Source organism: Callospermophilus lateralis, chromosome 9 (genome assembly GCF_048772815.1).
Source record: "Callospermophilus lateralis isolate mCalLat2 chromosome 9, mCalLat2.hap1, whole genome shotgun sequence".
Lineage (NCBI taxonomy): Eukaryota > Metazoa > Chordata > Mammalia > Rodentia > Sciuridae > Callospermophilus > Callospermophilus lateralis.
Window position 1 is genome coordinate 72,557,276 of NC_135313.1, and position 288,358 is coordinate 72,845,633.

General features: G+C 36.6%; 2 protein-coding genes, 1 long non-coding RNA gene, 3 other non-coding genes and 1 pseudogene across 12 annotated transcripts; 4 read left to right on the forward strand and 3 right to left on the reverse strand.

Annotated features, from left to right (window-relative positions):
* Positions 1-37,491: 37,491 nt before the first annotated feature.
* On the reverse strand, positions 37,492-177,798 carry Gpd2 (glycerol-3-phosphate dehydrogenase 2). Of its 3 annotated transcripts, none has more exons than XM_076865784.2 (18): positions 177,622-177,798; positions 148,578-148,687; positions 132,250-132,421; positions 119,377-119,501; positions 117,922-118,019; positions 116,612-116,775; positions 89,178-89,342; positions 88,201-88,345; positions 79,573-79,766; positions 67,574-67,708; positions 67,150-67,325; positions 66,473-66,604; positions 65,435-65,593; positions 61,029-61,141; positions 60,872-60,950; positions 60,579-60,677; positions 57,582-57,703; positions 37,492-37,510 (listed from the first exon to the last, which is right to left on the reverse strand). In XM_076865784.2, exons 2-18 carry the CDS (start codon positions 148,677-148,679, stop codon positions 37,507-37,509), a joined length of 2,184 nt encoding a protein of 727 aa, XP_076721899.2. In that variant the 5' UTR covers positions 148,680-148,687; positions 177,622-177,798; the 3' UTR covers positions 37,492-37,506. The 3 variants fall into 3 exon arrangements, with proteins under 3 accessions (XP_076721899.2, XP_076721898.2, XP_076721897.2); XM_076865783.2 differs by lacking the exon at positions 37,492-37,510 and adding an exon at positions 54,340-55,633; XM_076865782.2 differs by lacking the exon at positions 37,492-37,510 and having other exon boundaries at positions 54,340-57,703; positions 177,622-177,797.
* LOC143407691 (U6 spliceosomal RNA) lies at positions 106,143-106,243 on the forward strand (annotated as a pseudogene).
* Positions 177,799-210,283: 32,485 nt separating the features above from the next.
* Positions 210,284-210,354, forward strand: Trnag-gcc (transfer RNA glycine (anticodon GCC)). Its single transcript has one exon. It is a non-coding gene; the product is annotated as a tRNA-Gly (tRNA).
* A 235-nt stretch (positions 210,355-210,589) lies between these two features.
* On the reverse strand, positions 210,590-210,661 carry Trnaa-cgc (transfer RNA alanine (anticodon CGC)). The gene has a single exon. It is a non-coding gene; the product is annotated as a tRNA-Ala (tRNA).
* Positions 210,662-249,864: 39,203 nt separating this feature from the next.
* LOC143407115 (uncharacterized) lies at positions 249,865-250,932 on the forward strand. 3 transcript variants are annotated; one of them, XR_013092326.1, is made up of 3 exons: positions 249,865-250,312; positions 250,446-250,664; positions 250,770-250,932. It is a non-coding gene; the product is annotated as an uncharacterized LOC143407115 (long non-coding RNA). The 3 variants fall into 3 exon arrangements; XR_013092324.1 differs by lacking the exon at positions 250,446-250,664 and having other exon boundaries at positions 249,865-250,054; positions 250,196-250,312; XR_013092325.1 differs by having other exon boundaries at positions 250,446-250,932.
* Positions 250,933-260,013: 9,081 nt separating this feature from the next.
* Positions 260,014-268,161, forward strand: Nr4a2 (nuclear receptor subfamily 4 group A member 2). 3 transcript variants are annotated; one of them, XM_076865885.1, is made up of 8 exons: positions 260,014-260,203; positions 261,891-262,012; positions 262,501-263,366; positions 264,169-264,298; positions 264,703-264,866; positions 265,763-265,965; positions 266,347-266,525; positions 266,675-268,161. In XM_076865885.1, exons 3-8 carry the CDS (start codon positions 262,503-262,505, stop codon positions 266,929-266,931), a joined length of 1,797 nt encoding a protein of 598 aa, XP_076722000.1. In that variant the 5' UTR covers positions 260,014-260,203; positions 261,891-262,012; positions 262,501-262,502; the 3' UTR covers positions 266,932-268,161. The 3 variants fall into 3 exon arrangements, with proteins under 3 accessions (XP_076722000.1, XP_076722002.1, XP_076722001.1); XM_076865887.1 differs by having other exon boundaries at positions 262,679-263,366; XM_076865886.1 differs by lacking the exon at positions 260,014-260,203 and having other exon boundaries at positions 261,986-262,012; positions 262,518-263,366.
* Positions 268,162-285,558: 17,397 nt separating this feature from the next.
* On the reverse strand, positions 285,559-285,666 carry LOC143407667 (U6 spliceosomal RNA). Its single transcript, XR_013092409.1, has one exon. It is a non-coding gene; the product is annotated as a U6 spliceosomal RNA (small nuclear RNA).
* Positions 285,667-288,358: the final 2,692 nt, after the last annotated feature.

Below are 288,358 nucleotides of genomic sequence, written 5' to 3' on the forward strand. Positions count from 1 at the left end.
AACAAAACATAAGAGAGAAAAAAATGTAGAAATGGATTATGGTGTATTTTTCATGAATGAGTCTTCCTGTGTTTTGTATAATTGAGTCTGCACCTTCTTATTTCATGTGGGGTGTGTGTGTGTGTGTGTGTGTATGTGTGTGAGAGAGAGAGAGAGAGAGAGAGAGAGAGAGAGAGAACAGAAGAGAATGGAGGGGAGGGGAGCAAAGGTGGGGTGTTGGGTCATTCCAAGTCTTAGTCTTCCTCTGACTAGGTGCTCCAGTTCCTATCCCCATTTGCATGCATCTTTTGAAAACCTAATTGCAGTCCCAGCCCCAAATCTATATGCTGAATTCTATGACTCTTCTCTTTGAGAATTTTCTAAAAGAGAAATTTTTTTTCAGTAACACATTTTCAAGGCTACCACTCAGTTCAGAATAAAGAGACAATAGAGTAATGCTGACACTTGGTTCCTGTTAGAAACTGAATGTTTGTGACCTCCAAAATTGATATTTTGAATCCCAAATTCCCAATGTGCTCGTAGTTAGAGATGGTGCTTTTGGGAAATAATTAGTTTTATAGAAGGTCATGAGGCTGGAGACCAGATACCCCCATATGACCAATCAGTAAGAAGGCTACCCTCTGTAGGACCCTCACAAGAACCCAACCATATACTGGCACTGTGATCTCAGACTACTAGCCTCCAGAACTGTGAGAAAATCGATTTATTTCTTATAAGGATCCCAATATGACATTTTGTTATGACAGTCAAAGCCGACTAAAAGAGACCCTTGTCAGAGAGACAGTAGGAAGTGGCAAGGATGAGGAACAAGGGAGGGTATGGCTGGTCTACACTCAGCTTCAGCTGTTTGTGAGGCATATAGAAAGATGAATTCAAATGTGTCACATCAATTTTAAAGAAAACATGGGAATCCAGATTTAAACATGAAGCATTAATTTTACAAATTTGTCATTAATTCAAGTCTTGATTTATTTTATTTAAAGAACATTGTGCATAACTGTGGGGCTGATTTGATTCACAGGGCATGGGTAAATGGTACTAGCCTTTGGTTTGTAGCATCAGAAAAAAAGAATCCACTAAAATTCTATGACTGTATGTCATTGTGCATTTCAAAGGGCAGAAGCTAATAGACTGGTTTGATTGAATTAAACACACACAGAGACAACTCTGAGCAAAGGGATCATGAACATGGATTTGGGATCTGGCTCAGCCATGTATAAACAGAGTGGACCAGCACTGCCACCATCTGTGCCCCAGAAAAGTCTAGACTTTCTCCCCCAAAGATAGCCTTCTTGCCCTTCATGAGAGCAGCTCTCTACTAAATAATTCATTTTGTTTCAATCATGGCCAATATAGTACACCAGATCACCATCAGGCCTGAATTTTGTCCTAGCTGGCCCTTCACAAAGCTTGCCAAGATTGAAATCTGCCAAGTTCACATTAAAGTTGGAATTGGAGGAACTGGAATGGCTCTTGGTTCAGTCTGTGCTCCAAGCAGCAGCACTGTGGCAGAAAGCAAGGGCCAAAAAGCCAGTAGAACTGTGCAGTAGAGGTGCCAGAGATACAGTCAAGCTAGAGCCAAGGATTGGGGACTTGGAAATCTGCTGCAAAAACTGGAGTTGTGGCTGCAGGCCATAGGGTAAGCTGACATAATTCTGCTGGATAACCTCTGCCCAGAGCTGCTGTCATCAGGCCTGGATTTTTGTGTCCTGGCTCTTTTTTAGTGGCATCTCAGTGGCTCAGCTCTCTACAGGTAGAAAGCATAAGCTTTTTATATCTGCTCTTCAGCTCTTTCTTAACACACGTTTGTCTGAGACTATTTCAGTCAACTTTTTCACTGCTGTGACTAAAGGACCTGAGCAGCACAATTGTAGAGGAGGAGAAGTTTGAAGTCTCACAGTTTCAGAGGTCTCAATCCATAGACTGCAGGCTCCATTCCTCGATGCTCAAGGTGAGGCAGAACATCATGGTGGGAGAGTGTGGCAGAGGGAAGCAGCCCACAAGGTGATCAGGAAGCAGAAAGAGAGACTCCTCTTGTCAGAGACAAAATATATACCCCATTGCCACACCCCCAGTGAACCATGCCTTCCAGCTACAGCCAACCTGCCTCCAGATACCACTAAATTAATCTCCTCAAGGATAACTCACTGGTTAGGTTAAGGCTATAACCCAATCATTTCTCCTCCAAACCTTCCTACGTTGTGTCACAATACTTGTAAAGCAATTTGCAAGTATCCAATATATCGTGGTATAGAGTAAACATTTCCATTCAGAAGATTAGGGGCATAGAAAGAAGGGATAGAACCAAAACACCAAAATCCAGCTGGGCAAACAAGTTCTGTAACTCCACATCTGGCATCTGGAGCACATGGCATCATGATGGTCTCTCCAAAGGGCTTGTGTAACTCCGCCCCTGTGGCCTTGTTGGTTGCAGTCCAAATGGCCTTCTTGTTGGCTTGTCTCTGCTCAATTCCTGCAGCTTTCCTAGGTCAATTCCCACTTTACAGGCATTTTCTTAATCTCAGAGGTCTTCACTGCCGCTTTGGATTCCTCAAATTGCCACGCTTTGCCCTCTCAGGGGGTGCCTGCAGGGAATCCAACCCTGCTGTACCTTGTCTAGCCTCCAAGACTTTGTTTTGGAATCTTGGTCAAAGCCTCCATGACCCCCTAACTTCAACATTCTGCATTCATGTAAAATCAACACCATGAGGTTGACACCAAGGTCTGCCACCATCTCAATCCTACAGTGACCACGGCTGCACAGCCTAGGAATGCCTGGGTAGCTGAGCATGTTGAAAAAAGACCTCACAACCCAATAATCTTGTGCATGAAGGGTACTCTACTCGGCTCAAGAGAACTTTCACTTTTACTCCCTTGAGCTTGAGATGGGTGTGGTCTTGCCAATTCCTGAGATGCCCTCAAGTCATCTTTCTTATTGTCTCTTTAGCATTTCTTTAGTGGCAGTAATGTCTACTAATTGCAACTTCCTTAGCCCTAGTTTTACTCTTGCCATTCAAGTCCACATTTTCCAAATATTTCTGGTCTGATTTCTGCTCCTGATTATAACAATAAATTTCTCTAAAAGCCACCGGCAATATCCATGCCAACACTTGAATGCTATGGGGCCTAGACATTTCTTCCACCAGATTACGAAGTCTATCACTTTTAAAATCAGCTTCACAGAAAGTCTCAGGACCTGGGCAAAATGCAGACAACTTCTCAGTCAGAATATAACACAAATGGCCTCTACTCCAAATTCTTATAGAGCCTTCCTTTTCTGAACCCTCTTGAGCGCTGTCTTCAATTATCTATGGTCCTATTGATATTCTTGTCTTCTGAGTTCCCACCAGCATCAGCCATTAAGATCCGCTTACAACAACCTAAAGCATTTCCAGCTTGCATTCCTAAACATTTTAAAATTCTTCCCACCAATCTCAAAAATCTCAAAAAGCTTCTGACCACACGGTTTGGTTAGTCATAATGACCCCACTTCTTAGTACCAATTTTTATTTTAGTCAGCTTTTCCACTGCTGTGACTAAAAGACCCAACCAGAACAACTACAGAGGAGGAAAAGTTTGCTTAAGGGCTGACAGTTTCAGAGGTCTCAGTCCATAATACAACCAATTCCATTCCCAAGAGGCTTCAGGTGAGGCTGAAGAGTGTGGCAGAGGGAAGTGGCTCACATGATGATCAGAAAGCAGAGAGAGGGAGACTCCACTCTCCATATACAAAATATACACCCCAAAGCCACAACCCCAATGCTTACCTCCTCCAGCCACACCTTACCAGCCCTCAGTTACCACTCAATCCGTTATCAGGAAATCATTCACTGACTGGGTTAAGATCCCCACAACCCAACAATTTCTCCTCCGGATCTTCTTGCATTGTCTCGCACATGAGCTTTTGGAGGACACCTTACATCCAAACCATAACAGAGACACACAGCTTTGAGAGTAGATAGCCTTTTGGACATACTAGCCTATTGTCCTCTGGGTTGGGACTCAAGATTCTGTCTTTGGACTCACAGAGAACTTCAGGTTTTGATTCACTTAGTTTAGGCCCTCATAGATTTTCTTGCACTGTCATCAATTGAAATTGATTTCCATGCATGTGTAAGTTTATCAGGATGAACCCAAATACTATCTATAATCATTAAGCTATAATAAAAAATAAAAATAAATTTAAAAATTTGCTTGCTCCGAGTTTCACTTTACTATAAAACCCTTTGACTTTATTAAAGTTAACTAGGAGAGTCAGAAAATTGACTGAGTCTGAAAAATGCTGTCAAATATCATTTTCATTAGCTCATTGGGAGTTCACTTTGTAAAGTTTGAGGAAAAAAATAAAATCTATTCAAATTCAGTGAACTGATCACTTTTGCCCAGGCTATAAAGAAGTTTAATGAACAAACGAAAGTTTTTAGCAGAGAGCTCTTTCATTTTTTTAATTTTGTTTTTCCCCCAAATGCAAGAAAATTGGGAACTCACTATAAATACAGAGTTAATATAAAAAAAATATTTAGCAATCTTTTACACAAATATATGTAAGACTCCAAATTGATAGTCTAGGATAAAAGACCCCTCTTCCATGTTAGTCTTAAAATACAAATCATGTGTATAGCTCTTGCATCATTAATATTAACTTCTGTGCCTTCCCAATAATTGTGATACTGTTGTTCAAGCATTTCCCACACTCCACTCCCCAAGTCAAACCTGGAACTAACTTCAGCTTTGATTGTATCATCTTCTCATCTGATTTTAAGTTCTCCTTCTTTTTAAAATTGGAGAAGCTAGATGGCTTGACCAGAATTTGACTTTATTTTCTACATGTCTTAGAAATAAGAATTTCTTCTTATTTCTCTTTTGTAAGGAAAAAAAACAGGGATGAAACTGTCTTCTTCAAATGATGGTGCACCCCTATTACAAAGCAAAAACTCAAAAAACTGCCCTTAACATTTGCCTATCTCCTATTGCCAAGCTTGTATACCTGGAAGTTAGTTCCTGAACCTGTTTCTTTATCTATTAAATGAAAAGAGTATTACTCTCACTGGGTAGTTGTAAGTTTTAAATGAAGCATTATATGTGTATTTAATTGTAAAGTCATTTTCAAGGGTGAAATGTTCATTTGTTCATTTTAAAGAGGTGGAGCTGAGACTCAAAGGGCCTGGTGTAATCTTCGACTTGTGTCCCGTCTTACTTATCTGTGACCTTAGTCACTTAACTTCTCCAAACCCCAGGCTTCTTACTGGAAAATTAAAATTAAACTTCCTACAGCCCTACGCACATTAATTGAAAGCACTCTTCAAAGCAAATCATTATTAAGTCTCTGGAAGATTCCGGTTCAAGTAAGCATAATTATTTTTATTCAAATTATCTGCTATTAATCCATTTTCAATATACATGATGAATAATATCATGCTATATTTAAATTAGTTATGAAGATGGATTTTTTAACAATGAAGATTATTTCTCACTAAAAGAGGTTCTAAGCAGGTGTGGTGACTTGGGAGGCTGAGGCAGGAGGATCTGAATTTGAGGCCAGCCTCAGTAATTTAGGGAGAACTTCAGCAACTTCCTGTCTCAAAATAAAAAATAAAGGTGGCAGGAAGTATAACTCAGTAGTAGAGTATCCCTGAGTTCAATCCTCAATACAAAATTAAAAAAAAATATGTTCTAATGCAAACCTGTGAAGTTAATAGTTACTTAGTAAATCTGATCTTTTAAAATGACTATATGCCTCAGTATTGTAATAATGTGAACATATAGAAAATATAGTTGTTATATAATTAATAGTACCCTTATACCTCTGGAGTTGCTCCTGAAATAATAATGGGCTAGAAGTATAGTCTCCATTTTTCCAAGTATGTGACAAAACTGTGAACTTTGTGATATTAAACTATGTAACTGCTAATAGCTGCTAACCACTAAATCATCATTCGACCACACATCCGTCCTCTCCCCCAATTTAACTTACACAAATATACATCATCCTCTGTTCTCTGCAGTCAGAATGCCCCTACTTTTCATCTTCTTAACAAAAGACTATGGGAAGATAAAAGGAAATTCAGAGTACTGGAACACATATGTTGAAACCATCTTTATTTGCACTAAACTTTATCCAAACTCAGTGGTTTACAGATGATTAAGTACTTAATCTATGTTTCAAAGCCCTAAAAATTTGTTTCTAAACATTTAGTTCCACTGCACAAATGTCAGTCATACAAATTTGCCTGCATGTATGTATATACACAGACATATACAGATAAGTATTACACATGGGTATGTTTGTATGTCTACACATATGTAAACACATACATATACACATGTATACATGTACATATACACACACAGTCTGTTAAATCCAGAATAAATTATTGTTTCTATGTATAATAACTCAAAAAGAAAAAAAGAACGTTTTAAAAGAAGCAGTAGGAGAACAAGAAATAGTACACTTAGAGCAATAATTGATAAGGTTGAACTGTGGCCAGAGTCCTGGTGTCCAGGGCCTGGATCTTATTATTTATCACACAGCATGACCAAAAAATTAAAGGTAGGGGAGGGAGGGAATGAAAGGCCCTCCTGGGAGGGCAGACAAAACCAGGCATTGATTGAACTGTATCTGATTGTTCACTGTCCCGTGCACCTGTGCTGTTTCCCACCCCTTTCCAAATCTCCTTGCTCCTGAGGGCTGAACAGTGCTCATCTTGCAAACAATATCCAAATTGAGATCAGAAGAAAGACAAAAAGCTAAATTTATCCTAACACTTTCTTCGTTCCAAGCTTCTACTTTCCTGTGACGCACAAATGTCATTTTTGATAAAGGGGGAAAAAAAAAAGCTATTTTCAATAATGAAAAATGGATTCCCCTTCCTACCAATAACAGTACTACTGCATCCCACAGAAGTATCGCTTATGGAACTACAAGCAGGAAGGCAGATGTCATTGTGTCCTCTCATCTGTGCTTATTTTTCACAGAGCTTTCTCAGCAAAGACAGAAAATAGGAGTGGGGGAAGACAGCTCCAGCCGGATTGGGAATGATTGTATAAAGAGTCTCCCAAGAAGTGTTTTATTTTTTTTGAAAAAGAGAAAGATGGCTTTCAATGAAAGAGTTCTTATGATTCTAAATTTAAATACAATTCCTATCATGCAAGATCCAAAAAAAATGTTTCTGGTTTGACAAAAACATGTTTGAAGAGTCACAACAAATGGCTGCACTTCCTTTGACTTGAGGTGGTTGTTGTTACCTGCCTGGAGTTACACTCTCACATCTAGACCAAGCAAACTAAGTAGATATTCAGCACACTATAAATGAGTTTATATCATATTAAGAAAAACATTACATCTGTGCACAGGAGTTCTTGACCCAAACCTGGAAGCCCCCCAAATAAGTACACAAATAAATTATATCTGCTAGGATGTCTTAAGGTCAGCCTTGTGTGAAGAGAAAAGAAAATTAAACTTCATGGTTGAGCCATCAACAGTTGTGTTTTAGGAAGAATATACATGAGTTTTGGAGACAAACACACTTGTGTGAATTGAGATATAAACTTCCTGAAACTAATTTATTCACTAAAATATAGTAATATCTATGAGGATTGTTGGGAATAGCACATAAGTTAATAAATATGTTAAGTGTCAGGCACATTGTAAGCATTAAGCAAATTATGGTTTTCCTATTATTGTGGTTACTATTTTTGTCACAATATTACTAATGATCATAATATTACTAATAATATTAGTTTTATATCATTCACTTATATAATTACAAGTAAGGTTACAATTTATTTTGCGGTGCTGAAATCAAACCTAGGACCTTATATGTGCCAGACGAGTGCTCTAGCACTAAGCCACATCTCTAACTTGTGATTACAATATTATATTATGATGATTTTTACATGCATTGTAAAGATCTAGTTTGACTGTGCAATGTTTTCAAATATAGAACTCCTCGTGCAATTCTTCTGATCCTTGTAAAAACATTTCAAGGAACGAATACTAAATATAATGAATAAGAAATAATTTTGGGGTTGCCATGTATTAAAGAAGGCTAGATTATTCTAATCGAATAAGTAAAGCACCAAAGCCTGTAATTTCTCCCTGAAAAGACAGAGTGGAGAGAGAAGGAAATAGTCAGTGATGTGTAAAAAGAAAATCTCCACTCTCGGTTACCCCTTATTCAGTCTATTTCATGCAGCCATGCTTGAGGACACAAAAGGCGACCTGGAGGTTGGTGGTAAAATATGTTTCTGCTCCTCGGAGAAGCAGTTAACTCAACAGGCTGTGAACAGACTCCCAGGTCCTCAGAGAACAGGAACACACTTGACTGTGTTCTTGACATGGGCAAATGAGAGGACATGCACCCAGAGAGCAAGAATGAAGACAGCCTAGAAGAAAAGAGGCTCCATTCTGCCTGTCCCAGGAACTCTTTCTGCACTGGCCCTCACACACAAAAAAATTAATCTCCTGATTAAATCCTTTAGACTAACAGTGTAATGACAGGGGCTTTACCTTATTATTACTTCCATTTTGAAGGTAAGATGTTAAAGTAACCTGCCTAAAGTTATACCTAGACTGCTGAAGATTTAGGGTTGCAGCCCAGAAACACAGTGCAAGTGTGGGGTTATGCAGTCTGGACTCCTAATCTCATTCATTTGCCTTCCTGGGGCACAAGCAGTGAGAGGCAGAGCTGCAAAGAACTGGATGCTGACAAATGGTTGCATCTACAAAGGTTTTACATGAACTCAGTGTAATATGAAGACAGGATATAGAGCATGACTGGAAACACCCATATTATAGCAGCATCCTCTAATCTAAGATCACAAACCTGGAGATAAGAATCTTTTCACATTCCAGGTAAGAATTTGTAAGCTGAAAATGCACATATACAATGTAGCCTTGGTTAAACAAAATAGCAAGTTAGAAGCTTCTTGAGACCAAAAATCCCAACAAAATATGCTGTATAAGTCTTCATGGCAGAGAGCTTACAGGTATTTTTGAATGGATTGAAAAACCATACAAGACTTTGAAGAAAAAATCCTGTTGACTGTATAATTTACATAATATTTTATATTTCTATGATTCTATAGAAAACTTCCCAAAAGTTTCCCTAGCTTTCTTTAATATTGTTTTGAGCTCTCATTAAAATATAAAAAGGTGAAAGAAATCTCTTGAGAATAGCTCTTTTGCAATTTAAATGATTCTGATTAAGCAAACCTGGAAAAGAAAGTCTATTTTATTATTTTTTTAAAATAATCAAATCATAGTACTTAATCAATGACCCATTTGTCAAAAATGTTTTAAAATGTCAACTGAATCAATAGAATATGCTATCAATTTACATGGCAACATTATTTAAGATTTTAGCATGAAGTGCCAAATTAAGGAATCATTTCAAAGATTTTTTTTTTTTTCATCATATAGAGAATGACAATGATGAAGAGAAAGAGTTAATATTATGTTGGACTTATAAATGACTCCCTTTTAAGATGCATTATTTTGACAAGAATCATGGTATGATAAGAGCCAGAGACCAAGGTCAAAATGACAGGTTACCTGACTACCTGTCAGGGGGATGTCTACAGAAGCAGACATTCCTATTCACAATATCCAGTTGCTAGTTGGAAAGGTTAACGTCCTTTTAAACAAACTAGTTAACTATCCACCAGAGGGGGAAAAACAAGAACTTCCTGACAAAATAAATCTGAGCTTCAAAAACAGTTTCATGCTGTATATTAGGAGAAAAATGATTTGTTATTTTTAAATATTTAGCTGACAGATTGTTTATCTTTGATCACAGATCTGTATCTGCTGTTTAGCTCATAAAACTAAAAATATTCACTTATTTGGCACATTCTTCTGGTGAAATTATTGGCAGGAATTTCAAATTAGGTAGAAATCTTATGCTTGAAACGCAAAGGTGGGTTGCATTTGGTTTTTTGTTGTTGTTTTTTGGGGGGGGTTGTTTTGCTTTGTTTTATTGTTCTGTTGTTTGGGGAGGATTTTTGATTGTTGTTCATTTCTTCATTACAGAAAGTTTAAAATGCACCAGCAAAAGGTAAAGTATGGTGAGCAGAAAAAAATCTAATAATTGTTAGCTTATTTAGTCATTTGGTGAACCTGTATATATGCTTTTTTTGTTGTTTTTTTCTTTTTAAGGAGCAGGTATAAGCCAAGATCTCTCATCCTTTACACTATTTTTTTAATTAGTTTTTTTTATGTCCTTGGCAGTCATATGAATCAAGGAAATGAACACTACAAAAAAGTGTTTTTTTAGTGGTTCTTTCATCTTCATTGCAAATTGAAGCCCACACATAAACCAAGTCAGAGTTTTCAAGTCTATTTTCTTCAAGAGAGAGACAAATTCTAGCTCTCTTTTAAACAATCACCTAGTTCATACCAACCATAAGTAATACGTGGTGGTGAAGAATAGAAGCTGTGCCTTTCCTACTAGAATCTCTTCACAGCACTGAATTCCAGATTAATGGCTCCATGGAGCCAGAGAATATTCCGTGTCTGTAGGTTAATTCTAGCAAACCTGAAAGATGCATTTATATTTTCTTGTTACCTAAAATAACCAACTCCCTATACTTCTGTTTACATGTTGAGACGTCCCGTCCTCCCTACTTTATCCATGTTGGCACTGATTAATGTAATCTCATAGGATATAATCCTTAGATTATCTGTTAGCTTACCATTCCTACAACCTTATGGTATTCTATTTACAGAGCACCCACCCACAAAAATAGCAGCTGTCACTCTCTCCTTGCCCTTCTTTAAGAATTCCTCATCCCTATCATTGGAACTATTGTGGAAAATATGGCTTTCTTAGAAAATATTTATATTTATAATTTGAAAAAGAGAAGGGATTGTGCAAAACACTAATGGCATTGAGACCTGATCTAACCATAGCTAAACTGTTGTGTTTTTTTTCCCCCCACTACAAAACCTCTCAGAGCTTTCAATAAATAATGTTCAGTTAATTGTGTGAGGGGAGTCTCAAGGTAAGGTCTGTGCATGGTGAGTTAGTTGACTTGCCCACCTGCTTAAAAATTGTATCATTCCAAATGTCCTTTACATTTTCACTTTGCTGAGGATCCACACCTTACCTCTACCCTCCTCTGAAATATTTTGTTTTCAAAACTCAAAACTTTGGGAAGGTAAGGAGATTGATTGGTCATTTTTATACCTTAATGTGACTTAGTTGGAAAAAGCCCAGTTGTACAAAATTACACTGGTGCTAATCTACTGGTGTAGAAGGAAAGGAGGAATATGGTTTTAGAGCACTATGCACCAGATTGTGTGCATTTCTGGGTATGGGTGACAGCAGGAGGGCCTGCGTGCCTGGGGCTGTGGTTCAGGTTGTGCTGAGTTGCTTCAGGTTTAGTTGGAGTTTGTGGAGAAAGTGATAGGAAAGTAAATATAAAACGTGACTCAAAAACAGGCTTGTTTTCCACAAATACATCCATCTTTCTCCCACATAACCAGCATTTCTGCTCTCAAATTTTAATCTAATTAAATTCTGGGACTTCTGGATATAAATGTAGCTACAATTGAGTTGAATATGCTAAAAGTGGCAATATGGAGCCTACTTTCCATTATTTGAAAACTATTTCTAGGACAAAAATTTTCCAAGTTTCAAAACATGAGCTTGTAGGTAAGTGCATTTTTAAAATATAATCTATTGCAATATGTAGTCTACTTAGGGTTTTTTTTTTTTTTTTCAGTCAAAGAGTTATTTTTCCTAAACTAAATTAACAAATCCATCATCCTAAGTGTGGGAATGTAATTACTAGTCTTGGAAATATGTGTAGTCTTGAGGTTTATATTAGCACTTTTCATTGGGGAACTCAAGCTATTGCCAAACTTCAAATGACATGGAGCTCCAGAAATATTTAGTATCTCCTCTGTAAGATTATAAAATGATCCTGAGAGAAGATTATGTATGGTACTCTGACTTAAGTAAAAACAAACTAAACTGCAATCTTCATCATAGGCAATTATAATGTTAATCATCAGAACTGGTTCTATTAAGAGGTAGCCACATCCACAATCAGAATAAAACACATATTTCCTGATAGAAGACCATGTTGATTATATTTTATTATTTTCTGTATTATCTGTGCTTTGGCAATGAAGCCTTGCTAAATGGGGAGAGATTGCCAGTTCCCCCAGGGATAGCCCCCAACTCTTTGAGTAAAGGACTGGCCTCTGGGCTCATCTTTCATTTGCACACTAACCAATCCAGAGCCCACAATTCCCCACATCTCTTCTATCAGGTTTTTACATTCCAAGCCAATAAATACTACCTCTGTCCTAATCATTGCAGGGACTGATGTCAGAAAACTCAAGACAGGTCCTACACCCACTGACATTATTCAAACTAGCCAATCCTAAGTCTACTGACCCTGCCTTGCATTCTTTCCCACTGAAACCACAATAAGAGCTCTTACCGATGCTTTTCTCCCACTTCCACTGACACCCATCTGCCTCTGGTGCTTCCCTGCATGGCCCTACATGGTGTTCTGTGCTCCCTCCTCTTTAGAATTGTAAATAACTACTACATTTTCAGCAATCGTCTCCTGATCCATTGGTCTCACCATACCTGAATAATAGCAAACCCTACATTTTAAAACAAAGACTTTGAAATCATATGAAGGACAAACACCTGAGGTGGTCTACATTTTTAAATACCTAGAAATAAGAGAGGGAGAGGTATACCTCTGCAGATGGTGGTCAATGTAACCCCTTTATTCAAGTACCTCTTGTAACCTCACATTAGTCTGTCTACTCACTGGGAGATGTGAACTTCAATTCATTTGTGAAATGAGAGATTTGAACTAGAAAATTTCTAAGTCCTTCCAGTTATGTGATATAATCTCTTAGTGTTTAAGCTCATATCTATTTTGTTAACAAAATTCCCTTATTATATCTGTACCAATCTAAGGCATGATGGTAATATTACTTTGTCTATTGCCAATTTTGTCACTGAACTAGAATTCCTCTATGGCATGTGCCAGGTTTTATTTATTCTACTGTTCCTACCCCCTGTTGTGTTGTACATGTGAAAATAGGAGTTCAACAACAAGCACAAGGCTTGACTGAATCCAAATACAATGAGCTTCCTATTCCATAGAAGTAGATGAGCATTATAATAAGATTACAAAAACCTGCCTTTGAAGTTAAATAATAAAAATTCTAGGCTGACACACAATTCAAGCTTTTCCTACTTAATAAATGGTTGGATACTTTTTTAAACAAATGAATTGATCACTGTCAATAGGAATATTCTCAACAACTAAGAGAAGTCAAATGAGGAGGCTTTTAGAAATTTTTATTTCTGGTTGCTTTGTTTCTTTTTTTTCAACATAACTGATTATTGGTTTGCAGTATTATTTCAGAGATTGATTTAAATTTTTTCACCCACTAAAAAGCAACAATGGACATTTTTAATTTTATATAAAAATGAAAAAATATTAATCTGCAGCCATGCCAAAAAGGCAAACAAAAAGAGCAGCTTTTAATTAAATCCAAGGGGATAGAAGTCTTAGTACATTTTTTTTTTCATTTCTCTTCATTCCCCTCCCAGCCACTAGCTCAGTGTTGCATTGTAACTGTTCTCCTACTGATTTACATTTTTCTCTCTTCAGAAAGAAGAATATTAAAAATCACAATAGTATACATTTTAGAAGAAAATTTTAATTACTAATTCATAAAAAAGTAATATTCATACACCAAGTATGTTACATGATCTAAATTAAAATACTAAGTTGAATTTGCTCTGGGGAATTTTAATGCCAGGTAATATAGGGAAATGGATGTTTTTGATGTCCTGTAAGAGGAAATTCCAAGTTTCAGCAGGTGAATCCATTTCAGAATCTCACTTAATTAATCCTTATTTGGAGGAGACCTGTTTTCTAGAAATGAGATCTACATAAATAAAGTCAATCTCAGACTGTTCTTGACTCTGGCCACCAAAGATCTGGAGGGGATTTCAAGCCTCTTTCTTGGAGAAACCCCTCCCCTCGTTTATCATCAGGAACTTAGGCACATAAGTTAAAAAGAGAATAGAAAAGTGAATTTGTTAAAACTAAGTCTAGATGTTCTTATGATTTTCTTTGTGTAACTGATTTGAAATCTGAGTCTTCTTATCCCTAGATTCCACTTAGCATGAAGATAGCAGTTATTGAAATAAGAAGACATTGATCAATCACCAATCAGTTTGAGTTGTCTTTATTTTTTATTAAGCACACCATAAAAATTAGAAATTATCTAGTAAGTATTCCTAAATACAACTCAAATAACTTGAACAGAGCCAAAATCTAAAGAAAACTTTTACGAATACAATGTTTCTGTTATAAGCAAGGTTGGTGATTGAGAATTTTATTCAAATGACTTATATTTAAATTACTAAAAAATATATACAACAAAAAATGAGAGATCATGTGGCAAGAGCATCTATAAAAATGAAAGAAAATATTATCACTAATTGCAATCATGTTATCAACATGTTCATTTTTAACTATCAGATAGTACAAATGCATTGTTTTTTTCTATTATTTCCTAACCTACCTAATCCCCTATGCAAAATGAATTCTCATAATATTTTTAAATCAATGTATGTATTTTCCTAATTCAGAGGTAAGAAACTCTGTATATAAATGCCGCAGTCTGGCTGGGCACAAATCACGAGCCACTCAAGCAGGAACAAACTTTATTTCCGAACTCCCCCTAATGCCACCCACTCGGCCCTTCCAGGGACACCACACACCAATATATAGAAATTTTATTTGTTACTTTAATAGGGTTGTAGGAATAGTTTTATTCCTCTTCTATCAGCTTTTGTGGAATTACTGTTTTATTTTGTAAATTATGACTTTAAATAAAGTAAAAGACAAGTGACTACATATAATTTTTAATAAATTATATACCTTCAGAATTGTTAGTAGCGCTAAAGTTAGTACTTTATGAACAGTTGGCAAGTTGCCAACTTGATAAGAAGTTCTAATCTCTCCCAATCTAATATCACTGAAGTCTGGCTGAATGGTTTTTGAGCTCCCTGCTGAATTTCTTGACTTTCTGACCAGTTACATTTTATTCAAAAAAAAGCCAAAGCTCTTGGTCAGGAAGGAAGCACACAGATCCTCCTCCACAGCCTTTGTCTGGATATCTCTGAATCTCAGCCGGAAAGGAACAGCCCCCACAATTGTGAATCACCTTCTCAGCTTCTGATGAAAAGTCAGCTTGAAATACTACTGTTGTAAACTATATCACGGAGCTGTTGGGGATGTTTAAATCACACTACCCCAAAGGAAAGGAGGATTGAAGGAGAGCGGAGTGATAATGTGATGTTTCAAACGACATCAGGATCACTTTAAGAGGAGATTTGTGGCTTTTTGCTGCCAAAGGCTTTTTTGGAGCCCCAAGAACTGGAAACAGAAGGACCCATGTCAGGTTCAGGAGCAAGGGAAGCATGGATCTGTGGCCGTCACAGGGAAAAGCTGCGTGAGGGCCTCTGCTCTCACTCCTGGAGTATCATGCTTCATTTAAACAGTACAGACTCCAGAGTGCCTCCATGGATAGTGTAACTGTCCCCAAGAGCTGATACAGGGCATGGCCAGCAGGATCAGCAATCATTCTGACAAGATTATCAGGCCGGGGTGACTGCTGGGTTGTCTACATCCTATCCCCTCCTTCTAGGTCTGGCTATTTTTTAAGCTTTGTGATTTGAGAGAAAGTCTCTTAGTCTTTCTGACTCTCAGTTTCCTTACCTTCTACTACAGAATCAAGCCTAGAAAATTTCTAAGACCTTGTTCAACTCCGAAATCTTCTAAGTCTCCTGTACAAAATGGCACAAGTATTCTAGGTCTTGCTTGCAAAGTTCCTACTACCAGTCACTACCACTCACCATGATGCTGCTCTTACTGATGTTTGAATGTTTTTACTGGGTCTTTTCTTCCAATTTGAGCTGAAACTTGTACTCAGGTCATGTCTTCCATTTGTCCAGAGGATGTAATAGTGAATGTTAAATAAAGTCTTGTTTGAGGGGGAAAAGGGGGTGGGGTGAGTTATTAACATATTCTTGCTTCCTCACATACTAAATACTGGAAGTCAAAAAGAAGAGAGCCACGGCCAAAAAGCTGGCTCCTCCTTTGTCTGTCTGGGAAATGTTACTGGGTTCCCTAGGAAGCAGATTCTGAGCCGGAGAGCAGTGTGAGAACAGCATATTAGGGCAGCTTCTCAGGATGAATACCCTTAGATGAAAGGTCGGAAGTTGGATGGGGCAGGGGGAGAAAGATGATGCGCTGGTGTTTTGTCCCACAGAGGTCTCAGCCCATCCCATGAGGAAGACCTAGAATGGGATGACCCCTTAGAATTATTCCAAGTGAGGGAAATGAACATTCATATTTTCCTTTACATCTTCCATCACGTGAGCAGCTCACAGGAAGAGGCCTCCAAGGGTGTTCCCAGAAAGACCTGAAAGATGAAGGACTTCAGTCGGAAGAGCACCCAGGAGTTGAGGGAAGGAGAGAGTCAGTGCTGGGACACTGGCTAGACCAGGGCAGTCAGCATTAACTGTCTAATGGGGAGGCGCTTTCCATACCACCCTAATTGTTTCTTTACACAGAAATAACTCTTTACTGTTTTCACGCTGCCTCCAATTCAGACAATAATTCTGTGAAATGCGAATATTATTGCCTCTAAATAACAACCATCAGATGAGTTTTTCAAGTGTATGGAAAGTGTCTGCTGGAGACTCCCAGAACTAAAGGAAGGAATTTGAAAGTTCAGGGATATAGAAGATTTGGATTGTCACAATTATGAACTGGGTAAATTCATAGGATAAACCATTGATGACTACTATTATTGTGATCATTATTACCCTCAGCCTGCTGTGACCTGGAAAACTGGATTGTAGAAATACTGTGTTAACTTTTCCAACAGCCACTACCTTCTTCTTACTCATTTTAGTTTATTTTCATCTAAAGCCTCAGTACTTTTACATATGTGAAATCCTGTGTTTCTGAAAATTATATTTTCTGTAGTATAATGAACATTTTAAGTGTTATATTTGCCCCTTGTTACAGATTGAATGTTTGTGTCCCCCCAAATTCATACATTGAATCCTAATTCCCAATGTGATGATACTCAGGTATAATAAGTTTAGATGAAGTCATCATCAGGATGGGGCCCCATGAGAATAGTGCTGTTGCAAGAAGAGAGATCATAGTGCTCCCTCTCTCTCTGCTTTGCGATAAAGCAGTAGGAAGGTCATCTGTGGGTCACCTTCCCAGACTCCAAAATAGTGGTAAATTTATGTCTATTTTTATGCTATCCCAAGTGTAGTGTTTTGTTATAGTCGCCTAGACAGACAAATATATCCTTGAGAATGAAAGAAAGAAAGAATGAATGAATGAATGAATTTCATCTTTTGATTTGGGTCTATCATTCTCATATGATGAGGGATTTTTTTTATTCCTTATTTTGATATCTAGATAATCACTCATTATTCTTAGCTGTTTTATTATTCACTATTTAGCTGTTTTATTCCAAGTCTACCTTTTTAAGCCTACCTTTAATGTTTTCATCAGAGTTTTTAAAGCAATAGTGGGTTATGAATTTTCCTTTAGCAAGGCAACAAATCAGTCATATATGTTTAATGAAAGGCTATTTTCTGACTTAGAACGTGTAATTTCAGTGACTGCCCCTTGTCATCTAAAATAGAAGCTTTCAACTTGCTTTTAGTAACAAAACTTTATTGAAATAAAATCTGTTTCAAAGTAATCAAATAAAAATAAATAGAAGCAGAGTTGATGGGATTCAATATGGGAATGTGGCAGGGACCCAGTTCTGGTCTTCTTCACCTTCTCTGTAGCAGCTGCCTCCAGGAGACCCCTGAGCTGTTCCTTTGAACATCCCAAGCTCTTCAGTTTGCACCAAGAAAACCACTGCACAAAATCTTGTAAGACGTTGTGTCAAATGTGTCGCTAAAATCAAGGCACTGCCTTTTTCCCAATTTGCCCATATCTATCTCTTTCTATCTATCTCTCTCTCTCTCATGGTACATGGTGACTTTCTAATTAGTTGTCATGGTAAGCCTGTGCTGATTCAGAGTAATAATCACTTTCTTTTGTAAATGCTCACATAACACTTTATTCCAGATTATAGTAGGTAGGAATGTCAAGATTGTTGTTCTCTAGTTTCCAGAGTCCACATTTTCAACACTAGGAGAAAAAAAAAAAAAAAAAAAAAAAAAAAAAACTCCAGTCTCTGACACCTCTTCTGTTCTCTACCTGTAACACCTGTGAGTTCTTTGTGAATTCTGGTGTATAATTAATTTATTCAGGGCAATGGTTCTCAAAGATGACTGCACATTAGAATCCTCCAAGGAGGTTTTTAAAAATGCCCCTGTCTGGGTCCTCACCTCAGGCCAATTAAATCAGAATCTTTGCAAGTATTTTTAAAACCTTCTCTTATGATTCTAATATGCAGCCAGGGTTGAGAACCAGTGATCTAGGCTTGGCTTAAATGCATTTTAAATACTTACATGTTCTTTTACTATCCATTTCCTTTCCATGAGTTTTAGTCTTTCTGTTCCTCATTTTTTCATTGGAGATGGTTCTCCATAATTCAGAAGATAAAAGTGAAATCCAAGTTAAGCATTTCAACCTTCTTTTAGTCATTTGTTAAACTAACCTTAAGCTATAACCTATGCTTGGTTGCAAATATAAAATTCACTTTTAGTTATTAGCATCTTTCTCACATCATAAAAGTGACTAGGACATGTTTGAAACTTAACAGATATTAGTTCTTATAGTTTATTAAGCAACACAGTATAAACACACTTAAATCCAATACCAAAGTACTCCACACATCTCTCTGGCCACTTCAATTTCTATGTCCTATGACCTGCCTCTGCACAACTGCATACCAGTTTACATATTTCTTTTTGAGCCCTAGTTTCCCCATCTGTAAAATGGAACTAATGTTATTAATTCAGTCTACCCAAAAGTCTGTTACTATAAAAATAAAAGCTTGAATGTTGCTTGGAGACCTTTAGAACAAAGATGCTTTGCTTTACATCAAGCAAAATTATTTCAATATTTAGCATGTTGATATAATTTTTATCACCATCTTAGAAAGCCAGTTTATTTATGTACACAATTAGTGGAACGAAATATGGAATGTGGTGGGCAGTGGTAAACCACAGGCCATTTCCCTAAGAGGAAAGAGACCCATAACTCAAAGGAGATGGACTGAGATGTGAAGGTCACTCACTTATTCACAGAAATAAATTATATTATATCATCAAGTAAGTTTCTTCAGCTAGTCATAAAGAAGAATACAGCTAAGTAATTTACTCGCAAATGATGGTTATAAACCACTCACACTCTAACAAATCAAATTACATCACACAAACCACCTAGTCATGCTCACAGGGTGACTGAAGTGAGAGTGGGGAGCAGAGACGCAGCCACTTTGTTAGCTTCTTGGATGCCAACCTTGACTGGCCAGAGGTCTTATGTCAGCAGAGAGAGCCGTGGTAGGTGGGAAATACTTACACAGAGCAAGGGTTTTGAGGAAAATCCACGTGCCAGTTGCTTGTCACCCCTTAGTCTAACATCCTAATGTGACAGATAAGGAACCTGAGAAACTGAGGGCTGAATTCACTGGTCCAGGGACCTGAAGTACCAAGTAGCACAGTCAAAGTTAGAATCTGTATGTCTGCCGCCTGAGTACAGGCCTTCTCCCACTACACGGTTTCTGGCAATAATGGATGATATTATTGGCACACCTCTAGCCTTACCAATGTGCTGACACATACTTCCACTAGACATTCAATATATTGTCTTTCACCAAAAAATGATAAGGCAATTTCACATCACTATTATTGTTCTGATATATTTTTTCTTAACTATAGACAGGTTTTCATTGTCAAAAATTCAAATAATATAGAAATATAAACATAAAATGTGAGCCTCCACCACTAACTCTCATTCCTTTCTCCTCCCTTTGTAAGGTTTGGAGATCTTTTAATAACTTTTTTATACAGTTATATATATTATAGATGTCCATATACAAATACTGAGCCTTAGGGCTTACTATTAATGTGGTTGTACTAAACAAACTGCATTGAAACTTTTGTTTTCTCAGCTTCTAATTTCTGTCACCCTTCTACTTTAATATGTAGTATTTTCAGAGCTCTGAACTGTATTCTCTCCCATTAAGGGGATTCTTCATTTCTTTGAATTATTTATCAGTTTGTAATTTTCAACCTGGTCTTTCCCCACATTTCCAAACTGAATATTTTAATTCCTAAAGAAATCAATACTTAATAAGAAGTACATTTTATTAATGCAAGCTCTAGATTCTTTCCTTTTCAGTAGAATTTCTGGCTGTTCCATTTTATGGGGAATATTAACTCAGTTTACTGACTCTAAAACTCACAATGAGATGGATGTTTTCCCCTTGAACTTTAAAGATTATTGTTAAACCTCAAGTAGTATCAATTTACTTTATAACATTTTTCCTAACAGTATGAATCTTAATTCTTCTTCTGAAGTATTATAATTAAACCCATTGACCAAAATGGCAGAAGTAATGATATGTGTGTGTGTGTATACACACACACACACACACACACACACACACATACACACACACATTAATGCCATTTATTGTTTACAATTATCTGGTTGATTTTCTTCTCATTGTACATCCACAATCTTTTATTAATTTCTATAAAGTGAGATGAAAAGAAATGGAGCAGTGAGTTGACAACAACTATCTTTTCCCAAGAGTTACATTTTCCAGTTAACAATCCAACTCTAGTAATACTCTACTTTCCGATTTGTCCCCAGTGCTGCTTATTTGACTCCAAAAAAAGTGGTACTATAATGATATATAATTGATTGAATATATATATATATATATAGATATAGATATATAATATAAGCTAAGCCATCACTCTAAAACTAAAAGTGCTAACAATAAACTAGCAACTAGCAGCTCATAATTAGCAATAACTAGTAGGAAAAACCTGTATTTAGAAGGAAAGGCATTTTATTACATCTTGCTAAAATTGTTAAAAGTAAAAAAATGAACTTATATTCCTCAAATTTATTGATGTATTCTTTCTCAAGTCCTGATCAGCTTGGAACCTTGAAAATAGCATAACAGCTTCCTTATTTTTTTTATCATGGGTTACTATGATATATTACTAGAGCAGATAATTGTTTAATATTAGAAATTACTTAACTACCAAGTAGAAACTACCATTTAGAACAGAAGTGTCTACATATTTTGTTCTAATATCATCAAAGTAATTTTTTAATTATGCACACCCTAGAACATTTATGACATATAATATTTTCTCATATGATTAATTGTTAAAGATGCCATTTCTAGAATGTTATCAATATTGATAGCTTAAAAACAAAATGTTTCACTACTCTTTTAAATCTTTTAATGAAATCAAAATACTCTAAAATTTTTGAGTTCCATAATTGGTCACTTAAAAATAAACAGAAATTTTATGTTCTAGCTTTTGGTTCTTAAATTAGTGTTTTTATTCCACTTTTCCCATAGAATGTTATCCTAAGATAATATGATTTTATGCTTGAAAAATCTTTTTTTCCACCCTATCATAACTCTCTGCAGTAACATGTATGCCAATTTAATTTCTAAAATTTCCCATGACTATAATGTTAAGGTTAAAATGATAATGTTACTAAATACACATAATGTACAGAGTTAAAATATTTCTTCTGGTTTTAGCTCTTGTTACTTTTATTACTGACAAATAATTTATCAACACCCCAAAATGTGTTGATAAATGTTAATTCTAAGAAATAAAATTTTACTATAAATCTATCTCTTACTAAACAATTGCTTATGATGTCTAGATAAAAGGAATTTTCCATTTGTCCCTGGTTTGCTAGGAGGCAATCTGTACTAAAGACTCATTACCATTGTAAAGTTCCAAATGGGGATGAGCCTTTCTTTGGGGAACTATAAGAAGAGAAAATGATGAGATTCCCAAGGGCAAATCAGACGATTGGTAGCTCCACTGGCAGTTTGGGGAAGGAGAGAGAACATTGAATATTAAGAACTGAAATTGATTTCTGTTAAGACTATTCATATTCATACTCCACTTGGAAAGTCTTAGTATAACGTGGTGTGAAGACCAATGTTTTGAAACACTGATCTATCTTCTCCCAAAACCTTTCTCAACCAGCAAAGATAACCAGAATATGGTACAATCAGAGTTTGTCTTCTTGACTACATGTATTTACTTGAATTAAGATTGACCATACTCTCCAAGAAACATCACTTCATTGCTATGATCCTTCCACCCTATTAATACAAGGTCAAGTGTCTTGTGAAATTGAAATAAAAACTCAGTAATAATTATTTTTGAGATAATTCTATCATTTGAAAGTTTAGCTTTTAGAGATCTATACTATTAAAAAAAAATCACTGCCACCACCACCAACAAAAAACTAGAATAAGTAAAAGAATCCTTTGGATTCTAACAGTCTAAAAGCAAAACCCAAATGACTAGCAATATATTTAAAATACTCGTGTGCTTCATTGGATGCACATCATATATTCACACCATATCCTGCTTATATCCCAAGCACAGCTCAGTGCTAAGCAAAGTGAAAAAGTCAGAAAATAACAGGGCAGAGATTACAGCAAGGTTGCAGGTGGGGGAGGGGAAAACAGCTTCTACAGAATAATAGGTTTTAAATTGGAGGTCTTTACTTAAAACCCTTAGGAAATAAAAGGGTCAAAAAAAAAAAAAAAAAGAGAGAGAGAAAGAAAATTGCACAGGGGTTATATTACTTTAAAAGACAATCTCGTTTCTCTTTCAAAAATTGCTGTATTTTTTGGAAGATGCCTTTGACAATGGATGTCATCACTTAAGGACCATTGCTCAATAAAAGAGAAGTCAAGAATTTCGAGTTTTATGGTACTTAAATGTTTCAGCCAGTTTGTAGAAAATGGTGCATTTTGATCAGTTTGATTTAAGGAAATGAAAACTCGGAAATGTAAATGAGGAAAATAAATTTATTCTCATTGTTTGCTTTTTTTTGACCAATCAGGAATATTTTTTTTTCTAAAATCTCATTTGAAAACATAGATGAAGACTTTATTGATTCCAACATTCTAAGTAAAGTCATATTACTTTTTTTTTTTAAGGGAAAAAAAAAGTAGTAGAAAAAGCAAACGACTGTGTAATCAGGGTAAGTCTTGCCATATTGTTTCATTTTTACACATTCAATAACAAGAATATTCTTTGTATTGACAGCATAAGTTAAAATTACCAACTGAAATAAAGTTTTTTAGTGTTAATCAGAAAGAAAAAAATGTTTTGTTTTTTTTTAAATTCTTATGTGTGGATGAACTAAATAGGTATTATATTAAGACCCAAGAACTCAAGCTTAGTCAATATGTTCCATTCATGGTAATCATAATAAACACATACAAATTTTATGCATGTTTTCCTAAATAGATATACAAAGAAATGCTTGTTTCACAAATATGTCATGAATCATATGAATGGTTTATTAATAAATTTTTTTCTTACAGATATTTAGCCTATTTAGTCTGTCATATATGCATTCAAATCGATTGATTTTTAATTAATAAAATATTTTTCCTATAACCATTGGCTTATTCAATCTATAGCTGTCATGTATACAATATATTGAGGTTACAAAATTTAGGCACCAAAGTTAAAGTTTTATGTGAATCATCCTTAATGATTTTATAAAATAGAAGCAAAAAGTAGAGTCAGAAGGACAATGGTCAACCAATGGACTGAAGATACTCACATTTCAACCAATTTCATGATACTTTTTACTTCTGCTTGCTGTATAGGCAAAATAGGATTAGGTGAGGATACATGTAAGACAAGAAGAGAACCTGAGTCAAAGTCAAAAGTGAAGTGGCTGCAGGAAGAACTAATCAAAGGGCCCAGATGAAACACAAACAGAATAAAAGAACTTGATGGTTATTTATGGGATATGCAAATAGGAAAGATATTAAACAAGTTCAAAACATTTTTTATGTTTGACAAAACTTTGTTTAGGAGGTGGCCTGTGAAATACATTGAATTTTTAAAATTTTTTTTTGCTTATTCTAGATTGGAATGATAGCTGATGCTTTCAGGGAGTTCACTGCAAACCAGGTGCAGAGAACATATTTAACACATATCATCTCATTTAATCCTCATGACAACCTAGCAGATGGGCAGTGCTGCTATCCCCATTTTATGGTGAGGCAATTGGGCTTAAAGATGATGTTTCATGGTAGGTTTGTAATTACCTTATGGTCATGTAGCAAGCTAAAGTGTTGAGACCAGACTTTATCTTTTTTTTAAGTTCAAAACACTTAACTTTCTAGGTTACTGTAGTTAAAAGTTTCCTGAAATTCAAATGTGTCTTTTAAATCCAAGTGCAAATTGCATTTACTACTAATCACCAATTGATTGAATTGTTGTACAAGCTTCCAATTAAGCAGTTACTTGTGTGTTACATAAACAAAAGAATATTTTGTGACTTTTCCTCATTAATTTTTCCTCACGAAGACAGGATTTTAACTTGACAAATATCATATGAGGATACAATATCTAAACATACGTCTACATGTTTTCTAATAAGTGCATGTCCATACCTACACATAATTCTCTGTCAGCTTCCAAATCCATTATTAGATACAAAACAAACCAAATTTTAAAAACCTGCAATAATTTTCAGAAAACTCATCAAAATGATTTAAAATTTCATCTGGGAGAATAAAAAGAGAAAGGAATTCCTTGCTTTATTTGACATTAAAATGTTATAAAGCTTAAATAAGTATTACACCATGAAAACTGGCCAATGGAAGAAAGCAGTAAGGCAACATTCACTGGTGTAAGTGTAGCACAGGATAAAGAGAACTCCCAACACCACAGAAGACCTACATTCTGTGTGAAATAACACAGGGGAAATTAGATGCATATGGGAAAATGAAATTCAACTTCTGTCTTAGTGAAGATATAAAAAGTTTACAAAATTCATTAAATACCAATGTAACAGCTCTGAAATTAGTCATAAACATTTTTTAAAAATAACCCCAATGTTGGTTAAACTTTTAATAAAAGATTACAGTTCTTTTTTTTTACCTTTATAACTAAATTCCCAATAGTGCCCCTAATCTGGTTGTTGTTCCATATGAGACTTGGATTCACTAAATAATGAAGATTGACAGTTTATATAAAAATTAACAAGTATTATTTTTAAAATATGTTAACATCTTTTTACCTCCTTTTGTGTGTGTGTGTGTGTGTGTGTGTGTGTGTGTGTCTGCGTGCATGCCCCCCCCACACACACACACCCTTCTGTGGCCCTCTTACCTCTGACACCTTTGCAGACCAGGGGACTATGCTTTGCTCTTTTCCTAAAGAAGAGTCTACTCAGGCTAGAAATTAGAAACTTAGCAAATAGTGCTACCACACTACCTTTGGCCTCACACTTTGCGAGGCCTTTGACTTCTGACTGTACTTACCCTCCCTGCTACGAATTCTGACAACCAGGGTTGGAATGTGGGCCCTGGTTTTGCTCTCATCATCTTATCATATGGGTACAGCCTTTGAAAAGTCAGTAAAAGAAATTTCTTATTATTGTGAGTTTTATGGAGTTTTTTTTACCTTGTAGTGAAATCCCTGTAGAGATTATTATAGACAATTCCCAAATTATAATGGTTTGACATAGATTTTTTCAACTTCAGGAGAGTGCAAAAATAATATGTATTCAGTAGAAAATGTCCTTTGAATTTTGATCTTTTTCTGGCATGGAGAGATGTGGGATGGTCCTCTCTAGTAGCTCCCAGGCAGCTGGGAGACCGCAGAGATCAGGAAGGAAAACAATTGAAACTCAGCGTTGGGTAGCGTAGGTAGGTTAAACGCATTTTCAACTTTCAATATTTTCTATTTGAGATGGGTTATAGGGGGTAGCACCATTGTAAGTCAAGGTGCACCTGTATTTCTCCTTCCATGATTAAATTCACTTATTTGCAGTGATTGTTATTGGGAGTAAATGCTACCTTGGTTTACTGGACCTGGGTTCGGGTTTGTTTAGCCCGAGCTGTCAGACTTCCCCACCCTCTGAAGAAACTTTCCTAAATGAGGCTAATTTTAATTGTGATTTTTTAATATAGAAAGCTCTTGTTATAAATATAGGTCTCTTTAACTCAAGTTGCCATCTTTATCATTTTAATTTCTGTTTGTTGGCAAGATGGAAATTTCTTTTCATCATGAAAAATTTTAAATGTTTGGAAAAGTGAGAGAATTATGTAATGAACACCCATTTATCCATAATCTAATATATTTTAAGTTTTAAAATTGCTAATGGTCTGCTTTTCTTGTGGTTAACATATTTTTATATCATTTCTTCATAATTTGTTAGAGCATTCCTTCAAAACAGTTATATAACTACCTTGAAAGATGGTTTCTAATGGAAAAAAAATGTGTTTGAGACTTTCCCTTAAATTATTACATTTCAGATTAAGGAATTGGCATTAAAGTCATCGTTGATAGTAGCAATAGGAGATGATGATGATGATGATGATGATGATGATGATGATGATGATGATGATTTGCTTTTTGGTTAAGTATAATTACAGGCTTATAGATTTTTAAATATTAAATTGCATAAATCAAGTACAGTTATTATTCTTTCTGACAGATTGTTCAACTTTAAGGAGTAGTAGCCTACTGATTTTCTTCTGTCTTTGACTATCTGTTTCTCAGGGGGTAGATAGCATGATTTATAGGGAAGGGCTGTGGTCAGAGACTAGGAAATTGGGCATGTAGTGAAGGCTTACAGGTGGAATGATATCAAACTTCGTCACATTTACCAAACAGATGGCAGAGAAAGAAAGCTGAGATTAGGCCAGAAGGGAAATATGAAGCTTTATTTTGACATGCTACTGTCTGTTTTAGATACTAAGAATGATTTTTAATGAATACCTATAATTGTTTGTTCTTCTACACACTAAGATACACAGGGATGCCTTGAGCTCAACTTTTCATTCACATTTCTACCTGGATAAAGGGAGAGAGAGGTCAAACATTTTCAAGATCTTTTCGATTTTTCAAAGTAAGATGATTTGTAATAGAAAAATATCTTAAGCTGAGCGCGATGATGCATGCTTGTAATCCAGAAGTTCATGAGACTGAGGCAAGAGGATTCCAAGTTCAAAGGTAGTCTCAGCAACTTAGAGAGGCCCTAAGCAACTTAGCAAGACCTTTTATCAAAATAAAAAATAAAAAGGGCTTGAGATGTGGCTAAGTGGTTAAAAATCCCAAGGTCTAATTCCCAGTTCCACTCCTACCTGACAAAAAAGTAAGAACAATATCTTAAGATAATGTTAACTACTTTCCAATAAATTTCACTGTTTTAAAAAATTTATTGCCAAATAAATGCTTAACAAAAAATAGAAATATAACTTTTCCCCCCTAAAACTTTTATTTGTGTTGGGTTTCAAACCCTCTACAAGAATGATTTATTTTTAATACTTAGGCAGGAAGAAATCAAACTATTTGGGACATTTGGCCTGTCAATATTAGAGGAGTAGTTATTTTCAGTGCAGAGAAATGTAAACCATCTGCACAATTCCATTAAATTATAAGGCTAAAAATTGAAAGCTAAATTCCAATCATCCAAAAACCAAGTACTACAGCATTTTAAACCTTGGGAGAAATATGACATTAGGAATAGTGTTTAATGCTCATTAAATTTCCTTTGATTATTTGTGTACCTTCTTTTATCATGCATAAGATACTGCTCTTAAAATGATAACTAACCACAACAAATAATGGCGATTTCCCAATTCACTTAGATGAGACAGGGATAAAGTAAACTTAGGAAGAAAGGCTGCCACAGATATAATTGAAGGTGGAAGGATTTGGTCCCTTGCAGCCTTAGCCAAAGTGGATTATTATTACCCCAGTGAAGTTTCAGGAGATCTGTGTTTAAGCCTTGGAAGAGAAGGCTTGCATTCATTATTAACAGCAATAGTAATAAAAAAAAAAAGTGTCAACACGTTGTATCACCACATTCTGTTCCTAACATTTATAAATATAGTCTCTAAAATACAAATAATTTACTCTACATCAAATGAAACCAAACCAAATAAATAAAAACAAAAAAATTATTTTTATTTCATTTCTTGACTTTTAAAATCCCTTTAAATAGTACATTTAAATAGTACTTGTGTATAAAAGGGTAGATTGAATGAAATGTACTCAGATGAATTTATGTACTTTAATAGGCCTCTTTTGATAGAAATATGGATACAGAGGATGAGGAAAAAAAATAAAATAAAAGGGTAAGACAACAACCTGCCAAAGGTCGAGCAGAGGAGGCTTCGCTGTATTACTTGGTTCAATAATACCTCAATAAAGTTTACCATTACTTTTTTATTATAGTATATTGGTGTTTCTAAAAACACTAACCGTGAGAAATAAATGAAGATGGCTTCGGATGGTGCCGATGACAGTGGGAGGCCAGGTTTAATTCAATCTTACAGAGTCTTCTTGAATTGTGTCACTTCTAGAATTTATACCTGACTTTTGGAAACATAAAATGTTCTTGCCACTGAGAACTAATTAAGAAATCTGGCCCTCTGTGACTGAGCTCATTTTGTTCAGGTTGACTGAATGCTCAAGTTTAACTCAAAATGCTCATCAAATATATACTGTGACCAACTATTTCAGTTGGATTAAGAAAATTGCCTAACTTGACACTACCCTGTTATAGGCCATAAGAATAAAACACAAACCCCCAAATGAGAATGCTACCAAAGCATCACTCCAAGTTTTTAGGAAGCTTTAAGTACAAAGTTAAAGTTATGCCTTGGAATGAACCCAAAGGAATCACTCATAGTCTACCATGGGGCAATAAAAAGTGTGTCTCACCTCTTACCAATGTGGACAAATCTCACAAATATTAGGGTAAGTGAAAGAAGCCAGGCACAAACAGCAGCTGCTTACGATTTTACTTACATTTTACTAACATGAAATTCAAGAATAGGCATTTACTGTGCAGTGACAGAAATCAGACCAGGGACTCCCTCTGAGAGGTAGGTATGGACAGAACAGGAGCATGAGACAGCCATCCAGGTTGCTGGAGATTTTGTCTTGATCTAGAATGTTACATAGGGTCTTGTATGTCTATAAAAATTCATTAAAGTATACATTTTGTTCATTTTATTTTGCATATAGTTAAATCTCAATAAAACCAACTAAAATATTTGAGGAAAGTACCAATTGGTCCCCCAACTACAGTGCTTAAAATGAATTAAAAACAAACAAACAAACAAACAAAAAAAACTTCCATGTCAAAGGCCCCAAAAGTTTCACTTACAGTGCTGTTATTTCAATATCATAAGTGTGCTAAGAGTGCTACTTGCTAGGTCTAATTTGCCTTCTTTACTATACAAGCTCAGTAAAGGTATTGAGTTCAGTCTCGAGAATCTAAGCAAAGTTTGCACATGCACTGTGTCAAGTGTGTTTACAGCACAAGAAAGTTGAGAAGTTTAGTCTTCCAGGAGAGTCAAAACTACAAGTCTGAGCTCCAGGAAATTATTCATTAAATAAATATGAACTGAATGCTTTCTGAGCAGTAGACGTTGTCACAGGCCTTGGAGATGTATGTATGAACAACTAACTGAGGTTTCTTGCTATCACAGATTTTATATTCTAGAAATAGGAAAGAGAAGATAACAAGCAATTTAAATATAAATGTGTAGTCCAGTAGTGACAAATGCCTGTAATCCCACTGACTCATGAGGCCTAGGCAGGAGGATTGAGGGTTCAAGGCCAGTCTAGGAGATTTAACTAGACCCTATCTCAAAACATAAAAAGCTTTGCAGATATAGCTGAGTGATAATATGTCCTTGGGTTTGGTCCCTAGTACTGAAAAAATAAATAAGTAAATGCACAAAATACTCTCAGCTAATGGTAAGTGCTACATGGGGAGGGGCCATTTTAGACAGAGAATCAGAGAAAGCCTCTCTGAAGGTATGACACTTGATTTGTGACCTGAATGAAGAGGCAGAATCAGCCATGCAGAAAACCAGGGAAATAGTGAACCAGGTAGACAGAACAGCAAGCCAAAGCCCTGAAGGAGAGAAAAAGGTTGACATGTTTGATAAACACAAAGAAGGCCGGTATGTCTTTACCTGCGGGCACTAGTGGGGAAGTTGTATGAGAAAACACAGTTGATAGTTCTCAAGGCCATTTTAGTGAGAGTGAGTTTGATTCTAAATACAACAATAAACCATTGAAGGATTTTAAAGATAAGTGGAGCAGAGATGGCTAGGGAAGTAGACTTGAGACATATTTGGAGGTAGAATTGGTCAGATATATTAGAATTAAATGGTAGTGAAGAGGGAAAATGAGGATTTAAAAATGGCTGCTTGGTGTTAGAAGCAGCAGATGGTAGGAATAATGATAGTACCAATAGCCAAGCTGAAGAAGATTTGGGGGATTAACAAATTTGGGGAGATGAATTCATTTTGTACAGGTTGAATTTGAGCTATCTTTAAAAGCCATTTCACCAATGAATACATTTGACTGTAGACGATGAAATTATATGATTTGATGAAGTTCAAATCATCACTCCAGGTGGAAAAAATCCCAAGTTTATGCCTGAAAACAGATATGGGCTAACTGCATATATATTTTTAATAATGAGAATGGAATTTTCAGAGTCAATAGAGGTGTTTTCAGCATCATTCTGATGAATTCCTAAAGTGAAATTCATAAGGAGGAATTTTTTAAAAAGAGAATGCACCCTTCTATCATGCCATTATCCTATCATCTATGAGAGAATATTGCCAACCATTTGTAAGACTACTAACTGCAAAGTTCTGGAGTTTCTCAAAATATAGAATTAATGTGACATCTGGCACTACATTTTAAAAGGCAATTTGATGATACTGATTAAAATAATAAATATGCTGGCCTTTTGGACATGTATTATCACTTTTATTAATTTCTTTAAAATATTTTCACAATGGCTTACGGATCCTTATTTTAGCATTGATATGGAGAGAATTTTAACATACATAACTAGAAAACTGATTAAATAACTTATGATTTCTTATACATAATAGCACAGTATACAGTCAATAAAAATAAGAAAGATCTATATATATATATTTTAAAATTTATTCACATTATGTAGGTGTGTGAAAATGTGAGTTACAGCAAATACAGTCTAATCTCATTTTGAATAAAAAGAATGTCTGGAAGAAAAAATCAAATTGTTGTTAATTTCTTTCATGACTGGGATATTTCCATGCTATTTAGAATTTTGCAATAATCATGTATTACTTTGTAATAGATATAACCCATAAAAATATTTTCTAGTCATTGGATGTAAATTAGCCTTTCAGGATTACAAAACCTGAGGTCAAAAAGTCACAAGACTAAATATAGTTTTGAGAGAACTATAGGTTTTGTTAAAAAGGAGAAGAGGGATGGAGGAGAAAAGAAGAAGAGGAAGATGATTTGGAGTATAAGTTTGAAACTTGATTTAGAAGAGATGCACTCAAGTTCCCTGCTTAACATCTTGAGTATCTTTCTTTTCTTTTCTCTCTGATATAATTTCCTCTATCAAGATTGTTGTCATGGTTGAGACATCACAGAGTCATAGTTTTCCTCAAGTATTCAATGACTTTGAGAAGAAGACTGAATAATTTTCTGGTTTTAATTATTTTATATGAGATTATAAAAGGTGGGCCAAAAGAAGGTTACTAATGTCACATTAATGACTTGCATGGTGAAAATTATTTTTTTTAAGTTTAATTTTTACACAATTTTATTCACTAATTTTTGTCTCTTTCTCTCCTATAATAAACATTAGTGTTTATTTTTTTTATTGGTTGTTCAAAACATTACAAAGCTCTTGACATATCATATTTCATACGAAATTATTTCAAAGAAAAAATGTCATAGAAATGTCAATTCTTCCAAAGTTAGTATATACATCTCATGCCTTTTTAGTTAGAACCTGAAAAGAACTTTTTTAATGAAAATTCTTTCAGTAGAGTATGTCTAAAAATAATGCAGTTAATTATGAAAAAAGTAGAATTTTGTGGGAAGACTTTTTCTAGTTAATAAACATAGTGTAAAGCCATTATATTCAAAAGAGTATTTTCTTTGACTTGAGATGAATATTTGATCATTGGAATTAAATAAAGGGTAAAGAAATAAATCCCAATATACTTGATACATATTTCATTTCAATATGAAAAGTGGGTTATAGGTTAGTAAATGGTTTTCTCACATTTGGCTTTTCACCAGCAAAAATAAAGTTGCATTCCTACCTTACTACATGTAGAGAAATAAACTCCAGGTGTATTAAATACTTAAATAAAAATCATAAAACAATAACAAGTGTGAATAAAGTTAATATACATGAATTAACTAAGGGTTAGAAAGATTTAACACAAAGACAAGAATTCCATAAACTATAAAAAAATATCTAACTCCATGAAATCATTATATACTTTTACAGCAAAACTATCATTAACATAGGCAAAAGATAATTCTTGAAAGCATATACAAATAATTTTTACAAATTAAATTTTAAAAACCAGACCATCCCAATAAAAAATAGATGAAGGATCTAAAAAAAGACAATTCAAACTGGAGACCAAATTGTCCATAAGTACATGAAAGCTGCCAAAGAACCAATAAGCCATTACTTTGCTAATATTATGGAGTACAATAAGTACCCCTTGAGAAGTATATTGCAATAGGTAGCCTCATTCATTGCACAGGGACTGTAAGGGGTAGAGTTTGGGAAAAATAAAGAATATGTGGTTGTGATAAGAATAGCATGTATGTCATAAATATGCGTGTATGTGTGGAAAAGTGATGATGGAAGGATAGTCACCAAAATATTAATTGTGCTTCAAATAGTAGGGTCCGAGTTCACTTTATCATTATTACACTTTTATTTATTTATCTATTTATTGGTACTGGAGATTGGGGGCAGTCAACCACTGAGCCTCATCCTCAGCCCTATTTTGTATTTTATTTAGAGACAGGGTCTCACTGAGTTGCTTAGCACCTTGCCATTGCTGTGGCTGCCTTTGAACTCGTGATCCTCCTGTCTTAGCCTCCAGAGCCACTGAGATTACAGGCGTGTGCCACCACACCCAGCTTTTTAAAATTTATATAATACTGTATCATCAGTTAAAATGTGGTAAAATAAATTCTTAGGAAACTCAATAATCACACAAATATACCCTTCTTTCAGTCTCTTTTTCCCCTATCATCATTTCCAATTCAAGTTTGATTGGCTTGGTTTTATTTTAAAGGGAGTTGGGGTAAGGTCTAAGCAGGGGATTAGAAACTTGAAAACGTGCCTGCTGTGGAAAAAGGGCTGAAGCCTCTGACTAAGATGCAGATAGAATTACATAATACAGCACTTTTAAAAGTTTCCATTTCATCTTTTCTCATTCCTATTTTAGTAACCTTTGACATTTAGAGAAACAAAAGCCTACAGTCATTTTCACTCTTCTCTCCTCATACAACAATTGTCAGAGAATATTTGGTGCCCTTGATGGCAATCACAATCTGTAACCTGCTTTCCCTGCTATCATTTTGAGCTCAAGACAAGATAACAGAAGGCAGGGGCAAGTGAGTCTTCTGTTGGCCATTTTGTTTGATTCATCCTCCCTGTATTTCAGATTTACAGCCCCAGTATCATCCACAAGCTGAAATTTGAACGGACACCATCTACCCTGCTTGCTTAGCTGCTTATAAAGACTAGTTGTAATTAGGCACAATGTGGGCTACAATGTAAGTCTGTGTTACTAATAACAAGTGGGAGGTACAGCATTGAGAGACAAGAAGTGCCCTTTATTCCCATTTATGTTACCGGAAAAATAGACATACATAGAACCAGGGCCATGTTAAGTTTTTTAAGGCAATAAAAGTGTTTTGAATTCCTAGACATCCTACGAGTTTCAGTTTTATAAAATGTGCCATCTATTTTCTTTCTTTTCCCTCAAGTCTTTTAGCATCACACATTCAGCCTGGCTCTTTCGCTTGTCGAGAGGCCAGGGAGGGTTCCCAGCATATGCTTATGCAAGAATAGGGATGTTTGCCTTCTTTCCAACCTTGCCCCCGCACCTCCTCATCATGCAAAGCTGAGAAACAGCAACACTATACAGATCCTCCACAACCTCCTGTGTGCAAATTCCAAAGGAGTTTAGAGTTCTGAGGAGGTTGGGAATACATGGAGAACCAGGAAGCATGCCCCTTCCCTCACCAAATGTTCCCAAGGACAAATATCTCTGGCTTTCATTTCCATTATACCTACACAGAATGTGACCCCCAGTACCCTCTCCTCCAGGATTGAACTCAACAGTAACACTGTTGAGCATGCACCTGATCATCCAAGAGGCAGCCAAAATTTGACCTACTTTATCATACATTTATTGAGTGCCACTGCATGAAAAGTTCTTGACTGGGAATCAACAGATGAATAAACCCAAGTCCTTGACCAAGAAAAGTTGATTTTCTCTCTGGATAGTCATGTAAATGATAAAATAATAAGACTTGATAATTATCATAGTAGAAGTATAATCAAGATTTGATGGAATATAGGGAAGTTGATTTATTTATTCTACCTGGGACAAAAAAAAAAAAAAATTAAGGGAAAGGTGGGTAGGAATCTTTGGAAAGAGAATTACTATTTGAGCTGAGATCAAAAATATAGGAGTTTATGTAGCAGAGAAGTAAAAATAAAGGGAGATGATGAAGCTACAAGAACATCATGTGCAAAAACAAAAAGCATGAGAGCATATTTCAAGGCTCAGTGGTAATTCTGTGTCTAAGGTATGGAGCAAATGTGGGTAGTCCCTGAGCTATAGACAGTATATGGTTGTAAGAAGTCTCTTCATTTTGTTAAAAAGCTGTGATAGGCTGTGGTTTGTTGTTGTTGTTTGTTTGTTTGTTTCTGCTCATAAGCTTTTAGGAACGTACATAAATAGATTTTTAGAAATACAAGAATGTCATAATGATGGAGACCAATCAGAAGAAAAATGTTGGTGGACTGCTGAATTATTGGTGGTGAATGTTGGAGATGGAGAAAATAGTTAAGGAGATAGCAGTTTTCATCAGGTGGAAATCATGGAAGCTCAAATCATGCCTGGATGAAGAAGATGGGACAAGTCAGGGAAATGTTTATAGAAAAAATGGCAACGGAGTTGGCAACTGACTACATAGGGGTTAAAAAAAAAAAAAAGCAGTGCAAGGAGAAAGTAGCTCTTTTTGCCTTACTGAGCTGCAATGTGTGAGAAACACTATGATTTTTCAGCTCATGACATAACCGGGTTGATCCTGTATATATTTTGAGCACTTTGGAGACCACAACGCTAACTCCGATTGATTTGATGATTCAATCATGTACCCCGATATGAAAATGGCATGTTCAATTTGCAAAACTGTGCAGAATTCCCAAGTGAGAATCTCCACGTATTAGCATCCATTTCCAGACCAGCTTCAGAGACAGTGCCAAGGCTCGGATACCCCTCCAGAAATAAGACCTCACCCGCACATGTCAAGACAGATACAACTGCAGCAGGAACACAACAACAAGGATACCAAGTAAACCCAGAGCTCTGACAACCCACATTCTTCATGTAACAGCCCAGCACATCGACAGGGTGAAAAAACCAAACCAACCCACCCCAAACAAACCTACTGGGCCTTGTTTCTTGGTTCCTTTATACTTTTCTAGTCAAAAAGGTATCTAAGTGTGTCCATACACAATTTAAAATAATGGTTCCTGAGGATGACATTAGGTCATAGCAATTATATTTCTGGCAATTTTTTGGGGAGGACATTTGCATTTTTCTTTTCTTTTCTTTTCTTTTTTTTTTTTTTTTGGAACACACTTGCTTTTTTTTTTTTTTTGACACTTGCATTTTTTGACATGTAAAGTCAGCCTCCTTTTTCACTTTTATCTGATGCCTTGTTACTATCTATCATTTTCACTATTTGGGGTTTTTCTTAGGCAAATTGGTGGGAACAGTGGTGGATAGTGTGTTATGTGAGTGAAAAACACTGAAGATTCTTAATTTTCATACCTGGATCAGGCAGGGTCTGGCTTCAATGCCTTGTGCTCATCTCCCCACCTCAGGAAGAACAAAAGAGACAATTCGAATTCCAGGCTCCACCCAAAACCAACTCTGCCAATTTATCATATTTGTAATCTTGAGCAAGTCCAGCAGTGTCTTTGCACTTCACTTTCTTCACCTTTGAAAAGGGATAGTAGTAGTACCTAATTGTAGAGTTGTTATTGTTATGCAGATTTAATTAGTCAATAAGCACAAAACCCTGAGACCAGTGACTCATATATTAAGTCACATGTAACAGTTGTGATGACTGTTATTGGCCTTGCTATGCATTTTGAACATTTCTCCTGAAATGGGCAATAAGATCAATTGCATCTCAATGCCAATGGGACTTGATTGTGTTGGAAAAATTGAAAAATAAATTACTAATAATTTTTAATCCCCTTCCAATTTTTAATTCCAGTAATTGATTTCTGGTTTTTGTCCACATATGCCTTGGTTCTACCCTCCTAGGAAACAAAAACTCAACATACAGACAAAGCATTTTAAAGTAGCCCCATTTTATTCCATTTTAGTTTCCCTCAATTTCTTTTACCTTCCGTATGTAAACATGTAATTCCTCAAAATGTTTATAAAGAGGAAACCTCTTTAGAACATGTAAATGGGTATGAAATTTTGGGTTCTGTAAGAGGAAAAAGTATCCTTCCCCAACTGTTTAAAAGGAATGATCTTTCTACACTGAAATAAAAAACTCTGAAACAAGGGAGAATTATGCCAGCTATGTTGACATATCACAATGACAGAAAGGAATCCTTGTTCTTTGAGTATAAATTTCGCATTTTTGTTTTACAGTTCCAAAAATCTACTCATCTAAAAAATACAGTAACAGAAAAATTTGTGTTAAGTCTGCATTGCCATTGATTGGTTTTATACATCTTACATTTCTTTCACCCAAAGCTCCCTGCTGTTTTACAACAGAAAAATGAAAGTGATTGAGGCCTTCTGAAGAATTCCAAATCCTTGGGCAGCAGGAGTTGGGGCCTGAGGTCATGGCAGAGAGGCAGGCTCCTGAGTTCTCATCCCAGCTTCTGCAGAGGCTTGCTGAGAGCCCCTGGGCAAGTCCCCGTGCCTAAGTCTTCACTGCTAAGGTGAGGATATTACCACTCAACACCCGCCTCAGGGGGGCTGAGTGGATTAAGTAATTAGGAAACTAGAGTCTCTTCCCATGTAACCCTTAGGAAATAAGAATTTAATCAAATGATTCTTAAGTGTGCTGAAAAACTAAAAAGGAGAGTAAAAGCTTCACAGAGCAGAAATTTGGTTGCCAGCACATAAGATTGGCAGAGACTAACTTCTTCATTTTACCTAGGCAGAAGAAAATATTTAATCACACATTATTTTCTAATAAATTTCTCTCTCTTGTTCTTTCTATTCTGTGTGTCATTCACACACACACACACACACACACACACACACACGCACACAGACATGCACACGCACGCACACGATTCCCTTTCTCATTCATCTCTATTTTAAAGTACTTCATTTATTTCATCTCAAAATAGAAACCTTCCAAATAAAATCATCAGCCTTAAAAAATGTTTAAAATAATTAGGTTACAAACTCCGGAGCCCTTTAATACGGATGCAATTCTATAACTATCTGTGCATTCCATGTATGGCCCTATTAAATGTACCAGGCACCAATGTTGCTGGCTGTCAAGAAGCAAAATGAAAAATAGTTTTAATAGCTGCTCTTTGACCTGTTTTATATTTTATGTCAATTATAACAGCACACAACCATGCATAATTATGAAGCATAGATGCATTAAAATGTACACACAATTTGTGTTCTTATGGCAACCATTGCATTAGGCTCTAGAAAACAAACCTATTGTTATAAGTCATTTGTACATTAATATATTAGTATTAAATATCGAAGACAGATTTGTCTATCCATCTGTTTTGAGTCATTGTAAGTAAATATATCTTTTCTGAGGGGTGGACAAAATCTCTACATAAATGCACTGTAGGTGCCATCTGTACCATATATTATAATACAGAGTTTAGCACCATCGTGCATAGCAGCTCCAGCAAAGACAGTGCCATGTGATTGTCATTTGAATGTCATTTTTAAAAGATGATCTGGTATATGGACAGAAGGAGGAATTTTTTTTCTGGCACTGCCATGAAAATTCCTTCATTTGACTATCCTGTGGTTTTTTGGATTTCTCTCTTAAAAGCTTTTATTTTTCCAAGGATAAGAGGAAAATAATTAGTTTAATGCTGGGTAAGTGAACCAAAAATCTGTTTTCTTTACAGCAAAATTACTAAAATACCAGAGTAAATTTTCTTTAAAATATCTGATAATCAGAAGTGACGCAGAGAAGCAAGAGATTAAAAAAAAAAAAATGACCTTGTCATACTATAGATGAAGAAACCAAGGATTTAAAAAAAAAAAATTGACTAGATGACAAAACAGAGTTATCAAGAACAACTAGATAACTCCAATTTTAACTTTTGATCATTCTCACAAGTTTATAGATAAGGAGGTTGCTGCGGTGGAGGGCACAGGAAGACAGAAATAGGAAACCAACCTCCAGCTCCCAGTTTTTCCATTGAATGCCTGAATGTGCATAATTTTGGAGGAAGCAAGCCTCCACTGTCCTAACCATTTTAAACCTATTTTCCTACAATTGCTTTGGATATCCATCAGACCTTACTTCCCCTTAAAGTTAGGTCTGTCCTGGAGGAAGACAAATCAAACAATAGCATTGAAGAATGGAAAGTGAAGGTGGCCATGAACAGTTCCCCTGAGCCATAACTAAATCAGACACTGCTTGTCTCTGCTGACTTCAGTTTAAGTAATCTTATTGTTTTTATTTTTTGTCACCCCGGAGAACTAAAACCAGTTTCAAGCAATTTCTGAAGGTTCATGTAGGTATTTCACTTCTTCGTGTTTTTGTTTCTTTTGTTAATATTTGGTAAGTGTACATGCTAAGTATTTTTATCCTATTTTCACGTAATCGGACTTTGAGTGCAGGCACATTTCTAGGATGATATCAATTAACAGTGATCACTTAATTCACCCATATATTAAATAGTTTATGACATCATTCCTAAGGTTTCACCCAGATTTTTTTTAAGCTTAAATCAGTTCATTACTGAGAAGTTTCTCAAGGATCTTTAAGATATTTGTCTCTAACTGTAGTATCTGTCTCTAATCAAATAAAATTAAAATATTTGAAAGAAGACTGGGAATACCCAGCTTTGAATGACATTTTTTTTAACTTATAACACTACAGGGAAAAAAAAAATGTTCTGAACCAATACTCTTCAGATAAGAGAAACAACTGTGGGAACAGAAAGATACTAAAGAAAAACAAAGAAACAAAGAGAAAATAAGGAGACGGACGTAGAATGAAGAAAACATGGGCCTCAGCAATTAAAGAGAAAGAATGAGAAAGAATCCAGTGAATCCCATTCCTAAATTTCCAGAAACTGCTGACAAAATTCAGACAATGGGTGCACAAGCACATGGGAATTCTTGCCTCTGATTCTTACTACTGAAAACTTTGGATAGCTCTGGAATGTGTCATGGGTCATCTTGATACCACATGGCTCCAGGCCTCACTATGGACATTTTGTGGAAAGATTTTGAGTGCCTCCCTCCTCTGCACTGACAAAAGATTGGGGTTGAAGAGGTAAAGGAGATCACACAGATAGACAGACAGAAGGATGCACATCTGCTCCCTTTGAATAACACTATGGTACACTTAATTAAAATCTCATGCTTTTCAAATGCTAAGAGACCACAGATTTATGGAAAATGGCAAATGGTTAGTTCCCCATGAAGCAAATTACTGAACATTGTCTTCAGAATGAAAATAACATAATCAATCCTACATTATTTACTCATTGTTTTTAGCACTATTTCCTCAATTCATTTTCACAACACAAAATTCACATTTGTTTAACCCACAAACATTTGACAACTATATCTGCGAGTCTCTCACTCCCATCTGCTAAGATGGAGTTTTAAGCTTTAAAAAATTATTATTATTGGTTTATTTTACCCATTTAAGTTCACTTAGGAGTGGTCTTTTTGCCTACTATTATGCCCGAATATGTTGTGTGCTGATTTGACAACACAATTCACTGACTTCCAAAGCTGCTTCATTTTTCTTCACTTAATTATCCAACCCAACTAAAATTAACTTTTCAAAATAACATTCTTTCACATGCCAGTTATAAAACTAACTACAAAGAAAGTTCTATACATTTTGGTGCATATTTCAGACCAAACTGTTTAAATTGATGGAACATCTTTACCATTATATTTAAGAATCTTAGATTTGTCTTCAATTTGTTTTCTTAGCATAACTTCTTTTTCTTTAGTGAAATCTACTGGTTTTTTTTTTTCCCCTTTCTATCAATGTATTAGTCAGCTTTTCACCATTGTGACCAAAATACCTGATACGAACAATTTAAAGGAGGAAAGATTTATTATGGCTCACAGTTTCAAAAGGTTTTGATTCACGGTCAGATGGTTTCCTTGCTTTCAGCCTAAGGTAAGGCAGGACATCACGGAAGAAGGGCATTGCAGAAGAAAGCTGTGCAGCTCATGGCAGCTGGAAGCAGAAAGGGGGTGGGGAGGGGCCAGGGACAAGATATAGTTCTTAAGGGCATGCTCCCCATGACTTACTCCCTGCAATCGTGACCCACATGCCTACAGTTTCCACCACCTCCCGGTAGCCCATTCAGTTAATAATGGGTTAATTCACTGATGTGGCCAGAGACCTCCTGATGTAGTCATTTCAAAAGCCTCACCTTTGAACATTGCTGCATTGAAGACCCAGCATTCAACACTGAGTCTTTGGGGGAATATTTTGTATCCAAAACATAAGATTCTGGACCTATCCCCAAAACACTTTTGTCCATCTCCTAATGCAAAATATATTTAGTCCATCTCTAAGAGTATCCGAAATCTTACCAGTTCCAGCATTTCTCCAAAGTCCAAGTCATAGATGTCCTATGAGACTTAAGGCAAACTCCCATGAGACTATAAAAGCCAAAAGGCAACTTACATACTTACAACATAAAATGTCACCGAGTAAACATTCCTATTCCAAAAAATATGAATGGGGTATACAAAGAAGGGAAGGGACCAAAGCAAGATGGAAACCAGCAGGGAAAATATATTCTGTAGTTCCATATCCAGCGTCTGGGGCATATGGTGGCAGGATGTGCGCCCCAAAGGATTGGAGTAGTCCCACCCCTCGGATTTGCCAGTTGCAGTCCACATGGCCTCTCTCTTGGGCTGACTTTATTCACTGCCGTTGGCTATTCTTAGACTTCCAGGTTTCTGACATCTCTAACCTCCTGAGGGCTCCATTGCAACTTTGGCTTCACTCTCACAGCTTCATGTATTGCCCATTGCAGGAATTCTGAACCTGACACATGGCTTTTGCCTCGCAGGCCTTCTTACAAAATATAAGTGACAGCATCCATGACTACAAATTTCTTGCACTCTTCATGCCTGCCAAACCAGCCCCAAGTAGATGAGGCCAAGGTGTGCTGCCAGCAGAAGTAGCTGGGCCCCTGTGGACCACAGCTCAAGATTTCTCTGAGTGTCTAGATGGCTGAGCACAAACACAAAACTGTTCCTGGGGAAATAACTTCCTAGGCTGCCTTGTGTGGGCAGGTCATATAGAAGCTTTCTTTTCAAAGTAGTCTTTCAATTGAGTTTTCACTTTTTTTTTACTCTGAGCCTGCCCTGGGTGGAGTCTTACTGATTCCTGAGATGCCCTCAAGGCATCTTTCCTATTGTCTTTGTGCAAAGTACTTAATTTCTTTTTTAATGGCACTGATCTCTTCAGCAACCACTTTAGTCCTTGCTTTTCAGTCAAATTTCCCTTTTATCAAATGTCTGCTCCTCTTCTTGCTTCTGAGTCTCACTGTAAAACTGACTAAAAGTCAGCAGCAATACTTATGCCACTGCCTGAATACACTGTCCTGAAATTTTCTCCAACACATTAATCTATCACCTTCATATTCAGTTTCATGAAAAGTTACAGAACACGTACAGAATACAGACAAGCAACATATGTGGCCTGTAGTCCAATTCCCAATACAGTCCTACTTTGCTTCTGAAACCTCATGAACACAGTGTTTACTATCTACATTCTTATGGGCATTCTGGACTTCTGAGAATTGTCCATTAAACTCTGCTTACAAACATCTAAAGACTTCTCCAGTTTGCATCTCCAAAGTTTTCCAAATTGTTCAGCAAACCATTACCAAAAGATTCTGATCCATGAAATCAGGTAGAGTCACAGCAACAACCCCACTTCTTGGTACAAATTTTCTGTGCTAGTCAACTTTTCATCACTGTGACCCAAATACCTAATATGAGTAACTTAAAGGAGGAAAGATTTATTAGGATTCATGGTTTCAGTTCATTGTAAACTGGTTCCATTGCTTATGTCCTGTGACAAAACATTATGGAGGAAGGGTACTGCAGAGGAAAAAAGCTACTCAACTCATGACAGCTAGGAAAACGGGGGGGGGGGGGGGCGGTGTTTGGGGGTATGTGGGAAAGAGAGGCACAATATACTGTCCCCAGCGCATACCCCCAATGTCTTACTTCCTTCATTCATCACCTACCTGCCTTAAGTTTCTACCCCCATTCCTGTCATTTTTTTCAAATTATTAATCCATCAAATGGATTCATCCACTGTTGCGGTTTGGATGTGAGGTATCCCCCAAAAGCTCGAATGTGAGACAATTCAATAGTATCCAGAGGGGAAATGACTGGGTTGGGAGAGCTGAAACCCAACCAGTGAATTAATCACCTGATGAGATTGAGTGATAACTGATGGCAGGTAGAAAAGGCTGGAGGAAGTGAGGTATTGGAGCATGGCTTTGGAGTATATAGATGTATCTGGCAAGTGGATCTCTCCGCTTTCTGATCATCATGTTAGCTGCTTCTCTCTGCCACACTCTTCTGCCGTGATGTCCTGCCTTATTTTGAGCCCCAAGGAATGGGACTGATTGTCTATGGATTGAGACATCTGAAACCATAAGCCCTCAAATAAACTTTTCTTCCTTTATAATCGTTCTTTAGTCACAGAGGAAAAGGAGCTGACTAAAACAGAAATTTGTACTGAGAGTAGAGTTGTTAATGTAACTAACCTGACCATGTGGTTCAGAAGCTTTTTGAGCTTTTTGGAATTGGTGGCAGATATTTTGAGATTCTTAGCAGTGCAAACTGGAAATGCTTTAGATTGTTGTAAGCTGAGCTTAATGGCCAATTCTGGTGGGAGCTCAGAAAACCAGAGTGCCAATAGGACTGTGAACAATGAAGACAGAACTCAAGAGGAAAAGGAGGACGCTATTGGTAATTGGACTAGAGGCCACTCCTATTATGTTCTGGCTGAGAAGGTGTGTCCTCGGATTTTCTGTGAAGTTGACTTTAAAAGTGATGGACTTCTTAATTTGGTGGAAGAAACATCTAGGCAGCTTAGCATTCAGGCGGTGGCATGGTTACTGCTGGTGGCTTTTAACCAAATCTATTGTGTTAATCAGGAGCAGAAAGATTTGAAAACCTTGGACTTGAAACGTGAGAGTAAAACTGGGGCTGGAAGTTGCCATTGTTAAAGATATTACACTAAAGATGGCTTGAGGTCATCTCAGGAATTGGCAAGTCCACACCCATCTCAGATTCAAGGAAGTAAAAGTAAAAATTCTCTTGTGAAGAGACCAATGGGGTACCCTTCTTGCACAACAGAGCTTAAGAAGTCTTTTTCAATGTGCTCAGCACTTGGAGGCTGATACAGCCAGGGTCCCTGTAGGCTTGGCTACTGCGCAAGATAGTGGCAGACCTTGGTGTCAACTACATGGTGCTGGTTCTTCAAGAATGCAGGATGCTGGAGTTAGGAGGACAGGGAAACTTCCATTAAGATTCCAAAGGAAAGCCTTGGAAGTCAGGCAAGGTGCAGCAGGGTTGAAGTTCCTGCCAGCACCCGCAGAGAAGGCAAAGAGTGGAGATATGATGACGAATCCTAAACTGCAGTGGAGACCCTCAAGATTAAGAAATGCCAGCAATGTAGGACATCGTCCTCGGAAAGCTGCAGGAATCGAGCAGAGACAAGCCAACAGGATGTACACTTGGGCTGCATCCAAGGCCACAGAAGCAGAGCTACACAATCCCTTTGGAGAGAACATCATGATGCCATGTGCTTCAGATGCTAGACATGGAGCTACAGAACTTATTTTGCCTAGCTGGATGTCAGTCTTGCTTTAGTCCTATCCCTTCTTTCTTTGCCCCTAATTTTCTGAATAGAAATATTTACTCTGTACCATTATATATTGGCTACTTGTAAATTGCTTTTAATTTTACAGGAGCTTACAGTGCAAGATTGCCTTGAGCCCTGGAGAGGACGTTGGATTTGAACTTTGAGCAATCTCAGAACTGCTGAGACTATGGGAACTCTTGGGAATTGACTAAATGTATTTTGCATTGTCGGATGAGTGTGAGCTTTTGGGGGCCAGAAGCAGAATGTTATGGTTTGCTTATGATGTGTCCTCCAAAAGCTCAAGTGTGAGACAATGCAAGAAGGTTCAGAGGGAAAATGATTGGGTTGTGAGAGCCTTAAACCACTCAGTGAATTAATTACATGATGTGATTAATTGAGTGATGCCTGGGGGCAGATGAGGTGTGGTTTGAAGAGGTGAGGCATTGGAGGTATGGCTTTGGGGTACATACTTGTATCTGGCAAGTAGAACCCTCTCTGCTTTCTGATCATCATGTGAGCTGCTTCCCTCTATCACACTATTTTGCCATGATGTTCTGCCTCACCTTGAGCCCCACAGAATGGAGCCTGCTGTCTATGGATTGAGACCTCTGAAACCACGAGCCCGCAAATAAACTTTTTCTCCTTTATAATTGTTCTGGTTGAGTCCCTTAGTCGCAGGGGAGAAAGAGCTGTTTAAAACATCCACTGGTGAAGTCAGCACCCTCACGATCTAGTCATTTCTCAAAAGCCTCACCTTTGAACATTGGTGCATTGGAGACTAAGCCTTCAACACATTAGTCTTTAAAGAACACTCATATCCAAATCATAATGATTGTCATTTCTACTTTTCTGTTTTCCAAGAAACAGAACAAAGCAATACAAAATTTTGTTTAAAAACAAAATCCTTTGTCTATCACACCAACAGACCAAATACCACTTTGCTAATATTTACTTGGATCTCTTCGAATTCTAAGGAGCTTTAATAAGAAAATTTTATTTTAAAAATGTATAGATATATCTCTATCATCAATTTGACTGGCCCACTAAACCTCGGCTTCTCTGTGAATCCATTTAACATTTCTAAGGTTAACAGAAAATATTAATAGATTTGTCAGGAGTTAGTATACCTTTGATATTATAAAGTATCCAACGTTAATGGGAATGATACTGGGTTCCACTTTGGAAATGTACGGTTGCTTTATGTTGAGTCAAGGAGCCCCTATTGAACGGACAGAATCAATCTACAAGCGTGCAATATGCTTTACCCTTTACAGAACTTTGAACTTGAGAAAGGAGATTAGTGAAGCACTATAATGCATATCCAAATTTAGTTGAAGAATAATTATCACACAGCTTCTGATCAGAACAAAAGGTACCAAGATTTGGAAAAAAGATATTTCTTTTCATCTTTAAATATTGTCTTTAAAAATTACATGAAGTTCCCAGGGGATTTTTTTATTTGGCAAAGAGGAAACTGTTGTAAAACCACATGCAATTTGGTCTTCAAATTATCTGAATACTCAGAAACAATATATGCTTTAAAATATAGATTTTAAATTGTATAAGTAATTCCCTATGCAGCTTAGAATTCACTGAATAGAATTTGGGGAGGGGGGTCCATGCAAAGTCTGCATTTGAATCTGATGGTGTATTTTCAATAGCTTTGTTTACTTTTTCTAAAGATCTAATCATTGAGCTTGTTTTAGAGAACCCTATCTAGTCTTAAAGTAGAAACATCTTGGAAGGTGTAGGAATTTTAGCTTTCAAAGTTATTACAAACAAAAGACTTATTGAGTTCCACTAGGTGCTAATGGTGTTTAGAATCAAAATATTAACGTCTAAAAAAAGTTACTGAGCTTTATATGTCCTCTTAGTTGCCTATCTTGATAGAAGAAGAAAAAAGGTTCAAATTTGAAAAAATAATTCTCTGGTTAGTAGTTTTTGTGATTTCTATAACGATTGAACTTTCCATGATTGATTTAAGAATATTGTAACCCTAATTAGTTTTGGATATACAGAAAAAGCAAAGAATCCTACACCAAGTCTCTGAATTTCTGAACCACCAATGGCCCAGAAAAACAGGCTCTCCTACACATGCTAAAATTCAGGTTATTTAAACTACTCAGTTGATAATCTAGTATAAGTAAACATTTGATATGAGGATTATTTGGTAAAAATAAAATGACTTATTCATAATTCTTCGGACCTTGCCTGAGGATGGAACAAAAAATTGGACTGATGAATGCTTACCATTTGGTTCCTAGACCCAGCAGATTGCTCAAGGGAAAAAGCACTAGCGATTGTCAAATCAGAGCGGGTTTGGGTCAATCATTTGCAGATGAGGTAGATCTGCAAAGCACTGTTGGCATTTGGGAGTTGCTGTGACAGGCTACAGGAGGAAATTTCACTCTTCTTTAACTTGGTGGCCAGCCTGCAAGCTACTGCGGGAGTCCTTTCCCCCTAATCCATACTGTTCAATTGTCAGGAAAGCTTGTAAACAGGAGCCTCCATCAGTTACCTCAGAGTGGTTTGAACAAACTAACATCATAACAAGAGTGTTTATGGAAAAATGCTTAAGCACTGAAGCAGAAAGGGCTTAGCACTGATCAGACCTCTCTTCCACCTTTATTCTTCACTGTTCACATTGAAATGCAAATATCAGCGCAGGGTTTCCACTGGCGTGCCACTCACAAATTGAAAAGCAGTTTTTATCTATGCAAATGTAAGCATGGTAATTGAAGTTAATCAATCAATGCTAGCTTTCACTAAAACCTTGAACATGATTGAATAAAGTAATTATCATTCAGCAGAAAATGATGAAGTTGTAGACAGCATGAACCTTATTAAAGGAGGATTTTGAGTCACAATGGCTTAATTTAGCTAACAGCCCAGCCTTAGCCCAAGCAACATACTTCTCTTGCTGCCTAGAATTGTTTTAGGAAGAAAAACCAACAACAATAATAATAACAGGGCTAGGGGAAGGTGGAGGTAGCAGGTAAAGTAGGAGATTTTATTATTATTATTTTTAGAGTTCATAGATTAATACAACAATGCTTGTCATACTACAGAGAAGCCTTAGTTTAATACCCTTCAAAAACTCCAAATAGATCTGTGAACAAAGATTGCTATGACGTTTTTTGATATGCCCAACAGCAATAATAGGCTCTTAATGTCATTATATTTTTAACACAATGGATGAAATAAAGTGAAAACCTCAGAAGTTTTTGGAAAATAAACACAAAATTAGAGAAATATTTCTACCTGCAAAAGTAACCTATTGAGATTTCATAAAGCTAATGCTATACTCTTAAAAGCATGATGTCCAACAGTTTGTATTTTCTTTATTCGTTTTTCCATGATTAACCATAACAGAATGTAAGCTGCATTCTGCTCAATCTTTCAAATATTTTATTTCTCTGGAGTGTTATATATTCAATTACTTTGATTTTAAAAATACAATTCACTAGAAGGTGTTTTAATAGTAATAGCCAGCTGTAGAGTGCTTGCCTAGCACCTGAGAGGCCCTGGGTTCAATCCTCAGAACCACATAAAAACAAATAAATAAAATGAAGGCATTGACCACTACAACTAATTTTTTTTTTAATATTTAAAAAATTAGTAATTCTACGATACTTTTTTGTAGTTTCTTTATACTCATCTCTTTGCACCTATGATTGAAATGTTTCTTGAGCCTTTAAAAACAAAGTTATTTTATTTAAGCCGGTGTCTAGCACTATTGTCGAAAAAAAAAAAAATCATTTCAGGTAGCATAAGGGAAATAATCCATCTCTGGAAAATGTAATCAACAGTTAGTGTGCAACATAATGTAAACTGATTATGGAAAGAGGTTCCATTTAGCTTTTTCCAATGTATTTTTGAAAAACAAGGTTAACTAGCAATATTTAGATTAGAGTAGCCCAGCAGGATATGGTGACTCTTAAGAACCTACAGTAATTCTATTGGATTCAATTAGATTGAAAAAAATTAAAGGTCTGTAATCCTGCTAATATTATTGTACACCCTTAGGGAAGTCACTCCCTCCCCCAACTCCATTTTGGTTGATGCATTTTGCATTTAGTGTATTTTGAATAACAATTTGTTGGATTAAAACTGAGTCCCCCATTGAATAGCAACAAATACCTTTCTACAAAAAAATAAATAAATACATAGTGCTAGGTATTTTCCTCAAACAGTCTCTCTGTATCCAAATTTCCTAAAGCTGCGGTGTCACCTGCATTATTAATAAATCAATAGGTGACACAAAAAGAAACACCCAAGTTTAAGTACTGACTAGATTATAGTAAAAAGTTATGAGGTTTTCCTACTACACGTTTCCTCTAGAATGTAATTGTGCTGTCTCCTACTGTTTAAGTAAAAGCCATCTCCTTATTTATTATCTTCTACTCCATCCACAAAGCATTTAAGAATCAGGACTACTATAGCAAAGTGACATTAGAGTGCTATATAAAAATAGTTAAATAGAATCAAAATGTCATTTTTATTTGGATAATAATGTGCATTAAAAATATGATATTGATTGTTTACCTTAAATGCCCTAACAGCAGCAAATTAGTCATTTCTGACCTTTTATGGTTATTTCCCACTGCAGGACCAGCCCGAGACATAAGTTAATACATCTCATTTTCTTATTTCTACTCAGTTGTGAAACTAACAGTTGTGAAAAAGACTATAGTATGAGGGTATAAATAAAGACCATACTGTCTTTATTTCTGACCCTTTATTTTTCACAAAAGCTTGAACTTGATATATTTTGGATTTTTTAAAACTGGAAGAAAATATTTCTGAGCAATCATGCTAATCAGTTGCCAGTATATTCACAAAAGATCCAAAGTTTACATAATTTTTGTTTTATTATCCTTAGGATTCATATAGAGTAATGTAAGCATCTTTATAGCATCAGTAGTCTACCATCATATAACATATACACTTCAGGGAAGCCTGACTCCTGATGAAATGACTTTCAAACTTCTGAGGAAAGAGGATATTATAAATGAGCACATTCTAAACAGTTGTATTTTTGTGTGCATGAGGGTTTGTGTGTGTGTATGTGTGTGTGTGTGTGTGTGTGTGTATGCATGTGTGCATTTTCCTAACTGACCTATTCTATTTGTCTCAATGCACTGTTTGCAGAACTGTAGAGGATCAAACTACTGGATAGCGAAGAAGCTAAGAAGCTGTGAATTGCAACAGCTGCTGGTTTTCTAACTGCTGATGGAACCAAAAGAATACAAAGTTTTGTTAAAGGACAGTTTTTTTCCTCGCTACCTTGCAAACTCGAAAGGAACTCTGAAAAGCCTCAGTGCTTGTAAATTAAAATCTATTTGAAACAAATCAAGGCTTTGTATTTTTGTTCCAAGATATGTTGCATGCCCAAGACTTCCCTGCTGAAGGTTTCTATTAATTGAGCTCTCAGTCCAATAGTGGGCTCTCTGACTCTAGCCTTCACTTGTCTACCATAGCTGTGATGGTTAAAAGCTTCTCCGGTTTGTCACAGAGTTTAATATGCACCCTACATAATTATGCAGGATTCACTGTGCTATCAAACTGCAATTCAAATTAGTTCAGGATTAAAGGCACAGAACAGTACTGCTTCCTTAATTGCATTGTACTGTGCTGATCACATTCAAATACCCATTACTCATTCCCTCTGTGGAGCAATAAGTCAGGGGGATTAATATTCAGGCAGGTGACAGGGCCAAGCCATTAAAAGGCAGTTATGCAGAAAGCATGGCTGGTTTTATTCACGTTAATGAAATCAGTGAAATGAAACTGTAATAGATTTATCAAAGCTCAGATGGATTTGCTGTAAATCAGTTTGATTCAAGCAATCAAACTGGACAATAGAGATAGTTTTCAGCTCTAGCAATGGGTGTCAGAAAGCAGCATGTGAAAAGTGCTGATATTCTTCATGTATGGATTTGATATCCACCTCGTGCACAGGCCTATTCCCAAACCACTGCTGCTAATTTTTTTGTCTTTTGAACTAGGTGCCAGTGGCTGATAAAACATACAGCATATCATCTTAATACAGCACTTACACTGTTTTTACTCTTCATTTTTAAGTCCCCCAGAACATCAATTCTTTCCTACTGCTAGTTGGAAAAGAAAAGAAGAAAAAAAAAAAAAAAAAAAAAAGAAAGTTCGACAGAGCACAAATTAGCATTGCGGTCCCTCTACTGCTCAGAACAGGAATGAAACTTTGGCCAGGGTGACTACATGAATAGTACAGATGTTTCCTAAACCAGCACTTGTGCAAAGGGAAATGTGGTCAGAACACAATTTCCCAGAGTGATGGGCTGATGCAGGAACCCCGTGAAGCTGAAAATTTACTTTTGTTCTGGGTCTAATGAAATAATTTGGTATCCATTAGAGGGCAGCATAAGAACAAAAACTAAACACAGCAAGGGAGGTCTCCCCTGCAGATAGACAAGCACCTTTGCTGAGGTAAACTTTTTCAATTCAGTCATATTTTTCAAGTATTAAGCCGATGAATGGAGAAAGTAACTAAGGGAGAAGACAGAAACAAACCTTTCTTAGAGAAAATGACCCCAGGATCGGTACATGCCAATTTAGCTTTAGGGAGTTTTCTTTCTATACACTAACACCCTCCACATCTCACCTTCCCTTTAGGGTTGAAATAGAAATGCTCCTGACCTGAGCTTAATGACCTCGTGAGAATTTTGGAGATGGTGTTTTGTTTTGTTTTGTTGAGATGGTGTTTTTGATGGGATTCTAATAAGATATAAAACAGTAATCAAGCTTTTGTTTCCATAAAAAGTGCATCATGTATAGTAAGGTTATACTAAAACTACTCTAATTGGTCTAATTTTTAATTATTAGAAACAAATTGTTCAAGAACTAGAGCCAGTTTTTAATGATCCAAAACAGAAATAAATGTTCTAGTCTATTACCGTCCTATATGGAATAAATCAATATTAAAGCTAATTAACCCTTTTCAAAGGCATTTTGTCCCAGGTTTTTATTTAATGGTTCAGTGCTGCTTAAAGCATGGATCAAGCTGGATAAGCTCCATTTAAAAAATGGCCCATTTTGAAAACAGTTTAGCAGTTCACTATGACGAATATATTTATCAGGATAAACTTGACTTTTTCAATTATATAAATAACTGACCATGGTTCCTTAAAAGATCTCACAACAAAACAGATGTAAGACAAGAGCCAAATCTAGTAACAGTATAACATGGTAGCTGATTTCATTCAGTGCATTTTAAAGATATTTTGTGAAATATTTTCAGTTTTTCACTTTTAAGATTATTCCTTATAGAGGTTGAAGAAGGGAAGTGGTCCCTGTATAAGTTCTTTCATTCCAGGTCGTATGTGAACACAAACCTATGATCTGTCCCTTTTGAAAGCAGCCATGATTTTTTTTTATAGTGTTCAAACAACATAGTGCAAAGCCCAAACCTTTCAGGACATAAATGACTACTTTGACATATGAAACCCAATGAAAATTATATACATTATTTAAAGAATTCGATACTCTTCCCCTGTTGCTATACTAGCAATCACGGGATGTACTTTAAAATCAAGCTATTTTTGACTTATAAAATAGATGATATATTTTGTAAACGAATTAAATTCCTCACGGTACCAGAGGATTAATTTGTAATGTTATGAAATTTTGATTAGCCTGCTGTAAAATCAGAATTGTTTACCACAAGTGTCTGGATTCTGACTCTTATGGTCTTTCCAAACAGATAATGAAATGAACTGAAGCTGGTTGGGGGGGTGTGCAGGATAATTTATGAAAACATACTACACCATAATTTTGCCATTTTTCTACAATAAGGATGGCAAATGATTCATGGGATAAAATGAAATATTTCTCACTGTCATTTCAATGGATCTAAGATTTACAGCTTCTTAACTTGGATAGGAAAAACTCTGTATGCATAAAAATGAATTGTAAATCAATTAATGATGGAGATGAAAAACAAAAAAAAAATGATATTGAAGCAATGGTGAGAAAATCTAACCAGTAACACATAAAAGGGAAGAAGCAGAAACTATTTAAATGTCTTCAGAAAGGAAGGAGTTTGGACAGAGGAAAGCCCTTGCTTAAAATTCTATGAGAATAAAAATATCACTCTTCAATTGAAGATTAAGTAAGATTATTTAGGAAGCATGGTCAAAAGAAAAAAATATTTTAAATATATATTTATAGATTTTTTTTTAAACCTCCCAACTCCTTGACACAGTGGAAGAAAGCTACCAGCAACCAATGAAGAAGAAAAGTGAGCCTGGTTCTATAGGAGCCACTGTACCTAAAAAATGAGCACAGGGATGCTCTGCTTAAGACACATTAGACATGAATGGCTCACAAGCTCATGTAACCACATACCAGCAGTACCACATACCATGCTCTAATATCCAAGGCAAATTCTATGCAATCCAATCCTCCTATCTCTTTCACAGAACATGATATATTACCTAAGCCTATAGAATACATCCATACCTAACCTCCCTAAATTCAAGAACTCCAATGTGAATTTCTTCAGTAGGGTGTGCTAAACAATCAAATTCCATGTCAAATGTAGAGAAAAAAAGATGGTACTGATAATTCTGCTAAAGCAGTATTTTGCTTAGATCACATGAATCTTATTATTCTGGACCAGGTATCAAGCAAAATATAAAGATACCTATTGATTTTTGCAAAAGGCCCACAGCCTTCTTAGCACAAGACCTGCAGGACTGTCTGGGTATCTTCAAGGTTCACATACATCATGTTCTCTGCCTGTATTTTCACAAGTTAGGTAGCTAATTAGAGACCTAAAATACAAAGTATGGGAACAAAAGGCTCATCATTTCTGCCTCCTAAACAGGAATTCTCTCATTACGAGGGTGCCAGATCAATTTAAAACTTCTGTTGTTTCTTCCCTTCATAAGTCAAATGCCATCAGGTAAAATCTGACAACAGTGACAATGCACTGCTGACAAAAATTGCAAAATATTGATGCTAGTATCATATTTCCCTTTTTTAAAACCATCAATTTTATACATTTTGAAAACTGGGGGCAATAGTTTGAAAATTTTTAAAGTGCTATCAAATTTGATAAGCTGGATCAATAAAAAATGCCTTGAACTGCTATGTATTTTTTTTTTCCAGGCACTGAACAAACAGTTCATTGTTCCAAGTCTGTCTGGGAGCCATTGCTTTGGGGTATTCTATACAATTTCAAAGAACCTTCAGAAGCTCACGGATGCCTTTGACCATGCAGACCTGGGAGGCAGCACATCTGAACCACAAATTGAGAATGTACTCCATGTACACGTGTAAATTAAAACCTACAAAATAACATGTGCATTATAAAATTTGCCCTGTGTTAAAACTGATAACAGCCTTACTGATTTACTGACAATGAAAATATATAGCATTTTTTTCTATCAGAGCATTTATCAACACTTGGCAACCCTGCACTAACTTGACATGTAAGATGATCAAAATGGATTATGTAATCTTTCCCATTCATTTCTATTGATTTTAGTTATGATAAAATTCATCAGTGTGCCTGGGAACACATAGGCAGAAAGGCTTTCGTTGACCAAAAAAAAAGGAATCCAACTGAGTTGTAATAGGATGAATGTAATTTTGGAATAAGATTGCACCAATACAAAAGTCATGCCCTAAAGGCTGCAGTAACAAATTAATACAAATAATTCTGGTGTCTCATAAATTCACATCCGTCTCTGCAGATATTTCACTTTTGGAGATAAAATTATAAAATCCCAAGCTAAAGGAATGAATATGTGTCATTGAAAATATAGCTTCTGAATATATTTTCAAACTTTCTTTTAAACTTCAACAGTAATCAAAGTTATTTGTCTGACTACAAGTAACATCAAAATGCCAGCAAATGGACCATTTTAATCAGTTTTATTGATTCATGCTTTCAGTTCTTATTCAGTTAAAAACAAGGCACATTAAATACATCCTCTTATTGCTCTATAAATGCATGCAGCTCATTCTGTATATCAAAAGTAATAAATAATGGTGATAAAACACCAAGACAGTTATAAAAATGACAATCCAGCCTCAAACATAGTATTTAACAGTCCAATCTAGAACAATAACCCAACACAATACATAAAAGTGCCACATACACAAACATGCAGTGTGTATATCCACTCCACTACTGGGCTTATACTTGATATTCATTGAAAACACAGTAGGGCCTTTTTATTTTCTATAAAAAGTAGACATAATGCAACACAGTGCAAGTTATAGCATCACTGACTTCAATATGATTACATTCATATGCCAAAAATTTTTACAAATGCATAAAAAGAAAAATAAAATCACCAATGATCCTTACAGTATTTTTAGTAAAAGAATGAAATTGTTGTACAAAACAGGAAGCTACATATTTTGAAGCAAATAAACAAACAAACAAAAAATGCCAGAAACTAAGGCACAATAGGAAGCATGCATTTAATACTAGAAATCCTAAAGTTATAGTCAGTATAAATTGATTGAAAGCAAGAAAACTTCAGCAGGTTGGATCTGAGGGAGACAACCTTGGCTTAACTAATCATTCAACATTATTACTACTGTGATGATAGAGGTGGGGGCCATTTAAAGGAACTTCAACTCTCCAGCACAGACGGGGGTTCCTTCACCTCAATCCCCCCTGAAAGACTCTTGAAATAAATCACTTGACCATAAAAGGCAATCCCTGCATACACAGCCCAACACTCCAACAGAACCAACTAGTATCATGTTTAGGCGAGAAGAAAAAAATTATTTTGTGCTTGGTATAAGTTTTAAAGGGGTTTAATCCCCCTATTTCTTTATCCTTTTTTTTTTTTAAATCAGGTAAAATGACTATACAGGTTTAATGAAAAATTTACACAAAAATGCTGGGGTGTTCTATCCACAGTAATGGCTTTAAATCAGCTCATTTCTAAAACGAGTCTGTGGGATTGGTGAAGGAGCAAATGCTTTTTAGAATTAGCAGATTTTAAGCAAAAGCAGATATGTTCAAGTGAAGAAAAGTACACTTTTCTTTGTCCTTAAAGGAACTTCATTCACAGCAAAGCGTGCACAAACGAGGCCTGTTTAACAAACACAGATCTGCCAGAGCCAGTCATTCTAAGCCTGTCCCTACTGTAACAGAATCAGGGAGGATACAAGTCATCGTTATCTTGATCTAACTAGAAAAAGAGAGAGAAAGAGAGAAAGAACAAATGTATAATATTGTGATATATCATCTGGAGTGATAAAGGACAGCTTTTCTACCTACTTAGTAACACTGGGTTCTAAACAGTGAAATTTATTGTGTTGATAAAAAAAACATTTCAGTTGCAAAGCCATAAGCTTCCATTTATTAAAAGAGAAAAAATCCAGTGTAAAGAATTCACACTTTGAAAGAAAATAAAATTCACAGTGACACCTGGGAGCATCACTCACTCTGTTTTAGGTTTTCCTTTAGGAAGTGGTTAACATCTAAACTTCACGTTAAAATAAAATGAGTGAAGATGCTGTCTCTCCCTGCGTTTGCTGTTTGTTTCAGAGGGTGTGGGTGGAGGCTCAGGTGAGTGAACCTCCCAGTTCATATTATGATATACAGGCTCATAACCCACATGAATGAGGCATAGAGATATTCTATAATGTTGACATAAATGGAAATAATAACACAAAAGTGTTTTATGTACCAGTTCAAGAAACTAGGACCTCAAGTCCAGGCAACGACAGCCTGTGGTGAAATAATAGGAAATACATTTCCTATCACACTCAAAATCTGATCTTAAAAAAAAAAAAAAAAAAAAAAGTAGGTAGCGTCAAAAATCAAAAGAGGAAGCTCAATTAATAAATACTGATGACTAGTTAAAAATGCCAACAAAACTATAGCAAAAGCATCCAAACTGGCATTTTTCATTTAGTGCATTATTTGTTATATTCATTGCACACTGATTTTTGTTTTTGCAGTGTATATGTGTGCATTTGGTATGGTTTTCATTTTGTTTTTTATCATTTTTGGTAAACTGATAATTTTTTCATTGAGTGCAGAAGGATAAGGGTTTTAAACAAGATTGACCTTGGATACTTAAGTGTATTGCCTTATTTTACATATAATTATAATTAAATTAACTAATGATTACTTATCCTCTCACTATGGATTGCAGATACCCATTAGAAAAAAAGTCCAGGTTTAACAATATCCCCTATTTCAAAATTTAGGATTTGGGGATTGAAACTAGTGTTCTATGTGAATTTATAAAGAAACATTTTTAACCATTAAATGTATTACTACGATAAAGATTGGAGAGATTTGGTCCCATACCATTACATACAATTTGCCACTTACATGCTGGTTTTAAAGTTAAAACAAAACAAAACAAAACACAAAAACAAGGATCTTCCTGGCACCCATAATAGTCAGAGAAAACCAGCAGTGACTAGGTAGAAAAAATGAACTGCTGAGATGAAACTATCACTATAACTCCCAGCAAATGTCAATGCTATCCTTATCTTACACCTGCAATTCCAGCACCTTTCATAGTTTCTCTTAACCAGATCTAAACTTTTTTTCCCCTCTCCAGTTTTGCCAATCGTGCTTGAGATATAATATTGTGTAGCATTGTTTGGAAGAGAAAGGTAGTCGGACTGGAGGAGGAGGAGTTGAGAAGTCTCCATAAATACCATCATTTGAACAGGTCACTCTCTTTAAGAACAAAAATGCTATCCACAAGCTTAAAGTCCACAGCTTTGTGTGTGTCACAAATTTTTTCCAGCTTCTCTTTTCCATTTCTACCCCTAGAACTGCTGTAAAATAAATTAATAAACAAAAAAGGAGAGTGTTATGCCTAACAGATCACAAAATGAGTGCAAAACATTAATCAATGTGCATTGAAAATGAGAAAATACACTTTTTAGAAGTTAGATTGAATGGCAGATGCAAATAAAATATTGGCAAATTAAGTTGGCAAATAGACCAACATTCTGAAGTTTTGGAATGTTTTCCAGTGTTAAAAAAGGCAACTATCACAGCCATTGTTTTATAATGGTTGAAGTCATCTCTGGCTGCTACATGGTGATTTGTTGCTCGTATGTTTGTAGGCTGTAGATTTTACAAAACAAAACAAAAAACAAGGATCTCACAATCCTCCACAGCTACGGTCCACCGGAATCGGAACTCTTCGGTCCAGGTTCTCTTCTGCCGTTTTCATTAGTATAGCAAGGCGGCTTCCTGACACCCTTCCTTTCTGAATAGCACTCATAAGCTTAAAGAGAAAATATGCAACAGATTCAGAAGGCAGGCCAGACAATTCCTCTCAGCATTTTAATGGTTACCATTGGGCAGGCAGAGGTAACTAAGTGCTCCATCAAAAGCCATAGCAAGTACTACAGTTCAGACAAGAGCACAATTTTTGAACACTTCAAAAAGAGAAGGGGCTGGTATTTTACCACCGCTGCAAAAACAACATCTACTTAGAAAATCAGCCTCCCTTTAAAAGCAGATTTAATGTGTACTTTTTGTCCCTTAATGTGCTCTGGGCATACTTTTTTTTTTTAAAAAAAGTAACTTCAAATATTGGATCTTTAATTCCATTTAAAAATCTTAAAAAGAAATCTCAGGGATTGAGCAAAGACAATGCATGACCTGATCCTTTTTTTAGTGTTACTGTACTTGACAACTTCAAGTCCCCTAAATCCAAATTCCTTAAAGACTTTTAAAGTAATTTACATTTAAGTCCTTGGAAGTAGACCCAGAGATCTACCCTAAGAATTAAAAGCACTCCACAGCCCAGATTTTACCTAATTCATTTTTATCCAATGGATAAAATCAGAATTAGTCTTGAAATTACATGCAGTCAGCGGGCAAAGGCCTTTAATCGGGAAAGCACCTTGCAATTATGAGCATGTGGATTTTTTTTTTTCCATTTCACATTGATGTGGTTTTAACTATTTGCTTTTCTTGATCTCATTTCTCCAGTCTTTTTTATTTATTTACTTAAAAAAAAAAAAACAAAAAAACAGAGGTAGCCATTCATCAGAAAAAAAAATGTATAAAAATTCTTAAAATATGTTTAGGATTATGGCTTTTAGCCTAGAGAGATACATTTCTTAAAATCAGCTCTGCATACGAGTCAGAGGCATCTGCCAAGGGGCTGGATCAGAATTTCATGACCTTATTAAAAGCTGTTTCACAAGTGATTGCTTATTAGAGATGGACTCCTACATGCAGAAGTGTCATTAAAGCCCAAACCAGGAAATAAAGTCATGTAACCAGGCAGTATCTATAGTGACCCTTTTGTGAAGATGATTAAAAAACTATATCTATATTCAAAAATAGATGTTTATGGGATGAATGTGGGCCCTTAATCTTCAGAAAAAGAAAATGTTCTATTAAAACAAACAAACAAATCTGAAAACACACTTTACATCTGGGGAATAATAATGTAATAATGAAATGCTGACCTCTAAAGACAGAGCAATTATTGTTTATTGTTTTGTCTCTGATTCCAGGAAGACCTTCAAAGTTTAGCAGAACTAACAAAACTGATAGAGCAAGAGTTTCTTCCAGCCATAAATAGTATAGTATGCATCAACCTCAAAAACTTAAGGGTTTCTTTAAATGTCACTTGTTTCTAAAAATCATATTATAAGAAAAAATTCATATTTGGGTGTGAATACATTTCATGAGATATATGATCAGCATTTTAAAGTTGAATACTATACTGTATATTTGTACTAACTAGAAGCATGAATAGCCTCTTTCATTTAGAATTGGACAAGAAATAATTATTAAATTCTACAAGAAAACCTGCAGGTGGTTTAAATTATTTTCTGGGTTTTAAATCTCTTTGTTCAAGAAAATTATTTATAACCCAAATCATATAGCATATCCATGAAATTATTTTCTTATTATTTCAAAAACCCCAGGTTTTTCAACCCCAAATGCTGTTGTTTATTTATAATACATATGAAATGAAGCATAAGTTATTTCTTTGAAGACAAGTTTTCTAAAATTCTGAGACAAACAATAAAACATTCTCCAGGAAAACTAAATGCATCAAATGGTTTCCAATTCCCAAGCATAAATTTTAAATTCAATTTAAAATGTGCATTTAGTTCAACAGTAAGCTAAACATTCTTTTTTGTAATGCCGGACACAACCTGTGAAAATTTTCTGCATTTAGATTCAACAATGCTCTTATCTGCAGCTCATCTCCAGAGAGACAATTACCATTTCCTTTGCCTTGATCTTGTTTGTTTAACTTGACACAGTGAAGAAAGGGCTGACACTGACCAAAATCCCCAGCATTAATTTATTTCATGTTCAGCATTCATCATTGCCATGCTGCAAGCAGGACCTGGCATTCATTTGAAATACCTGCCCAACAAGCACCACAGACAAAACCTAGCTGCTTGGAAACCAATACATCCTTCACATAATCAGAGTTATATGGACAGCTAAAAACGTGGGTTCGGGGGAGAGGCTGTTGAATTTCTTTCTGTAAGGAACTTCTATGGAATAACGTATAGCATCCAGTTTAAAGTTAAAGCAATAAAATTAATTTCCTTGATGGTTACAAAAATTAAACAATCAAAACTTAAATGAGTTGAAAATCAGAAATGGAAATGCTTAAATTGTACATAGTCTTGACCCCCTTTGGCTTTTTTGGTTCTTTATAATGCAATATTCTAATCATCACATTCCCAAGTGAATATGGTTGTTAAATAAATACAGCTATCATTTTTAAACTTCTTCTATAAAAAAAATTCTTTCCACATTAGAAATATTTTGCTGCCTCTCTTGACGAAGGTAGAACATGGTCCAGCAGTGACACTGCATACCACACTTCTCTAAAACGCAAGCTTCTTATTCAATCCTCTAAGCCATAATTAACTTAGATTTCACCTAAACTGTCCAGTATAACAGAAGGTTTCTTATGAAAAAAAAAAAAAATGTGCTCCAAGAAGAGTCTCATCTGTGGGCAAACATATCAACCTTTGTTGGCTTCAAGCTTTCTTCCTTCTCAGAATGAAGTGACAAATGTGTGGATTTAAGAATTCATTCTTCAACATCCATTTAAGATAATGACAGCCAGAAGATAAAAGCAAATACATCTGTTTCCTTTCACCACAACTCACCTGTAAAAATTCATTGAGTTCAACCTGTCCGTTTTTGTTTAAATCTACTTCATTCAGAATCTCATGTAGTGTATTTTCATCCATTTGCACATTGATACTCTAAGGAAAAAGAAAAGCACAGAATAATGAAGCTTAATTAAAAATTATTCATATCCTCTTTCTAATCTGGTAAGCTTTCAAAATAAAAATAAAAATATTACTTGTAGAAAACACAGATGAGAAAAAAATTGTCTAATATCATCTTTTATTCTTCTGCTATCTAAGACTGATATTGAATAATAACAAAAAGTTACCTCTAATACACGCTGAACATCAACAATGGTAATAAAGCCTTTTTGGTCTGCATCAAACTTATGAAATCTCTTCTTGTACCTGGAACACAACATGGGATAATGGGAAAATATACTTACACAGGAAAAATATAAAAAGATAGAAGCTTATTAGAAGTACCTGTCAATGTCTGAAGGCAATAGGCTAATTTCAGAGCGATCTGTTAACTGTTCAGATCGGGATTTATAGCCCATTTCATAATATAGGAACTTCTTGGCTGTTTCAAGTTCTTCCTAAAAGAGAGACACACAATGTTCAAAGAGTTACAGAAAGAATTATTGATTTTTTTATCCTTTCCTCATTCAGTCTTCAGATAGGAAGTTGATCCTCACTTACCTGACTGTATACTTCTTTTCTTTCTTCCATTTCTATTGAAGTATAATTCATATTCAATAAAACATATCTTTTAGATATGCAATTTGATATACACTCTAACATAATCAAGATACAGAACATTTCTACTGCCCTGTAAAATTTCCTCATGTTCATTTGCAATTGATTCCTTCCCCTGACCTCGGGCCCTTGGCATCTCCTGATCTGCTTATGGTCATCAGACTTTGTCTTTTCTGGAATTTCATATAGAACATAGTCTTCTGTGTTTGGCTGCTCTCATATAGTATAATGATTCATATTGCTACATGTAATTTGCTTTTTTCTCTGCTTTTTCTTTTTTTAATTTAAGAGTATTCTTGCATATTATTGACCAGAAAATGCTACTGGACCAGATTTGTGTAATTTGGTAAAAAAAAAAAAAAAAAAAAAAAAATTAAAAGTGAAGATCTGAACTACTACTAGTACTACTACTACTACAACTACTACTACTACTACAGTAAGGCTGCCAGTGCCCAGGCAGATATCCTGAGATTAGATATATCAAAATGATATGGCCTTCATTCTGATAGTTTTAGACTCAAGAAGAAATGCTATCCTCAGTAGTTATACTGTTTCAATGTCCCCAGTCTTAACTGATACTGCATTATTGTGGAAATACCATCACTAATGCTTCCTCTCCAACAACAACCTTTTCTTAAATTTTTTTTTCCTTCATGGTATCCACCCTTTCATTGCACTTGTCTTCCATGTAACTTGGTAAAAAAACAAACAATTAAAAGTGAAGATCTGAACAACTACTACTACTACTACTACTACTACTACTACTACTACTATTGTAAGGCTGCCAGTGCCCAGGCAGCCTTACTGTAGTAGTAATTTGGTGTTTATCAGCTGGCTTGGTCCAGAGACATTTCACTTCTTCACTCAATGAACCTTTTTCTCCTCTTTGGAATCAAATTTGAAAAGTTTTTTTTTTTTTTTTTTTTTTTTTTTTTTAAGACTAATCTACTTAAGCAATCTTCACTTTAAAGTTTCTCAATGAAAAAATGCATCTCCTGTCTGAATGGTATAAAATCTTACCAAATCCTACTGGAAAACAACATTTCCCAAAACATGTCCTAAGCAATACTAACCCCCTTCCTGGCTCATCCCACTCAAAAAGTGAGAGTTGGATCTGACTACAAAAATAAATTCTCTTTTGGAAATTGACACTCCACATAAGCATTGTAAAAATTCCAATAATCTAAATTAAATGAAACACTTTCCATTATTTATTTAACTCAAAATTTCCTAAATTCTTTTGTTCTTGCAGTCATCTCTTCATATTTATTCATTTATATCCCATGGTCACAATTTGGCAATGTTGCTTTATCTAAATGTCCCTGCTGACTCCTCTATCAATCCCTAACTCACCAGAGAAGGCCTTCCCCCCTAGTCAGCTCTTCCTAGGGTTTTGGTCTTGAGCAACAGTAAATCTAAATATTTCTCTAAATGTTGAAAATATCACACATATTTTTGACATATATATGTGTTGTACCTACCTCATTAGATTTCAAGATACTTGAAACTACGAGCTATTTATTATTCCCCTAAAATATTTGGTACAATGTTCAGCATACAAGTCACTCATTAAGTATGGAATGGTAAAAACAACCACAATTCATCTACAGAGAGTTATTTATCACCTTGTTCCTCTTTCACTTGTGCAGGTTAAATAATCCCAATGCTTTTAACCTTTTCTCGGAAGTCCAACTTTCTAACCTTTTCTTTTTTCTTTTTTTTTTCCCTCCTTTGTTCTCTCTAGACTATGCACAATTCTCATGAATACTCCTATGTCTCAGATACTAAATTATATCTTTAGGTCTTTTATTTTTGTAACTTTCTTAGGGGGGAAGAAGAGCATTTCTAGGCATATGATTTGTCTCATAAAATTTGAAATGAAGTTGAATGTAGTTGCCAAGGAAGGCCAAAGACAACCAGTTTACAGAATTTTCCTCCTCCTTCCTACATCCTACCACCTGAATTCCTAGAACTAAATATGTTCTTGCATATTTAAATCATTACAGCCGTAAGTTTTATAAGAACACATAAGAGTAAGTTTCACAAAAGTAAGCAGCACAAGAGTAAGTTTCATTCTTGTTTTGATTCTTTATAGAGCCTTAGCTGTTCAAACAACACACAAAACTGGAAGAGGTGTACACCAATTTGGCTAAAGCAGAGGTAACAGGGCATAGTAGGGAAAGCTTAGGCTGGGATCAGAGTACCAGGTTTCAGTCCTATTTCCACAGCTTACTGCTTGTGTGAACTCTGACAGGCATTTGCTCTGTGAGCCTGTTTCCTCAACCATAAAATGGGGTTACAGGTTTTCCCGCAGAGCAGCATGGTCAGGACTGAGGCGTTGTTTCACTAGTGACTTCTGTCATCCAAACACTATAGCACATTACATTATAATTACTATAAGGATTTTTTAAAAAAATATTGGGCCATGTTCTCACCCATGAAAACTTTGAGTTTGATGGTCTGATGGCAAACCTTGAAATCTGCCCCCCTCCCCATTTCCCAGGGGACTCTGATTTGTAACCGTGTTTGACAATCTACACTTAAAGGACAGGACACATACCCTATCCTTACTTGCACACTCAGCATATGACATAGATGCTAATTACATCCATTTGAGAATATAGCAAGAAAGTGTCTGTCTCTGAGCCTGGAATTGGGCCCTACCAGACCCCAAAATGGCTAGTGCCTGACTAATACTAATCTATGGTATTTCTGTTATAGAATCCCAAACAGATTAAGTTATCCTCTGGGTCACAACTCCCTTTCAGTCTTTTCATACACCCTCAGATTCGCTAGCTATTACTTTCTCTCCTTCTACTGGATTTTTCCTTGTCTCTCCAACCCCTCAACTTTAGAATGCTCCAGGGCTCAGTCTGTGGGCCACTTTCATCATCTAACTACACTAACTCCCTCCATGGTCCTATCCAATGGCTTAAAAACTAATTTAAATTTATATCTTCAATCCTGCTCTCCCTCTAAATTTCAAACTGACATATCCAATGACATGGATTTTGTTTTAATAGAATCACCAAAGTTATTAAAGCAGAGAGACCCGTTTGGGGGAGGGAAGAAACTACAATAATTCATCTGAGAGATGCCAGGACTTGAATCAGGGTGACAGCAGTCGAATGTGTTAAGAAAGGGTGAAACTGAACCACTATTTGAAGATAACAAATATGATAATAATGTTTGCTGATGGATTTAGAGAGTGCGAGAGAATACACAGAGTATGATATTAAGATTAAAGACTAAGCAACTGAAGGTAGAAGGGCTATTCATGATATGGAGAGATCTGTGGAAGCAGGATGTGGAGAAGGCAGAAGGTGAGCCAAGAGAACTGGCCTCCCAGAATGTAAGAAAATCATTCAAGAAGGAGGGCAAAATAAACTGTGTCAAATGCTTTTAATTGGTGAAGTCAAATGAGGACCAAGAGTGGATAAGTATGTTCAGCAATGTGGAAGATACTGCTGAGCTTGGCCAGGGTTGATACAGCAAAGAGGTGAGGACAAAGCCTAAAGGAAATGGATTCAAGTGAGACAAGGGGAAGGAAACTGAGGCCAGTGAGTACAGAAGGTAATTTTTGATATGCCTGGGCATATCACAAAAGTGTGGGTTAATTTAAAAACACAAAGATCTTCTTTTTATTATAGCAAGCCCACTTACACACATCCATACACATGCACACATACATGTGTGTATAAAAACATGAATCTGAGCATCACTGGCTTTTTAGAATGTGGATGTAAACACAAACTCTCAAATGACACAAATGATAAGCACTTAGTCATCAGGCAGTGAGACTGCTATTTCTAACCACAGGAAAATTAGCAGGAGTAGGAATTTCACTGAAACATCCTGAGGGTAGTTTCAATGAAAACTAGAAAAGGGTCTATTCCACAACCTTCAAATCTTTCCTTTCCAGAAAATATGAGCATAAAATCAAGGGCATTCTCTATATTTTTCATAAACAACAAAATTTGGTTTTAGACTATCTTTCCATTTTCTATATATTCACATATAGAAATTGGCTGGAAATCTAAGTTCAACATCAAAAATTATGCTATCCTCTCCAAACAGATTAAGCTGTCACAGGTTTTTAAGGGGAACAGAAGTTTTCAACGTTGGTAGAATACCTCTTTCTTATGGTCATCCCAGTTTAGTTCTCGACCCATCAGTTCAACAATCCTGGGTAGGGCTTCCTCTGCGGCCTGGACATTGAGAAAGGCCAGGCGAGTGCGCCGTGAAATCATATCCACCGCCGTGCAGGCATACTCCTTAATCCCATATTTCACCTGCATTCAGGAAAAAGTATAGTTAGGCATTTCTTTATAAAGAGTAAAGTTTCACTTAAAAAAAATTTGTGCTTTGAAAGGTAACCCTTTTCCCTACACTCTGGTTTCTCCAGGAATCATGAGACTAATGGTGATTCGACACAAGTCCTCCATCTGGCTGCCAAAGGAGGTTTGGAAAATGGGATAAATTGGACAAGAGTTAATGCCTTCGTTGTGAACAGAACCTGGCATAAACATGCAAATTGCATCACTTCTCATTAACCATCCACAGTAATCACTTACTTCTCTCTTTGCCTATACATTATGGGGAAGTTAATTTACATAGCTGAATAGGCAAAGGATGAGCATTAGGAAAGTTACGGTCTCGTCTCTCTGGGCTGCAAAGTTTTCTGTCTTAGACTAACCAGATGGCAGAAGCCTTGAATTCAATCAAGTGCATGCTTACTGGACACCAGTGTCTCAAGGCAGTGAATTAGGAATAAAAATAAAGCATGGTCTCTGCTTTCATAAAACTTGAAAACATGATGAGAAACTAGACTTAAATCTTTGAGAAAATGTCAAAGCCAGCATGTCATCTGGCAAGACAGGAGTGGTACAATCTTGAAGAGCTACAAATTCACAAAAGGGACCAGACTTGAGATAGCTTCATGAAGCAAAAAAGAAATCCACATTTTATATTAAAGCCACTATCAACATCACTTCAGAACTTACTTTTTCTTAATGAAAGAATCTGAACTGAGCAGACAGACACTTTACTCCAGGTTTTAGCTGAAACATCCACATTAAAATAACTGCATATGATTTTTAAAGATAATAAAGAATGAACAGATGAATGGCATCCTTTGGTAGAAAAGAAAAGCCACATGACAATTTACATACCTCTGCTTCAATATATGGAAATTCTGATACAAGTCGCACTCCAACAATAGGCCACCTTTTTCCGGTCACACTTGCCATTTTGGCCACCTCAAAAGCCTTGTCACCGTAGGTGGCAGCAAGATGCTGTGCCACCTAGAGAAATAAAACTACATTAGGCAGGCACTTTGACTATTGATAACTTTCAGATACAAAGAAAAAAAGAAGTACATGCTTATCTTGTCAGTTTTCTTACAGCCTGTAACTAATAGTTCTCGGAGAGTATTAGGTTTTGGTTTTGTGGGAGGAAACCACTTGAGCTTCTAATGCTTAGGCCAGCACTAACTGAGCTACTCATGCATCACTGTATCAATGACGGATGAAGCTTCAACTTCATTCTGCTTCTGATATCACTTCTGAAGAACAGCTTTGGATGAAAGAATTTGGGAGGCTCTCTATGCTAGGAACAAACCAAATGAACTCCAGGTTTCAAAACAGAAGCTAAAATGTACACTGTTTTCTAGGCCACTGTAGGAAAGTGGAACCATCCTTTTTCTTAGATTACTTTTGCAGTACAGAGAGAATCATACCCAGGGAAAGGAAAACTGTAAAGCAGAGAGACCACATCATAATTGCAGATTCTGTTACTGGCAATAGTAGGAGGTGAGGTAAAGGATAAAGACGTGGCAATGCATACTCACCTCACTTTCAAGTCCATAATCCTGGACAAGCCTGATGTAGAGTGTGGGGCTCCAATCTTTCCCTCCTTGAAGGAAAAGTCCAACTGTTCTACTTGGTCCTGCTTTCAAATTGTGGATCTTGATAGCAGCATTCACAGTATCTTCTGCCATGGATCGATACGTTGTCCACTTTCCACCTACAAAGCAGTTCATAACAAATTTGTGAGAGTTTCCACCTTTATTTTTCTTATTAACAATTTATCAAAATATTAATAACAAAATCTACCAGTTGTTTAGAATATACGTGGCAAAGCTATGTGTAAAGACTAATCAGAATCATATGAAGAAAACACTTGTTCATTAGAGCTAAAAGATAATTTCGTGGAACAATTTAAGTCAGGCTTTTATTTAAATCATATCCAAATAATAGAGCAATGTCCCATACCTGCTATGGTGATAAGGCCACTCTCACTGATATCCACAACGTGATTGCGGGAGATGGACTGGGTGTCTTCGGACTTGGGATCTGTCACAAGGGGGCGGATACCGCTCCATGCTGCCAGGACATCCCCTCTTCTCACTGGTAGGGATTGATACTGCGGGTTACTCAAAAACATTTCTACTAAAGTATGAAGTAATTAACAAGTAGAAAAATGTTCAGCAAATGGCACATATGGGGGTGCACTTTAAAAGGGAGGAAAAAAGCCCTTAAATATAGGAATTATAATATTAGACCAGTGCAGTAAAAACTCAGAAAGAATTAATTATTTTGTTACTAGGATAATTTAACTAAAAAAAACAAAAAAACAAAAAAACTTGAAAATCACTGACACTGTGTACAAAGTAGGAAGCAAAAGAAACACAAAAAACAAAACCAAATAAAACCAAAAAGGTAAAAAATAACAACAACAACAAAAACCTATTAGGAACCCTCTATCTAGGGCAACGTAGAACAGTTAAAGGGGTAAAAAAAGTAGAAACAAACAAACAAAAAAATTCAAGAGACTTATGAATTGTTAAATTTCCTACTACTATACATCTTGCTGTCTCTTCTTAGAGAAGACAAAGATGCTTATTAAATTAAACAAACAAGCATATAACAGGATATTTTCTTCTCTCATCAATACCACTCACTGAGAATTTACAGCAGACCCAGAACTCAGAAAAATACCTAAAATACACATCTCATCTTATTAATCTCACAAAGCCCCACAGCACTGGGTATTACTATTCTCACCATACAGACTGCAAAGTTTAGCCAACCAAATATGGCAACCAATGTGAGCAAGGCAAACATCAGAACCTAGATCTTTCTGATTTTTGAAGTCCATATTCGTACCCACTCAACTGTACTGCCTCTCAATTACTGACAAATTTCAAAACTCTACCCTTATTTTATTCATCCTGTTTTCTTTAAAACGGATACAGAAATAGCTATATTGGCTTCACCCAGTATAGACAGAGTACTTGCGTTACCACGTATGTAAATTCTTTCAGCAATCAACATGTCATAAAATCACCCCTAGTACCTCTGCAAGTACAATGTATGATACCAAGAATTGAGGGACATTAGATTAAAATTAGACAGCCATTGAATAGCAAGCATTTCTAACCTAAAAATGGCTGAGGAGAATAGATCAACTGTGGTCTGGTCTACCAGCAGGGCAGGGGCAAGACCCAAAGGCAGGGTTTTCAGAATCTACCCTTCTACATCTAGATTATCTTCAGGGATTGCTCAGCTCTTTTTCCTTCTACAGCAAGGATGAGACTCTACATGCACCAACCGAAAAACTGCTTAATAATGTAGACTACAGAAAAGTAAACATTTGCCTTGTCCTTCCTACTGCACTTACTATGGTAAATCAGTTAATCCATTTCTGGATAATAGACATTTAAGTACAACTTTGTTTTATCTGTGTGTCTTGGAACTCTTTCTCCAAACTCCTGGCCATTATCCATATTGATAAAATACCAACTGTAAATACTCTTGAAATTCAAGACTGTGAAAACTGGATCTTTATATGCAAATTGGTGACATCAAACTCAACTTTATACCATGTACAAAAATTAACTCAAAATGTATCAAGACCTAAACATAAAAGCAAAACTATAAAACTCTTAAAAGAAACATATGATAATATTTCATGACACTGGATTTAGCAAGAAATGCTGCTTTCGTGGATATGACATCAAAAGTACAGACAACAAAAGAAAAAATATATATAAAAAGACTTTGTCAAGGGCTGGGGTTGTGGCTCAATGGTACAGTGCTTGCCTGTCATGTGTGAGGCACTGGGTTCAATTCTCAATACCTCATATAGACAATTTTTTTTTTTAAAAAAGATCCATTGATAACACACACACACACACACACACACACACATATATATTAAAAATCTTTGTCAAAATTAAAAACTTTGGTACTATTAACAGAATGAGAAGGCACCCCACATAATTAGAAAATATTTGCAAATTATATATCTGATAATAGTCTAATATAAAGAATATATAAGGAAGTCCTGAACTCATAAGAACCTAAACTAAGAAATGGTGAAAAAATTGGAGTTGACATTTCTCCAAAGAAGATATACCAATGTTCAACAAGCATATGAAAAGATACTCAACATTACTAATCATTAGGAAAATGCAAATAAAAATCATATACCATTTCACACTCATTAGCATAATTATCAAACACAAGCAAAAAAAACCAAAAAATAAAAATAATTATTGGTGAGGATAGGGAGAAATTGAAAAACCTGTACACTGCTGGTGAAAAGTAAGATATCATAGCTGCTACAAAAAATGTATGTCGATTCCCCCCCCAAAAAAAAATTAAAATTACCACATGATCTAGCAATTATACTTCTGCACACCCATGTTCAATAGCACTATTCACAAAAGCCAAAAGGTAGAAGCAAACCAAGGGTCCATCAACAGATAGATAAAATGTGGTACACACATACAATGGAATATTATTCATCTTTAAAAAGGAAAAAACATTCAACCACATGCAGCAAAATGGATGAACCTTGAAGATGTGACGCTCAATAAATAAGCCAATCATAACAGGACAAATATTGCATAATCCCACTTATACAAAGTACTTCAGAATGCTTGAAACTCACAAAAGCAGCAGGTAGAATGGTGGCAAGTTAAGCTTATTCTATGTATGTATAATATTTCAAAATATACTATCATGTTAAATTTTTATTTCAAAATAAATAAAAGAATAGTGGCTTCTTTTTTTGAACCAGAAAGTGGAGCAGGGTAATGAGGCATTACTTGAAGGATACAGAATTTCAGGTTAGGAAGATGAAAAAAATCTAGAAATGGATGATGGTGATAGCTGTACAGCAATGTGGACGCCCTTAATGCTAGAGAACCATACCCTAAAAATGGCTAAAATGGTAAATATTACGTTCTATAGATTTAACCACAATTTAAAACTGAAGACAAAGGATAAGTTGATGCAATTCAATTTCAAGTATGAGAAAGTTAAAAAAATAAAAAACTTTACCTAAGTATCAGGACCTCTACAAGCCTACATCATGGTCATGTCTTAGTTCAAATTAATAAATGCCTTGCAGAGAGCATAGATTTGTGAGCAGAGGGTGGCTGGATTGGAAGTCCTTCTTCCCCCTTGGCCATGTACCCTTGCACAGTAAACACTCTTAGTTTCTATACACAGCACAACCCAAAAAGCAGTTAGGTTTATATCCACTAGACTCTGTTTAAAGAGTCACAAAGATTCCTTGAAATGATTGGGATAGTCCTAAAACTAAATATACCTTTCTAGAGAAAGGCTCTAGAAACAAGTTATACTGAATGACAGATAATCTCCTCATCTGAACATCCAATAAAAATAGTAAAGCAAACTAGTAAAGAAAACCAAAGTAAATCCAGCATATTTTAATGTAGTTATTTTAGGGCTATACCCTTAAAATGACTGTCAGCTGAAGGACAAGGTACACATACCACCTCAGGAATGTTTAATCAAGCCCACAGCCAACACTGAAACTGAAATAAGGGAAGAAAGGACAGAATCAACTGGTTAGGCTTCCCAGTCTTGTTAACTTGGGAACATAAAGCATGTCCATGCATTCTCTACAAGAGCTTTAATTCTAACGGCTTCTATGGACTAGGAGTTAATTCCTGCTTTATGCAACTCTATAAGTCTTTAAAAACCTCAACACAAATAGTGCAAAGTATTTTAAAATCTTTACAAAAAAAAAAAAAAACTAAGTAGGAAATTACTACTATTTTCCATTAGAGTTCACATCCCCTTCTGAGTCAAACATAAAACTTAGCCAACCCACTTACAACGTCATTGTGGTCACCACACAGTCCCCTCAATGTCTGTGAAATTCCTGAGGTAACCACACTGATCTGGAATTTGGTTTCAACACTCGAATTCCTCTGACTAATTTTTAGATTATTTGATGGAAAATTAAGACCTTCCAGAATAAATTTGAAGCTTATGCAAATAATCTATGGTAAATTGCTTTACCTTTTCTATTTTAACAGGCAGACAAACACATTTACATATTTATATTATCTGAAAGAAGAACGATATATTCACATTTTATGTTCATAAAGGAATAAGAAATAAAACATTAAATATACTGATTCCATTTTATTTATTTAAAAAAATTTTTTAGATTGCATATGCTTTTTTTAAATATTTTTTTTAGTTGTTGATGGATCTTTATTTAATTAATTTACTTATATGTGGTGCTGAGAATCGAACCCAGTGCCTCACACATACTAGGCAAGCACTCTATACCACTGAGCCACAACTCCAGCCCCCTGATTCCATTTTAAATTCTTATTCCTGAAGTTGACCCCCAAAGAAAACAAACCAACCACTACTAGAAAGAGTTCACAAATGTGTAAAAAACACATTTTGCTTGAGATCTTAGTATTCAGTTCTTTAGTCTGAGAATCATACCAGATGAGTGTTGAGATTGCCTTTACTCAAAAAGACACATTTTAAGGATAATAAATTTTTACTTAAAATATTAATCAGTTTTTATGGCCTACTGTTTTATATTATTAGACCAGAATATAGTTAGAGATCAGGTTATTTATCAGTTCCTTCCCAATCTTGAGATTTAACAATTCATATGGATTATTCAAAATGCTATTTGCTGCTGACATTCAAATTTGTACCTCCCCACCACTCCTATTCAGAATGACTGGTTAGGGCCACAGCTATTATTTATGGTCATGGGGCACAGCCCAGCTAAAAATGTGAAACACTAATTCTAATCCCTTAAATAAAAATAGCAACCATCCAAACTAACAGATTTCTCTCTTTGCAGCCTCTTTATCCGTAGTGGAAGCCCTATACAGTGTTCAACCTAAATAAAGTTTACTCAAGAAAGAGATTCAAAAGCAGTAGACAGGGAAAGAATCATTACTGTATCTTTTAATTCTTCCTGGAGCTGTTGCAGCCATGTTGTAACTATGGGGGAAACCTACTTGGAAGTGGTAGAATAAAGAAAAATAAGGGTCATGCATTTTAGATATAGCTGAATCACTTAGATATACTAATCTCTCTGAAATATTCTTACATCTGGAGTTCTTTTATAAGTTACTTAATTTTTTTTGTCTTTTAACAACTAAACCCCTCCACTAATTCAGTAACTTCATTCAACTGAGCATTTCCTTCTCTGCAGTATATTTAAATATCTCTAGATTATGAAGGACAAGACAGCTCCACAGATTTTTCAGAACTGTCGGGATGTTCTAATATGTTCCATATTGAAATTTCACTGCCCAATTCACTAGTGATTAGAGGTATGTGGCTATGAAGCCCTTGATATGTGATTCACATGACAGAGGAACTAAATCTCAAATTTCGTTTAATTTTAACTAATGTAAATTAAAAGAGCCACAATTAGCTCATAGCTAGCATATTTCCCAGGGCAGCCCTAGGAAAAACCCCACCATGCAGTAGACCTCAGACTGATCCTGGTAGATAGATTAGCAAGCATTACACTATGGCCACCTGGCCCATATCTCTAGTGGAGTATCCCTTCACTGAAATCTGACTGCACTAGCTTTCCTCAAGAGAATAAAATCTTCTGTGAAAGGATCCTTCACCTCCACTTTACTGTCATCTATGTTCTATATTTATCATTTCAAGCTATTCTCCTCTCTTACTAATCTCATGAATGCAAAGAAATAAGATATCTCTACTTGATTAAAGTATTGCAACCCTCAAAATTCTTATCCAAATGTTTAAACACATAGTATAAGAAACCCATCCAGAAACTGGTTCTATTTGAACCCAGGGCCTTGTGCATGCAAGATAAGCAACTGAGCTATATCCCTAGCCTAGGAACTCATCCTTCCACACAGGTGTACCACATAGGTTTACCCAAGAATAGGTAGAAAACATGGTCTTCTTTAACTCTCCATGGTGAAACATGAAGAAAATACAATAACTTAGGGCTTTCATGCTTCAGAGCTCAAAGATTTATCTTGATTTTACTGGTTTTCATACTGCCAATATAGCTAAACAAGATTTTCTCTTATTTATCTCTTCTCTTTTCTTTCTTGCCAGGTTGAAAGTCTTCAGCAATGTCAATTCTAACATTTCTCAATACCCCAAATATTACACCAAATAAAGGATCATGTAGAGTTATCAATATATTTCATGTGCAATATTAAAGCAGTCCCTGAACTTTTTATGTCAGATCATAATAGCTTATATTACAAAATCAAAAGCAAGAAAACTTGTGATTGTGAGCCAATAGGCTTTATATAAGGTTTCTAATACTATGTGTTTAAACATTTGGGTATTCCCTTTCAAATAAAAATGCTATACAGCAAACAAAATGAAAGGATATAAAACTATTCTTAAATAAGTTTGAAGAATAAACCAACGTTAAAGACTGATTGGCTTACCCAGATAGCATTAAGTGATTTTTTTTAGGTGCAAATTTTCCAATGTGGGGGGAGAAGGAAGAACCTTCGATGTGTAAAATAGTATTTGGCAATATTTTCAAAAGGCAGTGAGAAAGTCAAACAGCCCTTCTCCTGTGAAGTTTAAGAATAATTCTTATTAATTAGTATATATTATACTATATACTATAGTATAATATGAAGAGTAAAATAGAAATAGGAAAGTTCAACAAATATTTTTCACAGCTGGATGAAAAAAAAAAAACCTAAGGATGATACGATTGTTTGAAACTATAATTAAAATTTCTACTTATATACTTGGCAGAACGAGTGTTTGTTTTAAAATTAGCAGAAAATGAAGCCCACAGGAAGTGACAATTAAGAGCTAAATGTGTGGTTTTGCTTCACATTAGTTATTTAGGCATACATTTTGGGGTGTTCTTTCTCATGTTTGCCACTTCCAAAAAAAATCAATAAGAGCCAAGTGAAAATATCTAAGCGAACACAGGGGAAATAGTGTCAGAGATCAATACGTCTCTACCAGCATGTTTAACCTGCTGAAATGAAGTGTTAATCACAGAAATAAGATACCATATTACATTTATAAACTAATGAAACTAGAAAAAGCAAAGCGTGTGACACTATAATTAAACAGCTGGAAGACATCCAAGCCTGTGTAAGTTGATAACCCTGGTACAATCTCTGGCAGAGGAAAGGCAGGCCTGCAGTGAGTTGATATGGCCAGCTCAGTTGTTAATTGAATAACAGGCAATCTATAAACACTACTAATTGCACATGTGAAAACCTGTGTACAAGTAGAGATGCTGCCTAGAAAAGCACTCCAGAAAAACTACATGGATAAAGCACTCGGCAAATCTTCTGTCTCTCTCAATCCAGTTAAGTCATAGCTTAGTCTCACCACTGCATCCTTCTGATTAACCTCTACACAGCAGACTTAATGATACATTTTTCAAAAGATCATTTTTCTTCCTAACTCAATACGAACTGCAGAACTATCAATTACCCATTTCAGAAAAGAACAAACAAGTAATCTAGAAAATTCAGCCTGTGAATGGAAGGCTTTCTAAATTGTAAAAGAAGACATGGTCTTATTCCCAACAGGCAAAACGCTTTGCAGAATTGTTCTGTCGCATTTTGCAGAAGTGTGGCAGCTGCTGTGAACAGCATGGAGTGTTAAGATTTGACACATTTTTTTTTTTTTCTTAAGGATATAGCCATTTGGGGAGGCTCAGAAACTGTTGTCAGAATTTTACTTATCCATTTAATAAATCCTTTTAGAATGATTATTTCAAACCTGGTGAATGCAAACCAAACTTCTGATTTTTAAATCTTTGGAGAAGACTGGTTGGCCCAAGGGAATAGTTATAAGATATAAAACCTCTGTAGTTTAACGTTCAAACTCAAATAAGGCCATAGAGAACAAAGGTCCCTATCATTCTAGAGGAGTCCAGTAGTTTCCATTAAATGAATTCAGACTTAATCTACTCCCTAGTAGATATATCACATCATGAAATCCAGAACTACTAATCAGAATACTCTGCAGTATTTAGAAGAGCATATTAGCAAGAGACTTATGCTCATGTTGAGGCTCTAAAACTAGCTGTACAAAGAAAACAATGTCTCTGGGCCTCAGTTTCTTTAACCATTGTGGGACTTGCAAAATATACACCATAAGGTTGTTATAAGGAACAAAGGAATGATATAGGCAATATGTTTGCTTAGCAGAGTGTCTTGCATAAAACACACTGAATAATAGCACAGTCTTAAAAATAAAAGATACAAATGCAAATATTAAAATATGTGTAGAAACTGCATGTAATCAAATGACTGAATGGTGCCTGAAGCTGTGTTTCATTCTCACATCTCATTAGTATAGATGAGAATTGCAGGTTTCACTGAGATTCCTGGTGAAAATATACAAATGTGTCATCTTAAGACATGGACGTAAGTCAGCTAAGTGACACTTTTTATCAAGATAAAGTGGAATTCCTCAAATATGAGGCCATCCGTGAACTAGAATAAGGAAAAAAAGGCTACAAAGAATCACTGTCAATTAATTTTTTTAAAAAAAGCATAGAACCACTGTCAATTATATTTTTTAAAGCATAGGTTTATATATAGTGAAGATGTGATAGGAGGTACATACAGGGAAACAAGTGACATCTGTGACAGAGTTGTTACCTCTGCTTTCACCCTGGATATTTGCTACCTGGAAGACTCTGACTCTCAAGATGTCCCAGGCTGCCAGGAAAAACATCTGATATGTAATTTTTAAGTAATAATTTTAACCTCTTTATCAAATATCAGAATTAACAATAATTCTTTGTTAGTTTCACCCATTCCCTGACTACCAAAAGATATGTTAATTGAAGAGCAGTCTATGAACTAACCAGGTAATCCAAGTCTTCTCTCTATCTATGGACAGATCCAAAATCCTTCAGTCCCCGTCAGAGCCTGAGGCTCACTCCTCCAGTGGAGATGCCCATCGCACATGGGCACAGTGACCTCCAGGACCCCACTGCATCCAGGATATCCAGCTTCTCAGCTGTGGAAGCAGTTAGTTTGCACACCCTTACTGCACTTGAACTTTAAGATTTTGGAATTAATCTTATATTTTCTTGATTAATTAATATTAACTCAGTTTTTTTCTCTAACAATCTAAACTTACTGATCTTAAGACCCAGATAGAAACCTACTTTAAACAACAATTATACACAGCTTAATATACAATAAAGTAGAATTAACTGTCAATAATAAATGCATTGAATCAGATACAACTGTACCCAAATGTGTTGAAGTTCCTCCTAAACTTTCAAAGTAAATATAAAGTATCAATATAAAATTGCAAAGTAGTTTGAATATTTAAATATACATGTTAAACAAGGCATAACTACTTCTCAAATAAGAGAGAGAGAGAAAGTAAGTATAAACATTAGCCATGCATGCAGGGCATGATGCACACACCTGTCATACCAGTTACTAGGGAGGCTGAGGAAAGTGGATGGCAAGTTCAAGTTCAGCCTGGTTAACATAATGAGACCCCATATCAAAAAACATTAGCCATGTAGATTTCAACATATTTATATTATTATTGCAAATATCTAAAGAGACTGTATTCAGAGTGAAATTATATCCATTATTTTAGAGTAGAAGCAACTAAGTTATACAGTATGGATTAATTGATTAAAGTAAGAGAGCAACCTGAACCATGTTTCAAAGCTGTTTGTTTTGTTTGTAAATATGAGAAAAACACACACACACACACACACACACACACACACACACACACACAAAATCCTTCAGGGAGAAAGGATTTACAGATGCCAATGAGTTGCATCCATACTAAAATGGTGGCCGCATGTCCTTCAATAAAGCCAGCATTATAAAATTGCTAATATAAATACATGGACTATTTTTCCAAAATGTTAAACCATCTGCTTTAATATAGGAAAATTTTTTAAATTGTTACCAATATCAAAATCCCAGAAGCATCTATAACTGACTTTTTAAATTTAAAACTATCATGAGTAACATGTCAGCGAGATAATAAAGCTTTGTAGTTTAAAAAAAAAAAAAAAAAAAAAAGGATCCTTATCCTGAAGCAGCTCCAAGTGAGAATACATCTTGGACTATTGCAATAATCATGTTGTGATATAGTAGCACTATGACCCATGAGAAGAGAGAGGTGTTTTGGGTTTTTTTGTTTGTTGCTCTTGTTTTTTCTTTTTTTGGTACTTGGGATTAAGTCCAGGGGCACTTAACCACTGAGCTACATTTCCAGCACCACCACCCTGCTTTCTATTTTAAGACAGGTTCTCTCTATGTTGCATAGGGCCTTACTAAAAGTTAGCCAGACATGGGCTGCTGTGCCTGGCAGGGGGTGGTTTCTGAAGTGTGAATATTTTGCTAAGATGAAGAGTTATTATAGAGGACACCCCTGAATATGACTGAACTGAAATAAGACATATGGATTTGAAGGGTAAATGGTGAGCCTAGTAACTGAGACTGGAAACACAGAAGGATAATGTTGGGGAATTTTTGAAATCATCCTGGAAAAATAATAGACATCATACAAAGTCATTGGATGAAAAGCTTTGACAACAAATTAAATACCCAGGTAAGAACTGGAAAGATGTAAACTTTGGCTTCGCTGTACTTTCCACACAGTCACAGATTCCTCTGATTTGAATATGGTTTATTCTCCAAAGGTTCATCCTGGAAGCATGGTCCCCACTGTAACAGTATTGGAAGGTGGTGGGAACTCTAAGAGGTGGGCCCAATGGAACATGGCTGCATTATGACCACCCTTGGCCCAGTGGAAGATGGCAGCATTATGACCACACTTATGAAAGAATTTAATGTCAGTATCATAGAGTGGATTAGGCTACCAATCCAGGAGATCTCCCAAGAGAAAGTTGTCATAAAAGAGCAAGACTGGATCCTCCCTATTTTCTTGCTTCCTCTCCTATTCTCCTTTTCTGTCCCTTCTCCTGCTTTGTCATCTGTACTCTACTATGAGATTCTATCTATATTGTGGTGACATAGTCAGGAGACAGTCACCAGAGGCCAAACACATGGGGTGGCACCATCTTGGACTTTATGCTTCCAAAACTGTGAGCTAAATAAATCTTTTTTTTTTTTTTTTTTCTTAATGAAAGCATCTAGTCTTGTTGAGGGCCACAGACAAGTCAAGATGGCACCTGGCACTTTGCCAGAAGGAGTGGTTTGAGAAGTAACACCAGGGAGCCATTAAGATGATGGAGATTCCTTAATGACTGACTGCTGTATCCAATGATGTTAATTAAGTTAAGCTGTGTATAATTATTAAGATGATGAGGATTCCTTAAAGACTGATTGCTGTAACTGGATGATGCTAAATTGAGTCAAGCTGTGTATTCAGTATATATACCTGAGGTATATGTATATATACCTCTACTGTCCTACAATAAAGCGGCTCCCACTGTATCAGCCTTCACAAGTTGCCTGTCACACCCCTCCCTCCGCGTTACTTTGCCCAGCCAGACTGCGGCATAGTCTCAGCTATTTTGTTATAGCAACACAAAATAAACTAAAATACAAACCATAAAGGTTATTAGAACATGTACTTGTACCTTTTCATTTCTTTGCTTAATTATTTCCTATGGATATCCTATTTCTAAAATCAGACTTCCCAAGGTATAGAACTAAACAGTGATTCAAACACTGCTGGACTGTTCTGGAAATGTATGCACATTTAAACTAGAGTGGGGCACTCCCTTCTTGCTCTTAGAATGTTTCAGAAATGAACTGCATGAGTTTTTAGTGAATGCAGAAAGCAGAGAAGAAAAGGCAATTGTTTTTATATTATGTGACAATTTGGTCCTCATAAATCTGGTAGAAGAAGTAGGCAGGAAGTTGGGTTATAATAGGCCAGGGGTGAAGATGAGTCAGTCTGGAGACAAGGCAATTCCAGTGAGAGCTGGAAAGCTTTCAGAGCTATCAAAGAGAGGTCAAACTTAAAGAAACACATACCTTCAACATCACAACTCAGGTAGTTACGCACTTCATTCAAAATGAAGTTGATATCTTCCTCTGAAGGTATAGGGTGCTGTGTGATATCAGTTGGTGTATCAGTAGTGCCAGCAATAGTCATCTTTTGCCAGGGTAAGAAGAAAATAACTCGCCCATCACTGGTGGCTGGGTCAAGAAGTCCCATGCTCTCTGGGCTAAGGTAAAAAGAAATTAGCAAAAGCTTTATATTACTCTGTCTTCTATAAAAATGATTTTACTTACTAATGTTCAAATAAGCCAACAAGAAATGAACTATTACTTGTACTGCCCTGTTCCAGAAATTCCTAGAAGGAAAAAATAATAATATGAGTAACAAAAAAGTACCAAGCAAATGTAATAATCCTCTTCTGCAGCAGAATAGCGCTCCCCACCTCAACAATGCAAGGTTAATTAACTTCCAATTGTTTTGGTTTTTATACTCCATGGATCATTCACATCAGATAATGTCAGTGGGATAAATGCCTATAATTTCTTTTATTATGGTCAATTAAGAATAGCTCTTCAACCTTTTTTCGAGTCTGTGAAAAGTATTTTACTGGGACATTTGACATTTGGCACATCTTTCAGTATAAGGTCTCAGAAGAACATAAGAAAGTGAAGAATCTAAGTTTCTAGAAACGAAAATGTAATCATTAAGTTCTTCACTCCTTTGTGCCTAGATGAACTTGTGCCACTTCACCAAATATAAGATTTCTTACCTTATTTCAGGGTTACAGAAATCTCAAGAAGTGCTCACAGAAGAAAAGAGCTCAGCTTTCTACTAATAACTAACAATGTCCTAGGATAGGTCAAAGGGAGAGGAACACCTTAGCAATGAAAATCTTTTACATAGAAAACACTGTTATGCTATTAAATCAGGGTGCAGGCCTGCCTCTTCAGACAGATTGTAGAAAATCTTCCCAAATATTAAAGAAATTTTTTCACTAAAATATTCTGAATTATCTAAAAACCAAATTATAGAACACATTTGAAAGAATGGACAACTGTAAATAAATATTAACAAAACCCATTGAATTTATCACTACAAACTGTTGCTTTAATGCATTCATTAGCCATTCAAAGAAATATGGAGAAGTTGTTAAGGTTTTAAAGCATCATATTCAAACGAACACTTGTTCAATTCAGATACCTGGTTCAATTTGACCGAATTCTTATATAAAACCAATGTTAAAGTATTTTATTTAACATTTTTAGCTTATACTAATGCGATTTCTTAAAAAAGGAAACAATTTTACTTGATTTGAACCAATATCAAGAAATCCCTCACACACACAAATTTAAAAGGGAATACAGTCAATTCTTTATTTTTATAATTTCTTTAAAAATTGTTTTAAAAGATTGATTCAAATGTCTAATAATGAGACGCTAACAACTGTTTAAAAACAAATAAGAAAAACATTTTTAGTACATAAATGAAATTGCCAGGTGCACTGTCACATACTCAGGAGGCTGAGACAGGAGAAACACAAGTTCAAGGCCAGCCTCAGCAACTTAGCAAGTTCCTGTCCCAAAATAAAAAAGGCTAGGGATATAGCTCAGTGGTAGAGTGCCTCTGGGGGGGGCGGAGAAAGAAAGAATGAAAGAAAGAAAAAATATATATACAGTCAGCATAGCTAAATGTATCTCCTTTATTTAAATAACTACAAAGAATACTAATCTTTCAGGCAAGGAACCCTCAAGCCCATAAAAACCTGTCATATCTCCTCTGTCTTTGCATCACTTATCCAAGAGGCACAGTAGAGAATGGACACGGAACCAACCCAGATGCCCTTCAATAGATGAATGGATTAAAAAAATGTGGAATTTATACACAATGGAATATTACTCAGCACTAAAAAATAACAAAATCATGGCATCTGCAGGGAAATGGATGGCATTAGAGCAGATTATGCTGAGTGAAGCTAGCCAATCCCTAATGAGCAAATGCCGAATGTCTTCTTTGATATAAGGGGGTTGACTCAAAACACAGCAAGGAGGAAGAGCATGAGAAGAAGATTACCATTAAATAGGGTTGAGAGATGCATGGGAATGGGAGAGAGAAGAGGAATTGACGGAAGATGGAAGGAGACCCTCATTGTTATGCAAAATTACATATAAGATGATGTGAAGGGGAAAAAAATAGAGAGAGAAAAGTGTCATGGTAGAGTGGGTAGAGAGAGGTGATGGGAGGGGAGGGGATGGGGGGATAGGAAGGGTAGCAGAATACAATAGACACTAGTATGGCTGTATGTATAAACGTGGCTTTAAAACCAATGTGATACTGCAATCTGTACATGTGGAAAAATAAGAATTCATACACCAATTGAATCAAATGTATGATGTCAAGATCATTGTAATGTTTTGAGCATCTAATAAAAAAAAGAAAGAAAATTTAAGAGAAGAAAAAAAAAGAGAGAGAGAATGGACACAAATCTTCCACTTTGGAAATCCAAACAGCACCAAAGAAATGTGCCAATCATTTAGAACTTCAGCAAAGATTCTCACCTTCACTCAGTGTTACTTGGAGAAAACTACTTTCACTTAAATATATAAAAAACTTTGAATATTGAGTATTTTTGAACTCTAAATATGACTATACCCTTTTTTCTTTGTATTTGTTATAAAACTCTAAAAATCTTAAACATAGTTAATCACAAGTATTATAGATACCTATTTTGATCATGAGTGATATATCCTTAAGTAAATAAATTACTTTGAGATTGGTAATTAACACATTCAGAGATCAAGCAATTAATTTTGTAAACAGTACATAATTGAAGAAAAATAATAAATTTCACACTCCAACATTTGAGAAATAAATTATATGCTGATATAATTTAGGTGCAACCATCTCATGGACCAATAACATAGATACCTAAAATAATTAACCAGAGAAACTTTAATAATTGTAATATTCAACAACCTAGATAAGAAATGCAGTTAGCAAAGCACAGCTACTGAATCCTTTAAAAATTTCAGTGCAATAAAACCAGTTTAAAGGGTGAAGGTGATGGTTACCAACACACACGTAACTGGAACCTGTAGAGAATCAACTGCTTAAGTGAAGACATATGTGTCAAACATAAAATTAATAAGCACAGAGGGAAGACAAAGCTATTAATGAATGGTATAAAAATTTAAGAATCCACTTGGAAATATCTTTCATTAGTTTTAAATTACCTAATTCATACTCTCCCTTAGGGAAGAAACGTTTGTTTTCCTATGAAGGATTAATTCTGCAAGGTCACACTAAAGTTCGATAATGGTATCAACTATAGTAATGGTACATACAATGCAGTGTGGCACAGGTCTTGTTTCAATTTGAATGATTCATTTGAAATCAGAGGGAAAAGCTAGCTAATTTATGTGTGTGTTGAGGATTAAAGGTAATGAACATTTTTCTCTTGCAGACCATTGCTTTCCTGAAGTACTTTTAGTTAAACTGAAATCAATTTATTGTTAACTACTTAGCAATCAGTGTTAGAGCTAACGGTATGTACACACTATGCAAAAAAAAAAAAAAAAAAAAATTGATCTGTTGTCAGCAGGAAAAAGATTCAGTAGGAAGAAGGGGGAGATTATTTTCATGTATTTTAGTAATTTGGTATATTATCGCTGCTTTGGGAAGAGCACCTAGCCACAATTCTGATGGAAATTACAGATTTATTCTTTATATAACTTAAAGAGTGCTTTTAAGAAACTGATCTCTGTATTATGGATTTTTCTGAAATTGAAACAATTCCTCCTGCCTCCCCCTGCCAAAAAAAAAAAAAAAAAAGAAAAGAAAAGAAAGAAAGCTATTACCATAATGCAATATAATTCTACATGTAAAACATTAGTTAAGGTTAAAACAAAATTTACAAATGACACAAAGATGCTTCGGAAAATGGCCTGACAAGATACACAGCACAGCCTTCATTCTTGATTTACCATCCTATACTTGATAAATCAATGGCTACTAAACTCTGAAATGCCAAACTAATCAGGCTGCAACTGCTACACTGGGTCTTAAGTTCTCCTCAGCCCGGTGCAGGGCAGCCCCAGAAGGTTCATACCAGCTCTGGTTCATCCCTGCAGACCTGGTCAGAACCTCAAGTCACAACTGTTGAGCGTGACTGACTGATGAGGCTAGAGACTCATTTCAGTCTGAGATCTTCTGACCCCACCCAAGAGAATGATTTGATGGGGAGAGGAAAATCAATCCTGAGGTAGCCAGAGCTGTCCTTGCCTCAAGGTCATCAATTTAAAAAAAAAAAAAAAAGGAATAAACCCTTACTCCAGGCCACAGTCCAGAGCCAGAATGGGAGCCAGGCTGTGGACCACTCCTCAGCAACACCATATACAGTGGCTGTAGTTCACAGTGCTACCTATAAAAATACTATTTTTTTCCTCAAGAAAAATCATTTACTGCATTTTGGACCAAAACAAACTTAGCTGTGATCTAACACTTTAATGATCTATGGAGAGGGGTTCTAAGGCTAATGCTTAATTTTTAGGATTAAAAGGTCTTTTTGTTTTGAAAATATTATATCCAGGTGAAATATATGTACATATTTCTTATTTAAAAACCTATCTATTTGTTATAAAATATACAAGACACACCATAGAACAATATCTATTGTATGACCACCCTACTGCAAATTTTGTAACAGGACAAACATGTGTAAGTAAAAGCATACACTTTTATGGAAAGAACTTAAAGAAGATTACTGACTTTCAGAAAACTGAATGAAGCCAGGAAAAGGTTTTCACTGTCTCTCTCCTTTCCAGAATGATAGAAATCTCTGATTAATCACTTATGTTCATTTTACTTATTTATTTTTGTCTACAGGGATTATCTGGGAATCAAGATGAAGAATTGTATTTTGTTCCCATATTAAAAAAGACCTTTATAACTGTTGCATTAGTCAGTGCTCCATCACTATTAAAGATACCTGAGATAATCAACTTATAAAGAGAAAAGTTTATTTTGGCTCACAGTTCTGGAGGTTACAGTTCATTAGCAGCAGACACTATGGCTGAGATAAGGCAGCACATCATGGGATAAGCAAGTGGCAGAGTACAATCACTCACGTCATGGCCAGGATTCAAAACAGAGTGAGAGAAATTGGCCAGAATCCCCCAAACCCTTCAAATTCATGGCCCTCCAATGACTTAAAGACTTTTCATTAGGCCACCCCTTAAAATTTCTACCACCTCCTGTTAGTGCCACCCTGGACCAAGCTTTTAACACATGAGTCTTTGGGGGACATTCCTGATCCAAAATGTAGCAAATGTTATATTAACATTTTAATAGAATAAAGCAATTATCTCAACTTGGGCAAGTGGATACAAAAAAAAAAAGTTAGGATTCATTCAAAAATTAGTTATTGCAGAACTAAAGATGTAGCTCAGTGGTAGAATATTTGCTCAGAATGTGCAAGGGCCTTGATTAAATCACCAGCATGGTATGGGGGAAAAAAAACCACTATGGGCATTATTATAAACTAGAAACTACCAAGATTTGAGGAAATAGCAGTCAACAAAACAGATAAAAATTAATCAAAGATCATTGTCCAAAAAAATCTTAGCTGGGTGTGTTGGCGCACACCTGTAATCCCAGCAGCTCAGGAGGCTGAGGCAGGAGCATACATAGGGAGTTCAAAGCCAGCTGCAGCAAAAGCAAGGCACTAAGAAACTCAGTGAGACCCTGTCTCTAAATAAAAATAGAGCTGGGGATGTGGCTCAGTGATTGAGTACCCCTCAGTGCAATCCCTGGTACCTGCATCTCCCTGTAAATAAACCCTGAGATCTTTTTAAAAAGCTGGATGTGGTGGTGCATGCCTGTATTCCCAGCAGCTTGGGAGGATCACAAATTCAAAACCAGCCTCAGCAACTTAGGAAAGCCATAAGCAACTTAATAAGACCTTGTCTTAAAAAATGAAACAGGGTATGAATGTGACTTGCTGCTTAAGCACCTCTTTCAATCCCTGGTACCAGGAAAAAAAAATTGTCAGACTTAATAGAAGTTAGATACTATATGAAATAAGGAATCAGAAGCAGAAAGGAATACCTTACCCAAGGTCACACAATTAGTAGAAGAGAAGGTGAACAAACCAGGAAGTTCTATGCCAAGGTCTGATCTTGGCTTAACTCTTGTCCTGTCTCCTTGCCTATGTACTCTGAAATAACTGATTGCTTTCCTGTCTTAATGGTGCATTTACAAAAGAAAATGGTTTGTCCCAAAGAATGCAGTAATTATGTGACAGAATTAACCTAAGGCCTTTGGGGAATAATAAGTATAAAATGTCTTCTGACATCATGAGACAATAGTGAAGAAAACATAAGACAAAATATGCATAAGAATATGTTGAATTTAGTAAATCTAAACAAATACAAGAATTTTGATAATTACACCTGTATTCACTGTTCTCGCAGATGTTAAAAACTCTCATAAACTAGCAGGCCATGAATATTTTTAATCCAACACAAAAATGACTGTATATAATTGCATCTGAAACTATTTTAAAACTCAATTAGGTACCGATGCATACATTTTTATTATCAAAATTAGAGCTACATTGGTGTTTCCAGTTTTGAAAATGCGTAGGAAACTTTGGAATTTGGGAGATAAGTTCTCTTGAATACACTTAGAGTAGAAGTGTATTTGGTATGGCTGGGCAGGGTGGTGCATGCCGGTAATCCCAGTGGCTTGGAAGGCTGAGGCAGGAAGATTTCGATTTCAAAGCCATCTCAGTCAACAAAGGTGAGGCACTAAGCAACTCAGTGAGACCCTGTCTCTAAATAAAATAAAAAAATAGAGTATGGATGTGGCTCAGTGGTCAAGTGCCTCTGCACCCCATCGCAAAAAAAAAAAAAAAAAAAAAGTGTATTTGGTACAAATTAGGTGTCCCTTATACTGTCTTCAGAAAGAGTTAATTACTGGAGAGCCAATAATGAATAACATAGCAGGATAGCATTTCTAGGAGAATACCAAGTATCTAATTTTTGCACATCTATTTTATTTCATATTAAAAGCCTTGGGCTGTAGGTTGTGGCTCAGTGGTAGAACCCTTGCCTAGCATGTGTGAGGCACTGGGTTAACTCTCAGCACCGCATGTAAATAAATAAATAAAATAAAGATCCATCAACAACTAATAAAAATATTCTTAAAAAAAAAAATGAAGGCAAGGCATGATGGCATATACCTGTAATCCCATTGACTTAAGAGGTCGAGGCAGGAGGATTACAAGTTTAAGGCCACTCTCAGCAAATTAGCAAGGCCCTAAATTACTTAGTGAGACCCTGTCTCAAAATTAAAAATTAAAAAAGTGGGGCCCTGCAGATGTAGTTCAGAGGTAAAGTGCCACTGGGTTCAATCCCCAGTTTACAAAAAAAAAAAAAAAAGCTTATGTTTCTTTATGAAAAATTAGAACAATGTGGAAGGAAATAACCCTCACCTGTAATCACATTACAGATAAGCACCATTAATATTTAACATATTTTCCAGTCTTTTTCTATCTGTAGAAAACATATAGAAATATAGTTACATATATCATCTATTACATATATCATCTCTAGTCTTGCAATTTAAACAAACATTGTATTATTAGCATTTTCCTAGGACAATATGAATTCAAATTTAAACTAACATTGTATTATTAGCATTTTCCTAGGACAACTGAAGTTATTTATAATTTTAATTCTTATTGACTACATAATATTCCCTTGTCTAGATAGGCCATAATCTATTTTCTCCCAAGGTGAGGAAATGAAGTGGTTTCTAATCTTTTTTAAGAACAAATTATGACATAATATCTTTGCATATAATTCATTATTTCATGTAGAATTACTATTTGCCTACTAGATTTAACACATACGGAATTAACAACAGCATATAAATTCTGTATTCTTGGCACAGTCATATGACTTTTTCCACAGATGTCTTAAAATATACATTAGGAGTAATCATTATTAATAATTTGACAAGAAATACATACATATTTCTTCTAAATTTTCAAAAACATATAAAAGTTGGAGTTTTTATGGTTTCCTGTGTACCCATCACCCCACTTAAATGAGATTCAATTAATAGCAATACTTCATCTCTACCCCTACTCACTTCTCCATCCCTACTTATCTTTGCTAATTTGATATTCTGAAAATTATATCTGAGTTTTAAAAACATATTTATAAAGTTATAAAATGAAGAATACCTAAGAGGCTAATATTTCCAACTTGCTCATAAGGATAAATATTTGACAAAATTAATTTCTTAATGATTTAATTAAAACATCCTTTATGGAAGTTTGACGAGATTAAATTTTAATATCTTATTAAGAATAGAATTTAAAATACCAACATTTAATCTCTAAAAGTGACTATAATGAACAAAATAAAAAAAAAATAGATCCCCATTAGACTTTAGAAATGAATACTGCCATAAGTGGCTAAGATTTTCACCAGCCTGGTTTATATTTTGTGTTAGAAGAGTTCCATCATTTTCTCCTCATTTAGAACAGCAAGTTAGGCCATCTATTATTAAGAAGAGTGTACCAGAAGAAATTAAATGCATAGGGAATCGCTTGTGCCCTTTCCCAGGTGAGGAACAACAAGATGGAGTACAGTTACCTGTAGTAACCAGGCATCACAATATGGACACCAGCACTTGGCTGGCAGATAGCCGCAGCATTCTTATCATCCATTTTGCGCACAGAGTCTGTGAAAGGTCCGGTAGCATTGATAACACATTTGGCTCTCACATCAAATTCCTGCCCTGTGAAAGAAAGCAGCATCAATCACACACCCCATTTGTTTCTCTGTTCACTGATGCTGTGGATTATTAATTCATCTATTAACTTAACCTATGGCGAAGTATATTGCATACCACACTAAGTGACATGAGCAGCCAGAATTATTGAAGAGCCAAACAAAAGGCTCACTCCTGAGTAAATTTACCAAAAACAAGTCCAAATTAAAGAGAAAGCATGCCATTTTTTCATTGTGGTGCTCTGTCTATTTATAAAATGCTCAGGATCAAGGTGCCACACATGAAGAAAGTGGAATGAGAATAAATAAGTCACTTTCTCCTGAAAACTCAAATGTGTAAACAGCTGCACCGCGAGACAACACACTTCCCGGTGTTAATTTTGTTCAAGAAATGATGTAATTTTGCAGCTGCCTGTATGGCCATAGGACCAGGACGAGAAAGAATCTAACAAAAGTTAAAGGTGATTGATTTTAATGACATGTAAATGCACTGCCTGTGTCACCTAAGTGATACTTTGAAACTTGGTACATTTATTTAATTTTATTAATTATATGTTTTTGTAAAGAAAATGGAATGCATTCATATCTGTGAGAATTTTGTGGGCATTTATTATTATCCTTATTATTATTATTATTTAACACAAAGGGGAAAATTGCCAATTCCTACAAGGGAAAAATTTTCACGTAAAACCAGTCATTATTGACAATAAGGAATATAATTAATATGACTCTGAAGCCTGGGTTAAATGGAAGAAAAGTGACAGAAAAATTATAAGTCAGTCATTATACAAGCAAGGCAAGATTCTAAGAAATACCTCCCTCTCCGAGAGGTGGCATACCTGTGAGGACATCCTTGCACCGTGCGCCGCTCACGTGCTCCTTGCCCGTCTGGGGGTCTGTCTTCTTGAGCAAGTTCACTACCTCCATGTAATTGGCTGTGGCAGCCCCATACCTGGCAGCAGTGAGAGCAATGGCAAGGTTCATCCGTGCATCGTTGTGTTGTCCTGCAGCAGGAAAAAGCATCAGGGGAGGGACAGGAGTCACCTCGAGCCACAGACTGGTGGTACAGAAGTGTGTCACAACAGATATGTCACATCTGTCCCTGTCACCCAGAATATACATGATGGTTGGGCAGCTTTACAGGGCACAATTTGAAAATATGTGGTCATTCTCAGTCAGGCCTTCACCTGCCACTTCAGTAAATACATTTTGTACCACAAACATGGTGAAAAATATCCCCTTCCTACAGAGCTGACATCAATTATCTGAAAGTTAAGAAATAACTAATTATTCTCTCCATGTGGGAACAGATGTATATGTCAGACTTTTCCTAATACAGAAAAACCATAAGCATGAAAGTGAAGCAATTCAAAACTTCAGAATATTTGACACCCCAACTGGTGTTGATGAACAATTTTTATGAGTATGTGCTCTATCTAATATTCAAAATCAAGAGCTTAATCTTCCATAGAGAATCTCTCCATATTCCATAAAAGGATTTTTCTTGGTTTGAATTTTGATCAGGGCTCCTTAAAATGTAACATTTTTTTAATCGCACATAAAAGGTAAGAAATTAAGCAGGGCAAAATTTAATTACAGAACAATTCCTACCTGTATTGTTAAAGATTTATTGCTGAAAAATCCTAGTTAAAGAAAACTAAGGGGGAGGAGAAGGGGGGAAAGATGATTAATCACTTTAAAATACTGGCATCACTGGAGACTTTTTCTATTTATTATTGCCAGTGGAGTTAACGCTGACCAGGAAGAATTACTCTACATTGCTGGGGCCAGGTTCTCTGTGCCCTGAATAATTAATTATCCAGGGCTAGATGTATTGAAGCAGAGTTCAAATTCCCACACATTGGGATCAGTTCTATCAAGATAATACTGATAAAGGGATGAATTTGTAATGGATATTGTTGTTGATTTATGTTGCCAGCATACCAAACATTTAGTATAAATGGTTTATGTAAAGTTTCCTCCTTGTGATTCAGCCTGTGCACGGCTAGAAGCACTACACAAGCAATCTGTTCCAGCTAAAAGGGCAAAGTTATAAAGAGAGAATCAATGACTTAAGACTCTGCCATCCCTCCCCACAAATATCTTATTCCAAAACCTCTGAATTAATACAATCAGCCAAGAATCTTCCCCCCAAAATTATATATGCCACCAAGTGGGGAACACATATTAATCCTCAACATGCAAATTTTTTATTATTCTGGAATTAATATATCCAAAAATTAACAGGATGAGTAGGAGTGGAAAGAAAACAACAATAACAGGAGCAGCAGTTGAGCTGGGCATAGAAAGGAAGCGGAGCAATTCCTCAAGTTTCCATTTAGCATGACACCAAAGTTGCTTAAAATAATCACAGGTATGTCTAAAACTAAGTTTAAAAAAAACCAAACTTTTATTAATGCAGAGCTCCTTATTTAAAGTAGAGGTGTGCTCCATAGAGTTAAATACACACAGTCTAAAGAAACTAAATAAAAATTCTACTAGGGATTTCCTTTCAAGGCAATGACACAGCACTCATCTTCTGCAGTCTTTCTGGCAGATGTCTGTACAAGAATGACACACCCTCCCCAACACCCGGCCGAGGTAAGCATTTGGTAGTACATGAAATCCAAGTCATGTTTGCTCTCACCATAGGCATATTGTAGGGAAGCTCACCCATTTTGGGTTTGTTGACTTACACACAGGACAAGTCTCTGGAAAGTCATGTGTAAATGAACTATTTTAAATCCTAGATGAAATTGCTGTTCCAAGGAACCAGGCAGAAATTCCATTCACTAAAAAATAGATTCCTTTGTAAAGTGCTGTATCTATTACACAATCATTTGGGTCTAAACTGACTTTGGAAATATAAAATTTTCTTTTAATGCATTTTAAAAATACAAAATCTCATTACAGCACCAGTATACCATATATGCGTGGCTTACACTGCAGTATAATATAGCTTATCAGGCTGTTGCTTCCATATTAAGAAATCTCTCCCTAATTAGCTTGTAAATCACAATACAATATAAGGTAAAGAAGATCAACTGCAGTTTAAAATGTAAGATAAAGAAGACTCCTCTGCTCCTTATTTCTCCACATCCACCCCCAGGAGCTGGGAGTACCTATCTTGACTTCAATGGGGAATGCTACTTATTGGTAGAGACCCTTCATGATAAGATCCACATCTGCCACAATTCTTCTACTTCCAATATTCTTGGATCCAGGATTGCCAAATTATTTGCGATTCCCTGAACTTTCAGGGCATTATACACTTCTTAACTTTGCCCACACTTATTATTTGTATTCTGGCTGAGTGCCATTCTGGAAACCTCTGTTTGTCTCTTATGATCTGGATCAAATATCTCACCATGAAATCTCACCTTATCTGCATCCTGCCCCTTCTAAGGCAAAATTGTTCACTGCTTCTGCATCAGCATTATGTCTTGCACATACCTTTTTAATAAACTTTCCAATACTAAATTTATCTATAGATCCATCTGCTTGCAAAAATAATTAACCTTTGTCATGAACTGAGTGCTATGATAAATGCAGGGAACACGATGGTAAGAAAGACACAGGGCAGCCTCAACCCAATGGAACTTACTTTCCATTGCATTGTAGGAGTCCACGTCTCAGGGGATGGTAGCAAACTCACTTTCATTTGCTCTTTTCCTATCTCTCTCTCTCTCTTCTCTCATTAGTACCAGGCATTGAATAAGTACCCAATAAGTACCCAAATGCTATTCAATATGTTAAAGAAACAGATAAAGAAATTCTTACCTCCAACTATGGAATTAAATGCCTTGTCTCTTGCTAAAGAAATTTCAGACATGTGAAAGTTGGTGGCAAGACATCTGAAGAGTACATAGAAATCCCCCAAATGTGGAAAATCTGAAACATCACCCCAAACTAGTTCTTATATATAGGATGAATTAATGGGAGGGAAATAGGGTTTCCTCAAGACTTTTACCACAGCTTCCCCTTGCTCTGCAGAAGAATGCACACCTAGCTCCTATTATCTTCTAAAAATTGAGGAGTAATCTGCCACCTCCTGAGACCAGAAGTTCACATCTCAATCCAGCAATCCTCTTCTTTCTAGACATTCACATTAACCATTTACCTCCTTGGATTCAGGGCAAAGCTCCCTCCTTCCTCAACCTCCTGAACCTTGCCATTCACCCTGAGATACCTAGACCCCAGACACTTGCAGTGTATGCTTCCTGGAATATACATAATATATTTTCATTATTCTTAACTAAATTTTTCTCAACCTCCTTCCTGACATTTTGAAAGGTATCTCTTTGCCTCTTGTAATTTATTTCTGGAGAAAAAAACCTTTCTGACAACACTTCATGTCATTGGAATGTGATACAATAATCTCAAATCCCCACCCAATTGATCTGCTTATGAAGTTTAGATTTTCAAATCCGTTTCCTTAGAGCCAGGCAACATTATACTGTGTTTCACTGATCAGTGAGTAGCTTTACATTGGCACTTACACAAGGACCCAGACGGCGACTGTGAAAATCTGTTTCCTGCTCTGTTCTCGTTTGCACTTGAAATCTTACATATGTGCACATACTGAGCTTACAGCTCATAGGGGAGGAAGCACATAAGAGGTGGAACTATAACTGTTTTCCCTTGTTTAGAAAAACAAAATATAAAATCTACCCACCCAAAAGAATAAAGGTTGGTGGTAGTAGAGAAGATTTTGTCTTAACTCTCAATGGCCTGGAACACAGAACAGTGATAGGTATTTTAAGTGACATATGTGTGACCATGCGTATTTCAGGATGTAACCATCTAAAAGATAGGTCTTACATATAAATATTTTGGAGACATAGCAATATTGCTCTCCTTGGAGTCAAAGTTTGGCAACTAAGTTAACATGCAAAATAGCTGGAAAAAAAAATGAGTAATGATCATTGAATGTGTAAAGGGTATGAAGAAAGAGTAAATGTGGAAAAAATAGGAAACAAATTAGCTGGAATTTTCATTTCCTTCAGGTCTAAAGTTCTGTGGTGCTATGAAAATGTACATATAATCTTCCTCTAAATACAGTATACATTTAAATGGCCTTTCACCACATACAGATCAATCTACTATTTGCCTCCCAGTATAGAAAGTCTAATTGTTAGGAAAAAATACTTCTTCATTAAAATAACACCTGCCCACAATTTCATGTTTGATAAAAACTAGCACTTTGCAATGTTAAGAATACTTCCTTCATTTCACAGTGCTCTGACCTGGGTCTTATGTAATCACCTTGACTACTTCTAACAAAGGGGGAAAGGATGCTTGTGAGAAATAATATCTCTATAAAACTTTAATCCCATTTCTAACAAAATCCACAAGGAATGTTTCACTGTTTCAGACTGATAATGTCACAGTGACCTCTCTGGCAGCTTAACCTTTGTAGTCTGGCAAAGGTAATTCCAAGGCTAATCTACCAAACTCAAGCTCATTGAATAAAACTACTGCATTTAAATTTTCCCTTTATCATGGGAAAAGTACAGGCAGAGGCAGGGCAAAATAAGCATGTGCACGTGTATATGTGTATGTGTAAAGAGATTATTCAATTCTGTTTTAAGTATATATAATGAGTAAGCTTGAAAAAGAAAACTCAAGATGAGAACATAGTCTTCAAAGTAAATTATGACAACGTGTAATTTCCAAAAGTGTTGTTGATGGTGGTGGTTTTTGGCAGCCTTGTGCATGCTAGGCAAGTGCTCTACCACTAAGCCACATCCCCAGCTAAAAATGTTTATTATATAAGGAGTGACAAGGGTCAAGAAGCACATGGAGCAGTGTAGAGAAAACACACTTTACAAGGTATGATGTAGAGTGACTCTGGGCTTGGGATGCCTGGGTTGGAGCTTCTGGATATGTGACTAATCTGGGTTGGCATAATGTGTGATGCACTGCAGTTCTGGGCTTTGATATCCTACACACAGAGAGGATCTAGATACCTCTGAAATCATACAGTAATATAATGCCCCACTTTTAAAATGATTACCTATCTCTTCCAAGAGTTCACTTCAATCTTTTCCCCATTTCTGGCTTCTATGACATTACCCCAATATCATAAAAGAGACTAGGCATTCATAAAGACCAAAACACCAGTGGTTCATGAAGGAAATCATAAAAAAAGAAAAATCAGAAAACGTACTCTTCTCTCCATTGGATCTCAAATTATGCTTAAATTTTAATTTTATTAACTTGTATGGGCTATGAAGTATATTGCAAATATTGCTCCATTCTTCTTCCCTTTCTGTACCCATGCCTTTTGTCACAAGTCTTCATGATGTTCCTTCCCTTTTACTATGATTCAGGACTCAACCATGTGAAATTGTTTGGTCAATGGAATAGTAACAAATTTGGTAAAAAGACCTATTATCTCAGCTACTCAGGAAGCTGAGGCAGGAAGATCACAAATTCAAGGCCAGCCTGGGTAATTTAGGAAGACCTTGTCTCAAATGTTTAAAAGGGGAGGTGGGGAACGGGTGGGGGAGTGCATAACTCTGTGGTAGAAAGTCCCTGGGTTCAATACCTAATTTAAAAAAAAAAAAAAAAAAAGGAAGAAGTGTAAGTTCTGCAGAGACCAGGGAAGCAGTTAACCACTCCAATACATGAGCCACAAAACATAAGCAATTAACACAATTAAGTTCTAGCAACAAGACCACCTATAAATTAAATTCTCTACTAATTTGCAATTACATCCAAAGCTTATATAAAAGCGTAAATTACCAGAAATGTGACTGCAGTATTAGTAATGGTATTAATATAATTCTAATATGTTAAGTAATGTCTATCAAGTGATTTTTTTCATTCATTTATACTTTAAAATATTTGCTTATATTTTATATATATTTATCAGGAAAAAGAGTTATAAAATCTTCTTGAGTTGATGTGTATTTTTGCAGAAAAATATCTTCTAGTATAGACTGGTGAAACTTGAAATAAAAACATAATATTCCAAGTTTATGAATTGGAGTAATTTGCTGTCATCTATCCATACCACAGTTCTCAAGAAGGGACACCTGTTAGCACTAAGACTGTAATCATTTTTATTATTAAATACAAAGGTACAATTAAATGCAGGCACAGGATGTGACCTGCATCATAATTCTGCCTGGCCTTTCTCTTCACAATATCCTTTTCATTATTGTGGGCCCTTTGTTCCTTCATGTTTCTTTTGTCTCACCCTAAGTTCTCAAATAAGCTATTTACAATCTGAATAATTAGCAATCAGGGTGGATCTGTGGTCTTTGGCCCTGTGTAAAGGAAACATTGTCAAATGCCTTAACATGACATACTTAAGTACATAAAGTTTCTATACCCTCAGGACTTTCCTTTCTTGAAAAAGTTTTAAATAAATCTAATGAGGAGTAAGTTTTCTACTTCTCAGACACTTAGGAATCTAGCTAGAATTGAACAAAAATGAAACCACATTTAAACTGCAAACAACAGAATGCTTTGGGTATTCATTAGCTATTTCTGTACAAAAATGTTCTATACATTAGTTTACAATGAAGACTCCGTGTGCCTGCTCTAGGACAATCAATTCTCTCTCTAGCACAAGACAAAAATAGTTTTTTTATATAGTTTTTAGGAGGAAAAAGGAAAAGGGAACAATGTGACAAAAATTGAAATGAAGTTGGAAAGTCAGACAGCAAGACATACTGTAGAAGACTCCTTCACAAACCGTACAATTATGTGGCCTAAAAACCCTGGGTGAGCTCCCTTGCTTGTTTGTGAAATGCACTAAATTCATTGGTAAGCCTTCTTGGAAGGTCAAGCTTTGTGGGTAAAGATGAGAGTTGCAGTCTAGACATCATGACATCTTAACTCAAGAAAACTGCCTTGAGGATGCTTGAAATTCATTCCTTTTGCAAATACTTATTGAACTCCTACTATGTACCAGGCACTGAGCTAAGTATCATTGTGGTGAGTAGAAAACAAAAAAGTCAGATTGGTCAATTTGCCCCAGGATACTGAAAAATATGAGCAAATTTACAGTCTATCTTGGAAAAACCATTCCTATTTTCTTGCACACCTCCTTTATCTTTCTTCTGAGGTTTTCTTAAAATATCACCAAACCCAATATCCCCCCCCCACACACATCTTCTCTTCTCTTTTAAAGCTTTCCTCATAGGATGTGTGCTTAAGATGAAATCCAATCTCTACTAACTCATACGAATTCTCTTATCTAAGGGTCTGTTTTTTCTTCTATGCAAGGAGAATGATAATGGGATTGTACAGCATTATTGTGAGAAATAATTCAGATAATGCATTTTACAACACAATAATTCCCAATATGTATAAATTATTATCATTATACTTACCTTTATTATTAAAAGGCTAAAAAAGATTACTAAAAATACAAGACCACTTTATACCTTGATTATGTGTTATGGTTATTGCCTAAAAATACGTTTAAAAAAAGTCCCAAATATTTTCCAGTTCTAAATGGTTTTATTACTCACCAGTTTGGCAAACCTTCTCTAAAACATATAACAACCAATGTCTAATTTCCACACTTGCTGACTATTGTTTTCTCTTTCTGTTTGTTTCTCTTTTTCTCTCTTCATTTTTAAACCATTAACAAATAATGTTTTTTGTTTCATTTTGTTTTGTTTTATTTGTATATCACAAAGGATAGGAAAACAAGAGAATAGTTTTAAATCTGGAGAAAAATGATGTTGTTTCAAAATATAAGAATTACCAAATTTTAATCCAAGGGACTTTGTTTTCTCTTAAAAACTAGGGAACCTCTGCCAGTTTTTAACAAAGGAAATCAACTCTAGCTATAAATTTGGTATCCTGGGAAAAATCAGAAAACCCAAATTCTAATCCTTTAAACAGCCTCTAATGGGTATGTTTCCATGGCAGATAATTTTCTGGTGCTCTGTTTTAGTTTAGTTTGGGTTTGTTTCCCATCATTTAATCTCCTTCACCACCCAATAAGCCTTGCAGAGCAGTAGTCTCTCCTCCAACAGGAGGGGAAGAGTGACCCACCATAACATGGCCTTTTACCCAGTTCCCAATCTAGACCTAATGACCCAAAGAATATGGAGGTGGGGGCACTGATAATGGCAACAGCACCACCCCATTTCTGGGAGCTGTGATGACAGAGATGTCAGCATAGGTGGTAGAGTAACATGTAATGTGCAATCAGCAGCAGCAAAGTCTGGTGCGCTGATTCTGGAACAGCAGTTTGTCTATGGCTCTCGTTGCTGCAAATCATTTTTTCATCCATTAAATTTCATGCTAGATATTCTGCCTTCCCAGAATTTCTGCTGTTGCTCAACATCCTCTCAAGAAATTCCTTTTCTCCTAAAATCAGCCAGATTTTTATTTTTACTTATTTATTACCTACAACTAACATCTGAAAACAGGTGACAACTTCTGTACCTCAGTTTCCTCTAGGATGGAATCACAGACTGGAACCTGATGATTTCGCTGATATTTCCCATTTTTACCAATTGCATAAATTATAATCAGAAATTTTCAAATAAGCTCATTGTGGAATCTAACTACATAAAATGTTACAAGAAGCCATTTGATGTAGTTGCACCCTCTTTCTTCAAAGGACTGACAAATGGAAGTGAATCCTCCACTTGCACAGAATCCTCCCGCAGCCTTCCCTCTCATTTGTGTGTGAGTATATGCACACAACTTTTCACAAAACATCAGGATGGCTCAATCTGCCCCAGGGGTGATTTTGAGTGTGAGACACATAATAAACACATGGAACCATGTGCTAAGGACCAGCTGGGGAATTCTAACTGGAAGCAGCCTTTTGAGAACCTTTATCTGTTTCAGGGACAGTCTTGTATCCTATCAGATTTCTCTAATCATAGGAAGATTCAACATCTTATCAAATTGTTATCAAATCAGTCTGACCAGAGCCAGCATCCTGCTTTTCTGAAAGACTGCATACAAAAGTGTTGACATCACTCTCTCCTGGGGGTTGGGGGGGAAACTGGGCTAGAAACTCAGCATGCCTGAATTCAGGACCCAGCCTGTCACCAAGAACTATAATCCTTGGGCACAACCCTTTGCTCATTCTGTTTCTTCAACCATAAAGTAGGGATAATATCAATTTCTCTGCCAATCCCCCTGGGGCCACTGAAATGACCAGATATGAGTGAAGGCATTATAGGAAAAAAACTCTTGTTAACAAAGATTGCCTTCTACTAAACTGACCTTCCCTCTCCTCTGGTTAGAGGTAGGCTTTTATTTCATGTTCAAATCATAAGCATTCCTCCATTATCACAATAACATCTTTTAGCAACCCAGATTCAATGTATATTGGAAAACTTTATTTGGGGCTTGGTTCCCTTAAGAAGAAGAAATGGAAAATCAGAATTTACTTGTTTTTAACTACAAAAGTAAAACATTCAGACCCACATATTGACAAATACAATCTCCAGTAAGACTATTCATTTGCCTCGGCCTAAACTCACCATTACTAAGCAAAATTTTGATCTTAATTGGATCATTCAAATAAGTTTGCCCTACTGGACTTTTTTTTTTTTTTTTTTTTTAACAGCAATCTGAGACAACTGATTTACATGGATGTTTCACTTCTCATAGGAATGAATAAATTAAAGGCAGGAACTTGGTTCTGTTCTCTATCATCACCTCCAGCAGTTTATCTGTAGCAAGGACAACAATACCTAGCATGTAGGAAGGTGTTAAACTATTTTTTGTCTAAAGTAATCAATTTATAATGGCTATGAGTTGTGCTAATACCAATCAATTTACCATAGCTTGATCACCCTGAGAGAAATGATAGAACAACTAATCTGAACTGTTATAATCAAAGTCACATACTGAGGCAAAAAAGCTGAGGTGCAAATACTGTTAAGACTCAGTTTAATTTCACAACCTAATAGCTAGCAGAATATCTGATTTATCTTCTAAATTAGCGGAAATAAAAAGGAAGTTTGTATACTATATAGTTAACAATAAAACCATGTCAGTGTTGCCACCACATACATCAAATAGTATGCCAGATATCAAAGTTGGTTTTTTAAAGCCAACAAATTTATTAATGTGAAACATAGAAACACATAAAACTGAACTCCGCCTTTGTGGAGAGTTTGGTAGTAGAAAACAATTATAGATGAAATCAATATGCCCTGTACTTAAGAAAGACATTTCCAATGTTCTACAGAGTTTGATATAATCTGCACTCAATAAACATAAAAGTTTATAAATAAAACAATTCAATAAATAAGCTTTACACTCATTTATGATAAACTATGATTAACTTAAATTAAAATTAAATAGTTCCATAAATTCCTCTTCCAATAAAAAGGTTTCAATGAATGCCAAAAGTTTTACCTTTGTGTCTGAAATTCTAGAGCCTGGTAACATGAAGCAAGAGTCAAATGTAAAAAGCAATTAACTCATCACACTATCCTATTTCTAATTTCCTATGATTCAAAAAAATCAATCACAAATTTAGACTTCATACAATGCTACTCCAAATTGAAATGCATTCATTAGTTTTACTTTCAACATTTAAAGGCAAAGCTGGGACATACCAAAAGTACTATTAAGGTTTTCACTTTTGTTTTATAATGAAAAGTAAAAAGAAATCAAATACTATGTTTCAGTGAATATAGCCTCTTACCCAGCAATTCTCAAGGTCTTCCTGGAAATGCTGGCTATTTCAAAGAAAACTCTTATTAGTTTCTGAGACAGTCAAGGTGCCCCAGCTCTGTTGTAATTACTGGCAGCCTTCCCTCCCCAGGCTCTGCCCCACAGAGTCCTGAGTCAATCCTGACTGCACCTGGCAGGGTCAAAGAAGTCCTTAACCCTCCAGAATCTATTATATGTCCACAAACTGATACCTGTCTTTAGGGAGCCCCTAGACAAGGGAATTCCTGGTATTCAACAGGCTGCAGTTCCTCTTCCCATATATTCCAAACATAAGACTCCCCACCCCAATATCTGGTTTGTCTTCTGTGTTCTTTTGGACCAGAACTCTACTTCCGTCTAGCTTGCTTGTCCATATCTTTGGCATTCTTCTCAACCTTTCTACATAAGAAATTGGCCTATTTCTAAAGGTTGCCTGTGTCCTCAAAGTCCCTCCTTCTCACAAAGAAATTCCAAAATACTATCACACATTTGATTCCATGGATCACTGCAATAAGAAAACTGCTTCCCTGTTCAGAACCAAGATCAGAATGGAATGGGCATCATGACTGCCAACTCAGCTGGGACAGGAGGCTTATGTTGCCAGCCACTCCCCTTAGAAACCTGCTCAGAGCTGGCTACACCTAGTAGCCAATTGCTGGTTCACTTCTCTACCTTTATCTACCCTCAAAGTCCTGCCCCAACATGTTATTGAAGGATGCCCACATTTTAAGAATAAGAAGTCTTTTAAGAGACCTGCCAAACTTTAGTGTTGTCCCAGATCATCTATGTGAGTAGATTCTGTAAATGTCTTACCACCTATGGAAAATAAGAGAAAGAATTACTCATATCTGTTCTAACTCAACATCTTAGATCAGGTTACAAATTCAAAGTCAATTTTACTTTGAGTTCTTAATTCATCTGGTTACAAATAAAAAATTTACATGTCAAAAATGTTGAATTCTAATTAAAACCTAAGCCTAAGAATCAAAGACTCAAGCAGACTATAACAGACTATTCACCTTAAGGAGAGGGCAAAATTATAATATATTACTCTATTAAAATACAACTTAAAATACAGCATATTAGTCTTCAACTTAACACACGTCTCCAAACTTCTGAGGAGCACTGCACAAAGACGCTTTTGTAAAACACCCTCACAGCACTTTGATGTGACCGTATGTTCATTAAAAGGAAGTATTACTACTTACATACATAAGGTACATAATGAATTCAGTATGTGTCTAGAGTTGGCTAATGCCATTAAAGCACATGCCAAAAGCACAGACTATAAATCAAAATGCGATTTGTCAAAGTAAGAACTTAATATGATACAGGTTAAAAATAAATAAATAAATTACCAATGTCCCAATACAGGATTGGTGAGGAGAGCTAAGCCCAAACTGAGACCAGGTTGCAGCTGACATGCCTTTTGTTCTATCTATAGCTTTGGCTATTCCTCTTCTTCTTCCACCTGGATAAGTACAAAATTAGCATGCACCAGGCATTCTTCACTCTCCAGAGGGTTTACATCTCTAACACTGCTTTAAAGACTGATATTCTTTCCAAAATGCTGACATAAACCAGTTGGGCAATCACAGATTTTTTAAAGCCCACATTCTAAAGTTTTGAAAGATCTAGATTGTTCTGGAAACAGAATTTGGAAATACTTGATTTAGTTTATTGACTTATTTCCAAATGGAAGACTTAACAAAAAACCTGAAAGGACAGACATACAAATAAAGAGTTAAACCACAAAGACAGTTACTAATATAATAAGAAAATCTAGGTAGTTTTGTAGAAGATGAAAGAAAAAACATGGATATTATTGCAGGTGGTACATCTCTTCTTTCCTAAGTCTTTGCTTCTTCCTGGCCAGGGGTTCCTTCAAATCAGCATTCAATCTCACCCAAAACTCTCACACTCATCATTCAAACACATTTCCAGATACTGTATTTTCTGTGTCTAATATGTGCTTTTCATTCACTGCATTCCCACTACCTCCATAATTCAAGATAAACTCCTTAGTGTGGAACAGCTGATCTTCCATGACCAAGGCTTTGTGTGTGCTCTGTGTGCATCTACCCACCCTACACTCAAGTTCCATACAATTGCTTCCTGAAGTCCATGTTCCTGCATTCCTCTGGCCACAATGCTCCCTTCCACATCCTCCCCCACTAACTTTACCTGGCTATATTACTACTCTTTACTAAATTTAGCAAAGTATTACTTAAGAAATCGTGTCTAGATTCCCCTGCATGCACCTTAGGTGTGCACCTTTCACTGAATGTCTCAAATGCAAATGTAAATCACTGGTTGGCTTATCAATAGCCTCCAGTTGCCAAAAAGCTTTTCTAAGAAAACAAATATTTTGGGCTGGGGTTGTGGCTCGGCGGCAGAGTGCTCACCTAGCGCGTGCGAGGCCCTGGGTTCAATCCTCAACACCATGTAAAGGTGAATAAATAAAAACAAAGGTGTACAAGTAAAAGAAATAAATATTTTTTTAAAAGATGGCAAATTAAAAAAAAAAGAAAGCAAATACTTTATATTGTTCCATCCAGTATCTATGACATTGCCTGACATAGAGATGGTACTAATATGTTATTACTAAATATATATAAATAAATAAAATTGATAGTCATATAGAAGACTGAGAATTTTATCATCCGAAAATATATGAATCAACACATTGTTTCAACTTGTAATGCAAAATGTTGCTCCCTTTATAGTCATTCTAAGCATTCCAAGATTAACATAGTAAAGACATTCTTGACAGAGTACAAAATTACACAAAAAAACATTTTAGAAAGTATTGATATAGAAAGTATTGATATTCATTCTTAAGAGAGTACACAGATGTATCAATGATATAAAGCTAGCCTAGACCTAAAGCAGGCACATTTCAATTCAGAAATATCACATGTCAACATTTGGTCAACAACTTCCCTAAAATCACACATCAAAAAGTTGAGCAGTATTCACATGAAAACCATTTTCTCCCCATCCTGTGATCTCACAAACTATTGGTGGTAATATCCAAACCTGAGGCCCTGCTGACAGAATCAAATTTTTAACAGACAAAGAGGGTAAACAGTGAGATACAGGCTGGTTTAGAAGCCCTGCAACTTGAGTTGCCGTAGTTTCAGCAGCAAAATCATGAGACATATTCAAATACTGCTTTTAAGGTGTACAATATTTCTCCAGAAATATTCACAGCTCATGAGTTGATGAAGGAGAGAAAGACTGCTCAGCTTTTAAATTATTTTCCTTTAAGAGACTAAGCAAACATACACACAAAGATCACTGCAATCAAGCCAAGTGATCTTCAAGGATGCAATGGTACTGAAATTTCTACACATGGCTGTTTTATTCTGGACACAAAGAAAACTGAAAGTGATGAGAAAGGCCACATGCTGCTGAACAGGAGATATGCTCTCTATGCTCAGTGGCTGCTGCTTCCTTCGTTCTTTGGAAACTTCCATTCTTTTAGAGGGCAGGGATCAGTGTGAAGGTCTGGGGTAACATAATGCCCTGGAGGTCTTTCTAGCAAACAGAGTCCTTCCTGATGAAAGCACTGCAGCTCTTTCTTAGCATGAGTTAGGAAAACCTTCATGGCAACGTGTTCCAATTTGTGGCTCCGTCCAATACTATACAAAATGTGATTTCAAATATCAAATACAGGTCATAGAGATGATAAACAGGAGATTTCTTTGTTCATAAGAACTCTAATGCTCAATGGCCTTCTAAGTTCCTGGTACTCTTGATTTATGCTCAGGATTACTGAATTGGTTTCTGAGGGTCACTGCTCTGAACAATATCTAGTTCAGCCAACAAAATAATTTAAATAAGAGCTGCTATGATCAGACGTTCCTGATATCTCTAAAATTATAAGTTCAGTATTTGTGAAACATGGCTAACGTGCCATCATTCAAATGGAATTAAGAGAAGTAATAACTCAAAAAGTGCAGAGAGTGAGAAAAGAGGACCTTTCCAAAACCTGGAGGGTTGAGGAGCAGGTGGGTAGAAGAGGAGGAAAAAGCCCAATTACACACAACCACCAGGCACACAGAGACCCTCCATTATACCTAGATGCAATTAAAGGCTGTTGAACTGAGATACATAATAACAAAAAAGGGAGAAGATAAGTCTAAATTAAAATTTATGGCCTGAATTAATTCTATGCACATTGTGGATGGAGTAGGGTGTGAAGGGGAAAAGAAAGGGTCCAAGAATACATTTAACAGCGAATGTAGCAAATTAAATCAGACTTTAGTGAGTGAGGTGTTTAACTGCATCTAGGTATTATATTACATTAAAAATTACTCTCAATTCTATGTGTTTCATTACATTTTTGGTAGTAATGTTTATGCTTAGCTTTTTTTAAAATGAAGGCTTTTGCTACTTTAAAAAACTCAACATAATTGAGTAAAGAAGTATCTTTTTCTCTTATCTATAGTTAAGGATCATGGCAATATAAATTTTACCCAAAGCTATCCTGAAAAAAAGAAATTCACAATAGAAAACAGAAGAAAAAGGTAAATATATATGTTGATCTGCTTCATGAAATACATCTATTTCTTACAACTAGTATACATACTATTTCCTATTTTTTGAATGCTATTAGTAGAGGCACCTACTGAAAAAGATAGGTTTGTTATTCCTCTATCCAAGTGAGGGTAGTGAATTTATCCAACTGGTTAATCCTAAGTGTATTCCAATTACATTAAAAAAAATACATATATATTTTTAGTTGTAGATGGGCATAATATCTTTACTTATTTTTATTTGGAGCCAAGTATCCAACCCAGTGCACCTCACAATTGTGAGGCAAGCACTCCACCACTGAGCTAGAGACCAAGTCCCCCAATTACTTTTTAATGATAATGTATTTATAACTCATCTTTTAATAAAATGGATTTGAGGTATAGTGCTTTTCACATAGCAAAAACACTCAGAGCTATCTTTCAGTTAAATTTAACCTTCATAAGAGAAAGTAAAACATGAATCAAGTTCAGTCATTATAGTGCATCTCAGATTAAAAATTAAAATATTTAAAACTCTTGGAAAATAAAAGTTTCTGGTTTACTGCTAGTCTTTGTCATTACCTCTCCCTAGTTAATTCAGAATTATATATTAATCATCTTTGACATAAAGACATTATACAAGTTATTTGATTTTCATCTTAATCTGGTTGCTGCTTTCATCTAATTATTGTGTTCTTGTACCATTTTCTTCCCAAAGAATTACTCTTCTTAATAGGCCCCAAACAAGATATTAGTAATACTTTTCCAGTGATTAAAAGACTACATATAAGGTTTGGACAAAAAGGGAGTGGTAATTATATACGTTGTGTAAGAAATTGTGTGTGTGTGTGTGTGTGTGTGTGTGTTTAATGAGCAGATCTGAGTTTAAAAATATTAGGTATAATGTGGTTCATATATTCTGTGGGTGGGTATTAACAGTCTAAGGAGGGTTTTACTAATATAAAGTATGATATAAATAAGTATGAAGACTAATAATGAAACTAGTTTGAAAACTCACATTCTAAAATAGGAATCTGTTTTGCTCCAGAGAAGGTATTCTACCAAGGTGTTAGTTATATTTATAAGGACTAAGTAACCAATGCCTTTTTTCACAACTTTTCTATTACATTTCCAAGGTCTTGGTTGTAATATTAGTAGTTGCAAGTAAAGTATGGGGCTTTTTAATTGAAGAATGTTGTTATTAGTGCTCTTTCTTGGGAGGTCAGATGTATAATATGAGGCTGGCTTCCCATCACACCAAGAAATCTACTGTGTGTGATCTGCAGAGCAACACCCAGATGGATTTGAGTAGAGTTCTTACTCTCTTTCTCCCTTTTTCTAAGAATTTGCTGGGCAGACTCTTGTTTTCCATTGGATGGATGCTAGAACACATGTTAAATAGCTAGGACAGTGGGCACCTAAAGATCCTGCCAACAGATAAGTGAGGCATTTTATTGCTGTGTAATAACATGGAAAAAAATCAGTTCCTAAAGACCAGTCCTTGTAGCTTCTTGATGACTAATCATTATAGCCTTTTACTTCCTATTTCCTTATATCCATTCTATCATATGGCCTAAAATAACAACTAATCAGTAGCAAGGAACATCCATAGGAAATAGGTTATGGTCTCTAGTGTTCATTTTTAAAGCACATATACATATATGGTACAGAGAAGTTTAGCATGGCCTATATGCAAGGATGACATGCAAATTCATGAAGCATTCCATATGAAAAAGAAAAAAGATTAAGGTCTCTAATTAGCATGTTCTACACAAGGGAAACAAGGTTTATTGGAGTGATGGATGCTTCCAAGGCTTGAAATTTCCAAAGTTTCAAGATGAGTCCAAAATATCTTGTCAAAGCAGATAGCAGAGAAGTCATCATAGGCTACTGACATACAGTACAACAAAAGGGCCCAGGAACCATCTGGAGGAGGTGCCATTGCCCAGAGATGGGCAACTTGAACATCAGTAACTCCCATTTCAAACTACCTAAATTGTTGAGTTGATGTTAATAATGCCTTCAAAATATCATTACATTTGGAAGATGCTAGGAAAAAAAATGCATTTCTTTGGAAAACTAGTAAATATATGGAAAGAATTAAGCATTTTCCCAGGTTTTCCTATGTACAATGTATGCAAATAGTTGAAACAGAAAAATTATAAGTAATTTAATTAATAACTGAAAAATACAGAAAAATACCAGTTTGCAACCCCTTAACCACTAATGAAATATTGTAATTACCTAGGTAATGATTCTAAAGACTGATTTAAAAAAAAAAAAAAAAAGGTAACGCAGAGCAAGGGGGAAAAAAAAAACTCAAAATGGAAATTTTATTACCACCTCTAAAGGGCTTTTGACACAACAAATAGATTCCACTTCCTTAAAGCTTGTTATTAGGCTGTTCCATGTCTCGGTTACTAGGCTGTTCCATGTCTCCCAGATAAACTTCCTCCTGTTTTTGTTATTCTTATAAAGTCCTAACCCTTAAATCTCACTGCCTCCAAAATTTATATAAATTAATAGAATGTGAAAATCACTATTAATTTCCAAGGGGAGGCAAAGAGATCTGCCTTTTATTTCTATTTTGGTCTCTTGTACTCTCACTGGGGGAAAACAGCTACCACATAAAACACCTGATTAACCAGTGGAAAAGTTCACATAGAGAAGCCATGAGAGATGCCAGCCAGTCACGGGTACTCTACCCTTTCCCGCCAAGACACCCCACAGGTGGGCAAAAAAGACCTTTAGACAACTCCAACCTCAGCTGCCATCTCAGTGCAACTGTATGAGGGCTTCCAACCACCCTGCCAAGCCCATCCATCCTCAGAACTATGAGAAACAATGAAATGTTGTTTTAAGTATCTAACTCGGGATATCGTTTCCTATGCAGCAACAGATGGACTATTCTAACTACCAACTACAGGAAATAATCAAACCAGAAAGAAGCAAAAGAAGGTATGGAAAACCTATCAGGATTTTTTTTAACTAATTAACTTATAAAACCATAACTAAGATTTTGTCCATCTTATGAGTTCATTTCTTAATCAGGAACGTATTAAACTTATGAGACTACAAGGGATATGTCAACATAACCAGACTTTTCATATTAAGAAGATATAATTAAGTAATTTAGGTGTGGCATGCCTGTGTTAAAATGGAACCCTTCACTTTAAAGACACAGAACAAATATTCATGGATATTTGTGGATGAAATGCTTGTCATCTGGGTGACGGGGAGGAGCAAATGAGAGTACAGAAGAAGTCTGGCCATGAGTGTTAAAATTCATTTTATTATACTCATTATTTTCACATATGTTCAAATTTACCATAGTAAAAATGGACTTACTTATTAACTATTTGGATTTATTTATTTGTTTGTTTGTTTGTTTATAATAAGAGTGACAGGCTCTGGATATAGTTCAGTGGTACAGCACTTGCCTAGCATGCATAAGACTCTGGGTTCAATCCTTAAGAATCAGTGGTAGAAGGGTGGGAGGGGGTGCATGGGGGCAAGAAAGATGGTAGAATGAGATGGACATCATTACCGTAGGTACATGTATGACTGTACATACGGTGTAATGCTACATTGTGTACAGAGAAATGATCGCTTGTGTCACAATGGTGTACAATGAATCAAAATGCATTCTGCTGTCATTTATACCTAATTAAAATTAATTAATTATTTTAAAAAAAGAATCAGTGGTAGCTAAAAGAAACATATCATTATTACCTTCATTTAGTAAAGTTCTCTTTTTTGAATTAAAAAATACTTTAATATCTTCATGTATCTAAAATACTAATCCTATTATTTAGCAACAGTTACTTTTCTTCCTGTAAAGTAGGGATCACAATATCCTATCCCAGCACACCCACAGAGATGAGATGACTAAGAGAACTTATGAAAAAAAAAAGTTTATAAAGCCATTCTCTACTACACAACTGCAAATTGGTAGTAGGAGCTATGTATCTGATATATATCACATCACATAAAATGAACTCTCTCAAAATCTGCTAACTCAGGACTATCTTTTACACATTTGGCCCTAATGCCAGGCACAATGCCAAGCAAATAGTGAAGGCTTTGTAAATACTTTTTTGTATGAATGAACAAGTTGGGAGAAAAAAATGAACAGATTCTGAACATAGCAGATTTCAACACTGATCCTACTACTTTAAAAAAGTGAAATGGGAAGGGATGGCAACTGAACCCAAAGAGGGAGAGGAAAAGAACCTACTGTGAACCCACCGTAACTATTTGGCTCAAATAACCTTATACATATGCTTATACTGGTAGATTTTCAGCAGTTTTAAAGCTTTTATATACAGAGTACAATGTATGAGAAATGACCACTCGCTCAGTATGCTATACCTGATCAAAATTACTTCTGTGTACTTTTGATTTTTAAAAAATAATTTTAAGAACATGAAAGCCTGGTATTTAATACATACTGGTCAAGTGAGCAATAAACAATTGTAAAGTTCCCTGAGGGCTCTCTTGCTCTGTCTCATCATCAGGAAGCTAAAGCATATGTTGGATATTAGCCTGGGTGGACACAGTGTGTCCTATTTATTCAAGGTTTCTTTTGAAGCCACAATTTATAAGTTTTGTTTCTTAGGGGTACATGTCAAATTTAATTTAGCATTAGTTGGTATCCAGATACACTGAATAGCAAAAAGGCAGCAGTTGAGGGCAAAAAAAAAAAAAAAAAAAAAGCCTGCTATATGAGCAATAATGTCAGTTTCGTTTATGTAACTCACAGAGACCAAGAGGAGAAATACAATGAGAAAGCTGACAGTAGGAAATCAAGATAAAAACTATCTGCTTAATTTAGAGGTGTAAAACTGCCCATGAAAAGGAGAAATACTAAAACAAATGTTTTATATCAATAGCCAAAAGGATTTTAGAGGGAACTCTTTTAAATATTGTTTTTTAACCCTTAAAGTTCAATTATCTGGAGCATGCTCATGTGAATGATTTTTTTTTTTACTTTTTCCATAAGAATGCTTAGCAAATTTTTCTTGAAGAAACTTCCCACTTTAAATACATAAAGGGATACTGATATGAACACAACACAGTGAAACCCACTGTTTTGTACAGTTAATCTGCATTAATTAAAAAAAAAAGAAATAAAAATTATTTTTATGCTTTCAATGTAGGTGTATATGTTTGTTCAAATAACTACTAGGTGTTACTAAATGCCTAATAAGTTTTTTTTAAAAAAAGAGGATACTTGAATAAACAATGCTTCACTTGAGTAGAAATTTATGTAAGTAAAAATCCAGTGGATGACAGCGTATCTATAAAATTGGCGCAAATAAGACAATTAATTATTGAATAATGCTTTGTACCTAATAAAGGTATTTTATATTTATTAGTTCATTTAAGTCCACAACAGTCTGTGTGTTAGGTATCATAAGCCTAAGTTTATAGATGTGCAACGTGTGGCTCAAAATGCAGTTAAGTTGTAAATTCAAGTCGTCTACTTCCAAATGGATGTTTCAACTACAAGGCAGCAACCTTGGCAGGAAAGCATTATCGTTGTGATGCTTACCACTGTGAGACAGTGTATCATCCCATTGTAAATATTATTTCCATAAAACTCATCCATGTTACTTGATTTAGTTATAGTTCATTCATACACAATGCTGTTTTGCTCTATTACATGAATAGACCATAAGTTATTTATTCACTTGTCTATTGATGAATGTTTGTATTATTTCCATTTTTTAAATTACACCCAGTGCTTTGATAAACTTTTTTTTTTTAAGAAGTCTCCTGGTGAACACACATAAATGCTGGGCTAATAACAGAATGACTGGACCATAAAGATGCATGCATGCTTGACTTCAGGGTGTCCAACTGCTCCCCGAAGTGTTTACAGTGATTTATATAATACATCATATAATATTTTTACAAAGTTTAAAAAGAAAACTAAATAGCAGATCATTTTTAAATGTATGTATATGTGATACAATTTTAAAGCATGAGAGACAGAACCCAAATTATAAAATTCAGAATAGCAGTTAGTATTTAGCAAAGAGGGATGAAATTGGAGAATAGGGGCACACAGCTTCAAGGATTGGTAATATTCTAGGTTTTAAGGTTGGTTTGGGATTCCAGGGTCTTTGTGATTAAGCTTTACATCCTACACATGTTATATGTATTCTTTTGTATGTACCAATATTTTAATATTTTTAAACCTTGGTTTGCACAATAATAGGACTTGAAAATGGTAGGAGCCATAGGAATTGTTCACAGAACTTAATAAATTAATTTTTTTAACATGGAGATTAAAATTAAAATAACACAAGTTTTTAATGTATCAAATTTTTATAATTTTGAGGTCCCCAAGATAATATCCCCTCTTATTCAATAGTTTTGCTTGCTTCTTCTTAGCCACCTCAATCAATGTTTATAAAAACTGGACCCTGGGAAATGAAGGAAGAGATTCAGTAACATTTACACTTCCAAAGGAATTTTTCCTCATGCCAAATACATCTATCTTGAAAATATTTAAATTAGCCAATTATCAAAGAAATAAAAATGATGGCAAATTACGAGCTCAGTGGTCCTAAAAAGAAATTAAAGTTATCCTAAAACTAAATGTCAGTATATATCCCCAGTAGGTATATCCATTTGTAAGTTACATGTACCCTGTTACATGTAGCCTGTACCAAATGGTATGTACGTTTGAACCATGCACAAAAGAAGACCTTATATGGAATTGAATAAAGATAATCTTAGTAGAAGATCTAATGTATTCTTCCTACAACCCAGTGGATGGTCTTGTGCTACTCAAGAACCTCTGCTTCAGAGAAACCATTCCAATTTTTAAGAATAGTGTTACACAAGTAGTCCAAACTTGCAAAATGGCACTGCTAGTTTGGTTACAGACACATAATGTTCAGTTCTCTATTTAAGCTATTTCTGCTATGAAGACAATATGTCTGTCCAATTTAAAGTAGATAACACCAATTTGTTCTACAACTATGTTTATAAATACTGTAAATGAAGATCACAAGCACCATCTTAAGATATGATTATCTCCAGGAACACAATGAAAAACACAAAAATGAAACCATGAGTGAAAAAAAAAATCACCTTTGTGGAATGATGTAATTGATTTTTTTTAAGTTTTTAAAGTTGATAGATCAACACCTTAAAAGACTTGTCTTTACCCAGGCTTTCTTTTATTAAAGTGCACAATCATCTAGGGTACATGCTTAAAGGAGTGATAGTTTGTTCCTAACAAAAGGATCTGAATTCCACAATTTGCCTTTTGCCAGAGGCATGGTTCCCCAAAGCACAGCTAACTGCATCTCCTGCTGTACCTGTAACAATTTAATTGTGTAAGTCAGCCTAGTCAAGCATCTCCAGCTCATGACTGGGAGACATGAAATTCATTGTCATTATTGTCCCTGTCATTTTGGATCATTATATCCTGCTGAAGAATTTTCCTCACTTCAATGCATTTTTACCTCCAGGATGCAGGGATTATAGCTGAGGTTGGGGTGGGGGCAGGACCGTGAACTACATTTACCTCAGGGGAGCCAGAGATTAAATTGGCTTTGCTCTCTCATGAGCTGAATTCATCTATTTGTATGCTGTGAGTTTTAGGCTGGAATAAAAATGAATATTCTAGTGAACACAGGGCTTTAATTTCCTCTTTGAAACATGGATGTAACCAACTTTTATTTACATTAGGAAAGCTGATGCAATTTCTTGTGGTTGCTATTTTCATATGTGCATGAGGAATACTTACAGGCATCGTCAGGTATGTAATAACAGACATTTCTCTCTGTCAACGTCTTGACTGGCAGAAAGAAAGAATTTAAAGCTATAATTTTGTTCTATAGTTTCATTTTATAGAAGCTTAACGGGGGTATTTAATGGTTTTAAATATTTAATGATTTTTAATAATATCTCATTTTCTGTGCACTGGATTGGATGACTGAAGTCCAACTAGAATGGCACCAAAGATCCACACTGGGAACTAGAAAATTAAAGTGGATAGAGAAAGATAAAATAAATTCCTGAAGAAACTGGCTATCTCCCAGCAGCTGGTTCACATAATTTAAGAGCCCGCTAAGTTCACCCAAGGTGGTGCCTTAAACACTTCTTGTTGAGGAAGAGTTGGCTTGGCCACCATGCTCTCTCATAGCAACCCTTTCATGATTGGTAATGACTGTGGCCAGGGGCAGCTGATGTGTCCCACTAAGAGAAAGCAAAGGGCTACATAGAAAACACTGGTACATGTCTCACTCAGAAAGCCAGACTTGACTGTTTAGAGAATGCTTTCTCCAACTGAACATAAAAATAAAATACAACTAGAGGAAAGCCCGGTATGTCACTTTGTATCCCAACTTTCATTTCATGTGGATTTAACTGAGAAACTTGACATTTACTCTGTCTGTACCGAAAAGATAGTAATTATTCCTCCATGTGTCAGTTTGTTTTTAGCAGTTAATAATAAAATATGGCAATGGATCACAATGACGCCATATACAGAATAATCACCATCATTGCTGTATCAAAAGTGCAGAGAATTTACTCCATTAGCTTTATGGACTTTTGTGGGAAAACTGACTTTGCCTTAATCATATGAAATAGCCATCAGAATTATTTAGGATAAACTGTGCTTATGAGTGATTAAGAAAACTCTTTGGACCTTTGTACATTTTAGATTTCAAATGGAATAGCCCTCATATGTCTATATTGACAAGATCTTAAAGGTTATCTCAGTTCTTGGACCAAGTTCATAATAATATTTACTAGTCTTCCTCACTGCATTTTCACACTGTCATATTTCACTTTTCAATGGTGCTGAAGTAGCTGTATGATAATGTATCACCAATAACTTTTTAGTTAGCAAAACTTCATAGGATCACTTATACCACTTATTCAACAGAATTAAAATTCTTCCTAGGTATGAGTTATAAAAATTATTATTTCTGTTCACTTTTAAATGGGTACTTATGTGAATTTAAATATTTTAAAAACATTATTTCATGTAGCCTCAATTCATTTTGAAATCATTTAGGTGAACTATTATGGTTTGGATATGAATGTCCCCAAAAAGCTCATGTGTTGAAAGCGTGATCCCCAATGCAGCAAAATTCAAAAGTGTAGTTTTTGGGGAATGGTTGGATCATGAAGCTTCTACCATTATCAGTGGATTTATCCATTTGAAGGATTAATAATTTGAAACTACAGGGAGGTGGTAGAAACTGTAGGCAGGTGGAGCATGGAAATAAGTAGGTCCCTAGGCACATGCCTTTAAGGAATGTATCTTGTCCCTGGCCCTTTCCTATCTACCTCTGTTTCTGCTTCTAGCTGTCTTGAGCTGAGCAGCTTTCCTCTGCTGCACCCTTCTGCCATAATATTGTGCCTCACCTCAGGCCCAAAGCAATAGAGCCTGTCAACTCTGAACTGAAACCTCTGAAACCATGAGTCAAAAGAAATCTTTCCTCGGGTCTGGGTCTGAGTTTTAGGCTGGAATAAAAATGAATATTCTAGTGGTAGAGTGCTCACCTAGCATGCGCGAGGCCCTGGGTTCAATCCTCAATACCACATAAAACTAAATAAACAAAATAAAGGTATTGTGTCTAACAAAAAAATAAATATTAAAAAAAAAGAAATCTTTCCTCCTTTTAATTGTTTGTGTCAGGTATTTCAGTGTAGCAATGAAAAACTGAACAACACACTTAGACTGTTATTATAGTCTCATAATAAACATTTATTAGGAAAAGTATGGGGTTTTTTCTTGTTAAGAAAGTTTTATCTTATAAATTTTTTCAGTTGGGTTTGTAATGGTTAATGTGCACAATGGTATTTTGTTCTCTTTGAAATACTTTGAATTCTTCTTTTGGTCAAAGAATAAGGCATTTAACATTTTCTAAGCATGCATCTACTGCATTCAATTCTTTTACCTACAAGTTCCTCTGTAAGTTATTTCCATGCAGATTGTTAATTTGCCCATCACATTATATTAGCTAAAACAGGAGTTGTCTCTATCTGTGAATACAGCTGTAAAACCAAAGAACCTTACTGTTGTATATTTTTGTTTAGCCTCACCTCAGGTATAACATAGTTAGGTCTATATCATTTCAGAACAAGGTGTAACAGCAAATAATGATCAGAATAGAATTATATTGAAAATAATTCTTGTTCAGTTCATTATTTAAGATTTTACAACCAATTTCCAAGTTAGCAATTTGAAATTATTTTCAATAACAATTTTAAAATTTTTCAATAATCTTTGCTCAACTTACAATTTTGCAACCTATAACAAGCTATAAAGATCAATTCTAGACTAAAGAAATTCTTCTTTCTCTTAATTCTAGTAGAATAATGTTTCCTCTTCATTATGTAACATAGATTTCCTTTGGTTTTTCCATGTAGAATCAATAAGAATCTATAATTCATAAGAATGTGAAAGTAACATATGACAGTCGATATCCAATAATATACCTCACGAGGTGATTCAGATATGCACAATCTAATAAATAAAATTAGTGGTTGCCCAATACAACACATGATATAGAAAATGAATAAAATTTTGAGAAGGTTTATAAGAAAAGGATGAGTAATAAAAGCAAAGGCAACAAACATTTCCATGTCAAGATGAGCAAGATGCTATTTACAGAATGCCTTCTTACTTCTCCTAAACCAAAAACCTCTTTGCTGTAATCACTCAATAAACTACAATGGATGAACATTAAGGGTCTGATGCAGAGAAAGCAAATTCACAGTCAAGGTTGTCCTTTAACATGTAGGCTCAATCTAGGGCACCAAAAAAGTGGTTAAGTGGCCCCCCTGTGGTGGTCAGATGTGGGAAGGCACTGCAAACTGTTAATTTTCTAGCTTTTAATGTTTGTCTAAGACCCTTAACATTTTTTCTAATATTGTTGTTCCTGGGACATTTTCTTCAGTTTGGCCCCCTTAGCATACACATTTTGCATTTATACATGAAAGACAGCTGAACTGATTCAGAAACAAAACACTGGAAAGAAGAAGAAAAAAGGTAGGGTTGGCCTTGAGGACATCCCATAATATGAAGCATAGATATGAAAGTCTCTTTAAACAACAATAACAAAAAAATTCTACATGCTAAGAGTTTAGATATCTAACATCAAAGATAAAAGACAACATAATGTGGAAAGGGGAGAGTAACTGAGATACAAAGCCTAAGCTATGCTTTGTTCACAAAATTTCTAAGACCTTTTGAACAAGTATAATTATCTGTGTCCAGCTATTTCCTTGTAAATGGATATCCTTGGACCATTTTCCAGTCCCACACACCTTTTAAAACTACCAGTAAAATTTCACAAATGGCTTTGACTATTTTGTTTTGTGCCCCTTCTGTAGTTATATTAAGTGTTTAGAGTTCCTTTAAATAAAAGTGCACAAAAATATATTCCATGTGCACACACACACACACACACACACACAAAGAATTCATATTGAACACACAGCAAATGGACACTGGGTAATGTCACTGTTAGAAAACATCTAACAGCAATAAAATAAGCAATAAAATCTTAGGGTTTGGTTTAACAGATGCAATGTTTATCTACCTTCATTACATAAATTATACTCTCAAGAATGTGTCCTATGCAAAATACAAATATGTCAATTTCAGCCCAAGGGGCATTTTTCTCTAGGTTTATAACCCCTTGAAAATAGAGGTTTCATCTAGAAAACCTAACAGTTCCTCAGCTGCTTTCAACATTATAATATATTCATAAGGCAAACATATAACAAATTAAATGGCACGAGGGTGGGGTCCAAATCCATAACAATGAGAAATGGACCAAACCAACCATGAGACACATGTAGAAATTAGAGAAGAAAAGGAGTATGTAAAATAAACAACATTAGAAGCAAAAACATTATAGGTAGTTTTTCAGCCAGTGCTAAGCAAATGGTGAACCAGTGCATGTACATGTGTGCATTTGTATGCTGTCTAAGATTAGCATTAAAAGTAAGACTGCAAAACTACCTCCATAAGAATTTACTGTAAGGGTCATAGTATATTCTAAGGGGTCATAGTAGGAGGGAAAATTATCTTGTAAAAAAAAAATCAAAACATCACCTACCGTCATAGTAGACAATCGCTCCTACCAGTTTGTCCTTCTGAAGCATGGGGAAATGCTCAAGGGCTCTTGATTTGCTGAGGACATAACTGCTCTTCAGGCAATTACTTCCTGCAACCAGATCGTACAGCTTGATTCCTACCCAGTAGTAAGGTAACTGCCACCATCTACAGCATAAATAGGGAAAACGGTTTCTTTAGAAACAGAGTATAATGTAACAGAATGCCACCTTAAATTACAAGAAACTTTTCTCCCTTTTTTTTTGAGTTCTTGTCACACTAAGCTGCTAAAGCTGGCCTCAAACTTGCAATCTTCCTGACTTGGCCTCCAGTGTCACTGGGATTATAGACAAGCATCACTGTACCTGGCTAAGAGACTTTTCATATAAGAAAAACAAAGTATACCTACAAAAGGGACAGGAGCCCTATATAACTATTTTTGACAACAATCTAGCTGAAGTATATAAGTAAATGAATCAGTGAGATTTCAAATGAATCTTCTCTAAGAATCTAATTCTGGCTATATATTACACCTCTTTGAGGAACATTAAAAATAAATACAAATGCCTGGCCCTCACATATCCAGAGACTGATGTAAATAGACTAGGGTAGGGCCAGGCGACTATAACATGCACCCAGCAAAGAGAATCACTGATCTAAGAAATTCTCAGAAATCTAGAGCAAAAGATGGCCAAAACTGTAATATCTATTTCAAGCCCTCACCACATTAATGCAGCTAAATGAGCTGCACTATCCACTTTTTTTTCATATTACTGAACCTGAATACACAAACTTAGGCAACATCACAGATAGTTTCTACAACATTAGGAAACTGGATTTTCTAATTTATAACCTGATATTTCCTAGCAAAATTTCAGTTTTTGCTAGCTCAGACATTTAAAATGACCTCAAATAGTTGAGTTTTGAGTTGCTGTGTTGTAGTTTCAGATTTTGCAACACAGTACCATTTGGGTCTGTATTTTACACCCTGCACATGACTCTCTAATATTCCTTAGCACAGATGTAGTTTCTCATATACATTATCCCAGGAAATGGAATAAGATACTGCTAATTATAAAAACAGAACACAACCTCCATTGCTTTCAAGGTCTGGTCTGTAGAGATAAGTCTGCAGAGTATTTAGGAAAATCCATATTTTAAATACATCTAAGAAAATGTTTGAAAGGGACTCAAGATTAGGACTACTTAAAACCACATTAAGTAACACACATGGAGGGACTATTTCCATTAAAACTGTGTTGTTCTATTGACCTCAGACATACAATAGTATACAGGTGATACCAAAAGGCTTACTTGTAAATCGGAAGCATTATAGGTAATGGAGCTGATAAATGGGGAGCAATTTCTAGTAGGTTGGCACGCTCATGAAGGGCTTCTTTTACCATCCTATACTGAAAATCAAAACAGAGAAAATTAGTTTGGCAGTAACAGATCATAATATTTTCAAATGGCAAATAGACACCCTGCCAACTGATTGATACACAGAAACCTTCTACCTCTGAGCAAGGATAGCTCCCTCCTAATCAAATTTCTAATAATACATCATGCTGTCAACCTCAAAGATTTTTTAGAAACCTTAACTGTATTTGCATAGGAGAAAAACATGCTGTCAGAGTTCCCAGGTGTAAGATATTTTCCTGACTTGTGTTACAAGATTATTGTAACCATTTATCTTGCATTCTCTGTATTGTCCCACTTTCTCAGTTCCCCATAATATTTTCTCCAGGTTAGAGATAACAGATTGTTCAAATTCATGCTAAGTTTCCTTCTTGCCTTCACTAAATCCAGCAAAGATGCTATGCAGCAGTTGCACAGTATTTTACAGGTAGATTATTTTAAAAAAGCTTTTAACTTAACTCCTGTGATTATCATTATGCCTCTCTAAATAGCTAGCATTACTATTATAATACTAATTTCACAAATAAAAAGATTAAGGTTCATAGATATTCAGCAAATAATGCAGAACACATCATCAGTTAGCTGACTCTAAATCCATGCTGGTGTTTTTTTTTTTTCTTTCTTTCTTTCTCTCTTTTTTGCATTCATCATGATGCTGAAGAGAAACACAGGAAAAAGGGACAGATTCAAAACTAACTTGTCAAGGAAAAAAAGGGGGACAGATTCAAAACTTGACAATGTCAAGTCAGTGCTTCTGTGTTTTTCATGTACGAAAAGCAGATAGGGAGTGCAGCTGATTTTTTTTTCTTTTTTTTACCCCTCTGGGAAATGTCATCTTCCACACTGCCTTGGCAGTTTTCAAATGGTGGCAGACTGGACACAATAAAGTGTGACATAGGAAAAGCATGACTCAGATCATCTTTTCCTTAAGAATATGTCAGTGACAATATAAGCGTATGATTGCAGTTGCAGTTAAGAGGATCAATTTGGCACTCCCTCTGCATTACAACACAGATCCCCTGAAACAGCTTGCAAAGGAGCAATTTGGTGGCCACTGGCAAAAACCCAATCACAATTGTTAAAAGGCAACACATCCAAAAGTGATTTTGTAAATCAGCTACTTTGACATGCTTCTGTAGAAAAAGCCCCTGATTACCCATAAACATAATACTACAGGAAAGAACTGACACACCTCTCCTGAAAGATATTATGGCAGCATACACTAAATAGGTGTTTCCAATAGGAAGAAATGTTAAAAGCCATTTAAAAAAAAAAAAAAAAGAGTCTGATTTAATTGGGTAGAAAAAGCATAGTCGCAATTTTTGTTTAACAACCAGCATACACAATTACCTGCTCAATATCCAACTTCATGATGGCCTTCTGAAGATATCTCACCCCACCATGGATCAATTTAGTGCTTCTGCTGCTGGTCCCTGATGAGAAATCATCTCTTTCTACAAGGGCTGTTTTTAGTCCTGTGTAACCAGAAAACCAAATTAACTTCTTAAATTACACAATTTGTATGTAATTCATTAAAGGCACTTCTCCAGGGTAGAGACAATCACAAGAAAAATTAGTCTGAACATGGATAAATTTGTATTCAAAGTGCAGTACACTGTCTATATTATAATTAAGAGATTTTAGGCTCTTCCTGGGGGAAAAGTCAAGCCAGTACTAGAAGCATATTAAACTGTGAATGAATCACAGCTTAGAAAATATTACAGTACAATTTCATGGCAGCAACACGCTCTGGTAAATTTAGGGGGTCAAAGGAGAGCCTGCACCCTTCTTTATCCACATAGAGAAACTGCATGTCATAGCAAAGCCTTCTGGAACATACCTATCCTCCCTACAAGAGCCAAGACATCTTCCAGCTCCTTATCTCTGATCTACTCTAATAGATCACCAATAAACCTGAGACTTTGGGTGTGTGCTTACTCCTACTTGAAAATGTGTCTGGGGTGTTTTTACATGTTATAGTGGGTATAGAAAGGGGAAAGATATCACAACAGGATGAAAGAAGAGAATAAGTTCTAATATTGAGAGTTTACGGTCTAAAACATTTGAACATGATAATATTTTTTTTAAGAAAGAGTGAGAGAGAGAAAGAGAGAGAGAGAGAGAGAGAGAGAGAGAGAGAGAGAGAGAGAGAGAATTTTTTAATATTTATTTTTTTGTTTTCGGCGAACACAACATCTTTGTATGTGGTGCTGAGGATCGAACCCGGGCCACACGCATGGCAGGTGTGCGCGCTACCGCTTGAGCCACATCCCCAGCCCCAAGAACATGATAATATTTTAGAGTTAAAAGAAAATACCATCCAGGACAAATGAACACCATGTATCTATAAAGAAAATATTCTCTATGAGTTGAGGTTGAGCAAAAATGGGTAAATCCTATAAGTCAGTCAGCCCCTTTATTTGAGGGTTGCTCTTAGGGGAAAATATATATATGTTTTATTTTACAACAGAAACAAATATGCCTCTTCAGGATTGTAGAGGACCAGCAGTTCTACAAATGTTACAAGTCTAGAGATGAAAGCCAAACTTCACAAGACCCAGAGTCTACACCATCCCCAAGCAGGGAGGAATTTCCATGGGCAGGCACAATCTTGGGGGTGACAGAATGTCATGGAATCCAATTACAATGAGAATATGCAACTGGAGCAGTCTGGGCTCACAACGCTTGAACAGGAGAACCTGTGCATGTATTCAATGCAGAGCCATTTATTACAATGAATACCAAAGGGTCGTTTTTATAACTTTTAGCAGTTTAAATATCGTGCCCAAATGTCATCATAAAATCAGGGCAATTCCCTTGACTTCAAAGGACAAAATATTTGAAAAGTGTGGAGAAAAAAGTAGAGAATTTTGATTTAAGGTCAAAAACTGCTACAGCCCTAACTAACTAGTAAAATAACACAGAAATTATAAGTATCATGGACCCAAGGCACTCTTTTTAATCATGCATGCCAAAGAAAGTTCTGTAGCATTCTGATCCATTAAACAATAGCAATGCACAGTAAATTTAGAATTTCATACTGGATACATTTGAGACACAGAAAAAGCAAGTTAGGACATATTTCAAAAACCATATTGGAACCATATTGGAAGTGTTGATGCTAGATATGAATTAGGCAGGGACCAGACTGTTGAGTAGTTCCCAGCTAAAACAGAGGCAAGCAAACAAAGAGCCCCAGAGTTTTATAAGGGTCACATTAAAAAACACAGAAGACTCTCCTCTTACTCCAGTTTAGAAGTTGAATTCAGGACATAAATCCAAAATAGTCAGAATTACATTTGCAAATCTCTTAAGAAAGCACTGTCTCGGGGAGCTATATCACCTTTACTTAGTAAGTCCAACCCAGAGAGTTCTTCTTTCATCACTAAAATAGACCATTTTTTCTTCACTTGAAGATCAGACGAGGGAGTTGACTTTCAAACGGCATTTAGGAGCCAGATTATTTAAAATATTTAAAGATTGTGATTCTTTAAACCCTAGAATCACAATCACAGCTTCAAGATGCCCATACTAGAGAGGCAGAGAAGTGAAACTGAGAGGAAAAACAGCATCCATCCAATCACAGCAACCTCACCTGGGTCTGCATAAAGATATCCTAGAGCCTGCTGAGACAGACTCCTTAGATAGTGGGGACTTAGTATGTAACCCATTGCTCTTGAATGTGGGCTAGACCTAGAACCTTTTTTCTAAAGAGCAGAACCTAGCAACCATGAGGGCAAGTTACTTTGGTGATTCATTACAAAAAAACTGGGACACATTCTCTTGTGGTACCACTCTCTCTTGTCCTCCCATTTGCTCTGGTGAAGCAAGCCTCACGATGTGAGTCCAAAAACCAAAGAAAGGCCATACACAACAGGTCATGAGTAACAAAAGCCATTGGGAAGGGAACCCTCCCAATTCCCATAGGAATCACGAGGAAGCACTGCAGCCTAAGAGAGTCACAGAACCTGAGGACTCAGCTAAGGCTCACTCACATTTCCTGACCCTCTGAAACAAAGTGATATTGTTGTTTTAGGCCACTAAATTTGGGGCATAGTTTATGGATGACAAAATTACTTGTGTTAAGAATAATTGCAGCCAAGTTGGGAGTTTTCAACAGTCTCTGGGGATGGGTCTTCAGAAAAGTCTCAGTCTACAGAGTGGTTTTCAAGATGGGTAGAGCACATGAAAGGAGTTATCATTGGCAAAGACCAGTTTAAGAAAAGGTAGTCAATGCTTGAAATGACCCAGCTTATTCGAGGACTGCTTATCACTCAAAGAGAGCAGGGTACATATGAAGGAGATCAGTGGAAGAACTGACAAAGATCACAAATTTGACAAAGAATTAACAAATTCATCTACTTTGGAACATTTGAATCCTGTCCTACAGGCTATTGGTTCTCACAAGTAAGTAATTTCTGGATCTCTTCAAAAGGGAAATTTCTCTGAGAATGTGGCTACAGATTCTGGTTCATTTTTAGAAAGAAATACTTCATTAGAAAGTACAAGATTTGGCATCATTTTCACCCAACAATGAATGTGAGTACTGAATTCAGTTATAGGGTATCCATTCTGAGGAACCAGAGTATGCTTGTTAATTATTTTTATTATAAAAAATGAATAAAATTTATTTTTTTTCTAGAATTCCTCAGCTATTGTTTTGAGAAATGCTATTATGTTGCATGTCAAGGGAACCACTAAAGTGTTTTAAGATGATAAGTCTGATTGATATTCCAGAAAGATTTTTCTGACTGGGTGGGTAGTAGGTGCAACTAGAGAAGGACTCCAGAGGGCTCAGTTCTCCTTGAGGGGACCAGGGCACACAAAAAGAGCAGAGCAGTGAAGATCCAGCCTCCCAAGGCGAAAGATGGTAATGGAGGGTTATAAGAAGAGAGAATTTTATGGGCTGAGTTGTCAGGGTAGATTTTTTTTTTTCTTTCCCAAACTGATTCAGTGTGAGGCAGAGAACTACTTCAAGAATTAGCAAGCTATCTCAGGAGGATATTTCAAGAAATATAAGTGAGAGCTAACACTTTCAAGCTCTCCAAACTGCTTTTTCCAGTACTGGACATTTTAGAAGTTATTCACATGTATTTGTGTGAGAAGCCCTAGTGAATACCAACAAAAATTAAAATGAGCCCCTCAGTCAAACTGGACTGGTTTTGTTGTTGTTGTTTTGTACCATTATTTCCATGATATCTGGGGAGAAATTAGACTATTCCTTCCAGGATAAAACAAAAAATATCTCCAAAATTACAACTCAATGGATATACTAAAGCACCATGTAACCTAAAAGTTACTAAACATTTCTCTATAAAACTATTTAAAAAAAACCTAAAACAACCATAAAGCTATTTTTAAAAACTCTATAAAAGGAAAAGAGTTTAAATTTTTCAACTGCTACTGTACGTCAAATGTTCTGAGTTTCTTATTTTTGTTGGATGAGAATGTGGGAATCAGGAAGGTGGAAGGTAACACAGATTCAAGACATTACTAGAAGTTATAACAGCTTCTCATAACTTTTTTCCTTTACTGATTAACCAACTGCAGGAAAAGCAACAAAATTTCTAAAAGTCTTTTGATGTTCTAGTGTGGCTTTGTTATCTAATGTGTTCTCTTCTATTTCCTCAAGAATTAATGATCTAAATTTAAAAGCTTGGTTTTATACTTTAAGTATAAGATGAGGAAATTATTTTATCCTCTCAAACTAAGTAGTATTTTTTAGTGAAATTCAATGCTTATAATTTTGTGTTCCTAGGTAAAATAATTAAGTTTAAAGAACATGAAAAATAATGTATCCAGGATTCAAGTCACTGTTCATTACTATGGATCTGAAGAGTCTTGGCAAGATTGTCCTTCAGAGAAGAGTAAGTTCCCCTTACCCAGGCAGGGAAGGCTGGGCTCTCTGTGCAGTTAAGGTAATTTGCTACTATTTCAAGATTTAATGAGAGGCTGAGGACATAGACCAATGTTAGAGTGCTTGCCTAGCATGCTCAAGGGCCTAGTGTCCATCCCCAGCACCACTAACAAAAACAAAAAATTAAATAAAAAACATTTTATTAATAATACTTTGTGGGTTCCTTCTTCCCTCCCCCCTTTCCATTCTTTCTTTTGTGTACTTTTTGTTAGCAATTACTTTCTATGGAAAGCAATAAGGCACATTATTAGTGAGATAAACCAGATCATTTGACATGATATTATTATTTTATTTTTTTATTATTGATTACTTTTGATAGGAAGTCTCAGGAATTTCATAACAGTGATAAAATATTAATTTCTGAAATCTTAGGAGGAATAACAAGGTCAGTTACAGAGAAAGAATAAGATCAACTTGAAATCTCCCTTTCACTTATCTCATCCTACATTCTTGCAAGATGGACTGGTATTTTCTGGACAGGGCAAGGAGTCTGGGCTGAGCACAGCTCTGGTTCAGCAAAGCTTTGTCTTTTCTGAGCTGATTGAGAGTGCCCTGCTACTTCCACCTAAACCCATTTGTGTTCAAGACAGTTGAGTGAATACAGAGGGATAATTACAATCTAAGGGGAGAAATGGTACGACATTTAACTTTCACAACATGGAATAGAACAGACGTACATTTTAATACCTTTTACTGATTATCTTATTATGCATGAAAACATGCTCAATATAATAAATGCAAAGAAGCAGAGAGAACAAAATAAAACTCTCCTGTAATTACACTACTCGGAGATAACCACAGTTGACATTTGGGTGTTTAAATGTTCACATTTTCTATGCATGTATATAATCACATATGAACATTTTTATAAAAATAGGATCATATACCATATTTAAGGTTTTTTAATTTAACACTGTTTATTGTAAACATTTATCCATGTCAATAAATATTTTTCTAGGATATTATTTTTAAAGCATGATATTACATTAAATGTTTACACTGATTTATTTATTCAATTCCTTATTTCTGAATACTTATTTTCTTTTTTCATTATTACAGCCAGTACTTCAAGATTGTATTTTCATTTAAAATCCCTGTATAATTATTTCATTAGGATAAAATTTCAGAAATGTCATTATAAAGATGTTTTTAAATAAAAAGGCAAGAAGAATAATCACTATGGAGTAACTGTCAAAGGCACCAAGGTAATAACACACAAATCAGAAAACTTAAGATACTCTGTACGTTAGAACCATAAGCATAGGTATTAAATTCACAGCTCCATTAAGAAAAACTGATATCGTTTAAAGAAAGGTTAGATAATCTTTCTTTAGAAAAGCTTTGGGCACTTAACTTTGGATTTCAGACAGCCACTGCCATTAATAAGAAAAAGGGACTAACCCAAAGGCTGAACATTTTATATGAAGGATCAATTTCTTTAAAAAATAATGCCACTGTACAGCTGCAAAGTCATTCTGGATTTGACTGGGATCCTGTGCTTTGCCTGGCATTTCCTGACAGTGAATGTGAGCATTTTATAACAGTACAAATATACTCAATTGTTACTTTAATATCTATTTTTGTGTTTATATTAGGAAATGGATAAACTATCAATAAAAGATACTATGTTAAGTTAAATTATGTCATTAACATACTCTGTGTTCCTTAAATGCACATGTGATTTTAAAGTCACAAAACTGTATTAAGTTATAAAATTGTAATAATACTGTTCAGGAAAAAGAAAGTCTCTGGTGCCGTAGTTTCTCCTTTTACATTCTTCTTGTTAAAATAGCCAATGTTCAAAACAAGAATATCTCAACAACACAGGAGAAGAGAAAATAATAAAAATAATACACTGCTGGCTTCCTAGTTATAAAACACAGAAGCAACAAAGGTCAATTATGTTCTATGCTTATGCTTAAACAGGAATACAACCAGCCATTATGAGGAACGGTAATAAAGCCAGATGAGCACTGAATGCTGGGACTGAAGAAGGGCTCGGTCTCTTGCACAAGGAGTTTGGCAAGCAACTCTTAACCACTGTTTGGGCCTGGGACATGGCCAGGATGCAGGATGACAGACGCATTCTAGACAGCAGCATAGCAAGGCATAAGCTGGTTCAGCAGATGGTCTGAAGGGACCACAAGATCAACATGGGTCAGAAGGCTAAATCTGCTTTCAGGAAAAGTCCCTAAAGGGCATTGAGGATAGCAATAACTGCACAAGGGCATGGAAATAGAGCATGATACCAGGCTGATCTAATGTAATAGGCACAAAAGAACCAAAAAAAAAAAAAAAAAAAAAGAGGAAAGCAAAAAGATAGGTTAAAGAAATATAAAGTTGATACAGAATCCAAATAAATATAACTGGATTAAATTCATTTACTATCTACTAAGTAATAAAAAAATGCAAAAAATGGAATTCAGCCACATACTATTTACCAAAGACAAACTCAAACAAAAAGGTATGGAAAAATTGAAAACAGCTATAACAAACCCTGTCTGTTTGACATGTTATAAATATTTTCCAAATTTCACACTATTTTATTTTATTATTTTTTGCCATTGACAAATTATAATTTTTATGAAATCCAATTTAGGAGATTTTTTTCTTTATACTTTATTGGTGTTGTGCTAAGAAAATATTTTCCTACTCCATTTTTTTAAAAAATTCATGTACACATTCTAATAATTTTTTGGAGTTTTGTTGTTAAATCCTTGATCCACATGGAGTATGATAAATACGACACATATTCTTGTATACACATATACACACAAATTGGAGAGGTTGGATACTCCAACAAAATTTACTAAGTAACCAGTAATAACAGATTTGAAATGCTATCTTCACCATATTCTAAACTTTACATATTTACATTTATTTCTTGACTCTCACTTTAGTTCCAGTGATGTCTATATTCCCTTACCAAATTATTTTAATTGTGTAGCTTTAGGATACACTTTCATTTCTTATGGGTCTCTACTTTCCTTATCAGTATTTTTTTTCAATATTAATCTAACAAATCTCACAGGTCTATTTCTCCAGATGAAGTTTAACACAGCTTTTCATTTCTTTCTTGAACCTGATCCCTACACCAAAGGAAAACTATATTAATCAAAATTATGTTAAATTTCCAGATTAATTTAAGAGGGATTTGCAATTTAGTGTTATTAGCAGTGTCCAGCAAACAACAAACTTTTTGCAAGTCTACTTTGGAGGATTTTTCCCTAACCTCATGGCAAGTGGGTAGGGAAGAAGCTGAGTCAGGTAGGCCTCCAATTCCCAGAATGCACTCTTAACAAGGCTTTCCCTTCTCTGTATTTTTTCTGCAATGCACATACGTCCTCCCTTCCCCAAACCTTTACTTACGGGAAGAAAGTTACTATTATTCTCCATTATCCCTGAGAAACTTGAAGTTCTCTGTAAAGTTAAGTCCCTTCTGGAAGGTAATGGAGCTAATCAAAGGAAGCCAATATTAGACCCCAGTTAATTCTACCTCCATAACTATATCCTTAATCACTATGCAAAACTGCCTTAGATGTGTAAAAATTATGGTGATAGTCAGACACCATTATAAATTAAAAGTACATATGAATTTTTAAGAAAGAAAAACAATTAATGTTTTCCTCCATCAAGAGGCAGTCTTATCTGGAATGTGAACTGAAGCCATGAGAGTTAAAATGCACTGGGTGATCCCAGGCACATAGAGATATAAAATCACATAAAAGAATATAAATAACTAAGGAAAACACATGGTAGAACCCTGAGGGAGTAAATATATTTATCAGATGCTCCTTATTCCTGCTTCCTTTAGGAGCAAAGTGCCCACAACTGGGCATCAGGGCTGTGCTTCTGCCCAGAAGCTGGACACAGAGGTGTTAAATGGTGAAGAAATCTCTATTGATCCTGGAGACCTGCAGGAAAACGTGAGGAGAATTGTGCATATTATGTTTATAAAATAATATTCCCAAATGAAACAAATGAAAATTGATTCTCAAGAAAATGCCAATGATGAGAATGCAAACAAAGGTTCATTATGAAGACTCTACAGATTCTTCTCTTCCATCCACAGTCTTCGCTTTTCCATCACCAAAATCGCATTTGGGCACAGTATTTTATCAAAAAGCTTGTGCAAACATTTTTATACAAGCCCTTTAACATCTAGGAGTTCCCCAAAAACTTTGATGTCCTGAAAAATCTAATTATTACTGGTAACTTTAAAAGATCACAGTAATTTATTTTTGTCAAATGTGACTAAAGATTAATGGATACAATCAGGAATAATTTGGTAAAAACATATCAAACGCAGAGAAAGCAAAATTTGTTGTTAAGTGAAGCATCAAATATAATAAAAGAGCAAATTCCATGAATGAACAGCAACAATGCACAATTCATTAACCAAATGCCCATGATTATTTCACACTTCAGAGGGCTACTGATATGATCAGAAATTGTAGTAAAAGGATAAATATAGATTACCTTCAGCCTCTCTTTATACATTTTAATTATAAACACTACTCCCAGAAAGCCACCAGCATAGTAAAAGAAACACAGATTAAGATTTGTGCATCTCTTCTGCAAATCACAATTCCATATACAAATATATATTTTTAAAGACATTCTTCAGCAACTGTCTTAAGATAATAATCAATATATCAAGAGATGTTAAAAGTACATTATTTTTTATTAACTATAAGATTAAAAACCTGATCAGTATTCAGGTTCTGAAACTCTTACCAAAATCATGATAATGATCACGATCATGATGATCATGATGATCATTCCCATCATCATCACCATCACCCCCACAATCATGAGATAATTCACTCATTAAACCATGATCACTACTGAATTCCCTTCATTATTCAAAGAAAACAATTATTTTATAACAAATATTAATAAACTAAGCTTCTTGCAGACAATGATGACTCTTTTTAAAAATACTATTATTTTATTTATTTTTTTTATTAGTTACTCATTATTTATTTTTTTTAATGTTGTGTCGATGATCAAACCCAGTGGCTCAAGCATGCTAGGCAAGCACTCCACCACTGATCTACAACCCAAACCCAAGGCTGACTCTTAAAATTATTTGTATTCTCAGAGCTTGTTCAATACTTGACTCATAAATATCATTGTTTTAAATAGAAAAAAACCTAGGTTGGGGATGTAGCTCAGTGGTAGAGCACATGTTTGGCAGGATGAGGCTCTGGGTTCAATGCCTAGCATGAAAAATTTTTTTTTTTTAAACTGCACTCATTAAGTGGAAAAAAATGGAATTTTTTCATTAAAAATGAATACTACACACATGTAAATGATGACTACACTGCTATTGTAAAGAAACCCTGGAAAGAGTAATACAATCTTATCTATGCTTTTGAAATTATATAAATATATAAATTACACAAAAGCAAGCACAGGTGAGATTTCAAAAGGAAGAAAGGAGTAACAGGGATTTGGCAATCAACTTGTTGTCAGTTATTCAATCTATCCTAATTCTTCTACCAAAGCCTGCATTTCTAATTTCTCTTACGTCTTGCCCGTTTCAGCTTGTGGTCTACTTTTAAGCAATTTCCTCTGCTTCCATGGAATCTGTCCTCATTTTTTTTTTTTCCTTTTACCTCTAATGCCCAGTCTATTCTCAGTTTAGGATTCTATCCTATTTTATCTGCCTTTACTTTCAGCAATACAGAACACACATACACACATTCACGTGTGCATGCACGCAAATGCGTGCACACACACACACACACACACACACACACACACACAAAATATCGTACTTGGAAAACAAGTCTACATTTTCTAATCTAAACAAAGAACCTCCAGAGCACTCTATTACCTTCTCCATAAGGTAGTTCATGCCTGCTCTACTCTCAAGTCCCTTCCTCCCACCCATAAGCAGAACATCTCACTTAGGTTTTGTTTATTTAGGAATACTTCACACACAAGCTCCCTGTTTTACATCTTAGAATCTTCACCTTTTGTTTCTGTCTCTGAGAAACAAATCTCATCCTCCTGCCAAAATTCAGATTCATCTTTGAAATTACTCTCCTTGTCATTTCACATAGCCTTGCTCCATATGCTCCCCTTCTATTCCTTGCATTTAAAGCTTCTCCCCCTGCCTGGCTTTTTCCTGAGTCTACAGGAATATTCAGATTACTCGTATCTTAACAAGGAAAAAGAAAAAGGAAAAGGAAGAAATCTTGGGATATATTCCCTCCCTTCTATACATCCTAATGCACCATCAGGATACGTCCATTCTATTTCAATTGTCTCCAGACCTCTTGAAAGCATGTGCCCATCTCTGTTCCTTCCATATCACCAAGTGATGTTCTCCAAACATACAGTATCCCAAAGCCCTGTTCAGTAGTGTCAAATCCCTCTCCTGGCACTACAAACCCAGTCCTGCCTTCCTATTATTCTCTCATATTCTCCCCATTTATTTGGTTCATGCTCCAATTAAAGTGCTTCTGTCTCCTACACACACTGATTCTATGCTGCTCTTTCTGCATGTTCCTTCAGCTTGGAACACTCTTAACAAGCAATATTTGCCTATTAAAATTTCTACTATGCTAAACAGCAGCTTGTTCACTAACAATTCTCCATAGATATGACACCTTTATCTTTACATATTTATAATGTTGCCTGAGCCCTTTGAAAGACACAATCTCTTTAATGGAGACTGGTCTACACAATCACTATAGAATTGTGAGCACACTAAAGTTACTCACATTTGTATTCTCCTGTACTACCTTTCATTGCCAAGCATACAGTAGGTACTCAGTGAATATCTGCAGAATTGATATAAAAACAATGACTATGTATTTTAGTACAATTGCGTGAAATAATGAGAGATGCCAAGAAACATATTTTCCTAAATCCTCCTGGAGAAATGATATTTTTGATACACACCCAGTATATTTTAATTTCTGGAATTAGTAGTCCCAAGAAAGACCTCACACTCCTGCCCAGGCCTCCAAGATAAAAAGCTAGGTTCAAAATTACCATATGAAGATAATAGGTGTTAACCTATCCACTTTAGAATGTTCCAGAATATTCTGGTTCAAATTATATTACGTGCCTAGAAACAGGAATTTATATGAAAATTGGGGTCTACATGGTAACTGAGTAGATTTCGGTGCCTATATTTTGAACTAACCATTATGAAAGGTTAATTAAAAAAAAAAAAAAAAAAAGGACTGAGGCTGTGAGGTTTTCATGGACCAAAACCTAAGTGGCAGTCCTGTGAAATCACAGTAATCATGTTTGTGTGAACTTCAGTATCCTTAAATTAATTTCATGAGTAAATTCTATCAGATATGTAAGATAACTAAATACAGGATGATGGTGGTGGTAAATCAATATATTTGAGAAAAAATATCTGTATAATAAATTATCATCATTAAGTATAAAAGAGTCATAAATATTGAGTTAAAATTCTTTGTAGCAATACCCATTCCAATTCAATACAGTTGAGATACAGCATGTATTGTTCTTCCAGGACACCAGATTCCAAAAATCTCTTACCTTCACATTAATAATGGCAGCTATAGTACTTTCTATAATTTATTGAGTTTCTACTTTGTGTGAAAAGCACTGTTCAAATTCTCTTTGTAATTAGCACAATTAACACAATAGTCATACAAAGAAGGTATTTTCCCCCATTTGGAAGATGAAGAACACCAGAGGAATCAAGCAATTAGTCTAAATATGCAGACAGACAAACACACACACACACACACACACACACACACACACACACACCTGGTAACTGATGCCTGGTAAACTGAGTCAGAATATGTACTCGGATTTCCTTGACATTATTTGATTACATACATCTTGCATAAGAGCACTGGAGTTCCATACTAAAATGTCTTGTTTTACATGTTATATTATGTTTTCATTTTTAGGAATCTTCTCTTCCTGTCTTTTCTAATGCCAACCAGTAGTAGACAGGGTGACTGAGACAGGACTGTGTTAGTCATAGTCTAACATATCTTTTCCATCATTTATGCACATAAACTGACTTTCACAAATTGAAGTGCATACCTCACTGAAAGAGAAAATTTTCATAGCTAGACAAATAAAAAGAATATTTATTTTAATAGATTACTTCATTTATGTGTGATTTCAGGTGATATACAAATATTTTAGTTTCATACAAATGTGTTTATTATGAATTAGGAAAAAAGCAGAACATTGAAGAATTTTTAGGAATATAATATGTACTTTTTAGATATATTCACTGAAGTTAAAACAAGACTGATGATAACTTTACCTCACATTCATCACAGCAGACTTACCTCTGGTGACGGCATCTAGTGCACAGCCACTGCCTGTTGCTCCTCCTCCGATAACAAGGATATCAAATTCAGGTGTGTTCTTCAAAGTTAGTATTTGAGCTTCCCTGGAAGGAGGTTCCCTGTTAACAGGTTCTGTAATGTACTCTGCTGCTTCCACATAGGCCAGGTTCACCTGATGTAAAAGCAGACCATTTTCAGTTGTTCATCTAGAAGGCCAATTTAATAAATCTTACAGCATAATAGAAATAGAAATCTGCAATGGAGATAAGGAACACAGGAGTGAGAACACAATCCACATTCACACAGAGTTACAATACTAACTGCCTTGGGATGGGGGTGGGGGATGCTAGGTGTATTTCTTTTTATGAATCTCAACCATTTAGCCATAGAACACGTGGTTTAAAATTAAATATATTAATTTATAGTTTTATTTAAATACAGCCAAATTCTATTATTTCTACTACCAAATAGCAATTCCCAAATACTTTAGAGATAATTTATGAGGTAAGAGAGCAAATAATTTACCCAGTGGCAACAATTCAGATAACATTTAAAAGTGTTGACTCTACATGAAAGGAGAAAAAAAGAGCAGTTTATATCTTTCCACAATTTCTTAGAAGTATATGTTCCCTTATTCCTCAATTCTCATGACAAAATATATTCTAGAGATCAGTATCTCTAGGTTTAAATTAGTACAATTAAAAAGCACTATTTAGTTACTATCCAGTTTAAATAATCAGCTATGTTCAATGGGAATGATATTTTTCAAAGATTTTAATTATAGGTTTCCCCATTAAATATTTTAAGATAAATTTAACTTTCAAGTATTTATCATGCAATATTTCAGTTTTTGAAATAATATACCTAAAGTAGGCATAATCCTCTTCAATGGTAATAAACTAGGTATCCCTAGTTCTCTTATAATGATGTAACTTATCATCATCCTAAATCAAAAATGATTCTGACATTAAAAAAAAAAAGTTGGCAAAGCCAGAGTTCAGAATCAAAAATACAGAAAAATTGGTACCTATCTTCTTGTTCCCCCCCCCCCCAAAATTGCTAACACTAGGTTAAAAACCTATATTGAATGGTGTGGGCCGGTTCATCTATTAGTAATCCAAGGATACATAATTTCTCTTCTCTTCAAACCATAACATCAACACAACCTGCAACAGTGGTGCTTTCCCATTCTGCAGTAGGGGCCACACATCAGCCTCTGCATTACCAGAACAAAGCTTGTTGAAGAGGTGATCTTAGCTCTGACATAGAGGTTACTCTGATCACTCAGGATAAATAAAATAAACATAACTACACCCCATATCTGGATTAAATTATCATCCGACCAATCAATCTAGAAGATATAGGTTTCATTGAGAACAACCTGGATTTGGGTGAGAGGGTCCCAATTTGGGCCTTTGCATCCCTGTTTATCAGCAATTAGACTTTTGACAAATCTCTTTGGGCCTCAGTTTCATTTGTAAAATGACAAAACTCCTGTGATGTACTATTTCTGCATCTCTGAGTTATCCTCAGTCTTAATGGAATAATGATATTAAAGTCCCTGTTAAATTACAGAGTACCATTGAATAGTCATTATTGTTACTATTATTATTTAATAACTTTACTATTTCGTAGCATATAACAAGGAACTTTCAAAATGTATCTTGCTAAGTATAATAAAAACAAAGCTTATAATCAGAAATCATAAATTTTCAAGCTATTAATTCAGGTGCCAAGCCACAAAAATTCTATTCTGCAGATAACTCTTCCTAATTATATACTAATAACTACTTCCTCACATTTACCTTCACATACGATTAAGGTAACAAACTAAATAAATATAACTGCTAGTTGCTCTTTTAGCTATGATCTTTGCTTTCCATCATCTAATGATAAGTAGAAAAAGAAAAAAAAATAAACACATCCAACTATACACAGAATATACATACATAACAAGTACTTAGAGGAACCAATGTCAAAATAGAGAAAAAAAGGAAAGAACAAAACAAATAAAAAAAATAAATACACCACCAGGCTATGACCATTCAGACAAGAGAGGGAGAGCCTTTCATTTGAGGGTTTCAACTGCGCCATGACAGATGGGTAGAACTTGGACATGAGACTGACAAGTGACTAAACCGCCAGAGCATTTTCACACATCAAAATAATTGCTGACATTTTCTGCTTGGTAACTTTTCTAGAAATACTCAAAAAATAAGTTTAAAGACCATATTATGATACAGTTCATTAGAACCTGGTAACATTAAAATCTCCTTATTCTCCAACTATGAATATTAAACTTGGGGGTTGGGGATTCTCCTTCAGCAGGCAGCTGATGAGCATTAGTCATGCCCATTAGCTACCCTGTTCCTTGCGTCTTCACTCCTGCACCTCACCCTTCTCGAACCCAGCATATTCTAACCTCTCTTATCTTAAAAATTAAAACAATATATACCTTTCATATGTTTCTAATAGTCATCCTAATGATTTTTGAAAGATTTATAAACCCTTGTTTTTCTACTGCCTTACTCCTTGATCAAGCCTCAAGTCTAATCTATATTTCACATCATCATCATTGCCACCAAGACAAATGCTCACTACTCTCCTACAACCAATAGCACACAACTAATTGGTCACTCACAGTGGCATCTTTCTCTCCAATGTTCCTGATCCACTCCCTTTCAGCTTTCTTTGGATGTCATTCAACTGTGCAACATTAATCACTCATGCTCCTTTTTAGATGCCTTATAGTCACTCTTCTCATATCATTAGGAGCTCTCTCTAGAGATTCTCATCTACCCCATATCATCGAATATCCCTTATACCACAATGACTTCTAATTTTGTTCCCTCACTCTGGAACCCAGATATCAAACTGACTAGTTGGTACTTTCATTTGGAGGTTTCACGTGTATTTCAAAATTGATCTGAGAACTTTATCTTTCCAAATTTCTTCTCAGTCAGTGTCCTTCATCTCAGTAAGGGTGACATTATTCATGTGGCTGCATGTCCCAGAAATTCTGGCAGAATTCCGGAGAGCTTCCACTTTCTTGAATCCCATATCTGACCAATCACTGAGTCCTGTCAATTCTACCTCCTGAAAATTATCCCATATAGTCACTTCTTCCTCTACACTGTCACCTTTCAAGTCAAGGTATCTTCCCTCTCCCCTATACTAATGTAATACCCCTCCCAGAGGTCTTCACACATCCACCCTGCCTCCTTCCAAATCATTCTCTACACTGCAAAGTGAGTAATCATTTAAAAACCCAAATAATGTCATTTCCATGTGTAAAACCCTTCAAGAGTTTCCAATTTAATTAAGGTAACATCTTCCATCTAGTGTCTTCCATCTAGTGTCTTTTCTAATGACTGAAATTTTTAAAAACAGAGGAAAATACCAAGAGCTGTTGAGAATGCCTCCCAATTGGAGCTTTCCCATCTTGCCTTCAGAAATGCAAAATGGTATAGCCATTATGGAAAACAGATTAGGAGATTCTTACAAAGGTGTATGTACATTTACCATTCAACCCAGCAAAAAGTGTCCTGGATAATTACCCAAAAAGAAATGAAAACCTGTGTTCACACACAAAAAAACTGCCAGCAAAAATTTACAATGATTTTAGTTATAATTGCCCAAAACTGGGGGGAAAAAAATCCCACAAATGTCCCTCACCTTGTGAATGACTAAACTGTAGTATATTGATGCAATGGAAAATAATCAGCAACAAAAAATAACTACTGATGCACACAATAAATAACATGAAGGAACCTCAAAGGCATCATGCTAAATCAGGACCTGGCAAATTATGGTCTTCAACCCAAATCTGGATGCTGCTTGTTTTTGTAGGCAAATATTTGTAGAACACAGTCTTGCCTGATCAATATGTTTAATTCTGTCCATGACTGCAACAGCAGAGTTGAGTAGTTACAGCACAGACTATATAGCCTGCAAGCCTAAAACATGCACTATCTGTCTCTACCAATCTACCAATCTCCACACTGACTCAGAGATCTACATACTACGTGACTCTGATGATTCTGTATAAATTCATTCTGTAAAACCATAAGTATAGGGTCAGAAAATAGATCAGAGATTGTCAGGGTCTAGGGAAAAACGGACTACTAAGGCATGAGGGAACATGTCAGGATGACAGGTACAATGTATGGCTTGAGTATTGTGGCTATTATATAAATATATATCACTTTAAATTGTACCCTAATTATACCTCAGTAAAGTTGCCTTTAAAAACAAATAAGCAAATGTGTACATAGCACTTAGGTGCTAGATACTTTTACAAGGTATTTGTTTTTTTTCCCATTCATGTAATCCTCATAACAACATTGTGAGTTAGGTAAGACTATAATCTCCATTTTATAGAAGAAGTAACTAGATGCAGAGAAGGTAACTCTCCCATAATTATACAGCCAGTTCATGGCAGAACTGGGAATTGAACCTACACAGCCTGGCACCAGAGACTAATAAGGCTTACACTATTCACATCATGCTGAGTCTACATATATTTGAGAGAAAGTTTGAAAAAGCAGCCTAAATAGTTAAAACATTATAAGATATAACCACCGCCAAATGCAGAAAGCTTTCTTTTTATTTACTGCTTTAAAAAAATTTTTTTTTTTTTTTTTGGTGTGCTTTTGTTGTAAAGGCTTTACTGAACAGTCCCTCCGATTTTTTTTTTTTAAATATACAACACTGTTGAGGGTAATTTATTTAATTTCTGACACTACTTTTAAAATAACATTTTATTTTTGTTTATTTCTTTCATAAAAGCTGGAAAGTGTTGCAACTGAGAAGCTAAGCACCACATTTATTTTAGAGGCAGTAAACACAGCCTAAGGCCCTACTTATAATTATGACAGGAGAAAGACTCATTTTGGCTTCATATGGCTTTGAGTCACAAAAACACATCTGCACTCTACCTTCTCTAGAATATGTTGATTTTGGGGGAATGAAGAGAAAGGCAACAGGAATACTAAAACAGTAGTGCTAATAACAGGACGCTCTAAGAAGTTTTTGGGGCCCAGATCTGCCCTTTCCTCCATCTCTTTCTTCTAAAGCAGTTGGATTAAATAGGAATCCTGGAGATCAGCTCCACTGAAGGATCGACCCAGAAGTTTTGGGAGAAGCCTTGGAACAGCCATGTGGCCTGAGTCTCCTGAGAGAACAAAACCCTCATGTGGTCCAAGGAGAGATCCACTCACAGTCCCCTGGAGGCCCTCGAGGATTCTACAGGCTAGAGGACAAAACAAAAAGATCAAGAAGCAATTATAATATTAATTACAAAGAACTGAAGACTGAGGAAAGGCTAAAACAGGCACAAGAGGCATCTCTTATCCAGACCTAAGGCTTCCTGAAAATGATGGCTAAAGCAAGTCAAGACTAGGAGGCATGAGCTAAGTGACCAAATCCAGGAATGGAGGTGAGAAGGGCATGTGCTACAACTAGAAGTCATAGGAACATACTTTTTCCTGTTGGCACCCTATTTACTCTCTCAAAAACTGTGTGATATAGCCAGTCAATCAGTATTTTTAAATTGCTCTATTTCATAGAAAAATCAGGATTTCTATCCAAGAATATTGTGCTGAAACCAAGTAGCAACTGTATCCCTAAGGTAGGGTTCTTGTTTGTCCAGGACTTCATACTTCTACCTCACAGGTCTGTCCCCTGAAGGCACATGAGTCTGCCAGCCCTGGCCTACAGTCAGAACAACTCCACCATTGCCAGATTCATATCATTACCTAATTCAGCCATTGAAACCAAAAGAAAGGTGAGTCTAAGACAAATCTGACTGGGTTTTTCCAAGCATAATTTCAACACCGGCTCCAAAACAAATCTTATCTTGGTGGAATGGGGATAATATCTAAAATTTAATATAGCATCAATGCTATTTTGGGGGAGGAAATATGTAGGTTTCTCAACTTATAATTAATTTTCATCTACTTAAAAAGATAAAATTCCTCCAGTATTCTGAGCCTGGTGTAGTGGTGCACACTTGTAATCTCAGCTACTCCTCTTGCTGAGGCAAGAGGATCACAAGTTCAAGATCAGCCTGGGCAATTTAGCAAAAATTTGTCACAAAATTTTTAAAAAATAATAAAATAAAAGAGGATGTAGATCAGTAGTAGAGTACCACAAGTTCAATCCCCAGTACTGCACCAAAAAAAAAAAAAAAGAAGAAGAAGAAATTTCCTCGAGTATTTTGATAACAAATATACAAATAATTCTTGTCAAATAACTCTTATCAAGAGATTTGCATAAACATCTAAATAGAACAAAAGCCAAATCCTTAATCTTTGAGAGTTTGCAACCTAGAGAACATTCACCCTGAACAGGATTCAGGATGAGATCAGTTTTACTAGTCTGTGCACCATTAGACTTGCAAATTAAAAAAAAAAAAAAAAAATCCTAGACATTTGCAACTTCGGGTGAGACCGAAAACAAGATCTAATAATTAGTGTCTATTTCTGAAAGAAGTGCATATTTAAAGACCACAGGCAATTAACAGCCAGGTTGTCCTGTAATCATGTACAGTAATAATTGGAGTATAAAGTAGGGTTTCATGCAAATCAATTCAGACTGCAGCTATCACTCTCACTGTCTCCTGTATTAAGTGGAGCAAAATCAGTTAGATTTAAGAGAAATTGCTTCCTGTTTTGTTATCACTGAAAAAGAATAACCAGATTGTATATTCCTGGAAGGAAAATGCAACAAGCTCTTCCATACAGGAAATTTTGAGATGATTTAATGACCTTCATTCACCTCTTGAATCGCTCTGTGATTCTAAACACTGATGGTTTTTCTTGTACTTACATGACAGCAAGCAACATTTTTCATTGTAAACATATTCAGTGAGGGACTCATATTACTCTGTAAATAATCAGTAATGGGTGGACTCTCATCTCCACTAAAAACCAAACTAGAAAAAACAAGACAAGCCTGTCTTTCTAGGTGGCTGAGAGCTCTAGTTTACCTTGAAAGTGCTGTCCAGTTAATAAATAGCTGTAACTCTTTTGAGAAGGCACATTCAGGCTCTTTTATCTACCATCAGAATATATCCAAACAATTAAGTTATCAAACTACTTGACAAATGAAAAATGGGGAAAATTCTTTGCTCTGACTGAATGTACTTCAAATGAATTAACATCATAATTGATTATACGATCTGAGGTTTGTGGATATGTAGTATTTGTTTTTAAACAAATAAATTTGTTTTTAAACACAAAATAGGTTTTTGGAGATTTCTAAACTTGACATTGTTCTTTAATTCTAACCACTTCCTGAGAAGTTGAGGATCTAGACAGAAAGCCTGGGATTGGGGAGGACAGCAGGGAAGACAGAATCATTGTTTGCCTGGCAGCCTCTTAGCCCACACACATGTAACAGGTTAGCTCCATGGGTGTCACAAATACCATGGAAGGGAGGATTGTTTTGACAGCGAGGAAACAAAATTTATTTTTCCTTGGGGGAATAATTAAGAGAATCATAATTTATCCCTGTTCTGACTCCAAATCTCATGTCCTTAGCCATGCTAGGTCATCTTTGCCCCCATAGACAGCTTACTTGAGTCCCTAGATCCACCAACCACCTTGGCACCAGCAACAGCACAGAATTATCCATGTAGTCTATGAAATTAGAAATTCTAGGGCATCTGCTAGCCTGCAGCCAGCCACACAAAGCAGTGGAGTTGATAACCAGGGATCTACAAAACAGCACTTTGTCTTAAAATTTTCCCTAAAGCATACACATGGATCCAGAACTGAAAGAGCACTCACTCATCCCCCATCCCTCTCAGTTGAGTAAAACACAAACCCTCTGAAGTCAAATGACCAGTTCTGAGCTTTATACTCCAGGTGGCCCTCAGCTATACTTTAACCTATGTTTGAAATAATGTGCAATCAAATCTGTGACACACAATCCATTTCTCTGTGAATTACTTCATGATACATAATTTATCTAGTTTGTACTGACCATCATTATAGTTAGATCTCAAACTCTTTATTAAAAAATCACAAATATCAAAAAATAAAGTAAAATTGGTGTCACTAACTTTTATTTAAAGCATCTATTTTCTTAATTTACACAACCACCTAGAAGAAGCTTTCCTAGCACACACATAATTTAACCATTAAGCCAGAAGATGAGGAAAGAGGGAAATGAAAGGACTCGCCCCAAAGCATTTATAGAAAGTTTTCTCGGTCCCACAATATCCCTAAAAAGTTTCTTAAAAAGGCCTTAAAGTGAATAAATAGTTGAAAATGAAATGCAAAGTCAAATCAAAATGAATGTCAATGTTGCTCAGTTAGCAACAGCCTAGCAGCTCACCAGCTGTCAATGCTAATCATAGCTTAGTCGTTGACTCACTGTGTGACCTATAGAAGTACAGTTAACCTCACTGATTTTGTATGCCAGCAACAAAATAGCATCACAAACTCCTCGAAGGCCTGATGTGAGCTATAACTCAAAGATATTGCCATGGCCCCACTTTGGGGGCTAAGTGTTAAATAAAAACTAAAATTAGAAGGAAGATGATAGGATGCTCTTCAGAGAACATTTCCAGCTCTGTCTGCATAATTTTAGTGCTTTGATGAAACATGCCTCTGAAGAAACAGTTAACCATATAGAGTGGTTAAGAATAGTTTCAACTGGCCTTATCTAAAATACAGAGTATTCAGAATCCTCATCAAGCTTTAGATATCAGGCACATTCCCAACACATTTAGTTGTATTTCTAGGAGAAAAACAGTCCTTCCAGGAATCTATGCACAGAGTTCTAAATAGGAGAAGCAAATGAATGATACCGTCTTTGGCATGATCCCTAACAATAAAACTCTCATCAAAAGAAATACAGCTCATTTGTCAACTAGATTAGAAACTAAATTCAGGACACATATATAATGGATGGATGCTTAACAAAACTGTTTCTCTTCTTCTAGAGAATACTGCTAGGTTGCATTACACTGGAAATGACCCAGTGGGGCAGCAAAGCCCTATAGCAAGGCAGAGTGGTGAGAATAAAGAAACATAGATCCCTGAATTATCACAATAGGTCCTTCACCTATCCACATTAAACTGAAAGATGAGCAAGAAATGAACTTTTTTTTTTTTTTCATATTGGGGATGGAACCCATGGGCAGTGTTCCAATAAGTGACATCCCCAGTCCCTTTTATATTTTATTTTTGGGCAGATCTCACTTAATTGCTAAAGCTGGCATCAAACTTGCAATCCTCCTGCCTCAGCCTCCTGAGTCACTGGGATTACAAATGCCCCTGACTGAAATAAACCTTCTTTGTGATAAGCCACTGAGTTTTGGAGATTGCTTATGTCACTACCGAACTTACTCCAATGAATACTATGAGATATGCTTGTCACTAAAACTCAAGATATACAATTCACCTACTTTGATACAGTTCATACATATCTCTGTATCTTCTCCTAATGGGCACGGTGTCATCATTTACAGAAAAATAAATCCATACAGACAAAACTTCAAAAGGACAGATCAAAAAAGCAGAAAATCCTGGTGCAGAGACATTTCTTCCTTCCTATTTTGACATAATGTTGATGGTTGCTCAAGCAGGCAGGTAGAACAAGAAGCCTATTGCTCAACTGCTAGTTCTATCTCCCCGTTACATTGCTTACATTCTTCAGGTGGTATCTAACACTACAGTTTCAATTCTGTTGTAGAACTAGTGTTGGATACCACACGAAGATAATATTCACATTGTGTTCACATAGCCAAGATATGGAAACGTATCTATATTAAATGTTCATCAATGTGTCAATGAATAAAGAAATGTGGCATCTGTTGGAATACACTGCACCCTAGAAAAGAAGTAAATCCTGGATGAACCTGGAGGATATTATGCTAAGTGAAATAAAACAAATACAGAAAAGAAAATTCTGCCTGATCTCACTTTCATGTGGATTCTAAAACAGTCAAACCCAAAGAAAGAGAGAACAATAGTGGTTACCAATGGCCAGAGTTGGGGCATGGCGGATAGTAGGGAGATGTTGGTCAAAGGGCACAAAGTTTCAGCCATGTTCAAAGAAAGAATTTTTTACATTAACAAAAATAAAAACTATTTAAGAACATTTGTTTTTACAATAGTTTTACAGTAAGATTTTTTTAAAGAGAAAGCTGCTTGTAAAAGTATGAAAAAAAATGCCTCTGGAGATGGTAGATTATTTACTCAGGGAGAACAAACAAGTCTGGTAGCCTAAATTATACAAAAATAAAAGCAATCTGGTAAACAGCAAATGTATCACATTTCAGCTACATCAATGCTCAGAAAGATTTACATTGATTTCAAATAAACAGATATTCCTTAGCTTGGGAATCAGAAGAGTATTTCTAACTGAGATTAAATTCTTAAAGATATCAAGGGTGTTCAAAAAAATCATTTACATTCAAAGATATTGCTGAAAAGTGATACTTACTTGGAACTTTATATCAACTCAAACCTCAGCTGTTAGAAGAAATCTGGTGCTACACCTTTCTTATTATACCCAATGGCTAAGTCTATTTCAAATGTTAATATCCCATATTGAGAGAAGGGAAGGAATATAACTGATACTAAAGACATGCTATGAGCCAGGCACTATGATCAGTAACTTGTATACCCTGACAGACTTAATGCTAGGTGGGGAAAAAAAGCCTTGGAGCAAAGTGACCTTATCATTGCTTTATGAAGAAATCAGAGTTCCAAAAACTTTTAGAACCTATGCACCATTAACAGAGTTGCCAAAAACAAGTCATATTCATACAGTGGGCATATTCAAGAAGCTAAATGTGTTTTCATTTGGGGGGGGCATTAAAAAAATCCTAAAGTAGATCTTTCTTTGACTAGAGTTCATTTTTTTTGCTTTTTACTTTTCATTCGATCTTCTGCCATTGACTTAGAAACTTCAGTGGGGAAAAAAAAAAGTGCCACATCCTTGGTACTACCAATAAATTAGAGCACTATTAACAGTTAGACTTTCTTACAAAATAATATATTCAGAGAGAGAGAGAGAGAGAGAGAGAGAGAGAGAGAGAGAGACTGAAATACAAGTGAAAACAATTTTCTCAAAATCTCTGTGAATGAGCTGAGTATGGTGGCGCACAACTGCAATCCCAGTAGCTCCAAAGAGTCAGGCAGGAGGACCCTAAGTTCAAGGCCAGCCTCAGCACTTAGAGAGTCCCTGTTTCAAAAATTAATTTTTTTTTAAATATGTGGGGGTGGGAGTGCTGAGTATGTGGATTAGTGGTTAAATGCCCCGGGATACAAAATGAAAACAAAAACAAAATCTCTATGAATGTTAATTATTCATGCATCCCCTTGCTCTTCAAAAAGTCTGAGCACAAAAGCACTGTTTTCCATTTTGACATAAGGGCTCAGAAAATGTCATAAAAGACTCAGAGAATGTGATAAAATTGCCTATAGTCATTAGGTAACTAAGAAGTTGAGCAAGGTTTTGGGTGCAGGCAGTCTTTGGCCATCGATCATAGTCTTGGCCTCTCTGTCACCTTGCTCTTGAAGGGAGTGTTAATAAGAATCTCTCCGTTTCTCGGTTCTAATAAGATCACCTCTCACATTGAAAAAAGATAGTGATTTTTATATTCTGAAGCCCACACCCTGTCTATGTCTGGTGCAGGAAAAGAAAAAGGAAAAAAAAAAAAAAAAGTCTTTCACATCCGGGCTATCTGAAAGTTTTCAGTGGTTCTCAGACTTTACCTCAAAGCCGGTTCACTAGCCCACTGCACCTCCAGAGTGGGTAATGGAAGAGTACAAACCTCCCATGTGTTACATGAGAGGGCCCACCCTCAGACCTAAATAGAGCTTTGTTACATCAATCACACCACTGGGGTTAAAGAGAAGCCCACGTTGTCACATCAGTTTTTCCAGAACCTAAAAGGTATGAATTAAATATTGAGTTTAAAAAGAAAAAATGTTTCAAAATGCTCATGGTCTATAATGAAAAGAAAAGAAACCAGGGTAGTCTTAATCCTTGAACTCTCCCCCCCGATTTTTATTTCATTCTCCCTTGCCATCCGGACCCCTCCCCAGAACTGGAATCAATTTTAATGCACTTCACTTCTGCTCCTGGCGAAGGTTCACCTGCCTTGAAAGTACTCCAAGGCCCTCTCCTACTGCAAATTTCCTTCTTCCTCTACTCCATACTATCAGTTTGGAATTAGAAAAAGGAGATCCCTTCCGCACCACCAACAATGATACTTGTTTTCACCTGATGTTAGACTGGATAAGAAGTCCATTCCATCTAAAAGTTTATTATTTTATTAAACTAAACAGTATATTTTATTCAGTATATTTTATTTGTACTAAATAGTAAGTCACAATCAACTTGCTCTCCAAAGTCTCCATACCACCATAGAGGTGTTTGCCTGCTACATCTTAGGCAGGATTGAAGATAGCCTCCTGTCCCTTGTCATATGGCTGGTCTGGGGAGAAAAAGATAGAGACACCTTTGTGGAAACAGTCAGCTACTTATAGGTGAGAAAAAACTCAGTCTTAGATGCCTAAGGAAAGAGAACCTGGAATGTGGACACCATTTGTGACCACCATCCTATTCCATGTGAGTGGACAAAGTCAAAAGAAGTCAGTCAACATTCATATCCTTTCCTTCATCAACTTCCTCAATGAAATTCAAGATTTGGGTTTTCTACTGTACAAGAAAAATAATAATAGTAATAGTCCTCTCCTTGTGCTTTGATGACCCTGGCACTCCCCCATCTCTTCTATTCTTTATTTTTATATTTATACTAGGGACTCAGTCCATGGGTGCTTTACCACTGAGTCACATCCCCAGCTCTTTTTATTTTGAGACAGCGTCTCACTTAGTGAGCCTTAGGGCTTAGGACCTCACTAAGTTGTTGAGGCTGGCTTTCAACTTGTGATCCTCCTTCCTGAGCCTCCTGAGTCACTGGGATTTCAGGCATGCACCACCACACCAGGCCCCTATCTCTTTTAAAACTGACCTATTTGATTCAAAAGAAAAAAAAAATCTTAGGTTTCACTTGGGTCAACAGTGGGCACTATTCATCAATGATAAACACAAGATAAATGTTAACAATGTATTTGAGTGAAGAAAAGCCACCCTGTGGAATGAAGGAGAGAGCCAATCACCAACTACTTCCAACCTATGCCCCACTCCCAAAAATACCAGTTGCCTCAAAGGTCTCTGATTCCTCACCTTAGTTGTGTTGATTCAGATGGTTGGGTTAAAGTTAGATAACAACCACACTTTATTCAATTCATCGTGTCATCCATTTAACTTTTTAAAAAGTATACATAACTTGGGATGCAGTTTGCCTAACATGCTCAAGACACTAGGTTTAGTACCCCCCCCCCAAAAAAAAAAAAAAAAAAAACACAGAAAACTTCCATTTTTCTTTCCCCTAAAATAAAAGCTACAACTGAAGAATTGACTAAAAAGGTTGTTCTGTGAGCTGGACTGCTGCCTGAACACTGCTGTAACACTGTCTTATCACCAAACATGTTTTAACAATGTACTAATTTTTAGAATCTACCTATTAGTATTTGGAATGGAACCCCTGCTTGCATTTTAAGAAGGAAGCCTTGTATAGGAATACCAATCACACAAAAGCCAGGAGTCAAGGAGACAGAACCCAGGAATGCAGAAAAGTGCTCAGGAACTTGAAGTCTATAGATAGTTTTCTAGGACATCAGTATCCTGGAATTTTAACTGCATACTTGAATTTTAATGCATACTTGAAAAAGAGGGAAGCTTATCAGTTGGAGCCATTTTAGAAAATTAGAAAAACATGCTAGGCATAGTGGCATATACCTGTAATCCCAGCTACTCTGCAGACTGAGGCAGGAGGATCACAAATGTGAGGCTAGCTTGGCAAACTTAGTGAAACCTGTGTCAAAATAAAATATAAAAATGGTTGGGGATGTAGCCTAGTGGTAGAGAGACTCTAAATTCAATCCCTAGTGCAGGAAAATCAAAGAGAGAGAGGGAGGAGAAAGAAGGAAAAATAAATTAGAAAATCCAAAAACTATATATATATATATATGTCACTATATAAAAAATGAAAAATACCTAGTCACATTTAGGGACCCAGTTTGCAAAAACAAAAATGTAACCAATTAATATATTTTAAGGGACAGATTTTCTGAACTACTGAAGTCAGGAAAATTCCTCCTCTAGAATGACTCTGATTGGCAGATCCTTTCTGAAAGAAGACAGCTGAATTGAGGGAGGCCTGTGGTCATTTTATGTCACTGGCTAAATTTTTGTTTGTTTGTTTGAATTCTTTCTTCTTTTTTTTTTTTTTTTTGCTTTTTTTTTTGTTTGTTTGTTTGTTTTTAACCAATCTCTATGCTACATGCAACTGGATAACACCAAAATATATACTGATGGTAGTGTCTTAAAGGGGCAGGAATCACCATAAAATAAATGCATACTATTAAATTCTTACAGAAGTCATTGATTTAATATGCCTGTAGTATTTTTTTTTTTTTCAACAGAATTTGACAGCTTAAACTTCTAAATGACTTGAAGCTGCTGGTATCTATTTCATTTGGCTACTAGGGTAATCAGGATGTCTAACTTAGGAAGGATAAAATGACAAAATGTTCTAGGAATCAATAGGCCCTTATTTTGCCTTTAAAATCACCCCAACTTGGATGTTGGAAGGTGGTATCTTCTGTTTATTCTTCTGTAGAATCAATTATTAAAAAGAAATCAAACAAAAAATAGAACAGTACTGCTAAGGTACAAAGTTAAGTCATGACTCTGTAGTAGAACATGCTTACTATGGTTTAAAGACAGACACCACAAACAAATTTAGCAACAACTATTAGATATCGTGACCTTTGGCACTGGCATTTTCCAGTATCATTTCAGATAACATGGATAAAGATGGCAGAAGTAATGTGATCCCTAATGCCCATGTTCCAAACTTCTGAAATAGCCTCAGCAGAATAAACATCTTTTCACTTACTTTTAAAGAACCAAGGCAATATTTAAAAAGAAAAAAATCATCAAACATGATCAATAAATGAGGAAGAAATCCAACTGCAAGTTAATCATACTTGCAATATAAAAACCTGGGGAAACCTAAGGGTACTGTGGTCATAGTTCAGAATGAAAAAGAAAGATGAATAACCTCTTCAATACCATCCATCTCTAGAAGGAAGCACCTAAATACAAACTTGTATTTTTTTAAATATTTTTTAGTTGTAGATGGACACAATAACTTTATTAACTTTTATGTGTTGCTGAAGATCAAACCCAGTGCCTCACAGTGTGAGGCAAGCACTCTACAACTGAGCTACAGCGCCAGCTCCCAAACTTGTGTATTTTTTTTTTAACTATAAACTTGACGTTGATTCTTCCTAATGTGTTTTTAAAGTTCTAGTTCCCATTCAGGATATGGACTTCTAAGCATATGGTTCCACCACCTTGCAGCACACACAAAAAAGAAAGAACAAATAAGACAATCCCTAGCTTAAAGGCACTCATAAAAATGTAGAAAACAGTAGCTTCTAGATCATCCAATTACAAACAGTTTACCACATTCCTTCACCTGCATTTTTGAAACAGGAATGTAACACCCAATCTGTAACACAAAGTGCCCTAATGACATGGGGCAATGGAAATGGGAAACCAAAGGTAACCCCGGTAGGTAGTTACCAGCATTTCAAGCCTGAAGATAAAAAACTCTCAACAAAACTGTCCTCTGGCATCCTTTAGAATTATGGGAAGGCAGTGCAAAGGGGAAAAAAAAAAAAGTGGGAAAAAAACCCTGAACATTAAATTATTTGGAAATTTCAGACCAAACATATTGTCATGGCTTTCCTCCTCCATTAAATTCTTTACCTAATATAAGGTAAATACTACAAAAGGACTAAACCTTTAAGAAATAAAAGCAGGATTCAAAATCGGGCCCTTTCTTTTCTACTTCCTTTCTCAGCCCCCTGCCTTCTAATAAGACAAACTGTTGGCAGGGACATAGACGGTATCCAGACATTTTGATGAGTTAGACAAGGAAAGTCTAAATGAACAAACCCTGGCACTCCTGAATGAAGCAGTCTTTTAAAACACAAAAAGCCAAAACAGAGGCTAAATAAACAATGCTCCTTGAAAAGGAAATCCACATTATAAAAGAGAGAGAAATACACACAGTTCTCAAGGACCATTAAGGCAGCATTCACAATTAGCAGCTTTCAAATCAAACTGAGAAATTTCAACAGTATTTCCTTAAAAAGTTAATGTGCACATGTCCCATATAGAGTTTCTAAGCAGCTTCAGGTTGCATATCATCAATACATACAGTTACTTACTTGTTTCCTTCTGTAATGACTGAACTGAGAAAGTCCTAAGATGGTAGCAAGTGCACCCCCTCCAACAAGAACAGTCCCTTTCACCGCCTTTTGAAATGCCATTTCTTAACCTACAAAGGAAAACAAAAAAAAAGAAACAAAAAGGGGTTAATTGAGATTTTTGTCACATAACAATCCCAATAATAAAAAGAGACTGTGTAGAATATGGAAAAACAGAAAAGGAAATGTAAAATATGGAAGGTACTAACATGCCAACTTGTATACAACTCAAAACTAATAACCAAAAAAACCTGCACAAGGGAATTGATTACGTAAAAGTTACATTCAGATCCAACAGGAACTAAAGAAAGAAAACATATTAAAAGACAACTGAGGATATTTAAACAGTAAGAAGTCAAGAGAGCTATGAAAAGAAATGTCATTGTGTATTTGACAAAACTGCTTGCTGCACTTGCAAATTTTGTTCAAAAGCTAATCCTCTCCATGAGGAGAACTGGAGAAATCTTGGGTCATTCAACATGACAATAAACCTCAGGCCTACTTCAGGTTGTCTGGTAAGTGTTTAATTCAAATTATGGTACAACTCCCTTCTTGAATTTTTCCTTCTTAAAGCAGTTCTCATTAGTGCCAAAGGCCAACAAACTTATATTTCTATCACTAGAAAGAGTCCATTTTGCAGATAGAAAGACAGTAATACAATGCCACGTCCTTTCAAACACTGATAAATTTAACCTGCTCTAATTTCTTTCATTAGGGTAACTTAAAAAAAAAAATAAAAAAGGTGTGTGGGGGGATGTTCTATTAGCCAGGGCTGACTGACATCACAATTTCAAAGGACACCTCCAGATCAAGCACCGTTACCTACTCATTCTAAGTATTCCTCTAAACAAGGTTATGTATTGTGTTAGCTCTTCCTTCTTCCTTGTTCTCCATTATTGGACAGAATCAATTAAAGTTTTGTTGAGGATTTAAAATTATTTTTTAATTTTTTCAGAAACCAAAATAATAATTTCATAGAAATAAAAATTCCACCCCAAATCCTCTTATCTGCTTTTATTCTTCCAAACAAAAAATAACACCATGTAGTCACCTAAAAATAATCTAATTTAGAATTGAGTAATTTGACCTGCCTAAGACTTCCATTCACAAAAGCAGCTGGCACACCCACCTCTCACAGGAAGCCAATCTATATTCCTGTATGGGTGGAGATGAGTCCTGTCTGAACAACACACCTCACACTCCACTGCTATCTATCTCATAACTCAAGAATGTTCTAATTCAAAGGCAGTTTTAACTTACAACATTAAAAATCATATAACATCTCAACATACATTATGACAATTACTTGTTCATATTGGATGTGTATCTATTAATCATACTATCCTGGATTAAGGAATGCTAGTATAGTTGGTAACGATGCTTCTACAGAAAATTCATTTTGGATTATAAATCATGTACAGAAATAAAAGTTGTTAATTATTAAAATTTTATTTTTTCCTCTGATCTCATTCTTCCTAACAAACGCTGAAATTTTAACATGGCCTTTTAATTAAGAGTCTTACAAGGACAATAGTTCTCATTCATACTCTGCTGCCCAAGACTTCTTCTTTCCTACGCCTTCTTTACATAATCATTCTCTCTTTCCCAAATTGTGCAAGACTCTGGTATATGCTGACTAGGGATTTCATTCATCATACAGTAAATCATAGGCAAAACTTTATATCCTAAGCTGCTTTGAGGGAAAAACCACAATTTAGCAGACATCATTTGTCATAGCTATCACCACTATTTAAGACACTGCTATGAACATTCACATGGTTGCCTATCACACAACAAAGGAGACACTAACAGCCCTGGCAGCATACTATCTCCAGGATAACTGGGATCCTCTATCCATTGGGTAGAGAAAATAGAGTATTAGCTCTATTTACCTAAACAATGCACTTGCCTACCCCATCTCAACAGCAGCCAGGTGGTCCATGAGATGTGAGTGTTGTGGCTGATTAAACTTAGCTTAGTATCATTGCTTCTGTCTTGTTGATAATGTCACTGATGACCTCACAAAGGATACCACACATCAACATGAACACCTGAGGGATGTTATATATAACACAGTCAATAAAAATGTCTCAAAATCAAAGTTGCTCATTCAGCCAGACAAGTTTGGAGCTAAGTCCTTCCATAAATGTGAGTTCCCTACCCACTTAATTGTATTGTTTCAATTTGATTTTTCTGAGAACAACACTTGCAAAAGGTGATATTTTCATGTATTTTTTTCAATGAGCCACTAACACTAGTGAAAAACTGCATTCACATATTGCCAGAATTAGCAATAATGTTGACTATAATCAATAAAGAGTTTCCTTTTTAGATAACTTCATAAAATTACTTATGCTTAAGGGATCATTATTTCTACTCTGATCAAATCCTTCTATAAGATCATCTAGCTAATTATAATAATAAAAAAACATGCTTGCAAGTATTTTAAAAACAAAAGCACAGAATCAATCAGTTTGATCTGGTTCTTCTAAGATAATCATTATTTTTGTTAGTGCTTTGAATGTTACAATGACAATAGCTGCCATTTATTGAATGTGTACTAGATAATTGCTATCAAGCTTTTAAATTTTTGCACATATCAGCTCATTTCACCCTCACTACAACTAATTTGATAGCACTGGGCTATAGTTCAGTGGTAACATGTACTCCTGGCACATTCAAGATCCTGGGTTGGATCAGTAGCACTGCAAAATAATAATAATAGTAATTTCATAAAAGAGGCAGCTGTGGTTCAGAAGAATGAGGGGGTTTTCCTGAAGTCACTCCATAGTGAGAGAAAACCATGACTAAGTACAGGCCTCAAATACTGGGTGGTTCTTTCTGCCCTACTTTTGGTCTCATAAAGTAACTCCCCCCAAGTACTACAACCATAATTTGCTGTCACTCCCCCAAAAAAGGCCAAATCTCAATTATCCAAGGTGTACAGACCTTCAGTATTCAGGTTTCTAAAGCAAGGAAGAAACCTGTAGAAAAGTATTCATCAGTAACTTTCTGCCAGATAATTAAGAACCTTTAACAAATTTAAAATAAGATAAACATGAATTATACACTGTGGATAGGAACACGTTTACATTCCCTCGTAAGGAGAAAAGTGTTCAAAATGATCACAGCATTTCCTTCTAAGTAAAAGCCATGAAGGGAAGTTAGAAAAGAGTGGGGCCAAAAAATTGACACATCTTCACCGTTTGCAATTTAAAGTATAAGAAAACCACAGGGAAAGAATGATCCAAAATTAAAATGAACTTAGTTGTCATAACTCGGTGTCCATATTTTGTAGCCTATTAATTAAAACACATAATACATTGTCTCCGATTTGGCTCTGACTTAGGCACAAACCAGCCCTCTAATTCTTACGAGGAAAACAAAAATTGGCTCAATTGGCAAAACCTAAACAAAATGTTCTTCCTCTAAATACATTTATTAGTTGCCTCAAGCAGTTCACAATCTATTTGTACAATGAAATAGCAAATCCGGTCTTGTAAGTATATCTTAAAACTATTCTGCTTATACTGAAAGTTATAAATACTCTTGTAGAAAAGAAGTAAGGTGCTATATGATTGTAGTGGAGCAAGTGATGATTCTGACTCAAAGAATTTAAGAAGACTTCAAAAAAGACAGGATATCTGAGAAGGAGCTTGAAGAAAGCAAAAGGTTTAGAGGAAAATGAGTAGAGAAAGGGCTACCTAGAGAGAGACTACTTGAGGAGAGGGAGTACTATTGCAGCAATATCGCAGAGGCATACAGGGGTCATCCAGTTTGGCTGGAAACAAGGTTTTTGTTTTTCGCTTTTTAATTTTTTAATTGTAGATGGACATGATATCTTTATTTACTTTTTTATTTATTTTTATGTGATGCTGAGAATCTCGAACCCAGGGCCTCATACCTACGAGGTAAGGGCCCTACCACTGAGCTTCAGCCCCACTCCTGGAAATGAGGTTTTAAGCAGCATCCCAGAGCACAAGAGAGGACAACTCTACCTATGTTAAGTAGGGTATTTTGATAATAATCTGTTGGCAAGCTGAGGTTGTAGATCAAAGAAGCAAGATGTTTTGTTCCATTTTTCATATTTATAAACAGTGTTCAAGTAGACTTTCATGTTGAAACTTAAGAAATAACACAATTAGAGAGCAATAAAATAGTCCCTATGGGAGAGGACAAGAGCCTGGTTTATAGGAACATCTAAAAGTGCAAATGCAAAGATCAAGGATTTGCAGACATCTTTAATGACAGTACCCAAGTTAAGACCATGACAGGACCAGACAAGTGACTTCATAAAGAAGTGGGAAGAAACTGAATACGATAAGGGATATGAGCCTAGGTAGCTGGAAATTAGCCCCCATGTTACAATATTAACCTCTAGAAAAAGAGACAGGTTTAAGGAAGAAAAGGAGCTCAGTTTGGAATTAAGGAAATTTGAGACACTGATAGAACACCTACTCAAAGAAAACAACAAACAGTGGGCTCTGTGGGTTTAACAGTCACAAAAGTAGTCAGAGTGAAAGGTGGGACGCAGGAAACTTCTTCCTAGAAACAAAAACTAGATTTGCCACTTCTCAAGATCTGCTGGCTCATGTTTCCTACTGACCACTGTAACTCTTCCAGCTCAACTGAACTCCTTACTGTTTTTTTTTTCTCTCTCTCTCTCTCTTTTTTTTTTCACTGATACCTTTTAGTTCCTTTTAGTTATACAAGACAGTAGAATCTATTTTGATACATTTATATAAGCATATATCTTGTTCTAATTAGGATCCTAGTCCTGTGGATGTACATGATGGTAAGATTCACTGTGGTATATTCATATGTGTACATAAGAAAGTGTCCTCTGGGGACTTTCATTGTGGACAGAGTGACTTCAACAATGAGTCTAATTGATCTTATCAATTTCATACACATAGTTGCCCCACGCATGCCTCCTTCCATTTGGAGACAAGGCTGCTGAGCTCGATCACAAATCTGAAGGACTTTACCACATATTTTAATCTTTTAAAGGCAAGTAATAACCGCCAATTGAAAAGTACAGAAGTTGTCAACAACATGTCACAAGCAAACTGACTGCAGCACATGTCATGGGTTCCTGAATTCTGTGAAGAACCTACTCAAGTTCCTCTTCCCATCTTCCTACCCTATATTCTCTCTCCCAGCAGCCTTACTCTTCGGGACGGAAATTTAGCATAAACAAGAATACATGCATATGGATTTGTCATTCATCTGTGGAAGAAGTCCTGGGTACCTTCAATTTACAAAACCCTCCTATTTGGGCTCTTGTGTAGAAATCAGCATGATCCTTCTGGTCTCCATGATGACTTTTCTGACCTCCATTAATTAAAGAAAACAAATGAGAACTTCTCAGTAGTTTGATTCTTTTGCCAGCCATGAGTAAGCACATTTGTTCCCATCTTATTATAAGTGTGATCAGTGGGAGGGAAAAATAGAGCTTGATGATCATTTTCAGATTAGTAATTCAACCAGCCTTGCAGTCTTTGGGACATGGGTTCCTAGTAAGATATAAAGATGTTCCATGCTTTTCTGATTCCCAACACTGAAAACCCCAGACATATGAGGCATTTCACACATAAAATAAAATCCCAGGATATAACCTACAGGTACCAATGTGCTACATCACTGTGCCTTTTACAAACTAAGCATATAAGCAGATCCAACGTAGCAACAGTTCCTTACACATCAGTGGCACAGCCATCCTCACCTTGTAAATGGGCATGGAAAATCGCCCCTTCACCTACTTTGAGTCATGCACACTGCCACAACATGACGGGGGGGGACAAGCCTCATGGTCCACCCACATATAAATCCTATAAGAGGAAAGTACATGAAATTACAAAATAAAAGGTGCAGGACCCCATTAGAGAAAGTCCTACTCAATAAGTCTATAATCATGAATCCTGTCAGCAAGTCCACAGCACAACGGAAGATAACAAAGTGAACTCAAAAACATCTTCCCACCCAGCAGCCCATTTGTAAATGGAAAAGCCAAGGTTTCTTAGTAGTTTGAACTAGACATGTTTTAACAAAGCAAACTCTCTATTATTCCAATTAATATGGTGTCAGATGCTTTGTACAATTCTCCTTGAAGAAGTATCTCAGGGTTCAGACACATTAAACAAATACTGATCAAGTGCTCACATAGAACAATAGCAATCAAAACACACCATGAACTAAGCATAGAACAGGTCCTTCTCTTTCCCCAAAGTTCACCCTACAGCAGAGAAAAGGGTTAGCTCTGCCTGTGATGCTTCCCACCAGACAGGCACTTTCACCACATACATCATACCTAACACTTCCTACAGAAACACAAAGAGAGCCCTCCATCACAGTTTTTTTTTTTAAATATATTTTTTAGTTGTAGGTGGACACAATACCTTTATTTTATTTTTATGTGGTGTTGAGGATCGAACCTAGTGCCTCATGCATGCTAGGGAGCGTTCTACCACTGAGCCACAACCTCAGCCCTCCAGCATGCTTTTGAAAGTTGTCAGGTATAGATGAATGAAACAGACGATATTAGAAACATATCAGCCTGTTCTTAAGAAATACAAAAGTCCTAGACCATACACTGAAAATGAATCATCTATTTTTGTTGATCTTTGTTTGGTTACTTTAAACATCTTTAAAAAAAAAAAAAATTTAGGCCAGGAGTTGGTAGGAAATGGATGGAAGAGTTATTCACCAGAGATAAGCCCAATGGAAAAAAGTGAATGTGTCAAATCCTGAGAAAACAGCAGACACCTACCTTCAATCACCCTCAGTTATAAAGAAAACACACCCTGAGCAGGACATTAAATGACAAACAAAAATGCTTTTCAGAGGTCCCTGAGAAAAGCATTTCACTGACAACAAAAGACAAAGGAAAGAACCAAGGAAAAATCAGAGGAAAGTTAGAAATATAATGAATCTTCAGATTCTGGATGTACAGACTATTGGTGTATGACTGATCAAGAAGCTAAAAAACGTATTCACATGCTGGTACAGTGTCAAACCCTGCCTTTGTCCCCAAGGTTTGACACTGCACCAGCACTGTGAATAGGTACATACACAACCAGAAGACTTTCAGGGAAAGGCATATTCCTCTAGTTCCAACTCATTTCTTTAGGGAATCCTGTGCCAGAAGGGCACAACCTAAGCAATGGGAAGCAAGGGGGGTGGCAGGGGCTGGGGAACGGGGGTCTTAACAAAAGGAGATAATTTTAATAAAGAAAAAAAAAGTGACCAAAATCATAAAACAAAGAGAAAGTGAAAGAAAACAAACTCTCTTTATATCAATTCATACAATTTCAAGACAGAAAGTACTTTGGAAAAAAGTTTCCTACTAAGTCTCTCTAGGGCGCCTAAATTTAGGTCAGTTATATCCGTTTAGGAGCAAACCCACAGCTGTGGATGACTGAGAAAGAGGTCAGCCCAGGACCACTCCTCAGCCTCAAAAGAGGGCAGAAGTCTGGGAGCTCGACAGGAGGGTTGGCCAAAAGAAGCTGAGCTGGTTTCAGGCACTCAATCATAGTTCAAACAGTATAAGTAAAAGGAACAAAAATAAAAGGAGAAAATAAGGTCAATATCCATTTATAGTGAGTCAATCGAAAGTCTCTTTCTGAAGAATTTGTCTCAAACATTATTGTAGCTTTTGATATGCAATTTTTCTTTTAATGTAATACACAATATCACAATCATTAACTAAGCATTTATTTTGAAGTCCTCCAAAATGAAAATATACCAAAAAGGAAGGGGCCTTAGAGGAACACACTCACATTCCAATTGTCATTTATTATTTAAGATCCAATATTTTACAAAATATATGCTGTTTCCAAGGCCAAATTATTTACTTACATTTTCTACCAATTCTAAAATATTCTCTGGAATTACAGAGTCATGAATTTGACCCTTTTTCCTTATTTTCATGAAGTTTCCCATAGGATTACAAGAAATCAATGAAGCCCATCTCAGCTAATAATAGATGTATATTCATTAAGTACAAATGATCATACTTTAATTCATAACAGAATGGTTTCTATTGTATTTGCTTTCCATAGAATTACTATAAAAATTATAATGATAGTTCATGTGAGTAAACTTTTTTTCCATTTCAAATTCATTTTAAAATCAAAATTAATATATCCTTTGTCATTCTAGATAAATTCATGGATTTTTTTTGCTTAAAGCTATAGAATCCTATTTTTAATCTCCATTAAAATATGTTTCTGCCTTCTTTGTTTATCATATATATAATTTAGGGTAACTCCAAGAAGCCTAAAATAAAAATGACCCTTAAAAATAAAAACCAGGAACATTCCATGCTGAAAATGCTCACCCTTTATAAAAACATAAAACAGGTTGAGCACTGAGTATACAGTGTGTATAGTATGAAAAGAAACAAACTTGTACCTATATATCAACTAACAGGAAATGCCTGACTTAGCATTAAAAAGAGTCCTGTGGGTATAAAAAAACACACTTTTTGATTCAGCCCTGAGGAAAAAAGAATGTCATTAATGGATCACACTAAAAAGTTCATTAGTCAGATTAATCGCACTAGTCCTGTACTGCTTTTTTCAGTCTTCCTACCTTTTTATTAACCCTACTACTTGGTTAGGAAAACAGGTGCCATTCCTATGGCACCTCAAACTCTTTTTCAGATTTTACACGCAAGCAATTGTAGAATCAATTTCAATAACATTTTGTGACTTATTTTGTCATAGAAGATACTGCATACTAAACAATAGGCTATAAAAACAGTGGCGCACTCCTATAATACCAGTTACTCAGGAGAATGAGAATCCCAAGTTTGAAGCCAGCATTGGCAAGTTTGAGATTAGCCTGGGTAATTTACTAAGACCCTGTCTCAAAAAAAAAAAAAAAAAGAAGAAGAAGAAGGAGGAGGAGGTCAGGGGTTGCAGCTCAATGGTAAAGCCACCTTGGTTCAATCCCCAGCCCAACAAAGAAGAAATCACCCCTTTACCTTATAAACTTTTGTGGTTTTGAAAAGCTTAGATGATACAGAATTTATTCAGAGAAAGGGGTACCTCAGATAATGAAATTCTAGTTACCTAAATCTAGATCAGATCTTACCTAGATCTTAATCTTTTATAGATTTCAAATATCTTCTGTTTATTAAACAGCACTATGAATTTGGAAAGATTAGTTACTAAATATAACCTTTTCTTTGAAGACAAAAAACTCAAAGGAACTTCAAAATACTGGTCTGAAACCTTCTAAAATAGCTTCAATGTAGAAGGTGTAAGAATTATGTTTCATATATAATAACTACAAACAAAACTTTGAAACTTTGCCTTTTCTTTTAACCATAAAAGCCAATGTCAATTGACTTTCCGAGTTTTTATTCATTATTTTTATCACTGATGACTAAGAAAGTTTTGGGAACTATTTATTGACTGTAATTGATAAAATTCTGAGTTCATTTTTTTAAAAATATGAGTTTTATGATACTTAATTATAATAATATTTTCAATTAATTTATGTACTTTGTAAAAAATTACTTTAAATACAGCTCTATTGCAAACATTATTGCACAAATAATTAATGTTCAAATCAAGAACAGTCAAGAAATGTAGCAGAGCACAAGAAGTGTGTTGAGGTGGGGAGACTAGTTTCTGTTTCCTTAAGATTGAGAATATCCCCAGGAAACAAAGCTAACCACATTTTACATCCTGCATTCTTTTTCCCCTGTGGTCTACTGAAATTTACACTTAAATTCATTGCTCTACATAGCTAATAATAATAATAATATATATATATATATATATATATATATATATATATATATATATATATAAATTGTACACACATTATACACTTGCAAAAAAAAAAATTTGAGATGTACAAGGGCCAAAACAATTATGTTTTGTATTATTTTGCTGAGTGATTTCATTCCTAAAAATGTTGGACTCTAGGAAATAAGTATCAGAAAATAAGAGATAGCAATTGAATTAATTCATACAGCAAAAAAATTACATCAAAAAATATATGCAAACAATAACACTCTCTAAATGCTCCACCCCCCTCACCACCACCCATTACCAATAAGTGAAGAAATATTCTATGTTTGCTTCACCTCTGCAAAAATAATGATCATATTTTTATGACATCTGGACTGAATCATCTTAATCACAAAATCTTATTCTCCCCTCTTAACCAAGCATCCTCTACAACCCTCTCCTTTTCAAATTTTTCTTTTCTTCTGTAGAAGGCCTGGCATATACCCTAAGTGGAAAGCATTCAAGTACTAGTCTATAAACAAACCCGGGCACTGTGCATGAGATACTATGTACCAAGGTGACACAGCAGGTGCAGTCTAAAATTTTCATACCATGAAGAGAAGACAAAAAGTTCTACTCAATATTCTCCCTAAAGCCGTCATTGATTTTAAAAGATGAAAAGAACTCTGTGTTCTTTCAGTTCCCAAAATGTCAGATTAAAAGATAAAATCACCAGGGGGCATTCTGGAGGGACCCATTAGGAAGACTTCCCTTGTCATTCTTTCTCTTTTCACTAACTTCTTTTGTGACTTCAAGCAAATTATTCAAATTTGCTGATTCTCATTCCAACCATAAATGAGGTATCCCTGAAAATGTCTAAGCTACTTTACCTTAATATCTTAACACTTAATGATTTTATGATTTTTCTTCACTCATTCTGTGTGTTGGGAGGTGGGGATCCCCATGCATAAAAGATAGTGTTATTAAGGTTTGGGTCTTAATGTCCCTCAAGACCTATGTGCTAAAGCCTTCATCATCTTCCTTGGTGCTACTGGGAGATGATAGAACCTTTAGGAGGTAGGGCCTAGTCTAAGGAAGTTTGATCCCTGGGCTTGTGCCCTGGAAAGAAATATTAGGTCCCCATACCTTTCCTGTACCCCTCCCCCCACCTCTTTTTCTTTCTCTTTCACTTCTTGGCAGCTATGAGAATAGTTCTCCTCTGTCATGAACTTCAACCATGATGTACTTCCTCATTACTGGCAAGTGGCCATACATTGAAACCACGAGCCAAAATAAATCTTTCCTCCTTTAAGTTGATTTTCTCAGGTATTTTGTCACAGTGACAAAAAGCTAACTAACACAGGTGGCACTGTCTTACTGTCCTCTTTATTTAGCACTGTTGCATAATTAAGGCTTACATTCATTCTTTCATTCAATAATTATTTTCTGACTATCTATCACATGCCAGGCACTGAACGTACAACTGAGAACAAACACAGAACTCCTGTCTTCCAAGAGGTTATATTTGAGTGGAGCTTGGTTTTGATGGAAAAAAAAAAAAATCCTAAAGTATTTTGCACTAAAGTATTTTTAAAAATGCACATCCCACCACTTTCCCACTTTTTCTTCTTGAATAAAAATTATTAACCCTAAATTTAATTACTGATGACCTAAGAATCATCCATACTACATGCTATGGTAGGGTGATACCCTCAGGAACAGTTTAAAAGAAAACACTATTAACCCCTTCATTATGCAGCCCCAACTCAGACTGCTCTCATCTGAATTTTTCCTCTACCTGCTTTATGAGATTTCTTCACTGTGGTTTAAAAAAAAAAAGAGAGAGAGAGAGAGAGAGAGAGAGAAACAAATTATCTAAAACTGTACTTCAAATACAAATAAATATCTCCAAGTAATGCAAAAGGAGCTACTTATCTGCATTTGGATTTTCAACATTCTGACTCTAACTATTCAGGGGACTTTCTCCCCCTTCTTGCTTGTGTTGGAAGCTAGAGGAATTTACCAGATAACTTATGGGTTTTGCTATACATGCTATGGACAAAACAAATTATCCATGACTCTTACAAATATTAGAAATTTCAAACCAGATACATGTGCCCATCCAGGCATTAAAAAGCAAATTCATATTTCAAATTCTGCCTCATCTATATAAACCCACATGATCTTATCTTAGGCAAAAAATGTAGCAAGACTATCTGCTTCTGTTCTAGAAATAATTAGAACATTTTCCCCATCCTTTCTAGGATTTAAAGAAAATTTTTTAAATATATGAATTTTAAAAAATCTATCTGCCACTCCTAAAAAAAAACACAATTCCTTATTGGAAGTTACCTTATAGAAAACACACCTATTATGAACAATAAAATGATTTAAAAAATTATATCTTGTTGGAAATTAACCAAAGCACAAGTTCCATCACATACTGAGGAAAGCATCACCGAAGGACCTTCCCAAGGAAAGAAGCTGGAAGGAGGAATGCTGATTCTGGGGGCATGCATTCACCTAGGAGGAATGGATAACTGCTGCATCCCCTGCCCAGCTCCAGGGACTGAGGAATCGAATCCTCTGTTCTCATCGATTGGGGAAGACAACAATTAAAAGTTAATATCTTCAAAAAAGACAAGTGCCGTGAAAAAATAATATAAATAACAAGTGAGAGAGTAATGGGAGCTGAGGAAACTGCTTCACATAAAATGTTCACAGGAAAATGTAATTACAAAGGAGAGAGCAGCACATAGGCCTCTTGACAGAAGGGTCTCCTGAGAGGCAACAGGCACACAAAGATATCTGGCATGCACATGTTGGGCCTCTTGGGAAACTGAAAGGCCACCGTGACTGCAACAGAGTAAATGACGTGGGCAATATGTTCCAGCCAAAGTCAGAAAGCCAGACAGGTGCCAAATCACATATGAACTCCTCCCAGCAAGGTTTTTATTCTGACGGGATAGAGATAAGAAGTCAATGGAAAGTTTTAATCATCCAATGATCCAAAGGAATTCATGAGAGAGCGTACGGGGAGAGGAAGAGAGAAGGAGGGAGGAAGGAAGGAATGAGAAAACAAAGAGGGAGAAAGAGGGAGGAAAAGAAAGAAGGAAACACTTCAGCTGTATTGTAGAGGACAGCTTTTAGAATAACAAGTAAAAGCAGTTGATTTTTCCTTAAGGACACTGTTAGCCATCTTCATGATTAAACAAACGTATGAAAAAAAAAAGGACATAATGAGGAGAGAGAAAGAGTGAACAAATTAGATGAGAAAATAGTCAAAAAGGCAAACCACAATCAAAAACAGGATCTACAGTAGGAAAACATAAACTTCAGAGGTAATCTTGAACACACATATCTATTCAACTCAAGATACTTGAAAGATCGTTCCATTTCATTCAGACTGACAAGACAGGAACAAGGAAGTGTCAACTGAAAGAGGTTCTCAAATACCAACAGGCAAAGTGATTTCTATTTCCTCTTGGGCTGGGGCTGTATACAGGTGACTCTCCACACACATACACATACACATTCAATATAACCTGAACTGATTTTAAACCCATTTTGGAAAAGAATCCTGAGTCACAAATTCAACAGGCAAAGACACCTAGGACATTTCCCACCAGCACCAAGCTAGGAAACTAAGGATAGGAGTGAAACGGATTGACCCAGCTGAGTAGAGAATTAGTGTGCAAGAGAGACTACATATGATTAGTTATTTCTATTTATGGGTTTGAATCTTAAGGAGAATGCCTGGTCTATCCCCATTTTATTTCATAATTTTCCCCCTGTTGGAGACTGAAGAGCAAGAGTCAATTGCCTGAGTATTGGCATCACACTGGAAACTAAAGGGCCGTGCATTTCAATTCCAGCTCAAGAAACACTCTGGCAGAGCGGATGCAATTCACCAGACCCCAGCGGGCTAGGTTCACACTGTTGTCAGTCAAATCACACAGCTGATGGAAATCAGCAGAGCACATTAGCAATTTATACTCAACAGCCTCTCCTCAATGAGAAATTTCAAGATAATGTTAAGGGAAACTCAAAGTTAATCCAAAATATTTAGCTCATAGCTTGAGCCCTTGGGCTTACCATGAGGCAGTTAGCGGGCAAGTGACTCAAAAACTGGCATTTCTAATAAGACTCCAGTCCAAAATCCAGGTTCCAATATTCACGTGGCCACCTTCAAGCCTGACCTGACCCAGTGCACTTCTGCCAACTCCCTTGGCCATTAGTTTGGCAGCTGCTGGCAACATGATTTGTTTATCAGACTATGTTCTGAGGCAGCTGAGTGCTCTGCAGAGATTACTACCACCAGAGATGTCACCCTACTTTATGACAGTCTCGGCTTCAACAAAGCCTCCTAGCTGACTTCTCTGGACTTTAGCTTCCTCACATGAAAGGTCAAAATCATCTGTACAACCCCTTCTTTGTGGCACTGCTGGACACCATAGCCCTGGCCTTCTGTTTTCTGGGGGTCTCCTCCCATTTTCCCACCCAAACTAGAGAGTAAGTTCATTCACCATGCCAAAAAGACTGCCCTCAGCATATCCCTATCCCATTCTGATTGAAATATTATTTAATAATATCCACATATTTCTAAAACTTTTTTTCATTTATTATAATAAAGTGAAAAAAGTTTTAGAAATATGTGGATATTATTAAATAAGTTAGAAATTCTAAAAATATCTTTATTGCTTAGGAATTAATTCTTTATGAGTAGGGATGGGATAATTGGCAAGTGAAGAGAACAAAAGTAGATAAAAAGGTACCTGTGTGTGTGTGTGTGTGTGTGTGTGTGTTTCTGTTTAAAGTACACGTGCATATCCACACAAACACACATGTGAAAACTAGAAGGATATAACCCCCAAAATGTCTAAAATTTCATCTTTGAAAAGTAGGGTTGTAAGTAATTTTTATTTTTCTCCTTATATGCATCATATTCTAGATTTCTAAAATGAACATGTATTATTCTTATAATAAGGAAAAACTATATATGCATATATGAGAGAAAAGTAGGAAAAAAAAGTAAGAACTCTAAAGAGCAGCATGCAGATGGATAGCTGACATTTGACTAAATCTCATATCTTCTGACCATTACTTGAGTGATTTTTCTGTTGCACAACTTTTCTTGTCTTTAATGAATAAAAGACCCACATAGAAAAAGAAAAAAGATATGTTGCCTTTGCAATTTATTAGGAATCTTGGAGCAAGAACTAGAAAATGTCACAGAATTGTCTGCCTTACTCTGAAGAAGAGTCTCCACCCTTAGAATGAATCTGCCTTGAGTATCAGACACAATAACCATTTAAACCTGAGTTAAACTGCACCTCAACTAGCCCTACGTTTTTAGATATTGTACATTACGTCCTCTGGGAGATTTAACGTTTATCACAACAAATCAAATCACTGCAAATCTCATCAAACTTCCTGGATGTGGTTATTCTCCAACATTCAACTATGTACAGAATCTCTTCTATCAGCAACACACCCAAGGGGACCCTGCACTGAGCCAGGCCCTAAAAGAAGCCCACAGATACACAGAGAAAGGAGATCATACCTCCAAAAGGGGCCTACCTTCCTTCTCCCCTCTCAGTGACAATGCAATACTCATTTGCAGGACACAGCCACTCCTCTAGGTACAGAAAGCATGCTGCCAGTCAGTCGCAAGCGCTGTCCTGACATATTTGAATGATATCACTGTCATGTTCAGGAGAACATTCACTGTTTGTGCATCAGATACCAACATCCCTAGGCTGACCTGCAACTTAGCCACTTATGAATTATGTGACTATGAGCTTTGGTTTCATCATCTATACAATCTCATCAATGTCAAAAGTTAAACAGAATTTAAGAGAATGTAAATGCAGTGTAAACACACCTGCCATCACAGACTCCCATTGCTAAGATTACTGAGCACCTACAATGAGCTCTAAATCTGGCAAATGGTCTACATTTGCAGTGCAGAATTGACCATCATGGAAGACAGTAATTAAACATGGAAGACAGCAGTTAGAGCAGGGAACAAAAACAGCCCAGTCTCAGAGAGCAACAAACCTGCATTGGCCTCTGTCTGCACTTGCTGGACTACAAGTGCACTTAATGATCCCAGGATGTAGCAACAGGCCTCTTGGGCATTTTTTAGCATCTCTCTCCAAAACAAACATTCTCTCAAGCAGAACAGATACCCTTATTTGTGGAGTGTTCTACTAAAATAAATCCCTATAAAGTCCAGTATGTAATGCAGATCTGGGCCATGGGTTACCTCTTACAGAGGTCAGAGGGAGGTATTCAACTTTCACTTTGGGTCAGGCTCCTATCACGTGGAGTCCAGTGTTTATATCTTTACTGCTCGTCGTTCAGTTAGTTGGCGGATTTTTAAAACTTCCCTGTAACAATCCTGACCAAAGGTTTGTGGCCTGAGTTCACCCAAGTTTCTGGGACAACTGTGTCCCACAAGAGTGGTTTTTCATGCTCTATTCCAAATGATATCTCTTGGTATTTATTTTTAGTTCACAGAAGCTGGAGTGTTGCTGATTCTATCACAAATCCTGTATACCACCTCCCTTAGAAAAAAATATTAATATAAAATCAAAATGTTATATATATATCTATGATATATAAATTAAAATCAAGTGATTTTTTTTCCAAGAATGTGCCCCTTCGAGAGTGATGCGCTGATCTTGCGATATAAAAACGTACACCACAGCTTTGGTTAACTTTATAGCACAAACCTGGGAACAAAGGTCAATGACTTCATCTTAAAGTGCCAAAAACGGGTCTTGCTTGGTCACTTATTCAGAGCATGCGAACCACAGGCCAGTCATGTACTGTGTCCTCCAAGCCACTATCACCTGTGTCACGTGATCCCCTACATTCCTCAGACTCCTCAGCCACCTGCTGTCCACCCTTGCCCTCCCTCCCCTTCCCACCAATCTCCAACCATCTGCAACAAGTGAGTCATTCCTGCCCATTTCCAGTTTGCCCATCCCATCTTACTAAATTCATATTGTTGATATCTCATTTATATTCTTTAGTTCTTTATTACATGGAATTACTTACCGTGGGATCAAGGAAACCGACATTTGGGGAAAAAAAGCAAAAAAAAAAAAAAAAACAAGAACTGGACTTTTAACCAAAATATCACCAATCCCTGCTGTCCACACCAACCCTTCAAATTGTAAGTGGGCACTGGCAAAAATCCCTGTCAATTATATTTCAATACACTAGAAAACCACATTTGTTTGATATTTGTATTTCTTTGGATATATCACTGAAAAAGTTAATGATTAAAACTCACCATAAAGCAGTGACAAGAGTGAACAAAATCCCTCAAGCAATAAAAGTCACTCAGTAAAAGAACACAAGTTGGTATTCCATCCTAATTAAGGACAGCCACATGGACACCAAATATTTCCTGCATTTAGCCTCTACCTCATCAGGACATTTACCTCTATTGTTAAAAAAGGAAGTTGAAAAAGGACATACAAAATACACTTTAGATTGCACAAAAGGCAATATGTAAATGCAAATATGTACTGCATTTTCATCCGTTTTACAACATTTATTAAGCAACTACTATGTTAAATCTGTAAATGAATAATTAATGATTTCTGCCCTGAAGGAACTCATAGTTTAGAAAAGGAGATTCTAAAATACATAAAAATGATTAATTAAGGTCTGGTCAAGATGTTCAGGAGGTAATTATCCCCGAAGGGAAAAGGAGGTAGAAACATCATCAGGACAGGTGTATAGAGAAAGCAGTATTTAATTGATAGTGAAGATCCACGAGGTCCAAATTGCCTCTGAGCAAAAAAGCAATGATATGAGTGAACACAGCATTTTCAAGAACAAGGAGTGTGGTATGTGGGATGACTAAAGCTCAACGTGATAAAGGCAGCCATAAGTGAGGAGGAGATGAAAATAAAAGAGTAGGGTGGGGTAACTGCTGCATATCTCATATGATCCACATGAGAATTCAAAGCAATTTGGACTTTGACCAGTAGGCAACAGATTGCCAAGAGAAGTTTGCACACCTATTTGTTTGCTACAGATTAGTGATGAGGACAGTTACAGTTGATGTGTATGTTCTACTAATCCTCAGAATATTCCTAGTAGGACTGGATAGAATCATGCTTGAATTGATGCTCCATTCTCTACAGCAGTGCTGTGAGATTAACTCAAAGGGCATGAATCTGGGAGCAAGAAAACAAGGAGACTAGACGACATCCAGATGCAAACTCCCAAGGGTCCTAAGACAATGCTAATGACATTGGAATAGAGAACACTTCGAATGCCATTTGGAGTGAGGATTGCTAAAATACCTGCCCTGAAAGCAGCAATCCTTTGCTAATGCCAACCAAAAGGCCACTCCCCAAGGGGTTACCCACTCTCCTGGCTGAGAAAAGGCCCTAGGTGCTACTAGCCACACAAGAACAATCCCTCAACGAGCCCTTTATCCTATAATTGGCCCAATCTTCTGGACCTGGAACTAGGACATACAAAATACACTTTAGATTGCACAGAAGGTACTCTGAGACAGCTTTTGCTTGTCTTGGCCATGTCACCCAGAGTTGCCTGCCACGTGGTCCCCACTCAGACCCTCTCAAGACATCACCTGGTCTAACCCAGCTTCCTCAACAATCCTCTTTACATGGGTCCACTGGAAGCCCAGCCCATTTCTCACCTGCCTACCCTTCCATTCTTCCCTTTCACTCCCTCAAACTCAAAATCTATGCCTAGTAAATTCAATTACCTTGTTTCAATGTTCCTTTTGACAGGATGAGAAAGGTAAGAGCCTGAATTTTGAAAGCTGAACCCTTATAACACTGTTTGCTCACCATCCCTTCAAGGAAATGGTATTTTTATTCTCACTTTTAAGCCTAAAGTCAGTGTAAATAAAGATTCTGTACCAACAACTAAAATATCAAATTATCTGAGCCGGTTCATAACTAGCCTTTTTCTCATACCTTCCTATGATCAAATGATTAAAAAGTTAATGCCTAGCTTTGCAAAAGGCTCCAAGGCTCTGCTCCTGTGATTTCCCCTTTCATTGAGTTGTGAAATACTTTTAGTAACAACTCTGTTCCTATCTCCAAAATCCCCAACCTGCAGGTGGATTAAGTTTCTCTCCAGTTCAATTTTCAATTTTTTCCTCTAACATCTTTCAAAAATCTTACCCATTTTGACATTCATGCCATTAGACTTTACTACCCATTACACTTTCTTGCTGTCATCTACCCATCTGCTAGGTGTTCCCTCATTCACTATGACGTTAACACCTGGCTATTCCCCTTTCCAGTTTCATCTCTGTCTTCATTCTATTTTCTGTATTTACAGGGAGACTCCAATTCCTCAACCTCTTCAGCTATGATGAACTATTCCTGAATTTATCTCAGTCATTATCACCTGCTGTCATTATCGTAACCTCTGATTTGGGCATGATTGTTTGCACCAGCTTGAGATTTCAGCTTCAAGAACCCCATGCTGTGAATGTCACCTTCTCTTTTTTCAACTCATCTACTCTATTCTGGTATTTCCATTCCAACATCTTGGATTATCTGGTTCTTCAATCCATTCACTACTATTTGCTTCACTCTCAGTCACCCCCTCTCTGACAGGTTAGATAAAGATCCAAAATTGTAATCTCTCTCTTTATATCTTTAATGCTTTCCCTGCTCTCTTCCTGATTCTCTCTTACCTTGAAGATCCCCAAACTGGTTAAACCAACTATCTGCCTTTTCCACATCCTCAACCAAACACCTGAAAATAATACCTGAAGAAAACTAGACAACCACAACTGGTCTCAAGTTAAACTCCTGGCTGCAATTCTTTAATGGGAAATCCCTATTGACTAGCAATCCTGTTACATTTCACATCCTTCTTCCAAAACCTGTTTCACCCTGCCACATTTCAACATCACCCTAATTCACCGGGAAAACAGAAGAAATCAGGTAAAGCCTCCAACTTCCCACCAAACTATATCCTATAACTCCTGTACGATTCTCTCTGCAGTCCTTTCTATTATTAAAAATAAACGTTCCTGGGCTGGAATTGTAGCTCATTGGTAGAGTGCTTGCCTAGCACATGTGAAGCACTGGGTTTGATCCTCAGCATCACATAAAAATAAATAAATTTTATGTCCATCTACAACTAAAAACATACATACATACATACATACATACATATATACATACATAAAAATGTTCCTGTTCATAATAAAGACTTACCCCTCCATTTGTGCCCTGGATCTCCTCTCTTTCTGGCTCTTTATGAATTTTACTCCTACAAGTATCCACCACTCTCTCCTGTTTCTCTTGTCTACTTAATCATTCTGTCAGGCTAGAAATTCATTCTAAAACCCTCGGTTCCTAACAAACACTCCCTTGACCAATATCCCCACCAAGAATTATTCAATTTCTCTGCTTTCCTTCACAATGAAACTTCTTGAAAGAGTTTTAAGTATTGTCTCCACTTCCACAACTTAATCCAATAAGCTTCTGTCCCAATCTGTCCACTAAGAACTATATGTCAAATTGCCCAAATCACAAATGACCAAATGCTACCAGCATCACTGACACAGTAGAACCATCTCCCTTTTAAAACATTCTGAACTATTGGCTTCAGAGACATCACACTCTCCTGCTTTCTTTCCTACTCCCTGGTCACTGCTCCTTCTCCTATATATAATATTTGTTCCAAAGGTCCCCTTCTCAATACATTCTCTATAGGAACTCCCTCCAGTATCAAATTCAAGCTACATGAAAATAACTTCTGTGTAACCTCAGCTAAAATCCCTCTCCCAATCTCCAAACTGAATTCATCCAGTTGTATGACACCTTCAGAAAATTGTCTAATAAGTACCTGAAACTTATTGCCAAAACAACACATTTCTTTCATTAATTCTGCTTCTCTCCCAATTCTCCATTTCCCAGTAATCGACTCAGTTGCTCAAGTAGCAAATAAAAACCTTTATTTTGATTCTTCTTTCCTCCCTCCAAATTATTATTTATTTATTGAGGGGTAACCAAGGATTGAAACCAGGGGTGCTCAACCACTGAGCCATATTCTCCAGTCCTTTTTTATTTTATTTTTTTTTTATTTTGAGACAGGATCTTACTAAGTTGCTTAAGGCCTACCTCACTAAGTTGCTAAGGCTGGCTTTGAACTTCTAATTCTCCTGCCTCACCTCCTGAACTGCTGAGATTACAAGCATGTACCACGACACCTGGCCCTCTGAATCATTAATCTATCAGTGAGAACAATCACATAACTCTATCTCAAAAAAAAATCCTAAATCTATCCACTTCTTTCCATTTTTTAATATAATGCCTGCCCACACAATGATTACTCTCAGTTGAGCAAGTAAAATAGCCCTCAACTGAAGTTCTGCCTCTAATCTTTTACCCCCACCTCCCATAATCCTGTATGTTTTTAGCAGCCAGAGAAATCTGTAATAGCATGTATTCTCAACAGAAGCAATGCCACTAACAGTGGTTCTTGGCAGATAAAAATTATCTGTATAGTTCAACTGGCTGTATAGTTCAACTCTATACCACAACAACAAAAACCCTCATATCTTAGTATTTAAGGAATACTATAATATTAAGAAAAAATCACTTCAAGCTTTTAATTAATTTTAATTATAATTTTCCTCTCAGAGGCTAATAATGAAAAGTTTAAGAGACACTATTTTATAGCAAAACCACATCATTTCATTCACCTTCATATGATCCTCCAAAGGCTTCTATCACCCAAAAACAAAATCCAAACATCCTACCTTGGATTACAAAGCCTTACAAAACCTTGTCCTTGCTTACTTTTTAAAGTTTTCTTGGACACTGTATCAAATTCAATAATGGCACCCAAAATATATATATCCACATCCTTATCCCCCAAACCCGTTAGTCTTATCTTATTTAAACAAAAACAAAAGACTTTGCAAACATGATTACATCAGGATATTGAGATGGAGAGATTATATTTCATTACTAAGTGGGCCTTATATGCAATAACTTGATATCTTTTAAGAGGGAGGTAGATGGTGATTTGAAAAACAGGAGAGAAATTTTGACCATAGAGGTGAAAAATGAAGTAATGCAGCTACAAGCCAGTGAGGGTCAGAAGTCACCAAAGCTAGAAGAGGTGAGGGATTCTGCCCTAGAGCCTCAGAAGAGAGCTCAGTAGCGCTTAAGATTGGGAACAGTGAAAGTGGCTTCAGATTTCTGGTCTCCTGAAACATGAGAAAATAAATTTCTGTTCATTTAAACAACAAAGTTTGTGGTAATTTTCAACAGCAACCACAGGAAACTTAATAGATCTCAATCTACCACCAAGTTTAAAGTTTATTTTCCTGGAACTCATATGTCTCCCATGTCTCTCTTTTATTTAATCACCAATTACTTCTTTTCCTTCCAGTAGAATCAAAACTCTTTAACAAGAACAGTTGCTCTTTTGTAAACCACTAGTCTTAATTTGTGGGGAAATGACCAGTATATATTAGGTAACTGATAAACAACAAATTAATGGATGATGTAGAAGGTGAGAGAAAAGGCTATTTTGCTCTTCAAGGAGAAGAGAAACAGCATGGAGAGTAAGGAGGGAAAAATCATAATGTCCTGTCAAGACTGTGGGACAGCCAAGTGAAAATGTCCACTGACTCTGAGTTCAGGAATCTCTAAGTCTGGTTGGGGATGCAGATTTGGGAAATCACCAGAATCAAGAATATAGACAGACTTGGTGCAGAATCATCAACTGAGAGAAAAACAGAGAAGTAAGGACAGAGTCTGGGGACTTCAGTACCCAGGGAAAGAACTTGCAAAGAGCCATGAGAAACACACATTAATTTCAAGATTGTGCATTTAGAAAGTGGACATGCTTCTCACCTTCAACTAGCTGGATGCAATTGAAAACAGAGCCCTAAGGATTATCTAAATCACAAAATAGAAGGATCCAGGCTACCCCAATCTTAAGACAAGAAAAGCCATACACCAACCCAAACTATGGCATAAACAAATTTCATTTAAGCTTGTATATATTTTCAGTTCTTTCTGTTTAAAAAAGTTTAGTATGCCTTAACCACTAACAGTCATCTTCTGATAAATGCACAGGTAGAGAAGAAGACTCAAAGAAAATGATCCAAGTTTGGAAAAAGTGTGGCAAGAAATGGAAAAAACTCCTGTAAACACAAGTAAAAAAACTGCCTCATGGATAAAGACAAACAACATGAATTTTTACATGATTTTTATTTTCCCAGAAGCCTTCACAAACCCAGGAGTGGAAAAAGAAGATTGATACCAAGTTGCAGGTTGTTTCCATGTCCATTAAGATTGAGAAGCTTTTACTAATGTCAAGGGCTTCCAGAACTCAAATCAAAAGGAGTATTATTTTAGGCAAGCATGCCATGTTGTACATTCAACTGTTTCAAAAACTTCAGCATCATCCATGGTGATGTATTAGGAAATGTTTAAATGTTAAATTGTTCAATGAGTTGAGCAATAGAATCCAAAGTAGCAAAAATCAGGAAATACATAATAGTCATGGGAATAGAATTATCATTTCATTTTGTTATTTCTTTACACAGGTTTCATGAAGTTTCTGTCATAACACCAAATAGCTATGTGTCTTTGAGTAAGGCACTTAATTTCTCTGGACCACCATTTGCTCCTTGATATGACAGGGCTCATCGTTGATAAATAAAATAATGTATAATAATGAAATAATGCAAAGTGCTCAGTACAGTGCCCAGAAAATGGCAATTGGTCCATAGGTACTTACCATTTTTTATCATTATTAATAAAAGGAGACTATCAGGTTAAATCTCTAAAGTTCCTTCTATTTTAAAGTTTTATGAATATGTTTTTTTTTTTTTCAGGTAAGTATCCCTGCTAGTTAATGATGGGCTAGGATGCAAAATGGGTTAATACTAGTAAACCTAATTTTTTAAAAAGCAAAAATATACTTGCTATGATTGGTCCTGTGAACATAAAGAGGCAGATGTAAGGAACACAGCATTCTTTGGGTGTGTATGCCACACCTAGAAAGGCTGAGAAAGGAACCTCAACTTCCAGGAAGGAAGAGGAAAGTCAGACCAAAGTCCAGAGGGGAATAGACGCCATTGGCCAAGATGAGCTTCCTCTTAGGAAGGAAGGACCAGAATAGAACAATCCTTGTTTTTTATGGACTTTAAATTCATTTTGTCCAACCATCTCATTTTATAGAATAGGAAACTAGAAGGTACAAAGACAAAGTCATACTGAAGTGCCTATAATGTGACTTCGGGGAAGGCTTAGAAGTAAATGCTGCTCCCCAAAGTCTCCTTCAACCTGGCATTCGCAAATAGTCCCCAAAGTTCTGTTTCCTTAGAATTCAGAGATCTTTGTATGAGTAGGTCGATAACATAATTCATCAATCATCTTATTATAAATTAATCATACAAATCCTTTCTTAACAGATTGGATTAGTTGGTAGGTGGAGAAAAGGGGAGAAATTGGCAAGAGCAGTGAGCCCTAAAAACCCCGACAGAAATGGACACCAAGTAGGTTTCTCTACCTTTCTTCTGGAATTGTTTTTATAACACTGGTTCACCTGCAGTGATTTCCTTTCCTCTTCCTAATACCCTTTAAATATTGAAACTGCCAAACACATAGGGAGAAAATGAAGACCAAAAAAGAAATAGACCTTAGAGGCCCAGTTTAACTGATTATCTTCAATGCATCTGTTCCGTGTTATCTGCAGGACAATCACAACCAATCCATGCCTATCACTAATTTCTTGAAAATTAAGGAATGTTTAAATTAGCATAGAATCACCTATTTACTAGTTGTATCTCATGCTCAAGGAGCTTGGGTTAGGCAGCAGGTTTGTAAAACACAGCCTATGCTCTGCAGGATCTTCCACAGAAAGGAAATGTTTCATGTTTTCAAGTAATTACAGTACAAAGGAGTATACAGACTTCAGAGTGGCACCAAAAGAGTACTTGAAGAGTTTAGGGAGTGTACAAAACAATTCCGACCCCAGCTGGGAGGAAAACTCTCAAGAAATTAGAAGCTAGGGGTAAGGCCTTCAAAAGACAAAATAAAAGGAAGAGCATTAGCATAGGGTAGCTATAAAAATAAAGTAGATTTAGGGAAGTTCAATTAATCCTATTTGGCTGGATGCTAGAGAAGATAAGGGTAGAACCCTGGGGCATAGAGAAGTCCTTGAATTCCAAACAAATACTTGGACTAGATTTCACAGGGTGGAATGGCCTGCAGAAGGGTGCAGCACAGAGGGATATGATCAAAGCAGCTTTGACATTAACACAATGAAACAAAACATCCTTTCTTTCTTCAGGTTAAATAAAAGGGAAACAACTTTGGTGAAGCTAGGACTCTGAAGTGTATTGTTTTAATCAATTTTGAAATATATTTATAAGCTGTTGTGTTATATTGAAGTTATATAATGGCATAAAATCGTGACCAATTTTTTCCCAAACTGGTCACCTTGACCATAAATGTTTTTCTTATAATATGTACAAAAACATCTGAAGTTTTCTCCTGGCCTTAGTAGTCACCAGCAGACAGATAATTAAACTCTTAAGTCACTCTGCCATCACCAAGCCATTCTCCTCCATTCCATTTGATATTAGCAGCTTCTAAAAACCTCATTTTCATAAAGTGGTTTCTGTGTTATGGTTTCTAGAGTTTGCTTTCCCTCTATATTAAAATTTTTTATAAAAATATATATGCATAATCAAATATGAAATTCTACAAAAGCCATATTGCTATTTGAAGAACATAATGCTTGAAAAATCTAAATTAAAGGGTCATTGTTCAAAATATTCGAAAAACCTACACCTACATTTACAACACGTTTGACACAAAATGTGTGGATTTTCCAAACCAAAGAATTCTCCAGTTCTCTGAGGACACCAACTTAGTACTCTGTGATTTAATTCAATTTTGACATCAACTGCTCAAGTGAGGGCAGAACACCCGGTTAAGGACTCACACCCACAAAACTGCCTCCCGCTACCCCCAATTTCAGACAGCCGTCACAATTGACTTAAGTCCCCAGGTTATCCTTCGTTTTGTCCAACTTGACCATAAATTGAGGGTTCCCACAACTTTCTCAGGTTCACAAAACTGCTATAACAGCTCACAAAACTCAGGAAAATACTTACCTTTACAGCTTATTATAAAGGATAGTATAAGGATAGAAAGAAGCAGCCAGATGTTACACCGTGTAAGCACAGGAGCAATGGTGTGGTGATTCTTGCCTTCTCTGGACAGCACTTCCAGGTATTCACAAACCTGCAAGCTTTCCACCCCACATAACCTTGGATTTTAAATATGGCACCAAAAGAGTTTAGGGAGTTGTTTAATCACATGTGATTAAACAACTGGCCATTAGCGATTGGCTCAGTCTACCCAGAAGTCAAGGGTAGGGCTGGAATTTCAACTCCCTAATCACATCACTGGTGGCTAGAGGAACCAGGTCCCACCCAGAAGCAATCCAGGAGAGTCACCAGTAATCCTATTAATATGCAAAAAGACACTGAATCACTCCAGAAATTCCAAGGATCTTGGAAATTCTTGTATCAGGAACAGGATGAAGTTATATTTCTAATAATATCACAATATGTGACAGTAAATTTTTAGTTGAAGAGGAGACATCTCTTATTAAATGGTTCTTTCCATAAATGTTGATGAACTAATAGAACCAAGCTTGACCTACTTAAAATCAGAAATATATATATTGTTTGATAGCCTCAATGACATAGAATAAGGTATCCATTCTGAGAAATCCCTCATTTGTTGATCTCATCGTTATGGGAACATCATAGAGGGTACTTACACACTAGGTAATATAATCTTTTGGTCCATCATGTATGTGGTCCATTTTTTACCAAAACAAAGATGTGCAGCACATGACTATATGTGTTCTGTATTATTAAACTCTAAGCTTCTCAAAAAGAGTATAACTGTACTTTTTTATCCAGTATTTATCCCTCCATAATGCTGCACAAGACAATAGAATACTTAAGAAGATGAGTGTAACAACGTGATATGTAGTGTTTCTTTCTGAAGCAGTTTCTGTACTTAGGGCAATCCCATGAGTCCAAGTATTGACAAGTAGAATCAAGTTTTGGAAAACCGACCTGAAAGCATCAACATATTCCCAAAATAAAGAGAGAATAATGATCTCAAAATTGCTTCCCTTCTCTAATACCCAAAGCTGCAACTAGGCAAACCTTCCGCTATCCCAAGACACATACACTTATTAAAGTTAAGAAAGAGAGGATAATTTATGGACAACACATAAGAAGTGACTTGTTGGGTTAACTGTATTTGGGGGGGGGGGCTTTTTAAAATTTTTTGCAGGGCTGAGGATCAAATTTTCCTTTATGAAAATAAAAAGAAAACATAAGGAGGAAAGCAGTTAACTGCCTTCTAGTATTTTGAAGTTTACTGCCTGCCTGATACATCACTGACAATTTTACACATGTTATATATTATTATCCCTATTTTGTCAGTGACACAATTGAGGCTTAGTGAATTTAATTAGGCCATTTAAGGCCAAAATCTTTGGTTTTTTAGACTCAGCTAGTTTGTTCCAGTTTAGTCATTGGAGAAATATTTATTAAGTGCTTATTACAAGGTAGTTATCACAATAAACAGAGATCTGTAAGAGTGCAAGATAAACCAAGCCCTACTCTCATAGAACTTCAATTCTGAAGCTAAAACAGAAAACAAATAACTAAATGGATAATTTCAGAGTTATTATAGTTTGCCAATGAAAATGATACAGCTTTTAAGAGCTATAAATGTATTAAACAATTCCAAAAACTAAATGGGGAGGGAATTAAACCTACTGACAGTTGGTATATTTGTGACCCTCTTTTTAATTATGAACCAGCCAAACAACTTTATATTTTAATAAATCAAAAGGAGGTTAAGGCAGAGCTTCAATTGTGCTCAGTATCTCTATAATGCATCCATTGAAAAATATATATTTAATTTGGTCTTTTTAAAAATATCTTTATAACATAAAGTGAGAGCTATCAAAGTGCATAGATCTAACAATGTGGATTCTCAAAACTAAAATTTCATCCTTATGTATTATTCACTAAGGTATTGTTACATTATTTTGAAAGAGCTGAATTGCTAAAATCCAGGAAGTATTATAACTTGACATAATGTTCCTGTGAGAAACACCAGGAGGTTTCAAGACCCACATCAGCAAAGTTCTGCAAGCTGCATGTGGTATCCCTTGGGCAATAACATCCAGTTCTCATATGATGGTCACCAAGAACTGTGGGACTTAGAGACTTGGAATAGTCAGTAGTTAGGACAAAGTGCTTGGTTCCAATGTGAGGCTTATCATTACCCTCCACACTCCAAAAAAAAAAAAAAGAAAGAAAGAAAGAAAAGAAACATCACACTCTTAAATTTGGAATGTATGCAAAATATTAACAGTTTTAAGCAATAAAAACTCAGTGTAACTTACTAACTTCCTTCCCTCACCTATTTATACAAGTAGACTAAATTAGCTGTTAGCTATTTCTATAGTTGCCTCCTATGATATTTATAATGTGTTGTGTAATTTGGGTTGTCCCTGTCACTGAGACTTGGTGCGAATATGTGTTTGTAAATTACTTTGGAATTCTTGAGGAAGGCTTTCCCAGAGTGAATGAAGGTGGAAGACGGTCTAGAGACCATCTGGAGAAGCAGCACTTCATTCACCCAGATGCACCTTCTTGCCAAAGCACTTTGCAAATCTATTTTTGCTAATCAAAGTTACTACGTGGGGAGTGGAGGCTGTTTTAAGTTCATCAGTGTATACCTTTCGTTTCCTCTAAAGACGGTCACACCCCGGTAAGCTGAGTTTCTCAAAGAAGCTTCTGTCCCCTTCGAGAATGGTTCCCACCCTTGCCTCAGAAAGAAGCAACAATCCTTCTTATCAGATTAGTCACATTCACAAGCTAAAAGTTTGCATACACTTTCACAGAGATACCAAACCCCGCCCTAAAGCCCTGCCACTTTTCTAAGTGTTACAAATGCATTAAACCCTAGTTCCCCTCCAAAACGTAAACAGTTAAACCCCGAATAAGAACGAGTCTTCCGTGGATGGGGAGAAATTTTAAATCTTGCTCCAGTTTCCCGCCACCACCACCTACCGCAACACCAGAGCCCCACAAGAATCGCGGGGATCAGAAAGGGACCACTCCCCCCTAGCACCCCAGGGACCAGGAGGGGGATCGCCCAGGAAACACACACCTGAGATTAATCTTCACGCGCGAAGGGGCAGCGGGCAGGAGCACCTAGTCCCTCCAGCCAGGGCGGAGTCAGCCTCCCCCCCAGGATCTGAGGCTCGGCCCTGTGCTCGCAGCGAGGCGCGCGGGGATGTCACTCGGGTCAGGCTGGGCGAGTGTAACCCGACGCGCCCTGCACCGCCGGCCCCCGCCTCCTGTGCGACTTCCTCCTCCCCCTCCAGCGCCGCCTCCCTCCCGTCGGGCTGACCCTGGCGGCCGGGCCGCCGCATCCAGGCGGGTACCTAGGGCCCAGGCTCCTCCGGCCCAGCGGGGAAACACGGAAGTGGAGCTGTGAACCCGGGTCGGGGTTGGGGGGCGGGGGTGGCGAGCGAGTGAGGTCTCTTCTGCCCAATGAATATGACTACACGGGGACACGGGGACACCGGTCCCGTTGGCTAGGACCGCGCCGCAGCGGACGTAATAGCCTTCGCCCCAAGCTGCGGTTCCTGTTTTGCGCCTTGGCCGTGCCGAACTCCAGCCTCACCGCCCCGCCTTGCCAGCTGGCTGGCAGACGGGAAAGCCAGGGCTGAGCTAGGCCGGGGAAGCCGGTGGAGGTGTCGGATTTCCTGTCCCCTCCCCATGCGGGCCACCCACGCCATCTGCCCGAGAGAGGGGAGACACTCGTCCGCCCGCAGGCCGGCAGAGCTGGCTTACCTGATTTCTCGTCGCCCGCCCCCAGATCTGGCTTCCCCTACTCGGCACCGCCCGGTAGGCAGGCTTTCCTGGGCCTAGAGAAGCGTCTAGGAGGCAAGCGGACCCCTGGGACCCCGCCGTAAGAGCCCAAGTCCCTCACCCCGGCTGCCCCCAGCCGCGCGCACTGGAGGCGCGCCAGGCCTCCTGACCCCCTGCCTGAATGTCAGCGTTGGGACCCGCAGAGAAGACCAAGCCCAGTCACCAGGGGGTGGGATGCTGAGCACAGGCTCCTTGGGCCCAGCCTCGTACAGGTGGGGGGAGGAGGCAAGCCACTGCAGTTGAGTAACAGGCTTCCCACTTGCACCCCGCAAACCCGACCCTGCCCACTGAGCATGCCCACTCCAGCTCACTTATTGGGACTTTGAGGGCTAGACAAGTCCAAGGAAGGCTTAGATGGGGTTCTAATGGACCCTGCTTCTTTGAATAGTTTTCCACAGAAGACCCCTAAAATGTTTTTAAGGTGGCATTGGAAATTACCCATGTATGGTCTGAAAAACTATACAAATAAGGCAGCCAAATTAGTTTGAACGACAATCTCAGAGTTGTTTTTGTTGTCTTGCTTTTAAATCAAATATGGTCACTTATTTAAGATGATTAAACAGCAGAATTCCTACAAATTGACCCATAGGAATGTGTAGATTCATTGAGTCCCAGACTCAGCAACTTCAGCGAGTCAACCATTCTCTAGACAGTGGAACACTGGTTATCAGCCTTAGACCTACATTAAAATTGAGGAACCAAAAATGAACAATACCAGATTTCCATCCTTACACCCATTGGATGAGTCTGAAGGCAAGACATGAAAATCCTTATAATTAAAAACAGCGGCTATCAGAAGTATAGCCTTGGGACCCCTCAGCATCAGCATCACCTAAGAACTTGATAGCAATGCAAATTCTGTTTCACTCCTGACTACCCTACCGGATTCATAAACTCTGGGATGGGCTTAGTAATCAGATTTAACCAGATACTCTTGGACACTAAAGTTTGAAAACCGTTGTTTAAAAGCTACCATAAGAGATTATAATGAGCAGCCAAAGTTGTGAACCCTTGTAATATACCAATGCTTTTCACATTTGTTTTTTCAAGTCTCTTAACTTTTATCTAGTTCAGTAAATTACTCAACAAAGAAATAATCTGGTGCCAGTCCTGGATTTCCTTCCCACTAATTCTCCCAGAAAAGTTCAGTGCTTGGAAGATGGAGACCATCTCTTATACCATTTTTTACTGTGGTGCCTATCATAGTTCCTATAGTAGATGTTTTAAGTGTTTACTGATTGAAATGAATGATTATGTGAATTATTGGTTCAAGGCCCTCCTGTGTCTGCTTTCCCCCAAGTCCTCATCACCTTGCTAGCTACAAAGCCCACAGGGATCTTCTCATCAATAACCCATGGCCACTGTCAGACCTCCATCTGACTTGGATATGGGAGAAGGTAGAGTAAAAAGCATTGGACATGATTTTACTTGCCAAAGTAAGGGCCTGAAGAAACACAGAAAGCAGAAGGAGGGTAGATATCCAGTGGGAATCCAGAAGACCACAGAAGAAAAAATATTTGTATAGAGAACTGGTAAAGGAGAAGAGTCAAGGTTGTTAATCTGATCAGCCTGCAACTGAGATTGAAGTTCTTTTCCAAAATTATACATCTCTGCTGTGCATTTCCTGGCTCTCCATATACACATCTCATCTCAATTATTGCCTTGAATAAAATAAGTTAAATAAGAAATTGTTATATAGGAGATTCTTTCATTTACTGGATAAAAACATTGCCGGCTAGTAATTATCCTGAGCATAATTTGTTTAGAGCATATAGAAATGTTAATGTTTTAAAAATGAAATACTAGATAATTTTAAATTGTGTAGATTTATGATTCTGCTTTAAGATCCCACAGAAACTTATAAAAATAGTATTCTCTATTTACTCCTTAAATGTTTGCTAATTGGAATAAAACATAAAAACACATTTTCCTTGTAGTCTAATACTTAATGCTTTAAAAGACTTTTAAAGATACTGTTTATGAATACCTGAAGCAGCTTTCAGCCTTCTTGTCTCTGCCCCTATCTCTCACCCTTATTGTGACAAGAATTTCAGTCAAAGAGTTTGGTTGCTGATTAGAATACCTAACAGGAACACAATTTCCCATGTGTCTAAGCAATTTCTTTTCATTATTAAAATAATTTCAAAGGGAAGAGGGGTATAATTGTTAATTTAGGAATTGTTCTTCAGAATTATTATTCCATAAACCATATTTAAAACAAAAACACTTCTCCCTAAACACTACTGCTTCTTTTTACTCAAGGAATTAAAGCAAGCCAAATGAACAGGTTTAGGGATTACAAAGAGAAAACAGGGGGCAGGGAATGGAAACATTGATCATAACCACATTCAGAAGCATAAATTAATTATTTCAGCAGGAACAATCTTGAAGACCAAGACTTCAGGGAAGTTAAGAGTCTCAAATATTTCTCCTTGCCATCATAAGCATGACTAAGCACTTGGAAAGAAACTATGTTTACTGTTATTCAGATTGCCAGTATCAGATAACTTTGGTGCCACCTAACTCTTTTCTTATGTACCCAAGAAAACTTCAGGACAGTCATGGGTTTTCACTGACACATAACTACAAAACCTGAAGTTTTCTCCTTTTCATCCCCTTCCTATCTTACCAAAGACTGAGTGCCTTCCATTCACTTATTTCATCTTTCTAGTACTTTCAAGTGAATTTAAATCATTGCTTATACTACAGCATAACAAAATGAGCAAGAAGTTCTTCCTTTCCCAAGCCTGAAGTGTTGGCCACCTGCTACTAAGACATCTGAAACCCAGCTACTACCGGTGAAACTTGCCAAACACAGAGAACCCACTGATGTTACTGAACCAAGCCTGTTGTGTCCACCTTGCAGTATGTCAATCTCTGAAATAAGAAGCTTTGCAAAAAAGTTTCTTCATGGAGTGGGGAGACCCAACATTTAAATACACCTCCCCAAGTGTTTGGGGAGGTGCATCAGATAAAAAAGCAGGACTGGCTGCGCCTAGTGGCAAATGTCTATAATCCTAGAAACCAGGGAGGCTAAGGTAGGAGGATCACAAGTTCAAGGCCCTCCTCAGCAATTCAGCAAGATCCTGTGCCAAAATTAAAAATTAAAAAATAAAAATGCTGGGGATGTAGCTCAGTGGATATATCTCAGATGTCCCTGATTTCTATTCTAAGAAAACACACACACACACACACACACACACACACACAGGACGATGAAGAGGCAGGTGGCCTGAAGCATGGGAAAAGGTGATTGGAGATGAAGTAATCAATGGTTTGTGCTTACATAAAATTCTTGAGTCTTCTATGTGTTTAGGGTAGATTAGTTCAAAAATGTGTATTTCCTTGTGTAAAGTTTTCCTTTTAGGTCTACTTATCTCTTGTAAATAGATTTCTTTTCATGTTGCTCTCATTACATTATATAATTTTTTGTTTGGTTGTTTTTTTTCTCTCAGAATCTTAGTGCATTGAAGACAGAAACTGCCATGTTTTATGGAACTCTTCAGTTCTTTGCACAGTGCATGATAATTAATAGATGTTCAACAAAGATATGATGGATTTATTTATATATTTAGAATGGCTGTTTTCAGGGTATTTCATTTCCCAAAAAACCAGTCATTCTATATTCTCATCTTGATGCCTGCTTAGAATCTGCACTTTTGTACAAACTGTATGTTGAGAACTCTGCTTCATCTTTCTAAAATATTATATAAATTCTGTAAGCCGGGAGCTGGGGTTGTAGCTCAGTGGTACAGAACTTGCCTGCCGTGTGAGGATCTGGGTTTGATTCTCAGCACCACATAAAACTAAATAAGCAAAATAAAGGCATTGTCCATCTATAACTAAAAATATATTTTTTTAAAAGTTCTGTAAGCCAAAACAGACAGACAAAAACTAGAAAACTTCATGGATCTTCATGGGATGCATTTCAAAAAAAATGGAGCATTAGGGTGGGCTTTTCAGTCTTCAGAGGTCAAAAGTCACCACCCCTCAGACACCTGTGCAGGCATAAGTGAAGTCGGAGATTTCAACAAAAGCAGCTTCATGTCCCTGAAAAGTAACCTAGGCAACCATTATCATCATGACCGATAAATCAGAGGGTATAAAGCTAATAGGAAACTAGTAATATACTGTTTAGCCGCATGACCTTCAAAACTAGTGATTTTTTTTTTTTAAATTCAACTAAAGGCAAGTAACCAAAAGTAAATAGAACTAAAGGGATCAGACAAGCTTTCTGTCAGTTTCATTGATGATTCTACCATGCCCTTTTTTTTTTTTTTTCAAATTTTAAATCAAGATTCTATTGTGTACACAAAAGCTGTCCAGGACTGTCTCTTACAAGATTCCATGCTAGAGATCATCCCCCTGATCTTCAGGAAAAAGTTTTTACAGCACAAAAAGTTACAAAGGAGGTGGGTGTCTAAGGTACATACAGCTAACAGGATTTTGACAATCATAATACAAAGGCAAATAGCAGGTTAAGGATCTACATGGTTAACATTTCAAGGTAGAAAATAAATTCAGCTCCAGACATTAGAATTTATGAGCTGCCACTGCAATTTAGAGAGAATTGTTATTTGGTCAGCAAGACTAAGAATTTATGAGGCACCAGTAAGGTTTTAGAGAGGGTTGTTATCTGGTAAGGGATAGCCAGGCATAAGTGAATTCAAAACACAGGTAGAAATTGCAAGCAAGTTTAAAACATCAAAATATTGTCATGCCAAAGAAAAAATTTGAGTTTTCTTACACAAAACAGAAATAAACTTTTTACCTCTAAAAGCTCTAAGAGAAGATTTTATTTATTTATTTATTTATTTATTTTTGTATTTTATCATATCTAATGGCTTCTGGCATTCCTTTGTTTGTGACCATAAATGCTTCTCTTCTGTGTTTATGGGGCTTCCAAAACAAAAATATAGATAAGCCATTCTCATAGGGAAGATGTTTCAAACATAGCAAGTAACTACTTTTTAACCCACAGGGTCTGACAACCATATTATAGGATATGAAAGACCCTCCAATATGCTTGTTCTTCCAACCATTGTTTGCAAAGATTGACAAAAGTCAATTCATTGCACAGAATGAGTGAAGTGGGTCTCTGCTCTGCAGTCCAGAACAGGTGGTAAAAGAGCCCCCAAAGTGAGTTTAAGACAGGGCTTTACATGACATCCCTGACAAAATGCATTTCCTGGCTCTCAGGGTTCTCAGGGTTCTCCCTGTGGTTTGTTTTCAGATTCTGCATAGCACAGACACCTGAGCTCCAGATCCAGGACAGAAGCCTACAAAAAGATTCTCTACCATGCCCTTTTAATAGCCATTTACCACAGACCTGCTGTCAAATATTTTAATCCCAGATCATTTCTAAAGATATGCAAAATTTTCCCAAAGTCAAATAAATTCACTGGTCACTGAAGATCATAATTAAAAATATATAATATTAGAAGAGAAAGGGGCCATAAATGTTATTAACCTCCACACTTCTATTTTACAAATGGTGAAACCAAGGCTTACCTAAGATTACAAGGTTAGCTAAACATAGAGCCAATACTACAAAGAGAAATGGCTTGTTATCAAGAACTCTATATGAGCTTCACATGCATCCTCTTATTCATTCACCAAGGACAATCTAGTTCTCTATCCTCCCAGAGCCTCAATATCCTCATCAATGAGGGATGTTAGTAGTAAACATTCACAAAGTGTTTACCTTGTGTCAGGTTACATATCCTAACAAAATATGTAAGGTTTTTTTTGGGGGGGTGGGGGTTGATTTTGGAAACTGAGGTACAAAACTGTGAGCAATATGCCCAAGTCAACATAGCTAGCAAATAGCCAAACTAAAATTGAAAGGGATAATATGTGTAAAATACCTGGTATATAGGTGGTCAATAAAAATATCACCAGTCAGTTCCCTTCCCTAAACCATGGTCATTCTGGTTCTTGATATAATTTCCTGCCAAGACACTTTGCTCTGAACTTTAAATTTGCACTTTCTTTTCTATTTTATTCTTTAAGTTTGGTGTATTTTAAGTAGTTTACAGGAATTAAGAAGTACTAAATATACCTGTAATCTTATCCATTGTTAACAGTAGTTGCAAACACTAAGAAGCTAACCAAGAACTAAATACAGTAGTTCTCCACCAATTCATTACTTGAATTCCTTTTTGTTTATTTAGTTTTGGGGATACTGGGAATTGAACCAAGGACTTCACACTTGCTAAGCAAGTACACTACCACTGTGCTACATCTGCAGCCATTACTTTGTAAATTCTTAACAGCAGAGTTATAGACAGCTAAAAATATCCAACAGAAAGTCTTCCCATGTCAGTGATTCTCAGAGTTAAGATCAGGAATGAGGTGAAAATATATGATCCTTGAAAAGATGAAATAAAAATACTAAATATATTTTAAAGGGGTACTTTAAGTTTTATTCCTGGTTTATAAGAATCTGGGAAAGTATTCTTAAAATAAACGTTTAAAGCATCAATATAAAGTGGCACTGAGAAACTTAGATTTAAATGTCTTGAGGGTAAAAGAAATCTGTACTTCTTTCCTAGACCGTCACCCACTTTTTCCTAGGATAGGACAGCACTGAAAACATGCTTTTGCAAATGTTGGTGGAGTAAACTCAAAAATATTATCTCTGGAACACAGCCTCCTATTTAACAGCAACAGGAAAGTTTTGGGTAAGCAGAAATGTCCTAAGAAACCCTTGCAGAGAACATGAATAAGTATTAGGTTCTGATGTGGGAGCTGAAATGAAATGGAGAATTGGATTCAGAAGAAAGTTAGTTATCATCTCTGGGTAAGAGGTAACTGAGCCCAGGACAAACAGCCCAAGAAATTGGATCTTTGCTTAGTTCTGCATTGGAGTAACTGTTATGTAACTTGGAGGTGGTTTAAATCTCAGCAGTAAATGCTTAAAATAAACTTGACCACCAGTTTTAATGTTACAAGTTTAAAATAATTTAAAATAATTAATGAATCTGAACAGCAAAAAATAGAACAATAACAAAATTGGACAATATTTGTCTCTGTACAAGGATCAACTTTACAATGAGGGTGTTGTTTCTTAATTCAGCAGCCTTGACCTATGCATTAACCTAGTTTCTGCCAGGCCAAGAAGACTTTTATATCCAGAGAGAAAGGCTAGTGGTAACAGGAGCTGTTTCCTCAGCAAATATTTTGGCCTCAAAACCAAATCCCCCTCTATCAATAAAATCATCACACAAAACCTAAAGAAGAACAGTACAGTATCTTTCTTCCATTTTCCTTGGGTTACAAACTGCAGTTCATTTTTGAAAGAACTCCATAGGAGGGTATAAAACAGAAGTGAATGGCTCATTGTGAAATTCGTTAAGGAGAAATTTTAAAAATGTAATAGAAAAAATCCATCTTAAAATTCTCTAGACCACACTGAAAATAAATAATTCTATTCATTTTGTGCCTACCTTTTAACCCTCTCCAAGTTTCTGAGAATTGAAATGACTTGACATATCATTAAAAGCTAGAAATTGATGTCATGGCACCTAAAATTTTTTTTTCTGGCAAATTTAGAGTAACGTGTGTTCTAAAAATATTTCAATAACCAAACGTGGAGCAAGACAATTTTTCTTAAGCATATGCTCTTCACTATCAACCTGATTCTCTCATAATTTTGAAGTGGAACAAAAGTCCTGCCTTCACAAAGGCCTTCCTAAAGTGGGTCTCAAAATAATGCAGATTAAAATTGTACTTTTTCCCTATACACAATTTTTGCACCTAATCTTGTGTCAGGGGAAAGCACAGACTAATAAAAGTTAAATCAAAGACTTAAAAACTACAGTGTGATAGACTGAATTATGGCCTTCCAAAAGATAGTCATATCCTAAATCCTGGAACCTAGCAATGTTAACTTACATGAGGGGAAATGGGTTTTGCAGATGTGATTAAGTATCTTGAGATGGAAAGATTATCCTGAATTTTCAGTGTGGGCCATACAGTCATATATATTATTTTAAAAGTATTAAGGAGATTACAAATATCTCCATTCTATATAGACAGAAGTGTAAAAGACAGTGTGAACATGGATGCAGAGATTAGAGAAATGCAAACACAATCAGAAAATGAATGCCAGAAGCCACCAGAAGCAAACAGAAACACAAAGTAGATCCTCCCTTAGGACCCCCAAGAGGAGTGTAGCCCTACCAACCCCGTAATTTCAACTCAGTGATACTGATTTTGGACTTCTGGCCTTCACAACTGTGAGCCAATAACTTGTTATTGTCTATACCACTAATTTTGTGTCAATTTTGTTATAGCAGCAACAGGAAACTAATACAGCTACCTCTATTTGTTTCCCTTTGGCAGTGATTCTCATCTTCCATTCTAAAGCTAGGCCTTTTATACATCACTGACATTTTTAGTGTGTTTTATATTAAGAATGACAAAGCAATTTACAACCATGCAAATAGATCAATTTTCTACCCTGTGGGACATCCAAGCAACCCCAGTCTTGTAAAACTTGAAAGATGCCTGGCTGTGTGTGTATGTGTAAAGAAATGCTAAAACAAGGTTGAAAAAAATTATAGTACAATTTAAATGTTAATAATTAGCAGATCCTTATCAGAAGGAATACTTCAACAGCTCTCTCAATACATTTATGTATATATATATATATATATATATATATATATATGCACAAAAACTTAAATGTATGGTCTGTAGTAAACAGATTGGTATATCACTCCAATCCTCCTTCACACAGGACTTATTCTTCACCTGCTAGAAGAATCTTTAGCCAACTCCTTCAGAATTCACCTAGAGTACAGAGAGCTTTCTCATTCATAGTCCCTCCTTTGCTGGGCCAGTCCTCATCCCATGATAGAATGAGACTGGGGTAGAAAGACTGAGCTAGATAATTGGGAAATAACTCTGATGGCATTTGTGTATTCTAAAACTCCCTTAGGGGTTGATCAAGGCTTTTTTGGGACTCCATCACAATCCTACTTATCCCTCTGCCTAATCCCATTTCTGTCCTCTTTCTTACATAAGTATTAACCCTAATTAGTAACCTGTCATCCCCTGTCTCAATAAATATCTGCCTGCGAAAAAACCAGTCTGCATAGGGCCCTTTGTGAATATAAGGCCTAACCTTGACTTTGCAGAATTTTAAATTCATTCTTACCTCCTTGTTCTAACTTCTCCTTTGGGACTACATATTTTTGTCCAGTTCAAATAAGAAACCAATTCCTGGAGCTGTACACTCTGTTCTACACACGGAAGGATACAAGACTAACGTGAATTACCAAATTCTCCTCATAGACTACTTCCTTTCGGGTGTTTCTAACCCCAGTCATTCAGGGAATATTTGCTGAGTGTACATATGTTCCAGACACTGTAATTCTCCTCAAGGGCATATGCTCTCATTACTCAGCCCACACCTAAGCATGTGCTACAAGTCAAGGTTCACATATGCCTCCAGAGTGAGATAAAATGAGTTTATTAAGCAAGTATAAAAAAAGGTGGGGGTAGTGGGGTCTGTAGAAAATTGGGGAAACATGCCACTTTTGACAGGGTTGGCCCACTACCTTCACCTGGAGATCAAACTGAGGAGGACCAGTTAGCTGAGACAACCAAACATCATGTGCCTCCTGTTATCACTACTGAATTGTTTTTGCCATAATATTAGACCTGGATTAATGGAATCTTTAGATTTCAGTTTCAGTCCACAAGACAACGGACTCCTTCCCTTTGACAAGACAATGTTACAGAAGAATAAAAAGGGAGGGGGGCTGATCTAGAGTAAAAGTGACATGCGTGGCATAACTGGTTATGATTGTTTTAATTGAAGCCCAGCTTGAAAAGAAAATGATTGTAAAAGACATGTTGGGGAATGCTATGAGTTAAATGTGCTTTTCCCCCCAAGGTTCACCTTTTGTGAGCTTCTACCCCAGGATGGCAGTACTGGGAGGGAGAGTGACACTTTAAGAGGTGGGACCTACTATGTCTTAGCTCAATTAGAGACAAGTCTTCTGAAGGGATTAAGGTATTTCTCCTGGAACTCTGGAAAAAGCCTTGTTACAGAAGTCTGAGTCTGACCCCACCCAATCTCTCTGGCTTCTTGTTTTGAGATATAACCGCTTCCTCCCACATCTCCATCCACAAAGAGGTGACATAGTTAAGAGGAGGCCCTCACCAGAGCCTACACCTGTTGTTTGGACTTTCAGCAACTAAATAAATAAACATCTTTTCAAAGTTTGCCTGCTTCAGATGTTTTGTTATAGTAACGAAAAAATGTAGTGACAGTGTGGTAATATGAGTATTTACTGAGTAAAACTGACATAAGGGAAGTACAATTAATTTTTTTCCAATGTGAAAATAATATTCCAGTTATATAGGAAATTGTCCTTAGCTTTAAGGATCAAGTAACATCTCCACTTTAATATGGTTCAGCAAAAGTATAAATGCATAGATACAAGTATTTAATCTTATAAGAAATATGACAAAATATTAGCAATTTTTGCTAGAGTTAGATTAATATACATTTATTTTTCTTTCCAAGTTTTAGTAAGCGTTAAGATTTTCTTAATAAAAATTTTAGCATAAATGAAGGGGCAGCCTCTACAAAGACCTTGTCCATTGTTGTCATGAGAGGATTAGGCCCAATGTTCTTAAATCCTCTGAATTTTCAAAATAAACTGGAAATCCAGAGTTTTCAAGTAAAGCAATTTTTTTGAACTTAAGAAAAAATTAGCATCTTAAAAACAAAAATCTTAAAAATAAAAAGCAATAACTAAAATCCCTGTGCAGTTCTGAGAAAATACATTTGGATGCTGAATCTTACCTCTAGGTTTCAAATTACCATCTCTGATTTAGATTTAGATCTTTTTCTTCACCCCCTCCCCAACCTGCCACTTTAATCTGTTCTTTTTATGCCTTAGCTCTCTGAACCTCTACTCCTGATTTTCTTCCTCTCTCAAAATGATAATCTGGATAACTTTCTCTCCCGGCAACTAGCCTCTGCCACTTTTCTGTGTCATTGAGCAGTTGCAGGATAATATGAGAACAACTCAGGCTATGGATTTGTCTGAATCAGATGATTTAACAGATTGAAAATTGTTTAATAATTATCCTGGGGCACTAAACATTATCCTAATGATCTAAAATAGTTATTAAACTTGACCACTTAAGATTATTAAATCACAACATCTGTGTCTTCAGGAAGCATTTCCAGTCCATGTAATATTTGCAAAACATTTACAACTGCTTTTAGTTATATCTCACACCCTATGATTGGTTTATAGTTTTTTTCCTTATTTAATGGCTGAAAACACTAGGTGTGGAGTCCTGAAGTTAAGCCCTTCATGTGAGAAGGTATTAGACCTAGACAAGCTTCCTGGATGACAGGCCACTACTTATCCAACTGCGCCACCTTCTCTCCAGCCCTTGTTTGTTTTATTAGTTAATTACCAGGCTGCATATTCAACCCAGGTTCCAACTATATTAAGGGCTATTTACTAGCTAAAATCAATACCCTTTCGATTAGCCACCTGGCGGGGCTTTTGGTAACTAAGCATTATTTGGGCTTCACTGCTCTCACTCCACTGGGGAGACAGGAAAGTGCTTTGTTTTGATTTTTTACACTTAGTGGCTACTGCTCTTAACAGTAGGGAATAAAGGGCAGTAGAGACTGACTCTTCCATGGCAGAACCTAGGAACAAACATACATATCCACTCCACAGGAAGAGAAGCAAAGAAAAATGGAAAGACAAACTGATTTTTAAGATTCTAGTTCATTAGATTAATCTCTTCGGATGTATGTCTGATGCTCTAAATACTGTTTAACTCTGAAAATATAAAAATGAATAAAATATAGTCTCCAACTTTTCAAGTTTGAAAAAACAACATTGAAACAATCATTACTATAAAAGAAGGAAAAGAACCAACAGTAGAGGTGGGACAGGTTTTTGAGATAGTAAGACAAAGGGAATGATTCATTACTTACAAAAAAAAAGCCATAAAGGCTTTTTTTGTCAATAGAGATGGTGACAAGTAAATGCAACCAAAAGGAGCATTTTCATTGCAGGTATTTTATTAAAGAAAAAAATTGTGTTTACTTTGGAAACATGAAGATATATAGATTTTTAAAAAAGAAAAAAAATTATAATACTACTACTTGAATGACATTCAACCATGGTAATAGCTTACTATGAACATTGTGAAAATATTTTCTATGACATATATGTACAACTTAAAAACTATATATATACATATATATATATAGGGATGGTACTCTGAATTATACTCCTAAACCAAGTCTTGCCACTTAATGACTTTTCACGACTTTGGACAAACTGCTTAGTTTCTCTGAGCATCAGTATCTTCATCTATAATATATTCCTGCCTCATTGAAATGTTGTAAAGATAAATGAAATGAAAGAAGTACAATTCTTAGAACAATCCCTGGCACATATTAAGCACTCAACATGTTCAGTCATCCAAGAAGTCATCCATTCTAAGTACTTAGATCACATCAATGAAGTAAATATGATATAGATTGAGTAACCCTTTATCACAATGCTTGGGACCAGAAGTGTTTCAGATTTCAGATGTTTTCAGATTTTAGAATATTTGCATATGCCTAAATGAGATATCTGTGGATGGGCCCTAAGTCTAAATATGAGATTGATGTTCATTTCATATATAATTTATACATATAGACCGAAGGTAATTTATATAATATTTTTAGTGCATCTGTGCTTTGACTGCGACTTGTCACATCAGGTCAGGTGCACAATTTTCCATTTTATTTATTTATTTATTTATTTATTTTAATTTTTTATTTGTTTTAATTAGTTATACATGACAATAGAATGCACTTATATACTTTGATGTATTACATAGATGGGATATAATTTCTCATTTTTCTAAGTATACATATTGTAGAATCACATTGGTCATACAGTCACATACATACATACAGTTATAATATCTTTCATTCTACTATCTTTCACAATTTTCCATTTTTATCATTATGTTGGTGCTTAAAATGTTTTAGATTTTAGATTTCAGATTTTCTGATAAGAGATGCTCATTTTTTATATGATTGCTATTATTAATGTAATAGTCTGAAAATAGTCTTTCTTTTAAAAAATATTGAGAACATCATTCTACGACAATACATGTGGATCAAAATCATCATTGTATGCTACATGGTGCTTTATGGAAATATATACCCTCATTTACTCAGCCAAAGTCTACTCGAGGACTTACAAACACAGATTCCAGCCTATATCATGGATGACATTGCTTCACGTATCTTTGTATCCTTGTCAAATAGATTATTCATGCTATATGCTTTAAGTGGAGTTGTTGATTTAAAGATGGTGAAAATTTTTAAAAACTTTTTAACACTTATTACTATCTTGCCTAAGGAAAAGTTTCAGGAGGAGGAAATATTAGAGCTGGGTATTGAAGGATAAATAGAAAAGAGGTAGGAAGAAAAGTCGGGGAAAGACATTAAAAGGAAGGAGTTCATTACCTTCAAGTAATGTCTAGTCCACATTCTAAGAGAATTTCTGGGATAAATAGATTTATAAGGATTAGTAGTTTCAAAAGAGAACTCTGGAAGTAATTGAAGAAAAAGGACACAAAAGAGTTGAGGTGATATTTCTTTCAACTCTCTAGCGACTGTGATGAGTTTGGGATCTAGAGTGATAACATGCATATTTTCATAATCCATACACCAAATTGAATTTCCAAGTAAGGAAAACCATGGTGATTTACTGGTTTATTCTTCCAAAAGTACTCAACATTTTCTCTGTTTCTAGGAAAAGTACAGAACTACAGGCTACATAAAAGGCCTTTTTTATTTGTGTTTTTAGTGTATTGTATATCAAAAAGATCCAGAAGTGATTGATTGTATAAAAATATTTATTCTAGAGTTGAAGGTATAGCTCAGTGGTAGAAAATGTGCCTGACATGCATAAGGCCTTGGGTTCAATTGCCAGCACAGAAAAAAAATATATATTTTTTAAAGGAAGAAAGAAAAGAAGAAGGGGAGGGAGGAAGGGGGGGATGGAAAAAAGGAGGCCTATTCTTAACAGAAAATGGTACCCACAAGATTCTGATTTGCTCTAGACCTTTGCTATTCAAAGGGAGTGGTCTCTGTATAAGAAACAAAAGCATCACATGGGAGCTTATAAGAATCTCAAACTTCACCAGAGCAGGTGTGTAGTACCATCTTGTAATGACAGCAATTCAGGGAAACTGAGCCAGGAGGGTCATAAGTTTGAGGCCAGCCTAAGCAACTTATCGAAGCCCTAAGTAACTTAGCAAGATCCTGTCAAAAAATTTAAAAAATTAAAAAATGAAAAGGACTGGATGTGGCTCAGTGGTAAAGCACCTTTGGGTTCAATCCCTGAGTACCTAATAATAATACCTAATAATTCCCTGAGTACCTAATAACATACATCAACATTGTAAAAGCTATATGTGTTAAACAAAAGGCCCACATCATTCTAAATGGAGAAAAACTGAAAACATTATCTCTAAAAACTGGAATAAGATAGGAAACCCTCTTTCACCACTTCTATTCAACATATTGAAACACTAGATGAGCAATTATACAAAAGAAAGAAATTAAAGGGATGTAAATAGGAAAAGAAGAACTCAAACTCTCCTCATTTGCCAATGACATGATTCTACATTTAGAAGACCCAAAAAACTCCACCAGAAAACTTCTAGAATTCATAAATAAATTTAACAAAGGAGTAGGGTATAAAATTAACACCCACAAATCAATTGCATTTCCATACAACAATAGCAAATCAGCTGTAGAAATCAGGAAAACTATCCCATTCACATTAGCTTCAAAAAATAAAATACTTGAGAATCAACCTAACAAAAGAGGTGAAAGATCTCTACAATGAAAACTACAGAATGCTAAATAAAGAAATTAAAGAAGACCTTAGAAGATGGAAAGATCTTGGATAGACAGAATTAATATTGTCAAAATGACCTTACTACCAAAAGTACATACAGATTCAATGCAATCTCAATCAAAATCCCAATGACATTCCGTATAGAAATAGAAAAAGTAATCATGAAATTCATCTGGAAAAATAAGAGACCCAAAATAGCCAAAACAATCCTTAGCAAGAAGAGTGAAGCAGATGGCATCACTATACCAGAACTTAAACTATACTACAGAGTAATAGTAACAAAGTGGTATGGTATTCGTACCACAATACACCTGTAGACCAATGGTACAGAAAGAGGACACAGAGACAAACCACATAAATACAGTTATCTCATACTAGACAAAGGAGCCAAAAACATATATTCAAGAAAAGATAGTGTCTTCCACAAATGGTACTGGGAAAATTGGAAATCTATATACAACAAAATGAAATTAAGCCCCTATCTCTCACCACGTATAAAAGTCAACTCAAAGCAGATCAAGACCTAGGAATTAGGCCAGATAGAAGAAAAAGCCCAATCTTCATCATGTCAGATTAGGCCCCGGCTTCCTAAACAAGACTCCTATAGCACAAGAAATAAAATCAAGAATCAACAAATGGGATGGATTGAAGCTGAAAAGCTTCTTCTCAGCCAAGGAAGCAATCAGTGTGGTGAAGAGAGAGCCTACAGAATGGAAGCAAAGTTTTTACCACATGCACATCACATAGAGTACTGATCTTTAGAATATATAAAGAACTCAAAAACTTAACACCCAAAAAAACAAATAACCTAATCAATAAATAGGCTAAGGAACTGAACAGACACTTCTCAGAAGATAATATACAATTAATCAACAAATATATATGAAAAAATATTCAACATCTCTAGCAAGTAGAAAAATGCAAATAAAAACTACTCTAGATTTCATCTCACTTCAGTCAGAATGGCAGCTATTAAGAATTAAGAATACAAACATCAATAAGTGTTGGCACGGATGTGGGGGAAAAGGCATACTTGTATGTTGCTGGTGGGACTGCAAATTGATGCAACCATATGAAAAGCAGTATGGAGATTCCTTGGAAAACGTGGAATGGAACCATGTTTGGAACTGTTTGACCTATGTATCCCACTCTTCTGCTTATTCCCAAAGGACTTAAAAACAGCATACCAAAGGGACACAGCTACAACAATGTTTATAGCAGCACGATTCACAATAGCTAAATTGTGGAACCAACGTAGATGCCCTTCAATATATTAATGGATAAAGGAACTGTGGTATATATACCAATGGAATATTAGTCAGCATTAAAAGAGAATAAAATAATGGGATTTGCAGGCAAATGGGTGGAGTTGGAGAAAATCATGCTAAGTGAAGTAAGCCAATCCCAAAAACCAAAGGCTGAATATTTTCTCAGATATGTGGATGTTGATCCATAATGGGGGTGGGGGAAAAGCATGAGAGGAATGGAGGAACTTTAGATAGGGCAAAGGGGAAGGAGGGGAAGAGAGAAGGCAAGGGAGTAGAAAAGATTGTGGAATGAGATGAACATCATTATCCTAAGTACATGTATGAAGACACAAATGGTATGACTCTACTTTGTGTACAACCAGAGACATGAAAAATTGTGCTCTACATGTGTACTATTAATTTAAATGCTGTCATATATAACAAATTAGAATAAATAAATTTAAAATAAAAATTATTGTTATTATTACTAATATTATCAATTAATATAATTATTAATCAATGCAATTATTATTACCTACATTATTATTATAAACAAAAAAATATTCAGTTCTCATCAAACCTCACCAGAGATCTGCTATTTGAATCCACCATTAAAGAAATTTCCTGGATGACTACATACACATTAAATTTTAATAAACACTATTCTTACTGGCTCTCTATCAACAAATAGTCTGTGAGTAAATACATCACAGAAAAAAATTACCATGATAAGAAAACAAATTATCCATTTGTTTTTTGTAGGTCTTAGAAGCCCACAGTACTAGATACTGAGAATATCCAACAAAAAACCTTGTATCTCAAATTCTTTCCAGCATCACTTCAGAAATACAGATGGAAAATTCCCCAAAGGATAGACCTGTGGCATATAAGATTCCTTTGCCAACATTCTAGGAAATATAATGAGGAAAAATGAGATCTATATGATCTATTAATAGTTCTTTAGTTATCTTCTTCTGTTTATATATCAATTTCTAATTCTTTTCTAAGTATAAATGCCTTCATGAGAGATTGCAGTAAGAAAGATTTAAACAGTTCAAAATATGATCAATAGATGCTAAATGAATAAAACTAGTTTCAGTTTTATATCTCATGCCACTTTTTATTGATCAACCTTTTAAATTGTAAAATTATGCAGCTAAAACTAAAAACAAATAAGGGAAACCATGGGACTTTTATTTAGCATTACTAGTTGACATTTTAACATACAAAATTGGTAAAAATACATTTTATTGAGTAATAAATTTCATTATGTTAGTCTCTTAGAGAAATACTTAAATAAAAATTTAAGGAGGGGCTGGGATTGTGGTTCAGTGGTGGAGCGATCGCCTAGCAGGGCAGCACAAAAACTTAAAAAATAAAATAAAATAAAGGCAGGGTGGTGTGTCCATCTACACTTAAAAGATAAATATTAAAAAAAAATAAAAAAATAATAAAATAAAATTTAAGGAGATTGCTGGGCACAGTGGTAAATACCTGTAGTCTATAGTCCCATCTACTGCAGAGGCAACAAAAAGGAAAATAATTTGAGCCCAGGGGTTTGAGACCAGAAACATAGCAAGAGCTCATTTCAAAACCAAATAAAGTGGACAAATAGGGGAAAAAATTATTTAAAGGAAAAATAGCAACAGCAACAAAAGTGCATCAAAATTTTAAGGATATTGAAATGTTGCTGGTTAAGAGCCAAAATTATCTTGGGATACCTTAGGCCCCTTAATGGCCATTTACTTTCAATCTTTGCATCTGACCTAACATCCTCTTGACTGTCTCAGAATGTATTACTAAACTTAGCAGGTCTCTAGCCTTCACCAGCCCTAAAGCGAAAATGCTGTAACATCTAAAACCTACAGGAAAGATTTACCCGCTTTGCTGTACCCCGCCTGCCTAATGTCGCCAATGTGTTTGGTGAATGTATTGATTTATGAGATTTGTTGCATGACTATAAAATATATGTAACATCTTCCACAGAGGAGCATGTCATTCCAGATCATTTGAATCTGTGTTCCCAGGCTATATTCACTTGTATTTGGCTCAGAATAAACTATTTTTTTTTTATTTCCTTAACAGATTTGTTATTTTATGTTCACACACACAAAAAAATCACAAATTTATTAATATTTTGCCCCATTCATCAGGTCAATCATAATTTTCATTGCCTATTGTATACTTATTTTTATATAAAATCTCAGAGTTTACCCAAATGACTATTTTTAATAAAAAAATTATTTAACTTTTCACTAATCCTTTTTTATTGATCACTCACTCATCTTGCAAAAAAAAAAAAGGGGATTAAAGAAAAACACAGAAAGTGGTCCCTAACCAAATTCTTTTGGGTAAAATCTGTCAATTTACCTTACAAAGAATACCTACTATGTGATAGACCTTGTGTTCGTTTCTGAAAATATAAAGATAAGTAAGAGTTAATCCCAAACTCAAATTGTTTAAAATTTCATGAAGGAGGCAGGCAGTTAAACAAATCAACACAATTCTTGGTGATAAATGTTAAGAGAGGTGTGTGTGTCAGTGCTACAAGAACACAAAGGAGTGCATGACCTATGGTGCCTGAAGACAGCCAAGGTCAAGTTTAAGTGCAGTCAGGCAGCACCTAATCTCTAAGATCTGGAACCTTGACAGGCACTCAAGAATCATAGTTAAAATAATGAGTAAATGAAGGAGTAGTCAGCTTGGATAAACAGGGAAAAATCAATTCAAATACATCCTGACCAGTATAACAGGAAAAAACAGCATGAGCCATAAGATGAAGTAATATAAACCATTAGCAAAACTTGAAATATTCCCATTTAGTTTTAAATCATGAACCTCAACACTTTCATTGAAGTACTATTTTTCATTTTTCAGTGTGAGCTCAAAATATTTATTATTTCAACTCTATACAAATGGTATTATTTGATAAATTATAAAATTGTCTGGAAAAAGACCTGAGATCCAATGTCAGCCATTTGAATGATAGGCTGCCGTGGTGAAGCTTCCTCCTCTTTGGTCCTCAATTATTCTCAGCTTTGTAGTCATCTAACATTTCGCTCTAATTGCAAAACATATTCAGAGTCTATTCATCACTGCTACCATAGCTCTATCCTGGATCCTAATACCTCTTGACTTGACTCATTGTTTCTTTTCTTGCCCCATTCACTCTATTCTCAACTCAGTAGCCAGAGTACCTAGTCAAGTAAAATTGGGTCATTCTTCGGTTCAAAAATTTCCAATGCTTTCCTATATCATTCAAAACAAAAGCCAAAGTCCTTTCCTTAGCCATCTCCTTCCTCTACTTTCTCCCTAACCCCATCTCCCACTACTTCTCCCCTCTTTCATTTCATTCCAACCACAGATCCTCCTTGCTATTTCTTTAAAAAGCACCTGCCACCTCTAGAGTTTTGGATTTTGCATTTTATTTTCCTTGCCTAAAATACTTTCCCCATTTGGCAACTTTCACTAAAATGTCACTTCCTTAGTGAGGCTTTTCTACATCACCTTATTTGCAATTTGAGTCACTCCCCAATGTTGTCTATCTTTGGCTTGTTTTATCTCTAGAGCACTTATCACCATTTAGCATACTATAAATTTTATCACACTTACCATGTCTATTGTCAATCTCTTCGCATTAAAATGTCAGTGCCACTAAGGCAGGGATTTTTGTGTTTTCATCACTGATGTATCATCAGTGACTAGAAGAACATCTGAAATATAAAAGCTCTCAATAAAATATTTAATGGAAGTCTGAAATAATTAATGAAAAGTAAAGTGTTTAGATTATACCCTCTTCTTGTTCTTCTCTTCAACAGTTACATAATAGCCCATGTTGTTATTATATCATCTAAAAGAGGAAATAGCACATTAACATCATAATTTCTGAATCTAGTTAGATTGTATGTAATACATTTATGTTCCTATTTAGTAACATGTATTAAAGGCTTATTCATTCTTTCCGTCATTATCACTTAGCATATGTATGGAATAATTGATGACATCTTCCATTTTTAAAGTGTAAATGACATTAATGTCATAATCATTTAAAAAATAAGTACTCATTAAAGCAATGCTTATATTAAATAACCTTTGAGAAATTTCTTAGAACTCATCCACTTCGAATGTAAAAAGTTGATTTCTTTTTTAATAAAGTTCACCAATAATATGATGCTGCTAAAGCCATTGAAATGTCAGAGCTACAGAGCTAGAAAGTAACTTGAGATCATTTGGTTCATACCTTTTCCATAAAACATGTGAATATATAAGCTATTCAGGATCCATATATTTCTTAGGATAGAAACACATTTAGATATATCTGTAGGAATCATTATGAATATTTTCAGGTAATAGACCTATTCTTTAAATTTTAATGTGAATGTTTGACCTCACATTGATTCTCCTTCCTTCTGCTTCAGCATTAATTATTACAGAATTGTTAGATTTAACTTTCATTTTATAACAAATTTGAAGAACAAAAGCCATAGGTTGGTAGTCATTGTGTGTTATTTATTTTTAACAATGGTGCTCTGCTTTAAAACATTAATTCTGAAAGTAATTTCACTTGGAATATCCAAACGAGAATAGATTGATGACATATGTTCTATGTATTTGTATTAAAACTTTAAAATGTAACAGCAAGAATGACACCAAGACCTTATGCTATATTATAAAGAAAATCAAACATTGTCCCCAAGTGATTTGATCATTTGCATCAAATTCTTTTTACTTTAACATTAAATTCATTGCATTTTAAATTCATTGCATCAAATTCTTTTTACTTTAACATTATTTAAGTTGGGTGCTGGGGATGTATATATAGTTCAGTGATGGAGCACTTGCCTAGGATACATGTGGTCCTGGGTTCCATCCTCAACACCATCAAAATATATATATATATATATCAGAAGTGACTAAATTTTTTAAGCAAATTATATCCAATTGAATGCTTTAAGTTGATTCATTTACTGTATTGAGCTTATATATAACTTTATCCATATTCTCCACACTCTCACAGAGGAAGATTTGGGAATTTAGTATTGTAGAAGCTGATGTTTGAGTCTCTGTTCTGCCTCTATAAAATATTACCTTTATTTTTCTAAGCCTCAGTTCCTTCACTAGTAAAACAAGAAAATGCTGCCTACCACACTGAGTTGTTACAAAGCAAAATGCTTGTAAAAGTTTGTGAGCATGAATACACTACAAATATAAAGGGCCAATATGGTTATTACTTCTGACATCACCCCTACTAAGATAGCCCCCAAAAAGAATAATGAAGATTATGAAATATGGATAAAATAAAGAACCACCACTTTTGCAAGGTCACAAAAATTTATTTTGGTACCTAGGTAGTTTCTTTTCTCAGTTTTATATTTACTTGTCCTCATAACATGTTACACATCTTTATACTGGTTATAAACAGGTTATACTGGTTATAAACCGTATTGGTTCTCATCTACTATCTTAATAGCTAACATTTATGGAGTGAAGCTTATTATGTGGCAGATAGTATGAAAGAGGTTGATAGGCATTAGCCCATTTAACTCTCACAATAAGCCTAGAAGGTAGATACAATTATATGCCATTTTGCCCAGGAGGAAACTGAGGCAGAGAGGTGAAATACATTGCCCAAATTCACACTTATAGTAAGAAATGGAGACAGGATTCAACCTTGGCACCCTAACCCAACCCTGTCTGTATTCTTCACCATTATACCACACCACAAGTTTTCATTACAGTTAATTGTCTGCAGACCCTTTCTAAGGCTGACAGACATCCGTCCTACCTCTGCTACCCAAGGCTGCAAGTAGTTTTGTGTGGTTAATGATGTTCTTAACTGACTTTGGCAAGTACTTGAAGGAGGGTAAACTGAGTCAAAGAAACAATTTACTAAGTGAACTTGACTTTTCTGGGTAGGCACAATACTCCTGAAGTCAGAAGGATTCTGTAGGAAGAATGCTTATTAACAATTTGTACATTTTAAATCTTATTTTTATAATATGTATTGGTTTTATAATATAGGATATTAGATCAGAATATGACGATTATTTTATGGAAGTTCTTACCCTTCTGAAAAACAATTTTAGGTTTAATGACCTCTAATGTCATAGTAGAAGTCACCTTTAGCTTGATGTCTTCCAGCTACTTGGCATTAAGGAAAAAGTAACTAGAAATTGTCGCTGTTTCTTTATGTAGTATATTAGAACTGACATGACTAGAAAAATGCACAAATCAAGTACAAAATAAATCTATTATGGTACATAGACCACTTGCCAAGAGTATGAGCTCTGGAGTTCTAATTCCAAACTTCTACTTAACTTTTCAGAGATTATAAATGAGCCATGTAAGCCTTGTTTCCTTGTCTGTTAATTAGAAATATTCTAGTTTGTGGTAATTATTTTGCTGTTCAAGCTCAACAAAGTCTAGTTTCTTTACCAATGCTAATATTTTTCTTTCACTATATAGAATTAGTCTGAGACATTAAAATATCACATTAATTTGGAAATAATTTTTCTATCAGGCATTCAGCTAATTGACCAAATGTAATATTCCTTTCACCAGTGCAATATCCTTTTTGGGTAAATATTGTATATATGTGCAACCGAGGAAAGGGGAAGAGTGAAGAGGTCTCTAAGTAACTAATAGCAGTATTAACCTTTTAAGCATAAAATCAAGATAAGGTGATCATGAGTGTTAAGGAACAAAATAAAATCAAATGGCGTATGACTTTGCAATGCAGCACCTTACAGGAAATGAGTGGGAAAAAAAATGTGTTAATTCTTCAACCAAAGTTAAACCTCAAAGTTTCTATAAAGGTATCTTATTCACTGTATACATGTTCACTGAGAGGATGAATCATATCCTGGATGAAAAAGGAATTTACAAAGGACTCAAAGGATGAATTCATCCATTGTATTAGCAATAAACTTCTTAGTCATGATTTTGTAGTGACAAATTGCCACTCACATTCAGCAACACAGAATTTGTCCATATATATATATATATATATATATATATATATATTTTTTTTTTTTTTTTCTGGTGCTAAATTGAACCCATAACTTTGCACATGCAAAGCACACAGTCTGCCATTGAGCTACAACACCGGCCCCTGTCCCAATTTCTACATTTTTTATCTCCTTCTCCAAAGTGAGAATTGTAGTACCATAAAACATCCATATTGCTTTATCCTAAGGTGGACATAAAATAATTTCACAATCAATACACTAATACTACTATTAATGACGACATATCTGTCATATAAACTTCAAGATTTCTTTGCCATTTTTTTTTCTGAAAACATATCCACCAAGTTGTCAAAGTACCATACGTTGTTCAAATGTTACTTGTGGTTTTGTGTGTATATATGGGGTTAATTTTAATATATCATTAGGCACTTTTGTTTCTGTTTATATTCAAATATTAGGATTTGCTTTATCAACACTTTTTGTTAAATGTTACTGTTCTAATATTTTGAAATGTTGCAAAATACAAAACTATATAGAAATGTGTACTCAGGGCTGGCTGGGGAAGTAGCTCAACGGTAGAGCACTTGCCTAGCACGTGGGTGCCCTGAATTCAATCCCCAGCACTTTAAAAAAAGAAAAAAACAAACCAAAAAAAGATTTAGTTAGAGATATCTAACTCCCGTCTGCCTCTTGCACACATATCCACTATAGGCTTCTTCTTCGTGTGTGTTTTTTTTTTGGAAGAGAAAAATACTATGCGTGCGTATGTATGTGAATGTGAGTACACCTTCATGTATGCTCAGCTGATGAGGTTTGTGGAAAGTTGGGCTACATTTGTAAACAAACACTTTATATTTAGAAGCACATCAGAAAATTCACAAAGCTAAGATGATTAATAAACAAAGCATGTGCCAAAACAAATATACAGATTTTGCAACAATATGTACAAGATTGATGGTGAAAATAAAAATATTTCATTCCCTCCATAAAGTTTCATATACTCCTTAGTTTGTGTAATGCTTATGTCTGCAAACCTTCATAACCATTAATTATTTTTAAGACTTATAATCCCTAAAATAACCATGAAAATATAAATATAAATATTTAGATTAGGAATTATTATAGAAATTTATCAAAAATAAAAGGTAATTTTTTATTTTTCTGTTTTCAAAATATTATGTGTTTGTTTATTTTTGTAGTGCTGGAGATCAGAAAGGTTCTTTTTAAAGTGATTATAAAAGTTATTTTATCATCTATAACCCATTCTTTAAAAACAGCATCATAACCCATTTAGGGAAATAGTACTTTATGAGATAATTTAAATTATTTTACTAAGCTTCCTTATATTAAATCTCTGGTAACCCATGTATAATCTTTGGAGAAAAATTTATTTAAAGAATGCAGTACACTCTCCTAACTACTGATGCTGGATTCTCTCTTCTTTTTTCAGTTTTTGCTATGAGAACATTATTGGACCTGGTTTTGTGTTACTTAATTTGTAGGAACTGATCAAGTTAAGAATTAATGTTATTAATAAACAAATACAGTATTCTCTGACTGGTCACAATTTTGAGAGTGTAGTTTCCTAAGTCCTTCAGTTTCTTCTTCCTGATAATTGGGTATATTAGTTTGCTAATCATATAATTTAGCAGAAATGTGTTGTCTTGGTTCTGGAGGTGGGAAGGAAGTCTAAGATCAAGGCATTAGTAGTAGGAGTGGTTCTTTATGTGAGCTGTGACAGAGAACCTATTTCATGTCTCTTTCTTAGCTTCTGATGGTATCCTACCAAGTAAATTGATTATTATTCACATATATTAATGATTATTGATAGGTTACTATACATACTAAATTACCAATGTCGACCAGCTATAAATACAGACTTAATATCAATATTGTACTAAGAACTATGGAACAGCAATCAAACAAACAAACAAAATAATTAGATTAAATTTCCTCTAATCACAAGGACAATATATTAGGGAGATATGAACAACTGCAAAAAAAAATACAAAAGTCAAATGTTTAAGAGCTAAATAGTAACAATACAGGGACTAGAAATATTGCTGAAGCTTAGAAGAAGGAAACATAAACAAGATTTGTTAACATTAAAATACCCTAAAAATTAGTAAGGAAATGAGAAACACTCTAGTACACAAAGCCCATCCTTCTGCCATGTCCCTATTAAGGAGTACTCTGCCATTATCACAGGAAGCGCAGATCTGTGGGTGCTGAAAGGGATATAGAGACAGATTAAACCAGAGGTTATGAATAACAGATAATTTTAGGACCTGGATCTAGGAAATGGGAAAAAAAAGGACTCAAGAATGAAGGGAGAAGGTCACTTTAGATAACTTTTTGTGCTGTTTGCATTTTTATCTAAGTTTTAACTTTTCATCACTTTTCTTCTATTGGGGGAAATCATGTGCAAAGTGGTAATTACACTCCTCTACTCAGGGCATGGCATTACCTTCAGGTTATATGGCTTCTCTGTTATTTTTTATTTTTATTCACTTCTATTCTCATACCTAGATTCCTTTTCCTTGCCATAAGCCATCATTAGATTGTGTTTAACATACATCTTTTTGTTTATATGTGACTTTACAACATATATATTGTTTTGTGTGGATAATTCAAACTTACATCAAAATTCATCTTATAGCTTACATTATTCACTAGGTACCAGGTTTTGGGGAGCCCCCATTTTGCTCTGAGTTATACCTAAGTTAGTGGTAGACAATATCATGACTCACCTGTTCACTCTTCTAGAGGATACTACGGTTGCTTCCACAAGTAACCTGTACAATGACTATTCTTATACAGGTTTCTTTATTGCTCCATATAAGAAATGATTTGCAATAAACACCCAAATAGAAATGTTAGATCATCATCAACACATAAACTTAATTTTCCCCAGTGGTTTCAGCTGTTCTCCCAAATGGCTGAACACATACTTACCAAGGCTCACATGTCCCCATGTCCTTGTTCAGTTTTATCATGTTGTCCAGTCCTGTAGATATAAAGTGATAGCTCCTTTCTTAAAACTTGAATTTTATTGATACCTTTCATAAAATTAAGAAAATATCTCCTTTATCCAAATCTTTTTTCTTACCTTGCTAAAACCTCTTTGCACTACATGTTTTCAATGTATCTCAAATTTGTTTACTTTCTATATAACCTCAAACTCACTATTTCAAAGCAACATGAAAAGCTCACAGATTATTAGTGCTAAGAAGACACTTGCTGTTCTAAAATAATACATTCATTTTACACCCAAGGAAACTGAAGCCTTGAGGACATTTTTTTTTTTAACTCAACTATTTTTTAAGGAATTTTAGGGATAGAACCAAAACTGATAAGCTTGCAGGATTTAGGGTCAAAGAAGAAGAGATTTTTGGAGCCTGACAGTGGGGAAAAAAGAGCTTTCAATAATTGAGTAAGGTTTTTTAGGGGAAGATAAAGTTGTAACTACCTTTTGGAAGATGCATGGACAAGAAGGGGAAATATTTTCTAAGAAGAAAGAAAACCATCATCAGAGGAATGAGCAGATTGTTTTGTACATGACAAAGAGCATCCAGGATGTTCAAATGTATGTAAAACAGGATTAGGATTTGGGGAGACTGGAGAATCTAGCCAGGGTGGGTCACATAATTTGCAAAGCCCATAGTAAACTGAAGCTGCAGGACCATTTGTTCACTTATATATAAGGAAAGTATATAAAATATTTTCCTTAATCTTATGTATTTTATAAGTAACTCATGCATATGTTTCACAATTCAAAAGGGATAAAAGAGCATGCACTGAACAATAATACATCTTCATCCCACCCTACCTTTGTGCCTGTGTTTTCTTTTCTATAGGTAGCTGTTATTATCAGTTACCTGTCATTTCTGTGTAGATACAAATATTTCATTTTGTTTTTAAGCAAAAATGGTACATATTATTCACAGTTGTAATTACAGCCTTTTTTTTCTCCCCAGGGGAAAAAAAATTGCCTTCTAAATACACATAGAGCTGCCTCTTCCTTTTTAAGGGGTCTGTGTTCATTTTTAGTTGTCCTTTATTGGCTAGAAATTGGTACATTATTTTTTCCATCTTACAATCACAAGTAGTGCCCTAAGGCTGAGCTTCCTGAAGATTAGAATCAAGGCATGGAAATGAAGATTACAGCTATAATTATAAGATGCGTGAAAATGGTAGGAAAGTCCATTTCATGGAGGTGACATAATTATTGAGTCAGTTTCTTAGCAGAGGACATTAATATATAGATAGATAGATAGATAGATAGATAGATAGATAGATAGATAGATATAGATAGATATATAGAGATAGATAGATAGAAAGAAAGAACTGGGGATTGAACTCAGGGGTGCTTAACCACTGAGCCATATACAAAGCCCTTTTTATATTTTATTTAGAGACAGGGTCTCAATAAATTGCTTAGGGTCTCACTAAGTTGCTGAGGCTGGCTTTGAACTCACAATACCCCTGCCTGGGATTATAGGCATGCACCACCAGGCCAGTTGTGTTCCTATTTTTTGCTAGTAGGGACAGTGCTTCAGTGGATACTTTGGAAAGAAGAGAGCCATTAGGAGGGAGGCAAAAGCAAGTGGCACAGATCTACTGTCTGAATAAATGATGCTCTGAGATGGTATCCAGAGAAGCATAAAGAATTCACACCCACATTTCTTCCATCCTTAGGACTCTGAATAGACTCAAAATTAATTCAATTGTTGAAACAACAACAAAGGAATGATTGAGTTCAAAAAGACTAAGGAAACAAGAAAGGAGAAAGAGGGGGAAGAAGTAGAGTGAAGGAGGGAGATAGTTCAACAGGAAACAGCATGCAGGATGGCAAAGGAAATCAGACATTTCCCTGATGGCGTAGGAAATAAGCTAATAATTGTCTGCACTAGTTGGGAGAGATTGGCATGAAGAGGAAAGGCAAGATTCAATACCATTGTAAAAGGGGGAAATTAGACTTGTTGACTAATTAGACATGCTTAAGGACAAGAAAGCATGAGGAGACGATATCATAGCGACAGTTTTCCAGGAAAAATTGCTTTATTCTCAACATCTGCATGCATCTTAGAATTATACCTGGATTCTTCATTTCCGTGCCTTGATTTCAATCCTTAGGAAAGTAGGCCTTAGGGTACTACTTGTGATTCTAAAATGGAATAAGTAATGATTTAATTCCCATCCAGTAAAGGGCAATCCAAATGACAGGCTCCACCATTTCCCCAGGGCTAGTTTGTAACCTGGGACAGAAATAAGCTGTGTGTATTAAATCAATACAGTCGTTCAGAAGTTTTTTTAAAAAATGCAATTCTTTGGCAACTATGTATTATATGAACTATTTCTACTTCTTAATGGTTTACTTTCTTCAGATGATATAAACCTGGCCACATTTCTACAGTGAGACAATGCCAGCCAGGAACTTGGTGCCTTTAGTAAATGTTCCAAGGTGGTTTTCGACAAGGTGCTAAGATGCAAATTATAAACCCAAGTCTGCCCCACTAAAGAATCACAGTGACCAGGATTGTCTATAACAGACAAGTATGTAACATTTCCCAGCAATCCTATCCTTTCTTCTTCCCTGCCAGTCTCAACAGGGGTAGTTCATAGGAGCATGGGAATGGAGCCAACTTTGGAAGTGTTAGTGTGTGTGCCCTCCCTGTTTCCCCAAGGCACCACCAAAAACACCACTGGCCATTCACACTGATGATAACAAAATCATTGCTTACCATAGCATTTCTTCTTTTCCCCTGGATTCCCTTACCCCTCATCTTCTCAAGAATTTCATTTCTCAATTATCTGTCTACTTGCTCCAGAATCATCACTTCTCTTTTTAATGGCTCCTATTGTCATAAACCACTTCTAGAAATTTCTTTCTTAAACACACCTACACACAGGCTCACACACACTCCTATCTCTGGAATACTTTTGGCTGCACACAACAAAATGCTCAGTGTGGAGGCCCTTACCACAGTAAAGATCTTTAAGCAGTGTATCTAACTAACAATCTGAATGGAGAAACTCTCAGGATGGTGCAGTGATTCTAACTTGCTGCTGGGTCATCCTCAGTGGCCCATGGCCAGTTAAGTCACAGGGTGTTTGCTCAACTCCACAACTCCAAGCCTTTGTCTTCTTTGTCTTCTCTTTCTCTCTCTCTCTCTCTCTCTCTCTCTCTCTCTCTCTCTCTCTTTTTTTTTTTTTGCTCTTTTTAGATATACATGATAGTAGAATGTAAATTGGTATATTATACATACATGAAGTATAATTTATTCTAATTATGATCCTATTCTTGTGGTTGTACATGATGTGGACTTACACTGGTCGTGTATTGGAATAAAAGGATAGTAAAGTTATGTCTGATTAATTCTACTATCCTCTTAAGGCAGTGCTACAATGAGGAAAAAAGGCAAAGGGATCTTACCACTGTCTTTCCTAGAAGCATCTTGTTGACAGTACTTCTGTTCACTGAACCTATCCCAGATCAAATTTCAGAAAAGAAAATGTGATAACTGGTTTAGGGCACTATGGTTATCCTTGGTCCTAGGTACACTCAACCAGACTTGTAGTAAGAGAAAATAAAATGACCTTTGGATATGACTCTAATAATGATGCCATTAAGACTACATTTCTTAATTCCTTTCACTTCTTTTAAACTTTTGTTAGTGCTTTCATGACCTGAAGTTCTTTTATATTGTTTTTTTCATTTTAAATCATAACATTCTGGAACTCTAAAGGATCTTAGGTCATTTAGTAAAGGGCTTTTCAAAACTGTGTTTTTTTTGTTTTTTTTTTTTAAATTAATTTTTATTGTAGGCTGTTCAAAACATTACATAGTTCTTGATATATCATATTTCACACTTTGATTCAAGTGGGATATGCACTCCCATTTTTACCCCATATACAGATTGCAGAATCACTTCAGTTGCACAACCATTGATTTACATATTGCCATTTTGGTGTCTGTTGTATTCTGCTGCCTTTCCTATAAAACTGTGTTGTTTTAATGCTGGGGATTGGCTCCGGGACCTGGTGTTTGGTAAGCATGTGTTCAACCAAATAAGCTCTACTCCCAGACTCACAGTTTTGTTTGGTTTGTATTTTATTTTGTTTTGTTTTTTATTTCTGGCTTGTAATCTAAATAAACAAATGCAAATAAATAGGGAGTTTAAAATGAGCTGGTGGAATTGAGCAGGCAGGGCAAAGAAATGTGACCTTAGGAACCAATGGTCTTGAGGCAGCTCTGGCAGGTTAGGTTCTTTTTCAGCGGGACTTTAAAGCCACATTTCTCCTCTATTTTTCTCATTTTGGAAAAACAAAACAACAACAACAATAAAAACCCTAAGTTTCAAAAAAGTAAAATGATGTAATCTTGTTCCTTTATAGATTATTTAATTTATTTAATTATTTGTTCAGATTTCCTGATTTCCTAATCCCTTATGTATCTTTTAAGTCTTTCAAATTCTGTTATGTATTTGTCTTCAAAGTTTGTTCTTTACTTACACAACAAAAAGTCCTCACAAATAAAGTCCCATTCCCCCACTCCCATCCTACCAGTCCTTTTTATTCTTTGAGGCAAGGTGTAGCTAAATTGTTGAGGCTATCCTGGAATTTACAATCCTCCTGCCTCAGCCTCCTCCCTCAGTTACTGAGATTAAAGGCAAATGCCACTTTTCCCCCTTTAGAAATAAAACTTAATGTAGAAATCCTTATATTATCTCAGTGTCCTCTCCCTAATTCCACTCTATGCTTAATATATAATGTCCAGAGTTACAGTGCAATATTTCAGGTATAAATATGCATTTTAAATTTTTTTTGTGTGTGTTATAGGCAAAAAAGGGCAGTGGTTAAGGACCCAGACATTGAACCTAAAATTACATGAGTTCCCATGTTGCGCTAAGGACCAGGTTTCCTTGTAATTATAATTCTTATCTGAGTTGAAATTTATGTGCAATATACTTACACAGTCTAGCATATAGTAACTGCTGTAGGTTAAATGCTATTTTCCCTAATTTTTATCATAATCCTTCTTGGCCAAAGATCCTGGAAATTGTTGGAAATCTCCCTCCCGGAAACAAAGGGCCAATGATACCTAAATACAAGCCCTTCCATGTTTTCTTTAGAGCCATTTCCACAAATTCATTTCCTTCACTTTACTTTTTTTTTTCTTGTAGATATTTGCTGTATCATTGATAATTTCACTTTTCATGGAAACTGAGTGTAAAGAGTCAGACTCATAATTATGTCAGAGTTGAAAGAAGTCTGGAGATAATCATTCACAAGTGAAGAACCCAGTAGCTTAGAACATTCAGGTTACTTGGTTAGTCACTAATGTTCAAAGTTCGCTGTAACCAGAGGTGTGGTAGTTGCAGTATACCTAAATAATTTGAGTTAGTTTCCAAATTCCTGTTCCCTGATCTCTACTCCTGCATAACAAAGTTCTAGGAGATATTTGTCTGAACAGCTAAATAATAAAAGTAACGAAAAGGGAAAGGACTTGTTATAAGTCATCTAAGTGTCTAAAAATGTTAGGTGATCATGTGACCTTGTACAGACAACAAGTTTCTCCTGCCTCCTTCACCAAGAACATTTTAGAAGGAAAAAAAAAATCATAATATTCACCAAAGTTAGTATAATCCTAAGAATCCTGTTGCTGCCTCTAATCTTGAACACATAGATACATAATTACTAAATTCTTACATAAAGCATCTGCTGGTATTATATGGAAAACAAAGTGCTCTCTGTAGGCATTGGTGGTTCAGTGGTAGAATTCTCGCCTGCCACGCGGGAGGCCCGGGTTCGATTCCCGGCCAATGCAAGTTTTTTTTCTCCTAAACCTCTAAAACTTTAGTACAACACCTAAATATTGGCATAGTGAAAGAAAGGAACCACAAATTAACCTATTTTCCCTTTTCATATTTACTTCCAGCTTTCAAAATGGCGCTTTGCCAGTTTTTCTTTTCTTTCTGATTGTTCTTGGGTACTCTAAATGTAAGCAAACACAGTAAAAGAAGTTTCAGTAAGGAATACATAAAAAAGTTAAACAGGCTGATTGGAGATGCCGGGGATTGAACCCGGGACCTCACACATGCGAAGCGCGCGCTCTACCACTGAGCTACATCCCCCAGCCATGAAGCAGCTCTCTAATATAGGTAGTCATTCAGCTGGTGTAGCTCTAGTCAGATTACGGTAGGAAAATTTCTTGAGAGTTCATACTAGTGAATGTGTCTGAAACGTATTCTTTCTGTTCCCACTCCTGTCCTAAAATGCTTTGTTGTTTATTAAAACTCGTGCAAGTAGCCGCACCAAAAACTTAACCCTCATTCTAGAACACAACAAATCCAGCTCCTTGAATTCCTGCCCATCGCTTGCTTCGCTGAGCAGCCAGACGGGCGGGACTCTGCAGCTCAGAGTTCCGGCCCAATCCTGACACCGAGGGCTTACTGCGCAGGCGCAGGAGGCCCGGAAAGCCGCGCTGTGAGCTGTTTGGGGTTTTAGCTACGAGGTTAGAATCCCAACCTCCATCCCACCAGGACCCAGAGTCTCACCCTACTCGCGACGCACTGTAAACATCACCTCTGGTGCTGAAGGAAAGTTGTTTTACAGCAGATCACTGGAGATATTCTCTTTCACACGAACCTGAACACGTCTTTCACACGAACCTGAACACGTCCTTCTCCCTCCTGAAAAAATATTTCCTAAAAAGGATCAGTTCACATCGAATCTCTATAGACTGGTTATGTAGGGGCTACGTTCAACTCTTGCAGATAAAAATTCTTTTTCAATTTGCTCTTCATTGGCATGAGGCTCAAAGTGAAAGAAAGAAAATGACACTGCCACCTCCTTTGTAGCTTAATCATATATCCATGTTAAGATCGAGGCAGGGAACTTACTCTAGATATGTTTTTTTTTTTTTTTCCGCTTCATTTTATATTTCTATCTTTGGCCTACTGGCTGATTGATACATGATGATAGAAATGTAAATCTATATTGAATGCATCCTTTAATATACTCAGCCTTCCTAACCTCTAATTGCACCCTAGCCCCAAAGTTAGATACCTACCTCTCTAGAACTGTCCCCTAGAAAATTATCTCTTTTTTTTTTTTGTGGTTGAATGCTAGGTCATTAGATGAGATTAACTGTATAATAAGGTGTGTTTGACTCTTCCAGATGCAGTTTAAACTGATATCACCCCAGGAGGTGAAGGAGGGTGGGCGGTTTAAGTCTCAAGATACTGAGGAGGCTGCATCTTATCTCTTCCTGCTGACCTATAAAGAAGACCCCAAAAGGCAGCACCTTGAGGGCCTAGAGTTTCCACTCCCCTCAGTTGTGCAGAACAACCTGGATGAGTGAAATGTTCAGACCTCCAAAAGCTACAGCAGAAAGCAGAATTTTCCAAATCACTCTGAGTAAACCACAAACTTCATAATCAACTGCTGGACAAAAAAGTAAATGACTGCGTTTACTTACAGAAATTTAAAGAAATAATGGCTCATAATCAGATTTTGTTTTAAACTAGAACAAGCCACATGTTGATCTACTTCAACTATAATACAGAATGTCCCTGAAACAAACAAAAAATATTAGTGGACAGTCACTAAGGAGCTCTGCTCTAAGCCTGAGCATTTCCAAATCACTGTTGCATTTCCTCCTGAGGCACTAGAATATGAATATCTTCAGTTGATTCTGAGTCAAAAATTGGACAGCCATTTCTCCACATCAGGATTTTCACCAGTGCAACATCCTTGAGCAACACCATACTATGTAGGAACTGTGAAGTAAGCATGTTTTATCTCTAGTGACCTTGCTTTGACATCCTCTGTAGAATCCTCTTCCTCATATAATGGCTTATTTCTCCATCACCTGAGGCCTTCCCTTTCTGGGTTTTCTTTTTCAGGCAATTCTGAAGTTTCAGAGCCAAGCTCCTCTTAAATACACACTCCTCCAATTCCACAAAATCAAGGCCTATGAAAATGCAGCTGATAAAGAAAATGAGGCTTGAGTTCTAAAGCCAGCAAAGAATAAGAAGTAATTTCGTTGGCCTGGCTTAGGCCCCCAACACACACACACACTCAGCACCCCCCCACACACACACCATCCACAATGATTGTCAAAAGGCCCCCTTTTGAATAAGATAACATTTATTTCTGATATATTTTGCTTTAAGTCTTGGTTCTATTGGTCCAGCAGGTATTAAATATCCTTCCCTCAGGACTGGGTAGGAACGAAGGTTTTTATTCCCTGTTCAGTAAGTTGTTCTTACTGCACATTGGGATCACAGGGTGGAGCTCTGAAAAATGATGATGCTTGCTTGAGTCCAAACCTGTAGTAATTAAATCAGATTCTCTAGAGGTGGGTCCAGCCATTGGTATCCTTTTAAAAATATATTTAATTGAAAAATAAGGATTCAATATATAATGTGATGTTTTCATACATGTGTACATTGGGTAATAATTATCACAATCAAGTTCATTAAAATATCTGTCAAGTTCCAAGCTGTGCATTAGATTCCCAGAACTGGTTCATCTTATAAATGACCATTTTTATCCATTAACCAATATCTATCCTTTTCTCCAATATCAGTATCTTCTTAAACTCTCAAATGATTCCAATGGGCAGCTAAGGATAAAGGCCAACATCTGAGAGCAACTTACAAGTCAACAAAAGATGCTTATTAGTAGGCAAGTGGTTCTCAATGGCTGTACATTAGGAATACTTGGTAAAATCCAAAAAAATACTGATTCATGGATCTCATCTCTAAATATACTGATTTCATGGGTCTGAGGTGGCCTGGCCATGAGATTTTTTGAAAGTCTTCCAGATAATTCTAATATCTAACCAAGGCAGATAATTACTACATTCACGTGCACACTTTTTCAAGTTCTTCACTAAGTGTGTGAACACCCAAGGCTGCCACAATTCTGAAAGTGGAAGGAAGGCTCCATTGCACACAGCCCCCCATACTCTGGAATGGGTGTTGCTCAAGGATGAAAGAAACTGACTCATTCCAACTTCTCTTCCCATTTTCCTTCATATAAAATGAAACTTGTGTAGGCAGGTGTTCAAGTGCTAAAAAACAAGCATTTCTTATCCACATGTTCTGCCTCTCCCACCCCAAATTCACATAATATGAATGGATTCCTTAGTAGGGTGACCCTGCTAGCTTCTGGCAGCTAGAAAATCTCAAGAAGAGATAAGTGTGATCTGTGCTTGGCACCTGGAAATGCCCAGTGCTTGTAGCTTCCCAGATTAAAAAAAAAAAGACAAGACTGGATTGCTTTACTCAATACCTAAAAGAACAAGCAGTTTTTAAAAATAAATTATTTTGCTTCTCAGGGTCATAACCATTAGTAATTCTTCATCACCACAGTTAATTATCATTAATAACATGTGAGGGCCAAAAAAACTACTGGTTACATTTAATTCAGAGAAAGTTAATAAACATTACTATTTTCGGTAAGTCCCCAAAGTGAAAAATTACAGTGATCATAAATAGAAGTATTTATTTAACAGTAAGTTAAATCTTACTTGGAAAGTTGCAAGTTCCATAATTTAAATTCTGGTTACAAATAGATTAGAAGAGAAGGAGGTACATATTTGAGATGACATTTAAGAGGAAGGAGATGCTACCAAAAGCTCATACATCTTGAAGCTATCAATGGTCAGTTAGTTTAACACAGCGTGTTTTAAGACTGAAAAAAGGAAAAGATAGTTATATTTATGAACTATGAAAGATTTTTTCAGATTTATATGTTCTTTTCAACCAGAAAGTCAAAAAGTTTCTGTCATCTTGTAATATGAACCCATTCCCAAAAGCTGGAAATAGGTTGCATATTTTCTTAAAGTAGTCTCTGATTGAGGTCTTATTTTGTCAATTAGCTTGCCTCCAAGATTAGTTATTAAATTTTATTCCATATAATTTTCCCCTAGCATCAAGTACTACTGGATTCTCAGTAGGCATGTAATACATGCTGGCTTACAATTTCATATGGGAGATTGATAAAGAGGTTGTTTAAAGGTCAGTGGGCATATGGAATTCTATTGGGGTGAAGAAGATTCTGTAAAATAGCTTATGTGATGGTTACACAACTTAGTAAACTTAACTTAAAGTCCCCTAACTGTGCAGTTAAATTGAGTGAATTTTAAAATATGCAAATTATATTTGAATAAAGTGGAAAAGGAAGGGTACATGTAAGAGAATGCAACGTGTTAGCAGAAGAATGGGGTTCATGTGACAGTGAGAAGTTACTCATGAAAAAACTGTTACTGAAGTAAAAAAGCAAAAAGGTGATGCATGGAAATAGAATACTGGAAGAAAAAAAGACAAGGTTTCTTGTGAGTATAGAAGGAAAGGGGCAAATAGTTGGTATAGATACAGAGAGACTACTGTTAAAGGGTCAATAACCATGGCCATGAATAGAAAGTGCTAACTATGTTTAAGGTTCTAAACTAAGCACTAAGAGTACAATACAACAGGATGGTTTATACAGTAGAACTGTGCTTAGTATATTAAAGGAAGAAACAATTGCTCAAATACACTGTAACTTGCCCAAGTTCACATAAGTAGAGAAGTTAAAGGTAAACGTCAAGCCAAAGGTATATCACCCTTAAATCTGACCTAAAGCTGAATCATTACTCTAAGTTTGAAGAAATGCATTCTAAGATCATTCTAAAGAATGCTACTTGTACCTGGTTCAGTGGCAAAACACTTGCAATGTAATTCCAGGGACTTGGGAGGCTGGGGCAGAAGGATCGCAAATGCAAGGCCAGTCTCAGCAACTTTGTGAGAGCCTGTCTTAAAATTAAAAGGTTGTAGCTCCTTGGTAAATTGCCCTTGGGCTCAATTACCAGTACCTTACCCCCACCCAAAATGCTATTTTTCCACAATATCTGTTCATCCTTTCCATGATAGTAGATTTTGACTTTCAGCTGTAACTATGGCCACAAGGAGTGATTTTTATTCTCCTAAGCAGTAGGGTAGAGGAAGAAGTGTATCTTCCCGTAAGGACATATCCTAGAAGCTGTGAACTTCATTTCCCATCATATCCCAATGGTCAGAATTTAGTCTCATCACTAACTTTAGCTGTATAGTGAGGGTTGAAATTAAGAAAGACCACATCTGGATAGGCAGGAACAACATGGTCCTAAATAGCTGTGGAGCTACTATGCCAGCCCTGAGCTAGTTCCACCTAGACTTTTCTGAGAGAGTTTAAGCCAATTATTTGGGATATCTATTTCCCATAAAAGAGCCTAAAATTCCAATTATTTTTTTAAAAGATTCTCTTGATTCTCTCTGGGACAAAAGTAAGCATACAGGCATATGTTGCCCAATTGACCCAAACAGACATACCTTGATGAGAAGCAGTGCTGTCAGTTTTATAACACAAGGTGAGGGGACTCTGGCCACTATCAACAATACTGAGCCCAGATAAGCTGATTGGCAGCCAGTGATTTTATTTTTTATTAATCCTAGGTAAAGAGAAGATGTACACTTTTTTTCCCTCTTTTCTCTTTCTCCTCCTCTCCCTCCTCTTCTTCCTTCTCCTCCTTCTTGTTAACTTATCACCAAAAAGGAAAGGAAGATAAAGGCAACTACATCATAATGAAATATTCATTCTCAATATTTCCTTGGCTACTGTTCCTGTTCTTTACTGGTTAAAGGCAAATTAAAAGCAAAAGGTTACCATAGATTTTCTTTTTGATTCAGAGATTTAACTTAAATACTGGGCATAGTAGTCCATGCCTATAATCCCAGCCCTCAGGAAGCTGATTAGGAGGATCACAAGTTTGAGGACAGCCTCAGCAACTTATTGAGACCCTGTCTCAAAATTAAAAATAAAAACGTGTGGAGATGTATCTCAATGGTAAAACAATCCTGGCTTCAATCCCCAGTACAGAAGAAGGAGAAGGAGAAGGAGAAGAGGAGGAGGAAGAGGAGGAGGAGGAGGAGGAGGAGGGAGGAGGACGATGATTTAACTCAAAACGTTATACCTAGTGCTGCTATAATTTGGTTCTAAGTTTTTGTGATTATGTAGCAAATTCACTAGAAAGCAGGAAACTGGATATAAATGTTAACTGGCACCCAAAATATTCATATTTCATATACTATTGACTGCACAAAAAATACCACCGAACCATTCCCTTTACCCTCACTTGGGAAATTGTTTTCCACTCATGTACCAAAAGAAAGAAATAATAATAAAAATTTCTTTGCACCCCAAAACATTTAGGTAAATGTGTGGAATTTCAGAAAAATTCCATGGCTCTACAAAATTATGTATAATTATATGATAATGATATATAATAATGCAATATGCTCTAAGAACACTATATAACTTTATTAATACAAAACATTTATAATATTGATCCATTAAGTATTGATTGATTTAAGAATATATTGGAATTAGGAATTATGAGAGAAGGAGATGAATTATGAGAGAAGATGATTCCAGTTTTCTGTCTTAAACAATTATATACAGGGTAGGGTTAGTCAATAAAACAGCAACAAAATAGAAATTATGAAAAAAGAGTGAAATTAATAAGTAGTCACTAATACTATTTTTATTTTGTTCAATTTGGAATGCATTCTTCTCTAACAAGAGAGAGCTTAGGTAGATATTTAGATGATAGCTTTGGAGACAGGAAGAAAGGAGAGAGTGAGGGAGGAGGAATAGGAGGGAGGACCAAAAAGAGGGACATAGATAGATAAATAGATAGATAGATAGATAGATAGATAGATAGATAACTGATAGATAGTTAGATAATCTAACTGAGCTTCAGACCAAGCTTCTGTGTTTAAAGATTTGGAGAACATGGGCAACAGCTAAAGGAGCTGGAAGGATTTCGAGGCATAGTTGAGAGCCAGATGAAGATCAAAGAAAGATTGCAGAGAGCCACTGCTCCCATAATAAGCACAGAGGAATAGGGTCAGCAAATTGTCTGGGCTGAGATTCTGTAAGGGACTTGCAACACAAAAAGATTCTGTAAGGGGCCAGGAAAAAGCGAGAATTGATAAGTATATGACTAAAGAGATAAACATTAGATCTAATGCTTTATTGAAAGGAAGTAGACAGGAATGTGTTGACCATTAGCTTGGAGAATTTTTTGAGGTCAGAGAGCTGTAGTAAGCAATAAATTTGAATAAATATGTCAAATATGGAGGTGTTCAGGATGACAATATGGAACTGGGAGTGGATACCTAAATAGAGTATAGATGAAGGTTAATAAAGATGAGAAAAATCAAGGAATTAAAAGGTCTAGAACAGCCACCATATTAATCTAATTGACTTGGGATGATGGAGGGGTCTAGATGGAGCAGATAGGGAGCCACCTCTTGAAGAAAACTTTAGAGGAGTTTGGTGATGAGAGGGAAGAAGATTTTCAGAATGGTAATTATCTAGTAAATGTTAGTTTCTTTTAACAGATCACATACAAAATAGTAAATGATTCTATTTTGTAATTTTACAATAGAATAACGTTACACCTTTTTCTCCATAAACACACAGAGAAGCAAATACATCTGTTTTTCTTTCTCAACATACACACATATATATACTCTAGTATGCTCCTCCCCGCTGACATGTATGAATGCGGGTTTTTAGACAAAGTTGTTACAGGCAAATTCAGGAAAATGTGTCAAATAGTGCGATTTTTTTTGTGTTGCAATTTTCTAGGACCATTAACAATAGAACTTCATAAGTGCGCCCAAACAATAGCTTCTAAAGGTTAGCAGTGGGCCATGCTGGTTCATGCTGAAGAAGCATTTTTAAAGACAGAGTTAACAGTGAAGATTGCTGAACCAGGAGTCGGAGGACCCAGTCTCCAAATTGTTCAATTATCATTTGGGTGCTTTGAGCAAGACATTTAACCTTGCTGAATCTGTGTCTTCCTGTCTGTAGAAGGTGTGTGGATTTTATGTCTTACATTTCGACAAGGTCCTTGTGAGGATTCAGCAACAAAATATACAGGAACTTTCTTTGCAGCCTGTTAAATGCTGATGTAAATTATTATGTAAAGAAACTCATGAAATAGTTCTAGCAAAGGATTTTTGATCATGGTTCCCATTATACTAATAATATTCACATATTGCAGATTTAGGAATTAGGTTAAAATATGACTTCTGAAGTATAATGACTTACTTACTGATTATTCTGAACTTTTGTGGGATTACTCTTATTGCTTTAAGGAAATATTGATATACACAATCTCATTTTTATATTTAAAAGTGTGGGCCATCTCGTCAGAATTATCTGAGGGTTTTCTTTTTTTAAAAAAAAATGCATGTTCCTATACCAGATTCCTAGAGATTCTGCCCTTTGGTTTGGCACTCAAAAACCTGTATTCTAAACACACATTGTAGTTGACTCTACACATTCTAGCATTTTTTACAAACAAATCGGTTGAAATAGAATCCACACACCATATGACTCAGTCATTTAAAGTGTGTAGTTCAGCCAGGCACAGTGGTGAATGTCTGTAATTCCAACAACTGGGGAGGTTAAAGCAGAAGGATTGACATTCAGAGCTAGCCTCAGTAACTTAAAGATATCCTGTCTCAAGATTTTATAAAAAGGATTGGGGATGTAGTTCAGCACTTAAGGGCTTGCCTAGCATGTGCAAGGCCCTGGGTTCAATCCCCAGTACCATAAGAATAAAATAAATAAATAAGCATACAGTTCAATGGTTCATAATATATTTACAAAAATGAGCAACCAACATAATTAAATTTGGAATCTATTTGGTTAAGTAGAAGTTTTATGGAGTCTGAGAATGCTCTGTGGTCAATGGAGAAAAAATTACCTACCCCCACCTCAAGAAGAAAAGTAAAAGACAATCATTCTAGGCTATCCAGTTTGTTTGCTTTTAAGCACTAGTAGCCTCCTACTAAACAAAATTTCCTTTATTTTTCAAATAGGTTAGGAGATACTATAGAGAAAATCCCATTACTGTAAAGCCAGAGGAATGAAGAATCTTTCTCTGCCCTGAAAACCTGGCAAGCCTTGGCCTTCTCTTCCTAGCCTATGAAATCACACTGAGTTTGTAAGGGGAAGGACTCATGATGAGGCTAATCAGGAAGTTCCTCAGCTCCCTAAGGCCTGTTTTCTCCTCTAAAGGTCTTGCTCTGTTCTTAAGAATTCAGGATCAATGCAACTTCCTAATATCTTTGGACAGAGTGTGTCTTTCAATAGCTTATTGACATTTCAGTTTGTCTGCTTCCAGAACTTCATTGTTGACTCAGTTCTATCTCTGTTTAATTAGAGGGGAGAGACTTTTAAACAAAAACACTTAATTGTTACCATGAAAGGTAAGGTGTGAGCGAGAAACTGTGAAAGCTTTAGAGAGTCACAACTCTATTTAGGCGGGTGGTGTAGATATTTTGCAAAGTGCTTTTTCTTACTCTGTGGGGAGAAAATTTTCTGGAGAGTACATTGGGGAAGTAGGTAAGATTTTTTTTTCCTAGTCTTCACAGAGAGGTTTCTTATTTAGTTTACAGTGTGATAAATTCCTTAAGCACCATATACATTATTAATGGGAGTAATATCTATATCTCTGATATTAGTATTTGTGTATCAAAACATCCTCACAGATACACACACACACACACACACACACACACACACACACACACACACAGAGCCCTGCCCTCACCTCTTTTCTATTGGAACTCATATCTACTCTAGAGAGAAATCATATCAACAGTATTAAAGTTTGATTATGATGATAAAAGCAACAAAACAATTAATTCCCCATACACTCTTATAGAGGGTTTAGACCAGTTCTCTTTTACAAATGAGTAAATAAACCACAAAGATGTCTGATAACTCTGAACAAAATCACACTTTCCTGCTTCCCTTAGTGTAGGTGATCATACCTTGAGAGGAAGTTATCTTTAATTAAAGTTAGTACTCAATTAAATATGATGTTCAAGGCAAGACTCTAAGGTTATGGTAAAGGAAATTCAAACATCTGTTAGTGGCCAAGTATTATATTTTTAAAATCATGACATTAAATGAAAGCAGAGTAAAAATTATGCTTTTAAATTAGTTTCTTTCCTTGCTGTTAAAATACAAGCAGAATGCAGTATGTTTAAACTTGGTTATTTTCTTCTGATACATACAATGGGTGTCAACTTAGTATGAAGCAGCTCAAACTGTCTCAGAATGATTTTCTAATCCCCAAAAGCTCTGTCCTTGAACCTTGTTCAAACCATTGGCAATATTGCCCTGTATGAATCCTTTCTTGGTTTAACATGACCCCACAACATTATCCTTGTTTATGTCTTGAATTAGCCCCTCATTCCAGGAAATACTTTGTCATCATGAACTTGACAATTTTTGGTTGCCATCAACCACGTCACAGACTTAACACTCAGCTTTCCCAGTCAGTCTTTCCAGGGACCTAACTCACCTCTGTTTGGGTTTCCATGCTGACATTTAGAAAAACAACAGTCCCTCAACTCATAAAGCCCTTTCTCTATGTTCTGTACTAATTTTAATATTGACTTTCTTCTAAAAGCTCCAAAATATTTTAAGGATTTTTTTTCCCTTTTTTGCAAGATTGAGCTTCCAAGCTTGTATTTTTTAAGTGCTTCCAAATTTTTTCTTAACATATGTTGCACGAAGTCTGTCCTATTAACAGAACCCAGTCCTCTTCCAAATAGTATAAAAATCCAAAGATTTAGCCTTTCAGAGAGCATTTGTAGGTTGCACAATTAATTTGAGCTTTGTGTTTAGCTGAGATCATTTTGTTTAGATTAGGTTTTCCATGCCTCTTATCTATAATCATCAAAGATTTGGAGTTCAAATCCATTTCTGGAACACACTTTGGTGTGTATCTGGGTAAGGACACATTTCTTTGTACTCACAAGGACAGAAAAAGATTTTTTAAAAATGAATACAGCAGTATAACATTTGATTCTAACATTTTTGAGCAGTTTTCCTGTGTTTTCCCCTCCCACACAGGAAACTCTAAAAATCATAGAATTTGATAAATGTGTAGTAAATTAAGAATTTTTGCAGCAAATTAAAAAATTTTTCAGGGGCATTATTACATGGATTAAGCACTTTGATGCTAGAACCAGACTGTCTGAAATTGGATCATAATTCTTCTACTTCCTTCCTGTGCAATTTTGAGGAGGTTAGTATTCTCTCTGTACCTACATTTCTAAATAGGAATGACAAAAGTAAATGGAGAGAGAGTAGTAAATATATGCAAATCACTTTGAACAGTGTCTGGCTCATAAAAGTAATACATATTAGCTATTTCTATATAATGTCACTAAATAAAATAAAATATTAGGAAAACAGATAACATAGGACTTTGAAGCTACACACATGAAAATCCCAGAACATAGGATACTTTGGGAGAGAAATTTATTAAGTAATTTATTTATTTGTCTTGAATTCTGCTTTCTTTCTTTTCTTTTTTCTTTCTTTCTTTCTTTTCTTTTCTTTCTTCCTTTTTTTTTTTTTTTCCCCTTTTCATACCAGGGATTGAACCCAGGGGCATTCAACCACTGAGCTACATCCCCAGCCCATTTTTTATTTATTTTGAGACAGGGTCTCACTAAATTGCATAAGGCCTCTCTAAATTGGTAAATCTGACTTTGAACTTGTAATCTTCCTGCCTCGGCCTCCCAAGCCACTGGGACCATAGGTGTGCACCACTGCACCTGGCTTGTTTATTTCATTTCTTGCTTTGAAAAAAAGTATGTCTTGCCTTGAATTTCAGTTTTCAACATAAAGAAGTATTCTTACAGTGGGAGATATTTAAGAATTCTTCTGTGGCTGTGTCACAGGAAAGCAGGGAGCCGAAACTCCAAACCTTGGTTCTTATGTTCTGATGAAAGAAAATTTAAATTCAGACACAGAAAGCCATGCAAAAGAACTTTATTATAAGTGAAAGTAAAGTAAAAGCAAGTGAGGCTTAAGCAGAGAGCACTCTCAAGAGACAGAAAGGGCCGTCTCCCAGCAGAGAATGACAAAGGAGACAATGTTGTCTCCAAATGTATTACTGTTGGATGTTTACTAGGAGAACTAGGGACCATCTTCTGTACTCTTTGCCAATTAGGTGTTCAACTCCTTCACAATGGGGAGTGAGGTTTTTGACCTTAGTTGGTCCTCTCTGGAACTGTCATGGTGACCATCCTATTTAGGGGGGCTTCATCTACAAGTCAATCCCATGTTAATGTGAGCACTGGGGTCAATAGCTGGTCAGAGTTACCTTAGTGTGCCTGCACTACTAAAGGAATCTTCCTTCCTCAACAAACTGTGACACCTGTAGCCATAATTCCTAGCTTCACATCAACATCAATGAACCCTGTCAAAATTTTATCCCACTAATCCTTTTCTTTTGACATAATTTCCTATTAGCTCCTTTGCTTATGTTTATTTTCTACAAATTAACAAGCACCCTTTGCTTTCTTATCTACTTTGAAAGTAGTTTAAAGGAGACCCTAAAGTAATTTAAAGAATACTTGTGACCTTGCCATGCATTTCCCTGCTCATCGCTAGCTGTTATGTTTGACAACATCTTGAGAATTTAAATTCTTAAATATTCTTAAAAATCACAGCTGTTGTGATTATACGCAGTTTTGAAATCCATTTAATGAAGAGTTTAGGATTTGAATGTAATCTTTTCTAATGATTTTGGCAAATCTGAGCCATCGAGATCCTGGAATTCTACCATGACTAAAGTGGAAACTACCAGAGATATCTGTGGGATACAATGAGGGAGAGGGCAGGAGTGTTGCTCTCACCTACCAGGAAGACATTCACAAACTCTAGCCAGATTTTTTGCAGCTTTTGGCAAGACCAGAAGCTGAAACAAATAGCCAGGGTATATCAGGATGATCAAGTCTTGACTGATCTTGTTTTGGTTATGTAAAGAAGTTCAGTTCTGCTGGGAACAACCCAGCCACCACAGTGGACGTTCCTGCTTACAAGTCCACTTGATGGTTATTGAAATATTTAAGCTACTGATAGGACTTGTCTCCAGAATTTGCGTAGTTGGTTCACCTGTTGATTCAACTGTACCACAGCTTTGCAAAGGGATCCTAGTGCTGACCTCAAACTCTCAAGATGCTGTCAAACACACAGCTGACAACTTCTTTAACGTTCTTGAGTTAATCTGCATGGGCAATAAATCTATCAAAGGAAAATATCCTGTATATGTTCAATTACAAACCATGCCTCCAGAGGGGAGTCTACATCTAGAACCTGTAACACTTTCTGCTCTGGGAAGTCAGAGGAATATACAGTGGTGGGCATTAGAGTGTTGTAACTCCTTTCTTAAATGCAGGCTCCAGTATAAGTACACACAACCTGCAGCTCAGCTCCACTCAGCTCAAGCCCAAACTGATTATTGGGCTTGGTGCTACAAATGTGGAGATGAGTGATGCCTAATATTTCTTTGTACCCTGTAAAAAATGACACCCTGATACAACAGGGTTAGAGAGAAACAAAACAATGCTTTTTATTTGAATAGATGACTTCACTAAAGTGGGAAAAAAGAAAAAAATAAATAATAATTAAATCAATTGAAATAATTCTGGTTGATGGGGGTATTGTTTGCTTGTTTTATTTTTTGATTTTGCCTATAAAATGACTAAGTTCAATGAGAACAATTTTCACTCTTAATCATGGAAGCTGAAGCTCAATAGGTATGTTAGCTCCTACAAAAAGGATAAAGCCTTTATGGCTTTGATATTCTGTAATGAAGATGAAAGTATTTACATATAGATTTACTCAGATCGTAAAGTAGGAAATTTCCAATTAAGTAATGCAACTTCTTACAAACCTTTACTTTATAATTCTAGTTGTGCATTCCCAGAAAATTTGATTTAAAAATTAAGACATTTTTAAAGTAGTATTGATCATTGAATAGGGCTGTGTGTGCTTGATTCAAAGAACCCTCGATCATATCATTATTCCATATTTTCCTCTAGCTTCAGAAATGTGTCAACATGTTATCATATATGTTCATGAGTTTAAAACTCCTCTTTTAGAAGAGTTGGGATGCTAAAAGCAATGTCTAAAACCAATAACTCTGTAAATGGCACTAAAATGGTTAAGAAACATAATGATACATCACAGAAAATATCTGTAAGAATTCAAAGTGTTGAGCTCTAGAGAGATGGACTAAGAGGATCCGTTAGGAAAGACAGAGCAGAGGATGACTGTACTGTACTTGTCTTTTTATTTTTTTTTTTAATTTTATAAAAATGTTTTCAAATCTTACTTTTTTTTTAAGAGAGAGAGAGAGAATTTTAATAATATATTTTTTAGTTATCAGCGGACACAACATCTTTGTTTGTATGTGGTGCTGAAGATCGAACCTGGGCCGCACGCATGCCAGGTGGCACGCTACCGCTTGAGCCACATCCCCAGCCTGCACTTGTCTTTTAAAATTGTATGCTCTTTAGTCTGTTCAGATTGCTGTAAGAAAATAACATGATATACAAAATTACATATAAGAGGTTGCGAGGGGAATGGAAAAAAAAAAAAACAAGGAGAGAAATGAATTATAGTAGATGGGGTAGAGAGAGAAAATGGAAGGGGAGGGGAGGGGGGATAATAGGGGATAGGAAAGGTAGCAGAACACAACAGTCACTAGTATGGCATCATGTAAAAATGTGGATGTGTAACCAATGTGATTCTACAATCGGTATTTGGGGTAAAAATGGGAGTTCATAACCCACTTGAATCTAATGTATGAAATATGATATGTCAAGAGCTTTGTAATGTTTTGAACTACCAATAAAAAAAAAGAAAAGAAAATGAGCTATGGCTTATAAGCAATAGAAATTCATTTCTCACTGGAGTCTGAGAAGTCCAAAATCAAGACTCCGTGTCAGCTGAAGTCTTGCTTCCCGATACATAGAAGGCAGGAATGTATGGTGTCTTTGTGAGGTGGAAAATGAGCTCACTTTTAAAAGGATCCTAATACAATTCATAGGAGTATCACGTTTATGACCTAATCACCTTCCAATGGCCCACCTTCTAATACCATTATGGTGAGGTTAAGATGTCAACACATGGTTTGATGGAGAAATAGACATTCAAGTTGTAGCATAGGCATATACTATGTCAACTTAAAAAAATTAAATAAAAATTGGCTAAACTATTTACACACTTGTGAGCCACACTGGAAGAAATATTATATCTCCTTTCCTCCACTATATTAAATAGAGCAACACACAGCAACGTACTGGTCATTTTTATTGTTAAGAAACTTGAGTTATGAGTTTCCACATCTTTAAAACTCATATTGATTACCTGAGTCATCTTTTTAATTGGAAAAGACTAATAAACCATCCAGTGGTAGATATTATCTGTCATCTAAGACAAATGAACGTTTGTTTGTTAATTATGCTTAAAACACAAGTATAAATAACTTTACCACAACTACATAAAACAATTATGTGATGTGATGCATATTGAAAAATAGAGATGCTACCTCCAGGTTTCTACCTACCTTGCCTGCTTTCTTTCTTCTTTTCTTCCTTTTTCTTTGCTTCTTTCTTCTTTTGCTTCACACATCTATATTTTTCTACTTTTAAAACTTAACCAGGTATTTCTCTGATAATGAAGAAAAAGCTATAGTAGTTCAAAGCTTTATTTAAAATAAGATATAAGAATACAAAATTATTCATGTAACATTTATATATACACGGTAGAGAGATAGTAGTAATAATTTTAATTAATGGCTACACTCTCTGGTGGGAGATGAGGATTTTTCCCCTTCTGATTTTTGTTGTAGTTGTTGTTATCTTGATACTGGGGATTGAACACAGGGATGTTCTATCATTGAACTAACTATATCCTTAGTTGTTGTTGTTGTTCTTCCTCCTCCTCCTCCTCCTCCTGCTCCTCCTCCTCCTCCTCCTCCTCTTTTTCTTCTTCTTCTTCTTCTTCTTCTTCTTCTTCTTCTTCTTCTTCTTCTTCTTCTTCTTCTTCTTCTTCTTCTCCTTCTACTCCTTCTTCTTCTCCTTCTCCTCCTCTTCCTCTTTCTTCCTCCTTCTTCTTCTTTAGAGACAGGGTCTTATTAAGTTGCCCACCCTGGCCTTGAACTTGCCATTCTCCTGCCTCAGCCTCCTGAGTCACTGGGGTTACAGGTGTGTATCACTGACCTGACTAATGTTTTGTACTTCTAAATATTAAATAAAAATATAACATTTTTATGAATTACAATATTTAAAGCTTCTTTGAATTTAACCCAAACACTTTATAACAGATAGTAAGGATATGTGAAGTGGCTGCTCTATGCAGGTAGATAGTAAGAAGTATATGTATGAGCAAGACTATGAGGGAATTGTGTTAATTCCTACAACTTCAATTTTCTTCCTGCCCGTTACATGGCGGCTCTGTGGCTTTCTAACTTATCTAACTTCAGGGATGGGTCCTGGTGCATTTAGTTACACAGGCAATCCCATTTCCCTTAGCACCAGCCATCGGTTCAGGAGCAGTCTAACCCACCCAGGGCTGAGCCAACTACTTCATGGCTTTCCCTCACCGTACTCATGGGCTTGGCAATAGTTTCATCTCTTTAGTGTTGGAATTTTATTCCATGATGAAGGAATAATATTCTTTGACTGATGTTAGTTCATTTTCTGCTGCTACAATGAAATACTTGAGATTGGGTACTTTATAAATGTTTTTTGTTGTTGTTGTTGTTGTTGTTTGTTTTTTTGTACCAGGATTGAGTCCAGGGGTGCTTAACCACTGAGCTACAAACCCAGCCCTTTTTATTTTTGTGTTTGAGACAGGGTCTCACTTAGTTGCTTAGGGCCTAGCTAAGTTGCTGAGGCTAGCTTTGAATTTATTATCCTCCTGACGCAGCCTCCCGAGCTGCTGGGATTACAGATACTTGCCACCATGCCTGGCTGGAAAAGAGGTTTATTTAGCCCAAAGTTTTGGAAGTTCAAGTGCCTGAATCTGGTATCCTCTTGATTCTGGTGAGGGCCCGATAGTGGATGGCCTCACAGTGGCCAGAATATATGGGGGGAAACTGAGAGAGAAAGGGAACACTTGATAAGAAAGAAAACCAAAGAGAAGGAAGAAGGACTGAATCTTGATCTTTCCATAACAATCCTCTTGCAAGAACTAACCATGATCCCATGAGACCACATCAGTTCCTTGCAAGGGCAGTGTCCTGAGTGACCTGATTACTTCCCTTTAGATCTTACCTCTTAAAGTTTCCATGCCACCTCCCAACACTGCCACACTGAAGAACAAGCTCCCAACACAGGAAGCCTTGCAGGACACCCTCAAACCACATCCAAACAGTAGCACTCATTACGTGGAATGCATCTCCTGGAAGCCACCTTGAGAAGCTACCTCAGATGCAAAAACAGACGACAGAGAAGAATAGAATAGAAAGAATCTTAGAAAAAAAGAGCCAGAGTCCTGTTTAAATAAGACCTGATACTTTTCACAAGATCTAGATGTTATACTTATCTGAAACAATGAATCACTTGTATTAATTTTGCAAACCAAAGTATTTTACCTGATAAGGTAGAAAGAGAACATTTTGAATGTTTTTTATGTATCAGACATAGTATATATGCTATGTAATTTCATCTACTCTTATCTTTAAGTCAGGAAACTAGTGATTGGGAAAAATTACCCAAGGTTTCAAACCTTGCACTAGTTTTACTGCTATGTAAGAACATTAAAGGAAAAAAAGTTACCATGTTTTTTCATAACAGTTTCATAAAAGGAAGAACATTATAATGAGAGATTAAATGGCAATGTTCTGGGAACATGATGGTTCTTTTCAAGAAAGGCCTGCCACCATCATTACAAGGACATGTTCCTGTGGACTGCTGAAGCTCCTCACATGTGGGTGCCAGGCCAGAGGCATAATAAGCCTTATTCTGATCCAGCAGGATGGAAGTAAGTCTAGAGACACAGATTTTCCAAAGCACTCTGGGTAATTCTGATTGGTAGCCAAGATGGAGAACTGCTACCTGGAAGATGTGAGATGTGCCTCCACAGTACCAGATCTCTTTGGCTTGTTTTCTCCAGAAGTTTCTTCTCTGTTGTCCAGTCTGCTCCTAGTTGCACTCATCCTCCCCTCCATAATGTGGCAGATCCATGAATCATCTTTCCTGGTCCTCAATTCTGATAATTAAACAGTACTTCTCTTTCCTTTATTACCTATTGTCTTCCATTTTGAATATTCATTTCTTCAGAAATATCCAGGGAAGAAAGGAAAGCTTCTCTCTGAGCCATTTACCACACATTCACGGCAAATATTTTAAAGAGGACTCTGACCTCAGAGACTCACCCTGGAAGGTGAAAAGTAATTCAACTTGATCAAAAATAATTTATGATTGCATCAATAATTTTATTTGAGTATATTGTATTATTTAAGGGAATAGGATTAGGCTGCATTTTGAGAATAGGTTTCATGATTGTTGTGGGCTAATGATAATGATAATTATATGTTCCGGGGCATTAAAGTATTGTTTGAAAGTTGACATTTTCCATTATCTTTTTTCTCCCAATTTCCAAGATCAGAGACTTAATGTGTAAATTTCTAGAGCTCAGCTGTTGTTGTCATTTCATCTTTCTCTTTTACTCTTTTCCCTTCTTCCTTGTTTCTCTGTATTTTGCTTCTGCTACTGATATTTCTGGCATATGCCCCTCTCCCTGTTAACCTCAAGATAAAAAGATCTGATTATGTGGGTTTATCATTATTAAGTAAGGCATATTGCGCAGGGGCAGATTTTGGCTCAGGTAGTGATCCCTTGTTCCAAATAACAATGACTGGGGTAGTAGGACTGGTTTTACTCCCAGTGCTCAGCTTTTCCCCAAAGTTTTTGGTAGGGAATGTATAGATGGAAAATCTTATAGGGTTTCATAACTCATTAAGAACAATATGACTTAGCAGAAAATTGAAAAATCCCCTTAGAACCTTTAGATAGCGAGAGGGAAGGAGGGAGACCTGGAGAGAAGAGGAGGGAGGAAAAGAGGCAGCAAAACACATAAGCAATGAATGATCTCTCTGCCTTTTTAACTTTAATGTAGAGATGACATCATTGACTTTGAAATGCCTAGATTTTCTCAATTATGCATGGAGGGAATGCCAAGGTAGGTATTTATTTGTTCCTTTAATGATAACCTCAGAAAGAAGGCCAGCATGCATGAGAACTTGACTCTGTGCTTCTACATTGCCCTCAGGACTTTTCCCCAGCAGACCTCTGCAGTTTTTCCTCTATCTAGTCTTCACATACATAATGCTCAGCTCTAATAAATCATCTGCAGTTCTCTGTTCCATACACTAGTGGAAGCAGCTCTCTCTGCCTGTCAAACTTTTGAAACTTATACCACAGGATCAACTTCTACATGCAGTCAAAGTTCAACATAAGCATGATCTCCTCCGTGAAATCACACAAGCTTGCGTGGTAGTGCACTGTGGCACTGCTGCCAAAGCAGAAGCTCATTCCCCTTCCTATTCTTTCAAATCAGACATGGATCTCTAGCTTTCAGTGATGGTAGTTCTAACTGGTCTAGGAACTGTCATAGGAGCAATTTGTTGTGAATAAGATGTGAAGACAGGTCTGTTGGAGGGTTGCTAGAGAAGGTTTCCTCTCCTTGATAAGAAGAAATTGCACAAAGAGAAACTCACTTGTCCATGACAACTCCTGCTTCCTGCTTTTGGACACTTTGCTAGAATGAGTTGGAACACTTTTGTGCTGAAGCTGCCATCTGGCTTTGATGGTGAGGCCAATGAAACTGAAGAGATGGCACCCTTGATACCATTGAGGCACTGAATTCCAATTCATTAAAGCCACTGTTACCTCCTCTGCATGCATAAGTGCAATCACAGAGAGTCCCTGTCATCTCAGAATAGGTTCTGCCTAAGAGTAAAAACACATTCACTCTTTAGCATTACCATATTATTGGTAACAGGAAAGCATCTATAATTGGGTATATTTGGACACACACTTACTATGCCAATAAAAATAAGGCAGCTACCCTGGCAAAAAGATCTCATGCTATCATTGAGTGATAGAGTTTAGTATAAATCCATATTGACCCAGGCAAATTGTCTTTGCAGTATGCCTGTCTACAGAAATAGAGGAAGGAAAACTTCTTTCAGCTGAGTGAAAGTAAAAATAATTTCTGGTCTAATGATTTTCATAGCCTCCCAATAAGATAACCAAAGCTCACATTATGGAAGCCAAAAATCATCCATCATCAGCTATATATGTTTCTTGGTCTATATTATTTCTGTCCCAGACACTGGAAGTCTGGACTTCTCCCAGAGAAGAGAACTGTCATCCTGTCACATGATAGCAATTGGCAAGTCTTACCAAGAAAATTTGGCAGATCCTTAGAACAGGACTAACATATGTTTTATATATGTGTGGGTAGGTATATATATAGCCATCCATCTACATACATATATGTATTCTTATTTATTTATAAGCTCTAGTTAAAGTTAGAAAAATTAATTTTGATGCATATGGATAAGTCACACAAATTAGCACTACTTTAGAAGGAATTAATATAATCCTAAAAGAAATCATTTTTGTGTTTTTTAAAAGCAAAAAATGCCAATGCAAATTTTAAAAGTAGAACATCATGTTAATAACTTTTATCTTTAGGTTATTGCTCATTTATAGCAATGATTCATTCACTCATGCAACAAGTGTTTATCAAGCACCGACTATAAAGATATAAAAGACACAAAGTCCTTACCCTTTAGAACTCCATTGTCCAATAGTAGACATGAAAAAAAGGAAATAACTTGTGCATTTAATTATCCAAAGATTATTATTGAGGGTCTTCTATGTCTGTCATATGTGCTGAGAATACAGAGTAGAAATGACAGATGATAATTGCTTTCACAGAGCTTATGTAATGTGACAGAGGGCAGAAAATTGTAAACAAACATCAACATATGTACATGTAGGAGAGTGAGAAATGTAATGTGGAAACTTCAAATCAAATGACATAATAAAGAGAAATTGGGTGGCTACCTTAAAGTGGTTAGACAGATAAACCATTTAAGCTAAGATCCAAGAGAACTTTGGAGGATGATGTCAAGTGAAGGGAGGGTCTTTTGGTTGCTTTGTTGCTATCACAAATATTCTCTTAGTAGTTGGGGTGTGCATGTGTATGTGTGTGTTTAAGAAAGGAAGTACTAGAAGTAGTTTATGCCAAGGGGGGTGATTGAGGAAAAAAGGGATGATTCAGGGGCAAGTAGGCAGATAATTGAGAAAACAAGCCCTGGAGATGGGGGTGGGAGGTGGGGAATCCAGGATTAAACCAGAGGTGTATACCAATGCTAACAGCAGAAATACTTGCTGTATGATAAATGAAGGCAGGCAGGTAACAGGTATATTGGGTACCTATAGGGATAGGTACCCTAATTGTTCAGGTATGTTATTTTCTCAACAATTTATGGGACAAGATTATAAGCTGGAATTTTGGAAAGTAAAAGAGGTTAAGGAATTTAAGGAGTAAAGACAATGATGTGAAATTATCTTTTTGGAAAGTTGAAATGCAAAAGTTCTATGGAATTAATGATTGCGCTTGACGACCCATTTGAGATGTATAGCCTCAATTTAAAGTGATATTGACAAGCACGATTCTTGCATCTTCACCAATATCCCATTGTGTTGCTTCGTGGGGGAAATTACGTGTAATAGAACAGCCACTTCGCCCAATAAAGGAGGGTTGCAGAGGCAAGTAAAGCTTGTCATCAAAGAGAAGATCAATAATGTATCACAGAATTTAAGCTGGTAGAGAAGGAGGGGGAGAACTGATAGTGCTACAGTCATAAGTCAACAGCCTGTAAAGTCTTAATGACGTCAAGATGCTGCCTGGGTAGAGATGTATTTGCAATTGTAAGCTAGTAGGAGAGGAGGCAGTATCAGAGAATGGCATGCTTGAATTTGATGTTTTAAAGATGATGGACCAGTTGATGATCATCAGTTCAAAACTATAACCATAAGAGGCAGGGGCTGAGGGTGGGTGAGAAATATCATCATTCTAATATAAGTAAGGAGTCCAAGATTAGATGTATTATCTCTGTGGATACTGAAATCAGCAGGAGGGTAGTCATCAAGAATACAGCAGATTAGGGGCAGGGGCTGTAGCTCAGTGGCAGAGTGCTTGCCTAGAACTTATGAGATACTGAGTTCGATCCTTAGCACTACACAAAAATAAACAAATAAAATAAAGGCATTCCATCCATTTACAACTGCAAAAAATAAATAAATAAATAAAACCCAGCAGAGTAATATAAACACAATAGAGCTAGGTGCTGAAGTCATTGAACAATAAAGGTAACTGAGATCTTCAGATGAAAACAACAAGGAAGCAGCCATGGGTAAAAAAGTCTGCAAGCATAAACATACATGGAGCTGTAGATTTGGATGATGAAAAGGTTCAGCAATAGCAATGATGAACAAATTACCTACCCTATAGTTCGGTAGATCACAAAAGAGGAACAGCCTCCACTGCCCATGACTACAACAGAGCATAGCCTGGTTTTATCTAGAAAAAGAAAACAAAGGAAACATTTAGAGATGAAATTGAGGATACAGATAAATTTGTTGACGCGAACTGTTTGCTCTATCTTGGCAGAGTGAAAGAGCTTGGGATGGCAGATCAGATGAGCGGATGCACAGATTAGAATAAGGAAGAATATGCAGGCTGCAGGTCAGCAGACTTTTTTTTGGTAAGGGCCAGATAGTGCACATGTTACCCTTGGCAGAAACTCAACTCTGCTTTAGTGTGAAAGCAAAAATGCAAAGGAATGGATGTGGTTAAGTTCCAATGAACTTTTATTTACAAAAACAGGCATCGGGTAGAATTTGGCCCAGGAGTAATAAGCAAAACCAGTAACAAAGAGAAATTGTGCTTCTGGTGATAGATATAGTAGGAAGTAGAAATGTGGGCCAAACCAGGAGTGTTAAAAGTCTTGCCTCGAGAAGCAAGATAGTTTAACATGGAAGATGTGAAGCACCAAGCCTCTGCTACACTCAGATGTGGCAATTAGGAATAAGAGAAGACCTTAACATGGAGCTGCTATGACAGGAGATGAGGAGTGGTAGTTTTTCTAAGGATATCTGCTTTTGAGTGGTCCCAGTATAATACAGGATGGTGAGCAGCTCGGGACCACCTGTTTTCCAGGCTGCTCAGCTGTTGTTGACTCCAATAAATTGACTGCAACTCAGTGGTGAAGGGTAAAGTAGAAACACTATGAGTTCCTAATGAAAGAAGATGTAAGCACTGGTAAATATGGGAACAGGCAAGATAATTCTCTCTCCGCTCATGTCTATATCCCCAAACTGAATCATGAAGTAAGTCAATTCAGTTTTCTCCCATGTTCAAAACTGACTCTACAGCTTCCAATCAAGCAGGCTGTTAAATTCTGTTAGACACTAAATTCTCTACTTGAGTGCCTGGTGTTTTGCATCAGACAAACTTAGAGTCACTCACTCATCACTCATTATGACAGCAGTGTGAACTCAATCTGCAGAAACAACTTCAAAAGATCCCTGGATTGAACTCACTGCAAATGCTAAGGAAACTCTGTGCCTGGAGATGAGCTCGTTTTTAATGATTCTTGTACAGGCTTTCAGCCATTTCTCAAAGACTTTCAACTCCCACAGCACTCATTGTACCCTTCAGAATTGGACCAAACACCAGAAATACTGCTGTTATTTTGTTGATATTATTAAAACAAATTCTCCAAATGTTTCAATTTTCCCCTAGAAATAATATATAATTGGCACACTTTTCCAGTAATCTGAAGGGGCTTCATGATAGAAAACAGGGCCCTGGGTTATGGGGTTATTGTTTATAACTTGTGAGTTTTCTGTTATTCAAGTGATGGTTCTGTTGTTTAAGAGAATGCTTCATTTGATTTTAACTGAAGAAATACACACACACACAAAAGTATAATCTAATTGAAATATGATAGTGTACAAATCTACCTTTTCCCTTTGTTTAAGCTGCTCCTAGCTTTCAATAAATATATATTATTATCAAAGACATTTCTTGGTGGATTAAATAAAACTTGACATTCATCTACCAATTACTATATACAAATTCTCATATGATGCACTGCTGGGAAAACAAAATCAAACAAGGCTGAATGCCTTACATATCCTCAGTTTTCTTAGGTTTACATTTCTCTTGGATAGTATGCAAATATTCCTATATGTGTAAATATTTAGGATCCATACTTGAAATGAAAGAAAATCAATAATTTAGAATGAGTGCTTGAATTACACAATATCAGTTACAGAAATAATATCAGCTCATAAGTATTAAAACTTTAATGTTATTCAAAATTACAGTAATCATTTTACATTTTAATTTACTTCTCAGAACAATCCTATGATCTGGGCACCATTATCCCATCCTGAAGATAAGCAAATCATGACTAACAGTTAGTAAGTAGCAGAGTTGAGTTTCAAAACTAGGTCTGTCTGGCTGCAAAGCCCTTGATCTTAATCTCTATCTCATTATGCTTCAGAAACACATATTTTAAGCTGGGTAGAATCAATAAGTAAAAGCTGGTTATTGTAGGATATGGATTTTTGCCACTCTTGACAGACAGAAGATGTGACATTTCAACTGCTGGCAATAGGTCTTCAAGAATTCTTCTTAAAAATGCAAATCTCTACTCCTAGGAGGATAACATATTTTAAAAAATAAACATTTACAGGCTCTTAAAATGCAGAGTCTTAAAAGAATGGGACAAATGCCAGGTAAATTTTGAAGGGTTAAGGGCTAACAAGTATGGGATAAGGGGGCGGCCAACCTGAGCAGGAGGTAGATGAGAAGTACTGCCTTCAGGAAACAGACGTCACAATAGAACTGGGTGTCTAAGATGGGAGCTCTTAATGGGGACACGATTAAAGAACATTTAACACAGATTTTTTTTTTTTTTTTTAGAGAGAGTGAGAGACAGAGAGAATTTTAATATTTATTTTTCAGTTATCGGCGGACACAACATCTTTGTTTGTATGTGGTGCTGAGGTTCGAACCCGGGCCGCACGCATGCCAGGCGAGCACGCTACCACTTGAGCCACATCCCCAGCCCTAACACAAATTTTTATAGCTTCAACTTTATATAGCTTCAAAGATAAGGCCAGTATTGCTTCCCCTAAAAAAAAAAATTCAATGGTACACCATTAGCAAGCTTGATCAAATTGATTTCTATGAATGAAAAAAATGATAGTAGTTACCCTAGGAAATGACTGAGATATTACTATTGTATAAGAGATTATAATCAAGGAAGCAATTTTTTCCTTCTTTTAAATCTATTTGTTCTACCATTCTTTACAGAATGTCAAATTTTACCCATGGTCCCCGCAACATGACACTAAATTAACATTATACCCAGAACAGGAATGCTATACCCAGAATCAATTGCTAATTAGTTCTGTTGCTCCTTTCCATTGCAATCACATTCGTAAGTTAGTATACTACTTGTAGATACATGACTCATTCAAAAAATCTAACTGCAATTTTATTTAAGTGCTTAGTTTCCATCATCATAATACTAATAATTATAAAGATGATGATGATTATAATAATAATAATAAACTTAAGTGGCTTTAGGGTTAGAAATGTGAGTCTAAAAATGTTATCTTCATGATGTGCGTTTATCCTACATCAATAATTTTGCATCACATTTGCCCAATTTACAAATCAAAAATAGACTTTTCTGTCAGCAAAGTAAGATCAGTCTTATATCTGAAAATCAAGCACAGCTTGTACATCATCATTAACCATAAAGGCTCTGAAATCAGAACTTAGCTGCCAATTTTGTTGATGATGCATAAGATGAAATCGAGTACAGCTGGCTCTTCTGTCCTATGCTAGCTCTGCAGCACTGACATTAGTAAAAAATCTGTTTGTTTTTTGTTTCAGAAAATTAAATAGCTATGACTAAAATGAAGCAGAGGGAATAGATATATCTGGGTAATAACCAGGTGCCATTTTTATTTTTAAGTTTATTTTTTTCTTGAGGATTCATTTGATTATTGCAATAGTACTTGAATTTGATTAGCTGCAATAAATGACCTTAAAGAATATATGTGAAACTTCAGCAAAAAGAGCCCTTAGAAGAGTCCTTTTTTGATAAGTGGAGTCCCAAACAACCCAAATTATTTTTTACTTTAAAATATATCATGTATAAATACTATGCATTTATTAGTTATCCTCAATAATTATTCTAATAGAGTATATATGGGTAAACTTCACATTACTTTTATTTATTTAGCAGTACTGGGGCTGAAACCCAGGGCTTCACATATACTAGGCAAGTGCTCTACCACTGAGCTACAATCCCCAACCCATTATTAACATTTTTCAAATAGCTTTAAATGCTGTTAAAGTTATTTTCCAAAATAGGCACTTCATATGATGAAGGCCTAAATTACCTTCAAATGAAGAAACTGGGGAATTTTTAATAAGGTAATATTAACTCAATGACACAAAACTATATTTTATATCCTCAAATATTTTGGAAGTTTAGTGAATCGAGAATATTATTTTCCTCTTTTCTTCCCCCAAAGCATTAAATATGCTTGGATCACGTTAAAGTAAGGACTGGATATATGCACACTAATTTAACACTTCAGAAATTCCTTTAAAGAAATCTCAAAGCCATGATCTTAAAGGCACGGAAGATGAGGAAGAAGATAGGTAATAAGAGCAACACCATATTGAAAACTGGAAAATGATGGATGAACTCTAACTGCTTTTGCTGAACCCAGAGAGTGAAAACTAAGCTGGTAATAGGGAAAGCTGAGACAATACCACAATACAACAAAATCCTCAAGAGATTCAAGTAGGGGTGGGGATGTGGCTCAAGTGGTAGCACGCTCGCCTGGTATGTGTGAGGCACTGGGTTCAATTCTCAGCACCCACATAAAAATAAAATAAAGATATTGTGTCCACCTAGAATTAAAAAATAAATATTTAAAAAAAAGAAATTCAAGAAATGGTATCACTGGATAATTCTGGGGTGGAAAGTAAAGCAGGCAAAGTCAGTGCTAAAATAAGGGCTAGGTAGAATCGGATTGAGAAGCACTCATCTTGTTCATCTCCTTCTCAACTTCATACCAGTGGGAGACTGACTCTCTCCACTTGGATATAAATCTGTGGTCTTATTTTTTAGAGAAAAGTACAGTGTTTTTTCCACACTGAAGAAGGCTAGGCAGAGTTGAAGACCTAACTATTCTATTGAAAACACAGATTCCTCCCCGACTTCCTGTAGTCAGATCTCAGGACTCCTATATCTCTACCTTCATGAGAGAGACATTAGACTTTTCTCCGGTAACTTTACTAGCCCGACTAGAAAAACATAAAAATACTGCTAACAAGGATGTCCAACAGTCTTCCTAGGTCACTTTGTAGTAAAGCTCAATGTCACTGAGCCCCATACATATACCACACTCTCGATCAGGTTTTTATCCTTTTGCTCTTAATCAAGAGCAAAAAATCAGAGTTAGTGGCATTGCTCAGAAGTAGAATGTGAGCTTAGAATGCAGGAGGCCCTGGGTTTGAACCCCAGCACCATCAAAATAAAATAAAATATAATAAGCAAGGATTATAAGAAACCTGAAAAAAATCTTAATATGGAAAAGAGATATTAAAATGAACAATCAAATGCAACTTGAGGAAATGGATACCATGCAGGGGGAAATAAATTTAAATACATTAGCTACACACACATATTCATATACTATCTATTGCTGTTTACATTCTCAGATAATTAAAAAAAGGCATTACAACCTTGAAAAAATGAAACAAAGGATACAGCTTTTATATTTATATATTGTGTAATATATTTATTTATTTATTTTATATTTATATATTGTGTATATTTATATATTGTGTAATATACACAATATATAAATATAAAAGCATATAGATAAAATATTTATTACTAAGTAAAAGTAATAAGTTCAATTCCTTTATTAATTAAAAATATAAATTAAAAAGGCATAAAATACACAATTGTTCATGGCAGCATTGTTTATAATAATCAAAATGTAGAAGTAACCCAAGTGCCATTAGCATGGTGCATGCCTACACTGGACTTTTTGTTGTTGTTGTTTTTAATATATTTATTTTAGTTGTCAATGGACCTTTATTTATTTATATGCAGTACTGAAATTTGAACCCAAGACCTCCCACATGCTAGGCAAGCGCTCTACCACTGAGCTACAACCCCAGCCCACACACTGGACGTTTTTCAGCCTTAAAAAGGAAGCAGTTTTCAACATAGGCTACAACATTGATGAATACTGAAGACATTACACTTATTGAAATAACAGTTAATATTTCACTTATTGAGTTACCTAAAATAATAGCCAAAGTCATAGAGACAGAAAATAAAATGTTTGGGTTGCCAGGAGCCGGCCAACCAGGGAGCGGGGAGTTTTTGATCTATGGGTACAGAGTATGAAATTTAAGAGATAGATGGTGGAGGTGCTTACTCATAATGTGAGTGCACTTAATGCCATTGAATTGTGTCCCCGAGAATTATTAAAATGGTAACTTTGCTTATGTATATTTTGCCAATTAGAAATAAACAAGTGAATACATAGAACTTAAAGTATATAAAAAATGTACGTTGAAAAATAAATTTGAGCTGGAGCAGTGGCACACACCTGTAATCCCCATGACATTGGAGGCTGAGGCAGAAAAATCCAAGTTTGAGTCCAGAGTCAGCAACTCCGAGAGATCTATCCTAAAACAAGACAAAATAGGGCTGGGAGCATGGCTCGGTGGTAGAGAGCCTCTGAGTTTAACCTCCAGTACCAGAAAATGAAAAAAGAAAAGAAAAAGAAAGTTGAAATATTTTTCAGAAACTAGAGCAAAACCAAAATGAGATGGAAAAGAGAAAAATAATAAGAAAATTGAAGGAAAAGTCCTGGAAGTGCATCATTCAAAAAGTGATACAAGTTTCAGAAGAAGAGAAACAAAAGAAGGTATAAAGAAGGAAATCATCAGTGAAACAACTTTGGAAAATTCCCACAAACTGTGAACAGTGATCACTCAGTATAATGGATGAAAATAAAATCACACCAAGGTATATCACTGGAAGTTTTGTTTTGTTTTGTTTTGTTTTGTTTTGTTTTTAGGACACTGGGGACCTAGAGGACATGAAAGTTTTCAGAGGAAATACTTGGATCAGAAATCATAATAAGATTGGATTTAACAACAATACCAGAGCATTGCCTATAAATTTATGAATAAAAAAAAAGCAAGATCTCAAAAATTTACCTCCCAAACATCCTAAGGCTATTTGAAAGGTATACTTTGACAGAGGGAATTCTTGGGGCTTGGGGAAAAGAACATTAAGAGGCTGGGCACACACCTGTAATCCCAGAGGCTCAGGAGACTGAGGCAGGAGGATTTTGAGTTCAAAGCCAATCTCAGCAAAAGCAAGGTACTAAGCAACTAAGTGAGACCCTGTCTCTAAATTAGATACAAAATAGGGCTGGGGATGTGGATCAGTAGTTGAGTGCCCCTGAGTTCAATCCCTGGTACTCCTCCTAAAAAAAAAAAGAGGATTACATGGACCAGAGGAAGCAGGAGATTAGCACTATACAAAGAGGAAGAGAATCCCAAGATGAAGGAGGATAACATTACAAGCCAACTGCTACTCACCAGGTTTACCCAACAAAATCTCGAGACTGGATCTCGTCAGAAAAATTTTGGTTGAGGACAGTGCAGGCCTATTTATCCCTCGCCTCTCTTTTCCTCTACATAGAATCGATGTACATAGAGAAAATAGATAGGATTTATATCATTGCTTTAAATTACCATGATGTATGAAGCTATAGGAGTATGTTCTTATGTCAAATGTTTACATTGAAGCCAGCATCTTGGTGTGTGCTTTCTGATTCCTGTAGGCTACAATGAAAATAAAATACAAATCTATCTAAATAAATTAAATTATCTGGACTTCTGGTGTGAACATAAACATGCATATGTGCTTGTATGTAAAATCTCTAAAAGTATACACAAGATGTGGTAACAATTAGCTCCTGGGGAAAGAAGGCATACAGTTGAGCAAAAGAAGTATGCAGATGAAATATGCTTTTCAAAGTTTATCCTTTAGTTGCTTTTGAATTTTTTACAATTCAAAAATGTATGAATTAAATTCCTAAAAAAAATTATGAAACATAACTTTAATGAAGAAATTCCACTCACAAGACTTTATTCTAAAGAAATACTTTCCCATAAGCAAAGTGATACAGCACATCTTTGTCCTATCAGAAGATTTGAAACAAATGCCTATCTATTTGATACTGATTAGATAAATTATGCCTATCCTTGCTATGGAATAGTATACAACTAGAAAAAGTAAAAAAAATAGGTACTGATGCAAGTCTACTGCCAAGATAGGTTGTTAAAGAGAAAATAGACAATAAAAACTCATACATGGATGGGTCCTCCCTTTTGCCTGCATATACATAAACTATCGTTGTTAGAAAACATTTTATAAAATCAGTTTAGCCTGGAAAGAACTTAGTAGCAGGAGAACAAAGATATAATAAAAATGATTCTCTATATACATTTTTTTACCTTTTGAATTTGAGCATTTAAATATGCTACCTTTGAAAATCAAATTAAATTACAATTTTTAAAATGTGGGACATTTTTATATAGCTTAGATTATTTTCATCTCAATTCTTCCTTTTTCCTCCATTGAAAAGCCAGTATGAGATCTTTCATCTAATAATAACACTCTAGTTGTAGTTCTGCAATGCTTAAGAAATAAAATCTGTTACTCCTGCTGGGATCAGAACAGTTGTCAGCATATGTGGGCAGCAGTGGGTGAAGAGCTTTTGAATGTAAGGCAATAAACTAAATACCAAAGTTGAATGTATTATAAAGTTATTGTTGATATATGAGAAATTTTATGCCAATGAGCCTTTTTTTTTCTTTTGTGTGGGCGATTGAACTCAGGGCCTTATATTGAACCCAGGGCTTTACTACTGAGCTACATTCCCAGCCCCTGACAATGATATTTATGAAGGCATTTGTAATGGATTTCTCTATAATAGAGATAAGAAGACTCTGTATACTAGTTTTATGCTAATTCCATCAAGAGACCAGGCATATGGAAAGGAAGGGGTAATAGGAATTTTATACTGGATTTCAAAGCTATGCCAGGTCCCTTTACAATGCTATGTCTTACTGGTATGTACACAGGAGGGTATTTTCAGGTTTTCACTTTCTCTTCAATGAATTTATAAACTTTAGTCATTATGCATATTAGAAATTTGGGCATGAACCTAACTTCATAGAAGACTTCCAAAAATGTTTTTTAGGTAACTGACTTTCAGGAAATGAAATGGGTTGTTTGTGCCATAAAGCCCCTGATGTTACATGATATTGATGAGGTGTAGAATTGAAGAGCCTTGCCCAGGAATTTTACAACTGAGGTGTCAGAATAAGTCAATTTGTATCTAAAACTCTCCCTTCATGGACCTCTCAGAGCCTCCCCGGGCTTTCTATCTTACACTATATTGCCATCTTTCCCAACCCAGATTCTTCTAGAACCAGAAATGTTTGAGGGCATTATAGACTTATTAAGATGCACATCCCACAATACTGATCGATCACTATATGAACATTTACTTTTCCAAACCAAACCCACAGCTTCTCAAGGACATCTCTGCTTCTACTGTGGTGCCATCTGTCTCATTACTGAAAGCTTGGGTAATCTTTAAATGGGTAAATCTTTAAATGGGATCCTCTTAGCATGATAAATGACTTTAAGTGACATTTCTTAACAGAATAAAATGACATATCTTAATGGGCCTACAGAAGGCCTGAACCACTAGCTTTTTGCACCTAAATCTCCAAACAGAAGGAGCAACTTTTAGTGGAAATCCTGAGTATACTAAACAGGCAGTAAAGTTTCTACAGGCTGCTTTGGCAGAGCACTGGGGGAGGACGTGACAGGATACAACATGGGCATTGTTGCGAAGTCCAGGAAAGAGATCATGGAAGTTAAAAGAAGAAGGAAGAAATAGCTACATTTTTAGCACAGGTGAATGGTGTCTGAAGGTGGAATTGACAGGAAGTTCTGGTACTTTTTTTTTGCTGTTGATCTTGAGCTATCTGTCCTTCTTGTGTTAATCCTGAGCTATCAGTGTGTCCATAGCTCACATGAGGCCCACATTCTCCTTCATGCTCCTCCCTAGGCTGCCATTTGTTTTCTTGCAACTTACTAGTAGGAAGGATACCATGAATGTAGCACAAGCCTTGGAGAGCTGTGACATGAAGGTTACACTTCTCTATGCCACTAAAAACCTTCCTAATAGTTGAAAGGAATAGAGCAATAAGAGCCCCAAATTTCATAGAGATCCCCTCAAAATCATACCAATTCCTGACCTTGCTTCTCTGTCTTACTTTCCTCTCATACCTCTACAATAAGTTTCTTTACATCCTCATGCTCATTTCTTGGTAGCAAATCTCATAGGGGGACCATCCTTCTTTCCCAACCAGTACAGCCCTTAAGGTATTTTTTTTTTTTATCAATACCTTTCCCAAGTCTGTATTTGGCAACTAAAATAATTTCAAAGGAAGACTCTGGTGGCACAATCTCTGTAGAGTTTTAGATTCTATTTCTTGCCCATGAAAAGAGGTAAAGATTTGCCACCTCAGTCTCCTAATCATCCATTGGATTCTACACACACTTATATCCCAAGGACAAATAATGATTATCAAAGACAATTTACATTGAGAACTATTTCTCCAAATATAACACAATTTGTTTGGAGTCAAATCCAAATCATGATAACTGGGTACATTTTAATTATTGACTTCCACTTTGTTCATCCTCCTGCTTCTAAGCATTCCCAGATTCCTGCAGGTTTATAAGGAATAACATCTATTACAGTAACCTTTTCAAATGACAGTAACTTTCTTGCTACACAAAGATGTTGAAATTGTGGGATTTTTAAGGAGTATGAATATGAATATATATGCACTTGTGTACATACTTATACAATGTAGTTAGATTCAGTTTTCCAAATGTACTTATCTTGGCTATTTGAAGTATCTTAATTCATTTAATATTTGAACTAAAGATTTGGTTTTAGCTGTAATAAAATACTATGAAATTACAAATATTATATAAATCTGGGAAGTAATCAGATATGCATAGGAAATAAAATTTAGGGAATAGAAAGTGTTTGATTTAAGTTAAGGAAGATAGCCAAATTAAAGAACAAGAAGTCTTAAAATTTGTGCAAAGATGAGATACAGAATGCTATAATCTGATGAGTTTTGATAAAATTAAAAATTTCAGGGACTGGGGCTATAGCTCAGTGGCAGAGCACTTGCCTAGCATGTATGAAGCACTGGTTCCATCCTTAGCATCACATAAAAAAGAAACAAATAAAGGCATTCTGTCCATCTATAACTACAAAAATTAATTAATAAAAAAATTTCATTGTCTCAGAATTTATAATTTTTTCTATTCTTGCTATAATGGCAAATACTCTAATTCACAAGGCTTAGGTGAATTCCAAGCTTTCAGCAATAAAGCCATATAAGGGCTGGGTTTGTGGCTCAGTGGTAGAGCGCTCACTGAGCACAAACGAGGCCCTGGGTTCAATCCTCAGCACCACATAAAAATAAATAAAGATATTGAGTCCAACTACAACTAAAAAAATAAATTTTTTTAAAATAAAACTGTATGAATCCTTCTGCTTCTACATTCATTATTATAATTTATTCAATTACTTATTGTCACTACTAATAAATAATTGATAGCTCAATGAGCAGGCCCCTAAAAATTCCAAGATGAATTAGAGACAATTTCTGCCCCTGTAGAAATTGTCTAATAGCAAGAGAGTTAGAGAAACAAAACAAAAACACTAGCATATAGGCCACAATAGAAGATGTACAGAGTGTGACAAGATTACTTCATTTTAGAGTGTATACGTTGGAGGTGTGAGGAGCAGATATATTAGTACCAGGTAAAATTTGACAGAGGCTGAGCCCTGAGGTGGATCTTGAAGGTTAGAGGGTGGTAAATTTATTTCACTTAAGGAGAGGGGTATTCCAGGTACTAATTCCTGAAGCCTGGGCAAGTTGAGGAACTACTATTAGCTGACAAAGACTGGAGCCTGGAGGTGGGGATACACAGAAACTAAGAGGTGGGAAGTATACAGGGTACAAAGGTTATTTTAAGTCTTATCTCCAGTTCTAATCATCAAATTATCTATAGTGGTGATGGAAGGCTTTCTATCTCTATGGCAAAAAGTTTCCCATCCTCTCTAGCAGTTAAACCAAAGATGGGTACTTCCATTTCATTTTGACATGTCACATATGTAATAATATTAAATCTCTCCTTCTTTTTTCTAGTAACAATAGACATAATGTACTGATAGTGGTTAACAGGTATGTTCTTGTACTTATTATGGTCCAGCTTACTAAGGCTTTGAATGGGTAGCAAGACTAATATGTCAGTAAAAGTTCTTTCCAGTTAAAAAATGACAGAAAATTCAATCCAAACTTAACTTCAGGTAAGAGAGAGCAAATTTACTCATGTATCAGGAGAGCCCAGTAATAGATGCAGCTCCAGGAATGGAGGTTCAAATGTCTTCAGCACCTTGAACTTCTTTGTCTGTCTCTTGGATCCACTTTCCCTGTTTTTGGTCTCTTCTTCAACACACTTTCGTTCTTTCAGTTTGCATTTTTCCATGTTCAACAACAGAGAACTAAGCAAAATAGATCTTTCTGGTACCTCTCAAGCAATGCTGACTAGTCACTTTGGCTACTTGGGGTGCAGACTAGTTAATGGAAAAAAGAATTAGTATAATCTATGGTACAATTGAGTGAGGTCTAGGTAGTATTTGTGTGATGATTCATGTCCCATGACACACCTGCTTGCTAAAAGCATGAACTTATGGGACTCCTTTGGCAAGTCAACCTGGGCTATTCCTCCAGGTAGCACAGCTTCCAGCTCCTGGTTTTTCCTTCAGAAAACTCTGGTCATTCTCCGTTTCTCTCTCGCCTTGTATATGCCTGTCGAGATCTTCTTTCCAGATTCAAGGAAATCCTTTCCTCTTTAAAGCTTCTTCAAGATACTTAGCCTGTGTTTCGGGACCCTGTACCCTGAGAATTTATGAATTTTTAGAAACAAAGCTAGAAATACTCATAGGCTATTCTTATTTGCCTTTACTTCTTCTCGGGGCAATGAAAAATTAGCAGATCTTACAGGAGTAGGGAGGGAAAAGAGAAGCAACAGCAGAAAATATAGGGAGAAAAAATATAGACATAATTTAGATTTCAAAATATTATTCCAAGGATTTGAATACACAATGATATTTCAAATTAGTAATACAGAAAGTTCTTTAATTTCTCTCTCCATTTTAAGATCTGAGGAGGCAGAGACCATGGGCAAACAAGCTGGTGATTGAGTGGGCCTCACAGAAATGTGTTATGTAAATTAAGCCTTGACAGGTATTATGTGCTACGCTTATTAGCATAGAATTTATGTCTTAGTATCAGTTAAGGTTTTCTTTGTTTATAATATCAGTAAGGTTATATAATATTTTGTGTTTATAATTTTTACTTGAGGAAGATTGATTTTTGAAAATATATTGTTTCTGTTTTTCCAAGGGCTGCACAACTTATTAGCCTTTTAAATTGCACATTTAAAAAGGAGTTTTAGCAAAAGAAATTCAAGGAACAATTGGATTTTCTGTGGGTACTATCCAGTGATGCCTCTTGAAGGTACTGCTCTAAGTATTCAACACAGGGATGATTTAATTCAAGTAATTTGAAAAACAGGTAACTGGAGAGCTGAGAGACCAAAAGGGGAACTGTGATTTTTCAAGAGGATGAAGCCATTACAGCTTCTAAGCTGGAGGGATAAAGGGAAGGGGCTGTGCTACTGGAGCACAGCTCAGGGGTCAAGGGTCAGTGGGCAGGCACTGAAGCATGGGGGAGGGGGAGGGAACACTGTTTTTTCCATCCTTCAGTTCACTTTTCTGCTCAGGCTTTTCATTGATCACACCCAGCTGGCAGTCAGCTCCAGAGAAAGCAGTGGAAATGCAGCTTTTGGGGAAGGGCAGTCCTGTGATATGAACCAGAGGAGGGAAAAGAAGAGCCAGGAATGGATCCAAGGGCAAGTGGGCCTGTGATGCTGAATTCTCACAGAATATTTTAAAATATTCATTGTTACAAATTTGATGTTGAGCATTTATTTATACTAGAACAGCAAAGTTATTTTCAATGGCTTCTATCAATGGGGTATTTGAGGTATTTATTGAACCATTAAATCATGACAACTTTAAGCTGATGTTGGGATTCCTAAAATTTTCTTCTTTTTAAACTGATTTCTGAATTTTTTTTTTTTTTTTTTTTGGACTGGCATTTAACTCAGGAGCTTTTATCCACTGTACTATATCCCTAGCCCTTTTTATTTATTTAAAACAAAATTTGGGATAAGTAGGGTTTTGCTAAGTTACTTTGGGCCTTACTAAGTTGCTGAGGTTGGCTTTGAACTTGCATTGTTCCTATGCCTCAACCTCCTCATTCGCTGGGATTACAGAAATGTGCCACCATACCTAGCCCACATTTCTTGGTCTTTTAAATGAATCAATGTTTTTGCTCTATACCAGAGTTAGTCCCTTTCATTTGGAATACCGAGAATCTTCATCACTTTTCTTGTTAACCTTCTATTTATCCATTTGAAGGTTGCTAAGATTTGCTTATACTATAACTTCAGTGATATTTTCCAAAATGAATTTTCATTTCAATCACCAAAACTATACTGCAGTGGATATGGCAAATATTTGTGCTCATTCCTTTAAAGCCTCAACCTGGCTGGCACCACTCTCTAAATATAGATCAGGATTAACTGAGTAATAAGGCAAGAGCGCACAGTAGTTTCTCTAATAAATTCTTCAATACTGTTACTGTAGAGGAGTCTTTTGAGGATTTAACCTCAGGCAGATAGAAACTTTGGAAATATTGGGGAAAGTCCACATTCTAAAACATACACTATGTTAGGAAAATTGTAACAAGCTTTATGCTATCAAGGAGAACCAAATAAAAGACTTTCCATATATTCATTCCCCTTTTTCACAAAGTTCACATGATTTTTTTGTTTTAAGGAAATGATTGTTTTATTGTAGTTCTAAAGATTTTAGAACTATGTCTTTTCCTCCCCCCCTCTAAAATTGGGCATGTGTCGAATTTAAACAGGGTATACTAGTTTTCCTTCTATTAAATTTTTAAAAGTAATGGTAATAGAGATTGGAATAGATCATGTTAAAAAAAGTATAAGTAAGTAAAAGAGCTTTAATTTAAAATTTTTTTGTGAAAAGCTGGATGTTTCTGGAAAATGGCAGTGAAAGAAAAATACCTCTTAATAAGAAGCAGAAGAAAGAACCTTAAGGCAAAATTAAATTAGAGATATCAAACATTTTTGTGGGAAAAAGAGACAGATGTGCTTTTGGAACTGGAAAAATATTGGTTAACTTTTAGTTGTGATCACACTTTGGTGGTATCTATGTGAAGCAAATGTTTTGGCTCTAAACTTGTTTCTGCCACTTTTATGTTTTCTTCCTTCACCAACCTGAAGGAGAATAAGGCATATTCTGACTGTCTCAGGAAACTCAACCAGAAGACTTCCCTGGGTCTCAAAACTGCCACTTATTGAGAAACAATTTAGTGTCCTTCAAATGAAAAATTCCTCTGAAAGACACAACAGCCAGAAATGGGGACAAAATTGCAGAAAGTGGTCCTACTGTATTTTGTAATTCAGAATCCATTTCTCACATGAGGAAGTGGTGTTGAAAAAGGTCTATGATATCATAAGACTGTAAATATATCTGCTATCATGTAAATGAGTCAATAGTGATAATGATGTTTTCCTCTTAAAATAGTTCATTGGTACACTAATTCATCCTTTTTCTTGAAGTGATCCTAATTTCACTTTTTGAAAAATTTGTGCAAAACTTGAAAATGTCCGAAGACAAATTAATCTACACTTGTTACCCTCTTCTTATGAGACAATGAATGCTCATATTAGTTTGATGAAACTTGATATCTGAACACAATAACATTCTTTATCTTCTTAGAACACTAGTATAGAAAAGCAGACACCAGTTTTTAATGTTAAAGATGAGAAAAGTGAGGCAGGACAAACCGATTACTGCAAGGTGACACAAAAAAGTACAACGAAGATATAATCAATACTCAAATTTTCTGGTCTTCCAACTCCTAGCCTAAAGTACCTTCCATTACACCATTTTGCCGTGATTGTAAATTAAGAACCATTTCCTTAGTCTTTCTAACATGCTCTATTCACACCAGGTCCCTTCAACACTTTGCTTATATCTGCATATTTTCTATAAATCAGCACCCCACGAAATGGTGTGTTCATATGTCTGAGACCTTTTGTTCAGGAAGCAACACAATCTTAATCATCTATCAATTGACACTCCCAGTAAAACAGTACTTCCTGTTGTATATGGTCACCTCAATGGTTAGGACAGTTCTCAGGGTCAGTGACAAAACTGCTTGAGGACCAAGTTAGTAGTAGAAGTTGCCACAAAAAAATATTGAACTTTAGAGAAAGCCCCTTTAAATGGTAGCCTTGATGAAAGCCTAAAACGTTGAAAGATAATAGACATTTGGAAAATTAAAATATGCTCTGTTCAAGACCTACACTATATTCAAGGCCAAAAAGACTTACAAAATACATGGAGTTAAAAGCCTGGGTCCTGGACTCCACGCCACGCTGCTTCTACTGGGCACCCTTATACAGCACCTCGAATTAAAACAGTAGCATGGGCCTGATCCCCCGCCCCCAAATAAGCCTACATAACGCTTACATTTAAGATGGGAGTTTTTTTTTTTTTTTTTCCATTGAGAACTTACTACCACAAACACACATCCGACCTGCACTAGAATGGGTGTAGGGGCGCTTCAAAGCATGGAGATGCAAGTCAACCTGAGAGCAACACAGCGAACCATCCACTAAAATCGTCGCCACAATCCCTCCCCGACACCCCGGCCTGTGAACAATCTTCTCTCGGGCTCGGGTCCCCAGGGCTCGGCTTGCTCCTTCCCACCCGCGAGCAGCGCTCCTCTCGGGGCGGTCGTGGGCGAGCAAAAAGGAAGCGCGACGGGGAAGACCGCGGGCGGCCCGGGAGTGTGGCGGGAGGCTTCGGAGGCGGGCGGGCCGGCCGTTTTATTGTTTCCTCTCGCCCTCCTCCTCCCGCGCCCGCCCCGGCGTCACTGGAAAGCCGCCCGAACAGCCCGGCGGCGGGCTATTTATAGAGCGGGCGGCGCGCGCGTCACGGAGCCCGGCCTGGCTGACGGGGCCGCTGACGCGCTTGGCCGCCGGGCCGAGTCCGCGGGGCTGCTCGCCGGGTGCCGGCGACAATGGGCTTCTGTGTGTGCAGCTGCCGCCGCCACCAGGGGCCGGGGGAGGGAGGCGGGTGGCCGCTCCCTGACCTCCCTCCCTCTCGGCCACGACCCCCTGAAAGGTAACCGGCCTCTTCCGCCCCGGGCCAGGACCCGGGCCCCGCGGGCTCCCCACCCCCACATTTTATCTGTAAGTTCCTTTGCCCCAGCCTCCGCTTCCACTTCCTCTGCTTTCCTATTTTTCTCCCTTCCCCAACTTGAAGAAAGTGGGGGATCTATCCCGCCCCGGGCAGCCACTTTGTGCGCCCCGGGGAGCGGGACCCACGCCGGGCGCGCCCAGCTGGGGACGCAGTGACGGAGGGGCCGGCAGCGCCGGGCAGGTAACGTATCCTGGATCTAGAATGGGGATGCTTTGTTTGGGGCGAGGGGAGGGGAGCTGGGGGTGGATGAGAACGCCTGGCAGCCCTTCCGGGACTCCTCTCTCCCCCCTCCACCGCCTCCTTCTGCTCGCAGGAAGCCAATCTGGGTACGTAGCGCGAAGAGCGAAAGAGAAACTTCTCCCGCCTGACTGCCTAAATGAGGCTCCTCCCTAGAGGCCAACATAATAGAGACCCCCCCCCTTCCTGCTCGCCTCCCGCCGTCACTCCCCGGTCCACTCCCTCCTCTCGCCACCCCACAACGCTGTGGACCAGCCATCGGCCTCTCCCCCCCACGCCCTGGCTCCCATCTCGGGTGGGTTCAGTACTTGGATGACCCCGCCCGGCGAAAGAAGGGGCTGAGAAGGATTTTAGGGACTTCCTGGGATGCGGAGACCAGCTCTGAACCATCCCCTTTCAGCTGCCGGGACCCGGGAAAGCTTGCTCTGGAGCCCCTCGCACGTGGCAGGCAGGCCGAGAACTCGTAGTGCCTTCTAGGAAATTGCAATCGATTTGTAATGCACTTTTGCTAATTGGGAGTTCAAAATTAAACTTTAATAAAGCATTTGTGTCGTCTCGTCTAATTGTGAAAGCTTCCATTCGCCCTGGTAGATAGACAGAAAGTCTCAAGTTAATGGCGCTAAACAAGACCCCCCCCCTCCCCTGCCGCCCGGTTTCCCCAGTACAACTCCTTCAGCCGTCTTTGGCGCAGCTGGATTTCCGTAAGGTACAGATGTTGCTAATGGCAGCTTAAGCACGGATGGGCAGATAGCATACGGAATGCAACATGTTGCCATATGGTTCCTTTAGCCTTTCACCTCCAGGGATATCAATCACATATATTCTGGGAGGAACTTAATGACTCTCTGAACAGCAAAATGAATTACCTGGTACAATTTATATCCCTTGACCTGATACGTTATAACAACAGGAAGATAGCATCTCACAATTTCTGTGATATAAATTGAGTTAGAGAGCTACATTTCAAATTCCATAACATCTATTTTTAGTTTGAGAGGCCCTTGTCAAATCATTTTGGCTGTAAAATCTGTTCTGTATTGCCTCCTGTTTTCCCCCTCCCACTTCTAGACGATGCAAAATTTATGAAGTTTAACAAAACTGTTGTTTTGGAAATTGCCAATCGAGGAGAATGGGGGAAATATGACTTCCAGAGCGAATTAATTAAAAGTTAGCAATCTTTGGAACGCCTAACTTTCTAAAAGAAGAAAATCAACTCCTAGGGAGACCCACTATTTATTTCAGTATAACTTCTAATTCGTATCAATAAGCTAATTCATTAGCTTCTTGGAATTCTCCACTCAAAAACTCCAACTATTCCTAAACTCTGGAAGTTAACTTAAGGAAAACTGTTCATAGAAACCATGAAATATAAGAATCTAAGTTTTTTCTCCTTAGCAAACCAATTTCAATATACCTGTGCACTCACTATTTGTGCATTTGGACTTGAATCATGAATTCGATATTTTTTGTTTTTTCCTCCCAACATTTCAGTGAAAGCAAACTGAAGTTGCTGTTTAAATCTATTGGAATGATTCAGTAATATTTCACATTTTATTTTTAAATATTTTGGTAACTAATGAAATGTTTTGATTGCCTCTAACCTTAGATTAAAAGCATGCTTTCTTTTATTATTTCCTTTTCATCCACTAATTTTTCATCCACTAAGGCAGGCAGATCATACTGAAGGAAAAGTACTAAGTTAAGGATACAAAAGTAAAAGACAATTTTTTTTTAAAGCTTCTTTACTTTTATCTAGTAAGGGGATCTGAAAGCTAGAGACACTAACTTTGAAAAAGTTTTTGCTTCCAATAATATGAAGCCATATTTGTGTGAACTGATAGACTATATAGTCTTATAAAAAATGCATAAAATAGATATGAACAGTCTAAAAAGCTATTTACTTTTAGTCATACATGTTTCAGAAAGTGTTAACATTCTGAAAGTTTGTCTGTAGATCATTTTGAAATTAAAAGATGATGCTTCTCCTTTTTTTCTCCCCTTTGTAATGGTTAATGATTTATTATGTAGTGTTTGAGTTAGTTCATTTTGATAATTAGCAAATGAGATCTTTTGTGTATGTATATAGCAAAGAATCTCATACGGTGCAAATTAAGATACATCCAAGATAAGATAAACCTAACTCAGGATAACTTAAGCCTAGGTTCTGTAAAACTTCTTATCTGGTGCTGTTTTGGGTAATCTTTTTTTTTTTTAATATTTATATTTTAGTTGTAGTTGGCCACAATAACTTTATTTCACTTATTTTTTTAAGTGGTGCTGAGGATCTAACCCATGGTCTCCCACGTGTGAAGCAAGTGCTCTACTGCTGAGCCACAACCCCAGCCCCTGTTTTTGGTAATCTTTTAATAGCTGAGGTTTTACTTCTCTGTGGCACATCAATGAGTTTTAACCATGATCAGTGGTGAGCTTGTCAAAAATGACTCCATCTCCAAGACTTGTGAATAGACAGCGAGTGTGTCTTTTAATCAGTCACAGAGAACTTGCCTTATAAAGCTGTTATTGTCATGGACAGATATCATACCCCTTAGTCAAGTCTAGAGATTATTAAAAATGTTCCTCCTTCAAAATCCAGGCCAAAAATCCTGCTGTGCTTCATTTCAATATTCAAATCCATTAGTAAATACAATCCCAAGCAGCACTATTTTTTAAAGATTTATATTTTTAGTTGTAGGTGAGCATAATACCTTTATTTTATTTTTATATGGTGCTAAGGATTGAACCCAGTGCCGTGCTAGGCAAGTGCTCTACCTCTGAGCCATAACCCCAGCCCCCAAACTGCACTATTTGTTCTCTCAAGTTATTACATTACATATATTTCATGAATAATTTCAAACTCTTTAAGATAGACAAACCATATATGTTTTGTATACCTATATGGCAACAAAAACAAGATATATATCTTGCAGCAGGACTTTTATTTTGAATGAAGATTTGATGGATGTCCATTGTTAATCTAAACAATGGACTATCTAAAGGTGGTTGGTTACCAAAGCAAACCTTATAGCCTGTAAGTACTAGAATTATTATTTTCTACTAGGGAATCACTTTGTATTTTTTGAGCCCTCAACTTCACTTGCTTCTTTTATTATTGTCCTTCATATAGCTAATCTGAGAATTTATTTGGGTACGAAAACTTTTGAAAAGATTTTCATCAGTGTTTCTGCTGTTTGTTGATTTAGAGCCTTTATCCTGAGTGAGATTGTTAATTCTAACCAAAAATGACACAGACTATTAGAATTAAGTATATTCCCCATATTAAGTAAATTTTAATTGTTTTATAAACCTAACTATTACTTATTTTTACTCATGAATAAATTTAAAGTCTTTGAAATAATCCAGATTTTTTTTTTTTTCTTAAAGAAACAGGACAAGGTATGACTAGGGATTAGGCCTCTGACAGAATTCTTCTTTTAAGTTCATGGTTTTGAGGAGAATCATCAGGCAAGAGTATAGTACCATTACACTTGCCCTGCTTGCTTTTCAAATTCAAAGCCCATGTTGTTGCATTGGAAACTTAGTTCTCTTTTATAAGCATTTCATTAATTTTTTTAAACTGTCAATCTGTAAATATTTAACCAGCCAAGCAGAAAACAGTCTTTTATTCTCGGCTCTATGCAGCTTTGTTTTTATCTGATTTAGTATGAGTGCCATGTAAATATCACATAAAAATTTGACTTTGATTGTCCTTACTTTGACTGAAGATTGACAGGAGCTCCTTAATTAATCTTGTTCTCTTTCCTGTTCTGTATTCAGATATTGAAATACAGTATTTTATACATTTATAAGATTGTGTTTGCATTTATTTAATTTATGTTTCTTTTTTTAAAGCATGTAGCCTTGAATGTTTGTTCTTTTTTTTTTTTTTCACATCATTACTCTGGTACTGCTTGATGTAACTTGATTAGCTCCCTCCCCAGTCATGATTGGTAATTAAAATAGGCATTAAAATTAGTCACTTAGCAATTTTGCTGTTCAATTGGCAATTAAATTACTTAATTGCAATTAAAGTCCTAATTTTAATTGGCAAAATGATAGATGTAGATTTAAGATAATATGTATAAATACTTTAATAAGTGTCTATATAAGGATTACTTAATTACTCAACTTCAAGTTTATGCTGTTAACTTTAGAACTTTTAAGTGAGCAATGAAATTTATATTACATCTATTCAAAGGATATGGTAATTAGATTTATTACTTATCACTATAAGGGTCCTTGCTATAAGTTACTTTTGTAGTGTTAAAATTGTAGGTTTGATAATTGCAGAATTAAGAAGAGGAAAAGGGCATATGTGTCTTTGTCGTAAAATATAAATAGCTTATCTTCATTTTTCATTAAACTGAGAGTTTCCTATCTACCAGTTAATTTGAGGAAACAATCAAAAGAGGTTATTTTGCCACTGAAATTAGTACAAAAACTAGCCTACTGTGATTTACATACAAAAATGATTGTAAAGTTTATATATTTTATCTACCTAAAGAAATGATATCTAATACTGCTAGGGTAACCAATGTTATTAGCTACTTTTAGAATTTCAGGCGCTTTGATATTTTCTTAATGTATAGCAACTTATTTTCAGAATCTTTAAAATGTCTTTTAGGAATTTGTACATTTTACAGAAATTAGTAATAAGTATAAAACCAAAGTTACCCTTCTTTGCCTAATAAAAAAGGAATTGTTACATGAGAAAATATTAAGTAATTTAAAGGTAAATATTTAGGAGATGGCCACTGCAAGTCAAATATTACCAAAAAAATGAAAGATTTATTATGCAAAATACTTTTTGAGTGGCATGAGGCTTACCATATGTTCAGTTTTATAATTTTAATTTACAAGTAGATCCTTCTAGAAAAGAGTGCTATTTATTCCTGCACATCTTTACATATTTCTAGAATTGAGTTCTGAGTCAAAGTAAGAAATACATTTTAGAGTCTTTGTATTTCATGATTTTTGGTGAAAAATGGACTGGGTAAATCTGAATAAAAGCTGCGACTATCCAAAATGAGACTATCAAGGAAGTAACTGACTTGTTCTCTGAGCATCCTGTGGAAAGGAACAATTTTGCTGATCAATATCTTTTCAATGCAGATGAAATGGCAAAACAAAACACTACCACCCTTTAATATTTAAAAATTATTTTTAAAAGCAGATACTCTTCAAAGTGAAAATTTCTTCTATCACTAGTGTAAAACTGCCTGCTGAATGGCAACAAATGCTGTGAATTGAAAGTTTGTCTAAATATAATACGTATCTCATTTTAATTATTAAAATAAGTTCCACTAAGTAATTTTATCATACAATATTTCAAAGTTGCCTTAACTCTTAGGACATAACAGGTATGTCTGTTTCACTATGCCTGCATTTTAAGGTCTACTCTGAATTAATTTGGGGGAGTATAGTGAAATAAATCCCCAGAGGCCTCTTTCCTATGCATTAAGATAGAAAATCCTATGGGATTACATGCATGTTTGCTTTCTAAATTATACCAAAAGCTGAATTTTATTAAGTATAATCTGCTTAGCCATGCAAAAAATAAAATAGTTTAGATATGAGTGTATGTATTATTTATATTGATTTTAATGAAAATATTTTCCACAAATGTGCTAATGTATTATGTTTAATATTTGTTAATATCATAAGATAAGTATCTTCCTAAATGCTATTCTGAGGTCATCTAATTTTATTTATTAATAGTAATAATTTATAGTTTGTTGTAGTTGGTTTCTAAAGGGTGTAGTTATGCATAGGACTAAGTTTTTGCTCCCATCTATTTAAAATTATTAAGAAATTAGACCTTCATTGTAGGATAAATTTACACATTTATATATGGCAGTAATTTAAAGTTATATCAGATGCTGGATCCTGATTTTTTAAAAAAACATTATTGTCATTTTAATTGAGTTATAAAATACTTTATTTGAACTATTTATGTGTAAGAATCCAAAGGTTTGCAGTCATAATAAAGGCAGAAATTCAGTTTCTTTTAGCCTAAAGCATCGTTTTAACATTTTCTGAAAGGTTGTTCAATTCTACATTTTGATTCCATTATATGTGTAATTAAACCTCTATGCACAAAAGCATTCTCTTATGTACTAGCAAATACACCCACAGGAATCCTCTTCTAAACTATAATTTATTTAAACATATAATCATAGGATTTTAAAACATGCTTTCATTTTTCCAAACTATATGCCAATTTGAACTGGTTGGTGATAAAATGAGAGATTTTATTACCATTTTGATTTTTCCCCCCTGTGACCAACAGTGAGTTAAACATGGGCAGGAGGAAATAAAGAAAATCTATTGTGAACCTAATCCCATGTGTTAAACTGTTTCCCTTTTGGAGGAAATTGAAAAGAATCAAAGATTTGTAGTTATATGTGAATTCCAGCACAATATGAATATTTGGGACTGCAGCATTCTTTCCTCAGGCTTAACCTAAGTAGTAAATAGCCAATTTTGTGTGTGCGCGCCTAAGATATTCTCTAGAACATTGTGGAGTCAGGCCCCCTACTGACAGAATCAGTCAATTACACACATTGGTGGTGCTCCTGAGACTTGGTCCCATCAGAATCTCCTGGGGAAAATAGTCTGGGATTTTGAGCAGCGCCCTTCTATAAACTTTTGTGTGATTTGGATCCTTTCCACCCCAAGCACATCCAAGCCCAGTCCAAAACCCCAACTCAAGAAATAACTCATCCAATAATTAGTTAAAGCAAGTTTATTATTTTCACATCCGGTGTGTTTTCCTAAGAAATTGTAACACTTCCCAAGAACTTGAATAAGAATTTGAAGAGGAGAGAGAAAACCCTTAAACATGCGGAGCGGAAAGGTTTCCCCTTTCTCTCACTTTATTACACTTAACTAATATTTACTCCATTCTCCACTAACACTTATTGCAATAAGCTACTGTGAGGACTGCCTTTGTATCTTGGTTGCATTAAGACTTGAGCAGAGGCTGTGTTATAAAGAAACCATACTCGACAGGTTGCTCTTATATAGTTTATCTTATTGCCATGCTTGGCTTCAGTTGATCTCACTTTAAATAACTCCAGTACACTTTTCTGCTCTCTGGGAGGGAAATTTTCAAATTGCCCCCAGGCTCACCCAGCCTAAGTTGTACGTTCTTAATGGCAACGAGGAGGGAGGATCGTGCAGAGGGAACGAATCTACCTAGACGTGAATATTTGTGTATGAAGGGTTGTGATTACAACCTTAAAGTTCTCCTGTCCCTCGCTTTCCTGAAGACTATATTAAAAAATAATAACTGCCACCCCAGCATGGCTGCGCTTGAGTTTCCGACTGCCTGAAAATAGCTGCTGGGAACCTGGCCTACCGCAGGGATCAAGGAAAGCTCCCCCTGGCCGCGCCCTGCTCCCTCGCGGAAGGGAAGGGAAGGGAAGGGAACCCGGGAGGGCGCCTCTGAGCTGGAGTTGCTGCTATTTTGGGCAGAGCCTGGCGGGTGCGTCAATGCCTGCGCCCCTGCGTCACCGCCACCCCACCCCCTTCCTTCTCCCCTGCTCTCCAAACTCTCACTTTTTCCCTTTCGTTCGCGTGGAATAGCTTCTGCCCACGGGGCGCTGACGCTACCGAGCTCATACTAATAAGCTTTTCTTCCCCCTTCCCCCTCTCGTCCCTCTTCTCACACACCCTTGCCCACCACCACAACATCCCCCCCACTACACACACGCGCGCTCGCGCGCTCGTGCGCGTACACACACACACACACACACACACACACACACACACACTTCCTGGCTTTTTTGTTGTTGTTCGCGCCCACTAGGGCACCGCTGAGCTTCTGCGGCCGCGACAGCCGTAGCAGCAGCCGCAACATCTGGGGGAAACTTAAGGTGGTCACGTAGGTTTCCCTGAGCTGCAATGCAGAAGAGCCCTCAGCTTTCCTGGGTAGCCACAGAGCACCTGATGGCAACGCCTCTCCATTCACAGGGTAGAAGGGGTCGGCGAGGAGCCGGCAATGGTGGAGGTGCAGATTAGGGATGAGCAACCCCGGAACTCGGATAGTTCCATGATTCTTTCGGCTCATGTTGAGCTCACGGATTTGGGGGCTACGGGAGTGGGGTGGGGAGGCGGGGGACGAGTTGCAAAGGAACCCTGGTAGTCTGGAAGCGAGCCATGCCAAAAGTGGAGAGGCAGCTGGCACTTGGTCTGAGGCACAGAAAGGGAGCATCTCAGAACTCTTCCTTGGTCCCAGCCTCTTCCAACCCACCAGAGTATCCCAAGGAGGCCCGCCCAGTTTCAGCCGGACGACTATCACCCCCTGAAGAAGCGGCGATTCCTTTGCTAAAAAGCTCCTTGCGCCTTTGGCGGCGTGGAGGGTGAATTATTTTACAAAGCAGGGTCGAGGGTGACGGAGATACCGCGGGGCTCAGGTGGAGCTTCCACATTCCGCCAGCTCTCCTCTCAGAGGAGGGTCGTAGGCATACACCTTACTTTTTGCGTACACACTGATCGCCCCCCCCCACCCCGCGCCGCCCCAGCCTCTCTGCTTCCCTTGTCTAGCCTTTTCCTCTTTACTCAGATAGATCACGGCTGTGATAGCCCTTGTGTTTCAAAAGAAGGTCGATTTGTTTCTCTAAAACTCGTGGATGGAATACGAGTTGGTGGGCACTGGGGAGTGTCGAAAGTATTGTAGTTTGGCAGAAGGTGGTACCCTTTCTGCATAAGGCGCACCTGTTGCTTACTGTCTGGCTGCATTGTCTGCAAAAGAAAAACACTTCACTTTGACTTTTGGAGTCCCTGAAGGGCTAGGTCACCATCTACCCCATCCCTTTCCTCACTCCTTCACGAACCACGTCCTCCCTCCAACATAGGCACCACAAAGAAAAAAAGAAAGAAGGAAAGAAAAATAGGCCCTGTCCTTACTCTCTTTTCTGGTGTGTGTGTGTGTGTGTGTGTGTGTGTGTGAGAGAGAGAGAGAGAGAGAGAGAGAGAGAGAGAGAGATATGAATCTGAGAAGGAAATGTGCCAAAGAGGACAAGAATAGAAGAAGGGAGAAAAGGGGAATGCATTGGGCTAGGGAAATCCCACCCTGCCTGAGCCCTGAGTGTCTTGTGTCATGGGACAGATCTGTATGCACTTCCGCTATGGGGTCTGTGTGACGATGGTGGGTGAGTGAGGTTAGGACCCTGCAAGGCACACCCCATCCCGTGCTGTTTTAGGTGCAGGCTACCTGCCCCACGCCAGCGTTCCCTTCCGCCCGTGCTTTTGTTATACCCTCCCCATGTGTGAGTGGCCAAGAAGCCACGGGGTTTCGGAGGCTTGGGGGAAGGTGAAGTGTAGCAGCGCTGCGGGCTTCACAGAGCTGGGTGAAGAGGTCACACCTCTTTCGGAAAAAAAAAAAAAAAAATCCCACCCAAGCCGGCTACCAAGGTGAACGCAGAACGGTTCCCACCTTAAAATCAGCCCTGCTCGTGACGTCAGGTCGGAAATATACCAAAGCCAGCGCGGGCCAGGAGTCCGGGGAGTGCGGCGGCTCCGCGATTGGGTAGCGGGCCGCTGACGCGCGCTGACGCGCGGAGACTTTAGGTGCATGTTGGCAGCGGCAGCGCGAGCCACATAAACAAAGGCACATTGGCGGCCAGGGCCAGTCCGCCCGGCGGCTCGCGCAAGGCTCCGCGGTCCTGCTAGTCTGCCCAGCCGGCCGCCTACCTCTGCTGCCTCCCGGATTGCGTTGTCTCGGCTCCCTTCGCCCTGCTCGCCCACCATCCCCCGACCCGGGCACCGGGCTCCCAGAGGGAACTGCACTTCTGCGGAGTTGAATGAATGAAGAGAGACGCGGAGAACTCCTAAGTGAGTAGGTGCAGCCGGTGCAGCTCGAATTCTTTTATCTTTCTTTTGTACGTCTTCTCTTTCCACGTAGGTGGAACAGGTTCTCTGAAAGTGGGAGCCCGAGAGTTGAAGCACGAGTGGGGCGGGAGAATGGGGAGTGGGTGCGCGCAGCTGTGAAGGGCTTTATTTTGAACTCCGGCTTTGACATTAGGGGGGAGTTGGCTTCCAATAGAGATTTCTAGACTCCTCATTGGTGGACGTAGAAAGGAGCCTCCACACTTTGGGAAGCTGTGGATTTGCCTGCGGAAACATGCGCTAAGTTTGTTCTTAGGGAAGAATTGATTGTGGCCTTCCTACACGGAGACTCCAAGTCCTGTGTATATGAGGGAAGCTGTCTGCAAACTGACAGGGAGAGAAAGTTCTTCAGTTTATGCGTTGCTTGGGAACTGTGTCACCGCCTGGCCAGTGTGCGGATGTTTCCCGGGTATTGTTGAATAAGGGTGGTGTTCATAGTGTCCTGTTACTAAGTTGCCTGAAATTTCTGGTTTTGACATGTGACGTCCTTGGGTCCTTGTATGAGAGAGAAAGAGAGAGAGAGAGAGAGAGAGAGAGAGAGAGAGAGAGAGAGAGAGGGTGGTGTGTGTGTGGGGGGTGATGTGGAGTAGTTATGAAACTATGAAGTTATTAGGGGGTTAATATCTGGCATAGACTTATCTCCAAGGGTTGAGAGGGTCAAAAGTCTCTTATTTTTTTTTTTTCTGGTTAGCTTTTTCTTCCTGCCATTCCCCCCCCCCCCCAATCAAGATTATGAGGGAAGGGAGAGAGCAAGAGTTGATGATGTTTGGCTTTCTTGTTCATTATAAGATCGTCTGTGCTCTAGGATGCCTTCCAAGTGAAAACATCCGAAAATTACTAGGACACAAGAATGCCTTGTTCCAGCAAGTAGGCAGATTGTGGAAAGCATTGTGGAGAAGGTGTTCAGCTTGATAGGCTGCAAAGTGCTTTTACACTGGTGCAATACCCTATATGCAGTATTCTCTTCCTCTGCAGTTGACCCAAGATGCTCATGAAAACATAGTCCCCTCATTCCACCCCTTGGCCATTAAAGATGTAGAAAACCAAGTTTTCTGGAGACATGAACACGGATTCACTTGTATGTTTCTCAGTGCTCTGTTAAAAACACTTAAGAAACACAGATGCTTCCACTCTAATTGTCTTCTTGTATGTCTAGGCCTTGCTAAGATTTTGTAAGAAGAGGGAATTGTTTTCTCATTTTATATTCTTGACTTCTAATACCCCCCTCATAAAAGCCTATTTCACCAGGAAAAGAAAAAAGTAGATTCTAACTGTGTAGTTTTTCTTCAATTCTAGTCTTCTTATTCAGGTCTGAACTAAGCAAAAAGGGAAATGACCCTCCACCCACACTCTAGCAAAGGGGCCAATTCATTACATCATAAGTGTTAAATAAGTTCATGGAATACCTTTCCTCCTTCAGGGTCCTTTCTCTGCAAGGATTTACCTAGTGCAATGGGTGGCATTATCTCTTGTTTCCAGTCACGTCTTTTCACATCCATTTTAACTGCTGTTTGGTAAAGGCTACACCCTAATTTCCAATGAGACATAAAAGGGCCTGTCTGGTGAGTCTGCATAAGCCCAGCCAAATCTCAGTTGGGAAGACACCCTGAAACTTCCTGTGTCTGTATTTTAGGAAGGAGATCCGACAGACTGGACTCCCCATTGCTTTTCTAAATACCTTGGAAACTGTCCTTCATTGAATTACGACACTGTCCACCTTTAATTTCCTCGAAAACACCAGTAACTCGGCTGAAGGTTAGTGAACTTTATTTCTTTCATCACCTTTCCTGAGTTCCCTAGCCATCAACAAACAGCACGACACGATTTTCTCAGGCAAACCCTGTAACTTAAGGTTACAGAGAACAACTTTCCATTGTGCAATTCAACTTTATTTCTAGATGGTCATTTCTAGAAAGCTCGCTGAACCAGAGCTTCAGAGAAGAGTTTCTTCAGAGCGGGATTGATTGGGGTGGAGGTGGAGGGGGGAGGGGAGTAGGCATTTGGAAATATCTGAGAGTGTGGACCCTCAATAGCTTTCTAGCTCTGGGTCTTTGTTTGTACAGTCTTTTCACACTTTACACAGTTGCTCTGCAGCATTCGACCTCTCTCGCCCTTCCTCCTCTTGCGCACCTACCGGCTCTCTGACCGCCGTGGGCTGCCGGTGTAGCTCCAGGTGTACCCGAGCCCGGGAGAAAGTGTTCAGTTGACCAGGCTGAGTGTATATCACCCTGTTTCATTTCCAGCCATGCCTTGTGTTCAGGCGCAGTATGGGTCCTCGCCTCAAGGAGCCAGCCCTGCTTCTCAGAGCTACAGTTACCACTCTTCGGGAGAATACAGCTCCGATTTCTTAACTCCAGAGTTTGTCAAGTTTAGCATGGACCTCACCAACACTGAAATCACTGCCACCACTTCTCTCCCCAGCTTCAGTACCTTTATGGACAACTACAGCACAGGCTACGACGTCAAGCCACCTTGCTTGTACCAAATGCCCCTGTCCGGACAGCAGTCCTCCATTAAGGTAGAAGACATTCAGATGCACAACTACCAGCAACACAGCCACCTGCCCCCCCAGTCTGAGGAGATGATGCCGCACTCCGGGTCGGTTTACTACAAGCCCTCCTCGCCTCCGACACCCACCACCCCGGGCTTCCAGGTGCAACACAGCCCCATGTGGGACGACCCGGGGTCTCTCCACAACTTCCACCAGAACTACGTAGCCACTACACACATGATTGAGCAGAGGAAAACGCCTGTCTCCCGCCTCTCGCTCTTCTCCTTTAAGCAGTCGCCCCCAGGCACTCCGGTGTCTAGCTGCCAGATGCGCTTCGACGGGCCCCTGCACGTCCCCATGAACCCGGAGCCCGCGGGCAGCCACCACGTGGTGGACGGGCAGACCTTCGCTGTGCCCAACCCCATTCGCAAGCCTGCGTCTATGGGCTTCCCGGGCCTGCAGATCGGCCACGCGTCTCAGCTGCTTGACACACAGGTGCCGTCGCCGCCGTCGCGGGGCTCCCCCTCCAACGAGGGGCTGTGTGCGGTGTGTGGCGACAATGCGGCTTGCCAGCACTACGGCGTGCGCACTTGTGAGGGCTGCAAAGGCTTCTTTAAGGTGAGCAAGGGAGGGGCAGAGGAGGCAGGTGGTTCTCCATAGTGCCCCGGACCCTGAACTGTGCCCTTCGCATTGGTTCGGGCAACCCGGCCCTAGCTCGCCCCGGACCGCCCGAGTCTCTCTGGCCAGCCTAAGCTGCCCTGCAGCTGCCTAAGGCTTGTGGTGGTGGAGGGAGTTGCTCCGGGTTATCTGAGCAAGGGACGCAGAAAGACTTGTAGACCCTGGTCCTCATCCCCCGCAAACTGCCGACCCGGCGGGCCCCCGCCCGAAGTTGCTGGAGCCGGAGTTGGAAGAGGGTCATTTGCATGTGCTAGGAGCTGTCTTCCCTGTTCAGATTGAAATTGGTTAGGACAGAGAACCGTGTCTGAGCTAACCAAGTGGAACAGAATTCCCTATGGTCAAATTAAGTGATCTCTTTATTTCGCCATCCTGATTGAATAATCTTATCATTTTAAATAGAGAAGGTCTCCAAGGAATGTAAATAATATGAATGCCCACGGATTTGTATTTACTGAGCGTCTCCTTCTCCTTCTCTTGGCATATAAAACACAGCAAGGAGCGGCAAGGTTAGCTCAAATGTTAACGCTATCAATTTTCTTCTGTTAAATACCCTGGGGGAGGAAAAAGAAAAGAAATAGAAAAGAAAAAGGAAAAAAATAAAAAGGAATTGTGTGTTTGTGCTTGTTTGTGGGGAGGGAGTGTGGACCCCAGCCACTCAGTAATTGTCTCCGGGTTGCTGTATTTTCAAGGTAAAAAAAAAAAAAAAAAAGTAATTTTCGGCCTACATTGTTTCCTTTTGCAGCGCACAGTGCAAAAAAACGCGAAATATGTGTGTTTAGCAAATAAAAACTGCCCAGTGGACAAGCGGCGCCGGAATCGTTGTCAATATTGCCGATTTCAAAAGTGCCTGGCTGTTGGGATGGTCAAAGAAGGTAGGTCACCGCAAACTGCCCATTCTTCAAAGTGCGCCCTTGAAAACCGGCTACCGGTACCCCAGTCCTACTTTCTACTTCCTAGATGGAAGGGTCTCGGGTCCCCCTCCCCCCGCCCTGCTTCAGTCTGGCCTCCAAGATCCTGCAGCTGCCTGCTTGCTCAGCCTCCTCTAGAGAAAGCTGCCAGGTCCTTCTCGCCTTTAACTATACGACCCAGTTGGAGGAAGACATAAAATAACCCCACATTGTTTATGCTTCTCGTCAGTAAAGGCTTTACAAGCAGAGGGGACCCTGAGCCGCCCGGGCCTGGCGCCCCACGACTGCGGCCTTCCCGAGGGAGGAGCCCAGGCGGCAGCTGGGCCTGGGCTCGGGGGAGTGGCGCTAACAGGGCTATTCTTTTGCAGTGGTTCGCACGGACAGTTTAAAAGGCCGGAGAGGTCGTTTACCCTCGAAACCGAAGAGCCCACAGGAGCCCTCTCCCCCCTCGCCCCCGGTGAGTCTGATCAGTGCCCTCGTCAGGGCCCATGTCGACTCCAACCCGGCTATGACCAGCCTGGACTATTCCAGGGTAAGAAGTTGGAGGGGGGCTATCATGTGGACAAACCAACAGATGGGCAGGACCCCCTTCCCACACCCAGCATTAACCCTCAGACCCAAGGGGTAAAGGAGGCAAACAAGGCGATATGCCTCACAACTCTGGGCGGGGCCGCAGGAGACAGTCCGGTAACTGAGAAGTGTAGACCAGAGGATCCAACCGAGCAAAGAGGAGAGGACATGACAGAGTGGTGGAATCTCTGTGAACCCCCACTCCCCTAGTACTCCTTGACCATCATATACACCAGTGTCTCTAAGGCAAAACCTAAGGCTGCACAAAATCTTCCCATGTCTACTTTATTCTCAATCCTCCATACAGATGTTGTAATTCTCATCCTTCCTGCCACTGCATGGGTGAAGGATGTGGAACCTGCCTTGGGGCTAGGGAATGAAAAGAGAGGGGTGTAAGGAATGGCACCAGGGTCAGGGATCAAGTGGTCAAATTCCTCTTTTACTCCAGCTGTGAAATATGTGAGAGCTTTAATTGGAGGAAGTATGTTGGGCAAACCTAGAAGCGACTGCAATATTATTAAGATTTGCAAAGGGCGTCTCAGCTCGAGACCCACTCTGGGACTAGCATGAATACTAACGTGTCAATTGTTTTGTGGAGATAAGAGTGAGCGTTTCCCAGGGCTGGCTGGCACTGTATTTAGTCTGTATGGAAATGGTAATTTACATATTTAAAGCAGCGACCTCATAGCACCGTCCCTAATTGAATTAATTGCCCCGGAACATCTAATTTCCTTACTGGTCAGAGAGAGGTTTAATTGTTATAAAAACCTGGCTCCCCTACTAGAAACGGGGTTAGCAATTTCACGGGTTATATATTTTAGAGAACCTCATTAAGTGCTTTTTAAAATGAAATTCCAGTTCCAGGCGAACCCTGACTATCAGATGAGTGGAGATGACACCCAGCATATACAGCAGTTCTATGATCTCCTGACTGGCTCCATGGAGATCATCAGGGGCTGGGCGGAGAAGATCCCCGGCTTTGCTGACCTGCCCAAAGCTGACCAGGACCTGCTTTTTGAATCAGCTTTCTTAGAACTGTTTGTCCTTCGATTAGCATACAGGTAATAATGGAAGAGGTGATCCAGGGAGGCTGGGAGAAGAATCAAGAAAGTTTTAAAAAAAAGGGAGGAAAGGGAATAGAAAAGAGGAAGAAGGGAAAAAGAAGAGGAAAGAGGGAATAGAAAAGAAAAGATATAAAACAAATGGAGAAGGGAAGGAGCAAAAGCCCAGAAACCTTGAATGAATAGAATGGAATGGAGGTGGGATAGGGGGCGTTCTTGATTGTTATGAAATTAAACCCTTTCAAGGTCCACTGGTCTACATTTTATTAACTCTTCAGTAATTAGGTGCCTCTTAAATCCCTCATTTATTGCTCTTCAAGTAATTAGTTGTTTAGCTTTTCTCTCTCTTTTTCTCCCCTCTCTCTTTGGTATTAATTGCAGGTCCAACCCAGTGGAGGGTAAACTCATCTTTTGCAATGGGGTGGTCTTGCACAGGTTGCAATGCGTGCGTGGCTTTGGGGAATGGATTGATTCCATTGTTGAATTCTCCTCCAACTTGCAGAATATGAACATCGACATTTCTGCCTTCTCCTGCATTGCTGCCCTGGCTATGGTTACAGGTCAGTACTGCAGGTGCAGGGTACTTCCCCTCCAGAATGCCCAACAGGATTCACTTTCGCTTGTCGCACATTGTTTCTGGTCTTGCCAACTAACTAACTATTTTGTGCCTTTTTTTTTTCTTTTGTTTGTTTCTGATTGTGTTTTCTAGAGAGACATGGGCTCAAAGAACCCAAGAGAGTGGAAGAACTGCAAAACAAAATTGTAAATTGTCTCAAAGACCACGTGACTTTCAATAATGGGGGGTTGAACCGCCCCAACTATCTGTCCAAACTGTTGGGGAAGCTCCCAGAACTCCGTACCCTTTGTACACAGGGTCTACAACGCATTTTCTACCTGAAATTGGAAGACTTGGTACCACCACCAGCAATAATTGACAAACTTTTCCTGGACACTTTACCTTTCTAAGATCTTCTCCCATGCACTTATAAGGAACTGGAAAGAAAACTGAAACTGTCCAGAGGGGGCTAGTCACATGGGCAGAGATAGCCCTCTGAGCTGTCTCAGCTCAAGCTGTTCCCCCTTCTGTAAAACCCCCAGCCCCTCCATTCCTAAAGAAAACAAACAAAAACTGTTGCTATTTCCTAACCTGCAGGCAGAACCTGAAAGGGCATTTTGGCTCCGGGGCATCCTGGATTTAGAACACGGACTACACACAATAAAGTGGTATAAACTTTTTATTATCAGTTAAAGATCAATTTAATGTTCAGAAGAAAGATTGCTCATGTATGATGGGAAATGTTTGGCCATGGTTGGTTGTTGCAGTTAAGACAGATGTAATACACACACATACACACACACACACACACACACACACACACACACCTATTGTATGGGGACCCACAAGTATTGCCCTTTAACAAGACTTCAAAGTTTTCTGCTGTAAAGAAAGCTGTAATATATAGTAAAACTAAATGTTGCGTGGGTGGCATGAGTTGAAGAAGGCAAAGGCTTGTAAATTTACCCAATGCAGTTTGGCTTTTTAAATTATTTTGTGCCTATTTATGAATAAATATTACAAATTCTAAAAAAATAAGTGTGTTTGCAAAAAAGAAAATAAATAATTACATAAAAAGGGACAAGCATGTTGATTCTAGGTTGAAATGTTATAGGCACTTGCTACTTCAGTAATGTCTATATTATATAAATAGTATTTCAGACACTATGTAGTCTGTTAGATTTTATAAAGATTGGTAGTTATCTGAGCTTAAACATTTTCTCAATTGTAAAATAGGTGGGCACAAGTATTAACACATCGGAAAATCCTGGCAAAAGGGACACATAGTGTTTGTAACACCGTCCAACATTCCTTGTTTGTAAGTGTTGTATGTACTGTTGATGTTGATAAAAGAAAGTTTATATCTTGATTATTTTGTTGTCTAAAGCTAAACAAATCTTGCATGCAGCAGCTTTTGACTGTTTCCAGAGTGCTTATAATATACATAACTCCCTGGAAATTACTGAGCACTTTGAATTTTTTTTTGTTTTTTTAAAATGTCTAAAATTGTCAGTTAATATATTATTTTATGTTTGAGTAAGAATTTTAATATTGCCATATTCTGTAGTATTTTTCTTTGTATATTTCTAGTATGGCACATGATATGAGTCACTGCCTTTTTTTCTATGGTGTATGACAGTTAGAGACTGATTTTTTTTCTGATAAATTCTTTCTTTGAGAAAGACAATTTTAATGTTTACAACAATAAACCATGTAAATGAACAGAACCTTGTCTTCTTTTTGGGTCAGGAAGAAAATGATGACTAAACAACATGATACAACAGGCAGAGTTGGAGATTAACTTGGAATATGTTAGTTATTTGACATCTGAATTTCAAACTGACAACCTAGCTCTATTCTGGCAAAAGGAACTTGGTAGTTGTACTAATTATCTAGAGAATTCAGTACAATGTTTTTTTTTTAACCAGAATTTTCCAGTCTGATGACCTACATTTATTAGAATCTATTTAGAATGTCTAACTCTTTTGCTAATTTTATGAATAAATGCAGCTTTCAGAAGAGAAGTTCAGGAGACCAAAAAGCTTTTGAACTTTTATAAGTTTGGAATTTTTGTTGAGTTCTTGGCTTGGGCAGTGGTGGAAGAATACAGATTTTAAAACTCCTGTAGATTATCTCTGGATTTCCAATTCCTCTACATACTGCTCATTTTTGGTATGGATCCTGGAAGAAGAGCTGAACATTTCAGGCTCTTTGGGCCTAGGGTCAGTTTTCACTTTGTTGTACAGAGTGAAACTCAGTAGAGACATTTCTTACAATTTTTTTCCTTCTTCAGTGAATAGTGATGAGGTGCATTTTGCAGTTTTAGAATAAATAATTCAATCTTACAAGTTTCTTAGATAAATAATAAATCATCTGTTTGTCAGGTCCTGGGTCTTGTATAAGCAAATTGTAACAGGGCCTCTAGGATTTTACCCAGCACCAACTTTCAGCAAATAAAGGATGTTGTTGACGCTGCTTAGTCGCTGAACTTCCCCACAGCAACCTTATCCTTGGGTGCTCCGGTCTGAGTTTCGCTCTAGGCCAGCTACGAATTCACAGAAAGAGCAAGATGGAACCATCTATTTCACTGACCCTGGTGAATTACAGATGGCCTCGGGGTCGCTGAAATTTGCAAAGAGCATTACTGTTTTTAAAATGCAGGGCTAGAACAGTAAATTGCCACAAGAGTTCTCAGGTTGTTATTTTTCCTTTGCCTTCCCCTCCTTTTCTTTTGAAAAGAATTGTTTTATGGGTGGGCAAAAAGAAGGCAGGTGCCAGTGGTAATTTAAGGTTATTTTACACAACACACATTTCTCTCCAGGTAACTGAGGGGAAAAAGAGGGTGCCCACATAAGAGATCACATAATAACGAATGTCCAATGTTCTGGCTTTCTTGAAAAGATGAAGATAGCTATTTCATTTTGTTTTCACATCTTATTCCCAACCAAGCCACAAACTAATAAGAAGATAGCAAAAGCTCTGCAGAAATCGCTGGGAGTCTGCAGAACAGTCAGCACTCATAACCCAGGTGTCTGCAGCCTCCAGACAATTACATTCCTTCACAGAATCCCTGAAAGTTGAACCCAGAAACAACTCTGTGGATTGTTCTCTCCTAAGGAAGCCTCGATACATCACCCCAGGCCAATGGGTGTACATCACTCCAGGCGCAGTTAGCCTCTTGAGAATTGGGGTGAAAGGAGGGAGGGAGGAAGCGCTTCCATTGCCGGCATGCAAACTGTACCTGCTCAGTGTACATTCAGTTATGAATCCTAAGTTGCAAAGTGTCTAGTGCCTTTTGTATTTCAGAGTCACCTAAAGATCCTCACTTGCATCTCTCTTGCATCTTCAGAGGTTTGCTTAGCCAAGGACTTTTGGGGTCCTATTCTTTTTTCCTTCTTCTTTTTTAGGAATGAAGCCCAGGAAAAGCCACAGGCAACGCTACATTGGCAAAGTCTGAAGTACCTTGAGACTTCTTTAGAAAGAGATTAAAACTTTAGTGTGGTGAATTCATATCCTCTCCCCCATCTTCTTAAGAGTTTCAGTTATTGGGTATAGTTCCAGCAATGGAAGATATATGACCATTGTTAGAGAATCATTGACATATATTCTCAGCTCTGAGAGAAGGTGTAATCTTAAATTCTAGTGTCTAGTCACTTTAAGTGATTGCCTAGAACACCCTGACTTTATGGAGAGATACCTTTAGTTCAAAGTACAGGTGAGCAGCTCTATCGCCAGATGTTTTTCCTTTCTGCCGCTCAGGTTACTGTAGCAGCCAGCTACTCTGTGTATTCTTTGGACCCTCATTCAGACTTCCGGTTGTTTTTTTTTTTTTTTTGGGGGGGGGTGGGTGGTGGGTAGGAGAGAGACGGGTGTGTTTGAATCTCTAGTCTTGATTCTAATGCAAGAGGTATGCACGCCCAGGGAACTGATAGCACCCTGCAGTGACAGAAGCACCCAATGATCTAATGTTGTATATTTCTTTCTGTTGCGCGATTTCATCCCTAGACAGTTTGGGTATCCCTTTCCCCAAGTCTTACGGGCCACTGGTTCTCTGTTTGTAAGGATCTCAAGAAAAAGATGTAGATATTTTTGTCAATTTTAGAATGTCACTTGAAGGTTCAATTTCACTTGCCTTAAAAGTCTCTTTAGTGTGCCACTGCGTCAATGCTAATATCCAATTATCTATCTAATTATATTTTAAATCTAGGCGTCAGCAGTGAAGAAATAAAACTTCCAAGATAAAACAGATCTGCGAGGGAAAAGTTTTATTGTATTTCTTTCTCATAATTTTAATCACATAGTTTTCCAGTATAGGGTATTATTTCCTTCTCACCAGGCCCTATACAGGGAACCAACCCCAGAGCACTTCCAAGCTTAGCGTGTGTTGCGCATCTTTGCACCACCAGGTCCACGCCTGGCTCCATGCACCGGTCCGCTTCCTCTTTTATCCGCCACGCGGCAGCGCCGAGGTGGCTGCGGAGAGTAAGGACTGAGAGTCTCTCCGGCCCGGCCTCGCCTCCCTCGGTGGGAGAGGAGCTTGTTTGGAGGATATTATCCCTTAATCTACAGGGGAAAAAAATGGATACGGGTTCTCTTAAAGCGGGAGTAGGAGGGTATCTAGTCCTGCAGATTTTCAAACTTTCCCCCCCTGTATTATGTTAACGATTGAATATAGGTCTGGAAATGAGTGTTTCTACTATGTACTCTTCAAGGAGGACTTTAAGGAGAGCGTCCCCCACCCTCCATATACATACACCTGTCTCGCTATCTGAGAATATGAACTCTCCCTTCTTGGCGCTCCCGGGAATTTCTCAAGAACTCAAACTCCCGGGGCACCTCAAGGGCCGGGATTTGACTCAGTTTTGTAGTCTAACAGGGTTGCCAAGATATTGGGGTTTCTGGCCAACGCCCAATCACCCTCTCCTCCCCATTGGTCTGAGATGTAACCGAAAAAAGGGCACCTGATTGCAACAGTCTTTGCTAAAGGTTCTATGTAGATCTCAATCATGTTTTCAGTAATAGGTTCGGTCGATACTGCCTGACTTTACTGGTAAAGCAAGATATGAATTCTAAGTAGTTTATCAGTTTTTTAAATAATTCGTTTTTAACAATAAAACGAACACATGAAAATCCGCTTTTTATTTTTACTTTAAATTTTACTAGACGCCAAAATTAAATATTAAACATAACCGTTTAGGATGGCGAGGCTGTTACTTCAAGTCATTTTCTCTTAGTATGTTTCCTGAGCACAATTGGGAGCGACTGCGGGGGCCACAACGTCTTTCCTCTGCATCTGTGCTTTTCCTTAGGAAAAGTCCAACTTCCGTCGGAGGGCGTCTGTCTCACCGAGCGGTTCTTGCATAGGAAAGCAGAGCCCCACCCCAGCTGGAGGCGCTCTGAGGAGAGCTGTACCCCTTGTCCCTGGCTGAGAGGTGCGCTCTGGACCCTGCAGATAGTGGCGAAAGAAGTCGGGAGAGAAGGGCTCTAGCCGCTTACTCCCGGTTTCTGCTTTCTCACTAGGGCGCCCTTTTCGACCTAGTCTGATGTTGACCCTTTGGGATGACTCAAGAGAACATGCGTCCCGCACACGAAGAAGTGGAGACGCAAGCGCTCCTGCTCTGCCCTCTGTGTTTTGGAAAGAGTTTGACTCCAAATGTGGCATGGGTAGACTTTGCGGAGAGAGACTTAGAGTAATTAGTACCAACTCGCCCCGGTTAACTGTTTGTTCCAAGCCCTCCCCAGATGCTCCCCGCGTCTTTCCCAGCTGTTCCACATCTCCCAGGGCGGAGGCCAGAACAGGTTTTCTAGTCACCACTTGGTCAGGTCCGGCGCGTTTGGGCGCAAGTGCCAGCAGCCAGGAGCGCTCCCGACTTCTCCCTGCACCTACCCATCCAAAGCCAGTCTCCGGTCTACCCGAACATTGAACCCGGCTGGGGCGGCATCCCAAACGACCCTGGGGAAAATTCTTTTTCTAGTTGTTGGGGGCGCACAAAGGGGCGGGAGAGAGACGACCTGACCGGATCGCCAGGCGCGCGTCCACACCTTGGGAAGTGCTGGGAAAGGGGTATACACACCCATCCCACACGCGTGCTCCACACGTGTGCCTATGACCTGAAGCCCTGAAGAGATCGCGCGGGTTCCCGCCCCTTCTCCAGGTCTCCTTGAAACACGTGTAATGGGTCCTAGGCTCGCACCCAGAAGTGAGCCACAAGTCAAGTGGCGAGACCAGGGCTGTGCCCGGAGGGGGTACCGGGCCGCTAATAAGCCTCTCGGCTTGCAGTCGGGCGCATTCCTTCCTCTTTGCAAGAGGCCGACTGCGGACCGCTTGCTGCCCTCTTGGCTTGGCTGAGCTGTTTGTCGCGTGTTCAGTTGAACTGGATACAGTGCGGAGCAGGCACTCGGATCCTAGGAGATAACCGTTTCAACGCTTTTTCTCCGCGTTTCTTTTTCCCCTCAGTTATTTTCTCCACTCCTATTTCTTCTTATTTCCACCAAACCTGTATTTAGATAAAGTAGGATTTCTAGGACAAGTCCCCTCTGTCCTGACAGACACAATGCCCAGGTTTCTGCTGTAGACTTCCCTTGGGCAACAGAGGGTCGCTGAAGGGCTGCTGCAAACGTGAGAAGTCTTTCGCAGGGCAGGTATGAGAGTGACTTCCAGAGGGAATGAGTCTGCTGATTTCCTGGCTCTGGAAGTGGATTGTGTTGATAACCTCAAATTAAATTGGAAATTTGAGAAGGGGATGGGATAAAGAGAGAAAGGACTCTTCAAGCTGTAAGTAGGCCATTGTTTTTGAAGCTGAGGGTCCTGACCCATTAGTGTTTTTCAAAGTGATCATGATGGCTTGCTGTCAGGATTTTCTTCCACAGAAATAAAAGAATAACAGAATAGAAATGGAGAGTGCTTTGCACAGAGTAGGAAAGTAAAGGAAGTCCAAGCATTGCTTGCTGACACTTCTCGGGTCAAAATATGAAATATATTTGAGTGTGGGTCTCTGTTAAAAAAAAAAAAAGTTTGATAACCACTGTTGATGGAAAAGACTGTGTGATAAGTGAAAGGACTGCCTCTACCAGGGGTGCTGATATGGAACCTCAGCAATGTGGTTTTGTGACCATTTCTGTTTCTTCAAACAGATTGATGAAAAACATCCTTTCTCTTTACCTTTTAATATGACTTTCTCAATAACATAAACATAGGCAGCATTTTCATTCTTTTCTCTGGCAGCAACTGCTTGTTGCTTTTGTTGTTTTCTTATTTCCTCCCTCTCTCTCTCACTCTCTTTCTTTCTTTTTTTTTATTTCCATCAACCAACCTCTCCTCTTACCCAACAGAATTTAACATCTTTTTATCCTCTGTCCTGTGATCTTTTGAGAGCCAACAAGGCATCAATCATAAGGAAGGGAGGAGACAAGCACATATAGCAACACATTTTTATTCTCCCTGGGCACTGTACCTGGGAAGAGAGTGAACATGAAGTATATAGAGAAGGAAGCCATAGAGAAAGGACAGGAGTGAATATCCCATTTCTACTCACTGAATGCCTGGTCCTTTCATGTATATGCTATACCTAAGCATGAGGAAGGAAGCATAGCTTTTGTTGAGAAATGGGTAGAAATAAATATGGCTGAGGCAATTTAGACGATTTATTTAATCAGATGTAGAGTTGAATGCAAATAGAGATGACAAGGAGAGGGTAAAATGTCTTAGAAACACAGGATACCAGGGTGCCACCAATAATGTGGATGAGTTTAAAGAAGAAAAAAAAAATAAGACAAAAATAAGTGCGCAAAGGCCGCATGAAGAATGCTGGAGGTAGGTGGACAGGTATGAGATGAAAGTTAGATATGAAGGCCATCGTAGGATTATTTAAAGTGAGTGTGACATTCAGTTTTGAAGCCCTGGGCTAATAAGAACTACACAGAGGCTTCAAGTCATGATAAAGAAATTAAAAGGAACAAAATCATTGGTGTGGAAAGTTTCATCCCTTGTCAATCCTCTCTAGCTAAAGGACTTGTTTGCTAAGAAGTGCTGCAATCTTCAGGTAGGGATGACATAGACTCTGTTAAAGACGTGTGCCATTCTGAAAGGCAAGATCATGAGACTGAGACCACCTTCTATGGGTTGTGAGTTTCCTTCATCAACAATAACTGTATCTACCACGTTTTGCAAAGTCAACTTTCATATCATGTAATCCTCTTGAATACCAATTCTGAAGTTGGCATTATTATTTCCATTTTACAGATGGTTACTTCAAAGTTACTTCAAAATACTTGACCTATAATTTCATGGAATCTCTGGACTTCAAATTCATAGCCAAGATATGCAATTCCAATTGCCTTGCTTTAGCATTGCTGACTCATATGGACTGAACCTTTTTCTACTACTTCTATAGAAACTGACTAGGAGTTTCCTTACCTGTTGAGAGTTGTTTCAGGTGTGTGCAGACTTTTGGAAGGAATCATGGATATGAAGTCATAGTGGGGTTATTATAATGGTAGACTGCTCTTTTCTCTGAAATGTTACAGAAGGACTTTTTTTTTTTTTTTTTTTGCTTTTCATAATTAATGTGTGAAGGAGTCCTTAGTTGCTTGCTTTGCTGCCCAAGAAAAGAATGAGAATGATTACTGTGCGTATTTATGTCACTGAGAAAGACATATAAATGTAGTAAGGAGGAACAATGTTTTTCATCCTCAAGCTATTTGAATTTTCTTATATTAACCATTTAATTTTCAGCCAACTTCTCAGGTTCCTATCAGGAATACAAAATTGTACATCAGTGAGTTAATTTACTATAGTCACAGCCCTGATAGTAAAACTGAAAAATGCTATGCATGAGCCATTTACTCTTTCCTGTACTTTTCCTGTCTTCATGGCCTACAATGTTCAATTGTAACTAACATTTTGTTAAAGCTGCTGATACAGTCTACCAAATGGTATAAATAGCTTTTGTTTAGAGAGTCAAGCAGAAAATAATATTTCTTCAGACGACTGTGTGCATCTAATGTGGTATGGTCAAAGGGTGGCAAAAATAGTATTATTATATTACAAAATTTATTAGAATATACATACTTGACAAACAAAATATGGTGGATTTAGGTCAGCTGTTTGCTTACACTATAGATTTTGTTCGTCTTTGACATTTAATTTAAGCTTCACTTATCTGAGGGCTAGGAATAGGATAAGTGTGTTCTGCATGTGTTATGCTTCTTGATTTATAAAACTTACTTGTCTGCAGTTATCTAGAGATAATTCGCCATCAGTGGCTTAGGGACAAGTAAGCTTTGTGACATATTCTGAAATTGCCTTTCTGAAACAAAGTTCTGAAAAGTTGAATTAGAGACCCTAAGAGGGTTTTTTATTTTTATTATTATTTTTTAATTTTTGTGGTATGAAGATAGTTACATTTGCTTTCTTGGTTTTTGTCTAATTATCCTTTTGCATTATGAATTGATAAAGTTAAACGCTAACTTACAGAAATCCATAATGAAGCTGTTCAAAGCCAGGAGTCTGTGTTCTGTGTAACTGTCCTGCTCTAAGCTGTGCTGGGCAAAATTTTCTACATGGGCTACATGTGTGTGAAAACATCAGAAACAATTGACACATTGGTGACTTATTTTTAATGTATTTGAGAAAAATAAAGTCTGCTGCTGTAAAATCTGAACTTGCAGATGTGTTAGCCCTAAATAACCTTTAAAATTGGTTGTGGTGTGGTGGGAGATGTTGGTATTCATGAGTGTTTTGACATGTTTGACATTTTATGTATGGTGTGCTGCTCTGTCTGTCTTGCATTTTTCCCCAAAGATGCATATTTTCTTACTAAAATGCAGCTTTTGGTGTTTACATTTGGAGTCTACAAGTCTACTTATTGGATGACTGATTTTTTTTTGTTATTTATGCAAATGATGCTTTAATGCATTAGGCTATTACTGCTTTTCATGGTATGAGTATGAAAAGAGATCTTCATGAAGAAGAGATAAATTTTCAGTTTTTAAAGAAGCAATAGATAATCAAATGTACTTGGTGCATGTTCAAATATCTCAAACTTGCTATGGTCTTGAATTAGCAGATAAGGAAAAAAAGCAATTCTGTGGAATGATTATGCTCTCAGAAGCCAAGGAATTTGTGCACCAGATTTTGGTGTAGAGAATAGAGGTTTTGAAATAGTGTGAGCAGCATTTAAATTTTTTTTCTTTACCATTTATTTTTGAAAGGGATAAAAGAATCCCTAATAGAGAATTGCTAATTGAGTTGAGAAATCTAGGTGGCTTTGAGGTAAGTGGATTTTAAGAAAACTTAAATTTATGTCGAATCAGGGATTTCAACAGCATTCACTGAATAAGATAGGTTTGATACTGTGTCATCTTTCCTTCATATCCTGCTCTACAGTATTTCTCCAGGTTGAACTCAATAAGTGAGTTCAAAACTAATCTTTGGTGAAGCACTTTCCAAATGTGTGAGTATCATTCTACCAAAAGAACTAGCATTTGTTGTTTTTTGAGTGCCAGATAGGGCAGGAACTTCCATTGAAATCTTTTGCTACCACATTTTACCTTGTGCAATAATCCCAACGGCTGCTCAAAGTCTGTTCTAATGTCTATTCAAACTTGTTTCATGATAGATTTGACTGAAATTTGTTCTTTAGAACCAATATGCTGCTAATTACCTTTCCCTCCTTTAAAGCCCGAGTTCTGAATAATGTGACTTCCCTCTAGATGTTGTGCTCTTTTAAGAATGTAACTGACTCTAAGGCTTTGACATTTTTTTGTCCCAGATATTTCTCCTGTTTTTAATCTCCACATGTTGTCACATGCCAGGACAGCAATGTACCTCCAGGTGGGAGGACAGAGGGGCAACTGTCTCTGTCTAGGGTGTCAGGGCTGTTTTTCTTCTGTAGTGGAAGTTTTATGTGCTTTTTCCTTTGTGCCCTGTCCCTAGAGACAAACTCATTACTTCAATGACACACATAGCAATTGTGATTCAGGGTTTGACCAGAATACCATAAGTTTACTTTCAGTGAACAGAAGTATTTAATGTCGCTTCTTGCAACTCAAATGGTATCAAGAGACCAACTTGTATGCACTATCTACAAGTATCCTCTTGGGTTCTCTTCTTGACTAAAAAAACCTCTGTCTTTCACATCCCTTTGTGGATCTTCCTAAGTAAAATTTTAATCATAAAACACAAAATGACATAAAACTTTAACATTGAAGGTGCAGTGCTGCTCTTTTAAAAATATTATTTTGATTTGTAGAGCAATGTGAATGATTATAGTCTGACACTAACAAGATTGTGAATCTCATTTCCAATGTTATGAGTTAAGAAAAATGCAAGGCTTTTCTTGAATGTGTAGTGTTTTGTATGCTCAATATTGCTTTCATCAAAATATGTACTGTTGATTCATTCATTACATTTCTTGTCTGTACTTAACTGAAAAGCAAGAAAAAAGAAAATCAAGTGCTTGTTTTTCCTTGAGTTAATTTCCCTTAACATGTATTCAAAATAAGTATTCCAATGTTGCATAATGTAAAATAGCTATGGAATTTGATGATTATAGGAAAGTTGGTGTGGGTGAGAAACACATCATTCATTAGATTGCAAGTAGCAGTATAGGATAGAAAAGGCAAGTTATTATAAACAAGAGCTGTAAATAAGCATTTTTTCTTTTCTGTAACTTGAATACAAATACTTGCATTATGTAGACATATTCATAAATTCTGATGATAACTTAGTGAAACAGGAACATAAATATGGGAAGTAGGCATATTATTAAACATATATGATTTTACAATGAATGCTTATTATTTTTAAAAGTCTGTGTTCCTGGGCTGGGGATGTGGCTCAAGCTGTAACACGCTCGCCTAGCATGCGCGGGGCACTGGGTCCTCAGCACCACATAAAAAAAATAAATAAATAAAGATGTTGTGCCTGCCGAAAACTGAAAAATAAATATTAAAAACTCTCTCTCTTTCTCTCTCTTCTCTCTCTCTCTCTCTGTTTTTTTTTTAAAGTCTGTGTTCCTATGGCTTTCACTTAGAGAAATCCATCTTCTAGTACTATGAGTAGTCTAATAATTTTTTTTCCTCTAGCTAATAACAGTAACTTCCACAATTAAAAATTGAACCATAGCAGTCAAACTTAACAATCCGTTGATCAAGTTACAAAACTGGTGACTAAAAGGAACATGAAACCTGTGAGATGGTTTTACAAAATCTTATTTGAAACTCGTTCAGATTGACATGAGTGCTGTCACAAGTGCTGAAAATTGGTTGAAAGACCATAAATAAAATGAACTCTTATCTGGCAATAAGCTGACTTATGTGAGGTGATTCAGGGGGTTGCTGTCATAAGGTTTTTATTTAACATTACTAGGAATAACCCTTATAATGAATAAAGATCATATTAATTACACTCATGAATGGTACTAAGTGGAGACCTTTTTGCGATCAGAGAAATACTGTGATGCAGAGAGGTCAGACATACGTAGAGAAAATAAAGCACTTAGCTGAAAAAGGTGAAAGCAAATATATCCATGTTTCAGCATAACATATTTGAAATGCAGAATATGAGTGCACAAGAAATATTTATAAAATGCTAATGCATGAAGTGAAGGTTAGAGCAAAAAAATTACATAGAAATATTCTGTGTAAAATTATAGCAAAAAAGTCTATTTTTTGTTTTGTTTTATTTTTATACTAGGGATTGAATCCAGAGTGCTTAGCCACTGAGTCACAATGTCAGCCCTTTTTATTTTTTGAGACAGGGTCTACTAAGTTGCTTAAAACCTGCTGAATTGTTGAGGCTGAATTTGAACCTGTGATCCTACTGACTTAGCCTCTGGAGCCACTGGGACCACAAGTGTGCACCACCATGCCCAGCTAGCCTATGTGTTTTTTAAGCTGCATGCCTATAGATGTTTCGCTATCAGAAGAGATGTGGCTAGCTAGGTGCAGTTGCACAAGCCTGTAACTCCAGTGGCACCAGAGGCTGAGGCAGCAGGGTCCCGATTTCAAAGCCAGCCTCAGCAACAGTGAGGCACTAAGCAACTCAGTGAGACCCTGTCTCTAAATAAGCACACAGATGCAGCTCAGTGGTTGAGTGCCCCTGAGTTCAATTCCTTGTACCAAAAAAAAAAAAAAAAAAAAAGGTGGTGTGGCGATGATATCTTTTCTGTGTCAAGCATTGGCAAGACAGGACCAGGATCCTGTATGCAAAACTGAACTTCTCAGTATCAGGGGAAGGTTGACAAATTAGACAGATTTCAGAAAAGCACAAACGAAGTGGTTAAGGGGCTGGAGAAATTAACTTATGAGGAACGATGAAGAGAACCGATTATGTATTGCTTACCCAAACAAGATGGCTAACAGAGTGGTGAGGAAAGACAAGAAAATATATACAATTATTTGAAGAGTGTAAATACTAACATAGGAGATGGATTGTTAGCTTGGCCCAGGGTGGCAGCAACTTTCAGTTAAAGGGAAGAAAATACATAAACAGGAATTTGGTAGATTATTAAAAAAAAAAAACAAAAAAAACAATTTGCAGTGATGTTATTTGTAAAACAATGGAAGCAATTTTGAAGAATTGATAAACTGTATTGCTTTTTGTTTTTGAAAATGCACAAAAGATTTGCATATTCCCTATTGAGAAAATCTTAGATAAGAGGGAGGAGAAGGAAGAAAACCCCAGTTGTTTACCTCAATTTAGAATTTGAAGATCTTTGTGTATAGTTTAAATTAAATATGATACATTCAAGTAAAGTTAATACTGATTCTTAAATGAAGCTGTCTTAAAAATAGGAGGATTCCTACTTTCATAGGTCTTCTTAGCATTAGATCTACTCTTGACCATGTACTCTATAAGAGGCTATCTTAGCTTGGTCAATATAACAGGAAGATTTTAATGTTTTCTCTTAATAAAATATTTCTTTTTTGAAACTGTTCTCATAATGACGTTGATGGGACAAATTTCACTACCAAAGTGAACTTTGATTTATTTCTATTTTTTTTCTGTCCTGCCTCTCTGAAATGTGGTTCATTTTAGAAGGAAAAATAATGAATGGAATTAAAGTGGCTGCTATAATATGTTATAATAAGCATGAAAGTGAGGAAAAGATGTTACAAAGCATTTTGCTGTAGAATCCAAGCAAAGGAAATGATTCCTTCCAGTGTCAGTGAGGAATATGAATGTATTTTAAAACATTAATGATAAAAGGAGAAAAATGTAAGTGAAATAAAGGCATATATGAATCTCCTGCTTTTTCTGCTTGAGTAGAAGAGTGATTTTCCTTTGCTAGAAGATGCAGCCTGTGAGGTAGAGAGATGCAGAAAGAGAATCTCATTAACATGAGCTCTCCATTCTCCATGCAATTGGAAACTGCCTGCTGTCAGGCTGCTGAGAAGCCAACATATGCAGCTTTCCAGGGCGTGCATGCTGCAGAAGGCTGTGTGTAATTATTTCTGGAAAGGATCCAATGTATGATTCCATGATAATACTGACTTGTAGTCTGTCTTTATCTGAACTGATATTTCCTGTACGTATCATTTAAGCTTCTAACAGTGAGGTGTCACGTTGGGGGTGCACACAGATATTTTCTCTTAAGCTGTGTTGTGCACATTGATATCTGAACTCTGGTAGATTTCCTTTGCTTATTGGAAGAAAGAAAGAAAGAAACTCCTAACATTTGTCTTTACTTTTTTAGGGATTTGTCATTGGTTATAGCCAGTACATTACAGCTTATGGCCAATTATACTCAATTGGTACTATATGTTCTATCTTTAAATTTCTGTTGGATGTGTTTTATACTAAAACTCCCCATAGAATTTTAGTTCCAGGATTGCAAATAAAGTGTTTGCATGGTACCTTTTTACTCTGCTGCAGGAGAACTCGTTTTTTCTTTATTGTTATTGTTTGTTAAAAATAATCAGTTTAATTCAATGAACTATATTTTTTAGACGATTTTATTAAGCACAGAGGATTCTGCAAGATTTAAGTTGATTTTTTCATTTTATAATTTTTAATTTTAGCAAGCTCCTCAGCCTAGAGATTTAATCTAATCATTTTTACCTTAAAAAGTGATAGAGAAGAGATTATACAAGTAGATTGTAAGCAAATGTTTATAACTGTTAAAACAGTTTGCTTTTGTTAATGTGATAATGACTTGGTGGGAGAATGACCTTATTTTTGTAAAAAAATTAATTGCAGTAAACAAAGCCTCTATCATTGACTTTTTCTTATAAGACTAATGATAAACCATGATAATAAGAATCATTTCTGCTGTAACTATTTGTGAATTTAAAAATACCTATGTGAATAAAGGAGTGGTTATTTTTTGTTTTCACTTTTATAATTGGTTTATTACAAATATTTTTAATGCTTCTGATCATTTAAAAATGTTGAATTTTGGGATTGTTCTACTTAGAGAGCTTATACCTGTTTGTTATTATAATATCTGTTTGTTATTCTAATTTATTTAATAACTAAGAATTTATTGCAAATGATATGGAACTTCTTTTTTAAAAAACATTTATTTTTTTAGTTACAGGTGGGCACAATATCTTTATTTTTTTATTTTACTTTTATGTGGTGCTGAGGATCAAACCCAGTGCCTCATGCATGCTAGGCGAGCGCTCTACCACTGAGCCACGGCCCCAGCCCAACAAATGAAATGGAATTTCTAAAAATTAATTGTGTCCTTTTATTTTTTAGTCTTGCCTGGCTTTTGTATGAAATCTTAGCTCTAACCTTTTAACTTTCATATTATTCCTTTTATGCCTCTTAATCTCTAAATTATTTTGAACTCAGGTTTTTGAGCCACAAAATTTCCTCAAGTAACTATGATATTACTTTTTTATTACTCTGCTCTTTGTGGTTCCTTTTTATCTGTCTTTTAAAAGCATTAGTCAAGTTCTACCAGGGGTGAGGGATCATATTAAAAACACTAATAATTAGGCAATGGGACTTCATGAATAAATTGTCCAGATTCTTTCAAATTTGCTACATGATTGCCCAATTTTTGAATTTTCTTTGTGTACAAGAGCATTATTATTAGCTATAATATAATTTGTGCAATGTCTATATTGTCTACTTTATGAATTAGATTGATTTTGGAGGCAGTTAACATTGGTTACCTTCTTAGGAAGCTAACACTTCTTTATTGAATTGGGAAATGATAAGGCTTACTGTGGTCGTTCAAGGTTGAATAAGGTTCTCTTTCTTTCTATTGGCCAATCTTGTTTTGCTTCCCTTGCATGTAAAAGACAATGTCTCAGTTAAATGAAGGGTAATGTATCATTAAATGGCAATTTGCAAAAACTTTTAAGAACACTTTAATATTTAGATGCTAACTATTTCAAATATCCCATTAAAAGGAAGGAAAGATTTGTCTTTGATAAATTTCTGGGACTGAATAAAAATCCTTAGGCACTCAAGTGTTTTACCCTGTAATGCATTAACACATTTATATTCCAGATAAATGTCTCAGAAATGACTGTTTTTAGGCCCACTTTAGGAAGGGCATATTTTGCATATAAAATATTATGATACAGTGACAGAATATTATAGCATTCCGTGAATGATTTAGTGAATACTCTCTCAAGTGTTTTAGGATGCCAAGTATAGCTAAATTACATTATGTACATTTGGCTTACTTATACAAAATGTATTTATTTATAGAAAAAGTAGTTTTTTGAGATGATTCTTTAACATATGTGAATAACTTCCATTGATTTTTTTCCAAGGAATAAGAAGTCTTTAAGTTGGTACGAATGTGAGAGTTTTTGACAATGGTGAGTTTTGTTGCTTAACACTTTCTTTGTAGATTTATAAATAATGACTTATGTTTTAAAGTTATGCTAAAAGAATTGATTTCATTGAAGTAGAGAAGAGAAGAGTGTTCACTGGGGCTGGGAGGAGAAGCAAAAAGGGATGGAGGGAGGTTGGATTTGGGTACCAAAATATGATTACGCCACAGAAATATATTCCAAGGCTCTGCAGCATAGTGGGATGACAACAGTTCACAAGAATTTATTATGTATTTTATAAAAAACTAGAAGAGAGGATTTTGGAGCTTTCCAACTCAAAGAAATGATAAATGTTTTAGAAGGAAATGCTAATTACCCTTATTTGATCACTGAACATTGTATAGTTGCATCAAATTGCCATAGTGTACTCACTAAATATTGTAATCATTATGTGTCTATTAAGAATAAGGAAATAAAGCCAGTTTATGGGTATAGGGAAAGAAGATGTGCACCATATAGGGAAAATGCTTGAGGCAGTTGACGCATAATTACTTATAAAGATAGTAAATTGCTACTATACTAACGAGGGTATAAATAATGGTATACCTAGTCAAAGAGAAGCAAACATTTGTTTAGCAATTAAACTGAAATTTGCGTCTTCATAAGTCCAAAATTTGTTTATTTGAAACTGCCTGTGTCACACAGATACAATATACCAAGCTGAGATTCAAAGCGCCCACTTTTTCATCATTCTAAATACACTGAACTTCCTCTGAGAGTCTAGAGTCTGGAGGCATGTGGAATTAGGAATTATTGGCATGATCCATAGGAAGAAGCCTTGTCTTAGAGCTCTAAAATTTCTGTACATGGGTGCCAGACACCAAGTTCATATCTTGTCCCCCTTCGTTTTTTTTTTTTTTTTTTTTTTTTAATTTGGAGTTTTAAAGGAAAAAAATCAATGAAGTTTGCTGATATCAGGGGCACTTCAGAAATTAGATTAATCACCTTGTTGAAAGTATCATGTTTTAGTATTTACTTATTTGGGTGCTAGAAACTGAACTCAGGGTCTTACACATGTTAAGCGTGCACTCCACCTACCTTGAACTGTATCCCCATTTGTGGAAGATGCATATTTTAGAAAGATGCAGGAAAAAAGCAGGCTCCAGTAGAATGTTAGTTTTAGAAATTGTTTGCTCAGGGAAATATTTCCAAAGATTTGAATATGAATGGGTATGTTGACTAAATACTCTAGAATAATTATTCTATAATTCAAGAATTCAATACATCGTATCACATGTAAAATAGAATGGGATTATCCTGGTACATCTTGTGAGCACTGGAATAAAGCTAGCAACCATTGGTAGCCAACTGTATACTTATGTTTATTGAATTTTGCCAATTGCTAACTATGTTACCATAGGCAATTTACCTATCCCATCTATACCATCAATTTACCTATACCTCAATTTTCTCATCTGTAAATGAGATAAAATAGCATCTTTCATGAGGTTTCTTTTTCTTTTTTATCTTTTATTGATTTTATTTTATTTTTTTAAATACATGACAGCATGGAATGCATTACAATTTTCATGAGGTTTTGTAGGGTTTAAATGTATAAAATCCTTGCTCATTTAAATTGAAATTGCTAGAAATTGCTCATTTAAAGGGGAATCATATATAAATTAAAAATGCATACTGCTGGAAAGAATGCAAGCTTGTTCAATAATGGTTCATATATAAAGACTCATTTTTCCACTTATTAGTTTTGTGATTCTACTTGGTGGTTTATAATGTTGTTTGGTGTGAACAGTGTCTTTTGGCCTCATATATTTGAACAATTTTGATTCTAAGTTCTCTGTGTTAGAGTGTAAGAATACTGTGAAGACAAGAAGAGCATATAAATGGGGTGTGTTGAGAAGACAAAGAGTTGTCAAGAGTCTTGATATTATTTCTTCTCATCACAAATTGCTTCCTGATACTTTATCAAGCTTCAGAAATGTTCTTATGCTGCCTGTTTTTTGTTTGTTTGTTTGTTTAGTTGATTTTATTTTTTTAAATACACAACAGTGGAATGCATTACAATTCTTATTACACATATATAGAGCACAATTTTCCATATCTTTGTATATAAAGTATGCTCATGCCAATTCATGTCTTTATACATGTACTTTTTTTTGCATTACAATTATTATTACACATATATACTACAATTTTCATATCTATGTTTGTATATAAAGTATGTTGATACCCAATTTGTGTCTTCATACATGTACTTTGGGTAATGATGTCCATCACATAAAAATATGGAACTCTTCATGAATTTGCGTGTCATCCTTGCACAGGGGCCATGCTAATCTTCTCTATATCATTCCAATTTTATATATATATGCTGCTGAAGCGAGCACCCTGGTTTGTTATTTTAAACAGCAGCTCATTCAGGGTTCTCTATATCATCTCTCAATTTGTTGTGTTTTCTGCTGCTGACAACTTTTATGCAACTCTTATTATTTCTATTACTATTATCTGATTAGTTTCTGAGAACACTATTATTTTTTATTTCAATTACTTTTTCCACTTATTAGTTTTGTGATTCTACTTGGTGGTTTATAATGTTGTTTGGTGTGAACAGTGTCTTTTGGCCTCATATATTTGAACAATTTTGATTCTAAGTTCTCTGTGTTAGAGTGTAAGAATACTGTGAAGACAAGAAGAGCATCAATAGTCACTGCTCTCAAGTCTCACAGTTTAATAAGGGAGACATACCTGAGGACAGACACATCCATCACAATATGGTAAGAACTTTAATGGGGGCCTATAAACCAGGTTTTGGGATGGAGTATCACTGAATACTTAGGGTAATTTTTTTTTCAGAGAATGTAGAAGTTTCCTTTTAAGACAAGAAGGAAATACAAATTTTAAGGTATGTAGGTATGAGAAGGCCTGGGGTTTTCTGGGAAGTGCTGTCCTATAAAGTTTAAGGAAGGGAGTACTGATAGATGTGGTTGAACTGATGTTTAGAGTGGATTTTCTGAAAGCTATATACATGAATTTATTTTGTATTTTTGCTAATAGACAGCAATAAAATTGCTAATAGGCAGTTTTTTGAGCAGAAACTTAAACTGAGGGACACAAATATTTAATTGGACTTTTTCTATATTTATTATTTTTTAAAAAATAAAGATCACTTTGATCATACATGGAAGATAGACTGTGAATGAGAGGTTGATTTGACAATAGGGAGAAATTAAGAAGGATGTTGTAGATATATAGGGAAAAGATGGATACCTCAATTAAGGCAGTGGTAGTGAAGTATCATGAAGGATGGATTCCAGAGATGTTTTTTAGGAAGCATGAAAGTAACTCAGAAATGGATTGTGAGGAACAAAGAGAAAGAGAGGAATATAATTTGATTTTCTTTTTTTAAATTGGTTGTTCAAAACATTACAAAGCTCTTGACATATCATATTTCATACATTAGATTCAAGTGGGTTATGAACTCCCATTTTTACCCCAAATACAGATTGCAGAATCACATCGGTTACACATCCACATTTTTACATAATGCCATATTAGTAACTGTTGTATTCTGCTACCTTTCCTATCCTCTACTATCCTCCCTCCCCTCCCCTCCCATCTTCTCTCTCTACCCCATCTACTGTATTTCATTTCTCTCCTTGATTTTCAGATTCTAACATTGAGTTTTAGGGTGGGGGCAAGAGATATTATGGATACATTACAATTATTATGAACTTGAGTGACTTTATCTTGGTTTTATAATCTAAGGTTTACCATGTGATGTAGGGCCTCCCAAGGGGGGAGGTGATAGCTCACTGTAGTTTTAATTTCTGTCTCCTTGTTATGTCAAGCATTTTTTCATAAACCTGTTGATCATTGTTTGCTCTCTTTGGAGAAATCTTTATTCAAGATTTTTGCCTATTTTAAATTGGGCTATTAGTTTATTTGATGTTGATTCATAAAGGTTCTTATTTATTTTTGAAGTTTGTATTTCATCAAATATATGGCTGCAACATATTCTTCCATTCTGTAGGTTGCCTTTTCAGTCTGTTGAATGTATTCTTTGCTATGAAGAAGAATTTTAGTTGGGTCTAGTTCCACTTTGTATTTATTTTTAAAGAGAGAGTGAGAGAGAGAGAGGGGAAGAGAGAGAGAGAGAGAGAGAGAGAGAGAGAGAGAGAGAGAGAGAGAGAATATTTTTAATATTTATTTATTTATTTTTTTAAATTTTCGATGGACACAACATCTTTGTTTGTATGTGGTGCTGAGGATCGAACCCGGGCTGCACGCATGCCAGGAGAGTGCGCCACTGCTTGAGCCACATCCCCAGTCCTCCACTTTGTATTTTTGCCTGTAATTTTAGGGTCATATCCATAAAATCATTGAACAAGATCAAAGTCATAAAGCTTTCTCTAGAAGTATTCTTCTAGAAGTTTTGCAATTTCAGGAAGTACATTTAAACCAGCAGTTCATTTTGAGCTGATGGTTTGCCTATGGTATGAGTCCATTTAAAAAAAAAATTGCATGTGGATATCCAGTTTTCCCATTGTCAAATGCTGGCCTGTAAAGCTTAAGGACTATCTTTTTCTTATTGCATATTATTGGAACCCTTATTGAAGATCAGTTGACCATACATGTGTGGTTTTGTTTCTAGGATTTCAATTCTGTTCCATTGGCCCTCCTGTCTGTCTTTAGACCAGTACCACACTATTTAATTGCTATTGTTTTGTAATATATTTTGAAAGCAGTATGTGTGATGCTTCTAGCTTTTTATTCTTTCTCAAGAATGTTTTGACTATTTGGAGTCTATTTTTGATTCAAAGTAAATTTTAAATTTGTTTTTCTTATTTCTACAAGAAATGAGATAGGGATCTTGAGAGGAATAACATTAAAGCTGTTGATAGTTTTTCTAGACACCTCTGATTTTAATCCTGTGACTTCAGAATATTTTCTACCCCTGCAATCCTTGAAAAATTTATTGCATGTGGATATCTTATCTTGAGAAATGGTTTCATAATTTTGCAACAAACAATATTTTATTTATGAATATTTTATGCTTCATTAATCAAAAACATGTGCCAC

Coding starts and splice junctions, on each gene's coding strand:
- Gpd2 (XM_076865784.2), bottom strand. CDS start 148,679: ATGGCATTTCAAAAGGCGGTGAAAGGGACTGTTCTTGTTGGAGGGGGT. Junction 132,422..148,577: donor GTCATTACAGAAGGAAACAA/GTAAGTAACTGT, acceptor CTTTTACATCAG/GTGAACCTGGCCTATGTGGA. Junction 67,709..79,572: donor CCTGAGTTGTGATGTTGAAG/GTATGTGTTTCT, acceptor AATCCCTACCAG/TGAGAAGAGGGGATGTCCTG.
- Nr4a2 (XM_076865885.1), top strand. CDS start 262,503: ATGCCTTGTGTTCAGGCGCAGTATGGGTCCTCGCCTCAAGGAGCCAGC. Junction 264,867..265,762: donor CCAGCCTGGACTATTCCAGG/GTAAGAAGTTGG, acceptor ATGAAATTCCAG/TTCCAGGCGAACCCTGACTA. Junction 266,526..266,674: donor TGCCCTGGCTATGGTTACAG/GTCAGTACTGCA, acceptor TGTGTTTTCTAG/AGAGACATGGGCTCAAAGAA.